The sequence below is a fragment of the Hemiscyllium ocellatum genome, chromosome 6 (assembly GCF_020745735.1).
Source record: "Hemiscyllium ocellatum isolate sHemOce1 chromosome 6, sHemOce1.pat.X.cur, whole genome shotgun sequence".
NCBI lineage: Eukaryota > Metazoa > Chordata > Chondrichthyes > Orectolobiformes > Hemiscylliidae > Hemiscyllium > Hemiscyllium ocellatum.
Genome location: NC_083406.1, coordinates 87,239,855 through 87,528,212, shown reverse-complemented (window position 1 = coordinate 87,528,212; position 288,358 = coordinate 87,239,855). Strand labels below are relative to the sequence as shown.

The 288,358-nt window shown below is 40.1% G+C and overlaps 2 protein-coding genes across 3 annotated transcripts; one reads left to right on the top strand and one right to left on the bottom strand.

Moving 5' to 3' along the window:
* Positions 1-98,845: 98,845 nt before the first annotated feature.
* si:ch211-140b10.6 (protein POLR1D-like) lies at positions 98,846-138,371 on the bottom strand. 2 transcript variants are annotated; one of them, XM_060826758.1, is made up of 3 exons: positions 123,322-123,420; positions 111,916-111,990; positions 98,846-99,494 (listed from the first exon to the last, which is right to left on the bottom strand). In XM_060826758.1, exons 1-3 carry the CDS (start codon positions 123,324-123,326, stop codon positions 99,209-99,211), a joined length of 366 nt encoding a protein of 121 aa, XP_060682741.1. In that variant the 5' UTR covers positions 123,327-123,420; the 3' UTR covers positions 98,846-99,208. The 2 variants fall into 2 exon arrangements, with proteins under 2 accessions (XP_060682741.1, XP_060682740.1); XM_060826757.1 differs by lacking the exon at positions 123,322-123,420 and adding an exon at positions 138,195-138,371 and having other exon boundaries at positions 98,847-99,494.
* Positions 138,372-138,811: 440 nt separating this feature from the next.
* Positions 138,812-236,341, top strand: lnx2a (ligand of numb-protein X 2a). Its single transcript, XM_060826756.1, has 10 exons — positions 138,812-138,923; positions 163,622-164,139; positions 198,641-198,885; positions 217,015-217,214; positions 219,603-219,971; positions 222,136-222,285; positions 224,559-224,736; positions 227,067-227,298; positions 228,602-228,760; positions 235,700-236,341. Exons 2-10 carry the CDS (start codon positions 163,739-163,741, stop codon positions 235,833-235,835), a joined length of 2,070 nt encoding a protein of 689 aa, XP_060682739.1. The 5' UTR covers positions 138,812-138,923; positions 163,622-163,738; the 3' UTR covers positions 235,836-236,341.
* The last annotated feature ends 52,017 nt before the right edge of the window (positions 236,342-288,358 follow it).

The window sequence follows — 288,358 nt, the reverse complement described above, 5'->3', positions numbered from 1 at the left end:
TGGATTGCAGTGGTTCAAGAAGGCAGCTCCTCATCACCTTCTCAAGGGCAACTAGGGCTGGGCAATAAATGCTGGCCCAGCCAGTGATTCCAACATCCAACGAGTGAATATAAAAAGAAATTGGAATTGCAGAAGGATTACTGAAACCTTGTTCCCGATCGCCAAAGAAAGGCAGCATTGCCTATATCACTATGTTTAATGGACGATGACAAGCAGGGGTTATTGTCATTTTGGCCCTGGTGCAGTACAGAGAATGAGTCAGCAAGCCCCAGGGCTAGCAACAACTCCAGTGGCTGCTAAACAGCACCCACATGAAGAGGTCACAGCTGAAGGTCCCCCAGGCTACAGTAGAAGTCATGCGGCCCAGAGTCTATTATCCTCAATGCCATTTTCCCCACCTGACTGAGGTGTATAAGATCAAAGATCATAAAACCGCAGGAGCACAAATTAGGCCATTTAGCCCATCAAGTTTGCTCAGTCATTCAATTATGGCTGATAAGTTTTTCAACCCCACTCTCCTGCTTTATCCCCATAACCTTTGATCCCCATAGCAATCAAAAACTTCTCTATTCTTGTCTTAAATGTACTCAATGACCTGGCCTCCACAACCTTGTGTGGCAATGAATATTCCAGATTCACCACTCTCTGGCTAAAAATGTTTTTCTTTATCTCTGTTCTAAAGGGTCTTCCCTTCCTACTTTTGGGCGGCACGGTGGCACAGTGGTTAGCACTGCTGCCTCACAGCGCCTGTAGACCCGGGTTCAATTCCCGACTCAGGCGACTGACTGTGTGGAGTTTGCACGTTCTCCCCGTGTCTGCGTGGGTTTCCTCCGGGTGCTCCGGTTTCCTCCCACGGTCCAAAGATGTGCGGGTCAGGTGAATTGGCCATGCTAAATTGCCCGTAGTGTTAGGTAAGGGGTAAATGTAGGGGTATGGGTGGGTTGCGCTTCGGCGGGTCGGTGTGGACTTGTTGGGCCGAAGGGCCTGTTTCCACACTGTAAGTCTAATCAAAAAAATACTCTAAGGCTGTGCCCTCAGGTCCTTGCCTCTCCTACCAATGGAAATATCTTCCCAATGTCCACTCTGTCCAGAGCATTCAGTATTCTGAAAGTTTCAATCAGATCACACCTTATCCTTCTAAACTGCATCAAGTATGATCCCAGAATTCTTAAACTTTCCTCATATGTTAAGCCTTTCATTTCTGGGAACATTCTTGTGAACCTCCTCCGGACCTTTACCAGAGCCAGTACATCCTTCCTGAGGCATGGAACCCAGAATTGCTCATAATACTCTAAATGTGGTCTGACCACTACACCAGGTGTGGTCCTGATGCAGACTGAGTTTGTCCCGGGACACTGTCACAGAGCTACGTCATCTGCTGAAGTGGGATCTGTGACCTGAAGGAGGGGGGTGACCATCCCATCTCAGCAGCTGTCAAGGTGACCTGTGTGGGATCTCTCAGTCCTCTAGGTGTAAGTGAAGACTGCAGATGCAGGCGATTAGAGTCGAGAGTGTGGTGCTGGAGAATCACAGCAGGTCAGGCAGCATACTAGGAGCAGGAAAATTTCACCTCATTCCTGAAGAAGGGCTTTTGCCCAAAATGTCAATTTTCCTGCCCCGCAGATGCTGCCTGACCTGCTGTGTTTTTCCAGCACCTCACTCTCTCAATCCTCCCTCCACCATGCTTTGAGACTTTTACCAGTGTAATTTTTGACAGATTACACCATTTCATTTCCTTGTGATGAGATCAGTGTTGCAGCCCAGGCAGTTGACATGGCTAAAGGAACTGGCACCCTCCCAGGTACAGGGCACTATAGGCTGTATACCCAGCACAGTGAAAGCATCATCATAACACAGCTGGCTTCAATACCAGTAAAGTGTTCCATTCCATCATTGTACAAGTCATCAGTGATCAACTGTGCCACCATCCTAGACATTTGGGTCAGGTATCCTGGGAGCTGCCATGATGTCTATATCCTTGAGAACTCTCATATTTGTCCTGATGCCTTACAACAATGGTTACTGGGAGACAAGGGCTACCCTCTGCAACCATGGCTGATGACTCCATTACACAAGTCCCTGAAAGAGGCTGAGTGTAAATACAATGCTCCCATACTTCATCCTGGGCCATTATGTCAGACAATAGGACGCCTCAATGTGAAGCTCCAATGCTCGGATCAGCCTTGGGGTTGGGAAGCCTTGTGATTCTCTCTGCACACAGTGCTCTGCACACGTGCAGCGGGATAAGAGGAATCGTGATGGATGTTGAAGATCCGGGAGAGAAAAGCAGTCTTCCAAGAAGGAAGATGAGGATATTGAGCAGGAAGAGCATCACCTTCACATGATAGAGCATTGGTCACTGAAAGCCATATAGGATGAAATTCACACCCGGTTCCAAATGACGTGAGCTGGATGCAGTGATCACCCATTGATCGTAAACTTATTACTTGTGAGCCAAACAGCCCCTGGTTATTCCTCGAAACAAATGCAGCTTTTCTTCTCTTGCTATTCCTCACTTTTCTCTGCTTTTTAATAAAAGTTAACATTTTCCTTCTGCCTGAAAGCAATGCCACATTGAACAATAACAAGATGTTCTGCTGTACTGGGCATTAGGGATAGAGAAGTACTCTCTTAGGGAAAAGTTGATGGGCAGAGAGGTCTGGGAGTGCAAGTCCATTGTACCCTGAAGGTTGCTGCACGGTAGATAGAGTGGTCAAGAAGGCATATAGTATGTTTGCCTTCATCGGACAGGGTATTGAATATAAGAGCTGGCAAGTCATATTAAAATTGTACAAAACATTGGTTCAGCCACATTTAGAATACTGTGTACAGTTCTGAGCGCCACATTACCAAAAGGATGTGGACGCTTTGGAGAGGGTGCAGAGAAGGTTTATGAGGATGTTGCCTGGCATGGAAGGTGCTAACTATGAAGAAAGGTTGAGTAGGTTAGGTTTATTTTCACTAGAAAAAAAGGAGATTGAGAGGGACCTGATTGAGGTTGACAAAATCATGAAGGGCATAGACAGGGTGGATAGAGACAAGCTTTTTCCCAGCGTGAAGGATTCAATAACGAGAGGTCATGCTTTCAAGGTGAGAGGTGGAAAGTTTAAGAGGGATACACGCAGTAAGTACTTCACACAGAGGGTGGTGGGCGTTTGGAACGCGTTGCCAGCAGAGGTGGTCGAGGCAGGCACGGCAGATTCATTTAAGATGCGTCTGGACAGATGCATGAGTAGGTGGGGGGCAGAGGCATACAGATGCTTAGGAATTGACCGACAGTACATTTGGATAGGCTCAGGTTTGGAGGGCCTAAGGGCCTGTTCCTGGGCTGTAAACTTTCTTTGTTCTTTGTTCTTTGTTCTAGACAAGGTTCTAACATGGTAGAGTACTTGGAATGGGGAGCCTGAATAGTTTCATTCCTGTGGCTATGGATACAATGACAGTCAATTAAGCAAGTGATGATTAACTAGCAATACATTTACAAATGTGAGATTCTATTTGCAATGAAGTGTTACGGGTGTTGCCTATATGCCTTCAGAAGTGTTTCCTCTTTGTTTCTCTCTCAGTACATGTAAAGGGAAGGGCTGTTTGTGACTGGCAGTGATTGACCTGGCACAGCTGAGCTTTGAATACAGTGTCTGCTGTGGAAATCCTGGAAGAGCTGAAAATGTGTTGCTGGTCAAAGCACAGCAGGCCAGGCAGCATCTCAGGAATAGAGAATTCGACGTTTCGAGCATAAGCCCTTCATGACGAAGGGCTTATGCTCGAAACATCGAATTCTCTATTCCTGAGATGCTGCCTGGCCTGCTGTGCTTTGACCAGCAACACATTTTCAGCTGTGATCTCCAGCATCTGCAGACCTCATTTTTTACTCAAAATCCTGGAAGATCCTAGCTATGGTGACACTTCCACTGCTGGTCAGTGCACAATAGTACAAGTGTGGCACCAATGAGGCCTGTTGCATAGATAATGTGGTGAGTATCAGAGAACTGCGTGAGATAACTAACTAGAGCTAATGAAATACTACCTTCCATGGAACTTCTCTAAATTGACATCTATCCAATTTAAAGTCAAATGTGGATTCTTTATGAAATATATAATATTAAAATTACACTTTGGTGAAACAGGATAATTGGATGAAGTCTTGCTTCTAGAAATCAGTTTCAATTTGGAAATCATAAATTCTGTCCCTTTAAATTACAATTTATATAATTTTTAGTTACATAGTAAAAGATATGATAATTCAGGAAGAAGTGCCATAACTGATAACAGTACTGACTGAGGAACTAGGTGAAACAACTCGATAATTGGGTTGCGGCAGTGGGTAGTACAATAGGATAGGTGTTATGTTAGTCATTGCAATTACAACTAACAATGTAGGAATTTTTAATAGAGGCTGATGTAAGACAGCAGAAAGTCATGTTTTTTTGTAAACAATAAATACATGCTGATTTCGGATTCTAAATAAATTACATGATCTGTAAAATAGCAAATCTCCTTTAGCATAACTCAGGGTTCGTTTGGAATTTGGGGCAAAGCTGTAATGTATCATGATTCATCTGACCTTTCCCTTTAAGGTTACTACTCAGGGTTTTACTGATAATTATAGCTGCACGTAAATACTTGATGTAAATTAGTGGGCAGTAAATTGCTTATAAATGTCAGGCTCTTGGTCAGAACAATCTAGATAAAAGTTCGGTTTACATTCTCTTTTGCTAGCTTTGCACCTGTAATAAAATGCGATAGTTACATACAGGACTTTATTTAATACTAATGACGGGGTATTGGGATTGTAGCCAGCGAGATATATTGAATGAATTTAATTTTGTTAAGGCTAAACATTTTGCTAATAACTGGTCTTCTGAGGGTGCATGTAACATACACATAATAAGATCAATGACGTAAAATAACCAGGAAACAGCTACTTAATAATTTTCAGTTTCTTTCAGAAGTTCCTTAATGATGAAATGGTGGTAATAATCTACACATGTCTTGTTGTAAGGTATGTAATGTGAGCAACCTTAGAACATTAGTGGGCGGCACGGTGGCACAGTGGTTAGCACTGCTGCCTCACAGCGCCTGAAGACCCGGGTTCAATTCCCGACTCAGGCGACTGACTGTGTGGAGTTTGCACGTTCTCCCCGTGTCTGTGTGGGTTTCCTCCGGGTGCTCCGGTTTCCTCCCACAGTCCAAAGATGTGCGGGTCAGGTGAATTGGCCATGCTAAATTGCCCGTAGTGTTAGGTAAGGGGTAATGTAGGGGTATGGGTGGGTTTCGCGTCGGTGTGGACTTGTTGGGCCGAAGGGCCTGTTTCCACACTGTAAGTCTAATCTAATCTAAAATTACATGCTAGTAGATTGTTTGCTTCATCTTGTCCCTGCTAACTTTTATTGTAAGTAGCCAAGATGATAGAATAATTTCTTTCTCTCCAACTCCCTGCAGCTTGTAGTTTTTCAAATTTTCAACCATGTCAAAACATTCTTCTGTGAAGATAATCACTTATCAATGTGGTCATACTTCAGGCTGCAATAGCATTTCCCTGACCTGTCCTTAAACAAACTTTTCTCTCCAATTTCCTCTAAGACCAACTTCAAAGCAAGATGTCCATGAAATTCATCTGCTGCTCCCTGCTTTCCATTCCCAGTAAATTTCTCGTAATGCTACCTCCCTTACTGAACGACGCAAGCTGGTGTTGACAATGATTTCCTATGATCAGACATTGTTTTCCTTTTCTTTTAAAACCAGTCATCACCTCCACCTCAAAAAAACAACTGCTGCCCCTCCCCGCTCCCCCACACACACCACTGTCCTTGCAAATTACCACTTCATTCCCAGTCTCCCTCTATGTTTAAAATTTGTGTCCATGCTATCTTGCACAGAGCTGTTTGATCAGGTTTTGCTACTGCCATAATATCAACAACTCCAAAGACACAAATGATACTTTCTATGATGATAATGTATTATCCCACCTTATCTGTCTCACCATCTTTACATCTCATGACATGCTCCGAAGTAACATATTCCTTCTCCTCTGTCTAGCTCAGTGGCATTGTTCTGAACTACCACTCTATTTAACTGATCCAAACCACAGCATCTCCCTGCCCCTTACTGTTATTTGTTTAGACCCCCCCATATTTTAATCCTGGCACCTTTACCATCTATAATTCAGCCCATTTATGACATATTCTTAAACATGGAGTTAACTTTCACTGGTATAATGGTGATAGCTAGCTCTACCTGTCCACCAGCTCCCTCAATTTTCCCGCTGTCTCTGATGAAGGGCTCTGGCCCGAACCGTCGAATTTCCTGTTCCTTGGAAGCTGCCTGACCTGCTGTGCTTTAACCAGCAACACATTTTCAGCTCTGATCTCCAGCATCTGCAGACTTCACTTTTTACTCGATAATATGCATCTAGTCCTGCTCATCCATCATTGACTCGATTTGTAAATTATTTTTTTTTCATTTTCATCCTTTTTTAAAATCCCTTGTGGCTTTAATTCAATTTCTATATCATATAATATGTTAGCATTCTCAATTTGTCTAATTCTAGTTTTCAGCTCATTGTCTGACCTTATGCTCCACCCAACCAGAAATGTGGCCATACATCAGCTACCCATGTTCTATAATTTCCATCTTGAACCCTTCTCTTCCTTGGTTGTGGTGACTGCCTTCATCTCTTTAATTTGACAAGCATGTTGCATTTATGTGTCTTTGTGGTGTCTCAGTTCCTTTTTATATGTTAAGGCTATCGGTGGGCTGGCATTAATAGAATGTGGATTAAGTTTGACAACTCTCCTAATTGATCTGCAAGTCTCCAGGATAGGAAATAAACCTTCTGAGTGCTGCATCATAAAGTTTTGGAAAACTTTACCCTTCAATATCTTGCCACTTCATTTTATCACTACTGCATAGGAAGCGATCCATGCTGAGTGTATCATCACTCCCAGAGGTGACATTTTAATTTAATTTGAATATGCTTCTGTTAAAGTTCTGTAGGTTTCCGATAACCAGGTGATTATAGTTTTTTACAGTTCCATACCAGAGGCTGCCTACCATGTTTAATGTTTATTAGAAGAGTAGACAACTGTGGAGCAGCATGGGGCCTCAGTGGTTAGCATTGCTGCCCCACAGTATCAGGGACCCAGATTCGATTTCAGCCTCGGGTGACTATCTATGTGGCGTTTGCACATTCTCCCTCTGTCTGTGTGGGTTTCCTCAGGATGCTCTAGTTTCCTCGCACAATCACAAAGATGTGCAGGTAAGATGAATTAACCATGCAAAACACACACTGTTCAGGAATGTGTAGGTTAGGTGCATTAGTCAGGGGTAAATATAGAATAATAGGGTAGATTAGATTCCCTACAGTACAGAAACAGGCCCTTCAGCCCAACCTGATCCTCCAAAGAATAACCCACCCAGACCCATATTCACCCCTGACACTATGGGCAATTTAGCATGGCCAATTCACTTAACCTGCACATCTTTGGACTATGGAAGGAAACCCATGCAGACACAGGGAGAATGTGCAAACTCCACACAGATAGTTGTCCAAGGCTGGAATTGAACCTGGGACCCTGGTAGTGTGAGGCAGCAGTGCTAACCACTGAGCCACCGTGCTGCCAGATAGGGGAGTAAGTCTGGGTGGGTTACTCTTCAGAGGGTCGGTGTGGACTTGTTGGGTCATACTGTAGGGATTCTATGATTCTATGTACCTAGCTCAGGATGACTGTAAAAAGAGAGACCCGGAGTGGGAAATAGATGTTGCAAGGTTAGGTGAATCAGAACAAGAATAAGTGATGAGGGATTTGCGTATGAGAGGATGGAACTTAGGGGAGAGAGAGAGAGAAAGAGAGAGAGAGAAAGGATCAGAATAATTGGGACAAGGGTGCTGGGTGGGAACAGAGAGAGAGGGAGACAGTGCAGAACTGGGTAGCTGGGACTCAGCATTCTTTGCAGAATTGAGTAAAGCAGCAGAAACAAAATGGGTGGAGTATTGCAGTGAGGACCAACCAGTAAAGAGGTGTTTAAAACCTCGGAACTTTACAGAGGGTCAGTAGTGAAGATGATTTCCACTGGTGGATAAATGGGAAACAAAGAGATGCAGTTCAAGGAATCTGACTGGAATAACCAAAAGGAGAGGAAGAAAAGATGTTTCTTCATTGAAGACCATTAGGAATTTTCACACAAATTAGGATTATGGCAGAACTTGGCATGACACCTAAAACAAAATGTATAAATATTTACTAAACAGTCTCAAAGAATTGAAATTAAAGGAGAGAGATCTCCAGTTGAAAATGTAGCAGCAGCAGCAAGGGGACCAGGTTGAAATGGCTTGCTGCCATGTTGTGTTTTCTAGGGTTCTAATGTAGGCTGGTCCTCACTGCAATGCTCTATTGTACCTGAGTCCAGGGAGTGGGTTACAAATGTTAGTACTGAGCTGGGATTGCAAAGCTGTGCCTGCTAAAGATGGGTTTGTGCTGGTTAGTTTTGATGTGTGAACTCGATGTGCTGACTGGCTCTGACAAAGGCTCCCAGTTCAGAGATGTCATCTTCACACAGAACTAGAGTCCAAGGTGATAGGAAGAGGTAGGAGTTGGGTTTATTGAGAAAATGGTATGGACAATTCTAAAAGGTGTACTGGAATATGGGGACCTGGGGATATATGTACATAATTCATTTAAGGTGGCAGGTAAATTTCAAATGTGGTTGAAAAAGAATCCAGGATCCTGAAATTCATAAACATTGGCAAAGTGTACAAAAACAAGGATATTATGATGAAGTTGGATTAAATGCTGACTCAGTCTCAACTGGAGTATTGCGTCCAGATCTGAACACATATTTCAGAATAGATGTGAAGGCATTAGGGAGGATAAAGATAACATTCATGAGAATGGATCCAGGGATGAGCAACGTCAGTTGCATAGATAGATTGGAGAAAATAAAGATGAGAAGATAAAGTGGAGATTGAAAATCGTGAGTGATTGAAGAGGTCAGAAAAAGTTGGTCACTTTGGTGGAGGGATCAAGGACCAGAGGATACAGACCTCAAGCGATTGACCAAAGAAGTAACATCAACATTAGGGGATGATTGTAACAAATAAAACTGATAGTGAGCTGGCATGTCCATATAACATGGTAGGAGACAGTGAGGTCTGCAGATGCTGGAGATCAGAGTTGAGAGTGTGTTGTTGGAAAAGCACAGCAGGTCAGGCAGCATCCGAGGAGCAGGAAAATCAACATTTCAGGTCAGAGCCCTTCATTAAGAATGAGGCAGGGAACCTCGGGGATGGAGAGATAAATGGGAGGGGTGTGGGAATGTAGCTGGGAGTACGATAGGCAGATGGAGGTGGGGGTCGTAGTAATAGGTCAGTGAGGAGGGTGGAGCAGATAGGTGGGAAGGAAGATGAAAAGGTAGGACATGTCATGAGGGCAGTGCTGAGTTGGAAGGTTTGATCTGGGATAAGACGGGGGAAGGGGAAATGAGGAAACTGGTGAAATCCACATTGATCCCGTGCGGTTGGAGGGTCCTGAGGCAGAAGATGAGGTGTTCTTCCTCCGGCCGTTGGGTGGTAAGGGAGTGGCAATGGAGGAGGCCCAGGACCTGCATGTACTTGGCAGAGTGGGAGGGGGAGTTGAAGTGTTAGGCCACAGGGCGGTGGGGGTTGATTGGTGCAGGTGTCCCAGAGATGTTCTCTGAAGCGCTCTGCAAGTAGGCGTCCTAGCTCCCCAAGCTAAAAGAGGCCACATCGGGAGCAACGGATACAGTAAATGACATGTGTGGAAGTGCAGGTAAATCTCTGATGGATGTGGAAGGCTCCTTTGGGGCCTTGGACGGAGGTGAGGGGGGAGATGTGGACGCAGTTTTGCAATTCCTGTAGTGGCAGGGAAGGTGCTGGGAGGAGGGGAGGGTGGGTTGATGGGGGGGGAGGGGGTGGGGGGAGGGAATCATGAAGGGAATGATCTTTATGGAAAGCGGATAGGGGTGGGAGGGAAATACATCTCTGGTGGTGGGGTCCATTTGTAGGTGGCAGAAATGGCGAGGATGCTGCAATGTATATGGAGGTTGACAAATGGACTGTACTTAACTGAATCCCAGTTACCTGGAATATACATCATCGCACCCTGCTTCCTGTAAAGACTCCATCCCATTCTCCAGTATCTCCATCTCCATCAAATCTGTTCCAACGATGCCACCCTCTACTGGAGGGGGGAGGGGGGCTGTGGGGCGTGGGGGGGGGGGGCGGGTGTTGGTGGTGTGGTGGCTCAGAGATATCCACATTTTCCCTCAACTGAGGATTTCCTGCCATTGTCGTTGACAAGGCCCTCAGCTGTGTCTGATCCATCTCCCGCACTTCTGCCCTCACCCGCTGTCGTCTCTCTCACGACTGGGCGTCTCCAGTCCTCACTTACCACCCCACCAGACTCTGCATCCAGAGGATTATTAGCTGCCATTCCACCACCTCCAAAGGGATGCACGTCTAGATGCAGGTTCCCCTCCTCCCTCATGTGAGCCTTCCTCAGGGATGATTCCTTCTGGGACACTCTGATCCACTCCTCTTCTACACCCAATACCTCCCCACATCTCCGTAGCTCCTTTCCAAGCAATTGCAGAAGGTATAAAACCTGCCTGCTTACTTCCTCCGTCCTCACTATCCAAAGCCTCAGACACACCTTCTAGGTAAAACAGAGATTTACCTGCACTTCCCTCAATCTAGTCTATTGTATTCAATGCTCACGATGCAATCTCCTTTACATTAGGGAGCCAAAACACAGACTGGATGACCGCTTTGCTGGACATCTACATGGTCTCTGTAAAAATGACCCCAAGCTTTGAGTTGCCTGCCACTTCAACACAACACTGGGTTCCCATGACAACATTTCTGTCACAGGCCTGCTGCAGTGTTCCAGCAAGACTCAGCACAGGCTCAAAGAACAATGCTTCATCTTTTGCTTGGGGATCCTGCAGTCTCTCGGACTCAACATTGAGTTCAATAACTTTAGAGCCTGATTATACCTTCAATGTTTTTAACCCACCCTAGACCCTAGTCCTTTCATGACACATGTTGCTTTCAGCACACAGCTAACACATTCTCTCCTGCTCTCAACTCTCATTATCACTTATTCAGCTTCTCTTTTGTCTTGGTCCACTATTAACAGTCCCCTCGTCTGACTAACACATTCATACCCATCTCTCTCTCTGGGCCCTGTCTCCATATGTCCACCCACCCAACTCCCCACCTCAACCAATCCCACCTGACCCCCACCCACACCCCTCCCCACCCTACCTCACCTTCAGGATAAATGCCTCTTTTTTCCAGCCACTATATGTTCTGACGGAAAGTCACCTGACGCAAAATGTCTCTGCAAATACTGCCCAACCTGCTGAATTTCTCCATTAATTTCTGGTTTTGGTTCAGATATCCAGCATCTACAGTTCTTTTTTTCATTTTGGTGACTCCATGAGTAAAACTTAAGATCCCATGGACCAAGAGATACTTAAAAATAGCTCAATAATTCAGGCTGGAAAATGGAAAAGTGAAATCATTACTAAAGCTCAGTTGAAGCATTATTTCTATAGAAGGCGCTACGAGGCACAGTTACAGAAACAGAAGTAAAGGGTCACAAAAGAAATATTCAACCAAGATTTCAGGACCCGTAACAAAACAAAGCAAGCAATTAAAGCAATTAAGTTGAACAGATTAAAAGCCAAGGAGAACAATCAGGAGGATGGAAGAACACAGCAAGCCAGGCAGCATCAGGAGGTGGAGAAGTTGACATTTTGGGTGTGGCCCTTCTTCAGTACTGGGGGTTAGTGTAAGGAGAGTTGAAGATAAAGGGGGTGGCGGGGCAGGGTGGTGAGGTGGAGATAGGTGAAGACAGGTAGAGGGTAAGACCTGGTTAGTCAAAAGAAGGAAAGAATCCAGTAGGTGGCTGGTACGAATGGAAGGGAGGGGAAAGGGGCTGGGAAGGGAATTGGGGAACGGGAAGGGAGGTTTTATAAAGTACAGAACTCAATGTTGAATCCTCCAGGCTGTAGACTGCCCAAGCGGAAGATGAAATGTTGCTCCTCCAATTTGCGGTTTGGTTTGTTGTGGCAACGGAGGAGGCCGAGCATGGTCCTGTTGGAAAGGGAGTAGGAAGGGGAATTGAAATGGGTATCTGGGAGGTCGGTCGGCCCCTGCGGGCCTGACTGAAATGCTCGGTGAACGGTTCCCTAAGTTTAAATTCGGTCTCCCCGATGTAGAAAAGACCACATCGGGAGCATCTGATGCAGTAAACTGTGTTGGAAGAGAGGCAGGGCAACCTCTGTATCACCTGGAAGGACTGTTTGGGGCCCTGGATGGAGGTGAGGAGGATGGCGTACGGGCAGGTTTTGCATCTTTTCCGGTTTCAGGGGAAGGTATCTTGGGGGTCGGGAGGTTGGTGGGGAGCATCCCAGAGGACTCAATATTGAGTTCTACAATTTTTAATAACCTCCCTTCCCATCCTCCAACTCCTGTCCAGGCCCCTCCCCCTCCCACTCCTCCCAGCCACCTACCGGATTCATTCCTCCCATTGACCAAACAGGTCGTACCCTCTACCTGTCTTCACCTATCCCCTCCACACCATCCTACCCCCCACCACCCCCTTTATCTGCAACTCCACCTGCACCCCCCACCCGAAACGTTGGTTGAGTTTGAGATTATGGTTGGCATGGATTGGTTGGACTGAAAGGTCTAATTCAGTGCTGTAACATTGTACAGCCTGTGGCTATGCAGCCTTTTACAGAAGAATGTCCTACAGCTGTTCTACAACATCCTTGATCTTGGCACCATGGAGGAAATATACCATCCTGAAATCATGCTTATGGCTACTGAAATGCTTTCCAGTTCTCTTAAGAAATGAATCCCATGATGCAACTGCTGTGCCACTCATAGAGTCATAGAGCCATACAGCATGGAAACACACCCTTCAGTCCAACTCATCTACTTTGAAAAGATATTCTAAACTAATCTAGTCCCATTTGTCAGCATTTGGCCCAAATCCTTCCCACCCACCCCCTCCAAACCCTTCCTATTCATATACCAATCCAGATGCCTCTTAAATGTTGTAATTGTACCCTCTACTTCCTCTGTGTGAAAAAAGTTGTTCCTTAGGTCCCTTTTAAATCTTTCCTCTCTCACCTTAAACCTATGCTCTCTAGTTTTGGACTCCCCATGAACCCCCCCCGCCGCCCCTCCCCAGGAAAAAGACCTCAGCTATTCACCCTGTCCATGCCCCTCATGATTTTACAAACTTGTTTAAGGTCACCCCTCAGCTTTTGATGCTCCAGGGAAGAAAAGCTGCAGACTATTCAGCCTATCCCTCAAGCTCAAACTCTCCAACCCTGGCAACACCCTTGTAAATCTTTTCTGAACTCTTGCAAGTTTAACAATATCTTTCCTAAAGCAGGAAAACCAGAATTGAACACAGTATTCCAAAAGTGGCCTCACCAATGTCCTGTACAGCTGCAACATTCCTTTACTGAATGCACAAACCCATTGAGCGCAAACATGCTAACTTATCTACCAGCAACTCCCTTCCTTTCCTCCTGTGCAGCCAGACCACTGTGGTGTCACAGGCTTGGCTGCTGCTGCATTCCTTGGTGGAACCATCATTTTCATTAGTATCTAGAGTAGAAAACTGGGGACCCCTGAATGACCTGCCTGATTCTCTTTGACAGTCTGATAGTTACCCATTCCTTGTCTCCCTGCATGCCCCAACCAATGTTGTGACCACCTCTCTGAATGTGCCATCCAAGTAGTTCTTATATCGTGGATAAATAATAGTGACCCCCAGATACCACTTGAACTTCAAAATCCACAGCTCAAGATTTGGCAGCCAGTGAGACTCCTGAATATACGTTTGTCTCGGTCATATTAGATGTCCACAGTGCCCCACATGCAACAGGATGTGAATTCTGCTTGCCTGATCTGTCCTGCCATAGCTTGATCTTACTTTTGCATGTTTTAGTATAAATCTATTTTTCTTGTACTAAATTGTTTTAACAATTTATATTTTTTTCCAAACTTTCTCAACATTGAGCCATAATACCAAAAGCAACAGCTCACAAAAGAACACATCCTTTCTACATTCACTGAACTTGGCAAGCTTAACTACTTGTAATAAACTTTATGTAAAATATTTCTTTCTTCCTTTGTCTCCAAATTTCCACATTGAGTCAGGTTTGTCCAGTATTCATTCTGTCTCATCTCACTCCAACAATGTCTGGTCATGCATCTTTTACTGTAGGTTAGAGGGATATACAGAACTCAGACTATCATGAAGTGAACCAAGGACAATAGATTTCCATGCAGCAAATCACCAGTCTTCCAGATCTAAAGAGATTGTTTTTCAGGAGAATAATGAAACATTCAGATCACCTGAATTTGTAAAGTCAGAGACTTGGAGAAGATGAGGGTGTCCTAAATATAAAGGTAAGATATTGTGAATGTTGAAATATGAATGCGAAATCTGAAATATACACAGAGAGTGCTGGAGAAACTGAGCAAATCTGGTAACATCTTTGGAGAGAGAAACAGAGTTAATGTTTTGATCCAGTATCATTCTACTTCAGAACTCAGGTCCTATGGGGAGCCATCATCCCGAGTTCTGAAGACATCACGCTGTGCTTGAAATGTTAACTTTGATCCTCTCTCCAGAGATACTGCCAGACCTGCTTAGTTTCGCCAGCATTCTGTGTTTGTAGCCATAAATATAATACACAAGAATTGGCAAAAAATATCAAAATAAATGGCAAGAGCTTCTATAGCTATATAAAAACAATGAGAGTAGCTAAAGTAAGTGTGGGACACTTAAAGGATGCGTTCGGAAATGTCAGATAATTTACACCAATATTTTGCATTGGCCGTTGTGGTGGAAGACAAAACAAACATCCCAAAGATATCGAATAAGCAAGGTACTAATGGGAGGAAAGGTCTTATAACAATTTCTAATGCGAGGGACAAAATATTTTTCAAACTAATGGGACTGAAGGCAAACAAATTGGTAGGACTTGATGGCCTGTGTCCAAGACTTGTAAAGGAAATTACCAAAAAGATAGTGGAGACATTGCTTGAAATATTCCAGAACTCCAACTCCCCGGATTTGAGGAGGGTTCTAGCAGATTGGAAAATTGATAATGTGATGCCTCTGCTCAAAAAGGAAGGGAGGCAGAAAACACGAACTCATTGCCCAGTTATCCTACCATCCGTCATTGTGAAAATGCTAGAGTCCATTATTAAGGAAATAAGGCAGGAAATTTAGAAAAGCTTAGTACAATCATAGAGTCAACATGATTTGGAGAAAGGAAAGTCATATTTGATAAATTTGCGAGAGCTCTTTGAGGATATAACAAGCAGATTTGATAAAGAAGAACTGCGAAATACAAGGTATTTAGATTTCCAGAAGGCATTCAATAAAGTGCCACATATTGTACAAGGTAGAGGATCACGCCGTTCGGGTACTGCATTAACATAGGTTGAGAAGCATTAATGCCCAGAAGACAGAGAGTCAGGATTAATGGGTGTTTTTCAGGTTGGAAAAACAAAACTAGCACAGTTATACAAGAATCAATTATATATTAACTATGTTACTGACTTGGAGACAAGGGTAGAGTATAATGATTCCAAATTTGGTGGTTATATAAAAAGGGGTGGGAGGGTATGTTGTGATGAAGACCTAAGGAATTGAAGAGGTGATATAAATAGGGTGAGTGGGTGAACAAATACTTGGCAGATAGAGTTTATTGTAGGGAGTTTTTCTGACATATACTTTGGTGGGAAGAGTCAAAAAGACAGACCATTATTTAAATAGAAACTCCAAAACAGTGCGGCACGAAAGATCTAGGTGTTCTTGTGCACGAAACATAAAATGTTAACATATAGGTTCTGCAAGTGATTCTTAATGTGATCAGAGGTATAATACTGTGGAGTTGGAATTTAAAAAAGGGAAGACTTGATATAGTCCATTGGGTATTGTTGAGACAGCATCTAGAATACTGTGTACAATTTTCCTCTCCCTATTTAAAGCGTTTATATTGGCATTGGTGGTAGTTCAAAAGCAGTTCACTCCGCTGACTCCTGGATGGAGGGATCATCTTATCAAGAACAGCTAAATGGGTTATCTCTTTATTCATTCGAGTTTAGAAGAATGATCGAGTGAGCTTATTGTAAATCAAACGTTGAGGGGATTTGACAGGGTAGATGGTGAGAAAATGTTTCCACTCATGGGTAATCTGAAACTGGAGGATGTGGTTACAAAACAAGGAACACTCATTTAAAACTGCAATGTGAAGGTATTTCTTCTCTTTGAGCATAGTAAGTGTCTGAAATTCTCTACCCCTGAGAGTTGTGGAGGCTATATCATGAAAGTAAAGAGGAGGTAAACAGATGTTAGAGTTATTGAGAAGCTGAGGGTTATGAGGGGGTGGCATGAAAGAGAGTCATGACATGAGCATGTTGAATGGTGGGGCAGGCTTGAATGACTGAATGACCTACTCTTATTCCGATATCTTATGCTCTGATGAGGCAGCAATCTTCATGATGAGCAGCAGATTATACAGTTTTGCAAGTCCATATAACATCTACAAATCCATCCACACCTTTTATTCCCCTCATTCCATGTTCTCTATTTCCTTCTTCACTTGATTTGGATCAATAGCCACTGGCGTGAAGCCCTGAACAAAATACTCAAGTCCAGGGACCCTGACATTTATATTGTAAATGCCATAACATGTACAAATGCTGTATGATCAGAAATCCAATGATCTGATCAAGCATCCACAAAAAAATTCCAAATTAAATTGGTAATGAAAAAAAGAAGAGAATTCAGATGCAGAAAAGCAAGGCACTGTGATTAACCTAAAGCAAAGGGCAAGAAAATGCAAGCTCAATAGGTTGGATTATTTACTCCTGCTCCTATTTTTGTATATTATAGACTCTATCCCAGCCTTAAGTTTTATAGATGGTTTACAAATTAGTCTAACTTTTTTTTAATGCCTCCCCTCTCTGCATCTGTCTAACAGCTTTATAATTTACTCTCTGATATCAATTATATATGAGTAAAATACAAATTGAAAAATAATCCAAAATCAACCACAACATTTTACCAAATCAATTATTTAGAAATAATCAGCTGTAGGTGTCTTTGTAAAGCCATTTAAGGGTGACACAGGGAATTCTGAAATTGAAGAGTTTTAGAAGAATCAGCAGGACATGCAAACTGGGACAATGGCTTTACTTTAACGTATACATACAGCAAGCAAGGTTTCCAAGTAAACTCTGAATGTGAATTTCACTAGTTTTGGATAAAGACGCCTTTCAGCGTCAATAAACACCGTGAATGTGGCCACGGTAGAGTTACAACTTAATGAGATTGAGGGGAAGTGCACAGGGTCAGGCCTCAGCTCCAAGCTTCTGTTATGCTAAACAGCCAGGCACCCCGCAGCTGAAAAACTGCTGGAATTTTTATTAGCATTTCATTTACTTGGAAGGAAATTGACCCAGATGGTCGACAAAGGCGATAGAAGGCTGCTGAGCAGCCGAGTGGTGCACACTTTTCAACGGGATGCACTTGTTTGCCCATCCCTCCCTGCAACAACAAAAAATAAAGGATTAAAAGAGCGTAAGGGAATTGATTTCATGATTTTTAGATAATTTCCCCAAGATTTCAGAATGAGCTGGAAAAACTAATTTAATAGTCCGGGACTTCAATAGTAATTAAGCTGAAGAAAGGCCGATATAATGAAAGAGGTGGTGGGGTTTTTTTGCTTGTTGAGCTGTGGCTGGTGGGAACCTGTCTTAATTGGAAACAAGTGTAAGAACTAAACCATGTAAATAAAGACTGGCATGAAAGTTTATTAAGTAAGGAATTTATCGCCAGTCATATTGCAATGATTGATTGCAGAGGTACACATTTCTTGACAATATTGTTTATATGCCCTATAGTAAACATTGACCTGTTTTTTACTTATTCAAATTGCTTAGGAAGTATTTGGATCTATCATGATTAAAGTCAGTTTTGAGACAAGCATCATTCTTTTTCAAATGATTATGTATTGAATCTAATACAAACCAAAAATTCAAAGCACTAAGAAAATTCTTTTTTTTAACATAATTTATAGCATCTGAGCATCGCAGGCAATTCTGAAATTTATTGCCCATCTCTAATGCTTGTGAGGAGTGGTAGAGAGATGTATCGTTAAATTGCAGCAGTCTATCCGGTGTTGGTAAACATGCAATGCTATTGGAGACATAGTGCTAGGTTTTACACCTAGTTACAATGAGGAATGAGTATATTTCCAGGTTAGGATGGTGCATGATTTGGAAGGAAATTTTCTGGTGGCGATGTTCTCAGGCATCTGCTGTTGCCGTGCTTCTAGGAGGTGGAGGTTACGCATTTGGAAGGTGCACTCGAAGACCTTGGGAGAATTCCTGCAGTGCTTCTTGTACATGATACATCCTGCAATCACTATGCACTGGTGGTGAACATGGTGCCTTTTTAACGTGGTGTTTGCAAGTTTGCAAGTCAAATGGGCTGCTTTGTCCTGGATAGTCCATGTTTGGTTATTGGTGAGTATCTGCCTTTTGTCAATGACACCTCTCTTACTTTTCTAATTATTACAAATGGACGGATGGAGCACTAATTGGCCAGATCAGATTTGACCTGCCTATTGTGGACAGCTCCTACCCAGGGAATATCCCACATTGTTGGTTAGATGCAATGTTGTAGCTGTACTGGAACAGCTTGACCTAAGGTTCAGTTTCTTCTCGTACATTCTAGTTACTACTTCTTCAGCACTATTTTGGGGATTTTATCAGGGCCCATAGCCTCCTGTGCATTCAGGTATTTCTTGTTAATACATTGAAGTGAATCAAATAGATTAAAAACTGGCATCCATGTTGTTGGGGACCTCAGAAGGAGGCCGTGATGGATTACCTGCTCAGTTCTTATGTCTGACCATGTTTGTAAATTTTTCAGCTTTGTCTTATGTATTGATGTGCCTGGCTTCACCATCATTGAAAGTGGAGATGTTTCTTCTGTCTTCTCCTATTTTGGTTTGTTGTCTAATTGTCCAAAACCATTCATGATTGGATGTTTTAGGATTTCAGAGCTTTAAACTGATCGTTTGGTTTGGGCATAATTAAATGTTTAGCATGTGGTTCTCTCAGTGTGCATGTAGTTCTATATTACAGCATTGTCCAGTTGCATGCATGCCCAGTGCTACTCCTGACATTCTTTCCTACACTCCTCCAGTGTTGGTTCATTGGCCCAGTGAGAATATTTTTTCTTATCTATTAATGGGATGTGGGTGTAGCTGACCAGCACAGCATTTATTGTCCATCTCTAATTGTCCTAGAGAGGATGGTGGTGAGCTGCCTTCTTAAACTGCTGCAGTCCTTGGGAGTTGTAGGGACACCCACATGCTGTTAGGAAAGTAGTTCCAGGATTTTGATGTTTGGAGACGAACTTGCAGATGGTGATGTTCTTATGTATCTGCCTTCTCCTTCAAGGTGGGGTGGGAAAGGTTTAAAAGGTGCTATTGGAAGGTCATTACTGAGTTACTGCAGTGCAGCTTGTAAATAGTACATACTGCTGGCACTGTGTGTTGGTGAGGAAGGAAGTGAATGTTGAAGGTTGTGGTTGGGGTGCCAAACATACAGGCTGCTTTGTCTTGGATGGTGTCGAGCTTCTTGAGTTGAGCTGCACCCATCCAAGTAAGTTGGCATCACTCCTGACTTGTTATTTGTAGTTGACGTGACAGGTAGCATTGAGGAGGTGGGGACACTGCAGAAAGATTTGGACAGGTTAGGAGAGTGGGAAAAGAAATGGTAGATGGAGTACAACATGGGAATGTATGAGGTCATTCAGTTTGGTAGGAAGAATAGAGGCATGGACTATTTTCTAAATAGGGGAAATATGCAGAAGTCTGAAGTGCAAAGATACTTGGGAGTTCAAGTCCAGGATTCTCTCAAGGTAAACTTGCAGGTTGAGTCAGTAGTTAGGAGGGCAAATGCAATGATGGCATTTAGTTTGAGAGGACTTCAATATAAAAACAGAGATATACTTCTGAATGTTATAAGGGTCTGGTCAAACCACATTTAGAGTATTGTGTACAGTTTTGGGCCCCAAATCTCAGGAAGCACTGGAGTGTGTTCAGAGGAGGTTCACGAGAATGCTCCCAGGAATGAAAAGCTTAACATATGAGGAACATTTGAGGACTCTGGGTTTATACTGGATGGAGTTCAGAAGGATGAGGGGAGTCTAATTGAAACATACAGAATATTGAATCGCTTGGACAGAGTAAATGTTGGGAAGATGTTTCCATTGTTCGGAGAGACTGGGACCCGAAGGCACATCCTTAGAGTAAAGGGAAGACCTTTTAGAACAGAGGTAAGAAGAAACTTCTTCCACCAGAGAGTGGTGAATCTATGGAATTCATTGCCACAGAAGGCTGTGGAGGCCAGGCCATTGAGCACATTTAAGACTGAGATAGATAGGTTTCTCAACCCAACTCTCCCACCTTCACCCCATAACCCTTGATCCCCTTGATACTCAAGAACCTCGCAGCCATGTTTGAATGGTGCAGCAGACTTGATGGACTGAATAGCCTAATTTCTGCTCTTATGTGTTATGATCTAATGATGGACAACTTTAGAGAGTTGGGAGGTGAGTTACCTAGCCCCTGACCTGCTCTTGTAACCATTGTATTTATATGACTGGCACAGTTCAGTTGCTCATCAATGGTAACCCCTAGGAAGTTGATAATGGTAGATAATGATACCATTGAATATTAAGGGTGAATTGCCAAGCACTTGTGTGGTGTGAATGTTACTCATCACTTATCAGCCTAAGCCTTTGTGTTGATCAGGTCTTGTTATACATGGGCACAGTATCTGAGGATTTGTGAATGATGATAAACATTGTACAGTTTTCAGGGAGCATCCTCAGTTCTGGCTGCATAATGGCAGCTGTTGTTGATGTTGTTAATGAAACAGCTAAAGATGGCTGGGCCTGGGACACTACCCTGAGGAACTCCTGCAGAGATGTTCTGGATCTCAGATGATTGATTTTTAGAAATCACAACTACCTTCCTTTGTGTTACATAGAGTGAAGGATATGCTGAATTGGGGAGTTACGGACAGTAACTGAATATTGCAACTGTTGCTGGCCCACAGTTCCACAGGTGACTAGTACTGAAATGGTCTGTCACAGAATCAGCAAGTTGTTACAGTGCAGAAAGAGGCCATTCAGCCCAATGTTCTTGCACCAGCTGTTTTACCTTGTGTCAATTTCCTGCTTTCCCTCACACCCCTGCATGCCATTTCTATCCAAATTATCATCCAATATCCTTTTGAATGCCTTAATTGAACCTGCCTCCGCCAGATTTATAGACAGTGTATTCCATACCCTAACTACTCTGTGTGAAAAAGTTTATCTAACAACACTCTTGCTTCTTTTGCACATTATTTTAAATTTATACCATCTCATTCTTTTTTTACAAGTCGGAATAACTTTTCCCTCTACTCTGTTCAGACCATTCATAATTTTGAAAATCAAATCAAATCCCATCAGTCTCCTGTTCACCTGGAATCATTCCTGGAATCATTCTTTTAGATCGCTTCTGTTCTCTCTCTAATGCATTCACATCTTTCCTATAAAGTGGCACCCAAAACTGTACACAATAAACCATCTGAAGTCTTGTACAAGTTCAACATTACCTTCCGGCTCTTGTACTCTGTGCACCAATAAGAAAATCATGGATACTGTTTGCTTTATTTACTGCTTTATCCTCCTGTTCTGCCACATTCAATGATCCATGCATCCAGGTCTTTCTGGTCCTGCACCCCTTTATAATTTAGAATCCCCTATTCATGTTGCATCTCAATGCTCTTTCAACTAAAGTGAATCACAACACACTTACTTGCATTGAACCTTACCTGCCTCTTATCCATTCAGTCCATCAATTTGTCAATGTCCTTTCAAAGTTCCACACTGTCTTCTTCACAGTTTACAATCATTCAAAGTTTTGTGTTATCTGCAAACTTTGAAACATCCGCTATACACCAAGATCCAGGTCATTAATGTATCAGGAAAAGCAAGGATCCTAATATCAACCACTGGGGAACTCCATTGCAAATTTTCCTCCAGCCCAAAAAATATCCATTGACTATTGCTCTTTGTAACTTCATAAGGTTTTGCTTACTTTCTGTGGCCAGTGTGTACATACTACACAAGGTCAATATTAGCCAACGTACATTTCTACACTTCGAGGTCAAGGGGTCAGTTGTTGTGTGATGAGATTCCACAGCACCCTACCTGTGATCCCTGGGTTGCTTGCATTGAATTGCAGGGTTGTCCATGCCCCAACTCATAGATTGCATGGACATGGATCCCTGACTTTGATAGAGAGGCTTGATATTGCTCACAAATAAAGCCTGCATAATCAGACAGAGAAAAATCATTTAGGAGCTCAATGTCCACTCTTGGGTGGGGGTTCAGCGGTGTGGTGACAGAGGATTGTGCAGCCATTTTCCATTTCCATTGCACATTTATGATTCACATGAGGATGCAGGGCAATGCAGGTCACATTTGGTAGGTTCAGCCTGGTAATCTAGGAGCCCTAAACCTCAATGTCCCTTTCTTCCTCACACTCCCTATGGAATTTTCACATGTTCTCTTTGAATCATGAAATACTCCCTGAGTTCCAACTTAGTCCATGCCAGCTATCATGTGGCCCCAGCTGGGGCCAGGGTGGTTGTGACCATCATTGAACTTCCTTTCACAATAACCTGTACCTCAAATGCACTATCATTGTCCCCTCACTTCTATGTTGAGACTCCGCCTTGCCAATTATTGTCTCCTCTGCTTCCAACTTGCTGCCTCCAATCCCCACAATAGACTTGATCAAATTCCCATCACAGCAGCGGAGCCCTGATAATGCCCCTTGGTTTTCATTGAGCTGATTCCCCCAGGACTGACAAAGCACCACGCGCATGAACAACTTGGACAGACAGCACCAAATGATGAGTGATTGATATCTGTACAATTCCCTAACTGACTTAACACAACACGTCAGACTGGTTGCACTGAACTCACAGGACTGACCATGGCCCAATCCTTGGATTGTAGCATTACAGACCCATGTCCCTGTCTGTCAAAAACTGCCAACCTACTGTCTACACACTCCTGGATTGAAAGCAGACACTGAAAAGATTTATAAGGGTGTTGCCAGGACTTGAGTTTGTGGGTTACAGGAAGGGTTGAATAGTCCGGGACTTTTTTTCCCTTGGAGTGTCTTAGGCTGAGAGATGACCTTAAGGAAATTTATAAAATCCTGAAGGGCATGGACAGGGTGAATAGCCAAGGGATTCTTTTTCCCTGGGATGGGGGAGTCCAAAACTAGAGGGCAGACGTTTAAGGTGAGAAGGGAAAGATTTTAAAGGGACCTGAGGGGTAAATTTTTCATGCAGAGGGAGGAGCGTGTATGGAATGATCTGTCAGAGGCATTGGTGGAGGCTGATACAATTACAACATTTAAAAGACATCTGGATGAGTGTATGAATAGGAAGGGTTTAGTGGGATATGGGCCAAATGCTGGCAAATGGGTCTAGGTCAGATTAGAACATCTGTTTGGCACAGACAAGTTGGATCGAGTGTCTGTTTCCATGCTGTATGACTCTATGACTATGATTCTATGACTCTTAGCCTATTGTATCAGTAACTCTTGACTGAAAGCTAAGTCCCTTCACCTGACTGAGGACTACTCTGCCTTAGGCTTTGAGACATGGCCATTAGGTAGAAACAAATGCAGAGTGTTTGTGGCGTACAATGCTAGTACATGCTGCAGGTATGAAATTGTCATACCACATGTATAGCAACATGTCCACCCCCTTAACTGATCACTGCCTTCAACAGTGACAAACTGCCCAGTTTTGTATCTGCATTAAAAGGAAAGTAAGTCAAGGCAGAGGTGTTGTAGGAGCTGGGCTGGTACAAGAAGCTAGACACCAACCAGGACAAAGCAGCCGCTGATTGGTACCAAATCCACAAACATCCACTCTCTCTCCACCATCGATGCTCAGTAGCTGCAGTCTGTACTATCTTCAAGATGCCCTCCACAAATTCACCAAAGATCCTGAGACAGCACCATCCAAATCAACAACCACTTCCATCTAGAAGGATAAGGGCAGCAGATACATGGGAACACCACCTGCAAGTTCCCTCCAAGCCACTCACTATCTTGACTTGGAAATGGATTGGCTTCCTTCCATGTTGTTGAGTCAAAGTCATGGATTTCTCTTGCTGACAGCATTGTGGGTCTATCTACTGTCATTGTAGTGCACTCTGAGGAGGCTGCTATCTTTCTGATATCAATTGCCATAGATGTTGTAGGCAGTCACTTGATGGGTCCATTGAGATCCAGCTTGTAGATAGATATGTTATGGTTACCAACTATGAATCTGATTTTGTTGATGGTTGTTCATTGCCTAGGTGTCAATGAGAGAAAATAAGAATGGATAGCCATGTTATCAGGCCTCCCTTCCCATCACATTGCTCTGAAATGTTCATTGTTTTCCCAAAATAGTTGACCTGCAGTTGAGCTGCAGACTGTTGGAACTCATGTAGCTGAGGCTGACGTTCAGCTCAGCTTATGTTCTTATCCATGTTTCCTCTGTATAAACATCCATCTGTATCAGAAATATTGGCCCAAATTTTGGGTTGTTTATGCAATGGAGTTTAAAGCAGATTAATTTAGGCACAGTCAAAGCTGTAGTTATATAAGATAAATCTCATGTGAAATTTACTGAAAGACTATCAATCTTTTTATATTCCAGTAATACATGTCTTACACTGGAATTTTTTCAACATAGCATTTGACATAGCGGGGACACTGTGTCAGAATTAGTATGCAAGAAGTGTGCAAAGAGCTATTACAGCAGCTACATTATCTAGTATTAGCATACAGTTTAAGACTTTAGGATGATTAGATTGACATTTGCAAATCCATGGCAGTAAATGAAAGCTCAGGAAACCACCTTCTGAAGCACAAGTAACTGTTTTCCCTTTCTTTCATTAGTTCATGGTGTGTGGGCTTTGTTGGTGGAGCCAGCATTTAGCGGTCAACATAATTTCTCTTGAGAAGATAGTGAAAGTGGTAAACCTTTTCTTTATCATTCATGGCATGTTAGCATCACTGGCTGGACCAGTATCTATTGACTGTGCCTAGTCACCCTTGAGACCTTTGAAATTGGTCTGATACATTTCTTTGAGGTAAGGAGTCTAGACTTTTGGCTCAATGATGAGAAAGTAACAATATAGCTCTAAGTCAGGATAACTTCTGACTTGGAGCAGAACTTGGAGTGGTAGGTACTAGATTTACAAACTGCTGTGGAAGATACTTTGGAGAGTTTCTGCAGAGCATTTGGGTGATGGTACCCAATGCTGCCGCTGTTGGTGGCAGATTGAGGGAATGTTTAAGATGTCGGATAGGATGCCAACCAAATAAACTGCTTTCTCCAGGTTTGATGTGTTCTCATGCTGGTGCTTGAAGAATTTATCAAAGCAAGTCCTAATGAGATTTGAAATTGAGTTCCAATCATGTATTTCTGCATATCTTTTTGTTAATTTGCCAAATAATTAACTAATGTGCATTCATATATTTGTAATGTTTATTTGTTATTAAATTGCTTTATATTGCTTAGGATTGTTCTCTGTCATCAAAGGCATATCATTGAATCTCTATTCATTTAGTTTGGAATATTATCTGAACTTGTATAATCTCTGAATTATTATTTTAAAATTATTAGTGGTCCTCAAAATAAATAGATCTGCCAAAAATTGTTAGAAAAAATATATTAAGGGTTTGTAGTATTAAATAGAATGTTAATTGAATCAATCAATCAAATTTTATCTTGTTCTCGCTTGTTCTGATTGCATATCAGAAATCATAACCAATGCTGAGTTTTGATAATCTAATTAGAATTAAACTGTTCCTGAAGCCTGTGTGTTGTCAATGATAAGTTGCAGACTTGAATTCCGGAGAAGATAAATCTTTTTGATAACTTTTTTTTAAAAGTACATTTGGCTACATTTAGATACTCCATGCTGTTCATAAAATCTTTTTTATGATGTATTATAGTGATTTTAGCAAAAATCATTGTGGGGCATCAGTGTTAATATGAAAGGAAGAAGAAATGAAGGAAGAAAAATATCCCTATTATTTAAACTTCTGTTTAACAATTATGATAAATTCTGATAAAGCTACAAATGGAAAACAAACCAATGATTCTTGTTTTTCTATTTGTGTTGATCAAAGCAATGTGGGAATTAAAATCTGTCATTGCATTTGTTGTATCAGGTACGGCTTGGGTTAGATTAATTCAAACTTCACCACATTACTCTGAAAATGTATTTAACCTTTAACCTGAGAGAAATGCCTCCCACAGCACAAGCAAGAGTTTTTCACATTCCAAACTAATTTTTATGGCCTCTCTGAGTGAGATTGTGAAATCTGTGCTAATATTGTTCAAACTTGAAGGAAGTTTCATGCTGTGGACTCATGTCCACTGAAAACTAGATTAATGCAAACCAAAACACCACAATCCCTAACAGCTATGAAAGAGAAGATTCTTTCAGTCTGTTCATGCTGGAAGGGTTCAAACTCAGGTCCCAGAGGTGAAAGGACAATGTTCTGAGTGATTCAGGTTTAAACTGGACTGATTGAAAATAAATCGATGTGAATTGGCATTGTTCAACATGTAGCTATAAACAAGAAAGAAAGAGAAATATACCCTTCATCCCCATTGGATAGAATGTTCACCCCTTGATCTTCTTAAGTCTCCCTTGGTCTGAAGAAGGATTACATATGCTATTATCTGTCTGTCATGAAAAATTCTTTGTGAGTCAGTCTTGCCAGTCTTAAACACTGCTAGAAACAAATGTACCTTGCAAGAAAATGTTCCTGTTTTTGCTAACTTTCTGAAACATTAATGTTACATTAAATAATGAAACATGAGAATGTGCATATAGGTAGATATATATTTCTATAATTCAAACTGTTCCAATGTGAAAACTTTAATATAGTGAAATAAGCTGAACTGATTTAAGAAACAATTGTTTCGGTCGATTTCATGGTTATTAACACAAAATGTACTTGTACAAGCTTATAATTAAACTTTAATTAGCAGGAACGCAGACTTTCATATAATCTAACACATTTACATGATTACAAAAAAATTAACTTTTATTATCAGTCAAAAAAACAGGCAATTGAGAATAACCAGCCTTTGACTTCAGGAGAAAATAAAATCAAGAGTTCTGTAAAATGCCTGCTTCCTATTTTTCCCTATTTTTCATCAAGCAATAAAGCTAAAATTACATCTGTTGGTTTTGGATACATATTTTATTGAAATCAACCTGCATGAAGCACGATGGTTGAAAACTTGTCCCCAACATTTGTTTCAGTAAACAGCCTGCACCATGAATCATGCAGTCAGTCACAGCACTAGCATCCTACTTTCAGGCTTCCTGAGAAATGATGGAGTATGGCTGTGTTGGTGACCTGCACTCCATGTCAAAGAACTAATTTCTATTTAAAGGAATCCTAGTAGGGGTCAGAATGCTGCCAGAGGTTTAATGACTTAATAAAGACAGGAAATATGAGTTGTTTAACACTGTTGAGTACCAAAAACCCAGACATTGACGTCACTACCTTTCTCATACAGAGTATTTGTCAGAACAACACAAACACCTTCTCACATTTCTACAGGAATAGTTAATACACCCACCCAAATCACATTGGCATATCTCACCCATCTTTTACCATCACTCTTGCAAATGTTCTCATTCTATATACTCTCCACATTCCATTTCTCCCCCTCTGATTTCTGTCTTTCCAGAAGGAAAGGATGAACAACTCCATGGAGATGCAAAGTACTAAGGGTGGACCTGCAGTACTCACCACTTTGGCCATTTTGGAGGGACAGGAAAATGGTGTTTGGGTGGCACAATCCATGGCTGGAGATGAAGGAGAGACAGTGATCTCCCAAATAGGGATAACAAGTATGTATGCAGGCGGATTTAAGCTTGAGGCAGACGAGGAATGCAACAAAAAGGAAGGATAACTTAGGACATCTTATGACTTCCAATATCTCTAATGATAAGAAAGTTAGCATTAAGGCACTTCACCTGAATGCTTGTAGCAGCCGTAACAAATTAGATGGACTAACGGTACAGATCATCATGAATAATTATGATGTGGTAGGCATCACAGAGACATGGCTGCAGGGGGTTCAGGGCTAGCAGTTAAACATCCAAGAATTTATAACTTAATGAAAAGACAGGGAGGTGGGCAGAGGGGGTGGGGTGGCCTTGTTAGTTAAGAACAAAATTAAATCTATGGCACTGAATGACATAGTGTTGGATGATGTGGAGTCTGTGTGGGTGGAATTGAGGAACCACAAAGGCAAAAAAACCATAATGGGAGTTATGTACAGACCTCCCAACAGTGGTCAGGACTAGGGGCGCAACATGTACCGGGAAATAGAGAAGGCATGTCAGAAAGGCAAGGTCATGGTGATCATGGGGGACTTCAAAATGCAGGTGGACTGGGTAAATAATGTAGCCAGTGAATCCAAAGAAAAGGAATTCATGGAATGCTTACAGGATGGCTTTTTGGAACAGCTTATCATGGAGCCCACAAGGGAGCAGGCTATTCTGGACCTAGTGCTATGTAATGAACCAGACTTTATAAAAGATCTTAAAGTAAGGGAAAACTTAGGAAGTAGCGATCATAATATGGTAGAGTTCAGTCTGCAGTTTGAAAGAGAGAAGGCAAAATCGGATGTAATGGTGTTACAGTTAAATAAAGGTAATTACGAGGGCATGAGAGAGGAACTGACAAATCGACTGGAAGCAGAGCCTAGCGGGTAAGACAGTAGAGCAAAAATGACAGGAGTTTATAGGTATAATTGGGGACACTGTACAGAGGTTCTTCCCCAAGAAAAGAAAGATTATCCTGGGAGGGATTAGACAGCCATGGCTGACAAAGAAAGTCAGGAAATGTATTAAAGAAAAAGAGAGATCCTATAAAGTGGCCAAGAGCAGTGGGAAATCAGAAGATTGTGAAGGCTACGAAAACAAACAGGGGATAACAAAGAGAGAAATAAGGAAGGAGAGGATCAAATATGAAGGTGGGCTAGCCAGTAATATTAGAAATGATAGTAAAAGTTGTTTCAATACATAAGAAACAAACAACAGGTAAAAGTGGACATTGGACCACTTCAAACTGATGCTGGAAGGCTAGTGATGGGAGATAAGGAAATGGCTGGAGAACTTAATAAATACTTTGTGTCAGTCTTCACAGTGGAAAACATGAGTAATATCCCAACAATTAAAGGGAGTCAGGGGGCTGAGTTGAATATGGTTACCATTACAAAAGAGATAGTGCTAGAAAAGCTAAAAGGTCTTAAAATTGACAAATCCCCTGGCCCCAATGGGCTACATCCTAGAGTTTTGAGGAAATAGCGGAGGTGTTGGTTGAGATCTTTCAAAAGTCACTGGAGTCAGGGAAAGTCGCGGATGATTGGAAGATCGCTATTGTAACCCCCTTGTTCAAGAAAGGATCAAGACAAAAGATGGAAAATTATAGGCCAATTAGCCTTGGTTGTTGGTAAAATTCTAGAATCCATCATTAAGGATGAGGTTTCTAAATTCTTGGAAGAGCAGGGTCAGATTAGAACAAGTCAACATGGATTTAGTAAGGGGAGGTCGTGCCTGACAAACCTGTTAGAATTCTTTGAAGAGGTGACAAGTAGGTTAGATCAGGGAAACTCAATGTATGTGGTCTATCTAGACTTCCAAAAGGCCTTTGATAAAGTGCCACATGGGAGGCTGCTGAGTAAGGTGAGGGCCCATGGTGTTTCAGGTGAGCTACTGGCATGGATTGAGGATTGGCTGTCTGACAGAAGGCAGAGAGTTGGGATAAAAGGTTCTTTTTCGGAATGGCAGCCGGTGACAAGCGGTGTCCAACAGGGTTCAGTGTTGGGGCCGCAGCTGTTCACGTTATATATTAATGATCTGGATGAAGGGACTGGGTGCATTCTAGTGAAGTTTGCCAATAATATGAAGTTAGGTGGACAGGCAGGTAGTACTGAGGAAGTGGGGAGGCTGCAGAAGGATCTAGACAGTTTGGGAGAGTGGTCCAGGAAATGGCTGATGCAATTCAACGTGGGCAAATGCGAGGTCTTGCACTTTGGAAAAAAGAATACAAGCATGGACTACTTTCTAAACAGTGAGAAAATTCATAAAGCCAAAGTACAAAGGGATCCGGGAGTGCTAGTCAAGGATCCTCTAAAGGTAAACATGCAGGTTGAATCCGTGATTAAGAAAGCGAATGCAATGTTGTCATTTATCTCAAGAGGGTTGGAATATAAAAGCACCGTTGTGCTACTGAGACTTTATAAAGCTCTGGTTAGGCCCCATTTGGACTACCGTGTCCAGTTTTGGGCCCCACACCTCAGGAAGGACATATTGGCACTGGAACGTGTCCAGTGGAGATTCACGGATGATTCCTGGAATGGCAGGTCTAACATATGAGGAACGGCTGAGGATCCTGGGATTGTATTCATTGGAGTTTAGAAGGTTAAGGGGAGATATAATAGAAACTTATAAGATAATACATGGCTTGGAAAGGGTGGACACTAAGAAATTGTTTCCATTAGGCGAGGAGACTAGGACCCGTGGACACAGCCTTAGAATTAGAGGGGGTCAATTCAGAACAGAAATGCAGAGACATTTCTTCAGCCAGAGAGTGATGGGCCTGTGGAATTCATTGCCGCAGAGTGCAGTGGAGGCCTGGACACTAAATGTCTTCAAGGCAGAGATTGATAAATTTTTGATGTCACAAAGAATTAAGGGCTACGGGGAGAATGCTGGTAAGTGGAGTTGAAATGCCCATCAGCCATGATTAAATGGCGGAGTGGACTTGATGGGCTGAATGGCCTTCCTTCCACTCCTATGTCTTATGGTTTTATGGTCTTAAATGCCTGGTAAAAACATTCGATATCAAACTAAAACTACATAACACTCACACACTAAATTGAAAAAAATAACATTACAGTTTGTATTGATATGCACTATGTAGAATTTGAACCTTTACTCCATTGTAAAGCCAAATCATGTCCTTTATCCTACAATTCCTACAAGGATAGAGGAGAGCAGTCCTTAAAGAAGGGTGAGAATGAACTGTCACATGACTCAGACACACCCTCCAATCTCTGGTGGTTTGCCATATGGGTATTTTATGATCAGATCCCATTGCCATCTTTAAATGCAGCTTAGAGTTTAGGAATAATTTCTGGGTATATTTTATGTGAGGAGCGCAAGCACAAGGTCCATGATTCGCCACAAAGTATCATGGAGATTGCCTCTAGGTAAACCTAACCACACACGACCACATTTCTCCTTCATATCATTCTCCGCTTCTATCTTCTGCTCAGATGCTGCTTATGTTGCAACTTTCTTTTTCTACAATTCCCCTCCTTGCTGCAATGCACTATCGTGCAAGGTACAAAAGACTATGACTATTCTGATCCCTTGGTGGGTCAGACTGATCAATGCCTCCAGGTTTAAAACAGACTTACAACTTCAGCAACCCAGTGACTAATTCTGTAAGTGCCACTTTGGTTTTGAGGCTGCTGTTGTATTTTTCCTCTGCATGAGTCATAGAGATGTACAGCACAGAAACAGACCCTTCAGTCCAACTTGTTCATGCCGACATAATCTAGTCCCATTTCTCAGCACTTAGCCCATATCCCACTAAATCCTTCCTATTCATATACACATCCAGATGTCTTTTAAATGCTGTAACTGAACCATTTCCTCTGGCAGCTCATTCCATACATGCATCACCCTCTGTGTGAAAAAGTTGCCCCTTAGGTCCCTTTTATGTCTTACCCCTCTCACACTAAACCTATGCCCTCCAGTTCTGGACTCCTCTACTCCAGGGGAAATACCTTGTCTATTTATCCTACCATGGCCCTCATGATTTTATAAATGTCCATAAGGTCACCCTTCAGCTTCTGACGCTCCAGAGAAAACAGCCTTTCTCAAAAGCTTAAATCACTCAACCCTGGCAACATCCTTGTAAATCTTTTCTGAACTCTTTAAAGTTTCACAACATCCTTCTGATAGCAGGGAGACCAGAATTGCACTCAATATTTCAAAAGTGGCCTAACCAATGTCTGGTACAGTCGAAACATGCCCTCCCAATGCCTATACTCAATGCTCTGACCAATAAAGAAAAGCATACCAAACACCTTCTTCACTATCCTATCTACCTGCAACATTACTTTCAAGGAACTATGAACCTGCACTCCAAGGTCTCTTTGTTCAGCAATACTCCCTACGACCTCATTAAGTCTATAAGTCATGCTCTAATTTGCTTTCCAAAATGCAGCACCTTACGTTTATCTAAATTAAACTCCATCTGCCACTCCTCAGTCCATTGGCCCATATGATCAAGATCCCATTGTGCTCTGAGATAACCTTCTTCACTGCCCACTACACTACCAATTTTGGTGTCATCTGCAAATGTACTAACTATACCTTCTATGTTCATATCCAAATCATTTATATAAATGACGAAAAGCAGTGGAACCAGTACCAATCCTTGTGGCTTACCACTGGTCACAGGCCTCCAGTCTGAAAAGCAACCCTCCACCATCACCCTCAGTCTTCTCCCTTTGAGCCAGTTCTGTATCCAAATGGTTAGTTCTCCCTGTATTCCGTGAAATCTAACCTTGCTAACCAGTCTCCCATGGGGAACCTTGTCGAATGCCTCACTGAAGTCCATATAGATCACATCTACTGCTCTGCCCTCATCAATCTTCTTTGTTACTCCTTCAAGAAACTCAATCAAGCTTGTGAGACATGATTTCCCACGCACATAGCCATTCTGTTAGTGGTAACGTACTTCCATAAAGCATCAGACAGATCATCAGAGAGTGACCCTTGTCCATAAGGAGTCACCCGCTCCTTCTGCACAAAGATACAAAATCCTATGGGCAGGGCTTTTCAAACTGAAATTGCAACCCCCAATAGAGTCACCAGCCAAAACTTCAGATTCACAAACTTTGAGGCAGAAATCATTGTCATTGGCCTCCAAGTGATAACAACAGTGCAGTCTCTTTAAATCATTGGAACTTTTTGGAATAGTTGGTGAGGCCTAACTGCTCGCTCCTTGAAGCCTGAATTCTGTCATGGAAAAACAAATGGAAATGTTGATCGCTTTACAGTTTGGGGTAAAAATCTCGTCACTAAACCTGCTCCTCTCACAGGTCTTTGACCTATCCGCATACACCTCCAACCTGATCTGTCTCTGTGTTTTGGACTTTTGCCTTTAGCAAGGTATTTGTACCTGATGAGGCAATACTTATATTAACTTCCATAAGATTAGAATTAGTAAAGTCGTGCTGAAAGATTCAATGAACGTTTCTTACAGCTCCTAGTATATACATTTCTCATAGCCAAAGCTATTCCGATATCTAGGTTAATATTAAGCTATTCAATTACACTTCAATCAGTGCATCATGTTTGAAGTGGCCTCAGTTAAGATGGAGACTGAAGCCTTTACACTCTTGGGTGTCACGCTATGATACAGTAATTATACCATGGGGTTGTTTCTCATAGTCTCTACAAACTGTGAAACAAACACAACTTCCCTTTTTTCCAAATGGAAAAGGTTATCCCAAACTGATACACATAGTTACTTGCTAGCACATTTTGTGAATTCAATAATTATGTAAACAGGAAAATACACTTAACAAGATTAACATTTCAAACTTCTGGAGGTTTGACAGCTCAACTGATCTGGTGATCATGCATGCATCTGGAGAGAACAAAGAACAAAGAACAATACAGAACAGGAATGGGCCCTTTGGCCCTCCAACATTTTGCGCTTCCATCTCAAACTGTCTTCACTTGTAGGATCCATAGCCCTCTATTCCCTTCCTATTCATGGATACTTCCAGGTGCTTCTTGATGCTGCTATTGTGTTTGCTTCCACCACCTCGTCTGACAGCTTGTTCCAGGAACTCACTACCTTTTGTGTGTAAAACTTGTCTCGCACTTCTCTTTTAAACTAACCCATACCCCCCCCCAAACCTGTATCATGAACCTTTGTCCCCTAGTAACTGACCCTTCACCGGCGAAAAAGCCACTTACTTCCCTCTCTATCCAGGCCATTCACAAACTTATAAACTTCAATCAGGTTGCCACTCAATCTCCTGTGTTCTAGTGAAAACATATCCAGTCTATCCGACTTTTCTTCATAGCTAAAATCCCAATACTAGCCAACATCCTGGTAAACCTTTTCTGTACTCTCTCCAAAGCAACTACATCTTTCTGGTAGTATGGTGACCTGTACACAACATTCCAAGTGTGGCCCTATTAAAGTTCTACAAAGCTGCAGCATAACCCATCTATTCTTATACTCAATGCCCCTTCTAATGAAGGCAAACATGCCATAGGCCGTTTTACTACCTTATCTACCTGTGCTGTCACCTTCAGTGATCTATGGACCTGCACACCCAAATCCCTCTGCATACTAATAGTTCTAAGGGTTCTGCCATTCATTGTATAATTTCCACCTTTACTTGACCTTCCAAAATGCATCATCTCACATTTTCCCGGATTAAACTCCATCTGCTATTTTTATGACCATGCTTCCAACTAATCTATCTCCTGCTGTAGCCTCCGAAAATCCTCCTCAGTATCCGCAACTTCACCAATCTTTGTATTGTCTGCAAACTTACTATTTAGACCAGGCACGTTTTCCTCCAAATCATTTATTTGGAGCATGAACAGCACTGATCCCTGTGGAACATTACTAGTCACAGTCCACCATTCTGAAAAGTATCCTTCCATCTGTACCCTCTATCTCCTATGGGTAAGTCAGTTCTGAATCCATCTTGCTAGCTTACCCCTGATACCATGTGCCTTCACCTTTTGTACCGGTGTGCCCTGAGGGACCTTATCAAAGGTTTAACTGAAGTCCATGTAAACAACATCAACTGTTTTTCCCTCATCAACCATCTTTGTCACTTCCTCAAAAAACATGATCAAGTTTGAGGCATGACCTCTCCCATACAAAACAATGCTGTCTATCACTAATAAGTCCATTTGCTTCTAAATGCATTTGGATCTTGTCCAAGAATCTTTTCCAATAATTTCCCTATCACCAACTTGAGGCTCACAGGCCTATAATTTCCAGGATTATCTCTGTTACTCTTCTTAAACAATAGGACAACATTTTCTAATCTTCAGTCCTCTGGGACCTCACCTCTGGCCAAAGAGGATACAAGGATGTCTGTCAATGATCCAGCAATATGTTCTCCTGCCTTGCCCAATATTGTGGGATAGATCCCTTTAGGATCCGAGGACTTATCTACCTTAATACTTTTTAAGATGTACACATCTCTACTTTTCTAATAGCAACTTAGTTTAGAAATTTGATGCTACCTTTCCTGAGATCATTCTCCACCAATTCCTTCTCTTTAGTGAATACTGACATGAAATATTCATTTAAGACCTCATCTATCTCTTGCTAGTTCCGCACATGGTTTCCCTCCTTTGTCCTAGAGTGGGCCAACCTTTTCCCTGGCTACTGGCTACTCCCTCACTTTTTTTAACAAAGCCTTGGGATCCTCCTTAATCCTGTTTGCTAACAACTTTTCATGATTTTTAACCCTTGCAATTCCTTTTATAAGTTCTTTCTTGTTTTCCTTATATACTTCAAGGGCCTTGTCAGTTCCCATCCTCCTAGACCTTATGTATGCTTCCTTTTCCTTTTTGACCAAAGTTATAACATCCCTTGTCATCCAAGATTCACTTAACTTTTCATACCTATCCTTCATTCTCACAGGAACTGCTTTTGTACTCTTATTCAATGCCATTTGAAACACTTCCACATGTCCAATATGGATTTACCCTCTAACAACCACCTCCAATCAAAATTTTCCAGTTCCTGCCTAATATTGTTATAGTTCACCTTCACCTGAGGACTGCTGCTATCCCTATGCATGAGTATCATAAAACTCACTGTATTATTGTCATTATTCCCGAATGCTCCCCCACTGAAACTTTACTCACCGTGTCGGGCTCATTTCCTGATACCAGATCCAATATAACCCCTTCCCTGGTAGCACTGATTACATGCTGTGTCAAGAATCCCTCCTGAAAGGTCCTTACAAACTCTGCCCCATCCAAGCCTCTAGAACTAAATGTGTCCCAGTCAATATAGGGCAAGTTAAAATGTCCCACCACAACAACTCTGTTGTTTCTACATATTTCCAAAATCTGTCAACATATTCTCTCCTCTATCTCCTGCTGGCTGATGGAAAGCCTGTAGTATATTCTCAGCATTGTGATTTCGTCTTTCCTATTTCTGTGTTCTACCCATATTGCCTCACTGCACAACCCCTCCAATGTATCCTCCCTCAGTACAGCTGTGAAATACTTCTTTATCAGTAATGCAACCCTCCCCATCTCTTTTACATTCACTTCTATCACACCTGAAACATTTAAATCCTGGGACATTCAGTTGCCATCATGTCTCTCTTTTTAGCCAAGTCTCCGCAATCACAATAATGTCATAATTCCAAGGCCATAAACTCATCTACCTTGCCTATTATACTTTTCACATTGAAACACATGCATTTCAGACCACAGTCCCTGCTCTTTTTAGTAGCGTTTCTCTGCCTGTTCTTGTTATTAATCATGTTTGCTTTGATTTCTATCTCTCTCTTGATTTCTGCATCTACTGCCCTACATGTTTGGTTCCCATCCTTGCCACACTAGTTTAACCACTAGTTTCTCAACCACTCTACCAAGTATACCAAGTATGCCCCCCCCCCTTCCTCCCCAACCCCCCCCCCAACCAACAAGGACATCAGTCCCAGTCCTGCCAGGTGTAATCCATCCAGTTTGTACAGGTCCCATCTCCCCCAGAGTCGGTCCCAATGCCCCACAAATCTGGAACCTCCCAGTCAGACCAGCCTTTTAGCAATATGTCTGTTCTGTACATCCTGTTGTTTCTACTCTGACTAGCTTGTGGCACTGGTAGTAACCCATTTCAACCTTCTTCCTCATTTCCTATATTCTGCTTTTAGTATCTCATCATGTTTTTTACTTATGTCGTTAGTACCAATGTGTACCACAACCACTGACAGTTCGTCCTCCCCTTCCAGAATGACCTGCAACTGTTTTATTACATCCAGGAAGGCAACACGTTACCATAGACTCTTGTTTGTGGTGCAGAAACGCCTATCTATTCCTCTTACAATTGAATCCCATATAACTATAGCATTTCTATGCCTATCTCTCCCTTCCTCTGCAACAGAGCCAACCATAGTGCCATGAATTTGGCTGCTGCTGTTTTCCCCTGAGAGGACATTCCCATCAATAGTATCCTAAATGATATATCAGTTTTGCAAGGTAATCCCCAAAGGAGATTCCTGCACTGCCTGCTTAGCGCTCCTCCTTAGCCTGGTGGTCACCCATTCCCTTCCTGCCTGTGGAGTCTGAGTCTGCGATAACTACCTCTCTATATGTGCCATCCATGATGCTCTCCGCCCTGCGAATGCTCCACAGTGTCCCCAGAAACCACTCCAACTCTGAAGCTCAGGCTTCCAGCAGCTGCATCTGGAGACCCTTCCTGCACACATGAAGGTCCCAGCCAATGGAAATGTGCCGGGCTTCCCACATTGAGGAGGAGGAGCAAACTATGATTTGGAGCTCTCCTGCCATGTCTCACCCCTTCAAATATAATTAATCCTTACAATGTCAAAAACTTTTAATACTAAATTGAAGCTACTGACGCTTACTTGCTCCAATAACGATTTCTCAAACCTTACTCGCTACTCATCCACAACAGTTTCCAGAAGCTGTTTAGACTCACGCTCCATTACGTGCTGGAACTCTCCCTGCCCACCACCCTCTCACGATGTTCTGTCTCCTCTCCACTGAACCTTGCTTCTCCTTATTTTTAGTTAGAGGAGGAAGAAGAGATGGAAATGCTACAATAATGTCATGTTTGGGGCTGACCATTCCTTAACATCAGATTCTTCCAAGATGCCCTTCACACCCACGCTGACTGCGAAGTCCGCTCCCAGAATGCAAACAAGCGATGTCTCAGCACCCTCTGAGTGATGCTGGGATGTGTTGTTTTGGTTAAGCCAGTTATCTTGCTCAATTGTGTGTTGCTGGAAAAGCACAGCAGGTCAGGCAGCATTCGAGGAGCAGGAGAATCGACATTTCGAGCATAAGCCCTTCATCAGCTTCCTCATTCCTGATAAACGGCTTATGCCCAAAATGTCGATTCACCTGCTCCTCGGATGCTGCCTGACTGGCTGTGCTTTTCCAGCAACACACTCTTGACTCTGAACTCCAGCATCTGCAGTCCTCACTTCTTCTCAGTTATCTTGTTGCTGGTTGCTGTCAGATAACATCAATGCACAATTATCATCATGTATGTCTATTACAATGGTCTGAGTTGATTCTCTTCCTTTGCACTGTAGCACCATGTCAGACATGACTCTGCATAATCTGCACTGGCTGCAGATTTTGGGACCCTTTGCTCATGTCGATATGGTTGTAATCGGATTACTGACTTGCACTGTCTGCCTGATATACAGTCATGGTAGTTTTCTGAGGAAGGGTCACTCAACCTGAAACGTTAACTCTGATGTCTCTCCACAGTTGCTGTTAGACCTGCTAAGCTTTTCTAGCAAATTCTGTTTTTGTTTCTGATTTACGTCATCCACAGTTTTTTTCTGGTTTTTGTATAGTAGATTTCAATGTGTTTGCTGTATCTCTGACATTCTCCTCTGTCTTTGACGAACAGTAACCTATGTCTCAGAACGGTTAGACAATTAGTTGCTAAGCAATGTTGCTTGTAACTGCCTTCCAAGCATACATTGTGCTGTGAATGGTAATCCCCTCTCCGCTGGTGTTGCACAGAATATCAGTAATACAATGTGAAAATCTTGTTTTGTTGCTTGACATTTGATAATCATTGATTTGATTACACTATATACATTCAGATATGATTTGGAGATGCCCGTTTTGGACTGGGGTGTACAAAGTTAAAAATCACACAACACCAGGTTATAGTCCAACAGGTTTAATTGGAAGCACACTAGCTTTCGGAGCGATGCTCCTTCATCAGGTGGTAGTGGAGGGCTCAATCCTAACGCACAGAATTTATAGCAAAAATTTGCAGTGTGATGTAACTGAAATTATACATTGAAAAATTGATTGTCTGTTAAGCCTTTCATCTGTTAGAATACAGTAATAGTTTTACTTCTTTCATGTGTAAATCACAAAACCTTTTTTTAAAAGTTGCATTTTCGGGTTAGCTGTTAACAATGGTGATAGCTAGACAATATGTTGAAGGTGTTAGCCCCCTGTGTTCTCTGTCGATGCCATGATTCTAATCTAAACAGTGAGATAACAGAGTTTTACATAAATCCATGCAGTTTTTGAGCTCAGAGTTCTACATGAATGTATGCAGTTTTTGAGCAAAGCCTTTAAACAACTACCAAATCTCAAACAGATCGTTGTTTGTAGCAAGCTGCCCGGCTCTAAGGACAACTCCATACAAGCCTGTCATGGTAGGCGCTGCAAGACGTGTCAGAGTGTGGACATAGATACCACCATTACACGTGGGGACACCTCCCACCTTGTACATGGCAGGTACTCATGTGACTCAGCCAACATTGTCTATCTTATACGTTGCAGACAAGGATGCCCGGAAGCATGGTACATTGGGGAAACCGAGCAAAGGCTACGACAATGGGTGAATGGGCTCCGCACAACAATCAAAAGACAGGAGGGTTCCCTCCAAGTTGGGAAACACTTCAGTGGTCCAGGACATTCAGCCTTGGACCATCGGGTGACCATCCTCCAAGGTGGATTTCAGGACAGCCAGCAGCGAAAAGTGGCCGAGCAGAGGCTGATAGCTTAGTTCGGTACCCATAGGGAGGGCCTCAACCGGGACCTTGGGTTCATGTCACATTACAGGTGATCATCATTGCAGTACATACACACACAGATATTCCTACACACACACACACACACACGCTCACATACACACAGACACAGGTACACACAGACGCGCACACAGACACCCACACACACCCTTATAGACACACACACTCCCACACTCACACATGCACCCCCTCACAGACTTAAGACACTCTGCACTCACTACACACACACACACTTTCTCACACTCATAACCCCCACCCAGACAGACACACACACACAGACAAAGACCCACATGCACACATTTATTTTGTGGGGTGAATTTGTACTTGCAGAGTTACATTGCATTTTGCTCAAAAACTGCATACATTCATGTAGAACTCTGAGCTCAAAAACTGCATGAATTTATGTAAAACTCCGTATCTCACTTATTAGATTAGAATCAATCTAAACATCATGGCATAGACAGAGAACATAGGGGGCTAACACCTTCAACATATTGTCTAGCTATCACCATTGTTAACAGCTAACCCCAGAATGCAACTTTTAAAAAAAGGTTTTGTGATTTACACATGAAAGAAGTGAAACTATCACTGTATTCTAACAGATGAAAGGCTTAACAGACCATCAATTTTTCAATGTATAATTTCAGTTACATCACACTGTAAATTTTTGCTATAAAGTCTGTGTTACGATCGAGCCCTCCACTATCACCTGATGAAGGAGCGTCGCCCCTAAAGCTAGTGTACTTCCAATTAAACCTGTTGGACTATAACCTGGTGTTATGTGATTTTTAACTTTGTAGAACCCAGTCCAACACGGGCATCTCCAAATCAGGGTTAACATATTGAGACTGATATGACTCTTCTTCAGAACTTCTACAGTTCTGAAGGAGGAGATTGTGAGATCCTGGAGATGTCCCCAGCAAATTCCTTGTTGAATTTCTATAGTGTGCCTTGTAGATGGTACACACTGCTGTTACTGAATGTCAGCGGTGGAAGAAGTTGATGTTTGCAGATATGGTATCAGTCAAGCAGGATGATTTGTCCTGAATGATGTCAAACTTCTTCAGTGTTATTGGAGTTGCACTTATCCAGGCAAGTGGAGAGTAATCTACCCTAAACCTAACTGCTGGTTGTAGTTGGAGGACAGACACTTGGGGTGTCTGGTGAAGATGAGTTAATCACCGCAGAATTCCAAGCCACCATATTTATGTGGCTAGTCCAGATCAGTTCTCCTCAATAGTAACCCTCAGAATGTTGATAAGGATGCTATCAGTGATGGCAATGCTATTGAATGCAAAGGGGTGATAGTTGGATTCTTTCTTGTTGGAGATAGTCATTGTCTAACACTTATGCAGTGGCAATATCACTTGCTACCTGCCAGCTCAACCTAGATATTTTCCAAAATGGACATGGATGGCATTAGTTTCTGAGGAGTCATTTCAGACGAGTAATCTTCAATGTTATGAATGCAAATATTTTTCCTATAGAGAAATTCTCTGGTGAACTGGTTGTAATGTGTATTTATCCTTTGAAATCTGATTTTGAATACAGACCAGGATGGAACGATAACTTTCCCTTGTTGCTGCCGATAATTGTGTTTGAGCAATTTCAACTCAGTATGGTGGGCAAGAATAACCTCAAAGCTTTACTGCTGTTTGAGTTTCAGAAGATCACAAATACTGTTAGAGCCAGAAATGAAAAACATTAGTGCAGGGGAAAACATAGGTAATATTTCTGAGGTCTACCTTTGCTCTGCATCCAAACTGCTAGGTACATTAGCAGCAGTTAATTATGGCAAAACAATTGCTCCATTACAAGCATCAATATCCATCTCTTTAAACAGCATCTCTCTTAATTCAGCACAAACATGTTTTTTTCCCATTGAAAGAAATTTCTGTTTTAGGGAAGGATCACTGATGGTCAGAAAAATGATTTTGCATTTCATAAGAATAGGATGTATTGATTTCTCAAAGTATTCTATACCTAAGTGAAGAGCAAAACAAAGCACACTGATTCTACTACTACAAAGAAGGTTGAATAAAATGACTACTTAGAGTTGCATTGTCACACAACTCAGGTAGACAATCCATCAGTTCATATGCCGACACTCAGTGGGACCAGTTAGAAAAATAGTTCATTTCTTGTCAGGAGACTAACATTTTACAAGTGAGCAAGAGTAAATAGTGACAACAGGAAGCACAGTGGACATTCAGCCATGACTGAATGGTGGAGCAGGCTCGATGGGCTGAATGGCCTAATTTCTTCTCCTATGTTTTATGGTTCTTATGGTCATTTTGTATCAGAGGTGCATGACACCCCAAGTCCTGCTCAACCAGGAGCAGAAATATAAGCTTAGGAACTGATGTAATAATAGGTGACTTCTGGAGCAGCAGTGAAGAATGGTGTACTGGAAAATGTTTTAGCTGTCCTGTTGTACATTTACAGACAGTTTGGAGGAATCCATTTTAGGAACAAGTGGCACGATGTCACAGGTCTCTGAAATGATATGTTTGTTCATGAAATGAGTGGTCACCAGCATGGAGCTTAGCAATTAAACAAATGCATGTAGGTCCTTGTCGATGGTCTGTATGCAATGGGTGGAATCTTCCTGCTCCTGGGCCTATAGCTGGGACCAGGAGGCAATTCATTGCGACTGCTAGCAAACCAGTTAGCTGACATGTTCTTCCTTTGGGCATTCTTCCTAGAAGTTGCCAACACAGGCAGCGGCTTGCAGAAATTCTATGTGTTCAAATGTCAAATTGTGGATTGATTGAGGCTAATATGAAACTCTTCCCTGTGAACAATGGATCTCCAACTGGGGACTAAGCCCAATGACCATTTAAGAAGTTATGATACCATTTTTTAAATTCAATATACTATACCTAAAGAGGGTATCTTGTAGTAACACTCTCATGTTCTCCTTCTGTCCAGAACCCAGCTCTGCTGATGGAGTTTTTATCATTCCAAAGCGTAAGTGGGCCTACAGCCTGCCATTCTTGTTGGATGATGAAGTTGAAAACAGTTCTGAGAAGATCTCAAGGAAGTGCCTTGTCAGGTAGCGATGGGTCAGCGCCTATAATTAGCCCGGACTCGCACTTTCAGAATAAAGGCAGACAGATTCCAATCTTCATGGTCACTTTAAATATGATTCATAATATCCAAGCCTTGGTCTTCCATCATCTCACTGACCTGCACCAAGGGCTCTCCAGCTTGTTAATTGCAGTAAAACATGGGTGCACTAGAAGAGGAATGATGGTAAAAGGAAACAGAGAAATGAGGACTAGGTTCATTCTGTTTCAATGTCTCATCAGAAGCCCCCACTCTATCCCAGTCAGTGTTCCAGTTGCTGACTAATGTCCTAATGACCAAGTATACCCTTGCACAGATGAAAGAGGGCAATCAAAGACAAAGATGGTGTCATTAGTGGTATCATGGTCATCTGGTGCATTCAACAGTGGGTCTAATTTACCTGGTTGCAATAATCATTCATGGTCTCACTTGAGATCCTGTACTTCCCAAGATTCTGGCAATTTGACATATCCAGGAATCTTATTCTATGCCTGAAACCTCCTGTGTAGTGGGTGTAGGCCTCCTGTGAGTTACCCATCTGTTACTATACTCTCATGTGGGGCAGGTGGTCAATAGGGGTTAAGCTGTTAGTGCTGAAGGTCCTGGTCCTGTTGGTGCTCTTGTTTCTGCTGATTATCTTAGGTCTCATTTAAGATTCAAATTAATTAATTTTCAGGTAAGTGGTACCTCTATAAAGTGCACACCAAATGCAATATAACATGTTCCAGGTAAATGCAGAAGTTGAGAAGTTGAAGTTAGATCTTAACAAGATGCATCTTCCAGGATTTTAACCCACCACTCACTCTCAAACCCACATGCTCCTACAATTTAAAATTCAGCCAAATGATTGTCTTCCTATTTTCAGCAACTTGTAACTATTAGATGTTGGTATAATTCCAAACTGTGGTCATTTAGTTTAGAAATTCTTAGCTATATACATATGTTGACATTGTTTTGCTCAGTCCTGGTAATTGTGGTTCTGTTCGCCGAGCTGGAAGTTTTTGTTGCAAACGTTTCGTCCCCTGGCTAGGCGACATCATCAGTGCTTTGGAGCCTCCTGCGAAGCGCTTCTTTGATGTTTCTTCCGGTATTTATAGTGGTCTGTCCTTGCCGCTTCCGGGTGTCAGTTTCAGCTGTCCGCTGTAGTGGTTGGTATATTGGGTCCAGGTCGATGTGTTTGTTGATGGAGTTTGTGGATGAATGCCATGCCTCTAGGAATTCCCTGGCTGTTCTCTGTCTGGCTTGCCCTATGATAGTAGTGTTTTCCCAGTCAAATTCATGTTGCTTGTTGTCTGCGTGTGTGGCTACTAGGGATAGCTGGTCGTGTCGTTCCGTGGCTAGTTGATGTTCATGTATGCGGATTGTTAGCTGTCTTCCTGTTTGTCCTATATAGTGTTTTGTGCAGTCCTTGCATGGTATTTTGTAAACTACATTAGTTTTGCTCATGTTGGGTATCGGGTCCTTTGTTCTAGTGAGTTGTTGTCTGAGCATGGCTGTTGGTTTGTGTGCCGTTATGAGTCCTAAGGGTCGCAGTAGTCTGGCTGTCAGTTCTGAAATGCTCCTGATGTATGGTAGTGTGGCTAGTCCTTTTGGTTGTGGCATGTCCTCGTTCTGTGGTCTGTCTCTTAGGCATCTGTTGATAAAGTTGCGCGGGTATCCGTTTTTGGCGAATACCTTGTATAGGTGTTCCTCTTCCTCTTTTTGCAGTTCTGGTGTACTGCAGTGTGTTGTGGCCCTTTTGAATAGTGTCCTGATGCAGCTTCGTTTGTGTGTGTTGGGGTGGTTACTTTCGTAGTTTAGGACTTGGTCTGTGTGTGTTGTTTTCCTGTGTACCCTTGTGTGAATTCTCCGTTGGGTGTTCTCTGTACTATCACGTCTAGGAATGGGAGTTGGCTATCCTTTTCTTCTTCTCTCGTGAATCGGATTCCTGTGAGTGTGGCGTTGATGATCTGGTGTGTTTTTTCTATTTCCATGTTTTTGATGATTACAAACGTGTCATCGACATATCTGACCCAGAGTTTGGGTTGAATCAGTCCTGGTAAGTTAGGATACTGACATCAATGAATACTTAATCTAGATATTATTTTGTAAGCAATATAAAATTACTTATCACATGACAAGATCATATTATTCCTTAATGTGAAACAAAAGCCGAAACTGCTGGACAAACTCAGCAGGTCTGGCAGCATCAATAGACAATAGACAATAGGTACAGGAATAGGCCATTCTGCCCTTTGAGCCTGCACCACCATTCAATATTATTATGGCTGATCATCCTTAATCAGTATCCTGTTCCTGCCTTATCTCCATAACCCTTGATTCCACTATCCTTGAGAGCTCTATCCGACTCTTTCTTAAATGAATCCAGAGACTGGGCCTCCACTGCCCTCTGGGGCAGAGCATTCCACACAGCCACCACTCTCCGGGTGAAGAAGTTTCTCCTCATCTCTGTCCTAAATGGTCTACCCCGTATTTTTAAGCTGTATCCTCTGGTTCGGCACTCACCCATTAGCAGAAACATGTTTCCTGCCTCCAGAGTGTCCAATCCTTTAATGATCTTATATGTCTGAATCAGATCCCCTCTCAGTCTTCTTAACTCAAGGGTATACAAGCCCAGTCGCTCCAGTCTTTCAGTGTAAGGTAGTCCTGCCATTCCAGGAATTGACCTCGTGCGCTCCCTCAATAGCCAGAATGTCTTTCTTCAAATTTGGAGACCAGAACTGCATACAATACTCCAGGTGTGGTCTCACCAGGGCCCTGTACAGCTGCAGAAGAACCTCTTTGCTTCTATACTCAATCCCTCTTGTTATGAAGGCCAGGATGCTATTAGCTCTCTTCACTACCTGCTGTACCTGCATGCTTGCCTTCATTGACTGGTGTACAAGAACATCCAGATCTCTTTGTACTGCCCCTTTACCTAAATTGACTCCATTTAGGTAGTAATCTGCCTTCCTGATGTTGCCACCAAGGTGGATAACCATACATTTATCCACATTAAACTGCATCTGCCATGCATCTGACCACTCACCTAACCTGTCCAGGTCACCCTGGACCCAGCTTAGTATCATCAGTAAATTTGCTAATGTTATTACTAATACCATCTTCTATATCATTAATATATATTGTAAAAAGCTGCAGTCCCAGCACTGATCCCTGTGGTACCCTACTGGTCACTGCCTGCCATTCTGAAATGGAGCCGTTTATCACTACTCTTTGGTTCCTGTCAGCCAACCAACTTTCAATCCAAGTTAGTACTTTGCCCCCAATACCATGCGCCCTAATTTTGCTCACTAACCTCCTATGTGGGACTTTATCAAAAGCTTTCTGAAAGTCCAGGTACACTACATCTATTGGATCTCCCTCATCCTTCTTCAGAGTTACATCCTGAAAAAATTCTAGAAGATTAGACAAGCATGATTTCCCCTTCATAAATCCATGCTGACTCTGACCTATCCTGTTACTACTATCCAGATGTGTTGTAATTTCATCCTTTATAATAGACTCCAGCATCTTTCCCACCACTGAGGTCAGATTAACTGGTCTATAATTTCCTGCTTTCTCTCTCCCACCTTTCTTAAAAAGTGGTACAACATTAGCCACCCTCCAATCTATAGGAACTGATCCCGAATCTATCGAACTCTGGAAAATAATCACCAATGCAACCACGATTTCTCGAGCCACCTCCTTCAGTACCCTGGGATGTAGACCATCAGGCCCCGGGGACTTATCAACCTTCAGACCTAACAGTCTCTCCAACACCAATTCCTGGCAAATATAAATTCCCTTAAGTTCAGATCCTTCAGCCATTCTTACTTCAGGCAGATTGCTTGTGTCTTCCCCAGTGAACACAGATCTGAAGTACCAATTCAATTCTTTTGCCATTTCTTTGTTCCCCATAATATATTCCCCTGCTTCTGTCTTCAAGGGTTCAATTTTAGTCTTAACCATTTTTTTGCCTTTCACATACCTAAATAAGCTTTTACTATCCTCCTTTACATTTTTGGCCAGTTTACCTTCTTACCTCATTTTTTCTCTGCGTATTTTTTTCTTAGTAATCCACTGTTGTTCTTTAAAAGCTTCCCAGTCCTCCGTTTTCCCACTTATCTTTGCTATGTTATACTTTTTCTCTTTTAACTTTATATGTTTCTTAACTTCCCTTGTCAGCCACAGCCACCCCTGCCTCCTCCTGGGATCTTTCTTCCTTTTTGGAATGAACTGATCCTGCATTTTCTGCATTTTACACAGAAATATCTGCCATTGTTCCTCCACTGTCATCCCTACTAAGATATTGCACCATTGAATTTTGGCCAGCTCTTCTCTCATAGCTCCATTGTTCCCTTTATTCAACAGAAATGTTGTCACTTCTGATTGTACCCTCTCCCTCTCAAACTGCAGATTGAAGCTTATTGTATTATGGTCACTACTTCCCAATGGCTCCTTCACTTCGAGGTCCCTGATCAATTCTGGTTCGTTGCACAATACCAGATCCAGAATTGCCTTCTCCCTGGTAGGCTCCAGCACCAGCTGTTCTAAGAATCGATCTCGGAGGCACTCCACAAAGTCTCTTTCTTGAGGTCCAACACTATCCTGATTCTCCCAGTTTACCTGCATGTTGAAATCGCCCATAACAACTGTAGTAACATTTTCGTACAGGCCAATTTCAGCTCCTGATTCAACTTACATCCGACATCCAGACTAGTGTTTGGGGGTCTATAGACAACTCCCAAGAGGGTCTTTTTACCCTTATAATTTCTCAGCTCTATCCATACTGACTCTACATCCCCTGATTCTAGATCACCCTGCGCAAAGGACTGAATATCATCCCTTACCACCCCACCCCCTCTGCCTGTCAGTCTGTCCTTGCGATAGCACGTGTAGCCTTGAATATTCATTTCCCAGGCCCTGTCCACTTGAAGCCACATCTCAGTTATCCCCACAATATCGTATCTGCCAATTTCCAAAAGAGCCTCAAGCTCATCCATCAGTGGCGAGAAAGCAGAGTTAACATTTTGATCCAGCAACTCCTATCCAGTTCTGAAGACTTTCTATTTTTGTTTCAGATCTTCAGCTTCTGCAGTTCATTGTCTTATTTTATACCTTAATGTGTTATTTATTATCTTGCAAAAGTTGTTTTCATGGTCCATCCTGGAATATGATTATGGTACAGTACTTGGGAATTTGAGCTTGAGATTAATTTTTAGTTAATATTTGAAAACATTCTTTAATTCTTAATATTTCAAATTAAATTTCATGTTTAATTTCACTTTCATTTATTGAGATTCCATGTCACAACACATTGTTACCCACAGAATAAATGAATGAAGGTGACAATTAAAATTTTAAATCAATTAAACCTAAGTAAAATATGAGCAATTGTTTCATTTGAATGTCACTTATAGTGATACCTTTCCATTACTAATTTGTAAATGTCCAGGAGTTTTCAAAGAAAAAGAAATGCATCATGAGTAACATAGTTCCTATCACTATTTGCAATGTGCAAATCTTTTACTTTCTTTCTGTGCAGTTGTGGACATGCAATAGTGTAAAGCAGCTGTCGCGTGCTCAGGTAGTACAGGAACTTCAGGTTGCCGCATGGCTGAGCAGATTGGAAGGACAATAAATCATGAGTTTTGCTTCTCTATAAATTGTTGCATAATTTGTTCCATTTTACCATTAGCCAATCAAAAGACTCTTTTCACCATAAGCCTTAACATTGGACATAATGATGATTGTGAGATTACTGGATTTACAACATCATTAGGATCTATTCCCATTCCTGTCAATAAGAGCTAATAACTAATATTGTACTGGCCCCTTTTAATGACATGTTTCATACCCTTGACATAAGCCTCACTAAAGGGAGCAACATTTCAGGAGGTGTTTTTAAAAATACATTTTGTATTTTCTTGGAATGGTCTTGGCATTAATTTTCTACCTGTTTTGTCATCCAGATTTGATTTATTATTGTCATACGTACAGTGAAAAGTTTTGTCTTGCATACAGTACAGGCAGATCATACCATACAAAGATCATAGGATAAAAGAACAGAGTGCAATGTTATGGCTGTGGAGAAGAATTACAGAGAGTGAGATCAACATTAAATATAAAAGTCTACAAGTAATTTGGCATATGATGAGGGTTAATCTGTTTGGAGGAAAATAATAACTTTGGACCTATGATTCACAATTAAGCTCTTCGCTACTGAAGTTTTCTCAAATGTTTAAAAGGCATTTGAAGACAATTTGAAAGCAAGAGTGAGATTAATCAGCATTTCAGAAAATAATGCATAGCAACAATGAACTATATCAATCTTTTTAACTAACATTATAATGAAATATCTAAATTAAAGATCAGTGTTACTCAAATCCAAATGAGATTGTGTTAATAAAATGTTCAACCCCACACTTCCATTCTTTAATAGGCTTTCATTCTTCATGTTTTTGGGGTTGTCAATTGGAAGTGTAGCATTGAGCTAATTTGTGGCGGTAGTCTGTCAAGAAGTTAGAGGTTTTATCAACTAAAACCAAACTTATGTCCCATGAACAATATTCAAAAGTATAATTTCACCAGGGGTGAGTTTACTACACTTTGCTGTGCTTTTGAAATTGATGGATTAAGCATTCAGTCTTTTAGTTAATCCAAATATCATCTCACATTTTAGTGTGTCTGTTTTATTTTAAAATGATTATTTCCTTTCTCAATTAATGTGCCCCCTTTGATAAACTTAGCTATTGGACATTGATTCCCTTGATCTAAGGAGGCTTAGCTGAAAGGGAAAGACCACCCAATATCTTTGCTTTCGCTATGACAGCCTGTAGACTCAAAATATTGATTCAACTCATAATAAAACTGTCAGATGCCATGTTCTGAAATCATATTTTGAACAATTTTGTGTGTGTAAACTGTAATGCATGCTTTATTCATTGGACAGAATATTCCCAGGACTTTTCAACTTCTGTAAAAGAAATACCTGTAAAATAGTTCTGGAATGGAGGGTCTTGATGCCCAAAATACATAGTCAGCTCTGCATGTGTTAAGAAATGCATTAAGTTTAACTTTTAACTTTTGTGGACACTTTAACATTTCTTTCTTTTAGACTTCAAACAAGATTACAGAAACAAATAGATTCTCTGAGAGTTGAAGCCACAATTTCTAGAATAGTGTGTGACCGACACGCTTACTCACAGTAGCTTTATAATGCCTTTTCTTCACATGTTCCATAGTTTAATAAGGTGTAAAGTACTTTGTTCTGAAATGGTTTCTTGCATGGGAACCAATACACTTAAATGAATTAACTTCTCAAAATACAGGTCAAATCAATGAATTTAATGAAGCTAGATTAACACAATGGATGTGGCTAGCGTTCTGACCCCGATAACTAAATGTGTCAGTGCAGGTCACAAGGCTTTAACTGAACCTTAAGTAGTTAGTATACAAATAAGACAAAATGCTTGGAAGCTCTCAGTGTTGTCATGCCCATGAACACATTATTAAATGTGCATTTAGCAACTGCATTGCTGAACTTGGATGAAGTATAACTTTAGCTTTCCCTTTTTGTTTGTCTGCATTCATCCAAAAGCTCTTGGAAGTTTCAAAGATCTTTTAAGAAATCCCTATAAAATCACTGAATGCTTTGATCTTCCTTTGCTTTTTCACTTCCACATGTTAGGAGGCAATCAATAGGATTTCCAAATTCAATCAGTATTTGTGCTCTAATCTCCATAACAGTCGTAACCCTTCTATAATTCAGAATTACAGATTCAAGATAAAGTATTTACTGTAATAATTACTATTAGAAGCAGCATTAGTACAGGGCTAAAATTAAGTACTGTTGATAAAATAATATTTTTCAACTCAGCATCTTCAACTGAGTTATCAATTTAACTATTAAGTCAAACTTTTCATGCAGTTCTGAATCATGAGCCCAAGGAAGTAATTTGACCTTGTGATTGTATAACAATGGATGGTAGTGAATTGGCCACCTATTTCACATAGTTTCCACTTCATATTTCTACCATCTTCAAAGTCAAAATTGCCCACATTGCTTCAGAGTCTTTCATATTCTGGGCAAAGAATATGTGCCCAAAGTGTAAAGTTAATGCAGCACCATTTTACATTCCAGAGTCAAAAGTGAAGTCTGGAGTAATATTGTTTTACCCATTTATCTCACCCTGAGTATTTCTACTGGAAATCATTTCCAATTTTTACAACTAAAAAGTCAGGCTAAATAATATTTAGGCTGTGTAATATAAGGGCAGCACGGTGGCACAGTGGTTAGCACTGCTGCCTCACAGCGCCAGGGACCTGGGTTCAATTCTCGCCTCAGGTGACTGACTGTGTGGAGTTTGCACATTCTCCCCGTGTCTGCGTGGGTTTCCTCCGGGTGCTCCGGTTTCCTCCCACAGTCCAAAGATGTGCGGGTCAGGTGAATTGGCCATGCTAAATTGCCCGAAGTGTTAGGTAAGGGGTATATGTAGGGGTGTGGGTGGGTTGCGCTTCAGCGGGTCGGTGTGGACTTGTTGGGCCGAAGGGCCTGTTTCCACACTGTAAGTAATCTAATCTAATCTAATGGAAGCATAACAAGAGACTTCACAGATATGGTCTACTAACCAAATTTGGAATACTGTCTATAAGGTCTTGAGCCAAGACTTTTGATTAATTACATCAAGAAAATGCACCAGAGTACTTTTATTTTCTTTAAAGATAAAAATAAGACCATTGTCATAACTTGATAGTCATTCTCTGCTCATCCTTCTTAAGAAACAGTTATAAACATTGCACAAATTCTATTGAAACTACTGCAAGTATATAAAAAAAATTCACTGGCAATTCGCACTGAGATACAGTCAAAACCTATTAGTCTCTCCAGAAAACTTTCTTAGAATTTCATGCCTATCATTCTTTGTGGAGGCAATTTATTCGTAGTAATACAACTGAAGTAGTAACCCAGATGCTCTGATTCATGCTCTGGGAACATGGGTTCAAATCCAACATCGTACCACTGGGGCAGAAGGCCGGGGTTCACGTCTACTTGCACTGCTGTGCCATTATTTGTCTGAAGAGCTTGATTACAAAGACTATAAAGTTAGCCTCAGTCCTAGTGCCCTCCATGTCACTCCCAATCCACAGAAATGTAGTTGATTCTTAATTGCTCTGTGAGATAGGCTAGCAAACTATTCAGTTCATGGGCTTTTAAGGATGGGTAACAAATGCTGGCCTTGCCACTGCAATTCTGGTCTCCTTCCTATCGGAAGGATGCTGTGAAATGTGAAAGGGTTCAGTAAAGATTTACAAGGATGTTGCCAGGGTTGGAGGATTTGAACTATGGGGAGAGGCTGAACAGGCTGGGGCTGTTTTCCCTGAAGTGCCAGAAGCTGAGGGGTGACCTTATAGAGGTTTATAAAATCATGAGGGGAATGGATAGGATAATAGACAAAGTCTTTTCCCTGGGGTGGAGGAGTCCAGAACTTTAGGGTGAGAGGGGAAAGACATAAAAGGGACCTAGGGGCAACGTTTTCATGCTGAGGATGATGCGTGTACGGAATGAGCTGCCAGAGGAAGTGGTGGAGGCAGGTGCAATTGCAGCATTTAAAAGGCATATGGATGGGTATATGAATAAAAAAACGTTTAGAGGGATATGGGTCAAGTGCTGGCAAATGGGACTAGATTAGTTAGGATATCTGGGTGGCATGGACAAGTTGGACTGAAGGGTCTGTTTCCGTGCTGTACATCTCTATGACTCTATGACTCTATGATGCCTTCATCCTTTGAAATAATAAAAGCAAAGTAAATATGGAATCAATGTTTGAATTACAAGTCTTGAGCATATCAAGCAACATCCCATTTTTACCACATTTTAAAAATTTAGATTCTCATCATTAAACCAAGCATCTTTCGCTGAAGTTAAAATGTGATATACTTTAACAATAATGATTATTTGAACTTTTATCTACCTTGCTACCAATTCAGTAAGAATCAAAAGCACTATTGAAGGTGTCATTTTAAAAATATATATACTTTCTAATCAACTTGCTCAGAGTTGTTGTTACTCCTGGGGCAGATGGGACTTGAAGCTAGGCCTCCTGGCTCAGAGAGGGGGAAACTACCATATCAACCCAACAGCCATAAGGTGGCAATTTTTTTTTTTCCTTTTTTGCATCTGAAATGCACAACTTAAATGGCTGTCCTACCACCGAATCATCGTGACATTTTATCCAACTATGACCCATCTTCTATCCATATGAATATGTTTTACCATTGCATCATGAGCTTTTATTTTCCACAATAATCTTTGACATGGGACTTAGTGAAAGGCTTTTGAGAAAGCCAATTCTCCGTGCTCCCATTTATCCAATGCACCTTATTCCTTCAAATAAATGCATTGAATTAGATAAACATGATTTCGCTTTCGTAAAAGTATACTGACTCTTCCCAAATACCTGAGTTTTCATATGTGTTTAGCTATGACCTCTTTAATAATTGATTTAACACTTTCTTCACGATAGACCTATACTTCTGTTTTCTGCCTCAACCATTCTTATAGAAGGATTATAATTGTTTCCCAGATATCAGAACCTATCTGAATCTTCAGATTTTGAAAATTGACACCAACACATCTACTATGCCATTAGCGTTGCTTTTATTATTCTTAGGTGAAGCCCATCTGAATCCAAAGATTTGTCAGTCCCCAGTTCCATCAGTTTGCTTACCACTACTTCTCCCCGAATTGCAATTTCACTCAATTACTTTCTCTCTTCCATCTCATGCTTTACAGCTATTACTGGAAAGATTTCTTGTATTCTCTGTAGTGAAGACAGAAGTAAAATATTTGTTCAGTCACCTGCCATATCTACTATTCATGTCCATTCTCACTCTTTAGAGGACTAACACTCAGAGTCACAGCACTACTTAGCAGAAAGCATAAAGGACTGTCAGGGAATACAGGAGGATAGTCTGGAGAGTTGGGCAGAAAAGTGGCGGATGGATTTCAATCCAGATAAGTGAGAGGTGATGCAGTTAAGCAAGACCAATTCAAGAGTGAATTATACGATGAATGGAAGAGCCTTGGGTAAAGTTGATGGGCAGAGAGATCTGGGAGTGCAGGACCATTGTACCCTGAAGGTTGCTGCACAGATGGATAGAGTGGTCAAGAAGGCATATAGTATGCTTGCCTTCATTGGACGGGGTATTGAGTATAAGAGCTGGCAAGGCATGTTAAAATTGTACAAGACATTGTTTCGGCTGCATTTTGAATACTGTGTACAGTTCTGGGCACCACATTACCAAAAGGATGTGGACACTTTGGAGAGGGTGCAGAGAAGGTTTAAGGGAATGTTGCCTGTATGGAAGGTGCTAGCTATGAAGAAAGGTTGAGTAGGATAGATTGTTTCATTAGATAAAAGGAGATTGAGGGGGACCTGATTGAGATTTACAAAATCATGAAGTTTATAGATAGGGTGGATAGAGACAAGCTTTTTCCTAGGGTGAAGGATTCAATAATCAGAGGTCACGTTTTCAAGGTGAGAAGTGGAAAGTTTAAGGGGGATACACATGGTAAGTACTTCACACAGAAGGTGGTGGGTGTTTGGAACGCGTTGCCAACAGAGGTGGTAGAGGCAGGCACGGTAGATTCACTTCAGATGCGTCTGGGCAGATGCATGAGTAGGTGGGGAGCAGAGGGATACAGATGTTTAGGAATTAACCGACAGGTTTATACAGTACATTTGGATCAGCTCAGGCTGAAAGGGCTGTAAATTTTCTTTGTTGTTTGTTCTTTGTACTATGGTCTGTTGTGTCTGCACTGCCTTACCAATGAGCATTATGATTTAATGCCTTTTCCCTATTACCTTGTTTCTATTTAAATAAAAATCTAATCCCCTCATTGATGCCTTAATTGAATTTTTCTCTTCCAGTCAGTGCATCCTAGACCCAAACCACTTGTTGAGTGAAAATGGTTTTTTTTCAGATCACATTTGAAAATTACTTTAAATCTGTGTTGTCTCATTTTCAATCCTTTTATGAGTGGAACAATTTTTGCCTTATCTATGCTATACAGATCTCTTCCTAGCCTTTTTCTCTCCAAGGAGAACAATCCCAACATTTCCAATCTACCCCCGTGTATATGCATTCTTCCTTAGCTGTAGTGCTCAGAACTATAAACAATACACCAGCTAAGATCAAACATATGCCTTGCATAGGTCCGGCATAATCTCTTTGCTCTAGTCCTCCATATACTGAATAATAAAACCCAGATACTGTACGCTTCATTAACTGCTCTCTCCACCTGTCCTGCCATCTTCAATGATCTGTACACATTTACACCCAGTTCCTTCAGCACCTGCACCCTTATTTTGTATTGTCTCTGCATGTTCTTCTACTAAAATACACCACCTACGTTCTTCCACATTGAATTTCATCTGCCATTTCACCAATTTGTCAATGTCCTTTTGAAGTTCTACATTATCCATCACAATCTACAATGCATTCAAGTTTCATATCATTCCTCAAACTTTACAATTGTCCTCAGCATACCAAGATCCATATCACTCATATATATCACAAAAAGCAAGGGTCCCAATCTCTGGGGCACTCTACAGAAACCTTCTTCAAGCCCAAAAACCATTCACTATTACTCTCTGTTTCCCATCACTCATCAGTTTTGTAGCTATGTTTCTACTGTCTGATTTTCATTCCGTGGTATATTACTTTCCTCTCAAGTCTGTTGTGTAGTACAGTGTCAAATGCTTTTTGGAAGTCCATGTATACCACACCCAAGCACTGCCTTCATCAACCCCCTCTGTTACCTCTTCAAAAAAAAAACACCAACATGTTGATTAATCATGACTTCCCCTTTAGAAATCCATGCTGGCTCTTTCTAATCCACCCAGTTTTTTTCAAAATGGCATTAACATTATCCAAAATAATTGTTTCCAGAAACTTCCTCACTATTGAAGTTAAACCGACTGGACTATAATTACTAGAGTCAAAGTTAAAGCCGCTTTGGAATAAAGATGTATTGTCTGCAATTCTCTAGTCCTCTGGAATTCCCTTGAGTTGAGGCAAGGCTGAAATATTATGGTCAGTGCCCCTGAAATTTCCACTTTCATTTCCTTCATTATCCGGAGATATATATCATATCTAGTCCTGGTGCCTTTAATTTTGATTATTGATACCTTGTCCACCATCTCTAGTAACAGTGCTTCTTCCTACTGCCAGGGTAACATTTATCTCCTTAGCAAAGTTAGATGCAAAGTATTCTTTCCAACGCAATCTGGAAATGTTTGCTCCTTTCTGCCATTAATCCCACCATCACCCCAGTTTACATTCAGGGAAACTTCTCCATTTTAACTACTCTATAATTTGGGCATCTATCTGCAATTTCCCTACAGATTTGTTCCTTTACATCCTTTCATTTGTTTATGGTCTATAGACTGAACCTAGCAAAGTAATTGTGCCTTTTTTGTTCCTCCACTCTAACCAAATTGATACCTTAGGTCTGTCTTTCCACCCTCTCTTTCTCCAGCACTACAATGCTCACCTTAAGCAATATTGTCACCTTTTCTTCATTTCTTCCTTTCCTCTCTTTTCTGAACATCTTGTATTTAACACCTCGGCCTGCCTCATCTTGAGTCAGGTCTCTGTTATTGTCATTATATCATATCTCCACAATCTGCAATCTGTACCTGTAACCAATACTCCTTCTAAATCTTTTTCAATTTGCAGACATCTGAGGTTCATGCACAGCAGTGACTTCTGAAACTAGAAGTCAATGCATCACCATACTAATCATACCCATCAGCATGTGCAGAACCTCAGTTCAGCTGGACAGTTTGGTGGACATTGCCTGTAACTATCCCACCTCATTTACTGTACTCCATACATTTACTTTCATGCACAGTAAACTAATTTAGACATTATTACTTTCTCCCTTATTCTAGTTCACATATTTACTTTGTGTTCTTTATACCAGTGGCATACACTATGTATACAGTGGTATACATAGTTTCCAAATATTTTTCACATCCTGATATTCCCCTTTAATATTCTCTCTTCATTTCTACATCCTTGTAGAGTTAGTTTAATGTCCTGCTAACAACACGAGAGAAAACACCTTTCGAGGAACTCAGTCCCGGCTCTGTTTAGGAACAACCTGTCTGGGTTGTCCAAGTGCCATCCTCCCCAGAGTCAATCCTAGTATCTCAGGAATGGAAAGCTCTCCCTCCTGCACCATTTTTCCAGCCATGCATTATTCTGTTACTGTTCAATATCTGTACTCCCTTGCACATGATGCTGTGAATAGTCTGGAGATGACTAAATTTGAAGTCCTATTTGCTAAGCTTTACCTAGCTCCTTAAATACTGATTGCAGGACCACATCCACTTCCCCTTACTCTTGCGGAGTTCAGAAGAGCAATGACTTTCTTCCTGTATTGCTGAACATCCTACTTCACTTGTGACTCAGGCTGCAATCTCTGTCTGGCCTGGCTTGGTCTGGTAACATGGTCTCCTGTGATGGTTAGTTGGAAAAGGGACTGTTCTCTCCATCACCTTGTCTACCAAGACTGTCAGTTCTTTTCCCTTGGGCTATGTCCTGATTATAGAAGCTTGAGTCCCATGATGTGATGGGTCATTTCTGCTTTGCAACATCTGGAGTGATGTTCAGCTTTGCTTTAAAAATAGCACTAGGGCATTAAAGCCAGCAGCTCCTAGCAGTAATGAGCTGCTCCATCTTTCCAAGAGACAGTTCTGTAAGAAAGGTGCCCTAGGGCTCAGCTGCAGAATTAGTGAGGTGAAGAGCAGAATATTGAGTGAGAAAAATCACTCCAAAACATAGCAAAATGGGTGAATCTTACTCAACAAAACACTTTAACTGAAGATGGGAAAGTTATGACCTAATTAGAATTACTAAACAGAGTACACTCTAATGATTGCGAACAGAGATGCTCTGAATTCCCACTATTATCTGAAAAATCATGAACAAACTTTACAAAGTTAATTATTTAATATTTCTGTTTAAAAGGCTAGTAATTAATGTTAATTGAAAGACTTAACGTTTCTCAAATACAAAATTATTTCTTCAGCTGAGATTAATTTTTGTTTATACTTGGAACTTTTGCCATCTTTCTCTCTAATGCGAGAGTATTAGTGAATGTTAAATAACCACAATTGATGTGGTCATTATTATGTTGCAGCCATATAAAACCCTGGTTAGATCTGGTTAGGAAGCACTTCTTTGCAAAAAAGGTGGTACAGGTTTGGAACTCTCTTCCACAAATAGCAATTGATGCTAAATCAGTTGTTTATTTTAAGTCTGAGATAGATAAATTTTATTAAACTCAGGTAGTAAGTGATATGGGCCAAAGGCAAGTATATACAGCCAGGGCACGGATCAGTCATGATCTCATTGAATAGTGAAACAGGCATAAAGGGCTGAATAGCCTACTCCTATTCCTATATTGCTGAGTGTGTTAAATGCTCATATATGGTCAGTTGAGACATTCTATTAAATTCAGTGAAAATCCATGTGTTCATGAGGTGATGAATGGTCAGAAATGATACTCAGAGTTTCATACTTTTGCAGAACTCTGGAGTGGGGAGGGATGTAGGTGGGCCTAGAAAATGGGGTGGGCATTCAATTGATGAGGTGAGGTTAGTTGTCAAATAGACAAACCGCCAAACACTGGTGGGCATGCCTGCAGTCTGGCAGATGGTCCCTTCTTTTAACTGTGCTCAGCAGGAGGACTGGCTGAGGCAAGGGAGGGCGTCCATAGGAAACCATACACTGTCTTTTACTGAGATTTGCTTACTCCAACTTTGCCAGGCCTCTGTAACTGACCCTGGTTCTCCCACATCACCTACCTGATTTCGGGGGCTCCAGTGACAATCCTCACCCTCAATCCAACTGTACTATCGTCAATGACCATCCTTTTCAGTGACACTGAAAAGCAGCTGTCCTCTAATAGTTCTCTCAGGCAAAGCATTCATCTTGCAGGAGACTTTGATGCAGGAAAACCATCCTGCAGTTGCCCAGACCCCTGTTGACAGGCAGCAGATTTGATTCCAATCAGACAATGTCAGTGATACTCTGGGATCTGGCCATAGTCAGTAACTGGGTGGGCTCCCCATTGCAACTGTTAAATTCCACAGTATCATTGCAGTTCTGTCTAAAATGTTCAGGCACGGTCAGTGCAGTCACTGTGTGCAGAATGTGAGGCAATTGTAGGGAGACAAACAATTGGAGCTACAATGTTTGCTGTTCTGAAGAATGCTGTGGAAGAAAATGACAAGAACGTCTGAGTGTGGGGGCTTGGCACCTGAAAACATAATGGCACTCACCTTTCCTGTGCTCCTGAATTCGTTGATTCTCTGAAGGAACCGTATCCAGGCTGGAGAGAGCACACTCATGTTACTGACTTCCTTGACAGGCAACTGGCATCCACACTGGCTTGATTGCAGAGATTTTTCTCTTCTTCATGCTCTTCCTCTCCTTGGGACCATATGTGTGAAATCTGGAGAGCAGTTTTCCCAGGTCTCAGTTCCATTTCTCTGGTTGCTGCAGCCTCAGGTGTTTGTGTTAAATGGCCAGACATGAACAGTGAAGTCACTATGCAAAAGAATCAAGCAAGGGCATTGAGCTGAAGTTACATTCTGTGATCAGAATGTGGAAATATACAGCATCTTTGTCTGGACTTTCTATCTCTACACTATTGGAACATTGGTTAAATGATTTAACTTGTTTGGCAACATGGTCAGACATCGGCTGCGACTTAAATTGTGAACTAGTATTATTAATTAATAGTTATTTTGCTAACACCAACCTTGTCAGAAGCAACATGTTACATGTGTTTAATTCTTTTGCAAAAAAGAATATTTTCTTAAGAAAATCTATGTTTCTAAGGCAGAAAATAATAGCATAGTATTTAGTTTAACACTGCACATATATTTATGTTATGTTTTGATAATCTGTTTGGGAAAAGATTTATTCCCAATATTTTTTCAATCTTTTAGATTTTTATTTTATTCTGAGACTTTGTCTTTTTTTATTTGAAAATGTGCTGCATTTTCATTGATCAGTAACTTTCTGTCACCCATCTTTGACTTTTCTGCTTACATCTGCATTAAAGCTGTCATTTACTGCTGCTTCTTTCCCTCTATATTTGACAGCAATAGCTTTCATTCGCTTTTATCTTTTTTCTTCACATTATGACGTAACTTGTGCAAAGTGGAACAGCTTCTCAGTTCTAATATGTAAAATTTGCAACATTTTTTGGAAACGGGTCAGTGCCCATTTTTGGTTCCTTTCTTTATTGAGTACCGTGCTAAAACTTTTTTTTGCAGATGCAGACTATTCAGGAGCAGTCTGTGGCAACATGCAGAGATGTGGAAAGAAGAAAAGACCTTTCCATTTTCCGATTACCATAGTAACTAGAACATTGCCCACTGCTTGTCATTTAAGTGGGCAATGGCAAGTAAATATAGTTTCCTGTGCAATCAAGCCCTCTACTGGAGATTGTAGCTTGTGTGGCTTAGGGTTACAGAGAGGCCAATATGTTTGGTTCAATTAAAATCAAGCATTTTTCTTAAAATAATACCCATTTGTATCCATTTTGTTCACATAAAACAGCTGCTGCTTTCAAGTTGACAGTTTAATTGTTTAACTAGTGTATCATGTGATAGATTGAAAACAGATTAAAGTATGTTTCCTTATCAATCTACGTTTCGTTCAGGAAATCCTATAAAAAAAGGGTGTGCAGACACACACATACATATGTTATACCTACAGCTGCAAAATGACATGAATACAGGGGTTAATATGCCAAAGAGTTAAATAATTAACTATTTAATTCTCATCCAAATGATACAACATAAACATGTCACTTTAGATCACTGTTTAATGCCATCCTTTTCAAGGTACTTTAACGTTTTCACAATATACATCCACAAATATTTTACTGTTAACTCATTCTGTCAGCTTTTTAAACAGCACTTTTTCTCTCCTGCAGTTTTTGTCTAAGTCCACTTACCTGGAATAAAAATTGTGAGTATGACCCATATTGAGCCACCAGGAGGTGCACAAGAACATCTTGAGTTGCAGGGCAATTTATTTCTTCTTCTTGTTCTATTTGTTCAGCTGGAAAAGTGATTTGCCTACATTTGTCTGAATAGTTCATCTGAAATGGGGGAGAGGGCTTGTTGTTAATTAAGATTAATTAATGTAAAACAAATTAAAATAATCCTAATGAGCCAATATTTTTATTCCAAGTTTGCAATGCCTTGTCATTGCAAAGCTAAGCCGAATGCTGACTGATAAAGAAACTTTAAATAAAATAGTAGCAGTAGCATTCACTTTTCAGTGACCATTTGGTTCTGGGATGAAGTAAGGAAAACTCTGGATATTGTACCTAACTAATACTTTTGGGGCACTGAATCCTAAGCAGTGAATCCTATGCAATGCTGATAAAAAGATGTGGCAGAAGCATTACTGGACTTTTAAAAATGACACATTGAAAATCTTTAATCATTAACATTTCAAATTCTGTAGACCATGTGTAATACACATAGCTCTTAACATGAGAAAGATGATTGTCATTTTTTCAAAAAATGTTGTAGCTTTTAGTGCTTTTTGCATTAATTCATATCCTTTAACTCACTGACTGATATTACTAAATCATTATATTTGAAATAAATGCTTCATAATTTCCATCATTTAATGGTATTTAATGTAAACCTAATAATAGAGAGAGAGTTTTCTCAGATAAAGCATTTGTTTAATAAAATCGAGAAGAGAATGATTCCTTGATAATGCAATGAAGATAATATTAATTGATTATTAAATTGATACAATAATAATGACAAGCATTTGATAAGAACTTGCTGAATATTAAAAATAATAATAAGTCATAGCCATTTTAAACATAATCTCAGTGTGCATAAATATTTTAATTAATTGTATCGCAACGGAGGGATTTTAAGATGATTGCCTCTGACTCAACTGGACTAAGGGTAGGTTGGAATTTCCAGAGCTTTGTGTGACTCTTTAATTCAGTCATTGGTGACTACTTCCAGGATCCCAACCAATCAGTGAGGTCAGGTGGTTGATGGTTCTGAAGGAAGGATTCCTAAAGGGACCAGAGCATAGCTTATAATGACTGACCTGTGCATGGACTTTCCTTGTTCAAGAAAGGATCAAGGCAAAAGATTGAAAATTATAGGCCAATTAGCCTAACCTCGGTTGTTGGTAAAATTCTAGAATCCATCATTAAGGATGAGGTTTCTAAATTCTTGGAAGAGCAGAGTCTGATTAGAACAAGTCAACATGGATTTAGTAAGGGGAAGTCGTGTCTGACAAATCTGTTGGAATTCTTTGAAGAGGTGACAAGTAGATTAGACCAGGGAAACCCAGTGGATGTGGTCTATCTAGACTTCCAAAAGGCCTTTGATAAGGTGCCACACGGGAGGCTGCCGAGCAAGGTGAGGGCCCATGGTGTTTCAGGTGAGCTACTGGTATGGATTGAGGATTGGCTGTCTGACAGAAGGCAGAGAGTTGGATAAAAGGTTCTTTTTCAGAATGGCAGCCGGTGACAAGCAGTGTCCCACAGGGTTCAGTGTTGGGGCCGCAGCTGTTCACGTTATATATTAATGATCTGGATGAAGGGACTGGGGGCATTCTAGTGGAGTTTGCCAATGATACAAAGTTAGGTGGACAGACAGGTAGTACTGAGGAAGTGGGGAGGCTGCAGAAGGATCTAGACAGTTTGGGAGAGTGGTCCAGGAAATGGCTGATGAAATTCAACGTGGGCAAATGTGAGGTCTTGCATTTTGAAAAAAAGAATAAAAGCATAGACTACTTTCTAAATGGTAAGAAAATTCATAAAGCCAAAGTACAAAGGGATCTGGGAATGCTAGTCGAGGATTCTCTAAAGGTAAACATGCAGATAGAGTCCGTGATTAAGAAAGCAAATACAATGTTGTCATTTATCTCAAGAGGGTTGGAATATAAAAGCACCGTTGTGCTACTGAGACTTTATAAAGCTCTGGTTAGGCCCCATTTGGAGTACTGTGTCCAGTTTTGGTCCCCACACCTCAGGAAGGACATACTGGCACTGGAACGTGTCCAGCGGAAATTCACACGGATGATCCCTGGAATGGTAGGTGTAACATACGAGGAACGGCTGAGGATCCTGGGATTGTATTCATTGGAGTTTAGAAGATTGAGGGTAGACTTAATAGAAACTTGCAAGATAATACATGGCTTGGAAAGGGTGGACGCTAGGAAATTGTTTCTGTTAGGCGAGGAGACTAGGACCCGTGGACACAGCCTTAGAATTAGAGGGGGTCAATTCAGAACAGAAATGCGGAGACATTTCTTCAGCCAGAGAGTGGTGGGCCTGTGGAATTCATTGCAGCAGAGTGCAGTGGAGGCCTGGACGCTAAATGTCTTCAAGGCGGAGATTGATAGATTCTTGATGTCATGAGGAATTAAGGGCTACGGGGAGAATGCTGGTAAGTGGAGTTGAAATGCCCATCAGCCATGATTGAATGGCGCAGTGGACTCGATGGGCCGAATGGCCTTACTTCCACTCCTATGTCTTATGGTGTTATAGATGTTCCAACCACAGGCTGGAGAAGACAGCTGAGAAAGCATCTCATTCATACCTGGAGGCCTTGCTGTGGGAACTACAAGGATATGATATAGGCCAGGGATAGAATGAAGAGGGAGAAGAGGAAGAACAGGCATGCCTGAAAATGACTGAGGAAGTCAGCAGCAAATGTATAACCCATCTGAATGAAGAGCATTCAGGATCTCAGGAGGAGGGTTAAGGTAGTTGGCTTAACACTTTCAGATGCTAAATTGGCCAGCATTCTCCTGTGCAGTAGTGCACAGAACAGTGCACCTTGCAGTCCCAATTATTCCTCTCTTCACACATTCCCAACTGAACAGCCAATATTCACACTCAACCTATCAGCCGATTATACCGAGACATCACAGTCACCTTCCACAAATGTTGTCCTCTCACTTACCTACATAAGCCATTATGAACACAGGCCTCTCTGTTTTCTCTCCTGGCAGGAGAAACAAGCATACAACTTGAGAAGAGACTGTGACCTGTGGATGTGACACCAGGCAACTTGATAGCTACTGGCAGTGTGTGCTCACCTCACTGACTGGCAGACAGGGCTTGTTCCAGAAAGCTGCAGGTGTCAGCATCAACCTGCCATGAAACATAAGCCTCCTGAGACACTGGATTTCCAGCATGTTGAGAGCTTATCATTTGCCAACAAATCCAGTTTTGGGAGTTACTCCTTGGAGCTGGGTCTCTTTGTCCATTCTCTCTGCTTTGTAGAGGGTCATGCGGCTGAGAAGGGGCAGCTGGCACACCCTGCTGGAGCTATTCCTTTGACAGCTGTCAGTGTTGATAATGGTGTAGCTGCTCTTCTTGTTCTTCATCAGAGATGTAAGTACATCCAGTACTCCGATGTTGTGATAAAGCAAAGTAGCAGGAAAGTGTACTGAAGGTGAGTGAAGTGTGAGAAAGATGGAAGTGGCTTCATAGAATATGGCAGTCACCTGTCAGTGCAAAGGAGGGTGTGAGTAACAGCCTCTCACCTGGTCATAGCTACAACTCTTCAGTCTCACTGATGGAAGGCTTCCAAGTGAACACTACTTCAGCCATACTGGCAAGTTCCACACAGTTCTGGGAATAGGTCTGCTGTCTGTTATAACCAGAGCTTAGTGAGTTAGTTGTATTTATAGCTATTATACTGGACAACCGAACGGGCATTTGCCTCCATCCTTTCGTCTCTGTGTGCATGCAAATTCATCTCCTCTTGGCTGTGAAAATTCCACAAATTATCTGTCAGCTCTCTAATGTGCTTACCAAATCATAAACTGTTGTGAGTTGAGTTAATAATCTCTTCTATGAAGCATTTGGTTCTACTCTTGCTTCTATCAGTAAAGTCTAGGGAATTGAGTGCTGATTTAAATACTTTTTCAAATTACTTGTGACCTTGAACAATTTGTGCACTTAGATCCCTCAGTCTCTCTGTTCCTGCACTTCTTTATAGTTGTGCTCTTTAGTTCATTTTCTTACCAAAATGTATCAGTTCAATTTTCTCCACATTAAATATCGTCTGCACATATCTGTACAATTCACTGGCCTGTTTATGTTCTCTTGAAGTCTATCTTTATCTTCCTCATATTTAGCAATACTGCCAGGTTTTGTGTTGTCTGCAAATTTTGAAATTGTTCCCTAAACACCTGTTAAGATCAACAATATGATGGAAAAAAAACAGTTGTCTTCATTCAAACCCTTATGGAAACTCATTCTATACCTTTTGTCTGAAACATCAGTATTTATCACACCTTTGATTCCTGTCAATTAGCTACCTTTACTTTCCCTGTCACTGCTACTTAATTTGTCCATGGCATTCAACTTCGCTGACCAACTTATTATATCACATTTTATCCAATTCCTACTGGAAGTTCATGTACGCCACATCAATTGCATTAACCTCATCACTCCTCTCAGTTACCTCATCGAAAATCCATATCAAGTTAGTGAAACATGATTTGCATTCAACAAATCCTTGTTGGCTTTCCTTATCAATCTACATTTGTCTGACTAACTATTAGTGTTATTTGTAAAAGCTTTAGCATCACTGAAGTTTAAATTGACTGGCTTATTATTATGTACTTGTTTGAATAAAGGTGTATCATTTTCATTTCTCAAGTATTCTGAGATCAGCTTGAATCTCAGGGAGAATTGGAAGATTATGTTGAGTTCCTCTTCATTGCCCATCATTATTGTAAACAGTCCTGGTGATTCAGTTTTATGTATAGCTGGTCTTTCCAAAAGTCTTCTTTAACAATTTTTACCTCAGCTTCGTCTTATACGCTTTCTTTACTTCTCTTATCTTTTTCTTACTTATTTTCTGAACTTTCTATGTTCAGTCTGGTTCTCATTTGAAATATCCACATGATATCTGTCATTTTCTACTTCACAGAATCAGGGAATTGTAATGGTACAGAACAAGGCCATTTGGCCAATCATACTTCATCTTACTCTTGGGCATTTGTTGTTTTAGGCAGCTCTGATTTGTCCTGATTTGGAGATGCCAGTGTTGGACTGGGGTGTACGAAGTTAAAAACGTGTGATTTTTAACTCTGATTTGTCATGTGGGAATGTACCTTATTAAAGGAAAAAATTATTCTGTCACTCTTTTGTCTGCCAAACTTTGATTTCAATTTACCCCCAGGTAGGTCCTTTGTCACTCCACTAAAATTGGGCATCTGCATTTCCTTTCTACTCTGAATTGGTCCATGTATTTTTCTGCAGCTAACTTAAACCTTAGAATATTATCATATTGTCCTCTTAAGATGTCCCTACTGGCACTTCATCCAACTGACTCACCTGATTCCTCAAAACACGATCCGACAAGTCCCTTTCCTTGCTGGATTGTGATGTACTGATGTAGAAAATTGTCCTGAAGATAACTTCTCTTCCCTTTCAAGCATATTAGGATAATTGAAGTCCTTTTTATAACTGTTCTGTAATTTTGCACCTGTCTCTAATTTGTGATCCTATGTTTTGCATCTCTCTCTACATGTAATCCTATGTTTATCTTCCCATTAGTTTGTGATTTAATACACTCAGTAAATGAGAAATTGGTACCTTTGAAGTTCTATGAGCTAGTTTCTACCTGTCCTTGTTATTCATATGGATCTTGACAGCTGGCTGTTTGTCCGGAGTGCTCCCCCACACCACCCCAACTGCCCCAAGGGTGCTGTGCAGCTGCAGCTATCTTTGACCTCAGCACCAAGATGGCAACATGCTATCCTATATTCATCCAGATCTGTATTTGCAGAAATGCCTCTCTGTTCCTCTAACTTTAGAATTTCACTATTGCTTTTCCCATCTTCTTGTTGCCATCCTGTATAGCTCAGCTTCTGTGTTACTGCTTGTTCTGTTAAAGCATTTCAAAACTAAGCTCCCCATCCTGCCCCAATCCACATAACACGGATTTTTTTTCTTTGTCATATATGTAATCATTTTCTCCTGAATAAATGAACAAATAATGCCATGGAAATGTGTTGTAAGCACCTACAACCCTATTTAAATAACTTCTTCATAACCTCTTCTCACAGTCTCAACGTCAGTTTTAAGTTGGCAGCCTCCTTATTGATGACTGCCTTACTCGAGGAAACAGAATACAAAATTGGCAGCTCTACTGAGGCTTTAACTCATTCTACTGTGCACCTATACTGTTGGCTACTTCCTACAAGGTCACACGACCTTCTTCCAGAAAAGGTATACCCCTGTTACATCCCACAAAGGTTTGATTCACTGCTATCCAGACATGATATAGCAGAACTGACTGATAAAATATAAACCGTCCCAACTTTGAGCGACAAATATCCAGGCAGCAGCTGCATTGCTTACTTAAGAAAAATTGACATTAAATGGCAAGATGGGCTAAGCAGTAGCATTATTTAAAAGCACTCAGATTGCAAATGAAGATCTTCTCTTGAAATTCTTTCCTATTGCAAAGTGTTTGAAAGTACTCTGGTTTGTTTTCTGATGTATATCTGCATTTGCCAGATATCGTATGGCACAAGAATAGATGGTGTGCCAACAGAAATGATTTGATTGTAGAGCTGGTGTTTTGGAAGGTGGTGGAGCCTTCTAAAATGCAATCTGTGCCCTTTCCATCACCATTCCTTCTACCCTTTACCTGTTTTCCATTTTAAACTGAGTGGGAAAGGTTTCAAGCTCCTACACCCTCGGGCCTATTCGGAGGCTCCTACCTGGTCAACAAGCAGCCTCATTCTGCCTCTAGAGAACAAGCAGTAACACAGAAGCTGAGCTATTCCAGCCAGACAGATAGCCTAGCAGCTTTCCCTCCATGCATTTCTGTCAGGCAATGAGGAAGGTGGGGTTGACCTACATTGGGGCAAGCCCTGTGCCCACTGGAGTCCTTCCTTCCTTTCATTGGTGCCAGACCAAACACCCTCTTCATCTCTGGGACTGCCTTTGGCCAACACTTGAACCTCACTGCTGGGACCCAGAGCTTTCAGCCAATCAATTGTGTCAGGTTTTCTCTAAGGTGCAACTTCCTCAACAGATGAGGTCAGAACTCTCACTCTGAAACCAATTATGGCTGCTTCAAATATAATGTCTGCAGGAAAGCCATATTTTGGTGGGCGAAATTCATAATGAGTTTTCAACTGGGGAGAGGTATTGGGGAAATATGGTGCATTCTAACATTCAGCTCAAAGCCTGTAACAGGTATGGACAGTGCCTCTGGATCTACAGCATGATAGGGAAATGATGAAGGCTACAGAGAAGTCTGCGCAATGTCCCTTTCTAAATTGAATCCAGACTCTTCTATAGTCCTTGATAACAATAGGAGACTGTCAGACATGCCAGACAATGCACTTAGCATCTTGGCATCCTTATAGCATCCTTTCATATTAAGGCAATCGTCTGAAGCTTCTGTGGTAGAACTGTCCACCCTACCCTGTGGTGGGCTGGTAATCAAACCCAACCACCCCCTCAACCATGACTCCACCCCCCATCACCAAACCATCATCTCCCAGACCATACAGAACCTCATCACCTCAGGAGATCTCCTACCCACAGCTTCCAACCTCATAGTCCGGGAACCCCGCACTGCCCAGTTCTACCTCCTTCCCAAGATCCACATGGCCGACCCATCTACACAGCATGCTCTTGCCCCACTGAACTTACCTCTACCTACCTCGATACTGTCCTATCCCCCCCTAATCCAGGAACTCCTGACATATGTTCGAGACACCACCCATGCCCTCCACCTCCTCCAAGACTTCCGTTTCTCTGGCCCCCAACACCTCATCTTCACCATGGATATACAATCCCTCTACACCTCCATCTGCCATGATCAGGGCCTCCAAGCCCTCTGTTTCTTCCTCTCCCAATGTCCCCAACAGTACCATTCCACCGACCCCCACTTTTGTTTGGTCGAATGGTCCTCACCCTTAACAATTTCTCCTTCGAATCCTCCCACTTCCTCCAGACCAAAGGGGTAGCCATGGGCACCCGTATGGGCCCCAGCTATGCCTGTCTCTTTGTTGGCTTTGTAGAACAGTCCATCTTACGTAGTTATACCAGCACCACTCCCCACCTCTTCCTCCACTACATTGATGACTGCATTGGTGCCACCTCGTGCTCCCGCGAGGAGGTTGAGCAATTCATCAACTTCACCAACACATTCCACCTCAAATTTACCTGGACCAACTCTGACTCTTCCCTCCCTTTCCTGGACCTCTCCATCTCCATTAATTTCGACCAATTTGACACTGACATTTTTTACAAACCCACCGACTCCCATAGCTACCAGGATTACAACTCTTCCCACCCTACCTCCTGCAAGAATGCCATCCCGTATTCCCAATTCCTCCACCTCTGCTGTATCTGGTCCCAGGAGGACCAGTTCCACCATAGAACACACCAGATGGCCTCCTTCTTTAGAGACCGCAATTTCCCTTCCCACGTGGTGAAAGATGCCCTCCAACGCATCTCGTCCACATCCCGCATCTCCTCCCTCAGACCCCACCCCTCCAACCGTAACAAGGACAGAACCCCCCTGGTGCTCACCTTCCACCCTACCAACCTTTGCATAAACCAAATCATCCACCAACATTTCCGCCATCTCCAAACGGACCCCACCACCAGGGATATATTTCCCTCCCCACCCCTTTCCGCCTTCCGCAAAGACCGTTTCCTCCATGACTACCTGGTCAGATTCACACCCCCAACAACCCACCCTCCCATCCTGGCACCTTCCTCTGCCACCACAGGAACTGTAAAACCTGTACACACCCTTCCTCCCTCACCTCCATCCAGGGCCCCAAAGGAGCCTTCCACATCCATCAAAGTTTTACCTGCACATCCACCAATATCATTTATTGTATCCGTTGCTCCCGATGCGGTCTCCTCTACATTGGGGAGACTGGACGCCTCCTAGCAGAGTGCTTTAGGGAACATCTCCAGGACACCCGTACCAATCAACCACATAGCCCCGTGGCTCAACATTTCAACTCCCCTCCCACTCAGCCGAGGACATGGAGGTCCTGGGCCTCCTTCACCTCTGCTCCCTCACTACCCGACGTCTGGAGGAAGAATGCCTCATCTTCCACCTCGGAGTATCAATGTGGACTTCACCAGTTTTCTCATTTCCCCTTCCTCCACCTCACCCCAGTTCCAAACTTCCAGCTCAGCACCGTCCCCATGATCTGTCATACTAGCCTATCTTCCTTTCCACCTATCTACTCCACCCTCTTCTCTGACCTATCACCTTCCTCCCACACCATTCACCCATTGTACTCTTTGTGACCTTCCCCCACCCTCTTCCCTGGCCTATCACCTTCATCCCCACCCCCACCCACCTATTGTACTCTATGCTACTTTCTCCCCACCCCCACCCTCCTCTAATTTATCTCTCCACCCTTCAGGCACTCTGCCTCTTTCCTGATGAAGGGCTTTTGCCCAAAACATTGATTTCCCTGCTCCTCGGATGCTGCCTGAACTTCTGTGCTTTTCCAGCACCACTTTAATCCAGAACCTGGTTTCCAGCATCTGCAATCATTGTTTTTACCTACCATCCTTTAACACTGGCTTGGCTTCAGCCCCTTCATACCTGGTGGCTCATCACATGCAGACCCCAGCTTTCTAGCAGCCTCCAACTATGTGCCATGTCATGTTGGAGTGACATGGTGGCTCAGTAGTTAGCACTGCTGCCTTACAGTGCCAGGGACCTGGGTTCAATTCCCACCTCTGGTGACTGTCTGTATGGAGTTTGCACATTCTCTGTGTGGGTTTGCTCTGGTTTCCTCCCACATCCAAAGATGTGCAGATCAGGTGAATTGGCCATGCTAAATTGCCTATAGTGTTAGGTGCATTTGCATAGTGTTAGGGTAAATGTTGGGATGGGTCATTGTGGACATTCCTGATGAAGGGCTTATGCCCGAAACGTCGAATTTCCTGTTCCTTGGATGCTGCCTGACCTGCTGCGCTTTTCCAGCAACACATTTTCAGCTCTGATCTCCAGCATCTGCAGACCTCACTTTCTCCTCGATGGGTCATTGTAGACTTGTTGGGCCAAAGGGCCTGTTTCCATACTGTCGGGAATATCATCTTACTATCCTAGCTGCTCATTAGTAGATTGTCATGACCATGTGAGAAGGGGTGAACCACATTGTCTCTTTTCAGTCTCTAATTGGTCACAAGAAAGGTTTGGAGCTCTTTAAGTACGATCTTATAATCTCTGCAATTAAAATGTAGTTAACTTCTTTTTTCCTGCAAACAATACAGTTGTAAACTGAGATCAAGGTTGGTTTGTTGAATGCAGTCAGCAATAGTGAATGTTGCTGTAATATTCAGCTCTCTGATGACTCTTTCCAGTCCAAGGGTATTTTTTTGGGACAGAGAGAGAGAGAGAGAGAGAGAGAGAAAGAAAACCTTCTCATCCAATGATCAGTTCTGCAGTTGTACCATCCATGTTTGTGGATGTTATTATTTCCACATTAGTGATTGCACTGGATGTTTCATTTCATCATATGAGATTAGTTGCCATAGTGCAAATCACATAGGAGATGGGGATCTTTTACGCTTGCAAAGGAGCCTGATTTAATCTCTCTTGGAAGAAACGTTAAGTTTAGACCGTCTCTGGTCAGGTTATCCCTGGACTATTTTAAGTCAGTGTTTTGGTCCCATTGTTAAAACTGTTTCTATTGATGAAAGTTCCAAGTATTCAGTCAGCTGATGGAATTTCAAAGACCAAAGATCCATATTTTATACCATCAAGACAAGATCAAGTGATAGGTTCTCTTCATTAGCCCCTTTGCAATAGCTCTCACTCCTCCTCCCAGGGCTCATGTGGCTGCATAGTTAACAGTCCTTGGATGTTTGTAAGCAGGGTCTCAGAAGACAAAGGTTGCTATGAAAGAAGGCATGTGAGATAGAAAGCAAAATATCCACAATCTCACAATCTGTAACTTGTTTGTCATACCAGATAGTAGGATATGGTACACGGGAGTTGAGAATGGACATAAGACAGGAAGGTGCTATCATCTTCAACTTTCTCAGCAAAGTTTAATGCCCCTGGCTGTGCCAAAGCTGGTCCCATGATGCAAACTGTCATCTATTTGATTTAGCTTGGGAGAAGTAGGCATCCTTGTCCACCTCCAGTTTTATTTGGCTCCCTTCTATTGTTTACCATTTTGTCATGACAGAGGACATGACGTTAGAGATTGCTTAGCACTGTGCTTGCATGATATGCCTGCCACAACTGAATAGCTGGAAATACATCGAGGTAGTGTGAGGCTCACAGCATTGACAGGTTTGTGAGAGTCAGAGGGAATATCTGAATGTTTAGCAAAGAGTTTTGAGTGCCACAGGGTGTTGCTGGTTGAGTGGTGGGAATGTGGTGGAGAGAGCAGCAAGGACAGGATGGTTGTGACAGGTAAAGATATCATTTGAAAATTTATTCATTGACCTTTACCACGCCCCACCCCCAAGGCACTCACACTAACTTTGGCACTATTGCCAGATCTTGGCATCAGAACTCCATAAGGTGACCTTCCCAACTGCCTGCTGTATATTAAATTTGTGTGTTGTTCATAGCAGTTTGAATAAGCACAGAAAGGTATTGGATTATGTCTCTACATCCTAAAAGTGTGCTCACCCCAATTTTTAATCTATAGCCCATTAACTTCTCAAAATCCTTCTTAATTTTAAAATCCATAATTAAATCTTCTTGCAGCATTCTCTGCGTCAATAGAAATAATACTGACATCTCAAATTTCTTCTCATAATTTAATAATTTCCATTCCTACATTCTTCATCATGGTCATTGTTTCTGCTGCACTGAAGTGAGTTGGGAAGAACAGAATCAAGTGAATAATGTAATCTGCTTTGAAAAAATGTGATTTTTTTTCTGAAAGCAGCAAATACCATAAGGAATTTAATAGACTAGCAATGTTGGGACCAGATCATTAATAATTAAGGATTAAGGAATTATTAAGTCTAAATTAAGATTTTAGATCCTTCAACTTGATACTTTAATTCTCAACTTCTGAGTGTTAGGCCACAATATTTCACAAGATTGTAATAACTTTAATTTTTCAGTTAAATGATTGAAACAGAGTTGTGAAAATAAGTTAATTGGAATGGGTATTTTAAAGGCTATAATGAAATATTAACCTTTCTAAGAGCCAACACTGGGCTAATGCCTTAAATGGTCTACTACTTCTTTTATGAGGATAAACTGCAATTTCAGATGGAGGGTAAGTGCTGTGGTACAAGATCACCCACTTGGTATATCCCTGTAAAATTTTCCTTTCTATTTACTTCAATAGGGAGGAACATTGTGCATTTTGTACGATGGACAGCTGAACCACTGGCACTGATTTTGGAGTCTGCCATGAGATTCCCCAATCAGATCATTTCATATTGCATACCCTGAACCTGGCCAAAGGCGACAACTTTTAGTTCTGCAAAGTGCCTTGTCTAGTTCAGACTATCCTGGAAGGATAAAATATCTCAAAACGATTTGATCAGCCGGTGAAGCTAGCCATTTTATACTTCTACTATGATGTGGCAATTTGCGTGACATTTGCTACTAAAGGATGGTGCTGTGAAGCCAAAACATATTCACCTGTCACACAAATTAATAATGCGGTATCTGAATTTTAATGTCAGTGTGGTGCTTGGCATGTAGACATACTGTATAAAATGGGATATCCTTTTCTTTGTTTGCCATTGGCAATGTACTGATTGTAGGAGAAAGTGAGGACTGTAGATGCTGGAGATCAGAGCTTAACAATGTGTTGCTGGAAAAGCGCAGCAGGTCAGACTGCATCAAAGGAACAGGAGAATCGACCTTCTTCAGGAATGAGGAGGGTGTGCCAAGCAAGCTAAGATAAAAGGTAGGGAGAAGGGACTTGGGGAAGGGGCGTTGGGAATACGATAGGTGGAAGGAGGTTAAGGTGAGAGTGATAGGCTGGAGAGGGGGTGGGGGCGGAGAGGTCGGGAAGAAGATTGCAGGTCAAGAAGGTGGTGCTGAGTCTGAGGGTTGGGACTGAGAAAAGTGGGGGGGGAGGGGAAAGGAAAAAGCTGGAGAAATCTGCATTCATCCCTTGTATTTGGGGGGTTGCTAGGCAGAAGATGAGGTGCTCTTCCTCCAGGTGTCATGTTGCCATGGTCTGGCAATGGAGGAGGCCAAGGACCTGCATGTCCTTGGTGGAGTGGGAGAGGGAGTTAAAATGCTCAGCCAATGGGCGGTTGAATTGGTTGGTGCAGGTGTCTCAGAGGTGTTCTCTGAAATGTTCCGCAAGTAGACAGCCTATCTCCCCAATGTATAGGAGGCCATATTGGGTGCAGCGGATGCAGTAAATGATGTGTGTGGAGGTGCAGGTGAATTTCTGACGGATATGGAAGGATCCCTTGGGACCTTGGAGGGAAGTGAGGGGGGAGGTGTGGGCACAAGTTTTGCATTTTTTGCGGTTGCAGAGGAAGATGTGGAGGTTGGGTTGGTGGAGGGCGTGCACCTGACAAGGGAGTCGCGGAGGGAGTGGTCTTTCCGGAACGCTGATAAGGGAGGGGAGGGAAATACATCCTTGGTGGTGGGGTCTGTTTGGAGGTGGCGGAAATGACGAAGGATGATACGATGTATCTGGAGGTTGGTGGGATGGTAGGTGAGGACCAATGGGGTTCTGTCCTGGTGGAAATTGGAGGGGCGGGGTTCAAGGGCGGAGGAGCAGGAAGTGGAGGAGATGCGGTGGAGAGCATCGTCAACCACGTCTGAGGGGAAATTGCGGTCTTTGAAGAAGGAGGCCATCTGGGTTGCTCGGTATTGGAATTGGTCCTCCTGGGAGCAGATGCGGCGAAGGCGAAGGAATTGGGAATATGGGATGGCATTTTTACAGGGGGCAGGGTGGGAGGAGGTGTAATCTAGGTAGCTGTGGGAGTCAGTCAGTTTGTAGTAAACGTACGTGTTGAGTCGGTTATCCGAGATAGAAATGGAGAGGTCTAGGAAGGGGAGGGAGGAGTCTGAGACGGTCCAGGTAAATTTGAGGTCGGGGTGGAAGGTGTTAGTCAAGTGGATGAACTGTTCAACCTCCTCGTGGGAGCACAAGGTAGTGCCGATACAGTCATCGATGAAGCTGAGGAAAAGATGAATGGTGGTGCCAGTGTAGCTGCGGAAGATGGACTGTTCCACATATCCAACAAAGAGGTAGGCATAGCTGGGGCCCATGCGGGTGCCCATGGCTACTCCTTTAGTTTGGAGGAAGTAAGAGGATTGGAAAGAGAAATTGTTAAGAGTGAGGACCAGTTCAGTCAGTTGAAGGAGGGTGTCAGTGGAAGGGTACTGATTGGTTCAGCTGGAAAGGAAGAAGCGGAGGGCTTTGAGGCCTTCATGATGGGGGATGGAGGTGTATAGGGACTGGATGTCCATGGTGAAGATAAGATGTTGGGGGCCGGGGAAGCGAAAATTATGGAGGAGGTGGAGGGCGTGGGTGGTATCCCGAACGTAGGTGAGGAGTTCTTGGACTAAGGGGGACAGGACCATTTCAAGGTATGCAGAAATGAGTTCGGTGGGGCAGGAGCAGGCTGAGACAATGGGTCGGCCGGGGCAGTCAGGTTTGTAGATTTTGGGCAGGAGGTAGAAACAGGCGGTGTGGGGTTGTGGGACTATGAGGTTGGAGGCGGTGGATGGGAGATCCCCTGAGGTGATGAGGTTATGGATGGTCTGGGAGATGATGGTTTGGTGGTGTGAGGTGGGGTCATGGTCAAGGGGGCAGTAGTAGAAGGTGTCTGCGAGATGGCGTTTAGCCCCAGCAATAAAAAGATCAGTGCACCAAACTATCACCGTGCCACCCTTGTCTGCCGGTTTGATGGTGAGGTTGGGGTTGGAACAGAGGGAGTGGAGGGCTGCACGTTGCGAGGGTGAGAGGTTGGAGTGGGTGAGAGGGGTGGACAGGCTGAGGCGGTCAATGTCACGGCAGCAGTTCGCTATGAAGAGATCGAGGGTGGGTAAGAGGCCAGCATGGGATGTCCAGGTGGATGGGGTGTGTTGGAGGTGGGAGAAGGGGTCGTCAGAGGGTGGGCGGGAGTCCTGGTTGAAGAAGTAGGTGCAGAGGCAAAGGCGGCAAAAGAAATGCTCGATGTCTCGCCGCATGCTGATTGTACCCAACCAGCCAACATTTGGTTGTGATTCATGTTTGGATAACATTTCCTTAACAATCTTGGTTGTGCCAGAAAATATGAGTACAACCAAAGTAAGATTGTCAATTGGATCTGTAACATGGCACACTTTGTGCAGTAGCAAATACATATGTTAATATACAAAGTTCTATTCTTTGCAGGCAAAAAGATTACATACATGGTGCCTGTTTCAATCCAACAAAATAGGCAACAGCCCAAAGTTCCACTTCAGCTATGTGGACACTTGGAGGATCTGCATATGCAGCATGCATGCTAATCAGCTTACTGGTGCATTGACTTCTGGTTCCTGAAGCCACTGCTGTGCACAGAGCTCAGAAGTTCATACATTGGAAAAAGAACAGTGGGAACGTTGCTATTTTCTCATTCCTCAGGGCAATTCCTTGACCAGGGACAACTTGCCTCATTTAATTTAAATGAAGCTTGACAATTAACTGTCAGTAATCATCTACCTGATACACTCTCCATGGCAATATCTCTACTAATCAGAGTCTAGTTGCCAACTAATTAGCAAGTACTTCTTGTACGATGTAAAAATGTTGTTTGCCTTCATCTTTGTATTCTTGCAATTTGTCCTGATCGATGCATGATGTCTCTATATTTCAGTAATATTTAAGTTCTGTATTACCAAATGACTAGAAATAAGATACTTCTAAATCAAACTTCCATTGTTTTCATGGAATTTATTTATTCATTTAGACAAATATTAGCTGTGGCAATTGATTGAGCATTTAAATTGGGTGGGAGAAACAATTTATAAAATTATTAGTCAAAAAAAAATTTTCAGCAAATTAAAACTTTATTACAGAATATTAAACAATAGTTTCACATAATGATTTAATTTTCCTTATTCATGTCTCTTGCACGGAGTAGCTGAACCTAAAGTATGACAAAAAACTGTTATATAAAACATCACCAAGTAAGATATAAGGCATTCCTCGAGGATTAATTTGATTTAGAAGATACATTGAGTTAGAAGGTAGTGACACACGCTAAAATAAAAGTATTTACAGTAGGCCAACATGAAGAAACATTGTCAGCACAGCATTTCAAATATAAATCATCCAGTTCTCCCCTCTGTGCTGCCATGATGTTATGAATTGAATGTAATCTTACCAGTATCATCTTCATACTGACAATGTATTCAAAATGAGCTGCATTAAAATATATGACATAAAATAAGTTTTAAAAGTAAAGCAAGTATAATTTGTCCACTTTCTTATTTATAAAGAGTACATTTACATTCTTCTACCAATTCTGGTCTTTGGACTTATCAAAATAGTATTTTATTTTAATTTAAAAGATTGACACAATATCTCCATTAAATCTGAAGTTTACTTGAACTATCTTTTTGTAATTAATTATTTTTCACCATCATAAGTATGGAATCTGATTGATTCTGAATAGTTGAAAACCCTTTAGTTTAAGGTTATTATTATTTTAAAACAGGATTCCTATAGATTTTGATTCTCACCTGAACCAGTTGAGGTTAGTTTGGCATTTTCTATTTACTGCAATGGCATGATTGCATTTTCTTTCATGTATGTGTTGGAAACGAACCTTTCTTTTGCCCCAATTTCTCTTGTGATTCTGAGCTGTTTCATTTCTTTCTAATTCAGTATTGTTGCCATAGACACGGGGTTGTGATACTCCTGGTTTATTGCATTTATATACTGTACTGCACTAAGCTTATTGTTTAAAGCTGTATTCACTCAGTGTTTTGAAGATTTACATTTTTAATGGCTCATTTATGTAATCCCATAAATAAAACACCAGAAAAAAGCATCCCCACACAAATGAATGTGAATTGGGGTTTGACAAGCTGTTGGAACAGGTCACAGAGGGCCTCAGCTGCTGGGCCTTGATTGGTATGGACTATGTAACCACTGTGGACTTAAGACCACCCAGTCAGCCAAAATGGTGTTTTACCAAGCAACAGTAGGGATGGTGCTATAGTTCACTGTCCCTTTTTTGAAAAAAAGAATATGGAGTTCTACAGCAAAACCATTGCAGTATAAAACCCATTTACCTTATTGCTTTGACAGCTGCACATTTCAACCCCTACGTTCACATGATTAGCTTTTCTTTATGTAGACTGTTCGATTTTTAATTTTATTGTCTAAAAGAGCTCTGTGGTGGTTAATTCTTAGAAAACCGCATAATTATTATTTATTAGACACCTGCTAAAGAGAGTTATATTTATCAGCAGTGAAAATAGCTTAGTTTAATGTATTCAACAAATATGATGAAAGTTTAGAACTCCTCCAATATGCAATTCATTTTAAATTTGCCTTACTTCAACTATTAAACCTGAAACATTTTACATTTCAAGTATGAAATGTAGTTTATCAATGTTTTCTAAATAAGCTAACATAAAATATTTTTCTATTTCTGAGTGCATGTATAAATTGGGATTTCAAGGTTTTAATCTGGACTAAATAAAAGCAGGACACAGAATAAATAAAGTGACCAGTAAGCAAACATTTTATTATGCTGCACTGTGCATTGGAGTAGAACTTAGGTTCTAACATTACGTGAATACTTTAATTATAATTTAAAGGTGGTCTTTTTTTTTCTTTGCTTTCAGGGCCAAAGCAAAACACCCATTGTTTAAAACTTCATCCTATATTGCATTTTCTTGTCAAACACGTAATTCCTAAATGTATAATGGGAAAATTGCAATTGGAATAGTACTTGCCATAGTTAAAGGTTTTTTTTTAACTACAACTTACCCCAGAAAGTGAATTTAATGGCAGCATTTTTTTATTTCCCAACTTGATAGCATTGTTATTTATCTTGAAGGTATGAGCAGTCCAATATATTAATTAGAGAGACTTTTACCATTTATATGACAATAGATAGTATGAAGGTAAAATTCAACACAAATAAAAGGAAGTATTATTAGGTCTACAATTATTAACTATTTGGACATTTGGAGGAGAGGCATAGCAGATCACCTTTGCTATTGTATAAAACAAATGGGATTGGGCAGTTTGTTCACCATCTAATACCTAATTCCATTGATTGCAATGGAATTGATTTTCAAATTATATTACAGTCAATTCAATTACATATTATATGATGCATTGAATGGATTGTTGATCTAATACTGTCAATCTGTACCACTGCCCAAGACAGATTTCTAACCTATAATAGCCAGAAAAGAAATATGATAAACATTGTTACCTGTAACTGACGTTAGAATTTATATGAAGCTCTTTATGCTTTATCCTTAATGCATTTCTCACTTATTCCATGATATATGCTTCTACTATCCTTAGAGGCACTTTTAAACGTTAGTATGTCAGTTTAAGTATTGCCAAAATGTTATCCATATGGTTCCCAAAAGGAATACCCCTGAAAAGACCATAGAAGGAATTAGTACAGCTTTTGATTTACTAGATATGGGTTGTCAAAGGAAATTCAGTATAACCAGTAAAGAAGTTTCATGTCACATACATTTCAGGAAATCACATGTACCTTCGAAATAAAACAGCTCACGTCATCTGCTTATCATTCATGGCCAGAAGGAACTTTGGAGAGACATCTCCAAACCATAAAAAATATGATTAAAGCCTAATATCTGAGAATCCCCTGGCTGAGTATTCCTTGGATTGGGGTCCATGGATATCATTCTTGGTATATACAACCAGAGCCATACAAAATGAATTGGTTGGCTTCAGCCCTGTTTAATTTGTCTATGGGCATGAGGTATGGGGGCTCCCTTAAGACTGATTAAGGAGCATTTTGGCACACAAGGATGAAACTACCCTCTGGATTATGTGTTAAAGTTTCCAGAAAGGTTTTGAAAAGCTAATGCAGTGCCTACAAAACATCTTAATACTCAAAGACAGTATAATCAGTTGAGTACTCAGTTGCGTAATTGTATGTTGTATGTTAGTGTAAAAAATGAGGTCTGCAGATGCTGAAGATCACAGCTGAAAATGTGTTGCTGGTTAAAGCACAGCAGGTTAGGCAGCATCCAAGGAACAGGAAATTCGACGTTTTGGGCATTCCTGATGAAGGGCTTATGCCCGAAATGTCGAATTTCCTGTTCCTTGGATGCTGCCTAATCTGCTGTGCTTTAACCAGCAACACATTTTCAGCTGTTGTATGTTAGTGACGATTTTAGGCACAGTACTACTGGGAATGTTCATTTTAGGCAATTGGGACCTTATTTGACTGACTGTCCATTACAAACTTTAGCATAAGTCTGACAAAAGTCAGTTTGCTAAGATCTAGGTCACATATTCAGTAAAGTGCTGCCTCAAAATTCCAAGTTCAATTGATAATAAATTTCCTAATCTTAAGATGAATGGGAAATATTTTACAATTCCTGGGTATCTGTGGGTTCTGCAGGAGACTTGTCCCTAACTTCAACATTTTGGTCACCACTTAACAAATCTTTTGCAGAAAAACATGAGGTTTACCCAGTCAGACTCCTGACAGATAGCCTTCAAGAAGTTAAAGACTTCCTTGATAAATGGGCCGGTTCTGGCGATACCAGTTAGAGTAACATGTGGAGTTTGCACATTCTCTCTGTATCTGTGTGGGTTTCCTCCGGGTGCTCTGGTTTCTTCCAAAGATGTGCAAGTTAGGAGAATTGGCCATGCTAAATTGCCCATAGTGTTCAGGGATGTGTAAGTTAGGTGCCATTAGTCAAAGGAAATGTAGAGTAATAAGGAATGAGTCTGGGTGGGTTACTCTTCAGAGGTTCGGTGTGGACTTGTTGGGCTGAATGACCTTCCACACTGTAGGGATTCTATGAAGAAATATTCAAAGTGGCCACTAGTGCCAATGATATAGACGTTGGGGCACAGCTGCTCCAAGAAGGTGAAGTTGTCCTCAAGTGGCCAATTAGAGAGCTCTTTAAGAAACTTAATAAGTATCAGAGAAAGTTCTCAACAGAGAAAGAAACTTTGCATTATGTATCAGCTCTTCAAAACACTTCAGGGTATATGACCAAAGGTACAGGGGGGATATGAATCTAATCTGACCACAACTCATTTGAATTCTTGGAAAGTTTTTGAACATAAACCTCAGGCTATTTCATTGGAGTTTAATACTACAATTATTTACCTGAGAAGTTGTGCATGTTCAAGTGCTGGCAGATTTTCTCCATTATGCCTTCCTCAAGGATCATTTGGGAGAAAGGTTCTGGATTTTTGATGGGTTTGTGGTTTACTTTCTGTGATGACACTCCTCCTCTACCAAAACGTCCTTAGCCCTGCTTAGAAAGTCTGAAAGTCAAACTAGTGAGATCTGGAAACCAAAGTCACTGCTCACCTAGGGTATTGGAAAGGACAGCTCCTGTATGCTGTCCCAAGGGTTAGGCACTGCTCGTAAATTAGTTAGTGGCCTTTATACCAAGTTAATGTTTGATTATTTTTATCTCTCTAGTTTTTTTTGCAAAGATACTGAGTTTCTGCAAGAAAAAGAAAGTTTAGGCTGGGTCTTAGTGTTTTTTTGGCTATGTCCAAGCTGCGTTAGGTTTGGTGGAATGATGCACACTGCAAGGCCAAGTGAATTTTCGCACCTTATCTTACAAAGCTTGCCACATTAATTGGTCTTTCAGCCCTCACAGCAAGCATTACATCTGATTTCAGCCCATCTTAGCATGCACTCATTCCCGGAACAACTTGTCACTCACCAGATACCCTGGAGTTCACCCTCATCCCTTGTGCTTACATCAATTTAAAAGCCCATTGAGCACTTGGACAAGTACTATCAGTCTAAAACTTTGGGGTTCTGATGCTGAATGGTATGGTGCACAGGCAGGACTTCCCGCTCCCCCTGGGCCAACACTGGAGGCCATGACACAACACCAAGCCAGCCCAGTCCAAGGTTTCCACCTGGAGTAAAGCATTCTCAGCCATCTGAAGGAATGCATAGCAGTGTAGGAAGAAAATCTTTCTCCAATTCACTAGGCTAAGTGCAACTATCCTTTCTCCAGTACCTCCCACTCATATAATATCTGCTACTGTACCTACTTCCAACAAGCTTCACCACTGTCAACATTGCCTGCAACTTTGTCCCCAGTCACCCTCATCCACCCCAATCCCTGACACACCAACCTTGCACGCTCTCTGAACTGTTTATACACTTGCTCAGGACACCTCTCCTCCTGCATTAACATTAATAGCTGAGCCACCTACTTTCATTTTTTGTAGGACCTGGCTCTCTCTCATTCCATGAGGAAAACAGGCCAAAATACTCAGAATCAAACCAAGTGATGTGGTGCACATCATTCAGTACCTCACTCCTTGTGAGGAGATGATCCTGACCCTGACTGCTGTTGGAAACTCCCTTAACTTACTGCACAGAGATCTCCTGAGTGAAGGCTATCACCCCAAGGGGATGTAATGAGGCTCCAGGTCAGCTCAGAATGAGTAAGTATTATGACAGCAAGCAGACAATCTAGAGATATAGCCTGGGCCAGTCCATGCACTGGGATTGTGTTAATGAGGGCACAATGTCCTTGCAGCAGCATTGCAGTGATAGCTGCCAGTGCAGCATGAAGTACAGCATTGAAGTGTAGGAGAATCTCATAAGTGATCAAGGAATGTGGCATGAGGATCGTTAGAGGCAGGCATATCAAATGCCAATGTCTGTGGATGTTTTGGCGGGAGTGGCCTGTGACCATGTAATGTGCCCTGATGCCCAACATGGAGGTTGTTTGGAGCAAGTAGCAAATTGAGGCCACATGGAACCACTCAGGTTTCCATGTTGAGCTTTCCTGATGCCTAGTATATGTATCAAATTTGGTAAGATTGCAACCCGTGACAAGTAGGGCTATTAACAAGATGTTTTACAAGCAACAATATTGTCAATTGGAAACTCATTGCTGTCTATTCTGTATCTCACCATGCCACTTGTAAAAATATGTGCAAGAAGCAGCCATTTTGATGTTGAAATAAGTCTTGCTGAACATCTTGCCTTAGCTCATGTCATTCACAGCCTTGTAAGATTCCACCAACTGGGTCAATGATGTGTTCTTGAGAGCTCACTTAGGAGGGCAGTTGGACATTGATATGTTTTCACCCACATAATCATTTCTGTTTTTGAACTTGCACATCAAGGATCCTTCCAGGTGATATGTTCAAGTAATGTATATCTTCAATAAGCGGGTTGACCTCAATTATGAAATTGAGCTCCTATTTGCAAGCTGCAAAGTAACAAGAGTGTCTTTGCTTTTAAGATTATCTAATCAGCGTCTGCACTATAGCTGCCTTCAACCAGTGTACTCCTCCATCCCTTGGGAGACACTGCTCAGGAATGCATACTTCCACTGTGTTGTTTCAGGCGATTGGTAGCAAAGACAGTGGCTGCAAGGTACATAGATGTACTGAATGTATGTAGCAAGCTATATGTTATCAGAGGAACCATCACACAATATGTTCAGGCACAATATTGGTTCATGACCTTAGCCACCATGCTCAAAGAAGAACTAGGCCATTACGAGGTCAATTCCTGGAATGGCGGAATTACCTTACACTGAAAGACTGGAGCGACTGGGTTTGTATACCCTTGAGTTTAGAAGACTGAGAGGGGATCTGATTGAGACATATAAGATTATTAAAGGATTGGATACTCTGGAGGCAGGAAACATGTTTCTGCTGATGGGTGAGTGATGAGAGAGTGGGGAGCGAGCGAAAGAGAGACAATCAAGAAATAAGAGGTACAGAGCAGTGAGAAAAAAAAAATATATATATATATAAAGGATAAATAAAATAAATGAAATAAAATTATGGAGCAGAATGAAAACAGAGGGGTCCAGATGGGATAATCATCTGAAGTTGTTGAATTCAGTGTTGACACCGGCAGGCTGCAACGTGCCTAGTCGGAAGATGAGATGCTGTTCCTCGAGTTTGCGTTGAGCTTCACTGGAACATTGCAGCAGGCCAAGGACAGACATGTGGGCATAGGAGCAGGATTGTTTGTTGAGGTAGCAAGCCATGGGAAGGTCCAGGACTGAAGGTGCTCAGCAAAGCGATCAACTAGTCGGCATTTTGTCTCTCCGATATAGAGGAGACCACATTGGGAGCAACGAATGCAATAGACGAAATTGAAAGAGGTACAAACGAAACGTTGCTTAATCTGAAATGAGTGTTTGGGGCCTTGGATGGTGAGCATGGAAGAGGTAAAGGGGCAGGTGTTGCACCTTCTGCGATTACATGGAAAGGTGCCGTATGTGATGGGAGAGGTGTTAGGTGTGATGGAGGAGTGGACTAGGTTGTCTTGGAGGGAACGATCTCTGCGGAATGCAGGCAGGGGGAGGGAAGGGAAGGGAAGATGTGTTTAGTGGTGGTGTCGTGTTCCAACCTCATAATCTCCCAACCCTGGATAGCCCGTTTCTACGAACTGGAGGGAACGATCTCTGCAGAATACAGACAGGGGGAGGGAGGGGAAGATGTGTTTACTGGTGGTGTCGTGTTGGAGTTGGCGAAAATGGCGGAGAATTATTCTTTGCATGTGAAGGCTGGTGGGGTGAAAGGTGAGAACAAGAGGGACCCTATCCTTGTTCTGGGAGGGGGTGAGGGTCGTGGCGCGAGAGATGGACCGCATGCTGTTGAGAGCCCTGTCAACAACTGTAGTAGGAAGCCATGGTTGGAGAAGAAGGAGCACATGTTAAGAGAACCACTTTGTAAAGTGGCCTCATCAGAATAAATGCGGTGGAGGCGAAGGAGCTGAGCGAAAGGGATAGATTCCTTACGGGACGTAGGGTGAGAAGAGCTGAAGTCCAGATAGCTGTGGGAGTCAGTGGGCTTGTAATGGATATTAGTGGATAGACTATTGCTGGAAATGGAGACAGAAAGGTCAAGGAAAGGAAGGCAAGTGTCAGAGATGGACCAGGTGAAGGTGATAGAGGGATGGAAACTGGAAGCGAAGTTTATGAATTTTTCCAGGTCAGGACGAGAGCATGAAGCCGCACCGATATAGTCATCGATGTACCAATAAAGCAGCTGTGGGAGGGGACCCGGGAAGGCCTGGAACAAGAAATGTTCCATATACACCAAGAAAAGACAGGCATAGCTAGGACCCATGCGGGTGCCCATTGTTACACCATTGATGGGATGAGTTGAAGGAGAAGTTGTTGAGAGAGAGAGAACAAGTTCAGCCAGGCGGAGGAGAGTGGTGATGGATAGAGATTGTTCGGGCCTCTTTTCGAGAAAGAAGCAAAGAGCTTTCAAGCTGTCTTGGTGTGGGATGGAGGTGTATAGAGATTGCACATCCATGGTGAATAGAAGGTGATTAGGGCCTGAGAATTGAAAGCTGTCAATGTGTCGCAGGGCATCAGAGGATTAGATTAGACTTACAGTGTGGAAACAGGCCCTTCGGCCCAACAAGTCCACACCGACCCGCCGAAGCGAAACCCACCCATACCCCTACATTACCCCTTACCTAACACTACGGGCAATTTAGCATGGCCAATTCACCTGACCCGCACATCTTTGGACTGTGGGAGGAAACCGGAGCACCCGGAGGAAACCCACACAGACACGGGGAGAACGTGCAAACTCCACACAGTCAGTCGCCTGAGTCGGGAATTGAACCCGGGTCTTCAGGCGCTGTGAGGCAGCAGTGCTAACCACTGTGCCACCGTGCCGCCCACTTTTTTAAACAAGTGTTTGGCTCTGCCAGTTGCTGCCCAGGGGCTGCTGGTGAAACCTAAGATCTACCCTGTTGATTTTCCCGATGTGGGTGGGGAGGGAGTGAACCAGAGGAGTAAGGATGGAGTCAAGGTAGGACGAAATAAGTTCAGTGGGGCAGGAACATGCTGACACAATGGGCCTGCTGGGACAGTCCTTCTTGTGGATTTTGGGGAGTAGGTAGAAACGGGCTGTCCAGGGTTGGGAGATTATGAGGTTGGAACACGACGCCACCACTAAACACATCTTCCCTTCCCTCCCTCTGCCTGCATTCCGCAGAGATTGTTCCCTCCAGGACAACCTAGTCCACTCCTCCATCACACCTACCACCTCTCCCATTGCATACGGCACCTTCCCATGTAATCACAGAAGGTGCAATACCTGCCCCTTTACCTCTTCCATGCTCACCATCCAAGGCCCCAAACACTCATTTCAGATTAAGCAGTGTTTCATTTGTACCTCTTTCAATTTGGTCTATTGTATTCATTGCTCCAAATGTGGTCTCCTCTATATCGGAGAGACAAAACGCCGACCGGATGATCACTTTGCTGAGCACCTTCAGTCTGTACGCAATCAGGTCCCGGACCTTCCCGTGGCTTGCCATTTCAACACACAATCCTGCTCCTATGCCCACATGTCTGTCCTTGGCCTGCTGCAATGTTCCAGTGAAGTTCAACGCAAACTGGAAGAACATCTCATCTTCCGACCAGGCACGTTACAGTCTGCCAGTCTCAACATTGAATTCAACAACTTCAGATGATTATCCCATCTGGACCCCTCTGTTTTCATTCTGCTCTGTACTTTTATTTATTTATCCTTTTATTTATATATATTTTTCACTGCTCTGTACCTCTTATTTCTTGATTGTCTCTCTTTCTCTCGCTCCCCACTCTCTCATCACTTTTTTCCTCTCCTCTTCCGTCTTTGCTACCCTTCTCCCCTGTTTTCCATTTTGCCTCTGCTTCACCCATCCTCCACATATTTTGTCACATAGCACTGGCTTCAGCCTTGGTCATTCGCAGCTCCTAATCTCCCTATAATCTCTCTATGCACTGTCATTATCACCTCTTTATTGCTACCTTTGCTTCTGGAGCTCTGACTCACCTTCTCTCAGTCTAGTATACATACCTCCCTATTTCTTCCTTTTGTAAGCTTTGACAAAGGGTCAGTTAGACTCGAAGCGTCAGCTCTTTTCTCTCCTTACAGATGCTGCCAGACCTGCTGAGATTTTCCAGCATTTTCTCTTTTGGCCCCACCAAACTTGCATGTTTTTGGACAGTGGGAGAAAACTAGAGCACCTGGAGGAAACCCACGCAGACACAGGAGAACATGCTAAGTGCACACAGTCAACCAAGAATCAAATTTGTGTCCATAAGGCAGTAGTGCCAACCACTAAGCCACTGCCTTCACCACTTGGGGAGGCTTAAGCATGAAGAGTGATCCAATCCAATCTGTTTCCCTGCAGGATGGTATTTCTCAACTAAGCAAGGCCCCAGAGATCCCTCAATAGCTAATATGTCTCAACTCCTCTCTTAGAATGCCACCATGTGACTTTCCTCTCTGTCCAGACTCACAGACTCAAGTTGTCTATAACTTTGAGTTTGAATGAGACCATGTGTATGTGCAATTTTCATGATGATGATGATGACCTGATTTCTTGTCACATGTACAAATATACAGTAAAGTATCGTATTGCATGGTAACCAGACAAATCATACCTTACATATGTACATCAGGGTAATAGAACAGAATGCAGAATAAAGTGTTACAGCTATAGAGAAGATGCAGAGAAAGATCAACTCCAATCTATGAGAGATCCATCTATAAGTCTCATAATAACGGGATGAAGCTGTTTTTAAGTCTGTTAGTGTGTTTTCAAACATGTTTATCTTCTGCGCAGTGGGTTGAAGAGAGTATAACCGGATTGGGAAGGGTCTTTGATTATGTTGGCTGCTTTCCAATGTAGCAGGAAGTGTAGATGGAGTCAATGAAAGGAAGGCTGGTCAGGTCTGCATTCACAACTGTCTGTAATGTATTGAGGACTTGGGCAGAGTGGTTGCCGTACCAAGCTGTGATGCATTCAGATCGCAGGCATCATAGAAAATATAGAATCCCTACAGTGTGGAAACAGGCCATTTGACCTAACAAGGAGAAAGTGAGGTCTGCGGATGCTGGAGATCAGAGCTGAAAATGTGTTGCTGGAAAAACGCAGCAGGTCAGGCAGCATCCAAGGAACAGGAAATTCGACGTTTCGGGCATAAGCCCTTCATTCCTAACATAGGTAGGATGCTTTCTATGGCACATCTATAAAAATTAGTAAGAGTCATTGTGGACATTCAAATTTCCTTAGCCTTTCAAGGAAGTAGAGGCATTGGTGTGTTTTCTTGACTGTGACATTGATGTGGATGGATCAGGATAGATTGTTGGTGATATTTACTCCTATGAATGAAGCTCTCAACCACATCCTCCTCCACGCCATTGATATAGACAGGGGTGTATTCACTACTTTTTTCATCAGGGAGATGACTTGGTTCTTCATTTTGCTGACATTGAAGGGGAGATCATTGACTTTACACCATGCTACTAAGCTGTCTATCTCTTTCTTGTACTCTGTCTTGTCGTTGTTTGAAATCTGAACTGCTACAGTGGTATCATCAGCAACTTTGTAAATGGAGTTAGAGCTGAACTTGGCCACATAGTCATGAGTTTACAAGGAATATAGCTAGGGGCTAAATATGCAGTCTTGTGGGGTAGCAATGTTGAGGATTATTGTAGAGAAGATGTTACCACCTATCCTTACTGATTGCAGTCTGTGGTTCAGGAAATTGAGAATCCAGTTGCAGAGGAAGGAGCAGAATCTTAGGTTTTGGAGTTTGAAGAGGAGTTTTATTGAAATTATCATGTTGAAGGCAGAGCTAGAGTCAATAAATAGAAGTCTGACATAGGTAGCCCTGTTTTCCAGGTATTCCAGTCGTAGAGTAGGGCTAGTGAGACATCTATGGACCTATTGTGATAGTAGGCGAATTATGGCAGATCAAGACAATCTGGGAGGCTGGAGCTGATGTGTTCTATTACTAACCTTTCATTATAATAGATATCAGAGCCACAGAATGGTAGTTATTAAGGCACGTTGCCTGATTAGAATGCAAGAGGTTCCAGCCATTCTTCTATTTGTAAGTGCTCCTCCTCAGTTTATGGCTGTACTTCAGCCCCATCTTCCTGACCTTTAGCTACCTGGTGCAGGGTGAGTGAACTAGTTGAAGGATGGTCTCATTGGACTATTCCTGGTCCTGGTTAAGTTGCCATTAATATGTGCAGGCAGTGCATAATTGACAACAACATTCAGCTTCAGGAGGAGTTACTATATGTTTTATCAGGCATAAAGGTGCATGAATATCTAGGGCCCAATGAGATATATTCCAGGCTGCCAAGGGAGACAAGAGAGGAGAATTGCTGGGAGTCTGGCGGAGATATTTAATACTTTTCTGGCCACAGGTAAAGTGCCAGATAACTGGAGGATAACAAATGTGGTTCCTTTGTTCAAGAAAGGATAGGCTAGGTAATCACAGACCAGTTAGTCTGACATCAGTGGTAGGGAGATTATTAGAAAAAGTTCTGAGTTACAGGATTGATTAGTGACAGCACAGATTTGTTGGAGGGAGATACATCCTCAATACAATTAGTCAGAAAGTATACAAACAAGTGGCTGATTGATAATTGGTCACTAGACCAATAGACAGATACCATTTTTGCCTGCCAACAACTGTGTGATTGACTCTTAAGCAACTGAAAAAATTACAGAGAAAAAACTGTTGAGTTTTTCCCCAGCTAAGGAGTTGTCTTTCTGTGCTCTATTAGTAAAACTCACTACAAACCTGAAGAAAACCAGTTTATCTTTCCTGAAGTGTTATAAGCTGTGACTGTTAACTGATAAGTTAGAGGCTTTTTATAATGACCCAACTACTTGTGTCTATCCCCAACCAGTGACTTAAGGATTAGCAGGGCTTGATTTCAAGCATGAAAACCTAATGAGTCATAATAATACACAGAGATGATCAAATACAGCTCTCTTGTGTAATGCCTAGGAACTCTGGCTTTGTACATTCATTCTGGGCCTACATAGCCTCTTCTGCTGATATCATAATCATGTATCAAGTATATTAGCATGATGTACATGCATCTCATTGTACCACATCTCTCTTCAAGTTTTTCCCTACTTGGTCTAATTATTTAGTAGTTTACTTTTATTTACTTGCATTATATTTTGCAATCATTAATGTTGTTGTTAACATCATTAGCATAATCAATGTTATCAGCATTGCCCTCCCATTCACCCAAAAGTCCAAATCTCACAGTTTGAAACAATTTTGAATCCTGATTATGTCCTAGTCTAGTGTTGCACTGTGTCTGGAATAGTTGTACCACTCTGTTACTGCTCAAGGTACCTTTTCAACACTTGGTCTGCTGGATTATATTTCAAACACGCTTGCAGACAAAGTTGTCTGACTTTTGTACGCTTGTCAGATTTGTAGTTGCATGAATTCCTCTGAGTCTTCATGGAAAAGTCACTGGAAAAGTTATATCCATAGGATAAGACATTATTTCTTCTACAAAAATATGATCCTCTTTTTCTGCTCAACCCACTGATACACTCTTGAGAGTATCTGCTGAATCGTGTAATTTGCCTGGACCATAGGCTACACCATAGTAGTATTTCATCAATCTGAATCTAATATTTTTGTGTGGAGACATTTTTTGCAATTTATTTTGGTACCAAGAAGAATTAAAGAAATAAAAGCAGGAGTATGCCATTCGGCCCCTCAAGGCTGCACTACCACCAAAAAGATCATGGCTGATCTGCCTCAGGCCTCAACTCTTCTTTCGTGCCAGCTCGTCATAACCTTCAACTCTTCAGTATTTCAAAAATCTACCTAATATTTAAATACTTTACGAGGTCTAGCCTCCATAATTGATTGGGGCGGAGAAATCCAAACATTCACTACCCTCTGAGAGAAGGAATTTCTTCATATCTCATTTTCAAATGAATGTCCCCTTATTCCATAAAGACGTCTGCTAGTTCAAAATTACCCCATTAGTGGAAATAGGTTAACATCTAACCTGTCATATATGCTCGGATCCTCAGATCGTGTATGTTTGAATAAGTCCAGACCCACAGCAATGTGGTTGACTCTCAACAGCCCTCTGGGCAATAAATTCTGGCCTAGCCAGTGACATACTGTAAACAAAAAAGAATAAAGACCACTCATTCTTCAAAATTTTAATGGATAAAGGCCTAAGCTGTTTAGCTGCTTTTCATAAGTCAACCCCTTCATCCCAGGAATCAGCCTAGCGGTGAAGCAATATGCAATAGACAGGGCTACACAATCCCACAATAAAAACAAATTCAAGCTCTGCAGTTCTGCCATATCCAATTGGATATGCTGGTTGACAAGTAAACTACTATCAGGAGGTGCAGGCTTCACAGTTTGACTTCTACTAAAGCCATCTGATCTCATTGAAGCCTTGGTCCAAACATGGACAAAGAAGCTGAACTCCAGATGTGAGGTGAGACCGACTATTTTTGAAATCAAGGCAGCAAACTTTAGCAAGTATGGCATCAAGGAGAGTTAGCAAAACTGGAGTCAATGGAAATTAGGGGAAAGCTCTCTACTAGTTACAGTCATACCTAATACAAAAGAAGATGCTTGTGGTTGTTGAAGCGCAATCATGTCAATTCCAGGACATCACTGCAACAATTCTTATGAACAAATAAAAAAAAATGCTGTGTCTTCGTAGTGAAGATGCCTCCTTTGGAAAAGAAGAATGCAGGAAGGCATACCATGATCAGTCCTAGGCAAAGTTAAAAATGAGGTCTCAGCTTGATGAACTGATAGGACTACTTACATGTCAAACAGGAGAAACATATGATAGCCAGAGCTAAGACTCCAATATGCTGTAGAGCTGCCATGTCCAGCCATGAATAATGGTGGACAATTCTAAGGGTGGCCCATGTTTTTAATACACAAAGTGGCCGACAAGGGTTAGATAGACAAAAACAGCCTGCTCCAGCATTAAGACACAAAATGACTGACAAGAAATAAACAGAACAAATAGTCTGTTCTAACATTTAAGTGAAACATTCCTTTGAACAGGGCTACTCCAAGGTCAGCGGGATACCTTGCAGGCAATCATCTGAGATTGTTTGACAAGAGGATGCCTAAGCATAGATAAGCGATTGATTCCAGCCTCATTAATAAGAGAATATTATCCCATTAAGTGAATAGTATCAGTTAGAACAAATCTCAGCCCATGAACCAGCCAAACTAACTTATTGAGCAGCTGTGAAAACAACAGCCAAAGTTACTTCATAGTAATTTGTTGTTTCTTCAAAGTTATTCACAATATTAGGAAATAAGTTCCAGTTCAAGGTTCAGATATTCAGATAATCATATGGATTTCAACATAAGTATAGCTACAAGTATAACCAAAGTATAATAGAAGCATTAGGGGAAAAACACTTGAACATATACATAGAAGTTAATCATTCTCAGGAAACGCTTTCTCTTCACTTAAAAATGCCCATTACGAAATAGATTAATCACAACTTGTTCATCACAAAGCGCTAACAGTAGAAGTAGCTGTCTATCTCTACATTTTATAACAAACCTTATAACAGAAATTAATATTACGATTCTTATAGCAGCTAGTTAAAATAAACAGACTTCGATATTCTGTGTATATACTTGGAAATAAGCAAGTCTAGGAGAGACCAGAAGAAGTATAACCAGTAACTTTGGAATGTTAACAAGATGCATAAAAAGATTCCAAGGCCTAGAGATTACAATGTTTGTTAAACACCATGAGATTACGGCAACCTGGGCTGTCCATGGGGATGCCATCATTGATTAGTTGTCTCAGGGTATATGGAGTAAGAGGGAAGGACATTGTGACCATGCTATGTGTCATTTCTATAACATAAATATGTATAAAAATGCTGTATTTCACTGTAAAAATCAAACAGTGTCATTGATCTCTCTTCCAATCTGAGCCAAAGATTAAAAGAATAATTGGATTCTCATATCGAGGTCAGATTCGGGCAAGATCCCTTGGCCCTCTCCCTGCATTGACCTGTTCCTGCTTGAATTAAAGTCTGCCACTTGCCTGAATCCTGCCTGCCTCCTGAGTCCTCAGCCCCGATTGGGGCTATGCTCCTGCAATAATTAAACACTAATTGAGGAGGAAGCTCCACAAATATCATCATCTTCAAAAAGAGGGAGCATCGCACATCAGGGCAAAAGCCTAAACAATGTATTTTTTTGCAAACCGTCAGCCAGAAGTGCCCAGTGGATGACTCATCTCTGCATCCTCATGAGGTCTGCAAGATCACAAATGCCAATCTTTAGACAATATGATCCATTCCATGTAATAGCAAGGAATTGTTATGACATAGGGATGAACCCCGCTGTTATTTAAACCAAAACCTTGGAAAGCTCACCTTGCCCCATAATCTGTTAAAATAAGAATGACAAGAAATTCCCAAATTCCACTACTTAAAGAAAATAATATCAATTTATTATTTAACTCTAAAAGTCAACATTAAACAACTATTCACAAATCTAAGCCCCCCTTTCTCTTAACTGCTCATTACCTGCTTTCAACTCTGTATCAATATGCTGTTACAATAAACAAAATCAATTTCAAAACCATACAGTGGCTGTTGTCTCCGGTGTCTTTCTTTTTTTGGCTGAAGATCTCCCTGGGTCAACTTCGTTCTTTTTACTATGAAGATGTTTCATACGAAAAGGTACCTTTGATAGAGAGTGTTTCAATCTTTTGTGTCACTCTCCCTTTCGATGGCAGTTACTCTGTCCAACTTTCAAAATGTCTGCTTTTTTATGCCCCTAACATCAGATTATCTCATTGTTTCGATGTTGGCAAAATCAATAAATTCAAACTCGACTGGGTATAATTTAAACTGATTGATTAAATTCGAATTGTTGTCAAAACAGCAACCAATTCAGGTATCCATTTCACAGCCAACTGTTACATATTTTCAATTTTCAGTACACTGAAAAGCCTAGCTAGTCATACGACAGGTGCTTATAAGCAAAGCAGCATTCACACTCTCTTAAAGGTACAGGACACACCTTCAACCTCATAACAGAATAGTGAATGCATTGCACACCATCAAGGTTATGAGCCGTGCCAACATTCTGGCAAGTGATGGTCAATAACAGAGGGAAGTAGTGTTGGGAAATTTGGGTTTTTGTTCACATGGTCAATTCACCACCATATGCATAATGTGCTCTGAAGAGCTCATAAGCACCTTACATTCACAATTATCTAATGCTTCCTAGTCATTGGGGAGGGATCACTGTCTGCAGCATTATGCATAAACACCAAGAGTTGATTTACCACTTTCCATCATACTCAACTCTTCTCTTTCTCATGTTGCAGGATTACCTGTTGAACAATAGGAAGGAGAGAGCCCTGATTGTTGGAGGTCTTTTTGATCTATGCATCCTCATAATCTTTGAAGTGGTGGTCCAGGTAGCAGGCAAGGATTAAGACCAGTCCAGTGGGAAAGATCAGCCTGGCTGATGTCATTGAATAATGTTATTGTCTGCTTTTCCCAGAAATATAATCATTTTCACAATCCCTCTAGATAAAGTTTGTATTGCTTACCAACTAATTCTCTTCCACAAATACAAACAGTAAGCAGGTAGCAAAATGGAAGAAGCTGTCCAGCACCAGCAGCTCTGAGGATGAAACCCATGAGACCTCAAAAGGATGTACCTGCATCTGCAAGATATTCACCAACATAGAGACAATCACATCAGTACGTATCTTAGCTAGAATCGACTCAGGGATAGAATCTGACAAGGATATCACTGTCACATGTTCATAGCTCATGAAGAAACAAACACTCAAAGTCTCTGACATGAGAGGACTATCAGAGACCAGGTACCTGCTCAGTATCATGCAGAAATGCCGCTGTATTTGATCATGTGACATGGTGAACCTGCAGAGATAGGCAGGACAACATCAAGCAGGTGTGCCGGAAAGCTTAACTAGATTGTAGTGAAAGATCAAGGAGTCCTTCCATCTTCTGTCTATTGTGCTGGCTTTTGCATGTAAACACTTGCCTGTCTCCATGGAAAAGGTGGCAGACGTGTTAAAAACCCAGGTTGAGCACAATACTCAGTAGTTGCTGGATATGCAATTCTGCCTGCACTCCATCACTCTAATGTTCCAGCCATCGGTGCTCAGCATCCGTGGTAGGGCAAAAGGGCATAAGGCACCTGAATATCACTCCAGGTGCCCTTTCTTTTCAAGAAGAGAGTGGCTCCAACAAGCTCCTACTGCTTCAGCAATGGGTGTGCCTGTATGCTTTCGTGTAATCCAGTAAACCATGGACCTAGCAATTTGATAGTGCAGTCAAAATTTCAAAATTGCAAAGTTACCATTCAGGGGCTTGTGATTTGTCCCATTAGTTCAGTGGCAGGATATTGGGATTGAGTCACCCATGTAGTGGGCTATATATATATGTGTGTGTTCGTGTAAGTGAGAAGTGTTGGCATTTGTGCGCCTCATGATGCTGGAAGCTCACACTGAAAATGCACAGCCTTTGCAAAATTAGTATAGGATGTTAGTATTTTGCAGGATGGTTGGGGAGGGAGGGCAGAACGGGACTAATGGTATTAGCTATAATATCAAAGACCTGGGGAACCTTCTTCAGATTAAGTGCTCCCTAATCTGTCCTCTCTTTAATGGAGGTGTGTCCCAGAATATCATAGCTCTCTATGAATGCCTGTTGACAGGGATACCTGTGTTACTGTTCATGCAGTTAATGCAGAGCCTCAAGCTCTCTCAGTTAAATCATCTGCTTTAAAGTTATCACATCACAAAGAGATAGAAGAACTTTGTTTTATTCCAAACAGTAGTGCAAAATGCAACATTTCTTGGTCAGCCTGATCTGTTGAATAGAGCACACAGTAACATCCAAATAGCTGGTCCATAACAAGCATAAGAAAAATACATCCATGTATATCAATCTCCTGGAAGTGGGTAGCTTTAAGGACTTCCTATGTCTCTTTGGCTCATTGAATCATAGCCCTGTCGTCCAAGCATTTGTGAAGGATGCCTGGGTCATTTCAGCATTCTTCGTGTCAGCCTTCTCCTCAGACAGACCTCACTTCTCCAATACTTCCCACCCTTCTCTTCAGTTGAGTCAGGTCATGAAGCAGCAAAATAATTATGATGTGAGTCACAGTTTGAAACGTACTACATCAGAGTCCTAAATCTCATTTCAAGACCCCAATGGTCTGCTCTAAATATACCACTTGCAAGTATGGGGAGGTAATGGCAAAGTGATATTGTTGCTAAACTTGTAATTTAGAGACCCAGGTAATGCTCTGGGGAACGAGGTTTATAACCCATCAAGGCTTTTGGTAAAATGTGAATCCAAATAAATCTGGAACTAAAAGTTTAATGATGACCATGCAATCATTACTGATTTTCAAAACAAAAACATTTGGTTTTCACTAATATCCTTTACTGAAGGAAAACTGCCACTTCTATCTGATCTGGTCTATATGTCTTCAGATTTAGCCACTTACATTTTAAACAACTTGGCATATTTATCAGGAAATAATGCAACCTGACCAATCACCTGGCATCAATTTGGGCACCAGAAACAACACTGCAGATTCAACATGTCGACATTTGCCAAAGTCTTCCTAAGATCAGGAGGCCAGTGCTAAAAGTGGGAGAGCTACCTCACAGACTGCTAAAGGTAACAGCCTCACAAGGCCATACTATGAAGACTTATAGGGGTAGCACACTGGAAATCACATCCTGGTGTTCCCAGAGTCATCATAAAAATACATAAAATAAGTACACAAAATTCCCCATTTTACTGGTTTTCAATCCCAGGTTGATAGAAAGCACAGACCAGGTTTCTGTACTTAAATAATAATTCTTCCTGTTACAAGTGAGCTTCAGCTACAGGTAAACAGTTATAAATCTATAACACCTGCTCACATACACACAGACAGGAAAATAGGTTATGGGCAGTGGAAAACTGGGACAGACACAGTTCAGTGGTTCCTATTCAAGGGTTGATGAAATGATCCTTATGGGTTCTTATGCTCATCATAATGTGGCTTTTCAGTCACCTTTCTTCTGACCCTTCCACTGATTTGCAGGAGACACAAGATGGCTGATTTGCTTGTAAAAAGTCTTTGGACTTATCAGTTAAAAGTCAGCTGACAACAACTGGTAAAAGAAAGATTACATATTTGACTGTAGAGAATAGAGAAACAGCCTCTGTGCTGGTGAGCATCAAAACACTTCTCCCTATCTTGTTCCTGGTTATAAATTGTTCAGTTATCTGAAACTCCATCACATGGTTGTTAGTAGGCAAAAGGATTTTCCAATTGATAACTGGTCTATAGTCACTAGTATACAGAACAATCCACTTCCTGTTGTTACTCAGCTATATCTGTATATGGAACCAATTGGCTCCAATTTGCCTGCAATCACTTCAATTACTGCTGGTTCAAAGCTGTTTACACAATACTTCCTAGAAACGTCAGATAACTTGCTTTTCAAAACATTCAGTATTCTTTTAATACATTGGTTTTAAAGCAGTTCTTTTCTATTTCAGTCCATAATTTTATGCAGCTCAGAAATTAAATTCAGTTTTTCCAGTATTTCTGAAGACATGCTCACTGTTTTCAAATTCTAAAAAGAAGTCATACTGCATTCGATGCAATAACTTTCCCAGCAGACATTGTAGAACCTGCTGAATTTCCCAGAGTATTCTGTTTTTATCAAACCACTGTCGATCCTGGATATGCTTCTTCCACTGGTAGGACTGAACCAGGACAGGTGGCTCACAGTTGTGTCCAGTCAAGATGGAGTGCCCTGGAAGTCCACACTTGGCTCCAGACCCCAGGATGTCTCATGGTATCAAGTCAAACATGGGCAAAAAAACCTCTAGTTATATCTTGTACACATAAAGCAGGGCAAATCCAACATGGCCAATTACAATCCATCACCCTGTACCTCACAATCAGTCATCAGTAAAGTGGTGGAAAGGACCATTATCAGTGCTATCAAGCAGCATTCACTGGATCCTCTTCCTCCTCCATTCAAAGTTCTTAATATTAAAGTCTGCACGTATGGTTAACAATATTAAACCTAGACAATACTAAACAATATTGAGAAAGACCCAATTAAATAATTCACTAATGTTCTGATAATTAAGTAAGCTAATTTTTGCTGTGTTTTTGCTCTTATTAATTGTTATATATTGCTTCTGATAAAATCACTATGTTCAACTTCAGTAAATCTATATGACAATCTGAAGACTTCTCATCTTCAACTAGATTTTCAATGTGAAAGGATACATTTCATGATGAAATTCTGAATTATTGGTAACTGCATAATGTTTTAATGTTAAAAGCCTATATGCTGAAACTAACAGTCTAAGAGAGTTGGTAGAGAGTTTTGTAGTAAAGTATAAACCATTACCAACGAAAATCAGTCAACAGATAGGATTATCCACCACTGCATTAACCAGCTCAATTTTTCTTTTCATCAAAATGAGTAGGCGAAAATTGTAAGGTGATAAGTATAAAAATACAAGATCAGGTCAAAAGTGTACAATAAAAGTTTCTTCTAGTTAAAAGTGCTTAAAACAACAAATAAATAAAAGCATATATACAAATCCATAATGCTACCATAAAAATACTTATCTAATAAATAACCACTGATACCATTTTTGTAGGATATTAAGAACTTCTTTATCTACAGAATATCTCTGCATTTGTTTTTACACTTTCTGCTTTTTTCCCCACTATTGATGAGAGCAACCAAATCTTTGTTTTTGTGTCAAATACTGCTTCACTTAAGAGTTCTTCATGTGATATTGTATACCAATGCAATTATGTAGAACAAATAAGTGCAATGTTTGCACGAAATGTAGTCTGGTTAATCTGGTTGGTGTGCTAGAATGTTGCCCAAGAAGGTATTTGCCAGTTGTTACTGTTCTGGGTCAATGTTTGAAATTCTTTAAAGCAAAAACTAATTTCTATTCTAATTTGAACTTGCTTTTGTAGTCTAATCGTCTTAGATGCCTGCTGATGCAAAAGGTTTTCAATAATCTTTTGAACTCTTGTACATTTTGAATCCTCTCTTTGAGTCATTTCGCTGTGGAGAAGGAGACCTTCTAGCTTTCATCCTTGGTTTTGATCCTGGTTTGTAGGGTTGGAAGCTATTTTTGTGATGCTTCTCCTTTTTCCTTTGTTCCTTCTCAGTTAGAGCTGCATCTTTAACCTCCTCCCTTTGTCTCAGGTCATATGTTTGTCGTTGAGATTGTATGGTATTCTTAAGAGTATTGATGAGAAATCGTTTGTTGGCTCCTGGAAGAGGACACTTCATCCTGTTTTAAAAAATGCGAAGTAAGATATTTTATTATTCTGAGAAGGAGAAATATAAACAATTACATTAAACTATTTGAAAACTGCATCTACATTTAAGTTTCTATTCCATTCAAGAATTCAAATTTCTCCTTAGGTCCTTGAAGTGACATTTTGAGTAAATTATCAAGTAGGTGGAGCATCTTATCCTTTCAAAACAATTTACGGTAAAGCTAAATATACTTCAATAAATGATATGCAAGAAATTATACTCGTCTAGCACCTTTAATGAAGTGAACATTTTAAGTGGAAAAATAGGGTTAGGAAGCTGACCAATTATAGAGGTAAAGTGGGTTTTGACAAAACGTTCAATTGCATAGTGAATTTCGAGGGTTTTAGAAAAAAAAATCACAGTGCAGGATGACTGGTTGGAAAACTTGGCATAGAACAGGATCTTGCCATATAGGCAAAGGTCCAGATTTAGAAAATTTCAGTGTTCCATGCATTTTAGAGTCAAGTGAAGATCACAAGGACTGAAAGTCATGGTGACACTGCAATTTGTGTACTTATAGGATAAAGGCTGTGAAGAACAAGTTGAGATTTGCAAAACAGAGCCTGGGAAACCTGCAAAGAAGTTTTATTTCAAGACTATAAATTGACGATATTGCATACACCTTGAGTATAAACAACACCTTACTAATTTTCCTTTTATCAGGAATACACCACTTTAAGCTCCACAAAATCTTATCACACAGACCTAAACATTTCCTGTATTGAAATTTAGAAATATTTGCAAGTTAAAAGCAAAAGCTTTAAACATCATCATATGACGATTGTCCTTAGAACTGACCTTTCCATCTTCGCAGCATTTTAGATTAGACATTGTTTTCCTAGTGTTGACTCCCAAAACGCTCAAACTGTTCACTACTTTCAAAACATTTTTTTTGGTTCAGTTTAAGACCATTGACCCTAATTAAACAAACTACCACCAAAATAAAAAGCAGGAATATTTATGATAAGCAACAAAGTATTGATGAGGGTAACGCATCTCATAAATTACCACATAATAGGCTTGCCAGCAAAATTGTAACCCATGGAACAACATGGACAGAAGAAGGTTGGATATTATGTTGCCTGATTTTAACAGTTAGGGCGGAGTGTGAATGGAGTGCTTTGGAATGGAGGAATATATAGTGGTACTTCCTATGATTGGGTTTTATGACCACTATTATTTTGGATATATTTAATGACTTGGATTTGGGCGTGTAGGGCACAATTTCAAAATTTGCAGGTTATAGAGTATTTGGATTTTTAAGAGATTGTGATAGATTTCAAGAGACATTGACAGGCTGATGAAATGGTCCGACACTTCGCAGATGAAATTTAATGCAGAGAAGTATGAGGTGATACATTTCGGTTGGAAAACGAGAAGAGGCAATATACTGAAGAGTACAATTTTAAAAAGGATGCAAGAAATAAGAGACTAGGGAGTTATACATGCACAAATGTCTCAGGCTAAGACAGTGGTTAAAAAAGGAGATGGGATCCCATGTGTTACACAGAGTACTAAAACAAGGAAATCATGAGTTACTTTTATTCCCAGTTTAAGTTGGCATATTGTGTTCAATTCTAAGCAAGACACTTTAGGAAGGATATAAAGATTATTTAGAGGATACAAAAAAGATTTGAAAGGATAAGAGACTTTAGGTACACTGGTAGGCTGGAGAAGCTAGAGTGGTTGTTCTTGCCGAAGGTTGCAGGAAGGCTTAATAGGGATGTTCAAAATCATGAAGAGCCTAGACAGAAATAATAGAGAGATCTTATTCCTAATGGTGGAACTAGAGGACACTGATTGAAAGTGATTGGTAAAAGAACTAAAAGTGTCATGAGGAAAGTCATTTTTTATTTGGAGATTGGTCACATGTGGAATGTACTACCTGAATGTATTGGAGCCAATCATGGTTTTGTAAAGCGATTTACATAAGCACCTTTAACAAGACAAAAAAAATTCAGTGCTTCAGGGCAAGTGTACAGCAGCGGAACGACCTTACCTGTTCTTAGAGAGAGCTGACACAGACCCAAACAACTAAATGGCATCTCTATATGTTGCAACTATTCGATTATTTTAAAAATTAGAATTGCAAGGGCTATTTTCTTTAAAATTAATCAAGAAAACAATCACAGGGCATGATCCTGGATGTTTCCTTTGATATATGCAATTTGTATTTCATACAATATGTATTTTTTAACCAATTCTATTCAAGGGGATAGCTAAGGGTAACAGCTCCGCTGAAGTTACCCTCCATATAATGTCATAACATACACAATTTACCAACTAAATCCTTTTAATTAAGATGGGGCAATTCATGTTCATTGACATAGCATCCCTCAGAAGACCATTATTTGAATTCGAAACAACACAAGTAAGTAGATCCTTGTGAAATGCAAATTTCAACATTTCAAAGTTATAAATCATGAATGATATTTCCATAAGCTCTAACAGCTTTTATATTTTGTAGAGGAGATAATAACACATTTCAAAGGCGCTATGTAGGGAAAAGGAGTCACCATCATTGCAATTTTCAAAAATAGTGAAGGACATTCCACAAGAACAAGAGCAAAGGTGGGCCATATGACCCCTTGAAGTTATTCCACCATTCAATAAGGTCAAGACTGATCAGATGATGGCTTTAGTTTCATGTTTCAATTTGCTCTCCAGACTCCATGGTAAAGCAAAAATCTGTCTCATTCAGTCCTGAATGTATTAAATGACCAGGCTCCAATGTTTTGCTAAGGTAATGAATTCCAAAGGTTAAGATAAAATGGGAGGCCCTTTAAACCGAAGCTGTGACCCACCTTGTTCCAATATCATGAGGGAAAAATCCTTTCAGTATCATCATTGTCAAGCCACGTAATAATCTTATTATGCTTCAATAAGATAACCACACATTCTACTAAACTCCAATTAAAGTAGGCCCAACCTGCTCAACCTTTCCACGTGAAACAATTCTGTCTTCCCAGGAATCAACATGAACTTGCCTTCCAATCAAATAAATAAGAAAACCAAAACCACTACTATGACCAGTATTCCAGATATGGTCACCATATGCTAAAATCTTTTGTAGTAATTCTTTAAATTGGTACTTTGTGAATGTCATTTTTGAAATTCAGATACACTAGATGTCCTAAATCATCTTTATCCTTTCTCCTTGTTGCATCCTCAAAGGACTCTAATCAATGTGTCAAACCTGATTTCCCTTTCATAAAATCATGACTGCTCGATTATATTTTGATTTTCTAAATGTCCTCTTATTGCTTCCATAGAAAACAAGGAAGATAGAAACAGGGCTAGGCCATTCAACATGCTCGTGGCTGATCATCCAACTCAGTACCCTGATCCTGCTTTCATCCCATACACTTTGATCCCTTTAGCCCCAAGAACTATTTGTGCCCCTTCATGAAAACATTCAATGCTTTGGCCTCAACTAATTTTCGCAGCAGAGAATTACATAGACCTGCCACTCTGTGGGTAAAAAAAATTACTCTGCATCTCAGTCCTAACTGGCCCATCCAGCATCCTTAGACAGTAACTTCTGTTTCAACTTCTGGTAATCAGGAACATCCTTTGTTTGTTTACCCTGTCTAGCCCTGTTCTTTCATATTAAGTTCCAGCATTTTTCCAATGACAGATGTTAGTCTAACTGGCCAATATATTCCTGCTTTCCATTTCCTTTTTTCTTGAATAGAGATGTTAAATTTATGGTTTTCATAAATAAACATGCATCTTACTAATCCTTCACCTATTTCACTTGAATGTCCATGCATTGAGTATCTCAGGCGTCCAATAAACAATTACAGAAACTTTCCAACCACTCAAGAATTAAATCTCACAGCAAGAGATAATTCATTTTGACAGATGCAGTAGCATCCAAAAACAAATTAAGCAGACAGCTCCTTGACATAGGTTTTTGAAATAGATTGGAATTCCTCAAAAATATAAGAAGCATGGAACCAAACACATTGTAAGGTAGTAGACATTATCTATTATTCATTTCAATATTGGACAAATGAAAGAGTTTTGCAATTTGTACTGTAATTTTCATCAGGGAAGCTGTGTTGTATTTCGTTATTCATCAGAGTGTACTGTTCTGCATAGGGACCCGAACAATATCTTGGTTCCTAACCAAATCTGCAAGTACGCAGATAAGGGATGTACTTAACCAAATGTACTTGCTATCAACAATGAAATTGTGTGCTCAGAGGATGAAAAAAAAAGTTAAAATCCAGGCAGGTGAGAATGTATGAGTTCTGCTCCATGACCTCTGTCACATCACATATCTGCAGAGAACAAATCTTTAGAAGTGGCATGACTGAAGTTGGAGAAATACACTGTCTCCCTCCATTCCCACTACCACACTGGTCACAATAAAAATTTGAATGTTTTATTCAGTTACAGATATGGTCAATTATGTGCCTTAAATATATTAGGTTTAGTATAGGAATAACCATATTTATTTAATAAATAACAAATGATTAGTTTTTTTTATAAAACAAGATTTTTGACAAAGATACAAAACTGATGAGCACAGTTTGAAATACGAAATTCTACATATTTACCCATCAAAATACTCTTCCAAACATGTGAACAAAGCAAAAAAAAACCTACTCGACAGAGATTAATTTGTGATAAAAATCAGTATGGATAATAATGGTTATTTCTTGAAGGAAAAGGAATAAAATATGTAATGTGTAAGATAGCTTTCAGTCCTGGCACAGATGAAAGGTATCACTAAACACAGGCTGTTGTGATTGGGACCTTGGCACGTAATTTATTCAGGAAACATTGAGAAAACTCTTTCAGAAGTTTTTCTGGAGAATGGGTAGCTCAGTATTTCAGTTATCATGCTGAACTCCTAAAAGGGTTTTGTTAGAAAGGCAGAGGTAGAGCTTGATAGCTTGTCTTCCTCAGCAGGCTGAATTCCAAACTGTATCGAAAACAAAAATGATCTCCTGGCAACCATCTCACAGGGATATGAATTCCAGTAAATAATTATAAACAATTGGCTAAAGTCATTTCACTTCAAAGATGTGCCTTTTAATGAAAATGTCCCTTTGTGTTCTTTCTGTGATAATTGTCCAGTTATATCCTGAATCTTTTCAAATACATCATTGTCCACAATCCTTTAAGATGAATTTGCAAACAAAAAGTTAATAATACAACTTCTTCATAACAGTAGTATCTCTATGGAATGTGAACACTTGACTACTCATTTGGTTGACACTTTCTTCAAAAGTACCTCAATTACAGTATGGTATAGTACACATATTATTGTATAGAAGGTGGTCCACCAAAATGATCTGGAGATCACATTTGTCTTTTTGCCACATTTAGAAACCATAAATTATTACTGTAGATTTTGACAATCCCATCCTCAAAAGCCATGAAAACAATATTCCCTTTTAAACTATGCAACCTCTTGGACGGTCTGTGTACATTGATTAACATGTGGATGCATCGATTTCCAGTTTCAGAAGTTTCTGCTGCGCACAGATCTCAGTGCAGCGGCCGAAGACATTAGAGAAAATGTAGCATGGGGCAATATTTTCAAAGTCTTAAGGGAAGCTACAGCTCTAAGATATAGAGAAAGTCTAGGCAATTATTTCTGGCAGTGCAAACTTGACTTCAGTAACCATTTAATAAGAGTCTAGATGCTGGACAACATTGTTAATTATCTGTACACATTTCTGCATCTGGGTGTTTTTAAATTTTCATCTTTGGCTGTCACAAATTAATCCTCTACCCCACCTTCAGTGGCAAAGATTGTTGATGAGTTAAGATATCTTTGAAGGGTCTGCAAAAAACTCTCACTTTTACAGAGAGAAAGTCCATTCAGCCTACTATATCTGCACCAGTCAACAAGGATCATATTATACTGATCGAAATATTGTTTAAATGTAATGAAAGCTTCTGACTTCAGACAGTGAATCCCCAGCTCCCACCACACTTCAAATAAAAAGGTTCCTCCCCAAATCTCCTCTCAGGCTTCTACTTTTTGTTATGGACAGGACCAGACCCTCTCAAAATATTTTAAGAAGGTAGCCTATACTCTATTTTTTTTATTTTAAAGGCAATTATAAAAAGTGTCTTGATGTAATGCAACTGGTCACAATTCTCGATACTAAGCAAAACACAATTTATTTGAACACTGTAGTTAAAATACAACCAAAGAAAGAGGAATTTAGAATAACTTAACTCTTTTGGAAAACTTAACAGAAACACAGATAGTGACAATTACTAATTAACTGTTCCAATATAGGTACATGCTACAAACACATCTTTTGGCAAAAAAATGGAAAATCAGCCAGATTCTTACATGCAGTTTTCCAATCCAGGAGGAAAAAAGGTCAGGAGAAAATTCGAAGAGAGTAGCTACCAAGAGACAGTCACTGAAACTTCCAACTGCTTTGAGACCTGAAAAGCCTGGTCTAAGAGAGCTGGCCACACACACACTGCTTCCATTGTTCCAACATCAAAAAATCCCCAAGGCAACACCAATTGTTTGCTTTCTTAGAGACAGCTCCTTATTTCCTTACAACCTCTCTACAGTACAAAATATCCTCGTAAAGCGATAGCATCGTCACATTCTTACTTTAAATGTAAGTTCCCTGATTATTGACCATTCTTTTAATGGACAAAGTGCTTCCTCTGCACACCATCTTACCCTCAATCTCACATGCCTCTATCAGGATCCCTTTCAAGTTTTGTTGATCCAAGGAATACACCCCAGACAATCCAATATTTCCTCATAGTTCAGCATAGACAGCATCCGGGTAAATATCCTCTGCACCTTCTCTTATGCGATCACATTCTTCCTATAATTTGGTGACTAGAACTTCATTTGGTACTCCAATTGTAGCCAAAATAGCAATTCATATAGTTTCAGCATAATCTTCCTTTGCATTCTGTGCTTCAGCTTATAAAGGCAAGTGTCCCATGTGCCTTCTTAAAAACCTTACTTACCTGCTACCTTCAGGGATCTACAGATATGTAAATCAAGGTCCCTATGATTTTCAATATTTTCCAGGGTACTACCATTCATTGTATCATTGTATAAACCCTTGCTTTACTGGCCCCCTCAGACTGTTTTACATCCCACTTTCTTAGGTTAAATTCCATTTGCCACTGCTTAGCCCACCTGACCAGTCCATTGACATCCTGAAATTTACAGGTGCCCTCTTCATTATGACTCTGTTTTATATAAGAGCACAAGAACATGACAACTAGGAGCAGGAGTTGGCTATCAGGCCCTTCAAACCTGCTCCGCCACTCAATAAGATCATGGCTAATCTTTTTGTGGACTCAGCTCCACCTACCCAGGTTTTTACCAACTTCCTTTAGTTTTCAAAAAAGTATTTACCTTAGCTTTAAAAGTGATTACTGAAGTAGCGTCAACTACTTCTCTGGGCAAGGAATTCCATAGGTTAATAACCCTCTGGGTGAAGAAGTTCCTTCTCAGTTCAGTTCTAAACCTGCTTCCTCTAATCCTGAGGCTATGCCCTCTTGTCCTAATCTCACCTAACAGTGGAAACATCCTATCTATTTTATCGATTCCCTTCATAATTTTATACGTTTCTATAAGATCCCCCATCATTCTGCTGAATTCCAATGAACATAATCCAAATCTACTCAATCTCTCCTCATAAGTGAAACCGCTCAACTCCGGAATCAACCTAGTGAACCTAAATTCAATCAATATTCTTGTCAGCAGAAAGCTTTTTGATCATAACTCCTACATTCAAATTTAAACCATTAATGTACACCACAAACAATAAGGGTGACAGCACTGAGCCCTGCAGAATCCCACTGGAAAGTCTAGTCACAGAAATATCCTTCTACTGTCAACCTCTGCTTCCTGCCTCTCAGCTAATTTTGGATTCAATGTGCAACTTTGCCTTGGATACCATGGGCTGCTGTTGCATTCTTCATCATCTTAACATGAGGGACCTTATCAAAAGCCTATGAAAAAGTCTATTAGATTGCATCAAATACATTATCCATATCAATATTCTTGGTTACCTCCTTAAAATATGCAATCAAATATTTCAAATCTAATCTTCTATTTGCAAATCCATGCAAAGGAACAAAGGAATTAACGGGAGTAGGTAATTCATGCTTTCTAGCCTGCTCTGCAATTTAACGTGATCATGGCTGATCTTAATCTGGTCTCAATTCCACATTCCTGCCTGCTCCCATTAGCCCTTTATCCCGCTTTTTATCAGAAACATCTATTTCTTTTTTCATATAATTTCACAGAATCCCTACAGTGAGGAAACAGGTCACCTGGCCCAACAGGTCCACACCAAATCTCAGAAGATTGGCCCACCCAGACCCATTCCCCTACCCTATTACTCTACATTTATCCCTGACTAATGCACCCAACCTACATATCCTGAACACTATGGGCAATTTAGCATGCCCAATTCACCTAACCTGCACATCTTTGGACTGTGGGAGGAAATCGGAGCACCTGGAGGAAACCCACGCAGACATGGGGAGAATGTGAAAACTCCACACATACAGTCGCCAGAGGATGGAATCGAATTTGGGTCCCTGGCGCGGTGAGGCAGCAGTGCTAACCATTGAGCCACCATGCCACTCTGGATTCTTTCTTGAATCTGTTGATTGATTCTGCCTCCATTGCACTCAGGTTCTCCTCATGTCAGTTTTGACCCACTCTATATCTATGCCCTCTTGTTCGAGACTGTTCCACACGGGGGAAAATCTGTTCCACATGCACTTTATCAATCCCCTTTAGTATTTTATATACCTCAATCAACTCACCCATATTTTTCTGAACTCCAGCCAGAAGAAGCCAAATCTATTCAACTGTTCCTTGTATAACAGTCCTTTCATCCCAGAAATCAATCTTGTGAACCTCCTCTGAATTGTCTCCAGTGCTACCATATTCTTCCTCAAGTAAGGATACAAGAACTGGATACAATATTCCAGATGTGGTCTCACCAACATCTTATATAATTGCAACAACACTTCTTTATTTTTATAATCTAGTCCTTTTGCAATGAATACCAGTATTCCATTTTGCCTTTCTTATTATATGCTGCATCTGCATACCCACTTTCTGCTTTTCATGCATAGAAACACTCAGATCCCGCTGCACTAATGCACTTTGAATCTGCTTCCCATTTAAATAATAATTTTCCTTTCTGGTTTTCCAGCCAAAATGGACAACCTCACACTTATCCACATTAAACTCCATCTGCCAGATTTGGGCCCATTCTCCAAGCCATTCTCCTTCCTGAAGAAGGGCTTATGCCCGAAACATCGAATCTCCTGTTCCTTGGATGCTGCCTGACCTGCTGCGCATTTCCAGCAACACATTTTCAGCTCATTCTCCAAGCCTATCAATATCCATCAGTAAACTCTATCTCCTAGTCACTGCCTGCTTTCCCAACTATTTTAGTATCATCTTGAAATTACATTCTGTCCCTGCTTGCAGATCATTTATATAGAATGTAAATCGTTGAGGTCTAACAATTGAACCCAGCGGCCATCCAGATAAGGACCCATTTATCCTGACTCTCTGCTTTCTATCAGTCACCGAATCCTCTCTCCAAGCCAATACTCTACACTTGACTCTCCGGGAACCAACCTCTGAATCAGTCTTTTATGCAGCATCGTGTCAAATACCTTCTGGAAGTCTAGATATACCGCATTCACCAGATCTTCATTATCTACATTGCTGGTTACATCCTCAAAGAACTCCCGCAAGTGTGTCATGCTCGACTTGCCCTTCATGAAACCATGCTGACACTGGTGAATTGAGCTTTGTTGTTCCAAATGTTCAGTTATCTCCTTCTTTATGATTGACTCCAGCAACTTGCCCACAACAGAGGTCAAATTAACTGCTCGATTGTTTCCCACTTTTTGCCTAAAGGATATCACATTAGCATGTTTCCAATCCACTAATACTTTTCTAGAATCCAGGGAATTTTGGAAGATAGTAACTGATGCAGCCATGATCTCTCCTGCCACCTCATTTAATATACTAGATTGCAGGCAATCAGGCCCCAGGGATTTATCTACATTTAATCTCATCAGTTCACTTAATACCTTACCCCAGTTACTGCAATAGCCTTTGCAGTTTTGGGGAAGAAATTATCTTCCACTGTGAAAACAGAAACAAAATATTGGTTTGGTGTCTCTGATGTTTGAGTTTCCCATAATTACCTCATCTGTTTCATGAAACATTGACTTTCACTATTCTCTTCCTTTTTATTTACTTATAGAGGTTTTTGATATCAGTGCTTATGTTTTCTGCTAGTTTCCTTTCATAGCTCCTCTTAGCTCTTTTGATTTTGTTTCTAGTAATCCTTTGCTGACGTTTAAAGTTCTCCCAGTTTTCCAGAGCACGACTAACATTTGCACTAATGTATGAAATGCATTAGTTTTTGCCTTTACATTATCCTGAAGAAGGGCTTACGCCCGAAACGTCGAATCTCCTGTTCCTTGGATGCTGCCTGACCTGCTGCACTTTTCCAGCAACACATTTTCAGCTCTGATCTTCAGCATCTGCAGTCCTCACTTTCTCCTTTTACATTATCCTTGACTTCCTTGTCAAATTATGAATGATTTTTCACCTTTTTATAATTCCTCTTCCTCTCAGAAATATACTTTAATTAAGAGGTATTTAGAATCTCTCTAAACATTTGCCACTGTTCTTCGATTGCCCTTTAATATTTTTGCCCAGTCCACTTGGGCCAACTCCTTCCTCAGACCTCTTTGCCTAATGCTAAAACTCTTATCTGCAACTCTGACTTTAGTCTTTCAGTCTGTGCTTGAAACTCCAGCATGTTATGGTCACTCCTTCTAAGAGGATCCTTAACCATTTAAGGATCTTTCCTTGTTACATAATACTAAATCTGAAGTAGCCAGTTCTCTGATTGGCTCCATTACATGTTACTCTAAGAAACAGTCTCGCATACATTCTATAAACCTCTCTTCAAAGTTACCCTTGCCAAGTTGAATAATCCAATCAATATGTATGTCCTAATTACCCATAATTACCATTGTGCCCTTCTTACACACCCTCATTTCCTGGTTGATTACTACGAGCTACTTTGGAAGTACTGGTCAGAGGCCTGTACATTACTCTTACCAAGAGGTTTCTTTCCTTGCTTTTTATTTCCATTCAAACTAATTCAACATTTTGGTCTCAAGCACCAATATCATTTCTTAATATAATCTTTAACCAAGAAACCAACTCCACCTCCTGCTCCTTATTTATTTATCCTTTTGGAATATTGAGTACCCTTGGACACATAACTCCCAGTCCTGATCTTCCTTTAACCACATTTCAGTAAACCCCACCAGATCGTACCCTCTTGTCTCTCTCTATTTGTGCCATCAGCTCATCAACTTTATTCTGAATACTGTGCACATTTAGCTACAAGGTTTTTAAATCAGTTCTAATGGTTTGTCTCTTTTAATATTTTCTTATGCACCATGCTTTCCATTCACTCCATCCTTATTTATTAAGCCCGGATAATACTGAGCCTCACTGTTATCATTTAAATCAAATTTCAAGTCATATTTTGATCTTTAATGTTTCTATTCTTCACCATGGTCATTAGACTGCCCCTGCCTGTTTATTCAATAACTTCTACCTTCTCATCACTTTGACGTGTTGCTTTGGTTCCCAACCCCCTGACTTATTAGTTTAAAACCACTCAAATTGCACTAGCAAACCTCCCCACCAGGATGCTAGTGTACCTCCAGTTAGGATGCAACCGTCCTGGCAGAGATCCCAATGATCCAAAAATCTGAAATCCTCCCCCTCACACCAACTCTTTAGCCACGTGTTAAGGTGTATTATTTTCCTATTCTTTGCCTGAATTCCTTTTCAACTTATGGCCTAACTCTCTGAACTCTCTGTACAGGACCTCTGGCTATTCACCCTGGCTCCCCCTTATTCTGTCCTGCAAAATTCTAATAATTTCCTCAGCACCAAACTTAGATTAACTGACCTTTTTTTTCCTGGCTTGTCCATGATGTTAGCATATCCCTACTTTAATGGATCTTTCTGAGTGCCCTCTTTACTTTGGCCAAGAACTTTCATGCTATAATGACACAAACTTCCTCTCCTAACAATAGATTCATCAGCTTTTCCCAGAGTCATTAATTCAATCAATCTTTGATTAGAAAATAGAATAAAATAGGCATTTGAAAATAAGTCATGTTAGTCAGGCAAACAATCAGAGAATTGACTCATCCCAACAGGAAAAAATGAGTTAAAATGTTATTAAAAGGTACAAGAGTAAAAATACGTTGTACAGCACTATAAGATTCCATTTTCATTTGTATTATATCAATCCTTCAATTTGTACTATTTTGTAATTAGTGGATGTTTTTAGGCATATTCTTACCAGCCCATGGGTCCCATGGTTTCAGCTCTGGCTTTTCCACGCTTTGCCTCCGTAAGAAGTTCTTCCACAGCCTTTCTATTTTAAAACAAAAATTGTTAATAATGGAAATTAGGATGTTAATGTAACATTATTGAATTTCCTACCATCTTTCCTTCTACCATATTTCAAAACCTCTCATGCTTACTGCACATTTCTTCATTTTTCAGCTCTGATGTTACATTGTACCTTTTTAATACAAGGTACAGGGCTGAAATTTGTGGTCAGCAGTGAAGCAATGCCTGCAGAAAGCTACTTGCACAGAACAATCTTTATATGTTAGTTTCATTTTCTAAACAGCACTTTAATTAGGCACCAAGTCAAGAGATCCTCCAAGCACCAACAGACAGTGACATCAGCAAGCAAAGTAAGTAGTCAATCACGCTAAAGCATTCTCAAGACTGAAAACCAGGAAGCAAAAATCACTGATCTTCAATTACTTTAAAATTATGAACAGTGAAATACATGATTAGATCAAAACAAAAGCTGAAATATCAATAATTATGAAGTTAGGGTATTATTTAAAAGCTACTCACATCATCTTCAACAAAGCATGTATCTTTTAGAAGTATGTTTACATGCCATTAAGTGTAGACAAGTGGAAGCTTCATTGATTGACTGATGGCTTTGGGATTGCACTCAAGGGGACCAAAAAGGTAAACCCAATCAAGAAATGTAAAATCACTGGCAGGAACTTCTGGGTTACTGCATTATTCTTCATTGTAATAATAATGCTAACAATTCTAACATCATTACCATTGCAAAATCTTTGAATTTAAAAACAAACTTAAATCCTTTTGCATATTTCAAGCCTAAAATATGCACAGCCTAAAATAATTGGAATTGCACTAAAAGTACAATGATCCAACTACATATTGAGATATTTGATAACAGGCCAGATGTTTTAAAACTAAGCTTAAATCAGAATTCAGAAAACAGTCTCTTAGTACTGTGGTTTTTCAGGTTTTTATTAAGTCACAGCACTTATTCTTCTAACTTTACAACGGCTAACTTAGCTGGTACTAAGAATAGAAGCTTTATGAGGTAATTTAAAACAACTTTTATTCTTAATGGTTTTTGTTCTATTCTGCATGTATGCTATTCTTTTATGTTTTCCTTGGCAGCATGAAAGACGACTGTTGAAGGCAACATCAAAAAATAATGGGATTTAAATTGAGTGGTTTCTGCATTGATCATTTGAAGATTAATATAAGCATCTGCTTCTCTTTACATATATTAACTCCAATAAAAGTAACACAACCGTACTGACTTTATGCGTATCTTATAGAATTGTGGAAATTAAGTGATTTATTTTTATAGTTTATTTATATTGTATTGCCTTACCCAGAACTATGGTGGTGTATTTCTACTATAAAGCTGTTTGTCTTTACGGATTGATTAGTTGTAAAGTGTTGGCATAGTAACAGCCATTTTTACTATTTGAGAGAAATACTGTAACTCCTGTGTTTCTTAATGTATCTTCGATTCCCCAGTACTTGAATTCCCCAACAATGAAACATAGAAGAATCGAATGATTAAGTATGTTTTGTTTAGATATTAAGTGACCAAGTTTTCACTTGCCCTCTTCTGCAGCAAAAGAATCAATAGGAATTTAAGGTTTTAACAACCCTTGGGAAATGCTTAACAAGTTATTGTGAATCAATTCGTTTTTGCAAGCGCTGTCACCCCACATAACAAGAACATCTACGAAAAAAGTGACAGTGGTTGACTGAAAATTCCGATAACCAGATGCAGTGGTTTTTTTCCAAGATTTCTTGCAACTAAGGACTTTTCTGCATATTAACAAATAGATGCTTTTAGTAAATTAAAATGGTAACTGAATTTTTGATTGATTTATTGTCCTAATATCAGGAGTTAATCTTTTTAAAACCATAAAACATGACAAAATGGGACTAATTAGAAAGCTGTGGGTTAATTAAAGACAGCACTGATTAATAGTTATTCGGAAGAAATAACAGAATATGAAGAAGAAAATGCCATGAGTTGGTATAAATCAAGATGTAATTCTTAAACATTGATTCCCTCCACCATCACTATGTGCAGTACAGCAAACCATCAACCTCTCAACAGCACCTTCCAAATCTGTTACTTTCCATCCAAATGACACAATCCTGATTTCATGTCATATGACTGCTCCTGCATTATTGCTAGAACAAAATCCTGAAATTCCCAGACCAAACCATTCTGGGTATACATACACCATGCAGTGATTCCAGTGACTACACTTACTCAAGGGAAATTAGAGGTAGATATTAAAAGTAGGCCTTGTTAGTGACAACCATGCCAAATGAGCAAATAATAAAAGAATTATGGGGAAAATTACACTAACATCATGCAACAGAAATGTTGCCATAAGTCAGTCAGCATCATTGATCAGTTAGCTCAGTTGGCTTGTCTGCGAAGCAAAGTGAGGCCAACAGCAGTGGTTCAATTCCCCCACTGGTTGAGGTTACCATGAAGGCCCTGCCTTCTCAAGCGTGCCCCTTACCTGAGGTGTGGTAACTCTTAGGTTAAAAATCACCACCAACTGTCTCTAATAAGAGATCAGCCTTATAGTCCTCTGGGACTATAGCAATTATACCTGTCTGTGGAGGGAACAAAGCCAATGTTTCAGGATTTTCTTCAAAATTAACGACATATTAAACTCGTATGGTAAAGAACTAAAACCAAGTATTTTACTCTCCATCTACCATGACATTGTATGTTAGTGAAAATAAGCTGAAACAAAACTTTATCAATTTAATGATACTTAGAAATGTAACTGTATTAAATTGATATGTGATACTAGTCTATGAGAAGGGTGCAGCCTAAGAACCACAGAAAGATCTAGAAAAGATTCAATACAGGCAAATGCAAAATAATGTACATTTGAATGATGGTTAAGATACGGTGTTGAACTTACTAAAGGGATAAAAGATGAGCTATTGTCACTTGCCAACCAATCAGCATTCTCCTCTCATAAAATGCAAACATTACTTTTCTTACATTGGCATTCACAGTCATAGAAAACAGACGGAAATGGACCCATTCAGTCCAACTCTCCTACGCCAATCAGATATTCTACATTAATCTAGTTCAATTTCCAGTATTCGGCACATATCCCTCTAAACCCTTCCCATTCATATACTCATCAAATATAGTAATTGTACCAGTCTCCACCACTTCCTCTGGCAGCTCATTCCAAACATGCACGACCGTCTGCATGAAAAGGTCTCCCCTTAGGTCCCTTTTAAATATTTTCCCTCTCACCTTAAACCTATGTCCTTTTGGACATAATTTTGGACTTCCCCACCTCGGGGAAAAACCTTGTGTATTTATCCTAACCATGTTCCTCATGACTTTATAAACTGCTATATAGTCACTCCTCAGCTTCCGATATTCCAGGGATAATAACCTCAGTCTAGCTCAAACCCTGGCAACATCCTTGTACATATTTACTGAACCCTTCCAAGTTTCATAATATTTTTGATATAGCAGGGAGACCAGAAATGCATGCAGTAATCCAGTAATGGCCTCATCAATGTCCTGTACAACCACAACATGATCTCCCAACTCCTATACTCAATGCACTGACCAATAAAGGCAAGCATAATAAACTGCTTCTTCATTATTCCATCTAATCTGTGACTCCATTTTCAAGGAACTACGATTCTTGCAAGTTTTCTGATTAGTGCAAACTTCGACAAAATGTGTATTTTCTCAGCGATACTGAAGTTCTGTGCTACTAAATGATTATCCATATAATTCTGGTTTGGCTTAATTCCATTATATGCAATAAAACTAGCTTCATTTATTTAAGAAAAGTAGAATCTTGTGCAGTGTGACAATTGGGCAAAATGTGGTTTAGATTTCTCTTTAAATGTTAACAATCTCTAAACAAATTGCAACATTATACAAATGCAAGTTGCTAAATTGAAGCCAATTGGCAGACTGCAACTCTGAAGCCATCATGTTTACCCTGGTCAGGCTGCACCTTCTTTTAAAACTTAACGATAGGATGTGGCAGCTAGCATTTTGTGCCCTTCCCTAACTGCAGTTAAGAGTCAACCACACTGGAGTCATGCCTGGCTAGACGGAGTAACAATGGTAGACTTCCTTCCCTAAACAGCATCAGTGAACAAGTTTTTACAACAATGGTTCATTGTCACTATTAGGCTAGCTTTTATTTTCTTTCCCCAGACTTTTTAACTTTTTTAAATTTTACGAATTGCCATTGTGGAATCTGAACACTTGTCCACAGAAGATTAACCTGGGATTTTGGATTACTAGTCCAGTGACAATATCACTATGCCACTGGTTCCTGAGTGCTTTAAGTATGATTTCATTTTTATTAACTCTTACATTAGGTTTGAGCATTGCAGGCAATGTGAGTATTTGTTGATCATTCTTAATTGCCCTTAAGAAGATGGTGGCATATGTCCTTCTGGAGTTGGTGTAGGTACACCTACCTTGCTGTAAGGAAGGGGATTTTATTTCCAAAGCTATAAACAGAACCATCAGTCTTGAAAGTTATGCAGAGAAGCTCCAGCCCTAAGTCCCATGATCAAAAGATTGAGACACAGCAAAAGAACTCTGGACTCTCAAAGCTTGAAAGAAATCTTTATAAAAACCACACATACAGCAGTAAAAGGTAAATGCATAAGATTAAAAATACCTCAAAACAAAGGGGAATATGTGCACAGTGGCAAAAGGTTGGCCTGATTGCCATTGATTATTTTCTTATGGTACTTCCTTAACAACATCTAATTGTTTCTTGAATACTTCAGCTCTTCATTCCCGAAGGCCATTCTAGATTCTGATCGATGGTTGTATGATGAAATATTTTGTGACATCAAGTTGAGCACTAGCTGGCCACAGGCATGACACCAAATACCCAAAGACTGAGAGTGCTATTTTTATTACATTTATCTGGACTGATTAACTTCTGTACCTTGCACTATGTGATGCACTATGTTACTGATGATTTTCTTATTGAATGCTGTTAAAGTCCAGCAGATTTCAAAAACATCTTATACTATCAACCAGTGGTACAGGTGCCAGAATATCCCCAAACAAACAGTAATCAGGCCTTGGAATTGTTCGCTTCAAGAGAACTAGATGCTGCACCACAAGAGATTTCTATATTTCTAATAAGATCTGGACTTGTTGAACTTCTTAGTTCCTGTATTTAAAGATGACAAGAATTTGAAAATCTAAGCTTAGATATATCGGTCCTACTGCCTGACTGAAGTTATACATTTGAGACCCAACAGTTCCTATGTTCTAGATTCACTTCAACCATTGTTTTAGGTACTTCAATGGAGTGTTGCAGTTTTGTTAACTGTTATGCTTGAAGAAAAATGGAGAATTAACAGAATCAATTCAGATTATTTTTCTGATATGATCCACAATTTATTTTATAATCAATGCTATTAGATTTCAGATTTTGTCTTCCAATTAATATAAAGAATATTAGTCTGGATGTAGATTTGCTCGCTAAGCTAGAAGGTTCATTTTCAAATGTTTCATCACCATACTAGGTATCAGTGAGCCTCTGAATGAAGGACTGGTGGCACGGCCCGTTTTGTATTTATGTGTTTAGGTTTCCTTGGGTTGGTAATGTAATTTCCTGTGTTGACATCATTTCCGGTGGTGATGTCATTTCCTGTTCTTTTTCTCAGGGGTGGTAAATGGGATCCAAGTCAATGTGTTTGTTGATAGAGTTCTGGTTGGAATGCCATGCTTCTAGGAATTCTCATGACTGTCTCAGTTTGGCTTGTCCTAGGATGGATGTGTTGTCTCTCTCGAAGTGATGTCCTTCCTCATCTGTATGTAAGGATACTAGTGAGAGTGGGTCATGCCTTTTTTGTGGCTAGGTGATGTTCGTTATCCTGGTGGCTAGTTTTCCACCTGGTTGTCCAATGTAGTGTTTGTTACAGTTCTTGCAAGGTATTTTGTAAATGACATTAGTTTTGCTTGTTGTCTGTACAGGGTCTTTCAAGTTCATTAGCTGCTGTTGGTGGGTTTGTGGGCTACCACGATGCCAAGAGGTCTGAGTAGTCTAGCAGTCATTTCCAAGATGTATTTGATGTAGGGGAGAGGGCTAGGGTTTCTGGACATATTTTGTCTGCTTGTTGGGGTTTATTGCTGAGAAATTGGCGGACTGTGTTCATTGGGTACCCGTTCTTTTTGAATACACTGTAGAGGTGATTTTCCTCTGTTCTGCATAGTTTCTCTGTGCTGCAGTGTGTGGTGGCTCGTTGAAATAATGTTCTAATGCAGCTTCGTTTGTGAGTGATAAGGTGATTGCTTCTGGAGTTCAGTATTTGATCAGTATATGTTGTTTTCCTGTAGACACTAGTTTGAAGTTCCCCATTGGCATTCGCTCTACTGCGACATCTAGGAATAGCAGTTTGTTGTTGTTTTCCTCCTCTTTAGTGAATTTTATGCTAATAAGGGTATTATTGATGGTCTTGAAGGTTTCCTCTAACTTGTTTTGTTTAGTGACGACAAAGGTATCATCCACATAGTGGACCCAAAGTTTGGGTTGGATGATTGGCAGAGCTTTGTTCAAGTCTCTGCATTACTGCCTCTGCTAAGAACCCTGATATTGGAGATCCCATGGGTGTTCCGTTAGTTTGACTGCAGGTTGTTGTGTTGTTGAAGGTGAAGTGGGTAGTAAGGCATAGGTCCACTAGCTTGGCAATACTGTCCTTGCTGATGAAGTTGACAGTATTCGGTGTACATGTCTTTGGTTCTTCTAATAATGTAGTCTATATTTCCTTGGCCAGACTGATGTTGATGGATGTGAACAGGGCTGTTACGTAAAAGGAGACCATTATTTCATCTACTTCTACCTTAGTGTCTTTGATGGTCTTTGGGAGTTCTTGGGTGGAGGGAATGGAGTAGTGTTAGTCTTCTGCTAAGTGTTTTGGTCTTTGGTGTAGATCCTTGGCCAATCCATAAGTTGGTGTTCCAGGTGGTCAGACTATGGGTCTGAGGGGGGCTCCTGGTTTGTGAATTTGGGGTAGTCCGTAGAGGTATGGTGTGTTGGATCCGTCTGGTTTCAGTTTTTGGAAGTCGGTCTTATTTACTTCTCCAAATTTCTGACCCTCACTTTTGAGCAGAACTGTGATTTGGTTCTCTAGTTGTGGAATTGGGTGTATCGCCACTTGTTGGTAAGTGTTGGTACCTGCAAGTAGTGCGTTCGCTTTCTCGACGTAGTTTCTTTGATTTAAGATGACTGTCAACCATCCTTTGTCTGCAAGTAGGATAACAATGCTTTTTAAAAAGTCTTTCTAGCGCTTTCCTTTCTTGTGTATCGAGTATGTTTCCTTCCTTTTCCTTGCTTAATGTTGGTGAGACTGTCTGATGGGTTGCTGGGTTTCCTCTGTCAGTTGGTTATCTTTTAGTATTGTTTGTAATGCTGCTAAGAATCTTTCTTATCCGCGCTCCGGACTAGGCACCAGGATACATGAACATCACCTAGGCACAAAAAGACATGACCCACTCTCACTAATATCTTTACATACAGATGAGGATGGACATCACTTTGACAGGGACAACATATCCATCCTAGGACAAGCCAAGCAGAGACACGCACGAGAATTCCTAGAAGCGTGGCATTCCAACTGGAACTCTATCAACAAACACATTGACTTGGATCCCATTTACCACCCCTGAGAAAAAGAACAGGAAATGACATTACCACAGGAAATTACGTCACCGCAGGGAATTACATCACTAACTCAAGGAAACCTAAACACAAACAGAAAGCGGGCCATGTCACCAGTGCTTCATCCGGAGGCTCACTGATGACGTTACCTAGTATGGTGATGAAACATCTGAAAACAAACCTTCCAGCTCAGCCAGCAAACCTATATCCAGAACCTCAACCCGAGCTACAAATCTTCTCAAACTTCGCTAAAGAAAATTAGTTTTCATTATTGTAGAGAACAGTTCTGAAAGTTATTTTCTATAATACAAAATCATAATGCAAGTGGTGTTTCGTTGTGCATCAGTTAAGGTGAGCGGTTCACTAATTGTAATCACTTGTCATAATTAGAAACTTACCCAATCACTAAAATTAGTGTTGCAATTTCAGAAGCTGGTGAGTTGAGATATTGTAACTGCCTAAAGCAATGTCAGTAATGAATTTACTTTAATTCAATTTTGTTAACCCACCTAATGTTGGACCTGTAAAGTTGCTTATCCCTTAATTCCTTCTCAGCCAAAAAAAATCAATCTTGAAACATTATCATTTCAAAATTGGTAACTAATTTTTAAGCAATTCACAAAATAGCCCAGAAACGGAAACTAGCGAACACAACAGTATCAATAAAAATTTGAATGCTAGTCCAATAATCAATTATTCAAAATTCGTGATCAAGGGATTGTTAGTTTTCAGTCTTGCTAAAACATCTTGCCAAGATGGAATGTATAACAATATGGCCTGGATATTGTCGTGGTTATGATGTGAAATTATCTGCATTTATCATTTCTTCATTGAAACTGACTGCAATTTTGGAAAAATAAAGCTTAAATGCAGCGGTTGCTGTCAGCTATTCTCTCCTCCATTGGGTGTTCTGATGAGGTGCCAAGTACAATTCCCAAGCAATCAATGAATGGATGAAAAATTTCTCTTTGATACTGTTAGCCCTGAAGTATTACAGCTCCATGAAAAGCCAGTCTCCTTTCATGCTCTACTTCTGCAAACCATCAAGTTTATTTCTTCAATTCCTTTTGAAGCCAGTGATCATCTCCACTTCCAACACCTTAAGTTGGCAGCAAGTGTCAGGTATTTAATACTTGGTATTTTCAAAAGCCCTTTCTCACATTCCACTGCATATCTTTCCCAAACTTTTATATATCCATGTTTATTGTACTAGCAGTTAAAGGGAACAGCTTCGCTTATTTAAAGCGGTCATTTTTTCTGTACACCTCTATCAATTCTTGACTCAAATCCTCTCTCTCAAATGGAGAAAAAACACAATTGCTCCAACATAAATTTTGCTAAAATCCCTCAAGCCTCAAACCATTTACTTAAATCATTCTCATATTCTTCCTTAATATGATCAGAACTGGATTTTATTAGTATTCAGAATATTGCAAGCAAATATCTGTTTTAAGTTGCCCCATTTTCAATCAATTCAGTTTGGGATCAATATTCAAAACTTCCATCTTCAATTTATGTTTAATGTTATCTTGCATCATTGTTACATGCCATTGTTTTGTGTCATTTGATGTTATTTTGCATTATTGTCATTGTGGGCTGTTAATAGTCATTGGGTCTCATGACCTGATCAACACCACATTGAAGTGAGTATAAATTGAGACATGCATTTGCAATTGAATAAACAGCAATCTTTTTCTAAAACTTTGAAGTAAAAGTTCTCAACAACAAATATTCAACCTGTAGTTTCTTTTTTGGAAGGAAACTGAAGCACGAGATAATTTCTGAGCAAAAAGGCTCATTGCTTGAATTTGCAAACTGATTTTCATTTTGGTGCTCCAGAAGTGCCCCCTGTGGAACTTTATATCAGGTAATGTTGAAAACCCATTTTAAAGTCTTAGAAAGATAGCAAATGGTGACCAACCAAAATAGACAAAGGTTCACTTGGTAAGAAACTGAACATTAGGAAGTCAAGGCAGCTGAAAAAGTGCAAAAAAAAAGAGCAAGAGGGAGAGAGAGAGAGAGAGAGATGAGTTTTATCAAATCTGAATTTTTATGATATTTATTTTATTTTGCAAGTTAATTCAACCATAAATGCATAGTACAACACAAATACAGTACATGTACTTCGAGTTTTCTAGTCAGAAATTTTGAAGGAACCTAGCTTTGTTTTCTTACCTGTAGGAACCAATGATTCACTTAAAGTTACGATTTTCAGAAATACAACAATAACTAAGTGAGAAATTATTGTAATCAGTGTCTCTACTTATGAAGCCTAAGATTCTATATGTTTTACCAATTATATTCTCAATATGTTGCTACCTTCAAAAATCAATGTACATGAATCCACAAGCCTCTGTCCCTTCATAATCTTTATAGCTGTGTTATTAAGTCTACATTGTTTCTATATATTTTTGCTATGAATTCTGTGTGTTAGGATTGAGCCCTCCACTACTTCGAAAACTAGTGTGCCTCCAATTAAACCTGTTGGACTAAAACTTTGTGTTGTGTGATTTTTAACTTTGTACATCCCAGTCCAACACTGGCATCTCCAAATCATTGTTTCTTCCTAACTGTTCTGTCAAAATTCATTGCAGTATACTTTTCTGTATTAAATTCTATGTCACCTGTTCATTAGTTTATGTCCTGTTGGGAGTTAATTTTTATCATCCACACCACTAAGTTTAGTATTATTGGCAATTTTTGATATTATTTTAAAACATTTTAAGCAATTTAACCTCTTAATATCTCTCCCCTTTCCTCATATCTTCCCTTTCTTTGTCGACACTTCTAACCCACACTTTCCACTTACATCTATTCCCCAGTTCTACTCTATTTGGGATTGCCACATGTGATACAGAAAAGGACAGGTACTTTCCCGAGCATTCAGTTCCACATTTGAAAGGTCAGTGCTTGATCTGTATTACCAATACTTAACAAACTAACTCAGGTTTTAAATTTAAGCAGATTAAAAATATACTTAATCACATGCAGCCAAATGAAATGTTCACATTTAATGATTCAAAATTAGTGTATTTATTAAAAATAGTGGATATGGTGCACATTATCAGTCAATATCTGTATTATCAGTATTTTTCATAACAATGCATGTTCTGGATAATTCCTAAACATACCACTATTTTATTACAAGAAAACTTTATGTAAATATCTCACCATCATGAACCAATTAGAATCATAACTTATCCAACGTGACTGACATCATTGATGTTCAAAATAAGGTTTTAAATTAAAAGTGCTATTATAATAGCATAACTAAACTTTTGCATCAAATTGCCTTTTGTTTAGCTTTATACTATAAAGCTTTTTCTTGCAAAATTTAGTCCCTTCCAAAGCAAGAGTATGGACTTGATATTTTTGTTTATCACAGACTTACCTTATTTTTGAAAGTTCATTAGAAAACGTAGAGGAAAAGAACAGTACAAGAGTTTCATTCCAGTTTGACTTTATTTAATTGTATGGAAGAAGATTAATTACTATGTTCTTTATCGATACTTTCAAAATTTAAACATTCCAATTAATAATGTAAAAGCCAGATGGATAGAAACCAAATGAGGATTGGGTGGGGGTAATGGTGAACAAAGACCCTGGAGAGAGAAAAGAATACAAGAGGCAAAAAGAAGAAAGGTATAGACATACAATTTCAAAATCCATTAAAAAATAGAAAATGTCATAGCTACCTCATCCATTATTTCATGGAAAAAGAAGATCACGTAGCAGCTTCAAAGTGAAGCCAATTTTCTTCAGCTGTGTGAACAGGCAGCCTCTGCTCACATGGCAATTCTCTTACAGCTGCTGCACTGAGCCAATCATGTCAAATGCTGACCTTCAGTTCTGAAAGCACACTGGGATTCAGGATAACTGTATTTAGCCAAGATCTGCAATCTGACAAAGGCAACATAGGCAAATACTTTTTCCACAGTACTCAACAGAGAGATGCCTTCATAGCTGGCGTAGGCAGACTTTCTATGGTGTCTAAAGCTTCCTCTAGACTATAACATGATGTAGTGTTAACCCCATCTGTCCAACTGTTATTGCAGTCAGTGATGACCTCCCCTGCTTTTGTTTTCAAAAGAGTAGTTTCCATTGCTGATAGGCCTGTTGACTTTTTGATCCCATCAAGTATTATCTGTTTCGTAGGGCATCTGGAGGTTTTAGCAAACCTGCAAACAGTGGCCATTAGAAGACCCATCTACAGTATGGTGGACATTATTTAAAAACATCTCTTAGTGCATTCACAGTATTATATCTCACATCATTCTTGTAATTAACGAAAGCAAATTACTTAGCTTTAATAACAGGATCCATTATAAGTATGCTACCTTGAAACTTGAGTTGGTTTCCGCGCTTGCTTCACTTTTTTCAGTGTTGTATTATAAATGGTCTCTTGGTGACTAAAAGGAAGAATCATTCAGGCTCTCTTCAGCCACACTTTAGATGCAGCATATCAAACTGTTGGACAACGTGTGAAAAATAATCCTATTTGTTGCTCCAACAGGAAACATTACTTGAAATCAAGATCAAAGAACTTCCATATAATGTATATTCAAATTTGGGATCTGGAGATTGATGCCTTTAACAAGTTGAGGGTAAGCACTCTTCTTGAACTACTCTACCATGGTTTACCTGTATAATTGAGTGGCTTGTTAGTTCAGTTCAGAGAGCAGTTACAAGTGAAGCATATTTGTCAGGATGGGTTTGGCAAGAAAGTAAATTTTATTTTCCAAAAGAATATTATTGGATCAGAAAAATTCTGAAGTTCAAAAAGAAACTGTATTGGAAGTTGCATTATGGTGTTTGAACTCTTACTATTAGTCCACACTTCTTCAATAGGACTCCAACAGCATAATTACTACACTACTATAGCCCAAGCTTTCTGGAAAAGGAAATATACCAAACATGATCATAACCATGTTAATAAAATAAAATAAGTATGAACTTTACTAGACATTTTTAAAAGAAAGAATGCCTATGTATATATTGGAGTTGGAGTAGACATAGACCGTTTAACCTCTTAAGCATGTTCTACTACTAGTGAGATAATGGCTGATCAGAAACCCAATCTATTGTTATGGACCAGGCCAGATCCCCTTAAAATATTTTAAGGTAGCCAGACCCTAACTTTGTTTTAGACAGATGTACAGTGGATATTCCAGGAGTGATGCAGCCAGCCAAACCACTCACCTTTAAAGAAAACAAATTTATTTAAACACTTCTGACAAAACACGAACAAAAGAAAACAGAATTTAGAATAACGTAATTTATTTGATAACCTAACTGACTCTATCTCAACTTAACAAAGCTGTTCCAATCCCTGCACCATCCCAAAAATATACCCTTTAGCAAAAAGGTAAATTCAAATATAGGTTCTTACAGGCAGGAGAGTTTTCTGAGAGAAAGTTTAGCAAGACTTCTGTTGAATCATGGAACCTTTTTTCACTGTAGCTGCTTCTCTAGGTCCTCAGCAAGTTTTAGACTGCTTGCTAAAACTAAACCAAACTAGAAAAAAAACCTGAATTGGAGAACTGGCCACTCCTCCGACTGTTGACTTAGCCAGTTTCTGTCAACCATTTCTGCACCACTGCCTTTACAACACCTCTTGACAAAAACCAATGGCAACATATCCTTGTTAAGGAGCAGGATCATCACAATATCCATCATTACTCCTTAGTCCTTTTTGATATCTGGCTAACCAAAATCAATCTCAGATTAAAAATTAACAATTGACCTAACATAAATTGCTATTCGCTGTGTGTTCCAAAACTTCTCCCACTCTTTGAATGGATAAATGTTTCTTAATTTCACTCCTAAAATTTCTGAATCTAATTTTTAGACTTTGGTCCTATTCACATACTATCCAAACTTGGAGAAATAGATTGTGTCAAACGTACCCATCTATTTCCCTTAGTATTTTGGAATAAAGAATCAAATCCCTCAGACTTTTAAAAGGCCAGCAAAATAGCACCAATTCGTGCAGTCTCTCTTTATATTTTGAGTCCAAGTATCATTAGTCCAATATATTCCCCCAAGGTGTGATGCCTGGAAATGCTAACCATACCCCAAGTGCAGTCTAATGAAAGTGTTGTATAATTTAAAAATAATTTCTACCCTTTATACTGTAGTCTTCTGCTGAGGAGGCCTGGAAGCCATTAGCCCTTTGATTATTTTCTGCTCATGACATTGTAATGATTTATGCAGCTGGGACAGTGACATCATCTTCTATGTGGAACTTTGCTGTTTCTAAGCTTTCACTATTTAGAAAGTATCCTATTCTATCCTTATATAAAAAAAGACCAAATTGGATAATTCAGACTTTCCTACATCGAATTCCATTTGCCAGTTATTCTTAAAATCTACTTAGTTTAAACCCTTTGCAAATGTATGCACATGCTCCATCATATCTTTATCTAGATTGTTTTTATGAATTGAGAAATGAGGTGGTATCTTTGGAAGTGCAGAGGATTATGAATGTTCTATTGTTGAATATACAGTATTTAAGGTGGAGATAGGCAATTTTATGCTGTCAGGGAGCCGGGGATAGTGAGCATGTAGGAAAGTGGAAGAAAGTAGAAAACCACTCTCAAGACTGTAATATGCAATGAGGCACATCAATGTGACCTACTCTGGCTCTTATTTATATAGTCATAGTTCTATAGCATAGAAATAGACTCTTCAGTCCAACTTGTCCATGCCAAATCAGAGATTCTTAATTAATCTCATTCTATTTGCCAGCATTTGGCCTATATCCCTCTAAATTTTTCCTATTCGTGCACCCATCCAGGTGCCTTTAAATGTTGTAATAATACCCACTTGCTCTGACAACTCATTCCATAAAGCACCACCATCTGCATGAAAAGGTCGTTTCTCAGGTCCTTTTTAAATCTTTCCCCTCTCATCTCAAACCTATGTCCTCTAGTTTTGGACTTCCCTACCCTAGAAAAAAAGATCTTGGGTATTCACCCTAGTATGCCCCTCATGAATTTATAAACCTCTATAACGTCACCCTTCAACCTCTGAAGCTACAGGGAAAAAAATCTCCAATGTATTCAATCTCCCCTATAGCTCAAACCCTCCAATCTTGGCACCATCCTTACAAATCTTTTCTGAACTCTTTCAAGTTTAAGAACACCTTTCCTATAGCAGGGAGACTAGAATGGAAAGCAGCATTTTAAAAGTGGCCTAACCAATATCCTGTACAGCCACAACATGACTTCCCAACTTCTATACTTAATGCACTGACCAGGGAAAGCAAGCATGACAATGCCTTCATCACCACACTATCTACCTGTGCCTCCACTCTCAAGGAATTACGTACTTGCACCTTTCTGTTTGGCAACACTCCCCAGGGTCCAACTCTTGCCCTAATTTGCCTTATCAAAATGGAACACCTCATAATTATTTAAATTAAACTCCATGTGCCATTCCTCAGCCCATTGGCCCATCTGATGAAGTTCCCATTATCTTCTGAGATAACCTTCTTCACTGTCCACTAGACCGCTACTTTTGGGGTCATCTGCAAACTTACTAACTATACCTCCTAAATTCATATCTAAATTATTTATATAAATGATGAAAAGCAATGGACCGAGCACCAATCCTCACAACACACCACTGGTGACAGGCATCCAGTCCAAGAAACAACCCTCCACCATCATCCTCTGTCTTGCTTATGTAGTCACGATATTGTCTGGGGTGGACAAAATCAGAAGCCACATGACACCAGGTTATAATCCAATAGGTTTATCTGAAATCACAAGCTTTCAGAGCATAGCCCCTTCATCAGGTGAAGTGAGAGAAAAGCACACAGATACAGAATTTATGGGCAGAGAGATCAAAAGATTATACAAACGTTGAGTGGAGTGTCAAATAAGTCTCTGGAGGTGATCAAAGGTGTCACACAGTGCAAGTAAAGTGTTAAAAACTGACCAATAACCAGATTTGAAATAATTTATCTAAAATATTAAAGCTGTTAATAATTTTTATTTATTATATACAGCAGTTTCTATAATTCCTTAACTTTTATCGTGTGAACTGATTGAGGTTTTGTTGTTGTAATAAGAAGCGTTGCTTTTATTGATAATGTGGAACTTTTTTCTCTTTATTAGAAAGCATAGGATTATGTTCTACCTTGTCAGCAAGTAGTTTTACAGGATATTTTGATTTATATCACATAGTTTTATCAGCTGAGACAGTAAATCAATGTCATGCCCACTCCTTCAAATCAATGTAAAAGAAATAATCTCATGCCAGTACTTAAGGGATAAGCTGGGAAGTTATTTGTTCCTTATCCAGTACCATTAAAAATTCAGATTTTCTAAACATTATAATTTATCCTTTATTAATAATGCCACCAATTCCAACCTCAGGCGACTGTGTGGAGTTTGCACATTCTCCCAATGTCTGCATGGGTTTCCTCTAGGTGCTCTGGTTTCCTCCCACAGTCCAAATATGTGCAGGTTAGGTGAATTGGCCAAGATAAATTGCCCATAGTGTTAAGGGAAGTGTGCATTAGGTGGATTAGTCGGAGGTAAATGTAGAGTAGTGGGGGAATGGGTCTGGATGGGTTGCTCTTCAGAGGGTTGGTGTGGACTTGTTGGGCTGAAGGGCCTGTTTTCACACTGTAGGGATTCGATGATCTATTCTATTATCATATTGCTATTTCTGGAACCTAGCAGGGCTCAAAAGACTGTCACATTTCCTATATTCCAATATCAGTTTCCTTAGGAAGAAACAATGCTGAGGAACTGAAATAGTATAAATCACACAAGGACATAAAAGGTGTTTCTTTACCCTGTGTAGATTAGATTAGATTATTTACAGTGTGGAAACAGGCCCTTTGGCCCAACAAGTCCACACCGATCCTCCAAAGAGCAACCCACTCAGACCCATTTCTCTACATTTACCCCCTCACCTAACACTACAGGCAATATAGCATAGCCAGTTCACCTAACCTGCACATTTTTGAACTGTGGCAGGAAACCTGAGCACCCAGAGGAAACCCGCGTAGACACGGGGAGAATGTGCAAACTCCAAACACACCGTTGCCTGAGGCGGGAATTGAACCCAGGTCTCTGGCGCTGTGAGGCAGCAGTACTAACCATTGTGCCGCTTTTTACGAGCTTTTTCCAGTTTGGGACTCATATTTGACATTATGGTGACCAGTTTAATATTGATTTAAAAATCATTCACTTACCAAGTCATAGAGACATAGAGATATACAGCACGGAAACAGACCCTTTGGTCCAACTCGTCCATGCCGAACAGATATCCTAACCTAACCTAGTCCCATTTGCCAGTACTTGTTCCATATCCCTTTAAACCCTTCCTCTTCATATACCCATTCAGATACCTTTAAAAAAAAATGCTGTAATTGTACTAGCCTCCACCACCACCTCTGGCATCTCATTCCATACACGCCCCACCCTCTGTGTGAAAAGGTTGCCCCTTAGGTCCCTTTTATATCTTTCGTTTCTCACCCTAAACCTATGCCCTCTAGTTCTGGACTCTCACAAACAGGGAAAAAACCTTGTCTGTTTATCCTATCCATGACCCTCATAATTTTATAAACCTCCTTTCATGGCCCTGCAGGAGGCCAGCGAGGCTTACCTGGTGTGGCTCTTTGTGGACACCTACCTGCGCACCATCCAGGCAAGCGAGTCACCATCATGCGAAAAGACATCCAGCTGGCCTGTCAGATCTGCGGGGGAGCACACCTAAACAGAGCCTGGCCAGCCCTGCACCATTCAGCCTTTGATGCTGCAGGGAACACAGTTCCAACTTATTCAGTCTCTTCTTATAGCTCAAACCCTCCAACCCTGGCAACATCCTTGTACATCTTTTCTGAACCCGTTCAAGTTTTACAATATCCTTCCGATTGAAACGAGACCAGAATTACACACAATATTCCAAATGTGGCCTAATCAATGCCCTGTATAGTTGCAACATGACCTCCCAATTCTATGCTCAATGTTCTGACCATGAACTGTACAGCTCCCAAAAGCAGAGGTGTTGAAATGGAAGATGCCTGACTGGGTAAACAAGATAATATCATTTACATCTTTTGGCTTGTTTTGTACATAAAGAAGTTATGATATCTTAATGCACAAAGTGGTCACAGAAATGGAAAATTTGATCACAATGGGAGCTAGTATTGCATTCACCTGTTTTTATCTGTGATTAATGAAGGTTTAAGACTCAAAGTATTTAGGTATTTGCCCAGTGTTCTAATGTTCAATACAAGTTATTTATTTTGCAACAAACTAAGTTTCAATAAATTAAAAATTAAATGTAAATCAGTGCCTTGAGTGGCTCGGTAACACTACTGTTGACCAAGCTGGCTGGGTCCTACAGAAAAAAATACAACCAGATATTATATTGTCTGCCATGTTTTTGGAACATAATGTGGGAAAATGTGAGTTTATGCACCACGACAGGAAGAATAGAGGAGTAGAATATTATGTAATGGAGAAAGACTACAGAAAGCTGCAACATATCGGGATTTGAATGTCTTCAGGCATAAGTTACAAAAGACGTGCATCCAAGTTCAGTGGGTAATAGGGAAGGTAAATGGATTATTGGGCTTAATTTCAAAGGGAATGGAATGTTAAAGATAAGGAAGTTTTGCAAAACAAAACAAGGCACCAGTTAGACCATACCTATGAACTAGCATTAGAAACAGTTCAGAAAAAGTTCACTCTGAGTATAAAAAGATGCCCTTACGAGGACAGATGGAGTGCGTTGGACCTGTACCCATTGAGTTCTGAAGAATGACAGGTGACCTTATTGAAACCTGTCTTAGGGAGGGTTGACAAGGCAAAAGCTGGGAGGAATGGGCGATGTGAAGTTCCAAGATAGGCGGTCAGCATCAACAAGTGCAGCTGGAGCATTCAGGTGCCAGAAGCCAATAGGCTGGCAACAGACCTGAGAGAGATTCTGAAGTGGTCACAGCAAGGTTAAAAGGAGCAGCAAAAGCTGAGAAGTCCCTACAGCAGACAGATCAGCAGTACAGCTGCATCTACAAAAAGAAGTGTGAGAACACAGGAAAGCAGGTACAAAATTTGTGGGCATTTCTATCTTGTCTCTTGTGATTGGATATTGATTTAAGTTGAGACCATAAATACAGCTAACAAACTTTGCACAAATAATTAATATTTTAGAACTTCAAAACTGATTTTTTTCATTTGGTAGAGTTAAGGAGTTTTGATTAGTTGTCTGACTTAAACAAGAATAAGATTTTTCTTATCTATACCTAAGTCAGAGTGTAGGTAAAATAAACGTGAGTGCACATCTCTTTTGTTAAGCTGTATCTAGGAAACACAGATCCTTGATTTGCTCAAGCTGCATTTTGTTTGAAATCCTAAACACTCCTGCCAATCTGGATGACTGTGTGTGCAGGAGGTGCCTGCAGGTGGAGCAACCAAGGATCCAGGTTTTGGCACTTGAATGGCAGCTGGGGCACTGTAGCCCCAAAGCCTAGAACATGCTGGTGGCGACAAGTAATATCTAACATCACCGTGGAGACATGAAAACAGAATCTGGGAGCAAGCAGCAATGAAGTATTGATCGTGGCCTCCTTTCTGACAATAGTCCTGATTTTAAACAAAAGTCCCCAAATATATTTTACAAAATAAAAACTAAAACTTCAGAACTATAGAAAAACGTCATTAATAAAAACAGTGGCCTGAATTTTGCAATGGTAGAACCATCAGTTTATTTTGCCACTGAAACTGAAAGCAACAGGATGTATAACACAGATAGCAAAATGTTGCTGCAAATGATTCTGCATTCGTTCGGAGGTACTAATGTCCTTCAAAACTGCCAACAGCGAGTAATCATTGAATCAATGAACAGCCGTTCTTCTGCTGTTAATCTCACAGTAAAAACCATTGAAAACCCTTTTTTGAGCAAGGCATTATTGCATTCTTAAATAATGTACCAATGCCTCAACAGTACCACTAATGAGCCTCAGTGATCCTGAGAAGTTTTTTTTGTGGACAGAGAAAAAAAATCCTTCAGTGTTAAAAATTTAAAATGTATCCAATAAAAATTTTACAATTTTACAAGTTTTTTTAGTTACCAAAGTTTTGGATTTGCTGGGTATGGTTAAACAGGGAAAAAAACAGCATGTATGAGTCAGATACCACAAAAATTCAAGGTATCCATTTCAGTATATCGATGGCCTCAGTGAGATTAATGGATAAAATTAATAATGTAGACCCAACCATCTTCGGTTGCTTCAACGTATTTATGCATTCAATTTTGTTGCTAATAGACCAGAGCTGGAAAATAGGACTAGTATAGTCAGGTCTTTGACTGGCATGGACCCAATGAGCCAAATGGTCTTTTGTACTGGGTGTATGAGATGGTTTTCCCTTGTGGAAGAGTCCAGGACTAGGGATATAATTTCAGAGGAAAGGTTGCCCATTTAAAACAAAGATGAGGAGGAATTTCTTCTCTAAAGGTAATGAATTGGTGGCATTCATTACTTCAGATGGCTGTTTAGGCTGGTTAAGTATATTCATGACTGAGTTTTTAAGAATTAAGGGGATCACGGTTAATGGAAAAAAAGACAGGAAGGTGGATTATTAAATGAACCATACTGGCATTCAACTATGGAGCAGAGTCAATGGCCAAATGGCCTACTTCTGTTGCTATGGTTTGTGGTTGGCGCAGGCAGTGAGGGATTCAGAGGGAGAAATCTACTGAGCATCATCCTCTCCAATCTACTGGATAGTATCAGCAGGAGTAACCACCACTCAGTCATTGTGGTGATCAAGTGTTATCGTTGCACTGAGGACACCCTCCATTGTGTTGTGTGGCACTACTGCTATCCTAAGACTTAAACAGATCTTGCAACTCAAAACTATCATGAGGTACTATGGGCTTTTAGAGCAGCAGAACTGTATTCAACTACAGTTTGTTATCTCATAGCCTGGCAGATGCCAAATGGGATCATTGCCAACAAATTGAGAGATCAGCCAAGAGATCAGTGAAGTGTGCAAAAAGGCATGCCAAGTGCAGTATTAGGCATTCCTAAAAATGAGGGGACAACCTAGTGAAGTTACAACTCTGGACTACTTGCATACTGATAGATGAACGCAGTATGCAGTTGACATATCTAATCTCTGCAGTCAGGAGACCTTGTCAATTGGATACAAAATTATCTTGATGGCAGGAGAGAAAGGGTGGTGGTGGTGGAGGGTTGTTTTTCAGACTGGGGATCTGTGACCAGCAGTGTTCCACAGGGATCGGTACTGGGTCCTCTCTAAGAAAATTATGGAGGCATGGTAACGAAACTGGTGGTATAGTCGACGGAGAAGAATGTTACTGAAGATTACAAAGAGATCATTTGGCCCAGTGGGCTGAGGAGTATTGGATGCAGTTTAATTTGGAAAAATGGAAGGTATTGCATTTTGGCAAAGCGAACAAGGGCAGGACTTATACAGTTAATGGTAGGGCTCTAGGTGATGTTGCCAAACAGAGAAGCCTAGGGGACTCAGGTATATAATTCTTTGGAAGTTGCATCACAGGTGGTTAAGCAGGTGATTAGCATGTTTGCTTTCATTGCTCAGACCATTGAGCACTGGAGTTGGGATATCACATTGAGGGTGTAAAGGACGTTGGTGAGGACACTTTTGGAGTACTGTGAAAAATTCTGCTATGGGAAAGATATAATCAAACTGGAGGTGGTTAGAAAATATTTACAAGGATGTTGCTGCAACAGAAAGGTTTGAGTTTTAGGGAGAGGCTGCAGTGTAGAAGGTTAAGAGGTGACTTTATGGAGAATTATAAAATCATGATGGGCACAGATAAGGTGAACAAAGGTCCTTTCACTAGGTTGGGAAGAACAAAACTAGGGGGTGTATTTTTAAGGCAAGAGGAGACAGATTTAAAAGGGACCTGAGGGGTAACTTTTTCATACATGGGTAGTTCATATGTGGAATGAACTGTCAAAGGAAATGGTACGTGCAGGTACAGTTACAACTTTGAAAGACATCTGGACAGGTATACGAATAGGAAAAGTTTAGACAACTATGGGCCAAATGCGGGCAAGTGGGACTAGTTTAGTTTGGAAAACATGGTCAGCATGGACGAGTTGGACCGAAGGGTCTGTTTCCATACTGGCTGACTCTATAATTCTATCTGGTCATGAATGATGTAGACAATAAAACAACCCAGGAGGAGGAAATGGTTGCACAAATAGGCTATCCTCATCATTGGGGACACTCAGCACATTAGTGAAGTCAAGGCGAACGTATTAGCATCCAGTACACAGATGCTAGCCTTCAGCCGTTTCAATTCACAGTAGATGACATTAAGAAATAGGAACCAGGTGCAGGAGTAGATAATTCAGCCCTTCAACCCTGCACTGCCATTCATTACAATCATGGCTGAACCTATCTCGGTTTCAATCATACTTTGCTGCCTGTTCTCCATAACCCTTCAACCCATTACTAATTAAAAATCTGTTGATGACTTCCTTAAATTTACTCGATGTGCTGGCTCCATGCATTGTCATGTAATGAATTCCAGATTATCGGTCCTTTGAGAGAAGAAATGTCTCCTCATCGCAGTTTTAGAATAGGGGTAGCAAGTTTAAAACATGACCAGAGTTTTAAATTCCTCTTGTGGGGCAAGCATCCCCTCTAGCTCTACTGTGTGAATCCCTTTTTGCATCTTATATGTCTCAATTAATTTTCCCCTCATTTTTTAAACTTCAGTGTGTTTTGTCCAGAAATGCTCAATCTTTCCTCGTGAAACAAACCTTTAGAATCAATCTAATCAATCTTCTCTGAACTGGCTCCAATGCAACTCAAACTCCTTCCTCAAACAGGGGACCAAAACTGTAGTCTCCAGCTGCAGTCTCACTTACGCCTTGTAGTCACAGCAGCACTTCCCTACTTTCATACTCTCTTCCTTTAATTATAAATGCCAAACTCCATTTGCCTTTCTTATTACCTCATGCATGTGGACACCCAGATCCTTCTGCACTGAAACATTTTGAAGTTACTCTCTATTTAGATAATAGAAAGAGTCTTTCTGCTCTTCTAACCAAAACGGACAACCTCACGATTAACTTTAAACTCCATCTGCCAAGTTTTAGCCCATTCACCTAACCTATCCGCATTTATTTGTAAATTTGTCTTGTACCTAACAATGTAATTTTTCATGTGCAGTGCAAGTGTGCTAAGTGCATAAGTTTTCTAACATCTATACGATGCTGTTTTCTGATCTTTGAAACAGGACATTTTCTTCCCATTATTGATGCAAATTTTAAAGTTATCTTTTAATTTCCCAAACAATAACTTAGAAAAGTTTTTCTTGTTACTATCAGCATTGGTTGCTTCAGAGGAATTAATACTGTCTCTTGGGATTTCCCATTTTGAATACATAATTACGATAACATTTAAAAAAAATGTTTATTTCCCTTTAATTACACCAACTACAGTACAACTTTTCAATGCATAACCTTCAATGATTCCTCAGAAAATACCTCATCAATTTCTATAGATAGAAAAGAATGTACAGTCTCTTGAAAAACTGATCCACACTTATTAGTTATTAAATAATGCAGGCTTTAAAGGGCATTTATGTGGACCTTGCACAATTCCAAGGCATAGGTAATGAAATTGCAGCTCATGTTTGACACAACCAAGTATATCAAAGTTTATCATACATGGAGAGTGGATGAATTTGCCTCCAAAAGCCCGAAAAAGCCTGCGAAAAGAAAAAATCGATAACAAATGAGACGAATGCTATCCCTGCCTGTGGGAGCGATAGAACGAAGATGGTCTGTGCACGAAGCCCAACTGCTAGCATATGGTATGCCAATGTAGCACTAAAAGCTGTGGTGAGCCTGAGCCAGGAAGGAAGACAGTGACATGGCGACAAAGACTAAAATGCGCAAATAAGACACCCACATTATGTTCCCTAACTGGTATTTGTCTCAAAGCTACAGCCTCAATTTCAAAACAGTTAAACCTGGACAACAGTGGATCATACTCTCCAAACCACTTGTTAATTTATTTACTTATAAGGTTGTCATATCTTTAAATATTTTGTGCCCCAAATTTACTACTGACTTTAGTTAGGTTGTTGCTAAGGGTTAAGTGCTAGATTGCTAGAAACCAGCTTTCATTTTTCTAATGAATTTTGAACTGAGCAGTCCATATTCGTCCTGACTGATTTGAAAGCAAGGTACCCTTCTACAGACTGCTACACTTTACTCTGGTGTTTCACCGCTTTGGGCTACACATTAACTGTAACTAATGTCAGAGCGTCCTCATGCTGACTTTGCAATGTGAATACTGTCTTTGTGTGGATTAAGTACTAAACATCAAATGGTATCTGGGTCCTAATATGATAAGACATGATAAGATATCAGGGCATATAATGGAGTAGTGAAGGCAGAAATGTTATGAGATACTTTTATGTTTTACATCCATTCAGTTTGTGACAGGGATCAGTAGTAGAGTGGCCAGCTTACTCAGCTAGCAATCCAAAAGCCTGGATGAATTATTAGGACACAAATTCCCTTTTCGGAAGGGAAATTAAACTCAATGAAATAAATTGCATTGTTGTAAAGATAAACACCTGATGCACTAATGTCCTCTCTGGAAAGAAATCATCCTTAAATATTGAGGCCTTCGTTGAATCCATACACACTGCAATGCAACTGACTTTGAACTGAACTTTGAAAATGACCAGCAAATAACTCAGTTGTATTCAAAAAGGTAGTTTACCACTAGTTTTTCAAGGATAATTTGGAACAGGGAAAGCACATTGGATTATAGCATTGACATATGGTTATAATGTGCTTTTGATCGGATTAATCCTTGGCTTAAAATTGGATGATCTTTGTATTATAGTCTTTTGATTTAGATTACTAAAGATGCTGTAAAAGCTAAGGAAAAAAATCAGGAAAAAACAGCACAAATACAGACTAGTCATGTTACCATGTAATCTATCACTTTATGGAGTAAATGAAAATGAAGAAAAGTAGACCCTGAAATTCCTCCAGGACATTTCAAAACAGCCTTTGAAAAAGAGCTTAAGCATATGTATACAGATATATCGGCCCAGGTTGGACAGGTTAGTGCAATGTGGTATGTTCTGTGGTGCTGTTTGCTGTGGTGTTGACCACCTCACAATCTTGGGCATATTACACTTCCAGACATATTCCTTGCCTACTTAGATATTTTCTGAAAGTAAACTGTTCAGAGGTATTATTGCACATCTCTGGAGCAGGTGGAGCTTGAACGCAGGTCTGCTGGCCCAGAGATAAGGACATGACCGTCATGCCATAAGAGCTCCAAAAATTAAATTTAAGATTCCCTACAGTGTGGAAATAGGCCCTTTGGCCCAACCAGTCCACACCGACCCTCCGGAGAGTAACCCACCCAGACCCACTTCCCTATGACTAATGCACTGAACACCAAGGGCAATTTAGCCTGGCAGTTCACTGTTCTGCACATCTTTGGAGCGTGGGAAGAAACTGGAGCACCCGGAGGAAACGCACGCAGACACGAGAAGAATGTCTGTGTGGAGTTTGCACAGTCGCCCAAGGTTGGAATTCAACCTGGGACTTTGGTGCTGTGAAACAGCAATGCTAACTGCTGAGCCATAGTGCCATCCCTCATATTGACAACCTCATATTGCCCAGCCTTGGAGTAGACTTGGGGTGGCACATTACGAAAGGAATAAAAATTTCAAAACAAGTTGAAAATATATATCAGCTGGATATTGTCACATTGCTGTTTAGGGGACCTTGCATCACAGATGGTATGAAGTCATTATTCTGAAGGGTCACTGGATTCAAAACGTCAACAGTTTTCTCTCCACAAGATGCTGCCAGACCTGTTGAGTCTCTCCAGCATTTTCTGTTTTTCTTTGCTTCAAATCTCCAGCATTCGTAGTTCTTTGATTTATTTCAGTTATTATGTTAGTAGCTACAGTGCAAATAAAGAGTAACTATAAAAAAGATAAATTTCCATAAAAATGTAAGTAGGATACCTGTAATAACATTCCACATGTTGATCTGATTTTCAAAAATTATATAAGCTGTAATTGAAAGACCGTGATAAGCATGGTGCTCTACTATGTTCCACTGGTGAGTCTAGCGATGTGATAAACATATCACGGATGGTAACGTGCCGGATTTCTGAACCCTATCATATTCTCCGGCATGTTTTAGTCAGAGGGTAACTTGAACTTTATGTAGACACTGATTGATCCAGGTCCCTTGCTGAGGTTGTGGGCGAGGGGATGGCCGTGACATGTCCCAGATTTGTGAGGTGGATATCACCACAGCGAGAAACACGTCACACCAACTGGCCACACTGGACTGGTATGTTTTATGCAGATATTCACAGACACATATTTGGGAAAATGCCTGTAACAAACGCAATACCGAACAAGTAGCCAGAAAAGTTTGAATCGGTTTTGCTTGGAGTCGGTTGCCAAGACACCGCGGACAGGGCAGCGCTAGCAGGCCCTGTGCCGCTGATCATGGCATTACCATGGTCTCTGGTTGAAGTTGTTAGACATTGTTTACCTCTCGAGCTCGCCATCTTTCTCCATGACAACTTCTCGCGCCTCTCTAACACGGCTCTGAAGCTCGCGACTTGTTCGGTTTCTTTTCAAAGCCGCGTCTCGGTGCGCGAGCACCCCCCGGACTCGGAGCGAGCCGGCGCGAGGACCACCAAAGCCCAGCTTCTCCCCGCCCCTCCACTGTCCGTACCAGGATGGCCCATCTCAGTCGCCTGATCATATCTGACCCAAAATAAAAACGACAGACGCAAGTGACTGAAATATGAAACGTTGTAGATATCGGCAGGAAATAACATTCACTTTCTCAAGGAAATTATTTTTCTCTCTTCCTTTTTATCTCCCCCTCTCAACACACACCGCCTCCAGCTTTCCTCATTCATGCAGGCAACGTCCAGAGACAGAAAGGTTTCTTCAGGCCGGCTTCACTCTAACTTGCTAGGGACTGAGAGGCAGGGCCACTTTGTCGTGCGTCCTGAATGGCTTGTTTCCCACGTGATGTCGTCCGGAGGGTGGAACTATGTGGCATTTCGACTTACAATTGGACATCTGTCCTGTCAATTGGAGGATGTAGCTCCTCGACGAAGCAAGTTTATTTGACTGGTAATTTTTGTACAAATCTTGAATACTGAGACCAAGTTCTCGACGTGAATGCTGTCCGGTCGCCTTGGAACATTGTTGCTTGTACGATTTCTTTGAATGATATGGTACTGTATGCGATTTGCACCAACGAAAGGTAAAGTAAACGTAAAGGAAAACCAAATTGGTATTAATTTCACAGTTATTGGTCTCTTGACAACGAAGAACCTTGGAGGGAGCGTGTGAGAGAGATAGGCAGGCGTTTACTACCCCTCCCAACTCAATCTTTTAAACATGAAATCCTCCTGCTCGGCTGATTAATTCCTTCACCCCCCCCCCCCCCCCCCATATCACATTGCTGGTCGATATGAGTCTATAGGAGCGAGCTGTTAACGTGACAGTTATCTGGGAAACTGCTGGTGAGAGCCGCTTCTTGGTTTGGTTGGCGAGATTGCTTTGATGTTTGACTTGTGCATTTTACACGTCTCGCCATGCTTTCAGGAGGAGTGTTTGTTATTGCTGTCAGATGGGATACATATATATAGGCTTGATAATGGGCAACATAAAACCTGCCATTCTGGGAGCACAAACAAACAGATGTTTAATTGATTCTGTCCACCCCCTGCCCGATTTCCAGTATCCGCAGTCATTTGTTTTTGTGTAGGTGTATAATGCGTTGATGCTTAACAATGAAATTTAATTTCTTCGCTGTTATATTGATGTCCTTGTTGTTCACCTGTTAATTTGTTCAGTCGTTCAGGTCGTCTTCATGTCAAGCATAGACTCAAGTTTCTATTTAATCTTGCAAATATTTAAAGTAGAAGCGATCAGTTTAGAAAACGTTCTTGCGTTGGTAAAATGTAAAGTTGACTTATGTTTTAATGAGATTTCAATAGCAATCATTTTAAATTAACGGAATGGCCGAAGATAAGCAGATCTTAATTGAAACAGCCTTAATCGTATGATATTTTTTCGTCTTTCAAATTGAATGAGTTTGTTATTGATTTTTAAATACTGCCATATTGGGTTATATTTTTGAATAAAAGCAGGGTCGTTTTTATTGCATCATTACAACCATTTATTAATTCTGGATGGAGTTTTGTTCGTGTATTTTTAGCGTCGCAAAATATGTGATTGCCAAATCATTTTAAATGATGAAAATTCTTTTTTATATTTGAAATACACCTTTGCACACCAACAATTTTATTTAATTTGTACTTGTGAGGACGTTAATTTATATACGTTTTTGTACTTCGAATTGCTTTGTTCAGCAGTAACAAAATAGATCAGTATAACTCCGTGTTATTCGATATTGATACACATGTATATATGACCAACCAGAAGTCCAAATTTGCCAACTAGCATTTCTGAGTAAATAAGAAGTAAATAATATTTATCATTGTTGGATAGTTAGGATTAGATTTGTCTGGAGCAAGGAATCTTGCAATGTCCCCTATTAGCTTGACTTGCAATTGCAGGTTTAGTTTTTTTTGCCCACAAATCACGAAGTGCTTGCTGACAGTTGTCCAGTGAGGTCAAAAAGATCGTGGTACCTTGCTCAACATTGGGACAATTTGTGTATTTCCTTAATCAATGAGAATAAGTGACTGAAATAAATACAGATGTGATGTCATCTGGTTTCCATCAGTTGGACATAATAGTCCAGATCATCTGATAGGTGAAAGTGAGGACTGCAGATGCTGGAGATCAGAGTCAAGATTAGATTCCTGATGAAGGGCTTTTGCCCGAAACGTTGAATTTCCTACTCCTCCGATGTTGCCTGACCTGCTGTACTTTTCCAGCACCACTCTAATCAGATCTCCAGTTACTTACAGACTGGGATTACTCCAGAAGATGTGCTATTGAATTCTTTGGAAGTCCCAGTGCAAGGACTCCATGGGAATTGATGAATTTGAACTTTTGGTCGGCAATACTTTGCTCCGAGGGCCCACAAAAATGTCTCCAACTCTGTTATAGTAGGAGACTTTGGAAAATCTAGGCCTACCTACTCAAATGGTTACCCTGGAAAGGTTGAAACATGAGAAAATCTGGTCTAAATCTTAATAACTGTCCAGCTGAATCCCTAACCTGACCTCTCAATCACTCACACTGATTTCCCCAATTACTCCTGCAACGGTCCCAGCTTACCTCAGGGCACACCAACTACCCTGCCTAATTGTCCAACTCTTCCCCAACGGACCCAACCTAATTGTCCCCAACTTGACTACCTAGCATCTCACCCACTCTTCCAAACTATCCACTGCACTCAGCAGTAACCTTAGCCATCCTTAGTACTCAATAACCCTTAAACATTTACCTCACCTACCGTAACACCTCACTAAACCTACTCCCTTACCTACTAACTCCTTTACTTTATACTTTTACTTCATCCACACTTACCCATTACACATTTGCCATCTTTCTGTGCTCTTCAGAGAAAGGTTTGGAACTTATGGCCTTGTAGAAAGCAGCAGCTAGTGCTTTAAGAAGAGGACATGGTGTGTCTTATCTGAAGCAGTTCCATTTCAGACACACTCCAGATTACTGGATAATCCAGGAACAAAAGCAGTACCAGAAATGTAGAGGTTTGGTGTAGTGGAGAAAAGTATGAGTGAAGTGACAATATGATAGCGACTGCCAATCCTCAAAAAATTCAGGCCAATTGCACTTTTAACTTTTTTTTCAGCTCTCCATGTGATTGTAGATTGACAGATGGATACATTGTTTCTCAGCACATGACTGTAATATGACAGTGAATCCAGCACCATGGGATACATACTCATATAACAAGTTCTTTATGAATTATATAAATGCTTGTCATCATCTTTTCTCTAAAAAGTCTCTAAATAAATATTAAAATTCCAACAATTAACATTTTTTCTATTAACTAACGTAAATTGATAGTTAACTTTTAACTTTTATAAATAAACTGAATACCTAAGAATATTTTATTGCTTAGTTTCTGTTCTCAAATGCATTATTTGTTGTGTGGCTTGAGTGATGGAATGCTGTGTGTCCATTTTGTGGATTTGGTATTCATCGCTTTCAGTGATGAATGGCCAGGCTGCACAGGCAATATTGCTTTTGTTACTCCTAGTGTGTAGCAGTTTTGCTCTATGTTATTGATTTTGTGTCAGTTGCTGGTGACATTGCTGATGATGTACTTCTTGCTGGTTCATGCTGCTGCTGACATTGTTGCTGAACTTTTCTACATTTCCAGCTCAGGATTCTAGATTTTCATGATGGAATTATGTATGTGTACAGTTTTCCCTTGCAATTACTCTGGTATGGATTGAAAATCTTTGTTGAAGTATTGATATCCACCTACCTGTGAATAAGTGAGTTGACCAGGAGACCAGGAAGGAGTCTTGTACTTTCTTCCATTCAATTATTCCAAAGATAATTTTATAAAAACCTTGAGAGTTATAGATCAGAGTTGTAATAAAGCAAGATTGGTGTCTTCGTTTGATTTTCATTTTTCCATAAGTGTTCAAGTGACCATTTGGACATATTTATTGGTAATCCTTTGTCCTCTTTGGGAACGTAGTGCTGCTGTTGAACTTTGTGTAATACTGTTGGTATTTTTGAAGTGTCCTGTTTGTCACATCCTTCATAATAGACTCCTATTATTTTCCCATCTACTAATGTTAGGCTAACAGGTCTGTAATTCTGGTTTTCTCTCGTCCTTCTTTTCAAAATAGTGGGTTACATTTGCCATCCTCTAGTTTTCTGCGACTGTTCCAGAATCTATAGCTTTTTAGCAGATAAAAACCAAAAGATCTGCTATTTCCATGATCTATTTTCTTTAGTACCCTGGGATCATAGTTCGCAATACACGGAATCTCAGAAACATTGGTCGTGGACAATTTACCAGCGGAGATTTTGAGTAATTTCTAAAGTTGAATGGCATTTGGCATGTTCAGACAGCTCAAAACAATCCATCGTCCAAACATTGAAGGCAGGCTTAAAGAAACACCCTACAGCTTCACTCAATACCAAATTGTTCCGGTTCATGTTTCATTATAGGACAACCCCTCATGCAACTACAGGGATAGCTCCAGCAGAGTTTCTCATGAAGAGAAAACTCCACACCAGATTAAGCTGATATTCCTGGACCTGGGAGGAGGGTGAAACGGCAGTAGGAATGCCAATGCCAGCCACATGCCTACTCTGAGCTCTAGAGACAGTTTACTTAAGGGGATAAATGTTGGTGTTGAAATCACGGAAATAACTCTGCATGGGTACGAGGTGAGGTCGACGTGAGGTCAGGTCCTGTGACATACAAAGTCCAAGTAGGTGAGATGATCCTGACCAAACATGTGGATCACATGATAGCTGTTACCTCACAAACTGTGCAAGAACAAAACATATCTAACCCCTAAGAACAGCCAGAAAAGCCATTAGAAACAGTGAGTTCTCCCCCTTCATCAAACATCAAAGAAACACCGTAGTCCAAGATGGATGCTTCACTACCGTTACCTCCTGAAGAAGAGGAAGCTCTCCCAAGATTCTCCAGATGCAAGAGAAGAGCTACGGTCTGGTATATGCCACCTCCGAGTCAGAGGAATTGGACCTCGGATGATGATGTACTGGGAGAAGCTACAAGAAAAAGAACAGGTCTACATCCCAGGAAGTAGTGAGGGAGGGATGTAATGATCGGAGCAAGGGCCAGGTAGATCTTATTGACTGTGAAATCCGTGATGGGAGTTGGTAATCTGGACCAATCAGAGAGCCTTGGCTGACAGAGACAGATTCTAGACAGATTCGCGCTATTCTAGGGACTGGCTCTTAGCTAGCTGGTCAGAGCTCATGTACTATGCACATGTAAATACAGGGTGACTCGGTGTGAGTGATTGAGAGGTCAGGTTAGGGATTCAGCTGGATAGTCTTTTGTTCAAACTTCTCATATGTCTTTATTGACATTATCAGCCTTTACTTTTCACAGGCTGGAGCTGTGTGATTATTGCTACTGCAGTGCCTATTTTAGATTTGTTCGTTTCATTCATTTTTCTTTCTCTCTCATTGCTGACTTGATTTTCAATTTAATTCAGCATTAAACTTGTTTTGAAATGTTTAGTTTTTTACTTGCAGATAACTGCTGCCACAATGTTATATCTTTTGGTTCCCAAAAGTTAAAATAAGAGTCAACATAGTGCATATTCATACACTATTTATTGCAGCACTTGGTGTTGCTGGTGAACTGATAGACTGGTGTGTTCTTACTCAGGACATGGCTCAGATTGACAGTAAATGTCACTACAAATTCACATAAAAAATAGTTTCTAGTTCTTTAACAGTGAAGGACTGAATATTGGGAACAAAGCATCTCTCTTTAACAAGTTTAAATGACTGAAAAATAAGTATAATATGGACTCGTGTAAAAGTTGCACATCTAAGACTACAATTCCAAATTATGCTAGCTCATACAGATTAGCACTCCACTCCTATTAAACAATGAAAGAGTTCCGCATATCTGACAGGTGATTCTGATCAGGGTTTTTTTCAGAAAGTGGAGCAGTACTTCCATTTCATAGTTCAATCATAGTGCAGAAGAGTAAAGGGAAGGCAAACTATTTTTGCTTTTTCACAGCAGACAGCCATTTTGACAGCTGCAGTCAAAAAGTATATGAGGTAAGTGTGAGGTTTGAATGCTGGGAAAGGTAAGATGCCAGATAGGTGGAGAGGACAGGATGCCAATGCACAGGGCATTAAGTGCTTAGGGAGGCCATGTGGATAAGGTGTTGCAGGTAATTAGGGGGCAAGGCGCAAGGGGGCCAGATGGAGTCTGTCAGGCCTGGATGTGTTGGGCCCTGCAGATGGCTGCAGAGGGTAGGATCCAGTGGGGATGAGGGTCTGGGACAGGGGTAGAGGGAGAATCAGATTGGAAAGAAAATGTCAAGTCCACTATTAGGGGTGCGGGGCATGGAGGTTGCGGGGTTCAAAGTGGGTGGGTCCAGAGTGAGGGAAAGCTTTTTGGAGAAGTTGAAAATCATTCTCACTCATTCCTGACTAGTAGAGTTGCCAATCCAGACACTGATCCAGCTGACCCACGTCTGAAAAGTACTGCGCAAGGAACTAGAAATATTTTGTATTTTGACATAATGTGTTGACATGTGTCTGAGCAGCCATGATCAGTGCTATGCTATTCAATGATTTTATCATGTATGCACCAGAGTGTATTTATTTTCAACTTGAGTATATACAGTATTTATTTTTCAGTCATTTAAACTCATTGGTTTAGGTAGATGCTTTTTCCCCCAATATTCAATGCCACATTATTGTAAAGAGCTAGATACTAACTTTTATATGAGCAGGTGGTAAGTACAAAGAGTTTTTAGCTAAAAAAATCAGTTTGACTTTTACACAGGATAGGTTATTATTTGAGTATATATGATATTGGAAAGGCTGAGAGTAAGGGTGAATTATATGTCAAATTGGCACAAAAGCAAATTAGCTTAAAGAATTTGAAAAGTTTTTTTTTAGAAAAGCTTTTCAATCTGCTAAAACAGTTCACACCCTAAGGAGATCAGACACCATGCTTCTATTCATTTTCTGAACAAAAAGTGATTGACAGTCATGAACAATTGTTAAGTAATTTGAAAGGCACTTATTAATTATTTTCTGTTTTGCATTAATGTGCAAATATGTCAACTTGATGAAAATAATGGATATTAAGTGCAAGTTGTTTTGTGAAGCTGACTATGGAGCAATCCAAATTAGCCAGCAATTTGTGGGGCAGCTATTTCACACTACAAATCCTGGCAATTTATACTGGTTATACCTTTTGTTTCATAGAAAAACTTGGTCTCGGGTCTCAATACTTGTATTTAACCAATATGTGACGGTAGTTATTTTATGGGCGGCACGGTGGCACAGTGGTTAGCACTGCTGCCTCACAGCGCTTGAGACCCGGGTTCAATTCCCGACTCAGGCGACTGACTGTGTGTGGAGTTTGCACGTTCTCCCCGTGTCTGCGTGGGTTTCCTCCGGGTGCTCCGGTTTCCTCCCACAGTCCAAAGATGTGCGGGTTAGGTGAATTGGCCATGCTAAATTGCCCGTAGTGTTAGGTGAGGGGTAGATGTAAGGGTTTGGGTGGGTTGCGCTTCGGCGGGTCGGTGTGGACTTGTTGGGCCGAAGGGCCTGTTTCCACACTGTAAGTAATCTAATCTAATCTAATTGATAAAATAATAGGTCTGCAGAGTGTTGCGAATATTTTTGACCATTTGAGTAAAGTACTTCCTTGGTTATGAAAAGACAATGGATGTTAAGTACACATACACATAATCTACCTTTTTATTTGTGTTTCATGAGTGTCTTATGACAGTTTCTCCTAAAATTATTGTGTGGTTAAATTTGTTGCACTGCAGTAATTCCTGTAGCCAGTGAGAAATTTGTAGTAGTCAATTAATGAAGCTATCAGCTTATGTTTCTGAGACTCCAGACATTACTACATTAAGTAATTGTCTTTCATTGACCAATGTTCTTCTACATAATAGAGTTCATGATCAAATTTAATTGAAAAATTGCTGGAATCAAACTTAATTAAAGTAGAATTTGGTGTATATCATTTGAAGTTCCCCAAGACGACAATACATTTTGAAATTCTATGCCACTGACCTGTAGAACATTAATTCTGATAAGGGGACAAGGCTGTTGTGGGAGAGTTCTGGCATTGTACATTTTTTATGCTTACAAAATTTATTATACTTATAGATATATATATAACCAAATTATACAAAGAGCAGTGCTTAACAATATGAAATCAAACATTTACTTGTATTTACTAAAATGCTAACCATTACAGATCGTTGAATTTTTGAATTGTCCGTCCACACAAGACACTTTTTCTGGAAGACATTACCTTTTGAATACAGAGAATTATTTTCTCAATACTGCAAAAAAGAATTTGGTGGAAGAGGTGATTGTAGCAATTTTGTGTGACGATATATTATGCACAATAATTTTCTATATCTATCTGGTTCAATTAAATACAGAAATTGGTAAACACAGTAAATGCATTATTCGTAAACTATTTAATTTGTCAGTTGGTTTAGTATAGTTTATTGATTTTTTTTAAAGAAAGCTGAGTTCTGAAGTGCAGTGGTAATGTCCCTACCTCTGAGCTAGGCAGTCCAGGTTCAAGTCTTACCTGCTCCAGAGATGTGTCAAAATGTATCTGAACAGGTTTATTAACAACAAAAATAGCTGATTTCTTACACTGCTTATGGTGCATGTAATTTGTTGTTTATTAATTGAGTGATTGTTTATAAAATAAAGAGAGAAGCTAGGTTCTTAACTCAGTTTTAATTGAGTCCATTCTTTGTGTGCTCCTTTTTAAAAAAGATTCTTTTCCTGTTACAGTGCTCCCAGTGGCAGTGTCTATAGTGATTTGTAATTTAGGAATTTCTGTTGAATTCTTACTGGTCCAGGCGGTGAGTCGAGGAATGTGTTGTATTTTCATATTTTCTGACTGACTGACTGTTTCTTTTCTGTGGTTACAATTGTGCTCCGATGTCCTGGAAGAAGTATCTCACAGTATCCACCAATACACTCAAAGCCTTTAGATATAGGTTGGCATAGTGAGGCCTGGGATGTATTACTTTTATCCATAGTTTTCACTTTGTTTTCTGTCCCCACCACCTAATTTCCTACTTTATTTTATTCTTGTTATACTGCTCCTGGTGGCTTTACTTGTCTGTTTGTTTGTCAGTAATTGGGTGTTTTATACATTTAGTGGTGTACTCATTGTGTTAACAAAGGGAGTTCGTCCCCAATGGAAACTAGTTTCTGAAAATGTTCCCAAAAAGAAAGGTGAAAACATACATTTGTACCATACCTTGGTAACTTGCTAAAGGTCTTTTGCTGTCAAATTTGCAGTATGGATATCACTATAAAATAAAGTCTAAACCTAGAACAACGAACAGTAGAGCTCTTCAGCCTACCAAGACAGCACCAACACATGATGCCTTTCTAAACTAAATACGTTTTGCCTCTTTGCAGTCTGTGTCCTTCTATTGTCTGCACATTCAACTATCTGTCAAGATGTCTCTTAAATGTTGCATTTATATCCACCTCCACCACCTCCTCTGACAGTGCATTGCAGGATCTTACCACCGTTTTTGTAAAAAAACCTTGTCTTTCTCATCTCCTTTAAACTTAGCCCCTTTTACCTTAAACCAAGCCCCTTGTAATTGGCACTTCTACCCTGGGAAAAAGACTCTGACTATCCATTCTATCAATGTCACACATAATTTAATAAAGTTCTATCATTTCGACCACCATTCTTCACTCAATTAAAAAAAAACAAGATTGTCCAATCTCTCCTTATAGCTAATACCCTCCAAATCAGACAACATTCTAGTTAACTTTTATTGTACTCTGTCCAAAGCCTCCGTATTCTTGTGTGGCAGCCAGAACTGTACACAATACTCCAATTGTGGCCTTACTAAAGATCTGTACTATTGTAACGTGACTTGCTAGTTTTTATACTCTATGCCCTGACCGATGAGGGCAAGCATGCCATGTGCCTTCTTGACCACCTTACTCACTTATATTGCCATTTTCAAGGAACTGTGGACTTGTATACCTAGATCCCTCTGTATATTGGTGCAGAGGTTCTGCCATTTACTATATACTTTCCTCCTGCATGAAATCTTCTAAAATGCATCACCTTGTATTTGTCCAATCAAACTTAAATCTGCCAATTCTTTAGCCAAGCCTCCAGCCTATCTATATCCTGCCGTATCTTTCGGCAATCCTTACTGTCTGTAGCTCCCCTCAATCTTTGCGTCATCTGTAAACTTACTAATCAGGTCATCTATGTTTTCCAAATCAATGTAAAACAAACAATAGGGGATCCAGCACTGATCCCTGCAGAACGCCATTGTTCAGAGTTCCAGTCAGAAAAAAGAACACCCTTCCACTGCCTTCTGTCTTCCATGACTAAACCAGTTTTGTATCCATCTTACCTGTTCATTGTGGATTCCATGTGATATCACCTTTTGTTATCAGTCTACCATGAAGGACCTTGTCAAAAGTCTAGCTAAAGTTCATATTAGACAACCTCTACTGCCCTGTCCTATCAATGATCGTTGTCACTTCCTGAAAACTCAAGTTTGTGAGACACAGCTTTCCCTACACAAAGCCATTCTGCCTACTGCTAATAAATTCATATTTTTCCAAATGACAGTAAATTCTATCTTTAAGAATTTTCTCTAATAATTTCTCTACCACTGACATAATTTCCCAGCTTATCCCTGTTACCCTTTCTAAGTAAAGGAATAACATTGGCTATTCTCCAATCCTCAGGGACCTCTTAACTAAAGAGGGGTGAAAAGATTTCATACAAGGCCCCAGCAATTTCCTTACCTGCCTCCCTCAACATTCTGGATATATTCCATCAGGTCCTGGAGACCTATTAACTTAATGCTTTTCAAAAACACCCAATGTCTCCTTTTTTATATTGACATGCCCTAGAATATCAACATACCCCTCCCAAGATTCGCCATCCTCTGGTTGCATGCGTAAATTCCCATAGAATCATATGGCCAGGAAACAGACCCTGCCATCCAATCAATCCATGCTGACCATGTTCCCAAGCTAAACTTGTCCTGTCTGCCTGCGCTTGGCCCATATCCCTCCAAACCTTTCCATTCATGGACTTATCCAAATGTCTTTTAAATATTGTAACTGTACCTGCATCCATCATTTTCTCCGGCAGTTATTCTAAACACAAGACACTCTGTGTAAAAAAAAAGTTGCCCCTCATATCCTTTTTTAAATCTTTCTCCTCTCACTTTAAAAATATGCCTCTTAGTTTTAAATTTGCACACCCTCAGGGAAAAATCCCGTGTCATTCACCTTATCTTGCCCCTCGTGATTTTATAAATCTCAAAAAGGTAGCACTTCAGCATCCTACACTTCAGTGAAACATGTCCCAGTCTTTCCAGTGTATTTTTGTATCTCAAACCCTCCATTCCTGGCAAAATCCTAGTAAATCTTGTCAGAACCCTCTCCAGTTTAGTAAAATCTTTTAAATAGCAAGGCGACCAGAATTGCTCATAGTACCAGAAGAGACCTCTCCAACATCCTGCACAACCTCAACGTGATGTTCCAATTGCTATACTCCGAAGTCTGAGCAGTGAAGGCAAGTGTGCTAAGCACCTTCTTAACCAGGCTGTCTACGTGCGACACAAATTTTAAAGTATTATGTAACCGAATCCCAAGGCTTCTCTGTTCTACAACACTACCCAGGGCCCTACCAATAATTGTATATGTCCTGTCCTTGTTTGTTTTACCAAAATGCAATATCTCACATTTATCCAAATTAAACTCTATGTGCCCCTCCTGAGCGCCATTGACCCAATTGATCTTAGAAGCCTTTACTGTCCAAAATGCTACCAATTTTGGTGTCATCTGCAAACTTACTAACTATGCCTCCTATATACTCATTGGAATCATTTATATCAAGGACAAACACAAGAATGGTCCAGTATGGCCCCTTCCCTAGTTAGACTATTTATGTATTGTTTGAAAAAAAAATGTCCTAGACACTGAATAAATTATCCCCCATCCATGCCCCGGCTGTAAGTACAGTCAATATAGAGTAAGTTAAAATCACCCACCACCAGAAACTCTGTTTTTGCATTTTTCCATAATTTGTCCACATATCTGGCTGTTGGGAGGTCTGTAGTACCAATCCCATTAGCGTGCATCTTTCCTATTCCTGAACTCGAACCATATGGCTTCATTGAATGAGCCCTCTAAGGTATCCTCCCTAAGTACAGTTGTGATATTCTCCCTTATCAGTAACACAACTCTCCCATCTCTATTTTTTACATCCCTCTCTCTCTCTCTCTCTACTAAATCCCAGAAATGTTAAGCGGCCAATCTTGTCCTTCTCCTGGCCCTTTCAACCCAAATCTCTAATAGGTACAAAATCATAGTTAGATGTACAAGTACAAAATCTGAAATCAGAAAAGCTCTGAAATCCGATGTTTTATTCGTGAAGTTTTTTTCTGTATAACAAGGTTGCTTGGCATGCGAACAAGTGAACCAACTCCACACCCACTCGACCCACATCACTCAGGTGTAATGTGGTGGTGTGGCCCAGCATTGGCAGGCAACAATTGTGTTTCAACGCATTTGGGTCACACGTGGGTCTGCTGTTCAGTAAGAGTTTTTAAAAATTTCACTGTGAAAATGTCATTTATTCTGAAATTCAAAAAACAACTGGCTCTAAGGATTTGGGTAAACGATTGTGTACCTGTATTAATCCAAGCTCTAAATCCATCTGTCATATTCTTGACATTAAAACAAATACACCTCAGACCACCAATCCTTCCGTGTTTGGTAACCCCTCCCTGTGTGTTCTTCCTCTTAGTCTTACTGACATTAGCCTCTGACTCCTCTTTTAACATACTGCTCTGGTTCCTGACCTCCACCACACTAATTTAAACTCTCACGAGCGGCACTAGCAAACTTTCCTGCCAGGATATTGGTGCCTGTCAAGTTTTAGGTGCAATCTGTCCTTCTTGTACAGATTCCACTTGCTCTGGAAGGCACCTTAATAATCTGCATTCCTGAAGCCCTCCTTCACCAGCTCTTTAACAATGTATTTAAGTGTACCCTCTTCCTATTCCTAACCTCACTAGCAAGTGGCACAGGGCATAATCCCAAGATTACATTCCTAGAGATTTTTCAACTTCCTACCTAACTCCCTGAACTTCCTATGCATGCCGCCTTTTGTCATTAGTACCAATATGGACCACAAGGTCTGGCTGCTCACCATTACCCATCAGAAACCCTTGTGCGCTCTCAGAGACGTCCTTGATCCTGATGACAGGGAGGCAATACACCATGCTGGAGTCTCATTTGTGATCACAGAAATGCCTATCTGCTCCTGATTATCGAGACCCCTATCACAACTGCTTGCCTAAACTTCAACCTTCCCTGCTGTACAGCAGTGGCAGTCATGGCGCCAGTGATCTGGCTACAGATGCTGCTTTCCTCTTGGAGGCCATGCTTCCAGATCGAACCTTAGTCATCCATTTTTGTTTCTGTGTGGCCTCACTTGAGTCATTCACTTCTTCTATCCAAGTCATTCAAATATATTGTAATTAATTGTGGTCCCAGCATTGATCTCTGTAGCATTCCAGGTTGTCATACTGAAAATGCCTCCCTTATCCCAACTCTCAGCATCTGTGGAGAGAGAGAGTAAGCTAATGTTTCAAGTATTAAAGACTCTTCAGAGCTGATGAGTAAATTAGATATTTACTCACAAGAAGTTAATTATTGAATCCATTAAACTTTTTGTCATACAGACACTTAGTGATTTCAAATGTGAAGTTTTTAACTGGACACACAATTTCTAATAATTTGATTTGAATAAATTTAGGAAATTTGACAAATGCAATAAGAATTTTATAAAACAAATAATTGTTTTAGTTCTGAGTAAGCTGTAAATGAAAATAATCCATATGCTTTGCATTTAGCATTTAATAACCGAAGTGGTTGCAGCCTAAAGTCAGGAAGAATGTGTTCCAGTGTAAGTGATGGCTCACATCCATCCTGGAACATTACTGCCAATGCAACTCAAGTTAACACGGTTAAGTGGAGGCCAGTTCACTCTCATAGCAATGTCAGCTGTCTGTCTCTTTAATGGCACAGGAAGACTACAAACTATGTAAGAAGAATTCTGTCTATTTAAATTTCAAATATTTAAACAAATTGTGCTACCGTTAAGTTGGCTTGGATCAAGGCTATTAGAGAAGTCTGATCCAATGATGGCCTGGATTCTTTGTGAGGCAATCGTGCCAAAAAGGCCTAGTGTTGGGAGTACTCAAGCCCAGCTCCCATTACACCACTGAAAAAATTTATGTAGGTGCCTTGTATAAGGTCCTGTGGAATCTAGGAAATATTTGCACATTCTGGACTGATTTGCATGTCTCCTAGAGAGATAGGAAGTATTTGCCAAAAGCGTACTGGATTTTCAGCCAAGAATAGTTGTGTTTAAATATTATTTTCATCTGTTTTATTTTTACAAGTGTTAAATCAAAAAAGAGGTTGCAAAACATATGGCGGTACCATATTCTGCAGACTTGGCAATAATATAATTTTATATAGAAGATTATTTTGAAAGTCAAAACCTGACTTTAGAACAAGCTTATATTTTACATTCTTGACAACAGAAGGGCATTGTAATTCCTGCCTGTAGACAGTCTTAATGCATGTTTTTAAAGTTGACGGTGATGCATCACTTTTTAAACTGACTTGTGTTTGATTTAGAATAAATGACTTGCAAGGGATATTTTCTCCAATTATCTCTTCTGCCTTCTGATCAGCCTGTACATGTATCACTTGCATATTATAGTGCCATTGCACAGCAATATGAGTCACACAATGTAGGAGGTATAAATCACGATTCATCACTTGAAAACAAGCACACTGCTGTGGGTGGCACAACAGCTGAGTATGTATCAACCAACAGTGAACTGTTTTTTGAGAAAATAAAACTTGTATACATAATAATAGCAGCAGTATAGTTTCAATGAAAAGACTTGCCAGGTTTTTAATTCAAATTAAGGATTTAAGTAACTAAATTTCAGCGATAAAGTTTATTAACGTCAGTAAATAGCTTAAGGCTCAAGAACGTTTTCTCTGTATCCTTTAGCTAGCATTAAACCTTAATCAACACCCACAGATATAATTACAATGCTGAAATTGCATATCATGGAAAGAATATAAAGGAATATCAGAGCTTGAGTGATGTAAATGGTCAATCAAATGGCAATTAATAGTTTTGACCAACCCAATCTGTTCTTGTTTGCAAAGAGGCCAATAATCTGGTGTCGTAGATTTAAACGTAATAATGAATGGATTAGTAGGAATTTAGATGAATTTTGGTGAGCTGCCTGCATTTGAACCTCTGCTATTAATGGTGGTTGATGTACATCTACAATGCAGTTGGGAAAAGAATTTCAGAAATTTGACCCAACAATAGTGAGGGAGTGGTGCCATAGTTCCAAGTCAGGACTATGGAAGGAAACTTCAAGGTGGCGGTATCCCCATACATTTGTGTACTTCCTCCTTCTATGCGGTAGAGACTGTGGGATTAAAAGGTGCTGTCAGTGGCCTCAGTGAGTTACTGTAATGCATATTGTAGGTGTTATGTACTTTAGCTGCTGCTACTGTGCATCAGTACTAAAGGGAGTGATTGGTGAAGATGGTGGATAGTGTGCCAGTCAACTGGGCTACTTTGATCAGGCTGGGGTCAAACTTCTTAAGTTGTTGGAGCTTCAATCATGGAGGCCAGTGGAAAATATTCCAAAACAATCCTGTCACGTACGTTATAGGTAGTTTTCAGGCTTTGAAGAGTAACAAGTGAGTGACTCAGCATAGATTTTCTAACCTCTGACTTGCTGTTGTAGCCACAGTATTTATATGGCTAGTTCAGTGTGGCAGGCAATCCAGTCAATGACATGCCGTAGGATGTTGATAGCAGAGATTTGGGAATGATAATGCAATCAGCATTCCCACTAATTTTCTGACCGGCACAGACCTCTGACCCTGTGCACATCAGCAATGTCTGGAACCAAAGTCAATGCTGCAATCAGCAGGCCAACACTGATAGCTATGCACAGAACATTGGTGTTTATAGGGAACATTTCATGCCATTAAAAGTCAAGCAGAGATGCTTTGATGTAACTTGCCACCTATCAGCTCAAGCCTTCATATTGTCCCGGTTTTGCTGCAATTGGACATGATACTTCAGTATTTGAGTAGTTCAGCAACATTTGCAACATTATGTAATCATCAGTGAATGACTGATCTCACTTCTGGCGTTAAGATGAAAGGAAGATCATTGATGCAACCATTGAAGATGGTTAGTTTAGTCCATTAGTCTTATTGAGCCATAAATTTTAGAGAAATGGATACATTGAGGTGTTGTGGTATCTGGCACATGCATGTTTTCCTTCCTTTACTGCGCCTTTAAGGATAATTATCAAGCAAATAAACTTTGGCAGCTTGAGAAGCTCCTACAATATAATATTTTTATTGCCTAAGACCCCTTTAAACTCATAACATTGAAGAAATCTGACATTCCACAAATATAACATTTAACTTCTGAGGACAATTGGTATTTATTGTACTAATGCTTCAAAAATACGTTGACAGTGAGACTAACAAAATAAGAATGGAGTTCATTGATTCACTACTTAGAGATTGCATTTTTGAGAAATGTCAGCACATTCAGAGGAATATTAGCAATGGTATTTTGGTTATTTGTGTTATACATCCTATTGCTGTCAGTTTTAGTGACGAATGATAGTGAACACTGTCACTGCTAAATCCAAGCTACTACTTTTACTGGTGGTTATTTTTTCCATAGTTCTAAAGTTTTTATTCACTTCTGCAAAACATGTTTGAGAACTTTATTTTAAAAATGACGAGTATTATAAAAAAGGCCATGATCAATGCTGTCTTGCTATTTGTACCCGGATTCTGATTCATGTCTCCCATGATTGAAGGGAGCTGGATTTTACCTGTCCACACGAAATAGGAATTGGAGTAGACTCTGCTGTTCAATAGGATCATGGCTAATCTGGCAATTTTCATGTCCACCTTCCTGTCCTCAACCTTTAATTCTCGTGCTGATCCCGTACACTCTATCTTTCTCAGCCTTAAACATGCACAAGACCTCTGCCCCACAGCTTTGTGTGGCAAGGAATTGCAAAACCTCAACCCTGTGAGAGAAGTAATTCTTCCTCACCTCAGTCTTAAATTTGCGCCCTTTAACTTTCAGGTTGTGCCCTTTGGTCATAGACTCACCTATGAAAGGAAACATTCAGCATTTACGTGTCAAGTCCCTAAAGAATCCTGTATGTTTCAAAGAGATCACCTCTCATTCTTCTAAATTCCATGAGTAGACCCTCAACTTGTTTAACCTTGCTCATCAGACAATCCCTCCATACCTAGTGAACTTTCTCTGAACTGCCTGCAATGAAATAATGTCTTCTTTAATTTAAGGGAACTAAACCTGTGCACGATACATCAGATGTGGTCTCATCGGCACATTGTATAGTTGCAGTAAGACTTCCCTACTCTCATATTCCAATCCCCTTGAAATAAGGCCAACATTCCATTAGCCTTGGGATTACCTGCTGCACCTGTGTTCTGGCTTTCTGGGTTCCCCGTCCCCCACAACTCACCCATCCCTTTGTGTTGCAGCTTTCTGCAATTTTCTCCATTTAAATAATTTTGTTCTCCCTTCCAAAATGAATAACTTAATATTTTCCTGCATATGCTCCATTTGCAAACTTTTTGCCCACTTACTTAACCTATTAATATCTCTCTGTAAACCTTTTGTATCTTTCTTGCAACCTGCTTTTCAATCTATTTTTGAGCTCTCTACAGATTTGGCTACGTTTTCTAAGTGACCTCTATTTACTTTGACTTTTCTCTTTCTCATTATATATTTAGAAAAGTTCTTCTTAGCAGTTTTATTCCTTGTTAGTTTGCCCTTGTGGTTTATTTTCTGTCTTTATTATCTTTTTAGTCCTCTTTTGCTGGGTCCTAAATTTATCCCAGTCTTTGCGGCTTTCACTGAATTTTGCAACCTTACATGCATTTTCTTCCAACTTAATACTCTCCTGAACTTCCTTGGTTAGCCATGGTTTGTATATCTCCCTCTGAGTATTTTTCCTTCTGACTGGGATGTGGTTTTACTGAGAATCATGAATTACATCCTTAATTGTTTGCCATGGTTTGCTTACAGTTACTCTTGATACTCTGTCTGCTCGGTTAGAAAATCTAATCTTATTTCATTGTAATTCCCTTCATTTAAGTTAAACATGGTTGTTTCTGACCTAAGTTTCTCATTCTCAAAACTGAATATTAAATTCGTCATGTTGTGATCACTACTTCCCAGGATCTTTTACTATGAGGCATTTATTAAACCTGCCTACCATATCCAAGATAGCCTGCATCCTGATTGGATCCATGAAATGTTGCTCCAGGAAAATACCCCTGATGAATTTATTGCCATAACTACCTTTTCCAATTTAATTAACCCAATCAATGCGAACATTCGAGTCACCCATAATTATTGCTCTATTCTTTTTATTATTAAGCTCTTATTATTTAGTGTCTATTCTTTCCTACAAAGTGGTTACTGTTTTTAGGGTCTGTACTCCTATCAATGCCTTCTTACCCTTGCTGTTTTTTTACCTCTGCCCAAATGGACTCTACATCATCTAAACATAGATAATTTCTCCCAATTATCTTCATTTCGATTCATATCAACAGTGCTACTATCTATCTTTGTTTTTTACCTCTCCTGTCTTTCCGAAAGGTCAAATACCTCCGAATATTAAGTTCCCGGTATTGATCTCCTCATAACTATGTTTCCGTAATAGCTATATGGGATCATGTCCATTTATCTTGATTTACATTGTCTGTTCATCTATCTTATTCTGAATGTTTTGTGCATTAAGATACAAAGCCAATTCCCAGCTAGTATGTGACTGGGCAGGCACAGTTACCTAGTATAGGTAAACAAATAATTAAAGATCAATTACCATTTTTAAAAGTTAGTTTAACCTCACCGTAATGCTGGCATAATAACATTGACCTGAGCAGGCAGGCATTAATGGATGACCCATTTTGCTTTCCTCCAGATGATGTTTTAAAAACGGTGGGAAAGAAAGGAGGACTTTCTTTGAGGGCCAGCCTTCATGCATTTTTAATCCACCCAAAACATAGTACTTCACTTCCTTTCTCCCCATCTATATTGCAAATTCCATCTCCCTCACATGCAGTTCCCCCTCCCTAATAGGTCCAATCTGTTCCTCCTGTGACGATGCAGCTCCTTTAGAAAGTTATGTTGTCCTCGGTTTTTTTCAAGAGGGGTAGTCAAGTCAGTGGTGCGGAAATGGCTAACAGACACTGCTGAAGTCAACAATCAGAGGAGGCCTTTAGATTTTTTTAAAAACAGTTGTACAATGAAAGGGGACAGTTTTCCAGTTCAGGTTTTTATTGCTAGATTGGTCTGTTTTCACAAGCAGTCAATAACTTGCTGGGGACCTAGAGAAGCAGCTACAGTGAAAAGTGATTGCATGCTTCAACAGAGGTCTTGCCTGAACTTCCTCTGTGAAATCTCTCCTGCCTTTAAGAACTTGTGTTTGAATTTACCTTTTGCCAAGGGGTGTGTTTTTGGGATGTTGCAAGAATTGGAACAGTTTTTGTTAAGTTGTGGTAGAATCGGTTGGGTTATCAAATAAGTTATTCTAAATTCTGTTTTCTTTTGTTTGTGTTTCATCTGATGATGTTTAAATAAATTCTGTTTTGTTTAAAGCTGAATGGTTTGGCTGACTGCATCACTCCTGGAATATCCACTATACATCTTCCTAAAAAAAATGAAAGTTAGAGTCTGGGCTAACTTAAAACGTTATGGGCCTGGTCCATAACACTCCCCAATATTGCTGACTCACCTTGGTCCAGGATCTTTGTCTGTTTTTCCCATGAGTCTGTTTGTAGTCCTGACCATACCCACTGCCAAGCCTGGTGCTGCTGGGATGGCAAGAACTGACCAGTTCAGATTGCTGGGAGATTTGGTGTGTGGATTTCCTCAAGTAAAGGGTTTTCATCCCATTGTCATCTTGTCAATATCACCACAGAGAAACATTGCCATAGGGTGGATGTGGTTCTGATTCATCACTTTTTGACCAATATTTGCCATTAAAATCAACCCAGAATTTTACTCATTTAAAAAGGCTTCACTATATAGAAATGGAGCAAAGAAGATTTACCAGGATGCTGCCTGGACTGGAGGGCATGTCTTCCGAAGAAAGGTTGAGGGAGCTAGGGCTTTTGTCATTGGAGTGAAGAAGGATGAAAGGTTACTTGATAGAGGTGTACAAGATCATGAGAGGCATAGTAGAGTGAATAGTCAGAGACATTTTCCCAGGGCAGAAATGGCTATCACGAAGGAGCATAATTTTAAGGTGATTGGAGGAAGGTTTAGTGGAGATGTCAAAGGTTGTTTCTTTACAAGGGAGAGGTTGGTGCATGGAATGCACTGCCAGTGGCGGTAGTAGGGATATTTAAGTGACTCTTGGATAGGCACTTGATAGATAATAGTACTGTGAAGGATATGTAGGTTAGTTTGATCTTAGAGTAGGATAAAGGTTCGGCACAGCATTGAGGCTGAAGGGCCTGTACTGTGCTGCACTGTTCTATGTTCTTTATTTTAGTTGCATACATGATCACTTTAATTGACTACATCAATTTAATTGTAAGCTCACAGTATTCTATGAAGCTTGCTTTATCAAACTATCAGGCTGCCCAAGAAGTAAATCAACTGTTTTGACTAGAAGGTTCTCATTCACACATGTTATCATTGAGAAATGCACAAATGTGTGTAAGCTATTCCTTTTTGTCATGCAAATGAAGGTTAAATTATCCAGAGAAGGAGGCTTGGGAGGTATTGGTTACCATTTGATGTTGTTGAAGACTTGTTAGAACCATAGAAAAGTTACAGCACAGGAAGGGGCTATTCAGCTCATCATGTCTCTGCCAGCTAAATAAACCAAGGTGCCTGTTCTAATCCCAATTTTCAGAAGTTGGTCTATGGCCTTTCAAGTAACAGCACTTCAGGTTCCTTTTAAATGGACTTGATGGTTTCCACCTCAAGCCAACAAATTAGTCCAAACATTACAGAGGCTCTTCAACCTCTGGCTGAAAGGTATTTTCCCCCTCTTGGCCCTTCCAATTTTTTTAACAATCCCATTAGATCTGTACCATATAACTGATCTCCCCATAGAGGAAACAAATCTGCCTTTTTTATTCTATTTATGTATCTCATTATTTTGTAAACTTGAATTAGTTCACTTCCAAATTTCCTCTGGTCTAAGGAAAACAATCTTTAGCCTTTTCAGTATTTCATCATACCTGAAATTTTCAAGCCCTGGCATTACTCTTGTAAATCACTTCTGTACTCTCTAGAGCAATTATGTACTTCTGTAATGATGTCCGGAAATGTACACACAACTCCAGGTATAACCAAGCTAGTGACACCCTTGTATGTATTCATGTATTCAATACCTTGCCCAACGAAGGGAGTCTCATAAGTCATTTACAGCACAGAATGCTATTCTTTGTGCCTGCACCAGTCAATAGTGATCAGATTATACTAATTTCATTTTTCGTCTAATGGCTTATATCCTTGAAGGCTATCGATTTTTGAGAAGATTTGTAGCTCAGGGTGATGATAAGTATGTAAGTTAGCTCGCTGAACTCGAAGATTGTTTTCACACGTTTTGTACCCATACTAGGTAGCATCATCAGTGAGAGTCTCTGGCGAAGCGCTGGCGCACTTCAGCACTTCACCGGAGACTCTCACTGATGTTACCTAGTGTGGTGAGGAAACATCTGAAAACAAGTCTTCCAGCTCAGTGAGCTAACTTGCATTGCCATAGCCTTCAAGTATGTAAGTGAATAGCTAAACACTGATTGAATGTTACAAGAGGGGCTCAACTACCCATCAGGAAGTGAGTTTCAGACCATCTATTTAATTTGGACAGGTCCCATCTCCCTAGAAATGGTCCCAATGCTTCAGGAATCTAAATCCCTCCCTCCTGCACTATTTCTCCAGACTCTCATACATCTGCTCTATCCTTCTATTATTTATCCTCAGTACTGGGAGTAACTTAGAGATTATTATTATTATTGACTCCTACTTTTAAATTTCTGACCTAATTCCCTAAACTCTGCTTGCAAGAACTAATTTTTCTTTCTTCCTTTGTCATTGCATCCAACATGGACCATGAGTTTTGGCTATACACCCCTCTCCCCAGCTCCTCCCCCCCAGCCCCCCACCCCCCCCCCCAAAAAAAAGAATTTTTGGAAAGACATGGAGGTGTTACAGTACATTCTTCAGGCCGCTACCCAGGAGGCAACATATCAACCTGAGGTGAATTCTTGTCTGCAGAAGCACCTGTTTGCTCCCTTCATGATTAAATTCCCTTCTGTTATTGCACACTTCTTCCTCCAACTCCTGAACAACTGGATATCACAGTGCCATGGTCTAGGCCCTGGCTGACATCTACAGTGGAAGCATCCCATACATCTTCTTTACCTCCTTTTAAAATTACACTGCCATCTTCAGGGACTTGTGGGCATGCAGACCAAGGTCTCTCACTTGTCCTACTCCACTGATATCCTTCAATTTGTTGTGTAATCCCTTGCTTTGTTTGCTCTGTGCAAAATAATGACTTCACACTTCTTTGGACTGAATTCCGTTTGCTATTTTCCCCAAAATCAACCAAATCATTGATATCAGTCTGAAGCCTTCCTGAGAATGTATCTTTTAAAATAAGTTTTGTGATTTACCTATGAAAGAAGTGAAACTAACATGGTCATTCTAACAGATAAGAGACTTAATAAACAATCAAGGAATTTTTCAATGTATAATTTCACTTACATCACACTGTAAACCTTTGCTATAAATGCTGTGTCTTACAATTGTATACTTCACAACCACCTGATGAAGGAGCAGCGCTCTGAAAGCTAGTGTTCCCAATTAACCCTGTTGGTCAATAACCTGGTGTTGTGATTTTTAACTTTGTGAAACCTTCCCTTTCACTTTGACTATCTGGCCAATTTTTTGTGTAATCTGCCAATTTCCCAATCATGCTTCTCACATTTAGTCTAGATCATTGATAAGTACCACAAACAGCAATGCTTGCAACTCTGAGCCTTGTGATATTACCAGATACAGCTTTTCATTTGCAAAAATGTCCATCAACAGTCATTCTTTGTTTCCTATCATAGAACAAATTACTGCTCCAGTTTGCCACATTCCCCAGTACCCAATGGGCTTTAACTTTTCTGCCCATGCCCACTTGTGAGACCTTGTCAAATTCATGTTGACCACATCCACTGCCCAACCTCATCAATCATCCTTGTTTCTTTCTCAAAAAATTCAATGACATGACCTTCTTTGAGAAAGTCATGCTGACTGTGTCTGATTAACCTGTACCTTCTTAAGTAACAGTTAAGTCTCTGTTTCAGTATGGGTTCTTGTAATTTGTCTTCCGCTGAGTCAGACTGACCTATAATTATTTGGACTATCCTTGCACGCTTTTTGTATAACGGTACAGTATTCACAGATTTCCTGTCCTCACTTGTATTTAGTGAGGCTAGCAAAATTTATCCACAAAACATCTACTTTTTCCTCCCTGGTTTCTTGAACAGCCTAGGATACAATATATTTGGCCCTGGATGATTTATTCACCTTCAAAAGGAGGTCAGTCACTTGAGTACTTGGCATTATGCGTATCTTCTCAATTATTTCACCGTCCTCTTTAATTATGATGTCTTCTTCATCCCTCTCCTTTGCGAAAACGTAGACAATACTCTCATTTTGAGTATACCCAAATGTCTGCAATCACACATAACTTATCAAAAATACCTCTGATAGGTCTAATTCTTTCCTTAGTCATCTTTTGCTCTTCATATACTGTTTTTTCTTTAGTTTTATGTTTTTGGATCATATTTGCTTTCTAATTTCCTTTTTCACTCCATACCTGTACTTTCCATATTCCTCTAAACTCCCTTTTCAAGATTGGCATAAGCTCAATTTTCTGCTTACCCTGTATGCTTCTGGATAACCATGGGACTCCAGATTTGGCAGTACCACCCTTTTTTTTACTTTGTGCAAACAAGTCTGCACTCTTCCTGTATAATCTCAATTTGAATGTCTCGCAAAGATTTGTCACTAATTTTCCTTCAAGAAGCTGTTTCAATTTTACATTTATGCTTCAGAATTCAACTAAAAAGTCAAAAGAAAAGATTAAACCAGCCACTAATAAGGTGGCTACATCTTCTCTGAAAGCTCGTATAATCTCGATTTAAGGCTGCAAGAAGTTGTGACTTCTCTTAACTAAATGTTACACTTTAAGTTAATTGCTAATTAAATGAAAAAATTAAACTTTTATATAAATATCACCCCTTAAGACTCATTATCTCACTATAAGTGCAGACCAAGTGGTTATATTAGAAGTTTGAGTGAGAGGAGGGAACTACTGCGTTCATAACCATGAATTAAGACTAATCCATGATCCCCTTGTAATGCGTAAAAACTCAGATTTGATATCACAAAAATGACTGTTGTATCAGATGCAATTAAGATCATCATAGTGGGGATGAGGCTGCTTTTAAGCTGGCCACTGTGAACATTGAGCAGAGAAGAGGGATGTAACGATAATTTTTTTAACACCGGGTGGATGGATAATGGGGATGGTGAAGGAGATGAAGTAGTGTTGAGAGAGGGCATTTTCAGATATCATTGTCTTTGAGTGAGCTACTCTGATCATAAGCCTCACCTGCTAGGTCATATGTGCACCTAATTTTATATTTTCTAATCAATCTGTTCAGGGATGATATTACACATTTCTGCAGCAAGTAGGACTTGAACCCGGGTCTCCCAGCTCAGAAGTAACAGCTGGTCAGCATGTCAGTTTTTTGTCAAGCCAGCAAGTTGAAAATTTTACTCCAATTTAATTAAGTTTTGTGAGATTATACATGACAGCTTTAGACTTTTGGGTTTTAATGAAGTGAACAATTATTTATAAAAGCATAACTTTTTTTAGAGCTAAGTTCCTTTTTATCTACAGGAGATTTGAAGTAAAATTACTTGTTCTGTTTTTATATGGAACGATTGAACTGTCTTTCGTCAATGTATTCTTTGATCTTGTTAAACCTTGTTTTCCTCAGTTAATGATGAATGTTAAAAAGTTAAACAAAATGCTTTTGCTTTGATGGAAGATGAATTTTTTTCAATTTTATTTTTCACAGAACAGTGAGAGTCTGAAATTGCTGGGACCAGGATAGTTTGCATTTGAGTATCTGACTATGGACTAATGACTGTAGATGAGTAACTGATTGAGAGCAACCGTGCCAAAGTGAATTATCATGAGTACTACTAATGATGATGCTAATCCAGAGGAACAGGAGTCCCCTTTAAATCCATTATGCTTTGAATGTGGCCAACAGCACTGGACAAGAGAGAACCATCTGTACAATTATCAGCATGAAATGGATGATGACCTCGTTTGTCACATTTGTTTGCAGCCTCTACTGGAACCACTGGATACTCCCTGTGGACATACATTTTGTTACAAGTGCCTCCGTAATTTCTTGCGAGAGAAGAACTTCTGCCCATTGGACCGTATAAGTCTTCATTTTAAACTGTGCAAAAGGTCCAGCATTCTTGTTCACAAACTTTTAGACAAACTGTTGGTGGCTTGCCCTTTTGAAAGTAACTGTCAAGAAGTGATGCAACGCTGTGATTTGGAGGCACATCTTAAACATAGGTAAGCAATGTATGAAGAGTGATTTTAAAAATTGCATATATTATCATTGTATCAATGTTGATAAAGGTACATTATTGTAACTTCCAAATATGATCAGTTGGAAATTCAGGCGTACTGACCTTTGGGTATCTTACCCCAAAATGGAAAGGTCTGAAGAGCCCTTGATTTTAGACCTCTGAGCACATCATAATGTAGTTGGTGCAGATGTAGGAGTTCACACAGTTTAGTATCCCAATTTCCAGGGAGGAATTGAATTGAATCATGTGCGATCTGGAGAAGGAGTAAGTGGGCCTTGGAGTGGATGATCAGGGTTCATTTGGGTTGGAGAGAGAGGATTACAAATCAGATTACTATTGGGGGTGTAAAAATCAATGTTTGGTTCAGGTAGGAAGATTGCAAATCTTAGGAGCATGTTTGGGTTGAGAGTTTGGATGGGATCATTTGTAGGCCTTTGGGCATTGGGGGTCGGATAAGGAGTTTGCTGCCCTATGGAGTACTGTAGTGAGCAAAAACTGAAAATTCTGGTGAAATGCAGTGAGTCAGCAGCAGATGTATGATGGACAGATTTTTTTTATCAGTAAGGGAATTCAGGGTTACGGGGATATGGCAGTAGTGTTAAAGATTGTCAAATCATTCATGATTTCATTGAATGGCTGAGCAGACATAGTAGATCAAATGGCCTAATTCTGATCCTACATTTATGGTCTAAAGGGTCACTGGACTTGAAATGTTAACTCTATTTTTTTCCTTGACGTGCACTGCCAGACCTGCTAAGTTTCTCCAGCACTTGATGTTTTTATTTCCGGTTTCCAGCATCTGCAATTCTTTTTATTTTTACTTTTATTGTACTGTAGGGATCTGGTTGGATAGGAAGATTACAGAGCTCTGGAGTATTGTTGGGGAGTGGTTGTGTAAGAAGATTACAAGCATTGGGAGTGCTGTTGGGGTGATTGTCTAGCATACTAAAGGATAGAAAAAATGCACAGTTCAGAGTTGGACAAGGGAAGTGCTGGGACTATGTTGGGAGGTGGAGCAAAGGAGCTCAAGACTGGGACAAGGTTGCACTAGTGAGTGAAGTTGAAGATATGTGGACTGGGAGCACTGATATTGATTGCCTCAAGGCAAACCAAAGTTGCAGAAGAGCCAGAAGCTGGCCTTTATTCTTTTACTTTTATTTGCAAATAGATTAATATCTGGTTCATCATAGAATCCCTACAGTGCAAAAGGAGGCCACTTGTCCCATTGGGTTCACACTTCCCCTCTGAAGAGCATCCCACCCAAACCTAGCCGCCTACCATATTGCTGTAACTCCATATTTACCATGGCTAAGCCACCTAACCTGCACATCTTTGGACTGTGGGAGGAAACTGGATCACCTGGCAGAAACCCACGCAGACCCAGGAAGAATGTGCAAACTGCACACAGTTAGTCACCCAAGGTTGGAATCAAACCCGGGTCCCTGATGCTATGAGGTAGTGGTGCTAACTACTGTGCCAGCATGTTGGAATATATAGGTAAAGGTCACCTCTTTATCAAAGTGGCATCTGACATAAAGGATTTCTTTATCAAATTGGAATCTGGCATAACTTTCAACAGAAATGACTAAATGCATGCATGATATTTTTCGTTGATATCTTTAGGCATGTGGCAACAACAGAACAGTATCGTGGATGTAATTTTAAACAGGTATTTTAATCCAATGTATAATTTAGTAGTATTATCCATGATTAATTTTCCTACAAACTGTTAATTAAAATAGCTAAATATCCCTAAAAGAAAATATTGATCAATTTTGTGTGTAATGAAATTTTATTAACATCATTAAGCATGCTGTTCCTTTTTGGTGAAAATTTTTACTTGGTTGAATATAATATGTTAACAATTCAAAACGTTATCAAGTTAGAAATGCTTTATGTCACTGATTTAGAATTCTGTACAATTCAAAACAAAAAGCAATTCAATCCATTAGAATTCCAGATTCTTTTTTTTTCTATTTGCAGTTAATGAATAAAGATGTATGTAGTGTAAAATTTAAATTGGTATATTTTCACCATATTTGCAAACATATTTTTCTATAAGAAAGAGTTCTTATGGCACTGTGGTATCATTTCAATTCAGAATCTCTAGGTTTGAGTCCTCTGACAGGACTTATTGCCCATAGAAGTTGATTGCGTAATTTAGCCAAGCAGGTTGATTTTCAATCTGTAAAGATCCTTCTGGTATACCTGATGGCAGGTTGTATCAGTGGAATCCTGCAGAAGGCAATGGCCAACTTCAGCAATACTTTTGCTATAGCATAGACCAATCCAATGAAAGAACATGGTCCAGCCCTTGGAAATGAGCGCAGGAGAAAAGACAGATAGAGTCTGTTATAAAATTATTTCTATTTAGTATTTTTCAGGTTATGAATACTTACAGTGCAACATGATTGTTGCTAATAAAACCTAAATATGAATAAATCTAAATAGTACTTGTTAGGAATTATTTAAAAAAATGACAATGAAGTGGTGAGTTTGTCTTTAGAGGTACAGTTGATCTAAAGGAATCTCCAGCGCTTTAATTAGTAGTCTATTCGCCATGAACGAGGACTGCAGCATTTATCTATTTACGTAATGAATCACTTACAATATTTAAAGCTACTAATTATTTAAGATTCCACTGGGCGATGTACTTACCAGATATATCTCGGTCATTATGTTATCAAGATCTGGTGATGTTGATCAATACATTTTTAAGCATCAATTTGAAACTCTAAGATCATGCAGTAGAGGAGAACAAATGGTAAATCAGATTTTAATTGGCTGAGTTTGTACAGAACTACTGTTTTGGTTTATACTTTATATTGATACTGAAATTGTTCATGTTATTGGTTTATTTGTATGAATCCTGGCATAGCACTGATGGTATTGAATTGGTAACATGAAAAGTTTAAATCATGATTGTATAAATGAGCTAATCCTTTTAAATCAACCAAGCAAACTGCTAAGTCATAATAAAAATTCATATTACAACATGTTTATGTCTGATGTAGAACCATGTGGATTTTCAAATACTTTTGTAAACATTGCTAGAAACAGTAAAGCATATTAAGATAAACTAGTATATTCTGCTGGAATGATGTCTTAGTTTTTCATGATTTGGAGGAGCTGGTGTTGGACTGGGGTGGACAAAGTTAAATATCGCACAATACCAGGTTATAGTCCAACAAGTTTATTTGGAAGCACTAGCTTTCGAAGCGCTGCTTCTTCATCAGGTGGTTGTGAAGCGGGACCATAAGAAGCGGAATTTATAGCAAAAGGATACGGTGATACATTGAACAAATCTAGATTGTTAAATCTTTCATCTTCTGGAATGGATTTGCTGTTTTGGTTTTTTTACTATGTAAATTCCAGGACTTCTTTTAAGTCACATTTTCAAGATAATTCAAAGTTTTATAAGAAAAGATGACATCTCAGCTCAGACAATGCATTAGAGATATGAGGTTAGAGTCTGTCTGTATCCCAATCTTGAGTCAGACTGGATATATTTCCAAAGTAGAATTTACAAATATTATATGGATTGACTGTGAGCAGGTTCTGCATTTTTTGAGCAAAATAGAATGTATCTGCAAATGAAGTTTTGCAAAATTCCAGTAATCCAGAAATTCTCAATAGAATGAAAACAAGGAAAATGGTCGTGATTATTTTTAAAGAACTTCCTACTTCATGATGTGGGAATTTCCTTTGACAATAAAAGCATCCCGGAAGCAGGATTTCCTTATTTCCAGTTATTTTAATGCAGTGATAAATCTGTTTCAAGAGAGAGACTTCTCAGAAGCAAAAGGCTTCTGAAGACTATTACTGTGTTGGTGCAGAACTAAGCAATATAAAATGCTTATCCTTTGTGATTTCGAATCAAATCTCTTAATGTTCTCTGCTCTAAGGCAATCAATATTTGCTCTATGAATCATACTCTTAATTTTGTAATACCTGCCAGGGGTTCTGGACAGGGTGATTTTGCTGAGCCTTGTTGGTGGATGCACTGGCTGGCCCATCTGCCCTGGACCAATTGAGGCTCCAAAGTAATCACTTAATGCCTCATTAAGGTCCTTATCCTATTCCTGCGGCTATAGGACAGAAAGTAGAGGGAGGCTCACACTAACTGTGTAGACAATGTAGCTTTCGCTGCTCAATGTGAAGCCAGGCAGGAGGTTGGGGGACTGCAGGTGGATTTGGGCACAGCGCCCTTTTTGTTTTGTAAGTCCTCTATGCCAGCTGGAGACTCCTCCCTCCCATAGTAGCTCAAGTTCATTACAAGCTCCCCACTCCTGCCAAGTTTGACAATTCTCCTACTCCTGCCTTCACCACCTTAAATGCAGCCACTTAGACTATTCACTTCTCCACTGGGCCTTCCAGCTGGACCCTGCCAATAGTCCTTACTTAGATTCAGCCAAACATCTATCAGCTCTTCAGGGACTGGCTATATGTAGTGTTAGCAATGGTTACGGCTCTAACCTGGTGTTGCTGAGACTACAGAACTATCAGCCATCCAATTGGCTAGTGGCTCTCTAAAATGGGATAGAGAATGGAAACATTGCCTTCTGAAAAATCCTCCCAATAGATACATTTGATTAAACTAAAATTTGTTGTTCTAGGCGCCATTTAATTATATCTTTTGCAGAAAATATCCTTCAGTACAAAGAAACTTTGCAAAATTGTAAATGAAGCATATTAAGAGTCAAGACTAACACTGGTATAGTGCCTTCAGGACTTTAGCATTTCACAGGCAGTTCAGTTCAGCACGATTAAGATGTAGTCTGTGCTATAATATAGTCATTTTGAAGTCACCAAGCTCTTCTGTGGTTCCATTTTCCAACATTTGGTCTATAGCCTTGAATGCTATTGCCTTGAATGTTGTGCTAGTAACCTTTATACTGCACTTTCAGACAGAGTTCCACATGTCTCTCGTCTGCATCCTCTCTTGTTCAATCACATCTTCCCTATAGTGTGGTGGTCAGATCTGCATACAGTACTCCATATTTGGCCTAACTAACATTAATTTTGTAATCAGTGTCTTGATTTATAAAGGTAGCTATCCTATATGGCTCCTTAATCACCTTGTCTACCTGAACTGTTGTATCCAAGCATTTATGGACATTTCTGCCAAGGTCCTTTTGATCCTCTGTGCAACTTGGGTTTTTACCATTCGTCATGCATTCCCCTCCCTGATTGTCCTCTCAGAATGCATCACCTCAAACATTTTATGATTAAATTCCATTTGCCACTGTTCTGCCCATCTGACCAGCGTAACTGTATTGTCTAGTGGACTAATATTTTCCTCTGTGCTGTTTACCATAACAGCAATTTTCATGTCATTTGTGCACTTACTGATCAAACCTTTTACGTTCCTGTCTCAATCAATAATGTACACTACAAGTGGCTTAGGTGCTGTGTTAAACTCTGCTGTACGCCACTGGACATAGGCTTTCAATTACAAAAACAACTTTCGATCATCACTCTCTACCACTTGCTACCAGCCGATTTTTGATGTGTTTTTCTAAATTGCACACTATAGTGGTTTTACCTTCTTGTCAAAAGCCTTGCTGAAATCCATGTAGACTAAATACACTACAATATGCTCATGTACATACTTGGTCACTTCCTTTGAAAATTTACACAAACCTGTCAGGCATGATTTTCCCCCTGACAAAGCCATGTCTATCATTATAGCTAATTACCGTCATTATGCCAGTTTGCACACCACAAGTCTTGTAAAAGGCAATGAGATGATTGAGCAGATAACTTACTGCTGTTGGTCGAGGAATTTTTGTTGCCTAGGATGCCAGAAGAACAGTTTTTATGTGAATTTAAATTAAATTGAGAATCATCATGGGCCTGAATTTTCATAGTGACATGCCAGAGCTGCAGATCTGGAAATACTACTCCCATATCCGGCACCGAACATTTTCTTTGGAGGAAGAGCAGGAAATAGGGGGTATTATTTCGCAAATGCATTGTTTAAGAGCCAGTCACATATTTAAAAGTGTAGCTGCCTTCGCTGTGTGTAGCAGTCATCTATTCAGCAACATTATGCGACCAATGCAAATGCCATGATAAGATAACATAACTTCTCATGTATTTTGTGGATGTCAGTGTTCATGTTCTAAGCAAACTGTCAAAGGCTACTGAATAAGCCTTGCATTCTTTGAAAAGTTTCATGCTTCTCTTCTATCCACTCCGAGTGATGATTGCTGATACTCCACAATCTGTACTCCATAAGAAAGCATCAACGTGACTTCTCCAAGAGGAGATGTGTATATATATCTCTGACTTAGACCCCTCCTGCAATCTGCTGTGGTGCCCTTTATCATTTGCCACTCACCTTGTGTATGCTGGATCCCTCTGTTGCACCGTCATTTTTTTTAAATATCATGTTATGTGGTGTCACTGATTAGACTAGCATTTATCGCCCATCCGCACAGTGTTGTTAGGGAGGGAGTTCATGGATTTTGACCTAGGAACTGCAACATAATCATGATACTAAGTCGCTTCGAAGGAGTATTTGAGGGAAGTTGTGTTCCCATGTGTCTGCTGTCCTTGCCTTCTAGGTGGTAGAGGTCACAGGTTTGGAAAGTGCTGTCTGAGGAGCTTTGGTGAGTTGTTGCGGTGTGTGTTATTGGTGGTACACACTGCTACCACTTTCTCTTAGTAGTGGAATACTAACTAGAAACAATGAAGGAATGATAATATGTGTTCAATTTAGATGATGTGTGACTTGTAGTAGACTTTGTTGGGTGTGTATCTACAATGTTGCTGCTGTTATTTTAATGGATATAGGCTACATGTAATGATGATATTGTCCATGTGACCTTGGTGAGTTGCTGCAGTGATTTTCATTAGAATGGATTCTTAAGGTAATATTGATATTATTTTAAACTATAAATATACTCGACTGCAGAGCTTCACAAAGTACTGAAGACATCAATGAATAGCCATTTCTTTGCATTTTTAGCTGTCTTGATAATGATAAATTTTATTCATGCCTGGTGAGTTTACAAAAGGAAATTTATAAAATTCTAAATGAGACTACTGTTTAGCGTTTTGCGGTTTGAACAGTGTGTGAAGGGTTTTTCAAATATGAAAAGTGTGCCGCCAGATTCAATGTTTTCTTTTGTAAGAACCCTTTATTTACAGCTAAAGATACATGTAGGATCTTCAAATGAGGTTAGAGTTCTGCTTCTACCCAAATAATTGCAACTAATCTTGTGACTCTGACATCAAAGTTACATCATCATCATGAATACTTCTCTTGTTAGCTCACAATTGTACCACACACACGCACACAGATGCACACATACCTCGTAAAGTATCAGATTTCACAGGGTTCACTCTGTGGTGTCTTAACCAATCACTCCAATTATGAACTTTAAGAGTTTGAGGATACATTTATCAATGTGAATGTCCAGGTTTCCACATTATGTGTTCTGTGAGTGCAGCTGAGGTCCCAAACCCGATTGTCTCTGCTGTTCTTTATCATCTTGTGGCCATTTTCTGTAATGTTATGTTTTAGTATGTGTGAGACAGATGGAACCTGTGCCCTCAATCTCCAATCCATCACTAATTCTAACAGTGCTATACGGGTGAAGATCAAGAACTCGAGTGAAATCAAGGCCTTCATATTTCCTCATAAAGCTTCAATTGCTTGTGACCCTTTCTCAGCCTGTTCATTTGCTTGAGGACAGCAAAATGAGTGGTAGCCTGACCAAAGACATATTTGTTTGCAAAATCTTGGAATTTCTCCTTTGCAAATTGTGTCTGGTAACAGACACTTCAATATCATAGAGTCATAGAATCTACAACAAAGAAAAAGGCCCTTTGGCCAATTGCATCCACACCAGTAAAAAACAATCACCCAACGATTCTAATCCCATTTTCTGGTACTTGACCCATGGCCCTATATGCCTTGGCATTGCAAGTGTATATCTAAACACTTCTTGAATGTTATTAGGGTATTTGCCTCTACCACCTTTTGAGTTCCAAATTCCCACCGCCCGCTAGGTGAAAAAAAAATTTTTTTTCCTCACATCCCCTCTAAACCTTCTGCCCTTACTTTGAACTCTATGCACCCGGTCATTAATCCTTTCCTCAATGTCTTCCTGTCTATTCTATCTGTACCCCTTACAATTTTAAACATCCCAATCATGTCCGCCTTCAACCCCTTCTGCTGTAAGGAAAACCACCTCAGTCTGTCCAATGCCGCTTCATAACTGAAACTCTCCAGCCTAGGCAACAATGCGGTGAATCTCCTCTGCGCTCTTTCCCATATTGTTGAATCGAGAATTGCACACGATACTCTTGCTGTAGCATAACCAATATTTCATACAATTTCAGCATCACCTCCATGATCTTAAACTGTATGCTTCGACAGATAAAGGCAAGCATACCACAAGCCTTAACTACTTTATCCACTTGTCCTGATATCTTAAGGGGCTGATGTACATGCACACGAGGATCCTTCTGACCCTTGGTGCTTCCCAGGGTCCTACCGTTCGTCATGTATTCCCTTGCCTTGGTTGTCCTGCTCAAATGCATTATCTCTCATTTAAGTGAATTGAATTCCACTTGCCACTGAATAGCTCATCTGACCAGATTGTCTATATCCTCTTATAGTCTAAGTCTATCCTCCTCACTATTTACCAAACCACCAATTTTTGTATCATCAGCAAACTTACTGATCAACTCTCCTACATTCAAGTCTAAATCTTTTACTTAAACCACAAAAATACAAACAAAATGTCCAGAATCCTATGTGAGAAATGAATTCTCTTGAGGAATTGAATGATTGCTTCTGCTATAATGTTATGCAAATGGTTCACTTCAATCGACTTCAGTAATATTCAATAGTTATAATAAAAATATTTCCCTTAAAGTTGAATAAATTTATTTTCAGACACTCCCATGACCTTGATGAAAAGGAAGAAGGCAATTGTGGTTTCTTTTATGCTTGGCTATTTACAGCACAAGTACAATTAGACATCATTTCATCCATAGAGTGAATAATGCCTGACCACCAGACTAATTGCTGTGGCTTCACATTCACTTTGCGCTTCCTAATTGGCCTTGGTGAATTCTTTGAAGTATATCAAGCTGAAGGGCTCTTAGTGTGACTATACTCATATTGAAAAATGGTAAATCATCTCAACAGTGAAATGCTTGCAGTGTTCAAAATAGTGACATTTTATCAAGATTGTTTGCGATATAGTTTGGCTATCCTTCTTGACAATATCTTTGGATTTGAAGACCATCTTCATCCCATTTTTGGGCTTGTCTTAACTGTTGCAACTTCCTTTTGGTAGCTGCTAAGTGCTGTGATTAAGGATGTTAACATGAACATTTCAGTGTTCTCGATGGATGACCCCTTATTTTTAGTGCAGGTAATGGAATTATACCACATGAGTTTTAATCTGAAAAATTGGATTCTGAGCAGTATATTAATGATTTCTTTCATGATTATAAGTGTGACCAATAATTTATGGTCAGTTTCAATTTTGGAACATCAATCCATAACCTAATCGAAACATAATCATATAGAAGATAGGAGCATGAGCCGCCACCTCCATTCATTATGATCATAACTGATCATTGATAAATAAATATCCCATTATTCTATTAACCTCAAGAATTGTATCTACCTTCTTCTAGAAAACACTATGACACTTTGGCCTCAACCTTTGAACAAGTTAACCCATTATCCTCATCTTAATCCTTGTAATTAATTATGACTCTTAATTCTGGATTTCCCCAGCTTTTGGAACATCCTTCCTGCATCTAACCTGTCTAGTCCTGTTTAGAATTTTACAGATTTCTGAGAGATTTCCCCCCCCCCCCCCCCATTTTTCTAAACTCCAGTGAATACAGTTCTAACCAAGGTGTCACTCCTCACACATCAATCCTGCCATTCCTGTTATCAATTTGGCAAACCTTTGCTGCACTCCTTCCATAGCAAGAACATTCTTTCTCAGATAAGGAGACCAAAACTGACACAATATTCCAGATGTGGTGACATAAATGCCCTGTAGAATTGCAGCAAGACATCCTTGCTCCTTTACGCATGTTGTCTAACTATGAAGTGCCTTCTTTACTGCCTGCTGCATCTGCATATTTATTTTCAGCAACTTGCCCACAAGGACACCCAGGTCTTGTTGAACTTTCCAGTCTCTCAATTTATAGCTATTCAAGTAATAATCTAACTTCCTAGTTTCGCTACTAAGTTGAATAACCTCACATTTATCCACATTATACTGTATGTGCCATACATTTACCCCTTACTCAGACTGTCCAAATCATACTGTGCCATCTCTGTGTCCTCCTCACAGCTCACCTTTCCACCCAACTTTGTGTCATCTGCAAATTTTGAGATATTACAGTTGGTTCCCTCATCTATATATTCTGAACAGCTGGGGTTCCAGTAGCAATACCTGCAATGCCTCACTAGCCACTGCCTACCATTCAGAAAGAGGTCTATTTTTGCATATTCTTTGTTTCCTGGCTGCTAATCAATTTTCTATCCATCTCAGTACACTACCCAAATCCAATGCACTTTAATTTAATTTACAAATTAATCTGTTATGTGGGACCTTGTCAAAAGCCTTCTGAAAGTCTAAATAAATCACATTCACTCACTCCCCCGATCAACTCTACCAGTTACATCCTCAAAGAATTCCCATTGATTTATCAAGCATGACTTCCCTTTTGTGCATCCATATTGACTGTATCCGATTCTTCTTCTTATTCTAAATGCTCTGCTGTAAAATCCTTGAAAATGGAGACTAGCATCTTCCCACTGCCAACATCAGATTCACTGGTCTCTTATTCCCTTTTTTCTCTCTACTTCCCTTTTTTTTTAAATAGTGAGGTTATATATATAGGAACTGTTCGAAAGTCTAATGTCTTGGAAGATGACCACCAATATATCCACTATTTCTCGGGCCACATCCTTAAATACTCTGGGATGTAGATTATCAGCCCCTGGGAATTTATACCTTCAATCCCATCACTTTCCCCAACATTATTTATCTACTAATACAGATTTATTTCAGTTCCTCCCTCTCACTAAACCCTGTGTTTCCCCATCATGTTTTGTACGTTATTTGTGTCCTCCTTTGTGAAGCCAGAAGCAAAGTATGAATTATGTTTGTCAGCCATTTCTTTGTTTCCATTATAAATTTCCCGTTTCTGACTCTGAGGGACTTACATTAGTTTTAACCAATCTTTTTCTCTTTCTTAATCTAAAACTAATTCACAATCCCTTAGTGTTGTCATTGCCTTTCTTGATTGTGATGTACACTGTTCTGTCTCAATTGGTGATGTAGTCTCAATTGTGATCTAGTGGCATAGACTAAGTGGTGTAGTGGGAATGTCACTGGACTTGTAATCTACAGGCTGTGCCTAATATTCTGGGAATGTAGATTCACATCCTACCCCAACTGGTGAAATTTGAATTCAGTTAAAAATTCTTGAACTTTCAACTAGTTCCAGTAGCACTGACCATGAAATTATCATCAATTACTGTAAATGTAATTTTATGTGCTGTCAATTTTAAGTGCTGACAACTTAACCAATGCCGCCTCCTTATCCAATAAAAGATTTTGGGATTTCGTTCTGTGTTAGCTGCCAGTCTGTTTTCATAACTGTTCTTTGCTTTCTTTATTTTCTTTGTCATCTCTTTTCTCAGACTTCTTTGTTCAGCTTGGTTTTCAATTGTGTTTGCTGTTAGACACCCTTCATAAGCACATTTTCTCTTTGAATGTAGCCTGATGTTCAGTCACTATTTTCCCTCTAATCTTTATTTCCACTGTGTCTGGCTCAGCTCTATTCTGGACCTATTGAAGTCAGCTGTGTGTTAGCAGATTATTCCTACTCTGGATTGACTAATGTCATTTTCCATCATCATTATAAATATTATTACATAATGATCACTATTCCCCTACTGTCACTTGATATACTTGGCCTACTTGATGTAGTGTGATACCCAAATCCCTCAGCACTGCAGCTTTCCTCATTTAGACAACATTTAGTTCATCTATTGTTCAGGATAAAGCACATAATCTCACATTTTCCAATATTATATTATGAGTTTCTGCACAACCACTTAACCTCTATAACCCCCTGCTGACTCTTTGAGTTATTCTCACCTCTTGCTTTTCCATCTATTCTTGCCATCCGCAAACCTGGCTATACTACATTCACTTTCTTCTTCCAAGTCATTAGTGTACATTGGAAATAATTGTGACGTGGCAGTGATTCCTTCGGCACTCTACTAGTTGCAGGTTGCTATCCTGAAAATACCACCTTTATTCTACTCAGTCTTCTAATAATTAACTAATCTTCTATCCATGCTAATATACTACACCTAACAGAAGTGGTCTTTTATCTTATTAAGTAGTCTTGTATGCTACGTATTGCATGCCCTTCCTGTATTTATATTTCTTGCTTCCAATGTGAGAGATTAGGAATTTACATTTTTTGCTAGTGCCATTGTCAGACTTTTTTCTTCACTCCTTACACCATTTTATCTGGTACCCTCTCTTCCATGCTTTGTCTTGGATGTGATTTTGTGAAAATTTTCAAGAAGCGGTTCCAAAGAGCAACTTATTGAAACAATAGCATCTGTAAGGTGCTGTGAATGTGGTCAGGAATCCAGATTCTTCATCAGGACTAATTGTCAAAATGTACTTTGAGCATCCAGTTTAGAAAATAGAATGCTCCGAACAAATTGGGAGAATGGGCAAATGCATGGCAGATGAAGTATAATGTGGATAAATGTGAGGTTATCCACTTTGGTAGCAAAAACAGGATGGCAGATTATTATTTGAATGGCAATAGATTAGGAAAGGGATGCATGAAGACCTGTGTGTCATTGTACTCTGGTCACTGAAAGTATGCGTATAGGTGCAGCAAAGGTGACAAAATCAAATGGTATGTTAACATTTGTAGTAAGAGGATTTGAGCAGAGGAACAGGGTTTACTCATTGCAATTGTATAGGGCCTTGATGATACCGTGCTCAAATACTGTGTCCAGTTCTGATCAGAGTCGGGATGTTTTGGCTATGGTGGGAACGCAAAAACGTTTTATCAGACTGATCCATGGGATAGCAGGACTGATGAATGAAGAGAGTCTGGATTGGTTAAGACTGTGTTCACTGAAGGTTAGAAGAATAAGGGAGAGGGATCTCATTAGAAAACTAAATTCTAAAAGAATTGGACAGGGTAAAGGCACATATGCATTAGTAAACACCTAGATCCCTCTACAACTCAAAATTCTGCAATCATTCTTCAGTTAAGTAATGCTCTGTGTTTTTTTTTATTGTTCGTGCCAAAATGAACAACTTCACCTCTTTCTGTGATATATTTCATATGCCAGATATTTGCCCATTCCCTTAACTAGGATGCAGACCAACATAATCTACATGTCCACCGCATCAGTAGCTTTACCCTGATCAACCCTTTCTTTTACCTCGTCAAAAAAGCTCCATCAAGTTAGTTAAACATGATTTGTCTTTATACATCTGTGCTTATACAGTCCTTCCTAAACAACACCTCTTTTTCCATGTATTACTTATTATACAGCCATAGAGTCATACAGCATGGAAACAGACTCTTATCTCCAACTTGTCCATTCTATCCCAAGTAATTAATTCGATACCTCCTTTGTGTGGTGTTGCTTTAGGAATTTAATTTCATCCTTTGTTTGCTGGTTGTCAAAATGACAGCTGCTTTACAGTTGCTTATTTCTCCACAAAAGGAAAAGTTGACATTCCTCACATTTCTCTGTTTTGGTGCTTTTGTGGCCTTTCACCTGTGTGACCTAGAAATTTGAATTGTCTCATGTGGTGTACTTCACAGACCTTCATCTTCTCCAAACACAAATATCTATTCTGTTTTTCTAAGTTCAGCTTGTCTCATAATTTGAATCATTTTCTCTACTTTTAAACTGTCCTAACCTGCAAGAGGTTCAATAATTCTGATAATGATCAGGTCACAGTCAGTTTGATTTTTAAACTCACGTAAATACATTTCTGTACCAGCATGTAAAGGTCATTGAAAGCAAAATCTATGTTTTCACTTGTACTTAGTCTTTGCTATATTTGGATGTTTGATAATTAACTTCTGATGATCTCTGAAATATGAGTCAAGTTACTGTATTAGTTGTTCAAAAGCGCTGTTGTCTCATCACTCCCTGCATTGCTCAACATTTCATTAGTAATGGTACTCATTGCATAAAGTAATGTACTGACATGGTCTTTACTATCATTCAAATTAGAGGTGGAAATAAGCCACTTAATCCTTTGAGGCCACTCTGCCATTTAATAATCTTTGATAACTTTCATTGATCTGTTTGCTTCAATTTCCTCATTCCCTTCTATTCATGATGACCTCTGACTTCTTTGCATAACATGAATCCACCTACCTCCATCTTAAGAATCCAGGCACTAATCCAGAAATCATTACCCTTGAGGTCCTGCTTTCTAGTTCGTGCCTAACTTCTCATACCCCTTCACCAGAACCACTTGCCTGTTCTACCTATGTTATTGGTCCCGACAGTGACCATGACCACTGGATTTTCTCCTTTCCGCTGAACGTTATTCTCCATCTCAGAGCAGATATTCCCAAACCCCGAGTAGGCAATACAATTGTATGGACCCACACTTGTTGCTACAGAAAACAACATCAATACCCCTCACTATCCCCCTAATACAATTACATTCCTTCTTATTGTCCTACTTGAATGGCTCCTGTACCACAGTGACATAGTCAGTTCCCTCATCCACTCTGCATCCCTCACTCTCAGCAAAACAACTGAGAAAACTTCAAATCCATTGGACAATTGCAAATACTGAGGCTCCTGTGTTACAGCCCCACGGGCCCCTTACCAGCTTTGTGTGCAATTAAACTCTCCTGTTCCTGACCACTGACTAAATCCAAGTAATGTGTAACTAAGGGGTGTGAGTGCCTCCCAAAATAATGTATCCAGGTAACATTCACCAATCCTGATGTGCTGCTTGGTCTGCAGTTCTGCCTCTTGCTCAATAACACTTAAGCTGACATTTCTGTAGCCACAAACAATTGCTACAGATGTGGTTGCCCTAGATCTTACTAGCATCCAGAAGCCCATGCACTCTGAAATCTCAGTACATTATCTGCCTCTAATATGTGTGAATCAATTAATAATTGTTGACTCATTAACTTATAATTAAAACAGCCTTTACCTCCCAAAACGCTTTAACTGCTAGCAACTTTTACTATAGAGATGAAACCAGGTAATACAATAACAATAAAACACACAGTTTGAAGCAATACCACTTGCTTATTTGCCTGCTCTTTCTGCTGCACAAAATTAAGAATCAAATGCTAGAGACTAAAAACAAAATTAGTAGAAAAAAATCTGCTCCTCAGCCTTCACTGAATTCCCCACTCTGTAAACTTTGGGTATTGCAGTAATTCTCATTATAAAGCACATCTTCTTTCCTATGCATCAATTTCCCACTTTGAACCAAATTGCTTGATATGCTCTCTCACTGTCCCACTGAGGTGAAGTTTCCCTCTCACTGAGTAAGCTCCTTTTGGCCTTTTTATCCAAGTCTGAAGCAGTTTTGAAGCTGATGAATATTTTTTATGCTATTCCCATTCCTAGACCTGTTGTGGTCCTTCCATAGCCTGGAATGTTTTCATGAGTAGTAGGACGGTTTCCATGCTTCTTCTGAGCTCTGGAAGCATTCCTGCATTTGATAGTGCTTCCTCATCACTGCTTGCAACTTTGGGCTCACTGCTGTCTAATCTCCAACTTTGTGTTCCAGCTTCTTTCTGCTCCCACAAAGTTCTAATTTTTTGGTGAGTCTTAGATTTGTTTTTTTTTCGCCTCAAGTGACCTTCAGATTTTCTTGAAATATTACCATTGTCACTTCTTTGTGTGCTTTTCCGCTGCTTTCCTGCTTTGTTGTAAGGTTGAGCCTGGAGGGTTATTTGGGGCTAGTTAGTCTCTCAAAGGTATGTTGCTGGAGTCCATGGTCTCTTTTACCAAAACCCTTAAAAATCAGCTAAATAATGCACACAAGAACTTATAGCTCTGCTTCCTTCCACATCTCTCCAACTCATCATGATATTCTGATATCAATTACATCATGTATGCATCTGATGTCTACAGTAAACTACTTTTAGAGCTGAGAAATAAAACTAGGAAAGAAAATTGTTCTGGGTTTGATCAAGGAATGCAAGTTTAAAACGAAGGCTTGAAATGATAATGTTTGATCAAATAGCTTTTGTAAATTAAAAATATGGTAGAAGAATACAGAGACAAATAGCAGTGTCAATTTATATCACTTTGAATCGCATTTTTTTCAAGGGTGTTCAATGCAGTAATCCATTGTGTTGGACAGTTAATTCGTTTTTTTTTAATCATCCCTTAAAATTTAGAGTTTGGCATCATTTTGAACTTTGTTAATGAATCCCTTGCTTACAAGTGGCTTGTGTAGGATGTTAGAACAACAAAAGGATGTTGTTATCATTAGATTCTTTTTAGGATGTGAACTTAATGTGAACTTTGTACTTGAGGAAACAAACAGCAATTGTAGTCTGTTTCTTTGGAAGCTTATTTGCATTTTGAGGACTATTTGATATTTGATTTGAGGACACTATTCTATCACTGATGCTACATAAAAGCTAATTAAACAGTGTTGACACATGTCAAACATCTGGAATTGTTGACATTTATTGACTGTTTTCCAACTTATAGTAACTTTGAACCTAATAAATTCTCAAAAAATATGATCAATAACTCAGTGAATCAATTGTTTTGCATCAATAACGGCCTGTTACATAATTCACTGCAGAATAATGTTTAGTTTTTCAAGACAAGATTTAAATTGTTTTCTCATTTATTATTCTAAGACAACAGCTTTTTTGAAGATTGTAGTAATTAGCACATTTATAATGTTCAATTGTAAATATTGGTGATTGGTTTAGCATTGCTAGCTCTCTCTCCCATTAAGCAGTAAGTAGATTATGCTTCGAGCTGTGGACTTTGTCCTGAGAATGTGAAAACTGTGATAAGTGCATATTTTTCCCCTTTTTTATTGTTTCTGTTTGACTCCAGTTGTCTTTAGATCTTACATTCAAAGCAATTAGCTATGTCATCTATATCACTGGTGATTACGGGGTCCTTGCCTTATGCAGGTTTAATGGATCCCATTTCAAAACAGTAACTCCAAACAAGAAATTTATCTGGATGACACAAAAAAGCACAAGGTACTTGCAAATTCCTGCTGCATTTCCTAAGAAAGTGCTTGTGATGGGGAACACTTTTTTGTGTCATGCCATTCAACTAAATGGAAGTTCAACACAGCTTTCAATGTTTAGCAATTCCAACATAATCAACAATAGCTAAAAATGACAGCTGTACAAAACCTTTTCTAACTGAATGGTATTGCTTTTTGTATTGAAAGGGCACCGCCATTTATTGAAGACTAAATTGTATGAAGGTTTTTTTGATGATAATGAAACACTGATGTGAATTTCTAATTTTCCACTTCTTGACAAACCAATTTTTAGTCATTTATGTTATTTTGCTGAATAAGAGGAGAAAGAAGCAAATTAGATGCCTTGAGTATGCAGTATTCTTGTAGAATCTTATGTAAGTAAAAAACATCAACACTGGAAAATAGGTTAAATTTCCAAAGCTTGACACATGGTACATTTTAAGCCAGTCATACTGTGAGTCTCTTTGCTTTACTACAGCAATCAGTCAGAGATACATACATCTTTGTGGAAGACCTTTTGGATTTGCATAATTTCTGTTCATTTCAGACAAAGCTTCTTGCTAAATGGAAGTCCTTCATCAGTTGTTGTTTTCTTCACACACACACACACATCTAAGAGCAGATCTCACACTCAACAATAGAGACAATGGACTGAATTTTTATGTTCTGATATCAAAAACATCCTGCTTTTGTTTCAGCTTCAAAGGATAAAACTTTAATTCAGACAGCAAGCGCTTTCCTTGAGTATGTATGAATTCAGGTAAAATCGCAACTGGGTGATATTTTCCAGGCCTCTGACCTCATCAGCTCTTAGGAAATTCCACTGCAATGACTGTTTCAAGATATTTTGACATATGATGTTATCATCTCATGAATATGACTTGCCCACCTGGCTTAAAAGGCATGCAGCAAAGTCAGATACTACTTGTTTCTTTTCCCTGTATTTAAAAGTATTTGATGAAAACCACTAATTTTGAAATCATGCCTTTGCTATATACCTTAATTATCGTTTCGGTCGCACGATTTTCTCCTCTACTCCTTTTCTCATAGCTATTTGTGTTTTATTGACAGTACTTTTTCTTTTCCCTCTTGGTGAATTTTTTTGCCATTGTCAGGGCAAGTTATATCAAAGTGGAGAATTAAATACTTCCTTTATACTGGAGTACCTAGTATCAGCATCACGTACACCAAATTAGCATTATTTATAATGTACTGCATTGCAGATTTACCAGCAACTTTTATTATCTTACATCATGCATTTTAATATTTTAACACCTTTTATACCCAAATTTTGCAGAAGATATTCTAATTGTAATGCATATGTACAACTTAAAACAATTATGTTTATCATTAATGTGGCATTTGAGGTTTTGTTCAGGCATAGACACACAGAATTTTTTTTTATTTTTGTAATACATTTTATTAAGAAAAAATAGATTTTTAAATATTACAACAAATACAAAACAATGCAATTCAAAATAGTACAAAAATAGTACAAAACTAAACCCAAATAATAAAAAAAATTCCCCAACCCACCCTCCTGTACGAATGTATAAACATATATAGAGAAGTATAAAATTATTTAGCTATTTAACTAACTAAATAAATACCTAACAACAAACAAATAAATAGTAATAACTCAGCCCAGTCGAACAAAACACTCATACATTCACAGTTCCTCCTCCCTGGATATTGACTCATGAAACACAATTGTTATGGCTATATAAAAGCCCTTGTTAGTGTGGCAGATAAATCTGTGTCCAGGTATTTCAAAAAGGATTGCCATGTCTTGTAAAAATTCTCAGCTTTGTGGTATACCATATTTGTGAGAAAATCAAGGGGAATATGCTCCATAGCAATCTTCCGCCAACCCTACAGGCCTGGGGGGTTTTCTGATATCTGACCTAGCAAGATATTCTTCCTTGCACAGAATTAAGAATATTGAAAAGTTTTGCCTTATGCGAGTCTGCAGGAAATACAATGGGTAGGCCCAAAAGGAATGTAATAGGATTCTTCTCCACCCCTACACATCACCCTCTCCATTGCACCCATCACAGCTCTCCAATATGTTTGAAGCCTGTCACAAGACCAAAGACAATGGGTAAGAGTACCCGTACAGACCTTGCACTTGGGGCATGCTGAAGATACCCCTGGTTTAAATTTTGACAAACGGTCTGGGGCTAAGTGGACTCTGTGGAGAATCTTCAACTGTAAAGCATGGGTCCTTTTGCAAATTGATATCTTCCTTGCATTCTCCCAAATATCCTCCCATGCCTCTGAAGAAACTTCAACTAGCTCTCTTTCCCACGTCTTGCAGAATCGATCAGACTCATCTGAGGTGGCACCCCCCAATTGGTGATATAGAGTACTAAAAGAGAGTGTACTCTTAGCCCTTAGTACCCCTCTTTCTATGTCAGATTTGTAAGGAGCAGTCAAAAGTGTGGTCCTTTTTTGAATAAAATCCCTAACTTGAAAAAAATGAAAGAGGTCTCTATTAGGTAACTCATACTTCTGTACTAACTGATCGAAGGACATTATTACATCTCCCTTAAATAAATCACCAATGCAAGATATACCCCTAGCTGTCCAACATTTAAATCCTGAATCTATCATACCTGTATTGGAACAACCGAACAACCCAGATGGCCTCCTTCTTCAAAGACCGCAATTTCCCCTCAGACGTGGTCGACGATGCTCTCCACCGCATCTCCTCCACTTCCCCCTCCTCCGCCCTTGAGCCCCACTCCTCCAATCGCCACCAGGACAGAACCCCACTGGTCCTCGCCTACCACCCACCAACCTCCATATACATCGTATCATCCGTCGTCATTTCCGCCATCTCCAAACGGATCCCACCACCAGGGATATATTTCCCTCCCCTCCCCTATCAACGTTCTGAAAAGACCACTCCTCCGTGACTCCCTCATCAGGTACACACCCCCCACCAACCCAACCTCCACTCTCGGTACCTTCCCCTGCAATCACAAGAAATGCAAAACTTGCGCCTACACCTTCTCCCTTACTTCCCTCCAAGGCCCCAAGGGATCCTTCCATATCCGCCATAAATACACCTGCACCTCCACACACATCATTTACTGCATCCGCTGCACCCGATGTGGCCTCTTCTATTTGGGGAGACAGGCCGCCTACTTGCGGAACGTTTCAGAGAACTCAACACTTCAACTCCCCCTCCAACTCCACCAAGGACATGCAGGTCCTTGGACTCCTCCATCGCCAGACCATAGGAACAGGACGGCTGGAAGAAGAGTGCTTCATCTTCCGCTTAGGAATCCTCCAACCACAAGGGATGAACTCAGATTTCTCCAGTTTCCTCATTTCCCCTCCCCCCACCTTGTCTCAGTCCCAACCCTTGAACTCAGCACCACCTTCCTAACATGCAATCTTCTTCCTGACCTCTTCGCCCCCACCCCCACTCCGGCCTATCACCCTCACCTTAACCTCCTTCCACCTATTGCATTTCCAACACCCCTCCCCCAAGTCTCTCCTCCCTACCTTTTATCTTAGCTTGCTTGGCACACTTTCCTCATTTCTGAAGAAGGGCTCATGCCCGAAACGTTGATTTTCCTGCTCCTTGGATGCTGTCTGACCTGCTGCGCTTTTCCAGCAACACATTTTCAGCTCTGGTCTCCAGCATCTGCAGTCCTCACTTTCTACATGAAGCAGTTTTTGTCAGGTATGTCCAGGAAGGGTTCCTGACTCAATATGTAGATAGGCCAACTAGAGGTGAGGCCATATTGGATTTGGTGCTTGGCAATGAACTGTGCCAGGTGTCAGATCTCTTGGTGGGAGAGCATTTCAGTGATAGGGATCAAAACTCGCTGACCTTTACTCTACTCATGGAGAGGGACAGCAGCAGATGGTATTGCAAAGCATTTAATTGGGAGGGGGAATTACAATGCTACTAAGCAGAAACTGGGGTGCTTAAATTGGGAACAGATGTTCTCAGGGAAATGCACGACAGAAGTGTGGAAGTTGTTTAGGAAGCACTTGCTGATAATGCTGGACAAGTTTGTCCCATTGAGGCAAGGAAGGAATGGTAGGTTGAAAGAACCTTGCGTGATGAGAGATTTGGAACATCTCGTCAAGAGGAAGAAGGAAGCTTACTTAAGGTTGAGGAGGCAGGGATCAGACAGGGCTTTAGAGGGTTACAAGGTAGCCAGTAAAGAATCGAAGAATGGGCTTAGGAGAGCTAGAAGGGGTCATGAAAATTATTTAGCAGCTAGGATTAAGGAAAACCCTAAGGCATCTGACACTTAGGTGAGGAACAAAAGGATGGCCAGAGTGAGGGTAGGGCTGATCAGGGATAGTGGAGGGAATTTGTGCCTGGATTCGGAGGAGGTAGGGGAGAACCTGAATGAATACTTAACCTCAGTATTCACTACTGAAAGGGACTTTGACATTTCTGAGGATAGCATGAAACAGGTTGATGTTAAGAAGGAGGATGTACTGAAAATACTCTAGGTTACTATAGGAAGCAAGGGAAGAGATTGATTTGACTTTGGCAATGATCTTTGCGTATTCACTGTCCACTGGAGTAGTGCCAGATGATTGGAGGTGGCAAATTTTATTCCCTTGTTCAAGGAAGGGTATAGAGATAATCTTGGGAAATACAGACCAGCCTGTCTAACATCTCTGGTGAGCAAAGTATTGGAAAGGATTCTGAGAGACCGGATTTATAATTACTTGGAAAACCAGAGTTTGATTAGAGATGGGTCAGCATGGCTTTGTGAGGAGCAGTCATTCCTCACAACTTTATTAAATTCTTTAAAGTGTGACAAAACACATTGATGAAGGTAGAGCAGTGGTGGTGGTGTACATGGATTTTAGCGAGGCGTCTGATAAGGATGGTAGGCTCATTCAGAAAGTAAGGAGGCATAGGATACACAGAAATCTGGTTGTCTGGATACAGAATTGACTGACCCATAGAAGACACAGGGTGGTAGTAATTGGAAAGTATTCAGCCTGGAGTTAGGTGACCAGTGGTGTTTTGCAGAGATTAGTTCTGGGGTCTCTGCTGTTTGTGATTTTTTTATAAATAACTTGGATGCGGAAGTGGAAGAGTGGGTTAGTAAGTTTGCCGATGACATGAAGGTTGATGGGGTTGTAGATAGTGTGGAAAGCTGCAACGGTACATTGACAGGATGCAGAACTGGGCTGATAAGTGGCAGATGGAGTTCATCCTGGAAAAGTGTAAAGTGAATTACTTTGGAAGGTCAAAGGTGAATGCAGAATACAGGGATAAAGGCAAGATTCTTGACAGTGTGGAGGAACGAACGGATCTTGGGGTCCATGTCCATCGATCCCTCAAAGTTGCCACCCAAGTGGCATTCATTAGCAGAAGTATTGAGTTTAAGAGCTGAGAGGTTATGCTGTAGCTCTATAAAGCCTTGGTTAATTCACACTTGGAATATTGTATTCAGTTCTGGTCGCCTCTTTATAGGAAGGATTAGAGAGTGTGCAGAAGAGATGTACCAGGACTGGAGGGCATGTCTTATGGAGAAAGGTTGAGGGAACTTGAGCTTTTCTCTTTGGAAAGAAGAAGGATGAGCGGTGACTTGATAGTGGTGTACAAGATGATGAGGGGCATAGATAGAGTGGATCGCTAGAGACTTTTTTCCATGACAGAAATGTCTATCATGAGGAGATATAATTTTAAGTTGATTGGGGGAAGGTTTAGGGGAGATGTCAGAGGTAGGTTTTTTTACACAATAGTGGGTGGATGGAATGCACTGCCAGCAGTGGTAATCGAGTCAGATACATTAGGAACATTTAAGCGACTCTGAGAGGCACATGGAAGACAGTACAATGAAGGTTCTACAGGTTAGCCTGATCTTAGAGTTGGATAAATGGTCGGCGCAACATCATGGACCGAAGGGCCTATGCTGTGTTGTACTCTTCTCTGTTCTTTGTCTTTTCCCTGGTTTGGGGAAGTCCAGAACTAGAGGGCATAGGTTTAGGGTGAGTGGTGAAAGATGTAAAAGGGACCTAAGTGGTAATATTTTCATGCAGCGGGAGGTATGTGTGCAGAATGAGCTGCCAGAGGAAGTAGTGGAGGCTGGTACAATTACAACATTTAAAGGGCATCTGGATTAGTATATGAATAGCAAGGATTTAGAGGGGTATGGGCTAAGTGCTGGAAAATGGGACTAGGTTAGGTAAAGATCTCTAGTCGGCATGGACGAATTGGACCAAAGGGTCTGTTTCTGTACTGTACATTTCTATGACTTTATAAGTAGGGTAAGCTGCTCACTGAAGCAAAGATCATGACAGAGAATCTAAATGAGTACCTTGCTTCTTTCGGTACCAAATTAGAAAATGGTAACTGGCAGAGTTGAAAATGTGGTTATTGAGCAACTGAATAGATAAAGAAGAGATGCTAAAAAGGCAGGTAAGATAACTCCACAAAGGCCAGTATCTCATCACCAAGTCATCAGATTATTAGAACAGAATGCAAAATGGACTGTTACAGCTTGAGAAAAGGTGCAGAGAAAGTAAAATAATGTTGTTAGTAATTCTGATAGGCTTACAATTCAGATTTAAAAGAGTAGAACACTTATAAAAGATCTGAGGGGATGATATGCTTAGGAGCACTCTAGGTAGAGACATCATCAGGCCTGGATGGGATACAGCCTAGATTGCTAAGAGAAATAAGGGAACAAACTGCAGAGCCATTGACAGAAATTTTCCAGGCCTTTCTGAACACAGGATTAGTTCCAGGAGATTGGAGAATTGCAAATGTGACACAACTTTTAAAGTAAGGAGCAAAGGATAACCCAGGATACTAGAGACTGTCAGCTTAACATCAGTAATGGACAAGCTGGTAGAAGCCATAATACAGGATAAGATAAATAAACAACTAGAGAAAAACAAATTAATACCAGATAATCAACATGGCTTTGTCAAGGGCAGGTCATGTCTGACAAATTCGATTGAGTTCTTTGACAAGTTTACATAGGCAGTAAATAAGGGTAGTGCTGTGGATGTTGTATATTTGGACTTTCAGAAGCATTAGATACAATGCCACGTGGCAGATTGATTAGCAAATTAGAAATGCGTTGGATTGATCAATCCTTGGCAGCATAGATTCAAAGTTGGCTAAAAGATAGGAAACGGAGAATAGATGTAGATGGGCATTTCTCAGATTAGAGAGTTGGAAGTGGTGTTCCCCGGAGATTGGTGTTAGGGCCCTTGCTTTTTATGATATGAATAAACAATTTGGAATTGAGTGTTGAAGGAAAAAATCACTAACTATGCAAATAATGCCAAATTAGGGAAAATAGTAAAGTACGAGGTAGACTCTAAGCACTTTGGAGGGATATTGACAAGTTGGCCAAATGAGCAGACATCTGATAGATGAATTTCAAAGTGAGGTAGTGCATTTTGGTAGAAGAAAAAACAGTTTGCACATTCTCCCTGTGTCCTGTTGGGTTTCTGCCAGGTGTTCCGGTTACTTCTGACACTCCAAAGAAATGAAAATTAGATGGATTAACCATACTAAATTGGACTCTTTAGGAATCTATAGTACATTTCCAACAATGTGGTTATCTTTCTTTGCTTTTAAGTTCTACCTATATGACCTCATTTGTGGAGTCTTGTAAGATATCATTCCTTTTTACGGTAGTAATTGACTCCTTGATCAATACTGTGACACTACCTTCTCTATTACACCTTGCCTTGTCTCGCCAGAAAATTCTACATCTCAGCATCCCTCAACCATGTGTCTGTGATGGCAATTATGTCATACTCCTTTGTGTTAACCAGTACCATCAACTCATTTTCTAACTCTCAAGACTCCCTCCAATAAAATAAATGTAATCCAATCTTACTGAGTTTCCCCGTGTCTTAACTTGACAGTCTCACTTGACCTTTCTTCTACACTTGGGAGAAAGTGAGGGCAGGTGTGCATTGTTCAGTATTGTGAGTGATTGATCAACTTAATCAATAGTACGGTTACCAAACCACACTTGGTGGACATTGAAATCACCCACCCAGGGTACATCTTGCACCTTACCACCCTCAGTGTTTCCATAAAGTGTTGCTCAACACAGAGGACTACTGATTTGTCAATGGAGGGGGGATGGTACATCATAACCAGCAAGAGGTTTCCTTGCTTATGTTCAATCTGAAGCCATGAGATTTCATGAGGACTGCAGTCAATGTTGAGGACTCCCAGGGCAGCTCCCTCCTGACTGTGTACCACTGTGTCACCACTTCTGCTGGGCCTCTCCTGCCTGTGGAACAGGACATATCCAGGAATGGTGATGGTAGTGACTAGGGCATTGTCTGTAAGGTATGATTTTGTGAGTGTGACTGTGTAAGACAGCTCTTCAAGTTTTGGCACTAACCCTCAGATATTAGTAAGGAGAACTTTGCAGGTGGATGAGTCTGTTCCTGCAGTTGTCCTTACCGGTGCCCAGGTTGATGCCAGGTAGTCATTCGGTTTCATTCTTTGATACAACTGAGTGGCTTGCTAGGCCTTTCAGAGGCAGTTGAGAGTCAACCACATTGCTGTGGGCTCGGAGTTATGTGTAGGTCAGACTAGGTGAAGAAAGCAGATTTCCTTCCCTGAAGAATATTAGTGAGCACAAGAGTGTTGCCTTGGCTGGAGTTTTTCAACAATGAAAAGAAACGAGAGAAGCTAGGGTTTTCCCGAGAGCAATGAAGGCTGAGGGGGCACCTGAATGAGTTGTACAAAATTATGAGAGTGCCATAGGTAGGGTAAATGGGAAGAAACATTTCCCCTTAGTACAAGGACTAATCATCAGAAGGGCACAGATTTAAAGTAAAGAACAGGAGTTTTAGAGGGAATTTAAGGAAGAATTGTTCCACCCAGAGGGTGTAGGTGTCTGGATCTCAGTGCCTGAAAGGGTTTTAGAGGTAGGAATCGTCACATTTAAGAAGTATTTAGATAATCACTTGAAGCACCGCAGTCCTTGGTTCATGGCTGCATGTGCTGGAAAATGGGACTGGAATAGATAGGTGCTTGATGGTCAGTGCAGACATTAGAACATAGAACATTACAGCTCAGTACAGGCTCTTCGGCCTTCAATGTTGCGCTGACCTGTCATACCAATCTGAAACCCATCTAACCTACACTATTCCATGTATGTCCATATGCTTGTCCAATGACGACTTAAGTATACTTAAAGTTGGCAAATCTTAAAGCAAGCAAAGCATTCCATATCCTTACTACTGTCTGAGTAAAGAAACTACCTCTGACATCTGTCCTATATCTATCACCCCTCAATTTAAAGATATGCCTCTCATGCTCGCCATCACCATACTTGGAAAAAGGCTCTCCCTGTCCACCCTATCTAACCCTTTGATTATCTTATATGTCTCTATTAAGTCACCTCTCAACCTTCTTCTCTCTCACGAAAACAGCCTCCAGTCCCTCAGCCTTTCCTTGTAAGACCTTCCCTCCATACCAGGCAACATCCTAGTAAATCTCCTCTGTACCCTTTCCAAAGCTTCCACATCCTTCTTATAATGCGGTGACCAGAACTGTACACAATACTCCAAGTGCAGCCGCACCAGAGTTTTGTACAGCTGCAGCATAACTTCATGGTTCCGGAACGCGATCCCTCTATTAATAAAAGCTAAAACACTGTATGTCTTCTTCACAACCTTGTCAACCTGGGTGGCAATTTTCAAGGATCTGTGTACATGGAACCGAGATCTCTCTGCTCATCTATACTACCAGGATCTTACCATTAGCCCAGTACTTTGCATTGCGGTTACTCCGGCCAAAGTGAATCACCTCACACTTGTCCACATTAAACTCCATTTGCCACCTCTCAGCCCAGCTCTGCAGCTTGTCTATGTCTCTCTGTAACCTACAACATCCTTCGTCACTATCCACAACTCCACCGACCTTAGTGTCGTCTGCAAATTTACTAACCCACCCTTCTACACTCTCATCCAGGTCGTTTATAAAAATGACGAATAACAGCGGACCCAACACCTACCCTTGCGGTACGCCACTAGTAACTGGACTCCAGGATGAACATTTCCCATCAACCACCACCCTCTGTCTTCTTTCAGCAAGCCAATTACTGATTCAAACTGCTATATCTCCCACAATCCCATTCCTCCGCATTTTGTACAATTGCCTATTGTGGGGAACCTTATCAAATGTCTTGCTGAAATCCATATACACCACATCAACCGGTTTACTCTCATCTACCTGTTTGGTCACCTTCTCAAAGAACTTTGGGCCAAAGGGTGTCTTTCTGTGCTATGAAACTTTATGACTTGATAGCTGTGCTCTACATTTCCCATCAAGCCAGGGCTTAATGATGCTTTAATAAAGAGTACAAGAGCACATGCCAAGTGCAGGACTGGGTAGACTTAAAAATGAGGTGTGAGCCTGATGAAGCTACAACTCTACAACAGTATGAGCAACATGTGATTGCCAGAGCTAAACAATCCCACAATCAACAGATCAGAGGTAAATTCTGCAGCCCTGCCATCTCTATCATGAATGGTGATGGACAATTAAGTGTTTAACAGGAAGTGAAGGCTTCACAAATATCCCCAACTTCAATGATGCGAAAGTCTGAAGATAAGGCTAAAGCATTTGCAACGAGCTACAGTAGAAGTGCTAAAGAAATTATCCATCTCAATGCCCTCCAGAGAACACCAATATCACCGACTCCAGGCTTCAACCAATTCAATTCACTCTACAGGATGTCAAGTAACAGCAAAAGGCATTGGATACTGCAATGACCACATTCTGGCAATTGTACTAATGACTTGAGGTCCTGAACTTAGTGCGTCCTAGTGAAGTTGATGCAGCAATCATCTATAATAGACTATGGTTTCTCATCAATAACTGGATGTCCTGGTGCAAGATGCAAAGTTCTGGATAGTGATAGTTGATCTGCAGGCTGACTGCTTGGAGTCAGCACTGGGAAGGAGGAGGTGGATAGATCAGCCCCCAAGTTAGTGTGCTGGGTAGCTCAGTGAGAAAGTAGGGTGTGGCAATTGATTGCTGCTGGAAGGAAAGGGCAATTACAGGTGCCTCAATGAGTCCGTCAGAGAATGTCATGCAAGGCACAGAGAGAAGCTGTAGACTTAATTTAGAGGGAGCCAAGGTGATCAGTAAGGTAAAGACTTAAGAAGGCAGAGTACTCGAGAAGAAATGAAAGGAACCAAAACAATGAAGAATAGAGGAAAGTAGAGAGAAAAAGGAGGTAAGAAGAGAGTACGAATAATCAAGCAAAAATGGAAGGACCAAAGAGTGCGTGCAAATGGACAATGGAAAATTTTAAATTGCCTTACTCAATACAGTTAGCTTACTTGATAGATCTCATCCCATTAAGGTACAATCCCACTGCATACTTAACACCTCTAACTGCTCAAATGAAAGCAAAGTTCAGCAAGTGCTGGAGGTCTGAAATAAAAACACTAAGTGCTGGAAAAGTTCTGTTGGTCAGGAAGCATCTGTGGAGAGAGAAATAGGTTTGGGTCCAAAGAATCTCCAGAACTTCATAGTTAAATATGCATATGAATTACAATTGAGTGGATCCAATTAGTAACAAGGAGTTTTTGCTGTGTTTTCTTACCCCACCTTACGAGTTTAAATACTTTATTATTGCCCTTTACTCTTTTTTGGCAGGCTGGTATGAAAGGAAAGCTACTGGTGATTGAGAGCGCTTTATTTTAGAAAAGGCCTGCTCTTTTTTCAGGTGGCATTATCCTCCCTGTAGCATAACATAACAATAGAAAAGCATGCAAGAGCATTATGCTCTTTTTGAACCCTGGCACCCTGGCATTGCAAGACAACAAAGTTTCCATGATAGTTGACAACTGTGGCACTTGCTTGCATCTAAACATAAAATCATTGGCAGCTGCTTTTCTTGCTGTAAACTCAAGCAGCTGCACTCAACACAATTGGAGATCCCACAAAAGCACCAATGATTGACACTGAAGCAGCAAATTTCATTGAACGAAGGAGTTCTCTGTTCCAATTGCCAACAAACATGAATTCTTTATCCATTGTCAGTGTTCATAAGGATTCTTGTTTCCCAGCTGCTGACTTAGTTGGAAAATGTTAATGCTGTGCAAGAGGAGGAAAGAGAGGGAGGAAAATGACCAAGTAAATGAATTCAATTAGTAGATTTGGATACAGGACCACTTCAAATTGTATGCCCATGTTGAGGAAGTGGTTGGCAACCAAGCCAGACATCCTAACTTGCCTCATACACACAAAGTAGAGTTGAGTATGTGGACAAAATTTGGAAGGACTCAAGCAGCATTTGCAAGTATTTCACAAAATTCTTGAAATGTATGTTGCAAGTTTTATATGATGCTTAAGATTTGATTATGTGCATTTTAAGTTGCTTCATGTGTGCTGATATTTATAGTTTTTCTGCACTGTACTGAAAAGCCATGTTATTAAAATCATTTCATGTACACTATTGGGTTATTAAGGTTTTTGGAACGCTGTGCTAGGCCTTACAGCTGGAAAATTATGATTCTTCCCCACCTCAAACCATCTTTCCTTCTTTCTCACAAGCCCCTCCCAAAATCCTGCACAACAGTCACCTTTTGATGCTGATCGCTAGGCTCTGGCTTTCCCAATTTCTGTACACTCCTTTCAGAGATGCAGCTGATCAGCTGCTGGCCAGGAGCTAACAGATCCTGTGATTCGGCCTGTCAGAACATTTTATATTCATGACACCTGAAATCTGTTGTGATTTGAAATAATTATGTCCTTGTAGACATTCTCAATGGAGCATGTTTAATTTAGTTTGTAAAATTGTCTAATTCTACTGGATCAAGAGAATCAGTTTTCTCATTTCAAATGTGCAAAGCTTCTTTACAAAAGTTACTTTTCTATGTCATAAATTAACAAATATGAAAATACATTGTCAGCCTGCCAAATTTGCTAATATTTGACTGGTTCAGAGAACGACGGACTAGTCATTAGTGTTAGTGATTGATTTATGTGGAAGAACTACATCTAACTCCTTGAAAGCATTAAGTATTTTGGCCGTAACTGCTTTGTGTGATAGAAAATTTCATATGCTCACCATTTTATGGGCGAAGAAATTTCTCCTCATCTCAGTCCTAGGTGGGCTACCCACATCCTTGGACTGTGACCCCTGATTGTAGATTCCCCTGATCATTGTGAACACCCTTTCTACATTTACTGTGTCCAGCCCTGTTAGAATGTTATAGGTTTCTCAAGATTCTTCTAAACTCCAGTGAGTATAGTCCTAACCATTCCAGTTTCTCTTCATGTGTCAGTCCTGCCTTCCTGAAAACAGCTTGGTAAACCTTTGGTCTACTGAAGTTGCTTGGTCCAGTCAGGAAGAGTATTCCAGTAATCTCCAAGATTCTATAACACACAACAAACAACTTATCTAGTTCAGCACCAGGGTCACAATTCAGCAGAGGGGTAAATGGACCATCCTCAGACAAGGAAGAAGGGAAGTCTGACTAGCTGCAAAGGGAAGCGAATCTGATAATACAGCTGCTGAAGAAGCCAAGGCACAAGTGAAATGTCCTGATGAAGGGCTTATGCCCGAAACGTCGAATTTCCTGTTCCTTGGATGCTGCCTGACCTGCTGCGCTTTTCCAGCAACACATTTTCAGCTCTGATCTCCAGCATCTGCAGACCTCACTTTTTCCACAAGTGAAATGTGGCAGTCAAGCCCAAAAGTACTTAATGATGCCTGAATTTAAGAACAAATAACTGTGGACTAACAGATGTGAACAGTCAGAACTAGGAGATGGCTGTGGCAGTGATACTCTGCCTTGAAAAGAGTGCTTGATTTTTAACACTTAGAATTTATGCTCTCCCATTTGGCATTCAGCATTATTGGTGTATCCAGAACAAATGGTCTGAGCTGTTCAAGGAAGGAGCTCATCACCACCTTACAGGAAGCTACGAATGGGCAATTAAGTGCTGGCACAGCGAATGAGCTTCCATCTTAAACTTGTTTGAACTTAGAATCCCTGCAGTGCAGATGGGGGCTAAATAGAGGCCCATCAAATCTACAGTGATGCTCTGAAGAGCATCCCATCCAGACCCAGTCTATCCCACACCTCCACATTTATCATGGCTTATCCACTTAGCCTGCACATCCCTAAATATTGCAGACAATTTATTATGGGCAATCCACCTAACCTGCATATCTTTGGACTGTGGGGGGAAACGGAAGCACCTGGCAGAAGCCCACACAGACACAGGGAGAACATACAAACTCCACACTGGCAGTCACCCAAGTTGGAAGCCAATCTGGGTTCCTGGTGAGGTAGCAGTGCTAACCACTGAGCCATCCTCTTATAAATGAATAAAAGAAAATTCAATGCTCCGATTATCTCCTGGTCCAAGCAACTTCAGCAGACCAAAGGAAGTACGACAAAGGTTTCCCAGGCTGTTTCAGGGATGGCAAGATCAATATGGAATTATGCAGGTGCATATGGGAGATGTGCATACTTTTCTCAAACACAAGAGGGCAAGATGCATTATCTACTGCAGAGACTGTGTGCTAAGACACACATCAAATGCATGCATCTCACTTAAGGTCGTGCTTCCCAGAGATTATATTCTTCTCACAGGGCAGCAGAGACTAGCATCCTAAGTGCTCCAGGCACATGATTGTACCTGTAAGCACCTCAGATGATCAGTGTCCTTCAAGGTTGGGTGGAAGAGAAACAGGATGAATCAAAAAACATAATGCATGCAAAGAGACAGCATTAATGTAGTATAATGTGTATATTCATGAACAGTGCTTGATTTTATATAACATTGACACATGTGCATTCAAGGAGATTTTGATGTTCTTTAATCCTTCCTCTCCACTGTGCATTGGCAACTGCAACTGTGCTTCAAGGAGCCAATAATATCCATGGGTTTGTTATCTGATCTCTAACCTGGCTAAGCTTTACAAAGAATTTATTACTTCTGAGCTTCTGTGCTGTACATCTCTATGACTCTATAACCCTCTCTTTATGCTGCACTGAACTACTGGTGGCACATGGCATCTTCTGATTCCCCATGGATACCACGACTTTTCCAGAGCCCTGACTCCAACACTAAGCTGCTTATTAATTGCTCAAACTTCTGAGTTCAAACTGCACACACAAACGCTCTTGACTTCTGAGTCCCCACCTCCCCAATTTAGTATAGTTGTCTTTCAGCAAAGGAGTTAATTTCTGCATGGAGCTTGTTTCTGTCTTTTTCTTCTTCAATAAACTGTGACCATGAAATGCTCGCCAGTGACCCCTAACCTGTTCTGAGTGAAATAATCTCCAAAAACAAAGATTCTGCCTGAAGGGCCAAATAATAACCTCCAGTGTTGTACTATTCTAGGATTCTGTGATCATAAGAGATTACTGAATGCAACTGATCAGAGTATTAAGAATTGGATGAGTAGGGGGAATCTTAATCTATTTCTAAGATTCTAATTTTGATTGTCTCTCACATTTAACTATTTAGCTGTAATTTACTGTCTAAATTCTAAATTCCATCCAGACTTGAGCAGGGTTTTGAAATTCTCTGCTTGCAAGCAGCTGATATCAGTTAACCAAGGAAACCAACTTTGACTAGCTATCCTGTACCTGTGACTTGGAATATATAGATAGCACCTCAGTGCAAGTTAAGGGAGAAGGGGAATGAAGTGCTCCTTTGCATTTTCTTATTTTTTTCAGTCTGTAGGAGGTTCTTACTCTACTGCAGGGAAAAAAAGCTAGCTGTTTGGTGAGTATCTAGGAAGTGGTTATGGTCTATTCTATTCCTAAAGCTTAAAATAGATTTTGTTGATTTATTGTCGTATGTACCAAAGTACAGAGCAAAGCTTTGATTACGAACAGTACAGGCAGATCATTGTAAGCAAGGATGTACAGAGCAAAAAGACTTAAACAGAAGTATACAGCTTACATTGCATGGGTGTGCGCTAGGAGAGATCAACACTAGCAAGATCAGCATTATTTGAGGCCGTTTACCATCATAACAGCCAGGAAGAAGCTGTTCTTGAATCTGCTGGTGCGTGTGTTCAGACTTCTTTATCTTCTGCCTGATAGAAGAGGTTGTAGAGATCATTGCTGAGATGTAATGTGCCTTTGATGAATTTGGCAGCCTTCCTGCAGCAATGAGCCTTGTAAGTGGAGTCCATGAATGGAAGGTTGGCTTCCATAATATCCAGGCTGTGCACGCCACCTTACGGTCCTGGGCAGAACGGTTGCCATACCAGGCCGTTATCTACCTGGACAATATGCTTCCAATTGTTCATCTCTAGAAGTGTGTGAGGGTCCTTATGGACATGGCAAATTTAATGAGCTGCCTGAGAAAGAAGAGGCATTGTTGTGACATTTGACTGTCGCATCTACATGGGAAGTCCAGGACAGGTTGTCAGTTATTGTCATTCAGAGGAACTTGACACTGTCCACCCTCTCAACCCCAGTTCCATTGATGTAGAGGAGGGAGTGGGGAGGGGGTGGGAGGGGGGTGTTCTCCTCCTCTCTTTCTGAAGTCAATGATCAGTTTTGCTGACATTGAGAGAGAGGTTGTTCTCTTCGCACCATGTCAATAAGTCCTCTATTTCCCTTCTGTATTTTGACTTGTCGTTGTTAGATATCCGTTGTGCTATGGTAGTGTTGTCAGCAAGCTTGTAGATGGTGTTCATTTGGAATTCGGCAACACATTTGTGGGTGTACAGGGAGTACAGAAGGGGGTTGAGGACCTATCCTTGGCGGGGGTGGGGGGCGGGGGGCTCTAGTATTATAGAATAGGAAGTGAGATCAATAAAATATACAAAAAGAAGAAGCAAATAATTAAATATAATGATTAAGCAGGTCATTAAAACATTAAGGATGGCAGGAGAAGTGCTACTTTGTGGTTGCAGGCTGTGGGGGCTTCTGGATGCCAGTATAACCCAGGGCCAGCATATCTGAATTAAATATTGCAGTTGGAGTAGCTTTGGCTCCAAATCATTGAGCTGGAGGCAGACCTGCAGGTACTTAGAACTTAGCAAACTAACAATTCTTGTTGACTCTATTGTATTTTCACTTGGCATTGAAATGAAAAGGGTTGCGCAATATAATATTAAACCAATTTATTGATTGCTCTGTCCCTTACAGTTCATGTTTATCTTTTAAATTTTAGGAACTCTGTGCTTTTCAGCATTTCCTACCTTTCAAAAACTGACTGAAATTGTTTTGGTCTACTCTTTTTAGGTGTTTTGGAGCATCAAACCATAGAGCTGCTTTACAGGTAAGCAGATCTTGCAGGTTACAAACTGAGATTGGAAAGGACAGCAGTTCCACTGTGGCAGGGCAACCAAAGAATGAACCATCAGATGCAGACCAAATTAAGATTGTATCCCAGTGTTGCCATTTCAGTGTTGCTTCAGCAGCATCCACTTGTGCAGATGAGCAAAGCAGAGAGAATCCTGTCTTTGAAGGAAACACAGAGGAAAACAGTGAGTATTACCATGCAGTTGCAGATTTTAATTGCTAATTAAAACCATTTTGGTTAGTTTAGAACCAAAGTTTTACCATTCATTTTATATTCTTTTCATTTTGTTGAGATTAAAGAGCTGATGGGCTTTCTCTACTCCAATTTCTGAATATGTAAAAATTATATTCAGTAGAGTATTGACCACATTTAAGTGGCAATTTGCAGTTATGTCTAAATAATGCAGTAAATTTTGTCTTCAATTTTAATTTTATCAATGCATGTATTTTGAATCCTAGCTGTGATTTTACTTCTCATACCCAATTAGCCAAGTAATGGCTAATATTTTTGAGCTGGAAAACTCTTCAAATTTGCACTGGCTGTCCAGACACCACTATGAAGTTTTAGCAGCGCATGTATATTCTACCAAACATTTGATGTCAGTAGTGGAATTGTCTTAATTACTAGCATAATCAAAGGTCAGTGGAAATCCTGGCAGAAATGTTCAGCAGGGGCATTAACTTTTTATATGACCCTTGCAGAGGTTAATAACTTTTACAAACAAATTTGAACTTCCAGTTAATAGCTGAAAAAAAAATGCAATAAGATTACGTCTTTAAATTGTTTACAAAACATAAAGCTAAATATTTCATTGCCTAACACAACCTTTATGAGTAACTTATATTTTTAACCTCAGGCACTTTTCCCTATTTACTTAATACAGCAATAAGAAAGCCAATTCACAGATACCTTATATATATTATGTTATGAACCAAGCTAATGGTCGCAGAATCACAGTGTTGTCATACAGCATAGAAATAGGCCCTTTAGCCCGCTATGTGAATGCCAACCAACCATCACAAACTATACTAATCTCACTTACCTGTGCCTGGTCCATGGCCTACAATGCCCTGGAATTTTAACTGCTCATCCAGATAATCTTTAAATATGTTGGCTCCACCACTCAGGCAGTGCATTCCACATTTCTACCATCCTTTGGTGAAAAAGATTTTCCTCAAATCCCTCTAAGCTATTTACTCCTCACCTTAAACATATGCCTTCTGGTCTTAGACATGTCTGCCATGGGAAAGAGATTCTCAAGATCTAACCTGTCTGTGCCATTCATAATTTTGTATCCCTCAATCATCCTTCTGACAGTGTGTTGACCAGAACTGCATTGATTATCTACAGATGGAATCTTTTATGTCTTCTAAAGTTGTAAGGAGACTTCCTTGCTCTTATGTTCTATGCTCTGGCTAATGAAGGCAAGCATCCCATACACCTTCTTCACCATTTTATCTACTTGTGCTAACACCTTCAGGGATCTATGGACTTGTACATCAAAGTCATGATGTTCCTCAGTATTCCCAATGACACCATTCATTGTGTATATCCTTCCCTTATTAGATGTCCCAAAATTCATCACCTCAGACTCTAGTCTGAGACAATCCTTCTCACTATCAACAATGCTACCAATGTTCCTGTATCTGCAAACTTACTCACTAAAACTTCTGCATTCACATCCAAGTTGCCTAATGTACGTAACAAACTGCAAGGGTCCTAGCACTGATCCCAATGGTAATACTGAACAATCTGGATCCCAGAATGCAACCTGGTTTAATTGCCCATAGTTTCTATTTTGTTTACAATAGTGGTGAGTTATTGAAAATAATCACAGATTGCATTTTAAAAAGAAAACATAAAAACTTATTACACGGGCAAAAAAAATCACAGACTTGACTATGCTAGAATTATTTGAAATGGTCTTAGTAGAAATATCAGAAATATAGATTCAAACTCAACAACTAACTTACAGACACTCAAATCTCAGTGAAGGGTCGCCATGTCTCTATTTCAAAGTTCCCTGTTCACTTGGAAGCTATGGATGTAATTATTTCTTTTCAACAAATTTCTGTATTCACTCAATGCTAGATTCTTTAATTGATCTCTAGTTCTAAGACACTTAATCGAACAGCTAAGGGTTCCTTAACATGGGTTCCTTAAGCTCATGTCTTCCACCGTTTTCTCCTCTGGAATTTCCTTCTAAGCAGTTAAGGACTTTTTCCCCACCCCTAACAGTTCTGCTGTTTTGAACCTTTCTCTCTGAATGAGCAGGCACACTCCTTAGTTGTTTCTGGATGTTATTGATCTTCTTTTATATTTTCACTCCTCGTTATCCACTGATTTGCTATCTGCATACTTGTGAGCCCAGACCATTTTTCTCATTCATTCATCTATTCTGATCATGGGATCTTTTGTGGTACAGTTCATGGAACTGGAGTCTACATTTCTTGTTGTCCACCAAAAGTCGATGCCCTGTCCCCTGCGGATAGCGACCATTTAATGGACTGAATTCCTATCAATAGACAACAGCAGCTATATTTTTCACTCATGCCATCTTTTCCCATTGCACTGAACTGTTCCCCTGAAGGGTTTAATCGACTAATTGAAATGCATATCAAGAAACAGCTGCCCAGACCTCCTGCTTGCATTTACAGAACTCAAAAATGAAACTAAACACATCAATTTTAAAGCTATGTTTTATTCACCCAATTTGGAACCCAGCTCTCAGCCACTAGTAACATATCATGAATCTTCTTCATATGTTCTTTATGTCTATTCAGTTCTCTTAGAATAAGTCAAAAAATAATTCATTGCTCCAATGAGTTTACTTCCAATCTTTTTCTTTCACAACCTGGTGACCTCTAATCCCAAACTATCCTTCATGGTGAATGTATTACTGGAGACCCTCCTGCCAGTGCAAGATAACTGAATCTTCCTGCTTTATTTCAACTCCTCTCAAAACTGGGCCTGGGTTTTCACTCCTGGGTCCAGAATTCAAAGTCAAGACATCTCCTGATCCATGATCCATGAGATGATGGCTTGAGAGATCAGATTTTTGTTCTGAATTTATGCAGTTCCTTGGGCGACAGGCCAAGTGACTCAAGAACAAGAGTAAAGGCTGCGAGGTATGCAGGTGGACTGTATGGAAGACTTTCCTTAAATTACAGGACTATGCTGAAGTTTAATTTTTAAAAGGACAAATAACATTCTTCCCATGTTCACATCCCCTCCCCAGCTCATATCAGCTGATGTACCCTATCTACTAGACTTTTCTTCACATTACCTATGCCAAATGACCCAGTATCCACCATGGACAGTCCTCAGCACACATGCAGAGATAAGATAAAAGAGGGTTTGGTAAAATGAAGTTCCAAATGTTTGCGGCAGATTTGATCATATTGAAAAAAAAGTCATTCATTTAAAAAGAATTCTATATTTTAATTCTTTCAACTTGAACTTTTAACTTTATTTCTTTGTTTTTCTATCTTTATGTCCCATTTATTTCTGTGTTTTAAGATGACACCAGAGAGAAGCAACATTATGCAATACGTTTGTGACATGTATTTGTGACAAATACTGTGAAAATACGTGACAATAAATAAATAAACCACAAATAAATGAATAAAAATACTTTACAACATTAAAGTTCTCCAACAACAAGCAATGAATTTCATAGTCCCACATCAAATAATCTCTAACCACATCTGTCAGCCAGATAAAAGACTGTCACCCTGAGGTGACCATGTGGAATTGCGATACCAGATAAAAGAACTAACCCAGCTGTTCAGTATTCTAAATATTTGTTTATTAAAAAGCAGAGGAAGCATCACATAGGATGTAACAGATGGGGCAGAATGTTCATTTTAATGTGGGCTATCCGACCTAACCAAGAGGTCGGAAGCGCCTCCCATCTATGAAGGTTCTATTTGATTCTGTCAAATTAATGGGCAAAATTGGCTTTAAATAACCGATCAAAATTGGGAGTAAAAATATACCTAAGTAGAGAAAGCCCTCCTGCGACCATCTAATAGGGAACCGAGATTCACCCTCCGGATCAGGTACTCTTGGGAGACCACCCATGGGCATGACCTCTGACTTTGCAAAATTGATCTTATAACCTGAGAAGCCACCAAATAAATTGGTGCATTGTATCAGGTGTAGCACTGAGACTTTTGGGTTTGATAAGAAGACAAGAACGTCATCTGCATACAGTGCGATCTTATATGACTTTGTCTCCACTTCTGGAGCAGTTATATTGCCTCCCCCAGCAATTCGATCACCAATGTGAGAAGCATTGGTGACAAGAGACAACCTTGTCGACTGCCCCTACAAATATTAAAATTGTTTGACTGTATACCATTGGTGCAGACCGCGGCACGAGGATCACGATACAAAACCTCCACCACCTGATGAAGGTCTCTCCCAGGCCAAACTCCTTCAAAGTATGAAAAAGATATGGCCACTCGACCCTGTCAAATGCCTTTTCCACATCTAAGGAGATCACCAATCCCTGTACCAATCACTGTTGACATACTTGGATCATGTTAAGTAATCTCCTGACATTATCTGTCGATTTACAACCTTTTATGAACCCTGTCTGGTCCTCCTTAATGCTGGAGGGCAGTACAGTTTTAGCCTTAGTGCCAGAGTCTTGGATAGGATTTTGAAGTGGACATTCAGGAGTGAAATGGATGTATAGGAAGCACAGTCCTCCGAGGTCTTCCCTTTTTTAAGAATGAGAGAGATGTTCGCCTCTCTTAGAGATGGTGGGAGGAGGCCACAACCATGTGAGTCATTAAACATACTAAGCATCAGCCCTGACAATATACTTAAATTCCTTATGGAACTCACTGGGGAGCCTGACAGGACCTGGCACCTTCCCATTCTGGAGATGAAGGCAATGAAGAGAGACTCTTGTTTAGGGGTCACTCCTGGAAGGTCCAAATCCTTAAAAAAAAACTCCGTCCTAACCTACCCACTCTTACAGCTTTCAGATTGGTATAATTCAGAGTAAAATTTCTGGACTGCTGCATTAATCCTTTTAGAATCGTAGGTCAAATTTCCAGTGTTCTTTCTGATCGAGTTAATGGCTGGAGGGCACTCCTTTTCCTAGCAAGGTATGCTAAGTACTTGCCCCGCTTATCCCCATGCTCAAACAACCTTTGACTGGCAAATGTAAGCATAGAGTTCAGCATAGACTCAAAGTGCAGTTTAACTAGTGAGGGCCTGTCAAAGTATGTCTTTTCAGCTACTTTCAAAAGCATTTCGAGCAAGCGTTGCTGCTCACCCAACTGTCGCTTCTTATTTGCTGAATAGGAAGTAACCAACCCCCTAGAATAGGCTTTTAGCTGTTTCCCAGAGAATGGATGGGTTACTGGCCAAGCCTGAATTAATATCTAAAAAAGCCCTGAACTCAGTAGAAAAGAATTCAGTAAACTTGCAATCCTTGAGGATGAAGGGATCCAGTCGCCAGTGCTTCGAGCCTACCACTATATCTTTACTCTTAACCATTAAATACACTGGGGTTTGATCAGAATTAGTGATATTGCTAATTGTACATGAAGCCATTCAGCACGGATGTACTGCAAGGTTGAGAAAAGATCAATCCTGGTATGGCATTTACATGGGTTTGAAAACAACACGGAGTCCCTGCCAGTTGGGTGAAGGTGCCTCCAAACATCTACCAATCCCAATTCAGCGCATAAATCCCTTAATTGTTTAGATCGCAAAGAAGATATTGATAGGCTTTGGGCAATCTGTCAACTGTAGGGTCTGTGAGACAATTGAAATCCTGTGCTATGATGACATGTTGAGGTGCAAGGTTAACCAGTCTAAAAAGTGCATCTGTCAAGAATTTAAGGAGATGGGCCAGGGGTCAGTAAACATTTAAGATCCCGTATTCTTCCCCATGATTCAAAGCTTTAAGGATTACAAATCTCTCGTGTGTGTCTTTGATGTGCTTTTAATAACTTAAATGGGAGATTCTTTCTAACTAAAATGGCCACCCCTCGACTCCTTGTATTGAAAGATGAAAAATAAACCCAGTCATACTCATTCTGTTGCAGCTTCAAATGCTCTGCATCATCCAAGGGTGTTTCTTGTAATAAGGCAACATTCAACCCTTTCCCTTTTAAGACTGGAAAGTACCTTCTTCCTCTTGACAGGTGAATGACTCCCCTTAATATTCCAGGTGCACCACTAAAACACATCCTTGGCCATAACCTTCCATAACACCATCTCGACTCCAGAGAGAAGAACCTGAGCTACAGATCGCTGAGCTTTAATGCAAAAGAATCCTTTGTGGCAATAAAGCATCCAATTTATCAAGTAATATATGAGAATTATAATTTTATTTCTCTTTATTGTTTATTCTACAATATCTGTTTCTGTCTTTACCCATCTTTCCCTTATATATTTTAATACAATTTTTACAAAAATAAGATTGATAACAAGTATGTAATGAGAATAATAATTTTCCTATCACACACAGAAGTTTATCTTGTTAAAAGCAAAAGTAATTTACAAATAATACCTGAGCAAAGCTTTTGAAATTCAGTGTTTTTATTTGAGAATTATTTGAGAAAAAGATAATGGACAGAATATGCTGTGAGGAAAATAAAAATATCTCAGTACTACAGCTGATTGAATTATACTGATGCATTCTGTGGTATTGGATAAATTATGCTCACTAAATCAGGTTCGGGAACAACTCCTACAATGTGAAGCCTTCGATTTGAAATATCTGTTGCGTTAAAACATGATTAAGTAGGTCACAATGTCCTATGTTATTAAATTTAATGTTTAATTGATTTTACTTGCTACTTTGCAAATTTCTTGTGTCACTTTGGGTTTAGTTTAGCTTTCTGCACACTGCAGTGTGCAAGTATTATTTGAAACCAATATGCGTGACAATATTTTGTTTATTAAACCATGATGTTGCAAGTGATTTTTGTCCAATTTCTATGCCTTTACTATTATGTATAAAGAAGAAATATGGAAATTTCCTTACTGTAATATTGCGCCACACAAGTTAAGAATTATCTGAAAGCTACGAGGCAATAATTGTAAGAGAGAAAGAAACTATCCCTATCAAAACAGTTGGCTGATATTGTCAAGTTAGGTAAATTGATCTCACAATATCAAGTTTGGGCCAAATTATCAGGCAGAAACTTGAATGTTGGGGAGAGAACTGAATGTTCACTAAATAAAGAAAGATACAAACAGCAGTTTAATGAATACATTTAATGCTATAGAATAGTTTGTTTCTTTCATCAAAAAAACTTCAGAAATACTTCATGCCCGAATGCAGGCTCATCTGTCTTAGCTTGAACTTCTGCAGGCTTCAGCAGCAAAGTCATGGGGGAGGTGGAGGACCCAGGTACTTCTGGAGTGTCCTGAAAAAAGTCTCTGGGGTTAATTTGTAGTTCTTTTCTCTCTGGGTGCCCACTGGCACCATCCCATCTCTGAGAGGAAAGGACACCTGGAATGAGTTTGAAGTCCTTCACCTTCTCACACCCTGTCATTGATGTAGAACACCTATGACCAAAATAATCCAGTGCAAAGTTGTGCATGTATCTAGCAAACTGAGTAGTTGATATTGTCTCTTCATGATGATTAGCACTCTCTGCATTAACACAGCCAGATGCATGCTTGCCAAAACCAGCACAGTACAGATAATGTTGTTGGACTCCTTCATCCTCTGATCCAGTTTACTGTCTCTGACAAATATGCATACTATTCCTGTGCCTTTGGCAAAGTCGTTAATGACCAAGACTTTGAGATCTTTTATGTCTGGAGCTGAGCAGGTGTCTGCTCTCTGGTAGTTCTCAGAATGCCATAGATCTGGATCATTTCTTCCTCTGCTAGCTGCACAAATATTTCAGTGATGTGCTCACCAGAATGTGTTCCTGAGTCTAATCAAGATGGAATACGCATTGAGATGGATGTCTCTAAGCTGGTGGAAACCTTACCACTGAAGATTTAATGGCTTGCTTCTCAGAGGTGGAGTGAGAGTGTCTGGCCTTTTTGTGAAGGTTTGTTGTGTGCTGCCAGTGTTTACATAAGAAAAGAGAGGGAATTAGTTTTGTAAGTGGAAGAAAAGTTTGTGTAAGTTAAGAATCACTATCTACACTTCGCAAGGCAGCCTGTTCAAATTTTCCCATCTATTGCTTTGTATACCTGGACTAGACAACCTCATCCCATAGAGGCGAAAATTATAACACACAGAGACTTCCATATTTAAGGATCCCTCCAAACCACCCAAGGGGACAGTTTCAACATTTGGCACTCTCTACATTTATCAAAAACTTGACTAAAATTATGCTGGCAAAGCATTACAGCCTCATAACAATTGCTGTGCAAAGAAGACATGAGTTGGACATTCATGGACTTTTACTGGTATCTGGTTCAAAATATCAAAGATAGAAAACTTCTACATCAACTTCTAACATTTACATCAACTTCTAACAAAGGATTTCTAGTCAGTTGATGATCAGGGGGCTGAGCATAGATAAATCATTACACTGTATGTATTACTCACAGTTATCCATGAAATATTCACTATGTTACAATTCTTTTCTGCAGTTTCCTGAAGAAGAAAGACAAAAGGAGTGATCATTCTCAAGGTAGCAGGGTTAATTGTACAAGGTTGAGGCTGTTTTTCCAGGAGAGTCGGATGTTGAGGGGTGACCTTATAGAGATTTATAAAATCATGAGGGGCATGGATAGGGTGAATAGCTAAGGTCTTTTTCCCAGTTAAGGGAGTCCAAAACTGGAAGACATAGGTTTAAGGTGAGAGAGGCAAGATATAAAAGGAACCTAAGGGACAAACTTTTCACACACAGGGTGATATGTGTATGGAATAAGCTACCAGAGGAAGTGGTCGAGGCGGGTACAATTTAGAATATTTAAAAGGCATCTCAATGGGTACATGAATAGGAAGAGTTTAGAAAGGTATGGGTTAAATGATGGCAAATGGGACAGAATTAATTTAGGATATCTGATGTGCTTGGATTAGTTGGACTGAAGGGTCTGTTTCTGTGCTGTACAACTCTATGACTCTAAAGCAAAATTATTCATTTTTAAGCAACCTTTTTAAAAGTGACCTGCAGCTTTTTAAAACATATTAGGATTTATTTCATCTCTCACGGTTGTACTACATAGCTGTTGGGCCTGCATGTTCATATATCAGAGCTCATAACAATTGGGCAGTGATTCCTGTAGAAATGTCCAGTGAAACCGACCCTTTGTACCTCTGGCACAAGTGGGCCTCTATCATGAGTCAATTCAAAGACCATTTTTGATATTCTAGATACAAGTTTGGAATTTTTACTCTTATGATTATCTGTCTTTCTAACATCCATACTGTTCATCAAACATCCACCTATTGTAATTCTATTTTCTAACACTTGGCCTTGTATGCTGTGATGGGTTGAGTCTTTATCTAGATAATGCTTACATGTTTTGAGGATTCTCATCTCTGCCATCTCTTTAGACAGTGAGTTTTATCCTAACTTGAGGAATGCTAGCAATGGAATCTTTTTTCCATTTTCACACTCAATATCAGCAATAGTGTCTTTAGATGCAGGATAAATTCTACCCATTAACATGTTGTAAAATCCCATGGAAGAGGGATTCCTATATATAAAACACCTGATTACATATCAAACTATAGATAGATTGGATATGAGTTGACATTGTAAAAACTAATTACTGCAAACGTGTAATGTGACAATAAAAAATGTTACTTTCATAGAATGTTTTCACAACTCTAACAGTTTCTCATTGAATACTATTCATGCTTAATTTGGCATGGTAACAACAAGGTGCAGTAAAAACAAATTATGGTCATCTATAAATTTTAATGGTAGGTTAGCCAAATATGAACAGTGCAGTTTTTTTCACAAATAGCATTGTTCGCTTTCCAGTAACCAGCAATGATGAACTATTGGTTCTGAGATTCAGTCTTGTCTAATCTCGAAGTATCTGCCCTGTTTGAGCCACTGTGCTATATACCATGAGTTTACTGCTTCCAGTAAAATGTTTGGTGCTTCAGCTATATAAAAAAAAACTAACGACACATTATTTAGGCCTAAAATTTAGACTTTAAAATGCCTATCATAAAATATAATAAGATTCTTAACTATTCTTGATCATCAGAAATGGTTCACTACTAAATCTGTGGTGCATCATCTAGTATAGTACCCTCAATCTGGAAAAATCTACATTGCATATTGTGCTGAGAATTGAATTGATAGCAATCAAGTATGAAATCATTTCAGTAGATGGAATATAATAGTAATATTTTATTTGTTTTACTTTTACCATACTGCTGACTGAAGCATATTTTTTTGGAGTTAGATGAAAATGTATGAGAGGACACTCATAACCAATGGCCAATTTTTTGTGCTGCAAATTCTGGGGAGAATTTCAGCCCCAGAACTCATGATGAGTGAGAAGACAATTGGAAGGTTTAACAGTATTTTTATGAAACCTAAGTCTCACCATAAATATGTCTACTTCTGTTTTGACTGCAGTGTGTTTTGGAGCATCAAAGTAACCCATTCTGCAAAGATGGATCCATAATTGTAATCTATAAATCAGTTTGATATGGATGGGAATAGCACAAAATTAGGCTCTTTAGTCCACTGAATTTGTATCACCTCATTCAAAGAGCAGCAAAGCTAATCTTGCTCCTTTGCAAAATTTCTGTATTTTTCTCCATGAAGTAATAAACCAATTCACTTTTGGAGACATCGATTGAACCACCATCTACCGCTTTACTAGGCAGAGCATTTCAAATCTTAACCACTCATTTTGTAAAAACCTATGGTGTTCTCTCCAATTCTTTTGCCAATTATCTTAGATCTGGTAATTGTTTATTTCAAACATGGAAATCCCTTTCTTTTAAACTTCACGAGTGTTCACTCCCTGAAGGAAATCAGTGAGATTTTGTTCCTGTTTTCTTGGCAGTGAGTTAAATTTAAAGCTAGGTCTCAGTGAACCCAGCAGTGTAAGGGTGAAAAGAGCAGTCAGATCCATTAAATTACTTTTTTTTTGTAGCTCTGCTTGTCAGGTAGGAAGATTAAAATTGTTCTTCCCCATCTCCATCAAATCATACTTTCCATCTGCCCCACACCCCTCCCACTATGAGCAAATCAAGAATACTTAATGCCTCAATTTTCCTGATCAACTTTTAATCATCTAACTTGATAATTTCTTTGAAAATACTCCAGTGAAACATCTTGGGACATTTCATATGATAATTATACTTGTATAAATAAAATATTATTTTTATTATAGATTTGTTGCTTGTGAGCTATTTTAGCTCTGTTGATTAGCATGCATGTAGTCCTACTTAATAGCTTCAGCAAGTTCTTTTGATGTGCTCTTCTACACTCCTCATTGACCCTGGTTTGATTTCCAAGCATGTTGCTGATGGGTAAGTGACAGCTGGCAGGCCATCAGGTGACAAATCAACAGGAAATAAAATTATATCATGCAGAAATGAAAAGTTGTTGGCTGAGAGTGAGGCAAAAATCTCATTAAGACATCTGCATTTTTATGCATTCCACAGAGAATTGAAAAATAACCAAATGTACATGATTATTTATGCATTGTGTTATCAAATTATCATGTTGCAGTATGTGAACTATGTAAAGTCCAAAAATATCTTGTTTTCCAAGTTTTTTTAATTGAATCAAAATTTTTTCCAAATTATAAGACAAAATACACATTTTCACACCATTCTCCCAGCTTTGTGTGCACATACAAATGAAGAGCAGATCTGGGCCATTCAGGCCTTCAAGGAGACAGTGAGAAATGCAGATGTTAAAGATCAGAGTCAAAAAAAGTGGTGCTGGAAAGGCACAACCGGTCAGGCAGCATCCAAGGACCAGGAGAGTCGACTTTTCGAGCATAAGTTCTTCATCAGGAATGTGATGAGCTTATGCTTGAAACGTCGACTCTCCTGCTCATTAGATTAGATTACTTATAGTGTGGAAACAGGCCCTTCGGCCCAACATGTCCACACCGACCCACAACCCACCCATACCCCTACGTTTACCCCTTTCCTAACACTATGGGCAATTTAGCATGGCCAATTCACCTGGCCCGCACATCTTTGTGATTGTGGGAGGAAACCGGAGCACCCGGAGGAAACCCACGCAGACACGGGGAGAATGTGCAAACTCCACACAGTTAGTCGCCTGAGGCGGGAATTGAACCTAGGTCTCTGGCGCTGTGACGCAGCAGTGCTAACCACTGTGCCACCGTGCTGCTCCTTGGATGCTGCCTGACTGGCTGCCCAATCAACTCCCTCCCCCCAAACATCTCTGCCATTCAGTAAGATCATGGTCAATTGGTTTGTATTTTGACCACATTTCTATCTATCCCTAATAATCTTATTTCTTGTTGTGTGAAAAAAAATCAGTCTACCTCCAGCTTAAAAATATTCAATGACACTGGCTCTTCAGCCTTCAGACCTTTTGAAACAGAATCCCTCTGCACTCTGGAGATTTTTCCCAGTTATTCCCATTGGCTTCAATTTTGCTACGGCTGCTTGATGCCATTTTCAGTCAAATGCTGCCTGATGTTAAAGGCAGTCATTCTCACATCTCCTCTGGAGTTTAGCTCTTTTATCCAAGTTTGGATCAAGGCTGTTATGAAATCATGAACTGAGAGTTGTTCACTTTAGCTTTCACCAAGGCCGATGAGCAGTTTACTGCTGAGCAAGTGCCACTTAATAGCACTGTCAATGAGCCTTTCACCATTGTATTGATGATCAAACATGATTGATAGGGGAACAATTGGTTGGGTTAGTTTTGTCTTGTTTATTGAAGATATGACATACCTGTACAATTTTACATATTCTTAGGCACATACCAGTGTTGTAGCTGTACTGGAAAAGCTTGGTTAGGGGCTTGTTCTTAAGTACAAATTTTCAGTTCTATTGTTGGAATGTTGTCCAGGCTTTTAAAGAGCAGTTATTTAGTGCATTCTGTCCTTTCTTGATGTCATGTGGAATGAATTGAAAAGGTCGAATGCTGACATCTATAGTGCTGGGGACTTCAGGAGGAAGCCAAGATGAATCATCCACTTTAAAGTTCCAGCTGAAGATGAATACAAATGCATCAGCCTTACTTTTTACACTGATTGCTGGGCTCTTCTGTCATTAAGAATGAGAATACTGATGGAACCTTCCCCTCCTGTTAGTTCTTAATTGTCTGCTGCCATTGAATGCTGGATGTGGAGGGATTACAGAGCTTAGATCTAACCTGCATGTAGGATTGTTTAGCCTTGTCTATTTCATGCTGCGTCCTCTGTTGGACTTGCAAGTTGTCCTGTGTGTAGTTTCACTAGGAAGACACCTAATTTTTTTTAAGTATGCCTGGTGTTTCAGTTTTTTATAGACAAAAGCTAGCATTATGTTTTTAATATTTTTTTGTCCCTTGCTCGTTGCTGGTTTACATCTCACGCCCATGTCATTATTAATCATTTCTTTTGTCTTTTACTTGTATTGTTGTATATACATGGACTTTAGTAAGGCATTTGATAAGGTTCCCCATGGTAAACTAATAGAGAAAGTGAAATCACATGGTATGCAGGGTGTTCTAACTCGGTGGATAAAGAACTGGTTGAGCAACAGAAGACAAAGAATAGTAGTTGAAGGGAGTTTCTCGAAATGGAGAAAGGTGACTAGTGGTGTTCCACAGGGGTCAGTATTGGGGCCACTGTTGTTTAAGATATACATAAATGATCTGGAAGAGGGCACTGATGGTATGATCAGCAAGTTTGCAGGTGACATGAAGATTTGTGAAGTTATAAATGCCGGAGGAAACATCACAGAAGCGCTTCACAGGCGGCTCCCAAACACTAAGGATGTCACCTAGACAGAGGATAAAATGTCTGCAACACAAATTCCCTGTTGTGGAGAATACTGAGATACAGGCTATTAAACTTGACAGGATTGAAGTACATAAGGAGGAAATTCTGGAAAGTGTGAAAATAGGTATGTCCCCTGGGCCAGATGGGGTTTATCCTAAGATTCTCTTGGAAGGGAGGGAGGAGATTGCAGAACCTTTAGCTTTGATCTTTGTTGTTATTGTCTACAGGAATAGTGCCAGAAGATTGGAGACTAGCAAATGTCCCCTTATTCAAGAAGGGGAGCAGAGACAACCCTGGTAATTATAGACCAGTGAGCTTTACTTTGGTTGTGGGTAAAGTTTTGGAAAGGATTATAAGAGATAGGATTTATAATCATCTAGAAAGGAATAATTTGATTAGGGATAGTCAGCACAGTTTTGTGAAGGGTAAGTCGTGTCTCACAGCCCTTATTGAGTTCTTTGAGAAGGTGACCAAACAGGTGGATGAGGGTAAAGTGGTTGATGTGGTGTATGTGGATTTCAGTAAAGCATTTGATAAGGTTCCCTGTGGTAGGTTATTGCAGAAAAAATGGAGGCATAGGACTGAAGGTGATTTAGCGGTTTGGATCAGAAATTGTCTAACTGAAAGAAGACAGAGGGTGGTGGTTGATGGGAAATGTTCATTCTGGTGTTTAGTTACGAGTGGTGTACCGCAAGGATCTGTTTTGGGGCCATTGCTATTTGTCATTTTTATAAGTGACCTAGATGAGAATGTAGAAAGATGGGTTAGTAAATTTGCAGATGACACTAAGGTCGCTGGAGCTGTGGGTAGTGCTAAAGGATGTTGCAGGTTACAGAGGGACATAGGTAAGCTGCAGAGCTGGGCTGAGAGGTGGCAAATGGAGTATAATGCAAAAAATGTGAGGTGATTCAGTTGGGAAGAGTAGCAGGAATACAGAGTACTAGGCTAATGGTAAGATTCTTGGTAGTGTAGATGAGCAGAGAGATCTCAGTGTCCATGTGCATAGATCCCTGAAAGTTACCACCCGGGTTGATAGGGTTTTTAAGAAGGCTTTTATTGGTCGAGGGATTGTTTTTTGGAGCCGTGAGGTCATGTTACAGTTGTAAAAAACTCTAGTATGGCCGCGCTTGGAATATTGAGTACGGTTCTGGTTGCAGCATTACAGGAAGGATGTGGAAGCATTGGAAAGGGTGCAGAGAAGATTTCCCAGGGTGTTGCCTGGTATGGAGGGCAGGTCTTATGAGGAAAGGCTGAGGGACTTGAGGCTGTTTTCATTAGAGGGAAGAAGGTTGAGAAGTGACAATACAGGCATACGATATGATCAGAGGATAAGAGAGGGTGGACAGTGAGAGCCTTTTTCCTCAGATTGTGATAGCTAGTATGAGGAGACATAGCTTTAAATTGAGGGGCGATAAATGTGGACAAATGTCAGGGAGTAGTAAGGGCGTGGAACACCCTGCCTGCAACAGGAGTAGACTCGCCAACTTTTAGGGCATTTAAATGATCATTTGATAAACATATGGATGATAATGGAATAGTGTAGGCTTCGGATTCATTTCACAGGTTGGCCCAACATTGAAAGCGCTGTAATGTTCTGTGTTCTAATACAGGAAATTATATATCCATAGGGAGATGTTTCGTTGCTGGAGAAAGTTGTAGAGGTAGGGAGTGGTACAGGTGCTGGAGTACACTGTTCCCCACAACCGCCTCTATGCAGACTAGGTTCATCAGTCAGGTTTGTCTCCTGTTGTCATCCTTGAGGAAAATAAATATCCTTGTGTCCTGGGTAGCCTTCAATAGAACTTTGAGGATGGTGTTGCTTGGTATGGTGCTATTATTTTTGCCTGGTCTCTGATAACTCCAAGAGTGGATGGGAGTGATGAGCAAAGGTTTAGTGATGCAGTGGGTTGCAGATAGTTTAGTGTTTTCTGGATGCTTTCTAACTATGCCTCCTAACATTAGAATCTGGAATGTCTGAGATCAGATTCAGAACTCATGTTTAACCTATGCACACGTATATGATGAGTTTAGAAAAACATAATCAACTGGCAAAAACCTGATCCAATCAAATGTCCAGACTTAATCTAAAAGAAACAAAATTTTACTCAACAAGTGCATCATTATTGCTGAGCAGCTTGTTGTATCTGAAAAATTAATTTTATATTTGTTGAATGTTACATTTCTCAATTATCATGAAAATATTGTTTTAAACAAGTTTCTTTCTGTTTTTACTTCAGTCCCATGTCCAGGTCTCAATAATCTATTAGGCTGTCAGTAAAAATTTTAATTAAAAGTGGAAAATTTCCATTTTTTTAACTTCCTGGTTTACTATTGATTAGAGTATCTCAGTGTGATTGGCTACCTAGGCTGCATGCTGATATCCATGTTGCTAGTGGCTTCGATAACATCTTGACTTGGCAGCAGATTCCAACTGATTTTGGGAAAGGGGTAATCCACACCACAGAGACTATCAGATCATTTCTTTGCAGTCAGCTTAAGTTCCATCTTTTCGATGCTGACCTCATAATCTGGCTGTTATGTCCAGAAGTGTTAAATTTCAAATCCTTTTCAAATTTAAACTATGTTTTCTGTTAATGCTACTATATCATGTCACTCCTTATTGATGCTACTATTACCTGCTCAATTTTAATTAGCATTCTGGAGCATTCATATACTTCCAATCAATTCTGATACGATTTTTCTGGTACGTTTCAGTTTTTTTATAGACAAAAGCTAGCATTATGCTTTTAATATTTTTTCGTCCCTTGCTCGTTGCTGGTTTACATCTCACACCCATGTCGTTATTAATCATTTCTTTTGTCTTTTACTTGTAATGTTGTATATACATGGACTTTAGTAAGGCAGTTGATAAGGTTCCCCATGGTAAACTAATAGAGAAAGTGAAATTACATGGTGTGCAGGGTGTTCTAACTCGGTGGATAAAGAACTGGTTGAGCAACAGAAGACAGAGAATAGTAGTTGAAGGGAGTTTCTCGAAATGGAGAAAGGTGACTAGTGGTGTTCCACAGGGGTCAGTATTGGGGCCACTATTGTTTAAGATATACATAAATGATCTGGAAGAGGGCACTGTTGGTATGATCAGCAGGTTTGCAGGTGACACGAAGATTTGTGAAGTAGCAGAAAACATAGGAGACTGTCAAAGAATACAGGATAATATAGATAGACTGGAGAGTTGGGCAGAGAAGTGGCAGATGGAGTTCAATCCAGGTAAATGTGAGGTGATGCATTTTGGGAAGTCTAATTCTAGAGTGAATTACACAGTAAATAGAAGAGCCTTGGGAAAAGTTGATTAGCAGAGAGATCTGGGAATTCAGGTCGATTGTACCCTAAAGTTGCACAGGTGGATAGAGTGGCCAAGAAGGCATATGGTATGCTTGTCTTCATTGGACGGGGTATTGAGTATAAGAGGTCATGTTAAAATTGTACTTGACATTGGTTTGGACGCATTTAGAATACTGTGTACAGTTCTGGTCGCCACATTACCAAAAGGATGTGGATGCTTTGGAGAGGGTGCAGAGAAGGTTTATGAGGATGTTGCCTGGTATGGAAAGTGCTAGCTATGAAGAGAACTTGTGTAGGTTAGGTTTGTTTTCATTAGGCAAAAAGGAGATTGAGGGAGAACCTGACTGAGGTCTACAAAATCATGAAGGGTATAGACAGGGTAGATAGAGATAAGCTTTTTCCCAGGGTGAAGGATTCAATAACAAGAGGTCATGCTTTCAAGATGAGAGGTGAAAAGTTTAAGGGGGATACACGCGACAAGTACTTTACACAGAGTGTGGTAGGTGCTGGGAATGCATTGCCAGCAGAGGTAGTAGAGGCAGGCATGGTATATTCATTAAAGCTGCATCTGGACAGATGCATGAGTCGGTGAGGAACAGAGGGATACAGATGCTTAGGAATTGGGCGACAGGTTTAGACAGTAGATTTGGATTAGCCCAGGCTTGGAGGGCCAAAGGGCCTGTTCCTGGGCTGTAAATTTTCTTTGTTCTTTGTTATTTATTTCACTGTAACCTATTCCAATAGTTTTAATAATCCTGCTGTCTAAGTCTCAAACAGAATATTTTATTACACTTCCATCTGCACTGAAGGGATTCTATATTTCTGTTCTATGATTTTAAATACTCTTCCAAATTAATTTAGATTACCGCCTGTGATAATTTATATTATAACCTTTCTTCCTTGCCTTTGTTAAGGAATTAGACTTGCACGTGGATGCAGGTCTAAGAATGGAAAGCAACTTATTTAAAAACATAAACAACTTACTACTCCATCCTGTGCACTTTGCTGTGTAGTTTAACTTATTCATCTAAAAAAAACTTATTAAAAAAAACTGTGTGACAACTTATTGAAAATTTGAGTTAGTGGTTTAAATGCACTTGTTTGTATTTTCTTTTAATTGCAGCACTACCAAAGCAAGCTAGTCTGCCTGAAGGAGAGGTTGCCAATATTGAAATCCACAGAGCCAATCCCTACATGGAGCTAGGTCTGAGTATTGTAGGTGGAAATGAAACCCCTTTGATAAATATCGTAATTCAGGAAGTTTACCGAGATAGTATTGTTGCAAAAGATGGAAGGCTTCTTTCTGGTGATCAAATATTGCAGGTAATGAGATTAAAAATTGTTTATATGATCTATTTTTAATTGTTTGAAAGTAAATGAGGCTCAGTATGAGATGTGGTTAAAGTAAATATTCTTGCTGTGTTTTGTAAAGAACACTTTCTCCATCTATCAACTGCCCTAACCAATTTCCAGTTAGGTACATCAAAATAATTATTTTAATGCTCCCTTGGATACTAGAACAATTGTAAATTTAATGTAATTGCCTTATCATTATGGTGAACTATCATTTTGAATATATGGACTTGCCAGGGACTTATCCAATCAATTAGAAATTACCTTGTCAGCAGATTGTTACTTATAGCAGTATATCAGATAAGGTCATTTCTACTATTGAATGCTTTAATGAGGAGAGAAATAGTTGAGTTATTAAACCTTCCAATTAGCAACTGCATATTCAATCTCTCTCACACACTCTCAAGCCTTTTTTTTCATTCATGGGATGTGGCTGTTGCTGGCACAGTCTGCATTTATTCCCCATTCCTAATTCTCTAATGTCTAAAGTCATAATTAGGTCACTCCCGATCACGATGGCAGATTTCCTTTCCTAATTAACATTAGTGAACTGAAAGGGTCTTTATCACAATCTTCACTGTTAGGCTGCCTTTTCTTCTAGATTTTTATCAAATTTCACCATTTGCACTGGTAAGTTTCAGCCCATGTCCCTTGAACATTAACCTGGGGTTCAGGATTATCTTTCAAGTGACATATTAATCATGCCACTCCCCCACCCCGCCCCAACTTTTAACTCCTAAAATCTAATTGAAATTTTACAAACGTGTTGAAAGCTGACTGAAAGGTATTTGTTCAGAAATTATGAGGTTTAAAATATTGACCAGGCTATAAAACCAGATATTAGCCTTTGAAATATCCAGCAGCCTTGACACTCCAAACTCCAGTAATCGTGATTTTGATCTTTTAAGCATGAATGTACCGGTAGCATGTATTCTATACAATTGTATGTTTGTTAAAGCAGTTCTGTTTTTCTCTCAAGATTTAGATCCAAAAATCAGTGTTAAAACGAGGAAACCAAGACATAATTTACAACTTTGCCTAATGCAGATTGGTCATACGTTATTGGAAATAACTGATTTTCTGACTTTTTCTTTTGTGCCAGTCAAACCTAATGAAAATTTACTTATTTTTTGCACCACACCGTGATTAACTCTGTGCTTTGCTCTCAGCCGCACTCTTAGCCATTCATTCAACCATTCTATAGCCCTTTGCGGTCTGTTGCATTCTCCTCACTAATTATTTTCCCTGTATGGGTTGGAGGTTGTAAATTTGATAACCTTTTGCTGACAGTCAACTCAGTTGTCCAGATGGCTAGTGTACGGTTCAGAACTACACCACCAAGGCTGGTTTGATTCCTGTTCCAGCTAAGATAGATTTGAGATCTGTCGCTGAGAGTAGAAGCAGTGACAAGTCACCAGGACAAAACATGCAAGAAAATGATACAGGACTATAAGGCCATCTGTCATTCAGTGGGATTGTGGCTGATCTAACACTCATGTCCACTTTCCTCCCCTTTCGCGATAACCCCTGATACCTCTACTGATCGAGATTCTCCCTATTTTAGCCTTAAATATACGCAGGACTCTTCCTCTTTCTGGCAAGGAACTCCAAAGATTCACAACCTCCTGAGAGAAGAAATTCCTCCCCACCTTAGTCTTAAGTTGACGCCCCTTAATTCTGAGACTATACCTTCTTGTCCTATTCTGTCCCACGAGGGGAAGCATCCACTCAGCATTTGCTCTGTCATGACCCTTCAGAAATCTCTATGTTTCAATGAGATCACCCATCATTCTTCTATATTTCAATGAATAGAGTCCCACATTGTTTAACCTTTGCTCGTAAAACAATTCCTCCATCCTCAGGATCATCCTAGTGAACCTTTTCTGAACTACTTCAAATGAAATAACATATTTTCATAAATAAGGGGACCAAACCTGCTCACAGTATTCCAGTTGTGGTCTCATCAGTACCTTGTACATTTGCAATAAGGCTTCCCTACTGTTATACTTTAATCCTTGAAATAATGACCATATTCTGTTAACCTTCCTGATTATCTGCTGCACCTGTGTACTGGCTTTCGGTGTTTTGTGCACAGATATCTGCAAGTCCCTTTGTGTTGCATATTTCTATAGTTTTTCTCAATTTAAATAATACGGTTCTTTTTTATTCTCCCTTCGAAATGAACAAAATCAACAGACAATGAACCAAAATCTTACCTTAGATGGAACACACATGGTATGAGATATATGTAAGCTTCATGAGGCAATAATTGATATATTTTGTTGTGCTGATCATGCTTTTGTTAATGTCATGTAAGCATGAAATAGAATGCCAAATGTTTTTCAACTTTTTTACCAGGTAAATGGTGTTGATATCAGCAATGTACCTCACAACTATGCTAGGTCTGTGTTTACACAGCCTTGCTCTACTCTACATCTCACTGTTCTAAGGGAGAGACGCTTTGGTGGTCGAACAAATATCTACCCTGATGGCAGTTGCATGAGAGAAAATGGCTTACATGTGACTTTGTTTAAAAGAGACTCTAGTGAGCAACTTGGTATTAAGTTAGTTCGTAGGACAGATGAAGCAGGCATCTTCATCCTGGACCTTCTGGAAGGTGGTTTGGCTGCCCAGGATGGGAGATTGTGTAGCAATGACCGGGTACTTGCCATAAATGGACATGACTTGAAGCATGGAACACCTGAAGTTGCAGCTCAAATTATACAGGTAAGATTACGTTAGTGCATCAGATGTGAGGGTGTATATATAAATGTTTGGCTTGACATTGCATGGATGTTAATCTCCATGTTGCGGAGCTGTTTGTAATTATCGTTTGATCAATTACAATAATAAAACGAAAGTATAATTTGATGTGATTGCAAGCTTTACAAAAATATGACCTGATTTCATAATAGAGAAGCAAGAAGAAAGTCGTGAAGTAAAACCTGGTGCAGCTATTGTTCAGGTTTTTAATCTTATGTTTTTTTCTTGTTAGCATATTTTGTGCTCATGAAGCTAAGAGATATACGTGCTAATGAATTGTTCTCTAATCCATGATATTGAGTGTTGGTCTTCTAGAATTCCCAGAGCAGACTTAAGCACACAAAATGACCTGTAGAACAGGGTTGGTGCAACTAGATGCAGATTGAATCTTACTTCATTATGTCCCTACATTAGTTCTAACATCAGCAGAGCAACTCCTGCAGTACCAGCATGACATTTCTTACATTAACGATATTGGTTCAATCACTCTGACACAGTCACTTACTTTCAATAAATCCGCAAGGCTGCTAAAGTTTCAACACTTACATCATAGTTTCTTTTCTCTTTTTCAGTTGCTTTTAAAGGCTTTAATGTAGTCAGCTGTGGAGCTTTTATTGATACAGTTAGAATCGTTGCTGAATGGAATCTCATACTGTGTGCTTGGCTGAGTTTCAAACCCTTTAATCAATTCTACACATCAGTTGTTTATACAGTTACAATTATGCATTAGAATTTCATTACAATCATTTGCCAGTTCTCAGCCCATTTATGAATTTTTCTCAGCAAGATTTGTTGACACAGATGCTGAAGAGACTGTGCTTGGCTATGTTGGTGATGTATGAGGAAAAAAAATATTTTTACAGTGTGGAAACAGGCCATTTGGCCCAACAAATCTATGCCAGCCTTCCAAAGGGTATCCACACAGCCTCATTCTCCTACCCTATTACTCTACATTTCCCATGACTAATGCTTCTAACCTACACATCCCTGAACGCTATGTTAAAATCACACAACTTCAAGAAAGTTCTGGAATTTACATATGAAAGAACTGAAACCAACATGCTCATTCTAAAAGATGAGAGACTTAACAAACAATCCAGGTCTTTTTCAATATATAATTTCAGTTACATCACACTGTAAATTTTTTGCTATAAATTCTGTGTCTTACGACCTTATACTCCACAATCACCTGATGAAGGAGCGGCACTCCAAAAGCTAGTACTTCCAAATAAACCTGTTGGACTATAACCTGGTGTTGCGTGATTTTTAACTTTGTACACCCCAGTCCAACACTGGCACCTCCCAAATCCTGAACACTATGGGCAATTTAGCATGGCCAGTTCACCTAACCTGCTCATGTTTGGACAGTTAATCCAATAATATTACTTCAAATTGTTTTTCAATGACTGTATGTTTATATTGACAGTTTTGTGAGCTTCTCCAATATCTTCCAATATTATTACAGATCATATGTGATCAATATGTTATGGATTCTGAGTGAATGATTATTGATGGTGGGATTTTATGGGGATATCGGGAATGAGTGGTATACAAACATTAGAGGGCTGAGGAGTTATGTGAGTTTAGAGGGGAGTGGTTGATGCAGGGAGGTTCCATAGGTGAGGAAGATGAGTATGCTGGGGTGTCCATTATCACCAGAATTGGTCCAATATTCCACAGAGCACAGACAAGTGTTTCAACCTAGCTGCTTTGCAAACCTGCCAGTTTGCCCTCTGAGTTGCTAACAGGAATGCCATCCTTGGCTCCGGCCCATTCCGATTCTCCATCATGAAGCTATTGTGGGCAGGCACTGATGTGTTTTGGGCTATGGCCAAATTCCCAATTCCCACCTCAAAGGTATGCACCCAGTTCTTGCATTTTGGGTATCAATTAGGAGTTGATATTGACTGGAACGCTTACAACAGCCAGAAAAGGTTTTCATTGCAATCTGGGTCTAATTTTTATTGCATTTGAGATAAAAGGTCAACCTAATGGATTATAATAATTTCAAGACTTACTTTTTCTATCTTTTTTTATCCCTCAAAAGATGCTTTTATTTTAAGAATTAATGAATGGTATATAAAATAAAATAATAAATAATTAAATGTTTTATTTCCATGTTTATCAGGCCAGTGGCGAGAGAGTTCATTTTGTTATCTGTAGAACCACAAACGAGCAGCTTTCTAATGTTATTCGAGAGTCAGGATCTCTCACAAGTAATCAACATTTGCCCCAACACACACAGCTCCTGTATCACAGCAGACTGAGTTCTCAAAAGGTGAGTGAGAAAGTAACTCAGTAATGAATCTCATTAAAATGTATGATTTTATGTTATTTGAACATGTTAGATGTTAACTAATTAGCTGCATTATAAAAATGGTTTTGAAATTATCTCTATTAGCTTTAGTATGCTTGACAATCACTTCATATTAAATATTCAATTAAAATTATTTGCTTCAAATTTATAATCACCCAAGATAATATTCTTTGTCCATTAGGAATTATTTTACAGTTCCCAATATGATACATTTCATTGCTCAAATCTATGGTGATCTGTGGAATACCATTATATTCTTGAATATTATTTTTGAACCTGCCCAGCAGAATAACAGAACTTCTGTTAAATTTTCTTGTCGTCTTAATTTTGTTAGAAATGCCGACACCAGTGACTGTAAGCAGTGTTTCTAGTTTTGACAGGGAGAATGGGCCAGAAAAAGGAAAATCAGTAACTAATGAGATCTTGCATTGACGTAGCCCCTTTAAATTAGGAAAATGTCCGAACACACTTCACAGGACTTTTGTCAAACAAAATGCCACACCAAGCCATCTAAGGAGGTGCTAGAACAGGTGACCAAGAGTTTAACAGTGTTAGATTTTAAGGAATTCCTTAAAGGAGGAGAAAGTGGAAAAGAGGTTCAGAGAGGGAAACCAAGAGCTCGATGCCTAGACAACTGAAGGCACTCCAATGAATGGTGTAGGAATGAATGTTGGTGATTTGCAAATGACCAAATTAGAAGAGGATAGAAATGTTATAGGACTGGAAGCATTCATGGCCATGGAGGGATTTGACAGCACAAATGATAATTTTAAAATCAATGCATCACTGGCCTAGATGTCAATGTATGTCAGCAGTGCACAAGTGTAGAGGGTAGTGAGCCAATAGACCTTGGTGTGAATTAGGATATGTACTGCCGAGTTATGTGTGAGCTCAGGTTCACAAAATGAACAAAGTGGAAGATAACTAAGGAGCCTTGAAATAGGTAAGTTTTGATGTAACAAAGGTTTGGCTGAGGCAAGGGGAGACCGACAATGTTATGAAATAGAATTTGTTGACCTTAATGATGAAGTGGATAATGAGTTAGAATTTCATCTCAGTGTCAAATAGGACAACAACGTATTGAAATATTTGCATCCGCCTCAGGTAGCAGCCGTGGTGATGAATGGAGTTATTGGCTAAAAGATTGACTTTGCAATGAAGACTAAAAACATTGCTTTCATCATAGCCAATATTTAACTGAAGGTCATTTTGCTTACCCAGCGCTGGATGTTGGAATCACAGTTCTACAAAGAAGAGGCCATGGTGGAGTCAGAAGAATTAGTAGTTGGTAGAGCTGGATGTTGTTAGTGTACTAGTGAAGCTGATGTATTTGCACATTATGTCACTAAGGCGCAGTATATAGATGAGAAATAGTACAGGGTCAAGAATAGATGTTTGGGCAAATTTTCAGAGGCAATAATGTTTCAGAGGAAAGGTTAATGATGGACATTCTCTAGTCTACTATTGGAAAGCTAGGAATAGAATCTACAGGGGGCAATCTCATCCAGTTCAACTACATTAAGGAGGCTTTGGAGGAGGATTATGTGGTCAACCTCAAGAAAAGCTGCAGATAGTTTACTGTGCCATTAGAATCCACCTTTCAGTTTCTTTTATTTGTTCATGAGATGTGGGCATTGTTGGCTTAGTTAGCATTTAATTCCCAGAGGCCACTTAAGAGTCAACAACATTGCTGAGGGTCTGAAGGCACATATACCAGACTCAGTAAAGGTGGCAGATTTCCCTCTAAAATACAGTAGTGAATTATATTGATTTTTACAACAACCCACAGTGGTTACATGGTCACTAATAGGCCAGCTTTTAATTCCAGATATTACTGAATTTAATTTTCACCATCTGCTATGGTAGGCTTCAAACTTATGTCCCCTGTATATTAGCCTGGCATTCTCGGTTACTCATCTAGTGACATTACCAAGATGCCAATGCCTCTCCTCCCCTGAGTTAAATAAAGCAGGCGTAAAAATAAGGTGCAATACAAGTAATTCAGAATTAGTGAAAATGTATTCATGATGATTTAAATAAAAGCAAAATTCTATGGATACTGAAGGATTCTGAAGAAGAGTCAAAACGGACACAAAAAGTTAACTCTGTTTCTCCCTCTGCTGCCAGACCTGCTGTGGTTCTGTTGCATTTTCTGTTTTCATTAACGATAACTGCTTTTATCATTAACATTTTAAAACATTTAATGAAAGCAGATGTTTTCCCTGTTTCCTTAGGACCTGTCCCAATGTGTTACTTGTCAAGAAAAGGAGATCCATGTAAAGAAAGAGCCTCATGAATCTTTAGGAATGACAGTAGCAGGAGGACGGGGCAGCAAAAATGGTGAATTGCCGATCTTTGTCACCAGTGTACAGCCACATGGCTGCCTCTACAGAGAAGGGAGGATCAAACGTGGTAAGATGACACACTGGCCAGCGCTCCACAGGAACTTCATTGGTGATTCAGTTCGATATCTACGTTAAATAGCATACTTGTTAACATTATGCAGAGTGGGAATTGACCAAATTTTGCTTGCTTTACTTAATCGTAGAGCTTGAGAGCAGTTCAAAGAAATTACAATGCTGACTAATCCTATTCTCAGGATTTTTTTGTATCTATGAATTTCATTTTCTATAACTTTTCCAGGCCTGGTAAAGTGTTGGGCAGATTTACCACTGGCTGGACAATTTTTATGTCCGTGTAGATGCGACGCAGAGAGAGGCCCACCAGAAGGCCTAGCAGACTCAGAAGGAATTGCCCAAGAAATTGGATTTTCCGCTGGGCAATTCCTTGCTGCTGGGATAACTCCAAAATTCTTCACTTAACCAGAGGCTTCGGATATTCCTGATGAAATTAAGTAAAATAGTTATTAAGGAAAAGTTAGACTATGACCAATTATTGTGAGATATTGTGTTTTAGGTTATTTTTACTAATTTACTCACCGGTTCACTATAAAACAAACCCATACTTTAGACTCTCCCATATACAGAAGCCCCAAACCCTTTGCACCTGCACAAAGGGTTTAGATGACCTAACCCCGTCCTGCTGCCAGTTCCGAAACCCCAGTCCTGACACCCACATTCCCTACTCACCTTCCCCTCCACCACAAAACCCAGCCTGTCCTTGTACCAGGACACCCTAACCCACTCTAAAGAGTGCATCATTTATCTTCACTCCTTGCCACTTTGCAACATAGCACAAAGCCCACTTAGCATCCTACCCACTTGGCAACATACCCAACTAGTACTCTACTCCCTCCCCAGCTGGCACCCCACTTTCCTGGCTCCATACCTATTTAACACCAGTACACTCCCAGCAGCTGTCAAAATGGCTGTCAGGAGATTACATTTGTGAATATAGATGCTGACAACTGTGAAAAGGAGCATGGTTTGCCTTCCTCTGACAAATCTGTGCTATGAAAGAACTGTCAAATTGGAAATACATTTCTATGTAAACCAGACCAGGTAAGGACAGCAGCTTTTCATACCTAAAGAACATCAGTGAGCCTTATGAGAATTTGACAATGGTTACATGGTCACCTTTAGATTGGCTTCTAATTACAGATTTCATTAAATTTCAGCTTCACCATCTACTATGTTGGAATTTGAACCCCAGTCCCCAGAATATTAGCCTGAACCTCAGGATTCCTAGTCCAGTGATGTTACAACTGCACTACTGCCTCACCCAACATTTTTTGAAATTAAGAACAGGGAAAGAAATTAAGTAATCCCACATCCTACATTATTATTGACCATGCTTTGTTTTGAATGGTTGCTTATGATTGACACTTGAACTTTTTCTTTTGTTAGTGCTATCTTTCAGGAGTTGTTGTATAGGCTGATAGATAGAGCATTAGTTTCTAACCAATTACACCAAAATTTGACAATGAGGACTGAGATCATGGCTAGGATCTTTCGCTCCTCTGGAGTATATTTTACCCACAGCAGAGATAACAATGGATGGCATTTTCCTGTAGGCAAACTGAGGCCCTTAACTGCTGTTCAGCATTTAGCTGTTGTGTGGAAGACCAGTGCCAACTCCCAGTAAAAGCTTGTAAGCTGTCAGAGGTGTAAGAGAGGACAGGGTGACTTATGGGAAACCTGTGCCTCTCAGAGTGCATCCTCTCACAATATTTCCCTTCCCATCCCACCTGTTATTCCTGGTCCATGGCCCTTGGTCCTGGTGAGACCCCATATTTATCTTTGTCTAAACTCCACTGGCTGCTCTTCTACAGAGCAGTAGGACACCTGCCAGTGGCATTGCAGGCAGAAGAGAACTGCTGCTCTTCTGCTTAACAAACAGGTGTCGAAAGAAGAACTTTCTTCCTGATTATTGGCCTGATGATAATGAAGTGGTATGGGACATGCCAACAACTGAACTTGCCCTGACTTTGGCACTGTCAACATACCTTGACCCTATGTATCAAGATCAGCCTTTCAGCTCTGAAATATATCTCTTGAGTTGATTATGCTGACTATTTAAGAAAAGAATCAGTCTCTCATTTCTTCAAAGGATCAGTGTAACAAACCAGCTATTGTCTCCTTCTCAGTAAACTAAAATAAAACTAACATTTTCCCAAGTTAGTGGATAATTATATTTTGTTGATTCAAGTTCCAAAATGTTTTCTAGAATGATCTTGTAAAAATATCAGAAGACATGAAAAATTAAGATTTGTGTAATTTAATGCAAGCACCCCGCAGCTAAAATGCACGGAAAGTTGAAAGTAAGTTTGGTTATTTTAATAGGAGATGTGCTACTAAGCATCAATGGTATTGACCTAACCTGTCTGAGTCACAGTGAAGCCGTGGCCACGTTAAAAACTAGTGCCACTTCACCAGTTGTTATACTAAAGGCACTGGAAGTACAAACTGTGCAAGAGCAGGATCAAGTTGCAGATGAGCAACTCAGCACAAACACTGAGAATGAACATGAAACCACTTGGTCACCATCATGGGTCATGTGGTTAGGATTGCCAAGGTGAGTGAATTGTGTATTCAGTCAAGTTAAACAGATGATAATCCTTTTCAATGTTAGCTAAGAAACATTGAAGAAATTTTCTATAAATTCATTTCTTTCCAAAGAGTATGAGGGCTTCCTGAATGGTTTATGATTGTTTACGTTTCGCCAATTCTTCATTAACAATATTCTTTGCATATCAAGGAGGTGCACAAAATTGCATGGTGAGGACTTTCAATTTGCTTGACATATTCAAGCATAGGATTGCAGTTGCCAAGTGGGTGCATTTGGTTTAAAACTCCTCATCAGTGTGCTTTAACCAAGACTCATATTGGGACTGGAGAAATGAGCACTGATTGGTACAAATACACCAAAATGCTCTTAGCCTTGCCTGGTATTGAACTTTTTACATCAATCCCAATAATGTTTTCCGAATGGGTTGGCCTTTTGAATCATGGTCATCCTCAGTTCATTCATATTCTGTTTGCATTCAAATTTATGTGTCATTTCAGGAGCAACTTACCATAATCTTCTGCCAGGTTTCATTGGGGGATCATCCTTATTATCTTTCTTTGTGAACTTGATGTGTAAATTCAATTTCATTCTTGCACTCAATAATAGTTACGTTTCTTCATAAGTAATGTATCCTGCATTGGAATTTCTAAATTTTTGCAAACTAATTTTCTCTCATGAACTTGTACTATTGGTCATTAATTTGGCAATATAGGTTTATGGCTAAGTCTTATTATAAGTTGATTCCCAAAGTGGTACTATAATTTGCCCATTGTTAGGATAGTATTATACCAACTTTAAACCCCTTCCTCACAAATCAAAATATTGCTTTTTACTACACTGATGATCAGAAACGTTCAGCATTTGATATCAATCATATCTTTGTATGTGTTTCGCCAAAGATAGGGGTATGTGGCACAAAAGACTGAGACTAACTAAAACAAGGATAGTGCAATCTATTTTTCTTTGCTGTTCTGTAGTAGGCAGAAGACTTTGTTAAGGATACTCATTAAGATTTGGTATCATATCAGCTAACTTAAAGTAGATCCCTGTTGAGCTGCTTCATGGAGTGATCTGTATACCAAAAGAATGAATTGTGACTTAGATCACTCATCTAAGGATGATTTACGTTTTGATATGTTTTTCCCGTTGCCAGAATCTTAGTACTCACACGAGACACATTCCTTTTCTTCCTGTTTCTGCTTTTTTTTCTGTCTCCTGAAGTCTGAAGTAGATGTCAAGAATCAAGACTACTTAGCAATCAAGTGAAAACATAATGGAGCATTCATTATAATGTTTCATTTCTTTTCAGTTCCCTTCATGCTAGTCATGATATTGTCCTCCGGAGGAGTAACTCAGGAAGCTGGGGCTTTAGTATTGTTGGTGGTTATGAAGAAAATCACTGTAATCAGCCATTTTTTATAAAAACAATTGTATTTGGGACACCAGCTTATTATGATGGAAGATTGAGGTAAGTAACCTTTCTTTGTCTTAAATTGGAACCATCTCCTGAATGAAGCCTCCATTTTAAACTGAGAAATTCTACATACGACTAGCTCTTTCATTGCTGAGGCAAAGTCCCAGATGTGTTCTTCTTTACAATAGCATGAATATTCAATTATTATATAAAGTCTACTTTTGAAGCATCAAATTAAAAATTGACTCTCCCCTCCTTACAATTTTTCTTTTTGTGTATGTTCTGTTTACAAGAGATTTCGTCTTGAAATTTGTACAAAAGAACGTTATGTAAAAAGTCATCCAGTTACTGTTGTTTCCTATAGTATTGGAGCACAACTTGTCATCTTCCAGGAAAATTCATTAATGCACAGATTTTCTGAAATATAATATCATGTACCTAATTCATAATACTAAGTATTGACAACTTTCAAATTTATTCTCAGTGAATAATTAATGGAATTTCAAATTCCTTAAGCTGTAAAAATGCAATATTCTTAATGAAGCTCCTATGGTAAAATGGAAGTATATCATTTTAGTTATATCATTAATAACACTGAGATTTTTTGTAACTGTCTACTTACATTTGAACTTTCTAACTGGCTCATAGGCCTGTATTTTCATTTGTAAGTCCAGTGCACAGAATCAGGAGAATCAGGCTCCATGAACCTGACCTGTAACAATGATTGCCCAGGTATCAGATCTTTAGTCTGCAGGTGGAGTCTGTATTTGAAGGTGGGCAGGCAAACCCAGAAGCAGTGAAGAGAAGACTGGGTGCAAAGGTCAGCTGAGTGAAAACCTGTTTGGAGTTCCGGCACTGTTTAAACGAAAGCACAAAACATCCCTTCAACCCTCACTCCTCTCACTCCACACACTTCCCAAGACCCGTCCATGCACCAATGATCTGCAAGACCCTTCACACTCTCCCTCCCAATTTATGCCCCTCTACTCACCCTAACGGTCCTTTTTAACTTCTTTGCCCTTACACTACAACATTATCTTGGCCATATTTTGCGATGGTCAGGCCTCAAGATCCATGCAGAAATTAGATAAAATAAATTTCTAAGTGTTATTTGCAGATTTCTCGAAATTTTAAATAATACTGTCGTTCATAACACTACATTTATATTTCTTCAATTTCATGGTGCCTTAGAACAAGAAACATTAAATTCAAATGCATAATATTTTATAACATAAAGCTTCGGAAATTCATATGATACAAGAACCACTTGTAACTGTGAATCAGAATAGGACACAGAATGCACCCTGCTATGATAATAGATTGTTATGAAATCAGTCAGGCAGCACTAATCTAGTATCGGAAGCCCTCAGGCTTATGTCAACAGTTAGAATGATATAGCCAGCAATGATATTTTTAACATTCCAGATACATTTTCCAAAGATTTAAAGGACAAGACATTTATAGGTCCTCTTGGCAGTTCATTTGGATAGGTAAGTCGATGCTTCCAATAAGTTGGAAGTTAATGAGTTTATGTACTTTTAATGCACATTTATGCCTACTTTTAACAATTCTCGAGGGCATCTTACAGGGCACCAGAGGTGTTCAGGACCATATCCAAAGACCTTATCTATCTAAAGGGATACCTGAGATCAAATGAATACACAAAGATTAAAATTACATGTTACCATGTACACTCTACAAGGATTGCACTCCACAGTCCTGGGCTGCAAAAATATATCGTGAATGAAGGCAGCTGATTATTTAAATAGCCAGCTATCTCCATGACCATGCATAGCAGAAACATGGCCTGACTCCATTGCAAAACTAGAAAATGCTATATTCATGAGAGAGACTTGCAATTTCCAAACTCCTCCCCCAATGACAAATGGAGCCCAAACAAAATTAACAAAAGGCACCTGGTGACCTGGAGGAGCTCTGCAGTACTCTCCTTTTAAGGTTGCTGGTATAAAGTTCAGAGGTGCTGGGGTATCTTGAGAGGAGCGTATCATTAAGGTGAGGCAGATATTGGGCATTCTCTCTCCATTGTGTCATCTGCTGTGAGGTACTTGTGGTGTTGTTGTACGTGACATTAGACTGGCCTATTCCCTGAGCTTGCACCTCTGTAGTCACCAGGGCCCCACCTTCTACTTCATCTGGAGATGAAAGATGGACCACATCCAAAGGGACACCATGTATAAAGCTCTGGATAAGACGGAAATAACATACCCAAAACCGACCTCATTCTGGCCACATCTGTGTGTGGCTTCATCAAGCTGTGCATAGACCCTCAGTATGCAAGCACCAAGTATCAATATATACTGAGATTCTATCTGTCTCTGATTTTACGAAGAATGGGCTTGGCCTTTTGCCACTTGAAGTAGTGGGATCGTTCCATGTCACCTGCCCTAATTGGAAAACTTTAAAGAAAAACACCTTTGACCATCCGTCCATCAGGCAGTGGTCAGCACAGTAGAATCATCAAGACCCTGCAGAAAAAGGAGAGGGAGGATCCTGTTGGGTTGTTCCCTGAGCAGACTGTCAAAGTCATTTGGTAGAATGTCTCATATCAGAATTTTCCAACAAGCATCAAGTCATCACTTGGCTGATGCTGAGAAGGCCACTGCCTGTGCAATCCTTTATGCATGTCATATTTTCTCCGCCACTGTGTGCTACCCTCAAACCATCTGCTTCTGGAATTTGTCTTTGCAAAGAAGGAGAATGATGCAATGGCTTTTGTTGAGGTATGTGCCGAGCAGCTTCCTGATGCAGGACTCTGTGCTCTACGGTCTGTTCCCTGGGACACCACCAGGACAAATATCAAATATGCTTGGAGAACTATCAACTTAGTGAAAATATGTGATCTTTCCAAAATTTCTTGGTCTTCCAATGCAAAGAGTTGACCTTGACAGAGTGTTGCAGCCTGGCACATTCCGTGGTCCAGATAACACGCGAAGGACTCATTAAAGCTTGGGGCAGCTACCACCAAGGCGCCGTGGGAAAAGACCACAGTCTAAGGTCTTTCTGCCAAAGTTCAGTGGGAGTCTGATCAGTTATCAGGACTTCCCAGTGTCTGAAATGTACGTAAATATTGTCCTGTATAAGTAAGAAATGCCTTGGTTTTTTTTCGCAATTACGGGCAAGGCTAAATTTCAATGTTTGTTGTTCATGTGCAAAGACTGTACAGAAATGTGTACGTCTATAAAGTTTTTTTGTAAATAAAGTATATTTTTATAATATAAAAATTAGCTACCTCCTTGAGGTGTACTTCTGAATCCTGGAAGCTGCTATAGATCTGTGTCAATCATGAAAAATGCTGAGTCAGTTGGAAATGACTCCGTATGAATAATTCATCAAAGCCACCAGGGTACTGTGCACAGATTTGCAATAAAACCTTCTGTGATTACAAACAACCTGCACATTCAGGAAGTGGAAGGACTTTTAGTTAATGAAGGTATCAAGTTTGTAAGTCAGAGCTCTCAGAATGACAAGATTGCAGTCGTCAATGTCCTGCACCCAAGGGAAGCCTGCTAAATAGAGCTTGTGGCTGTTTGCATCTACAACATGAGCAAGTCAGTGTACTCTACCATCTGAGAACAAATGACATCAGTGAATCAGTGAATCCTTGATGCTACAAACCTCAAGTTGATCGAAAATTAATGAAATGTGTATTGAATTCATATCATCACTACGTAAAATGCCTCAATGAAATGTATTTTCAACTTTTTAGCTTGTTAGTCTGCCTTTAAGTAAAGTTTTTTTTAATGAATTAATGCAAATGTTTCTCCTACTTACATCACTCAGTCAGTTATATGAAAGAAAGAACTATGGATATTGGAGATCTGAAACAAAAGCAGAATTGCTGGCAAAATTCAGCAGGCCTGGCAGCATTTGAGGGAAGAAAGCAGAGTTAACTTTTCAAGTGTGGTGACTCTTCTTCAGTCAGTAATATTTGGTTGGCGCTTTGCATATGTTCCAAAGAACAATGTAACTTGCCATTTGGCATCATCTATGCATGCTCGTTATTACAAACTGGGCATGTAGTGATCAATGGGCTGAGAAGTGGCAGATGGAGTTTAATTCAGGTAAATGCGAGGTGCTGCATTTTGGGAAAGCAAATCTTAGCAGGACTTATACACTCAATGGTAAGGTCCTAGGGAGTGTTGCTGAACAAAGAGACCTTGGAGTGCAGGTTCATAGCTCCTTGAAAGTGGAGTCGCAGGTAGATAGGATAGTGAAGAAGGCGTTTGCTATGCTTTCCTTTATTGGTCAGAGTATTGAGTACAGGAATTGGGAGGTCATGTTGCAGCTGTATAGGACATCGGTTAGGCCACTGTTGGAATATTGCTTGCAATTCTGGTCTCCTTCCTATCGGAAAGATGTTGTGAAACCTGAAAGGGTTCAGAAAAGATTTACAAGGATGTTGCCAGGGTTGGAGGACCTGAGCTACAGGGAGAGGCTGAACAGGCTGGGGCTGTTTTCCTTGGAGCTTCGGAGGCTGAGGGGTGACCGTCTAGAGGTTTACAAAATTATGAGGGACATGGATAGGTTAAATAGGCAAAGTCTTTTCCCTGGGTTTGGGGAGTCCAGAACTAGAGGGCATAGGTTTAGGGTGAGAGGGGAAAGATATAAAAGAGACCTAAGGGGCAACTTTTTCACGCAGAGGGTGGTACGTGTATGGAATGAGCTGCCAGAGGATGTAGTGGAGACTGGTACAATTGCAACAATTAAGAGGCATTTGGATGGGTATATGAATAGGAAGGCTTTGGAGGGATATGGGCCGGGTGCTGGCAGGTGGGACTAGATTGGGTTGGGATATCTGGTCGGCATAGATAGGTTGAACCAAAGCGTCTGTTTCCATGCTGTACATCTCTATGACTCTAAACACCTCTGCGTACTTATCTGCTTCTATTACCTATCCAAAAAGATTTACAAGTCCAAGGCTCTTTTCTTTGGAGAAGAAAAGACTGGGCAGTGACCTGGTTGAAATCTTTAAGATTTTAAGATGTTAGGCAGAGAAAAGATGTTTCCACTTGTGGATGAGACCAAAACGAGTGGCTCCAAATATAAGATTAATCACTTATAATTTCCATAAAACATTTTGAGAAATTTTCTCCAGACAGTAATTAGAATGTGGAATCTATTTACAGAAGGAGTAGTTGAGAAAAGTAACATGAATGCATTTACAGAGGAACCTCGATTATCAGAACGAGATGGGCGGGCACTATTTCATTTGGATAATTAATTATTCAGCTAATTGATTCAATGCCTTTCCTCTGGGGCTTGGAGTTTTCTGTTACGTCAGCCTAACAGAAGAGGCAGTTCAGTAGACAAGGCAGCAGCACACCTCGCGCGAGCCCTGCACTGTCCCTTGCCCGCCCAAAACCCCATCCAATATCGGCCCCACCTCCGTCTCCCAACCCCATCCAACACCGCACTGCCCACCCGCCCCCAAACCTCATTCACTACTGCCCCCCACCTGCCCCTCAATCCCCATCCAACACCGCCCCTACACCCGCTCCAAACCCCGTCCAACACTGCTTCCCCTCCGGTCCCCCAAAGCCCGTCCAATATTGCCTCCCGCTTGCCCCCCAAACCCTGTTCAATACTGCCCCCTGCCCGCCCCCCACCTGCTCCTACTCCCGGCCCCAAACACCGTCCGACATCGCACCCTGCCCGTCCCCAAGCCCCATTCAACACCACCCCCCATCCACCGCCCAAACCTCATCTACCACCGCCCCCATTGTCCGCGCCCCCAACACCACCCCCCAAACTCCACCCAACACCGCACCCGCCAACTCCTCCCAAACCCCATTCAACACCTTCCACCATCCAAACCTCATCCAACACTGCCATCCTACCCGCCCCCACTTCCCCCCCCCCACCCACTCCCAAAACCCGTCCAACACTGTCACCCTTCCTCTCCACCCGCCCCCAACCCCGTTGAGTACCGCCCACTGTGCCCCCCGGCCCTGTCTCGGTGCAGCCAGACTGGACACCAACAACAAGACTGCTGCTGCTGCCTTTTCGGGTGGAGGTGGTCACTCTCCAAGTAGCGCACACAAATGTTTACTGCAACGTTTTGACAGGTTCCACCTTTGCCCTGTACAGGGCATTGTTGGAGTGATTATCTGGGGAAGGGGGGTTTAGGGTACACCCCTGTGTAGAACTCTAGGGAAAATGTGTGGGGGTGAAGAGCGAGAGGGCAGGAGGTCAGTCATTTGGAGACAGTGCCTGGGCTCCCATCGATGTCCAGGACTGTTCTCGGCAGCATTTCAGTAAGCCAAGTTTGTTTTTAATCCCTGTAAACAAAAGGTGCGATCAGTGTTGGAAACATGTATTTGATCTAATGTTTCTATTGGAACTTCAAGTTCTCCTTAGGATAATCTGATATTCAGATAATTGATATTCCTCTGTAAAGGGATGCTCAAAGAATGTAAGGGACAAAACAATGGAAGATTATGCCATTGGGGTAGACAAAGACTGATGAAGTTCGCATTGTGTATAAATACCAGAATAGACGGATTGGCCAGAATGCCCTATTTCTATGTAACTGTTCATATTTTCCCAAGTTATATGTTTCTTTTCAAATTTAAAGATTAATCTATCATTTCAGTGTGGGTAAAAAAGCATTTTCAATTCTGCTACTGAGGTGTGTTAGATATACGTAGGAACTCAATTTGTATGGTGAGCAGAATTTCCAAACAACTATCACCCACTGTACCAGTAAGAATCTGTGTAGCATTATCACTGACTGGAATTTTTAGCAGGACATTAGTTTGGAAGTGACCACACAGATGCCAGAAAACAACAGGAATCAACTAATCAGTAAAAGCACCTATATTTCTAAATCAGTCCAGAGTAGCCAATAGAATTACATTATCTATTTGGAAGCTGAGTGCAGTTGTTAGTATTCTTACAATGTTCCAACCTGTCACTCCTTATAAGTGATTAGGTTTCACGAGTATTTATTTTTGTTTGTTCTCTTCCTCATAGGTGTGGTGATATGATTATAGCAGTGAATGGACTCTCAACAACAGGAATGAGCCATTCAGCTCTCGTCCCAATGCTGAAAGAGCAACGAAACAAAGTTACATTAACAGTGATATCATGGCCTGGAAGCCTTATTTAAATTAAGCCAAATGATTAAAAATGATGACTGTGAAAGAACATTGGATTCATTTATTAAAAGGTTCACTGAGTATTTTTTTTATCAATCAGTGACCAGCAGGATATAAAACTACAATATATTCTTTTTGTAAATTTTGAAAATATTTGCATTTGGAGGTCAAATCATGTGATCAGCTCATCTATTCAACAGTTTTAAAATCAATAGCCCTTATTCATAATAAGTAAAGATAAGCTGATTCATGGTTACAAGAAATTATGTAATCAAGTACTATCATTACTGACAGCTGAACAAGTTTTAGACAGCCACAGCCCAGCACAATGATCTTCAAACATCTTATTACCATGAATACAGTTTTTGTATAAAATGCATTTTAATAGCAGACTTTAACGCGTGTTTTAATTTATTTTGTGAAATTTTGCTAATGTTTAAGGTGCACTTATTTTCCACTACACACATTTGTTGAAGTGAAATTGTTAGCAACACTTGCATTGAAAGCTCTAAGGTTCTGAAGTAGGCTGTTTGGTATAGGATATGTGTCTATTTGAGATATTCAGATGTACACAGGTACTATATCCAGTTTCAATATAGAATGATTTTGAGGTTCAAAGTCCAAAACTTACTGTCAAGCTATTAAGAGTGCCTTTTTTTTATGTTTTCTATTTTAAACTATCTCTTAAATATTTAGCTGTCTTATTACCTCATTAAAACAGTTGGCTTAAAGATATTTGTTGATATATTGAAAAGGAGATTTTACAGTCAAAAATTTTGATCCAAAATAAATACTTCTCAACTATATAAGTTACAGAAAATCTGTTTACTTACTACATCTATTATTTTATTTGATTAAGTTTACTATTTGTAGTGTTACTTATAAAATAACCTTTTAATTGGGAAATAAAACAGAAACAGTTGGAAATACAAAGATGTTCAGTCTAGAATGAAAAACATGGCTTAACATTTGATTAGGAGCCCACTCTGTTTGAGTTCTGGAGAAGGCCAAAACATTGACGACAGTCAAGAAAGATGTAGATGTAGTTCTTAGGACTAAAGATATCAAAGCAGAAATATGGTACTGAGTCAGATGATGAACCATGATTGTATTGAACGGAGAAGATGACTTGAAGGGCCAAATGGCTTACTCCAACACCTATTTTCTATGTTTCTAGCATTCCCATGCAAAATCTAAACCTTTTCTTCATTTTCAGATGCTAATTGGATTTTGCTGTTCCAGAATTTTCAGTTTTTATTTCAAACTTTTTACATTCAGGATTTCTTTGTCCATCTCTAATTTTCCATCATGTAAGACTAGCACAAAAGCAGAATGCAATTGTTGGCTGAACCTTCAGATAGAATCTTGTTGAGGTAATGGCAGTTTGTCAGCTGCAGAGCCAACATGAGATCCGCACTACCTCTTCCAAGGAAGTCCCAAACCCAATCATGCACTAGTAAGGCCACCAGAAGGGGCTGTGGCTACTGATGGAAGATCATTCAGAATCACAGAGGATCCCATAATCAGGTAACTGATTGTTTTGAGGAGTTGGAATGGTTGTTTCTAGTGATTGGGCTTTGCAGGAAGAAGGATTGGGTGGGTCCGAGGCCACTATCTCTGTTGGGCACTGATTCACCCTGTCAAGGGACAGTCTGCTCTCCCCAGCCAGAAAGAAGCAGCACCACCAAGGTGTCGCGCTGAATGCACAATTGACCCAAAATAAAAGTAAAATGCTGTGAATATTAGAGATCTAAAATGAAAGAAACTGCTGGAGAAACTCAGCAGGTCTGGCAACTTCTGTGGAGAGGGAACCTGAGTTAACATTTCAATTCAAAACAATTCTGAGGCAAAGTCAAACTGGACTTGAAATGTTAACTTTGGCTTTTTCTACAAACATGCTTTCCAATCATCTATGTTTCTCCAGCACTTTTGATTTTTTTGCACAACTGGCTTGTCAGGAATGTTGCATGGCAACAAGTCAACTTGCAACAGATTAATGCCAGCTGGGTCAAGGCCTTTAAGTATCCTTAATTGGGTACTTAAGGACCTCAATGGTGGCAGGTAGGACAATCAACCATGCACATCACACTGCGGCTTTAATTCAGACAGAAGCAATAACACAACAGGCTTTGCGGTAAACCAACATCTCCTCTAATTAAGTACCCATCCTGACTCCAAGCTTGCCAACTCCATGACTACAAAATTGTGTGCATCGTTGCAGCTGCTTCTTTTAACCCAATTGAACTTAATAAATAATGTGAAAATAATTATTTAAACTTTGTGTTTATTTTATTCACTTACTAGGATCTGGATTGTTGGATATTTAATCGATATATGATATCCTGCTCTTCTCTAATTATATCAGAAAATAGTAGGTGCAAAAATAATTCATAATTTCTGAAAGAGAAAATAAACAGGTCCATACTTCAGCAGACTTTTCATTACAGAGGATATTTGAAAGTCCATTTATAGTCCCGGGTGAATCAAAGATTGCGCAGTGCAACAGGAAAAGCTAGATATCAGAATGTTGACATCTGTCATGAGTTCAAAACATAACTGTCAAACCAACATTGTTTTTGAAATAAATTGGGAAACTGGCATTTTTCACTAACAGCTATCATTAAACAGGGAAGCAAGTATACAAAGCCATCAGATCACATTTCCCATCAATACAAAAATTGGATGTGTATCAATACAGAAATATATCTTGTTAATATGACACCGTGCACTAAAAATAAGTACAGAACAACCTTGATTATCTGAACGAGATGGGCGGGAGTATTTTGTTCAGATAACTGAGAGTTCAGATACCTGATTGTTTGGATAATGGATTGCGTTTTTACAGGACATTGGGATCTTGTTCGGATAATGCAAAATTCAGATAATTAATGTTTGGATAATCGAGGTTGCTCTGTACAAAACTGGGTGGTCTCTAACCTCTTGAAGTTTCGCAGTAGAAATAATACAAAAGCAAAGTCCTACTTAAGAAGTAGTTACATAGATTAGTAAATGACCTGGATACATTAATTTCCTTTCAATTCTAGCAGAGAATGGAAGCACTGTCCTACTCTTAGTGTACTCAGTAAAAATAACACTGCATGTATATGTTTCCGGGGTTAATACCCCTACTTTGCTGTGGAGCTCATTACAAGGTGCAACCAGAAATTCAACTTGACCATGCAAATCGTACATCACATTTTAGCAGTTTGAAATTCGTACCTGGAGCAACATTGTCCAATAAAAAATCACTAACTAGCCACAGCTATGTCTAAAGTATAAGCAGTTTAGCAACATGCCTTAACTTTAGTAGAGAATATCATGTACACAATACTGATAAAGGTACTTCACAAGTATCAGTCCTACAACTGTTCATCAAGTACATCGATGACATCATCGGTGCTGCATCCCACTTTCATCTGGAATTGAAAACCTTCTTCAATTTTGCTTCCTATTTCCACTCTGCTCTCAGCTACATCTTATTCATTTTCAACTTCTCTGTTTCCATCTCTTGGGACAGGCTGACCACCAATATCTACTACAACCCCACCGACTCTCACAGTTACTTGGACTATACATCCTCACACCCTACTCCCTGTAAAGATTCCATTCCATTCTCCCAGTTCCTTCGTCTCCATCCCATCTGTTCCGATGATGTCAGCTTCGACAAGCGGGCTTCAGAAATGTCCACCTGCTTCCTGAACTGAGGATTCCACGCCACCATGTTTAGTTTAAGATTAGTTTAGACTTAGACTTACAGTGTGGAAACAGGCCCTTCGGCCCAACAAGTCCACACCGACCTGCCGAAGCGCAACCCACCCATACCCCTACATTTACCCCTTACCTAACACTACGGGCAATTTAGCTTGGCCAATTCACCTGACCCGCACATCTTTGGACTGTGGGAGGAAACCGGAGCACCCGGAGGAAACCCACGCAGACACGGGGAGAACGTGCAAACTCCACACAGTCAGTCGCCTGAGTCGGGAATTGAACCCGGGTCTACAGGCGCTGTGAGGCAGCAGTGCTAACCACTGTGCCACCGTGCCGCCCACACGGTGTGTGTGACAGGGTTCTTAGCCATGTGCGATCCATCTCCTGCACTTTGGCCCTCACCCTCTCTCTTCTCTCCCACAACAGCAATAGGGTCCCCCTCATCCTCGCCTAACATCCCACCAGCACTCTCTTCCAAAATATCCTTAGCTGCCATTTCTGCCATCTGCAGTGGTTTGCCAGTACTACACACCCATTCCCATTCCCTCCCTTGTCAATCTCCTGCAGGGACCGTTCCCTCCAGTACCCTCTGCTCCACTCATCCTCTACTCCTTACACTTTCCCACAGCCCCACAGCATCATCTCATGCAATTGCAGGAGGTGTAACACCTGCTCATTTATTTACTCCCTGCTCACTATCCAAGATCCCAATCACACCACCTAAGTGAAGCAACAATTTGCCTGCACTTCATTCAGTCTAGTCTATTGTAACTCACTGTTCACAATGTAGTCTTCTATATATTAGGGAGCCAAAGCACAGATATCATTTATATAAATGATTTGGATGTGAACATCAGAGGTATGGTTAGTAAGGTGGCAGATGACATCAAAATTAGTGGTGTAGTGGACAACCAAGAAGGTTACCTCAGAATACAATGGTACCTTAATCAGATGGGCAAGTGGGCCAAGGAGTGGCAGATGGAGTTTAATTTAGATAAATGTAAGGTGCTGCAATTTGGGAAGGCGAATCAGGACAGGACTTCTAAACGTAATGGTAAGGTCCTAGGGAGTGTTGCTGAACAGAGAGCTTGGAGTGCAGCTCTCTATTTGAAAGTAGAGTTCTGGGTAGACAGGACAGTGAAGAATACGTTTGGTATGTTTGGCTTTTTTTGATCAGTGCTTTAAGTATAGGAGTTAGGAGATCATGTTGCAGCTCTAAAAGACATATACTCTGTAACGATAAATCTGCTGAAGTATGGACTTTTTTATCTTTCAGAAGTTATGAATTATTTTTGCGCCTACTATTTTCTGGTAAAATTAGAGAAGAGCAGAATATCATATATAGATTAAATATCCAACAATCCAGGTTAGATCACTTCTGGAATACTGCATTCAATTCTAGTCTCCCTGCTAAAGGAAGAGTGTTGTGAAATTTGAGAGCGTAAAGAAAAAATTTATAAGCATGTTGCCAGGATTGGAGCATTTGAGCTATAGGGAGAGGCTGAACAGACTGGGCCTCTTTTCCCTGGAGTGTCAGAGGCTGAGGAGTAGCCTTATAGAAGTTTATAACATCATGGGGGGCATAGATAGGATGAACAGCAAAGGTTTTTCCCCAGGGTAGTGGAGTCAAAACTAGAGGACATAGGTTTAAGGTGAGAGGGAAAAGATTTATCCGGGACCTAAGGGGCATCTTTTTCACACAGAGGGTGGTGCAGGTATGGAATGAGCTGCCAGAGAAGGGTGGATACTAATACAATTACAACATTTAAAAGGCATCTGGATGTGTATACAAATAGAAAGGGTTTAGAGGGATATGGGGCACATGCTGGCAAGTGGGACTAGGTTAGATTTGGATATCTGGTCAGCATGGACGAGTTGGACCAAAGGGTTTATTTCCATGATGGACAGCTCCATGACTGTATGACTGGGTGACCACTTTGCAGAACACCTATGTTCTGTCTGCAAAAATGACCCTGAGCTTCTGGTTGCCTGACGAGAACATCAACATGTTCTCTGGCGAGCATCTCAGTCTTGGGCTTGCTACAGTATTCTAGAGAAGCTGAGTGTAATGTAGAAGAACTGCACCTCATTTTCTGCCTCGGGACCTTGCAGTCTTCAGTTTAATAATTTTAGGGCCTGAGCACCTTCTCTCATGTCCTTACCCCAAATTCCACACACCAAGCCTTGTCATCACATAGACTGCTATTGCGAACAACTCATTGTCAGCTCCTAAGTCTCCATGAGCAGCTATTTATTCTCCCAGGCTGACCTTTACCTATTCCTTTGTCCAACCGTTTTTCTCTCTCTCTGGGCTCCATCTCCACTTTTGTTTGCTACTTCCCCCTTCATTCACGCCATCTTCAGCATATATACCAACTTTTTCCTTGCTACAATCAGTTCTGAAGAAGCTCACTGAACACAAAATGTTAACTGTTTCTGTCTACAGATGCTGCCAGATCTGCTGAGTTTTTCCAGTAATTTCCGATTTTGTTACTTCATGTTTATTAACTAGCATCTGCCATTGTTCAGTACACTTTTCTTTTCACCAAATTTTGGAATGAATTTAGTGATATGACCACATTATAGTGCAGAATCTAGTATTTGTACAGCAATTGTGAATAGTGTTTTGTCTTTATTAGAGTAAGAGCTAAGCGTGTTAACTTGAAAAATGACAAACAATGAAGTGACCCAGACTTGCCCAGACTACAATGACAACTCCCCTTTCCATAAAACATTGCTGGTGTTTTCATGGTATTGGGGGTCCAATTTTTTTCACCTAATACACACCATTTTAGCAAATAAGCAGCATTCAAGGAGGTGAAGTCTATAGAACAACCAAAACATTTACATGCTCCACTTTTTGTTTTGCTATTTAATCAAAGATGCGTGAAGTCTGAATATTGAGATCACAAGGTTGAGTGTGACTTTTATTTATTTTATATATTCTAACTGAAAATACAGTTAACCACATTCAATTCCCAATTATCCAAAGGTGGATAGTAACTAATGTATTGGTCACCACTGATCTACAACATTATACAACCCCATAGGTATGACAAAAGGCTTCACTAGTAATTGAAAATGTGATTATTATTTATCTTTGGGGAAAATTCACTTATAAACTGAACACCATTGTATTCTAGAAACCATTGTAATTACTGAAATTTAGATATATTCAGTGTTGTACAGATTAATATGTCTATAATTGAAGTGACGAAACGCCTTAATACTATCATATTAAAATAAAATATTGTAGTGAAATGGCACAGCATGATTGATTCTTTTCAGAATGCACCAGAGGTTTTGCACCATTCTTAAAATTTTGCAGTTTAATGGTTATAGAAAAACTGAATGTTTCAAAAATAATTGTCACTTAAGATGGCTGTTATTTAAGTAGCCAATGTATATTGAAAACTTGACTTTAAAATACATTTTTATAACTTATAAATTGATTATAGAGAAAAATACCAAAGTGTCAATGTTTGTAGAATAATGAAATCCAGCCTAAAATGTCTAAATATCAAGAATGGATTAGAATGGCTAAGATGTTCTAATGTTGTGCCATAGCTACTATGAAACACAATCACGTGTTTACAACCCAATAAAATATTGATGAAAGATGTGTACATTGAATTATTGTTTTATTTGTTTAAATTACAGTATTACACAACAACCAGATTCATTTATTAGTGTATTGAGAGTCATATACGAAAATAATATCTGAAAGAGACGTGTGTGATTTATAACTTAGAATTTTCTAGCCATTTGGCATTATTTCCAATAAAATTCTGCATTTTTTTTTAGATGACTATTCTTGTGGTGCCTTTGAAATTGAAAATGGTGCCACATGTGTAATGTAAAATCACAAAACAATCCACCATGGGAGCTCCATTTTCAGCCCGTGAAAACTTTGAAACCAGAAATCCCTCTAGTAACAAGGCAATTGCTTTCTTAGTCCAGAGCATTTATAACACAACCACACTGATAAAGAAACAAATTTACCAATATCAAAAGTCAATGGTAAATCCCAAACTTTCTACTAACAGGTGTGGAGCAGCCAGCCTTGAGTGGGTGCTAAGAAATGATAATCCAGTATTTTAAACAGCTCCAGAAAATGCTGCAATGTGTTGTAAGTGTAAGATTCAACCCAGTTAAATCTTAAAATATATAAAAACATTAGAGGTTATTCATTATCTCGTGAATGTATATTTCTAACGCTATTGAGAGTTGATACAGATTGTATGTATTTTGAATTTGAGCCTGAATATAGTTAAAAATTACTTCCTTTATTCTAAGCCAGATATTTTTGACTGGTAGTTAATAACTTCCAAGATTTTCTATAGAAAATCATTATTACAAATTTGGAATATTTGATAGTACTTCATATTTAAGGGATCATACATGTAATTTCTTATTTTCTGTGTAGCTGTAATTTGTTCTTGCAACAAGTGCTTGATATGTTTTTAATGTCTTGCTGTACATATGTAAAATCATATGTATTCTAATTCTGGCACTATCCCTTTATTTTGTGCTTGTTCTTGTGCCTTGGAATCAAATTACTATTTAAGATATTGAAAAACAATGTTTGGGTCCATATTTCTGATGCCATATCACTTTGCTGATACACTTGTGATACAAGAAGCTTCTGGAATAAAGATGAGCTACTATCACGAAATAGCATGTTAATCCATCGATCACTTAGAAATTATTTGTAAGATAATCTTTTATGATTTAATATGACTGCAGAGCATACTGTTTAATCAAAAGGGGAATTGAATTGCCTTTTTACTAAATAAAGATAATAATATCACATTCTGTAACTTTTCTACTTCAAGAGACATTAACTCACCATTTCTAACATGCCAGTTCTGTTTCATATCTATGGCAATATTTCACACTTTTTATTGAGAAGATTTAATTGGCATATTAGTTTGGTGCTTGAACAAAACAATGGTCTTTCCTATGTGACTTCAGTTGATAATTGATTGTGCTGTATACAGCTACTATGTTGTAATTTTTGTCTTTTTTCAATACAAATTAGGGTCTTTTTATTCATCATTCATTATTTAGCATATGCAGCAAGGATCAGAGAATCATAAAGCTCCTGAAGTATGGAAGCAGGCCATTCAGCCCATCAAGTGCAACCCCCTCCACGTAATTCCACATTTCCCATGGCTAATTCATCTAGCCTGCATATCCCTGGACACTATGGGCAATTTAGCAAGTCCAATTCACCTAACCTACTTGCGCGGAAACAGACCCTTCAGTCCAACTCGTCCATGCTGACCTGATATCTTAAATCAATCTACTCCTATTTGCCAGCACTTGGCCCATATCACTCTACACCCTTCCTATTCATGTGCCCAACTTTCAAATGTTGTAATTGTACCAGCCTCCACTACTTCCTCTGGCAGCTCATTCCATACACGCACCACTCTCCATGAAAAGTTTGCCTCTTAGGTCCCTTTTAAATATTTCCTCCCTCACCCTACACCTATACCCTGTAGTTCTGGACTCCCCCAACCCACGGAAAAGACCTTGTCTGTTTATCCTATCAATGCCCCTCATGATTTTATAAACTTGTATAAGGTCACCCCTAAGCCTCTGACGATCCAGGGAGAACAGACCCAGCCTCACCTTATAGCTAAAACTCCAACCCTGGCAACATTCTTTTAAATCTTTTCTGAACCCTTTCAGGTTTCACAACATCCTTCCTATACGAAGGAGACCACAATATTCCAAAAGTGGCCTCACCAATGTCCTGTACAACTGCAACATGACCTCCCAACTCCTATACTCCTTGCTCTGACCAATAAAGGAAAGCATACGACATGCCTTCCTCACTATCTTATCAACCTAAGACTCCACTCTCAAGCAACTATGAACCTGCATTCCAAGGTGTCTCTGTTCAGCAACACTCCCCAGGACCTTACCATTAAGCGTGTAAGTCCTTCTCTGATTTGCCTTTCCAAGATGCAGCACCTCACATTTATCTAAATTAAACTCCATCTGCCACTCTTTGGCCCATTAGCTCATCTGATCAAGATCCCATTGTATGCTGAGGCAACCTTCTTCACTACATCTCCAATTTTGGTGTCATCTGCAATGTTATTAACTATACCTCCTATGTTCACATCCAAATGGCAAAAAGCAGTGAAAAACAACCCTCCACCTTCAGCAACCCTCTGTCTTCTACCTTGGAGTCAGGCTGTGGGAGGAAACCCACACAGCCACGAGGAGAATGTGCAAACCCCACACGGACAGTTGCCCAATGGTGGAATTGAACCCACGTCCTGTAAGGCAGCAGTGCTAACCATTGAGCTACCACATTGCTCCAATCAGAGCTAGGTGCACCATTGTTCGTCAATCATATAAACGATTGGGATGTGAATATAGGCGGTATGGTTAGTAAGTTTCCAGTTAACATGAAAATTGGTAGTGTAGGCAGTGAAGAGGGTTAACTCAAGTACAATGGGACTTGATCAGATAGGCCAATGGGACGCGGAGCCGCGCGTGGAGTTTAATTTAGTGAAATGTGAGATGTTGCATTTTGGTAAGGCAAACCAGGGCAGGGCTTATACTGTTAATGGTCCCCGGGGAGTGTTGCCAAACAAAGAGACCTGGAGTGTAGTTGCTTAGTTTCTTAAAAGTGGAGACGCAGGTAGACACAGTGGTGAACAAGGCATTTAGCAAGCTTGCCTTTATTGGTCACAACATTAAGCAAAGAACTTGGGATGTCATGATGCAACTGTAGAGGACAGTGTTGAGGCCACTTTTAGAATACTGCAAACAATTCTCATTTCCCTTCCACAGGAAGGATATTGTTAAACTTTAGAAGGTGCAGAAAAGATTTGCAAGGATGTTGCCAGAACTGGAGGGCTTGATCTATAGAAGAGGCTGAATAGGCTGGGATTTTTCTCCCTGGAACATTGGAAACTGAGAGGTGACCTTATAGAGGTTTATAAAATCATAAGGTGTATGGATAAGGTAAATCGCCAGGATTGAGAATGTGTTGCTGGAACATTGAACCTTATCTGCCACCTCTCTACTAACTTGTTTATGTCTTTTCAAAATTCTACAGTTTACAGTTCTTCCAATTTTTGTGTCATACTGCAAGTTTTGAAATTGTTCTCTGTACACCAAGTCTATATCCGTAATGTGTATCAGGAAAAGCAAGGATCACAATAGGGCTATAAACTTCCTCCAGGTCAACAAATATCTATTGACCATTATTCTGTTTCCCATTTTCTATTTTCTATCCATGTTGCTGCTGACCCCTTTATTCCCTGATCTACAACTTTCCTCTCAAGTCTCGTATGGCACTGTATTAAACACATTCTGGAAGTCCATATGCACCTCAACAGTGCTACTCTCATCAAACCTTTTTGTTACCTTCTCAACAAACTCCAGCAAGTGAATCAGCTACAATTTCCCTTCCGAAATTCATATCGACACTTCCTAATGAACTTTCTCTAAGTGGCTGTTAATTTATGCTGATTTACCACTGTACCACTGAAGTGGTTAACACTGCTACCTCACAGTGCCAGGGGACTAGATTCAGTTCCAGCCTTGGGCAACTGTCTGTGTCAAGTTTACACATTCTCCCTGCATCTGTGTGGGTTTCCTCTGGGGGCTGCGGTTTCCTCCCACAGATGTACATGTCAGGTACATTGGCTGTGCTAAATTTCCCCATAGTGTCCAAGGATGTGCAAGCTAGGTAGATTAGCCATGGGAAATGTAGGGCTACAAGGAGAGGGTGGGAAGTGGGATGTCTTTTGGATGGTCGGTGCAGACTCAATGGGCCAGTTGCCTCTTTCTGCACTGTAAGGTGTCACAAAGCTAGTCCTTCTTTCTAAAAGTTGCTCCTTTTCTCAAGGATACTGTGTCCTTGGCTTTTTTCAAAGGGTTTTGAGTGGTCTGGCCTAGTCCATAACAAAGGATTCTATTAATTGTTTCTTGATGCATCCCTACTCTTGATTTAATTGACTGGTCTGTAATTGGTGCAATCTTTTTTGAACAAGGCTGTAACATGTGCAATTTTCCAGTCTTCTGGCACCTCTTGCAAGTCTAGAGAAAACTGAAAGATTATGGTCTGTGCTTTTGCAATTTCCATTTCACTTCCTTTGATATCCCTTAATGTATCTCATCTGATCCTGTGTCTTGACAACTTTAAGTGCCAACAGTTTATCCAACACTTCTTCCTTAGCATTTGATTCTTTCTAATGACATTTACTTCCTTTGTTACAATGGCCTGGGTAGCATTTCCCTCTTTGTTAAAGACAAATACAAATTATTCATCTCAGCCATGTTCCCTGATTCCATGTGTAAATTCTCTGTTGGGTCTCTAATCGTCATCTTTTTGCTAATTATAATATGTCTATAGAAGACTTTGGGGCATCTCTTTATGTTGGCTGCCAGTCTTTTCTCATTATATCTTTGTTTCTTTTAGAATTATACAAGCCCAACAGTGCAGGAGCAGGCCATTCAACCCATTGAGTGTCTACCAATACTCCAAAGATCATCCCAGACCAACCCCCTTCCCTATCTCTGTCATCCTGCATTTCCCATGACTAATCCACCTAACTTACACATCCTTGGACACTATAGGCAATCAGCATGGCCAATACACCTAATCTTTAGACTGAGAGAAAACGGGAACACCGGGAGGAAACGTGTGCAAAATCGGGGAGAATGTGCAAACTCCACACTGACAGTCGACCAAGGCTGGAATCAAACCCAAGTTACTGGTGCTGTGAGGCAGCAGTGCTAGCCGCAGTGCCCTTTATTCGCCACTGTTTTATTTTCTCTGTGCAGTCATTGCTTTTAATTGCTATTAATTTGAATCAATATATAATACTTTAATATTTTACCAGAGATATTGCACCACTAACAATGCAACACTCCCTCAGCAAAATGCTGAAGTAAGCATCAATTTGATTTTAAGCTCAATTTCTACAATCGAGTTCGAACCCACAATCTTCTGACTCAGATGAGAGTGCTACCAATCAGCCAAGTTGGCAATTTCTTTTGTATACACAATAAAGGATTATTTATAAACTACGTTTTAGCTCCTAAAAGAATGTTCATATTGACAATTCAGTACCACAACCTACTTCAAATAAAAGCATAAACACAATATTGGAGGCCTTTAAAACAAATGAGGAGGGAGGAGTGTTTGAAAGAGGAGAAATGCAGGCTTACAAAATGGGAAGATATGACGGCGTTATGGGGCAACTATTGAAATAACAATTCCCAATGTGGTGCTGGAAGGAGCAAAGTATCAAAATATAGAGAAACAGCAGTAAATAGAGTCAAGGGAGGAAATTTGTACAAAAGTAACATTGGTTTTTTACTTGAATGCGCATGGTGTTCAGAGAAGCTGAATTAACAGCACAAATGCAGAAAAATAGGTATGACATTACAGCCATTACAAAGAGATTAAACTAGAAACTAAATATTCAGGGCATATGTGACTTCTTGAAAGAAGATGATCATGTATTGATGTGTGCAAATTCTGAGGAACATAGGGTAGATAGGGAAAAAACTTCCCCTTAGTAGAAGGGTTAATAACTGGAGGTACAGTTTTAAGGGAAAGAGCTGGTAGTTTACAGGGGATAGGAGGAAAAGTAATTTTGCTCAGATTGTGGATGATTGGTATCTGGAACTCATTGTCTAAAAGGGTAGTAAAAGCAAGAACCTTCAAGATGTTTAAAAAGCATTTTAGTTTGTATTTGAAATGCTGCAGCATAAATGACTACAGGCCAATTGTTGAAAAATTGGTTAACCTTGGAAATGCTTAATGGCTGGTGTGGACACAATGGACCAAAGGTCTTTTTTCCATGCTGTGAAAACTTGATGACTCTGTGACATTCTTCAATACGTAGAGAATGCTTCAGTTATTTTCTTTGCTGTAAACTGCCTTCTTCAATCCCTTTAACCCCGTCTCTTCCAATATTACCTCTTATAATTGGTGCAAGGAGCTTGTTACTTCTTTGTCACGAGGATCAAGACCATCCAATCAATTGCCTCAGCCTGCTCCCCGTTTTCCAATCTCCCTCCAGGTCAAACCTAGTTGAAAGTTCCCACTTGCCTTAGCCCTGAATTTTCTTCTTTCCTTAGTTTCCCTACTAAGAGCCCCTCCTCATGCCTTCCCCAATTCAACTTGTTCGCAAAAAGCCACCTCCTGTTCCCTTGACCTAAGTCCCATTAAACTGCTGACCAAACAAATTCCCTTTCCTATGTGGTTAATTCTTCAAATGAGATTGAGGTTAAGTTAAATAATTGCATATACTATTAAGAAATCTGTTAAGAGCTTTATAAGAAATTGGGATTCTGTGAATTTTTTTGCTATTTGCTCCAGTTGGACATTTAAGTGATAGACTGCTAAGCCAGTGGCCACCGCCGTAGACATATGTAAAAACATTTTGTTTTGAGTTTTCATGGAGCTAGTCATTCTGCTGTACTTCTAATACCTGCCACTGTCCTCAGTCATCCTCCTGCTGTTCTTCCACAACCAAGGTTTAACTGAAGGCATTTGCTGGTGAGGCTGTGGACCCATTACTATATATTTCAATGTGGAGAGCTAATTATGCAAATACAGTTCACCTTGAATATTGAAGAGAAAGACAGAGGATCAACCCTTTAAAATTATTGGCTCCATTTTCAGATACAGGAACTGTTCCCAGTTTGCATGTCCAACCCATGGTAAACTGTAATTGAATATTGCTTGGGAGCAGATCATGTACTCAGAAGCTTTTCAAAAACACGCTATTCCTTCTAAAGTCCAGCATCGTTCTCTTCTAACTGAAAGAACCACTATCAATTTGTCCATCAATAATGTACTATCATTGTTAACAAGTGGGTTGCTAAAAGCAGCTCACTTGTAAATTGAATGGTGATCTCTTTAAAAGATGTTGCTGGAGGTTACTTTGTACAACTAAATGAACGGTCATCTGTGCTTCTTTGAGAGATTGTTAATGAGAGTGGCAAAGTCCAAAATGGAAGCATGGCATCAAATCCATGTTCCACACTGACTGAACGTGTAATCTGCACATTGCATATTCCAGTACATGGTCACATCGGCTGTGCCAACAGTATTCAGTAGCTGGCCACATCCTTTGATACCTGAATCAGCTCACATAGAGCTGGAACTAGCTATACAGACACCAATTTTGTGCCTTACTGTTTGCTGTTTGTTTTGTGGTGTTAAATTTTGTGATATAATTTGCTTCATTATTGCAATCCATAATAATTACTTGGACCTACTTCTTCATGCATGTTAGTAGTTGTTTTTCTGTTGTACTCTATTGGCAGTGGTTGGAGGATATTGTTGAGGAAGGCCCTCAGATGTTCCTAATATCCAGAATTATAATCCAACTTGGAGGTCCTTTGGAGCACTCAGTGAGCCGAAGTCACCAATTACCAGCTGTGGTTTCCATGTTGAGTTTTCTTGTTTGATGAATTTATTAAGACAGAAAGCTGAGTAAAAATGAAGTCAGTTGGACTGTCGACAAGGCAGTTAACAATCTTTAATCACCATCAAGTGGGAATTCACTATAGCTTAGCAAGAATCTCACCTATGTTGCTTGTGAAAAGCATTAAAAATGGAAAAAGGTGCTTCCAGTGTCAAGATAGGCTTTGTCAGACTTCTCATCTACTTCTGCCACCAATCTTACCACAGCCCACATCATTCAGATCCCTGTAAGATACTGCTCTATGTATACACAGTTTGCGATATCACTATTTTTTCAGTTCATACTTCATTGTAACCAACAAATGAATGGGACAAGGAAGATAATTGTTCCCCCTTCTTAAATTAATTATAACATATTGACTTACTGCAGCATTTGACCCATTGTGATCCTGCTGGCCCTTGTAAGGAGCAATTTACATATCTCTGCTCCTGTCCCCTCCCCCCACATGCATGCACATTCTTCCTCTTCAGATATTTGGAATATTTGGAAAATGTAGAAACACTTACGGCACAGAGGAAGTCACTCTGCCCATCATATCTGTGTTTTATAAAAAAAGGAACCATCCAGATTAATTGCATTTTCCAGCACTTTATCCAAATCCCTGGAGATTATGGGACTTCAGGTTGCTATCCAGACACTTTTTCAATGAGTTGAGGGTATCTGCCATGACTACCCTTTCAGGCAGTGAGTTCCAAATCTTAAACACCCCCTGGGTGAACAGAAATCCCTGAACTCTTTTCTAATCCTTCTGCCAATCTATCAAACCTGTGTCCACGAGTCACTGATTAAAATCTGCTAAGGGAGATAAGTCTTTCCCAATCCCTGTATCCAGCCCTATCAACCCTTGTACATCTCAATCTAGATTCTGTTGACTGGAGTCAATGGGAATCAGGAAAAATCTCTCCACTGGTTAGAGTCATACCTGGTACAAAGGAAAATGGTTGTGGTTGTTGGAGGTCAGTTATTTTAGTCCCAGAGCATCAGTGCAGGAGTTCCTCAAAGTTGTGTCCTCAGCCCAAACATCTTCAGCTACTTCATCAATGACCTTCCCTCCACCATAAGGTCAGAAGTGGGGATGTTCACTGATCAATGCAAAGTGATCAGCATCATTTGCGACTCCTTGGATATTGAAGAAGTTCATATTCATATGCCGCTAGCCTTAGACAGTATCCAGGATTGGGCTGAATAACATTCATGCCATACAAGTATCTGACAATGACCATCTCCAACAAAAGAGAACCCAACTATTGCCTCTTGTCATTCAATGTCATTGTTATTTGCAAGATCCTACTATCAATTTCCAGGGAGTTCCCTCTGAACAAAACTGAACAGGACTAGCCACATAGGTACTGTGGCTGCAAGAGCAGATCAGAGGCTAGTAATACTGCATTGAGTAGCTTACATACCTGTCCCTGTCCATCTTCCACAAGGTACAAGTCAGGACACACACCATTCAAAACCCTTGACGTCCACCATCAAGAAGGACAATAGCAGGTGCATGGAGATACCACCACTTCCCCTCCAACCCAAATATCATCTTGAATTGAAAATATATCACCATTCCATCAGTGGAACTAGGTCAAAATCCAGGATCTACCTCCCTTCCCAACAGTACTGTGGGTGTCCCTCCACCCATGGCCTCCAGCAGTTCAAGAAAGCAACTCACTACCACCTTCTCCAGGGCAATTAGGGATGGGCAACAAATGCCAATGATTTCCACATCCCAAGAATAAATATGAAACAATTAAACTCCCCTCAGCCTCCTCAGTTCGAAAGAGAATCATCCCAGCTTATCTAATCTTCTCTCATAACTACAATTTTTCAGTCCAGGAAACATTCTCGTAAATCTTCTCTGAACCCTCCCTAATAAAAGAACATCCTTTGTGTAATGAGGTGAGTATAAATGTATTGAATTGGTCCTCTGTCAATTCTTTCAAAATAATTCCAACCCTCTGATGGAAATGAGATTTTTGATCTTTTGATTTATTTTGAAATATTCAATATAAATGTACTTGTTATAAATTACAATATCTAAGCATCAGGGTAACTGAATTTTATTTGAGGACGTTATGCCTTGCATATCTGAATCTAAGTTAAGACAAATCTGGGGAAAACATTGTTTTTGAAATTAAAGCCAACTAAAATTGAAATCAGAAGATTTTTAAGATAAAAATTGTAGTTTGAATTCATATTCTTCTAATTGAAGAGGAGAGAAAATGTACTTATATACAAAACTGGTTGCATGTATTTCCTTCCTTGCAGTTGAAACTCTTTTTCAGTTATGAATTTTGACTTACAGCTTTCTAATGGTGAAGGTATCTCCATATCAGAGCATAATGTTTTCTATTTCTTTGTTTATCTGTCGCCTAGACAAAAGTTATACTCCTTTTGTGATAAATGCTAGTGATAAAATGTGTGCGGTAATGTTACTTTGATGAGGCAAGGTGCTCTGCAGTATCAGGTCTGAGCTGTGAGATTTTGTTGCTGCATTTCAGCTGAATTACGTTGCTAATTTGTGGTGGGAGGTGAAACATCAGTTTGAAACAACAGCAACTTACATGCTATGTTTCCAAATTACCCCGTCATATAGCTGAACTTTATGCTTGATGTTCTTTAAAGGTATTAATAAAATTCATTTGATTGTGGAACAGGTATGAATATCAATCATGATGTGAAAATGGGTATTTACAAACTGATCACAATATCACAGTCAATTAACATTCTCTGTTCCATTTCTCTCAGGTGGACATGAGCAATTCCATGGCACTTATTCAAAGGAGAATTTGTTAAATTATTGTTGTGGCCAATATTAATCCCCGAATCCCCATCACTAAAACAGACGATCTGGCCATTATCACATTACTCTTTGTGAGAGTTTGTTGAATGCAAATTGGTTGCTGCCTTTCCATCACATCAGAAGTACCTTAAACATTGTGGATGTTTGAGGTGGTGAGAGGTTTGATCTAAATACTATTCTTGCTTCCTTTTCCTGACCTTATGGTCCAGAATGCTTCTTGATGTGGCACGAGCCCCATCAAGGACAGACAAGTTCTCTTGCTTTATAGGTTGTTAATTAGGGGAGTAGTCCAAAAAGCTGGGATTGATTCTGTTTTGTCAGCAGTATCCGAAGGTTAAAAGAAAATAATTACCAGGTACAGTATAATAGCTACATTTTCAAAAATGTCTTCTCTTTTGAAATACTTAAGTGCATTGAATATTAATAATACCCATTCTGCATGTTCAGGTTCCAAATACAGTTCAACTCTTTCATGGTGCTGCTGAAAGAAATTATATCTGGATTTGTTTCAATGTTATCTACATAGTAAAAGGCCATTGTAGGGTCTGAATATTATGCCTGTGTCATATTGCATGATTTCAAAATTCATTCAAAGAATGAGAAAAGTAATCAGCCATGGCCGTTTGTGTCTGCCGTCAAGCTGACATATGAATATGAAGCAAGTGGAGACAGTCCTCCATCTCAACATCCTGAAACTTGTTATACAAGAAAGAGCGAAGATGGAGCTAGAGATTCAGTAACATAAACAAACACAAGCGTATTGCCAATTGTTTTTAATGACAAATATTGAGGAGAAATAAATCACAATTCTTTTCTGATATCTGGTTACACCAGACTTCCAACTGCCTCATTAAAACCTGTCCTGCCAAATACACCTGCACCATAGCTCATTAATGAATTTAACATTTGGGAGTGAGTAAGATGTTTACTGTTGGTGTTGCTGAGGGTGGTTCAGGGTTGCAAATCTTGAATAGATCCAGCTTTTCCTTTGATCATTTCTCTTTCATCCAAACCAATTTCTGGGGTATTAAAGTGATAAAAGGGGATGCAATGCCCTAGAGGTATTATCACTGGATTGTTAGTCCAGAGGCCAAACTGTTAATCCAGAGAGCCCAGGTAATGCTCTGGGGATCTCAGTTAGAATCCCACCATAACAAATGGTGGAATTTGAATTTAATTTTTAAAAATCTGGAATTAAGTCTAATGACGGCCATGAATCTGTTGTCAATTGTTGTAAAGACCCATCTGGTTCACTAATGTCCTTTAAGGAGAATAACTGTCATCCTTACTTGGTCTGGCCTATATGTGACTCCAGACTCACAGCAATGCGATTGACTCTTAATTTCTCTCTGGGCAATTAAGAGTGCGCAATAAATGCAGGCCTAGCTGGTGATGCACTCATCCTGTGAATGAATAAATAAAGTCAAGGAGAAGTAGTGGCCGAGGTCAAAGTCTTCCTTTCCCTACCTTCAGCAACCTGCTCTGTAACTCACCTTCTAGCTCACCATCTCACATGACCTCTCCTGCATATCTGAATGCAAAAATCCTTCATGTGTGCTCAAACATTGGAATGTGAGAATTATTTCTCGAGTGACTGTTTGTAAGCAATATTTTCACTTACATGGTAACACAGGAATCAAAGTGTGAATTACATTCTCACTGCAATGACTGCAGTTTTCTGATAATTAATGCCTAAATACCACATGGTTCCTTCTTAGTAGCTCTCCTTTAAGACCAGCAATTCCTTCACATGCAGTGATTTGTTGCTCTGACAGTCACATCTGTATATAACAGGGTATTGTGGTACAGTGGCAGTAGGCCCACCACTGGATTAGAAATTTTGAGTTCAAGTTGCACCTACCCCAGAGGTACATCATAACATGTCCAAAAGGTTGGCTAGAATAAGTTCTTCTTTTCACACAGTGGTTGGATATACTATTGAATATAAAACATAGAACAGTACAACACAGTATAGGCCCTTCAGCCCTCGATGTTGTGCCGACCTTTTATCCTACTCTAAGGTCAAACTAGCCGACATACCCTTCATTTTGCTATCATCCATGTGCCAATCCAACAGTTGCTTAAATGTCCTGAATGTATCTGACTATACTACCACCACTGACAGTGCATTCCTGCACCCACTCTGCATAAAGAACCTACCTCTGACATCTCCCCTAAACCTTCCTCCAATCACTTTAAAATTATACCCCCTTGTGATAGCTATTTCCTGAGAAAAGTCTCTGGCTAACCATGCTATCTATGCCTCTCATCATCTTGTACATCTGTATCAAGTTACTTCTCATCCTTCTTCTCTCCAATGAGAAAAGCCTTAGCTCCCTCAACTTTCTTCATAAGACATGCCCTCCAGTCCATGCAGCATCCTGGTAACTCTCTCCTGCACTGTCTCTAAAGCTTCCACATCCTTCCTATACTGAGGCAACCAGAATGAAACACAAATTTCAAAGTGTGGTCTAACCAGGGCTTTATAGAGCTGCACCAAAGCTTCACGGCTCTTAAACTCAATCCCCCTGTTAATGAACGCCAACACACTATGTGCCTTCTTAACAACTCTATCAATTTGGGTGACAATTTTTAGGGATCTGTGAACATGGACCTCAAGACTGCCAAGAATCCTGCCTTTAATCCTGTATTCTGCATTCAAATTTGACCTTTCAAAATGAATCACTTCACACTTTTCCAGGTTGTATCCATCTGCCATTCCTCGTCCAGTTTTGCATCCTGTCAATGTCCTGTTGCAATCTACAACAGCCATCCACACTATCCACAACTCCACCAACCTTCATGTCATTGGCAAACTTGCTAACCCATTCTTCCACTTCCTCATCCAAGTCATTTATAAAAATCACGAAGAGCAGAAGTCCCACAACAGATCCCCGCAGAACACCATTGGTCACCGAGCTCCAGGCTGAATCCTTTCCATCTGCTCCACATCTGTCTTCTATGGGCCAGCTAATTCTGTATCCAGACAGCCAGATTTCCCATGCTTTCTTATTTTCTGAATGGGCCTACCATGTGTAACCTTATCAAGCGCCTTGCTAAAATCTATGTACAACACCTCCACTGCTTGACCTTCAATGTGTTTTGTCACTTCCTCAAAGAATTCAATAAGGTTTGTGAGGCATGACCCTCTCAAAGGCATGCTGACTATCTCTAATCAAGCTATGCTTTTCCAAATAATCATAAATCCTGTCTCTCAGACTCCTCTCCAATAATTTACCTCCCACAAACCTAAGACTGACTGGTCTGTAATTCCCAGGGATGTTCCTATTCCTTTTCCTGAACAAGGGAATAACATTTGCCACTCTCCAATCATCTGGCACTACTCCAGTGGTCAATGAGGATACAAAGATCATCGCCAAAGGCGCAGCAATCTCTTCCCTTGCTGCCTGTAGTAACCCCGTCTGGCTCAGGGATTTATCTAAACTCATGTTTTTCAAAGTTCCCAGCAAATCCTTCTTCTTAACATAAATCTGTTCAAGCGTATCAGACTGTTTCATGCTGTCCTCACAAATGACAAGTTTGTGAATACTGAAGCAAACTATTCAGTCAGGACCTCCCCTACCTCTTCTGACTCCAGGCACAAATTCATTTCACTATCCATGATCGCCCTACCCTCACTCTGGCCACCCTTTTGTTCCTCACGTAAGTGTAGAACGCACTGGGGTTTTCCTTAATCCTACCGGCCAAGGCTTTTCATGCCCACTTCTAGCTCTCCTAAGTCCATTCTTCAGTTCCTTCCTGGCTACCTTGTAACCCTCTAAAGCCCTGTCTGATCCTTGCCTCCTCAACCTTAAGGAGGCTTACTTTTTCCTGTTGACTAGATGTTCCACATCCCTGGTTCCTTCACCCTACCTTCCCTTCCTTGCCTCAGTGGGACAAACCTATCCAGCACTATCAGCAAGCACTCCTTAAACAACCTCCACATTTCTGTTGTGCATTTCCCTGAGAACATCTATTCCCAATTTATGCTCCATCCTTCGTACCTAATAGCATTGTAATTCCCCCTCCCCTGATTAAATACTTTCCCATACTGTGTGCTCCAATCCCTCTCCATGACTACAGTAAAGATCAGGGAGTTGTGATCACTACCACCAAAATGCTCTCCTACCAAGAGATCTGACACCTGGCATGGTTCGTTGCAAAGTACCAAATCCAATATGGCCTCCCCTCTAGTTGGTCTACCTACATATTGAGTCAGGAATTCTTCCTGGACACACCTGACATATTGTGTTCCATTGAAACTATTTGCACTAAGGAAGTTCCAATCAATACTAGGGATGTTGACATCACCCATGGCAAAAACCCTGTTACTTTTGCAAAATCTGACTCCCAATCTGCTCCGCTGCGTCTCTGTTGCTGTTGGGCATTCTATAGAAATTTCCCAATAAAGTGACTTCTCCTTTCTTGTTTTTGACTTCCAACCATACTGACTCTGTAGACAAACCCTTCTCAATGACCTTCCTTTCTGCAACTGTTATAGTATCCCTCCATATTCCTTTTGAAATATCTAAACCCTGGTTGGAGATGTTGCTTGTGAATTGAAACATTTTCATTTAACCGAGATAAAGATGCTGACATAGGTAAAGTGGAGAACAACACCTCTACTACGTTACGACTTATGGCCTCCAAGTACATTAATTCATTTTTTATAAATTCCTTTATTGGGGTGAGGACATTGCTTACTAGTCCAGCCTGGTTGCCCATCCCTCCTTGAGAAGTTAGTGGTGAATTGCCTTCTTGATCTACATGTGGTATAAGTACACCCATAGTGCTATCAGAGATACAGTTCCAGGCTTGTGTATCATAGATGCTGCATTTAATGTTTTTCCTACCTTATTTCGTAAAACTTGTGTCACCATTTTCTATAGCCTTCTATTCTGAGTCCCTAGGATTTAATTCCTTCTCATTTCAGCAATATGGAAGTCTGCAGATGTATAGTATACTAATACTGTTGCTGCTACTGAAACCCCCACTGCCCCTACAATACCATTCTTCCTTCTGACGTTCATCCATTTTGAGAATGATACAGTGGTTACAGAACAGAAGGAGGCCATTTGGCCTGTCAAATTCATGCCATCTTGCTTAAAGAGCAATTTTGTTGATTCACCTCTCCATATCCTTTCCCTATGCCCCTGCAATTTACTTTTTCTTCAGGCTTTTTTTTTAGATTAGATTACTTACAGTGTGGAAACAGGCCATTTGGCCCAACAAGTCCACACCGACCCGCCGAAGCGCAATTCCCTTACATTTACCCCTTCACCTAACACTATGGGAAATTTAGCGTGGCCAATCCACCTAACCTGCACATTTTTGGATTGTGGGAGGAAACCGGAGCACCCGGAGGAATCCCACGCGGACACGGGGAGAATGTGCAAACTCTACACCGAGAGTCGCCTGAGGCGGGAATTGAACCCAGGTCTCTGGCACTGTGAGGCAGCAGTGCTAACCACTGTGCCACCGTACTGCCCATAACTAGCTAATTTCCTTTAGAAAACTACAATTGAACCTACTTCCAAAACCTTCTTATGCAACACATTTAAGATCTTCACCACTCGCTAAGTGGGTAAGTTTTTCCTTATGTCACTTTTTGTTCTTTGACAATTACTATAAAACTATGTCCTCTTGGTACTCACTCAACCTTTCTGCTTTTAAGAATCATTTTTCCTCTGTCTAAGGCTCCTATGATTTTGAACACCTCTATCAAATCTTCTCTTAACCTTCTCTTTACCAAGAAGATTAGTACCAGCTTGTCTAATCTATCCACATCTCTAATCGCTGGAACAGTTCTGAAAAATCTTTTCTGCATCTTCTTTAAAGCTGTAATTTCAATCTTGACGTATGTTGTTAAAAATTGGGTATAATAGCCACTTTCAGCTGCATCAGTGTCTAATAATCAGAAATTACTTCCGGTTTCACTTTGTGCTTTTATTTATAATGCAGACGATCCAGTATACCTTGCTCAAGCAGCACTGTCGCAAACCACTATTTGGAATTTAAACAAGGCATGAAAGCAGAGCTGGTGAAAATGAATTGGCAATTTAGGTTAAGGGACAAGTCAATAAAGATGCAATGGCAATCATTTAAAGGAATATTCTATCTCAGCTTAACTACAGAAAAGTCAAAGATAGTATCAAACTCAAAGAAAAGACATATAATTCTGCAAAGATAGGTGAGAAGTCAAAAGATTGGAAGGAATATTCAAAAAGCACAGAATAATAAAGAAGGAAAAATTCAAGTATGAAAGCTAGCCAAACATATAAAAACAGAGAGGGAGTTTTTTCAGATTTTTTTTAAAAGCTAACAAAGTAAGTGATGACCCTATGAAGAATGAATCTGGGGAATTACTAATGAAAGACAAAGAGAGAGCAGACAAATTGCACAGATATTTTCTGTTCGTCTTCATTAGAGAGGATAGAATTAGTGCCCAGAAAAAGCTGTAATTCAGGTATAAAAAGGGAGGAAGAAGCTGAGTAAACTATTGGAACTGTGAATTGTCATGCCCCTGGTCTTGATGAATTTCATCTGAAGGACTTAAAAGAAGTAGCTAATAAGATTGTTGGCATATTGCTCTTAATCTTCTAGAACTCAATAGGTTCAGGGAAGGTTCCTTTAGATTGGTAAAAAGGTATAGTTGTCATAGTAATACTGACCATTGGGATGCTCTCTTAATAGAGAGAAATGACTGATGGTGGCTTAAACTGAGGGTCACCATACTTTGGGTGAGGTGTGAGGTTAAGAAGGACAATCTTTCATAGTAATCTCAGCCAGTGTGGGAATTGTACCCCTGCTGTTGACATTGTAAACCAGCTGTTCAGCTAACTGAGCTAGCCAACTTTAAATTAGAAAATAGTTGATGGAACTCCTTTATTCAAAAAGGAGGGATGCAGAACACAGGAACCTACAGGCCAGTTAGCTTAACATCTGTCATGGGAAATTGTTTGAAGCTATTATTAAGATTTTATAACACGGCCTTTGCATAAGTTCAAGGTAATCAGGCAGAACAAACGTGGTTTTGTCAAAGGGAAATCACGTTTAACTAATTTGTTGGAGTTCAATGAAAAAGTAATTTGTGCTGTAGATATAGGGGAACCAATGGACATATTACATTAAATTTCCAGAAGGCATTTGATAGATGCCACATCAAGGTTATTGCAGAAAATAACATATTGGCATGGATAGCTTGATTTGCTGTCAGGAAGCAGAGAATAGGAATGAATAGGTCTTTTTGAAGCTAGCTGTATGTTATGAATGGTGTGCTGTAGGGGTCGATGCTGGGACCTCAACAACTTTACAATTTATACAAATGATTTGGATAAAGGGATCAAAGGTATGGAGGCTAAATTTACTATTGACATAAAGGTAGGAAAATGAATTGTGAAGATAACATACTGAGCCTACAAAGGAATAAAGATCAATTAAATGAATAGGCAGAGATCTGGCAAATGGAATACAATGTGGGAAAATGTGAAATTGTCCGTTTTGGCATAAAGAACAAAAAAGAATCATATTATCTAAATAGTGAGAGATTGTGGAGCTCTGAGACGCAGAGACATCTGTTTCCAGTGCATAAATCAAAGAAGGTTAGTACACAGGTACAACAAGTAACTTATGCTTCAGTTACACAAGGCATTGGAGAGATTGCACCTGGAGAACTATGGACAGTACTGATTGCCATAGTTATGGATGTAGGTTAATGTGATTAAAACAGTTCAGAGAAGGTTTGCTACACGAAAATCTGGAATGAGGGGATTTCCTTACAAGACATGGCTGGGCCTGTATCCTCTGAAGTTTAGAAGAATTAGAGTTGACTTAATTGAACCATATAAAATATGAGGACTTGACCTGGTGGAGGTTAAAAGGATGTTTCCTGTTATGGGAGAATCTAGAACTGGGGGTCATAGTTTAAGGGGACCCCATTTAAAACAGATATGGGGAAACAATTTTTTTCTCAGAGGGTTGAGAATCTTTGAAATTCCCTTTCTCAAAAGACAGTGGATGTAGAATCTTTAATTGTATCTGAAAAGCAGTAGATAGATTCTTGATTACCAAGGGGATAACATATTATCGGGGATATGTAGGAATGTAGTGTTCAGGTTAAAATCAGATCAGTTGTGAAGAGGCAAGTGTCTGATTTGTCTGATTCTTGTTCCATGTTCCTATGTTCATAATTAATGCACATAAACCTCCTAGTCTCTCTGGTCCTGTAGCCCTTTTAGAATTGTACCCTTTGTTTAGGATTGCCTCTCCTCATTTGCCCTACAAAAATATATCATCAATACTTTTCTGCCTTCAATTCCATCTGTTATAAACCTGCACATTTGATCAGCTTGTTTATGTCCTCTTGAAGTAAGGCCCCATGCAGAAGTTTAAGGGCTATGACAAAACTTGATTTGGTAAGCCAACAAGCACTACGTTTACTGCTTTAAGTCTTAATAAGAGCTGTGAGTTAGCAAAAGCATCATTTGGGGAAGTAGGAAGTTCCAAATCCAGTGCTAAACCATCAACTGAAAGAGGTTCCAGCCCAAAATGTCTGTAATAATCAACAGCTGATCATTCAAAACCAATATTCTCCATGTACATGTAAGGAATTTGGCATCAAATATCATAGAAAGACGAGTCATCAATCAGCAAAAAATCTGAGATACAAATTATCCTTTTAAAAGCTCCACAGATCAATATTCATAAAGGGTCCAACCTGAAACATCTATAATGAAAAGCTCTTACATATATATTTGTAATAACTATATTCCCTTTTATTAATTATGTAGCATATTTATCCCTTTTGCTTGTGAGCCACTGAAATTAACTGGTCTGATGCATTTTCACCTTCAATTCCACATTATGAAAACCCTACTTCTCAACCAAAATTTTAGTTAATTTTATAAGGAACTTAATTTGCTGTTAAAAGTTTAAAATAATCTGCATTAATTATCATTAAGAACTGTGACTTCCAACATTAAATATTTTAATTATCTTCAATATTTCAGTTTTGATTTGAATTTATGATGCTTTTTTCTGATGAAGAGTTTTACTTGAAATGTTAACAAATTTTCTCTGTCAGACACCAACCAACTTGTTTTGTACATTTTTATTTTTTGGTTTGCCAATATTTGTTATCTTTCATTCTTATCTTCATTTGTGTAGTTGTTGCTTTAAAAAGGAAACAATGTGGTGGAAAATTAAACTACCCACAAAATAACAAAGTGCAAATATTTCCCACCCTCTGTGCTGTCTCCTAACACAAAAGCCACCAGCAGTCCTCATTGTAACACCCCGGTCAGTACTCCCACTATATCTTCACTATGTACAGAATGTTAATAGCTAGCAGTGGATGAATAGGCTTTGTGGTGTACTTGAAACATATAAAAATGGCCCAAGCATTAAAAAAGATAAAAGGGAAAAGGGCAGTAATGAATTTTGCGGAAAATGAACATTAATGGTACTCGCATTACTCATGTTCCACATAACAAATTATTGGAAATTTGACAAGCACACCAAATTATCTACTCATCTACTGCTGTAAGCCCTTTGGAGCCATCCAAAGCCAGCCGAAGCAAGACAATTTAAGCTAATTTTACTATTTATAACAATAGAGTAGACCATTAAGACAAATTAATGTCATTATCAAGTTTCTATGAAAATGACAAATACCACCATTTCAAGCAGCTTTAGAGGCTGTTGACTATAATGAAATTGCCTGTACAGGTACTGAAAAGAAACACTCCAAGTAATTATTTTCTAGTAGCTTGTTTGTCTCCTGTCCATTCATTTGCCTACACTACAATTAGTTCTACGCACAATATATGGACACTAACAGTCAACATTATGCAGCATTAGTCCTAATTGGGCAATTACAGTGCAGTTTTCCTTCTTTATAGCCACTGAAGAGAGATCCATGTACACATTCTGAAGGGCATGTATGGGGCTTGCTGCTGTAACTTGAAAATGACCAATTTCTGTTCTGCTATTTTATCTGTGTGCTTCCCATCCATGGACAAAGCTTTTATTACAACAGTCTATATGTACTGATTCATTCATGATTATTAATATTCAATCTTAGGGTTTATTTCTAATTACTATAATATTCAAGGTATAGTGATTATGCAAATATTCAACTAATAATCAGTGATGAGGCAGGTTGTGAAACTTTGCACATTTAATAGGGTTGAACAATGAGGTACTGTATTTGAATTACTGCTTAATATTAAAATCTTCCATAAAAAAACCTAGGAGCTTTTAAATAACTGCTTGTGTTCACATTTCACTAATTTAAGTAGAATGCATATGAAGACTTTGAACATATGACAATTAATCTATATAATGTATTTGAACTTTTGATCCCTACTGCTTTCATTTTAAATCAGATTTGGACCCTTTCCTCTAATTATTTTAAGACATCCATCATTTATCAATAGTAGATTTGTATCAATTTTAACATCTTGTGCCTGTCAATAAAATAGTTTAAATGTAGCATAAACAAGAATCAGGCTCTAGTATCATTATACAGAGGAATATTACACATTAACAAGATTCATATCAATCTGCTCTGGTATCAGAATGCATAAAATTGAACAGATCACAATTTGACAATTGAGTTTGCATTTAACAACACAACAGAGTTTCATCAGAGATGGTATTATAGATTGGAGGAAATTGTGAAGTATAGTTAAAAATGTTTTGGTACTTGATTGCAACCAAAGAATATGAAGTAAGTTAATTTAATTTAATACCAATTGTAACAACCATTGTATCATTAGAAGATGGTAAGTATGGTTTGTATACCAAACTAAATTTTAACTCTACATACTTGTCAGCTGTCACTGAAAAGGACTCAGAAAGTGGTATTATTACAATTACTGTCATTCCATCTATTCTATTGGTGAAGACAGGCTCAAAAGCTTCAATGGAGCTGCCACAATTTCTTTTATTGAATTAATTGAAAGGCAACACATTGTTAACACTGGTATGTGCCTCATGTTCAAATGCTGAAAGAAGTAGATATCTGTTCTTCTCTTTATAACTATTTATTGTTACTTTTTTTTTGAAAAGCACAGTGAAAGTATTATATAAAGAAGTCCTCCATTGAAATTCAGAACAGAATCCAGAAAGCTTGGGGGTATAATGTTTGCAGTGCATCACTGACTGCTTCATTTATTTACAAGTAAACTATTTACCAGTATTAACTAATCTGACAATCAGCCTCATTGTGCACTAATTAAACTCCCTTTCACAGTATTTACTCTATCAAGTGTCTCTGAGTGTATCATGTATTAGGGTAAGCCATAGTACCTGCATTTAAGATAATGGATATATTTTTATTAAAGTAAAATTTGGACCATTAATTGTTACTGTCAATATTCTAGTTGAATAGCCTTATTAACACATAGAACAATTTGAAGGTAGCACTCACTGTCACTGTTCTCCATATAATGTTTTAGTTGAATAAAAGCTTTATTATCTCATTGATGTGTTTTTGCACACTGTAATAATCACTTGATGACACAAAATCATATTCAATATGACATTTTACAAGTTATTATAAATTTTGTTGCAGGAAACACACACATTCGCTGAAATCATGTGTCATTACAACAAAAAGAAGACAAAGTCAGTTAAAATTTTAACCCTATCTATATTACAAATGTAAATCAGTCTTATAATGATGAAGCAAGGAACAGATTTGTTATTGCATTGATCAATACACAACTAATGAAATGGAACAAAAACTAAAGAAATAATTCAGTTAAAGACAAATGGATTTTTTTTAAAAAATAGATATATTAAAAAAACTGAAAATGCATTTGCTGCCAAATTGACATGCAACATTTACTTCAAAATATTTTCACATTTGATAGGAATTAACTGGAAACTAGCATACATTTTTAAAAAGTAATAATTCTATGTGCAGAGCTTAATAAATTAATATTTGCAAACAGACCAACAATGCAGAGCTGTTCTGCACAAACTGTAGATTTCAGATTAATACTCAATGTTTATTATTTAATATAGATGACTGGTAACTCATTCTCAGATAACTGGTAAAATCTTGCATGGTGTTATAATCCAATCATGGAAATATGTAAACTTGAAGATGACAATAACTTTTTTTGAGATATACATCAATTCTGAATGTATTGGCCATTTAATGCAGGGCTCATGAGAGACCCAATGTATCAACAGCACAATTATAGAACCAACAGGCTTAGCATTAGGAAGCATTCTTTTCATACATGAATGGGCTTTCTTTCTGTCCCATGGTTGAACTTTTAAAATTCACTGAACCATGCATGTGGCTCCACCTGTTTGAATGAAGCCCACGGTTTTAATGAAAGCTGTCTTTTCTAATTGGTTGTATAAACGTTCAGTGTGTTAACAGCGACTTCCATCCTTTGTCAGTCTATCTCTCCCTCTAGCCACCCCCCACCCCCTCAACCCAAGTCCAGCCATTCCACAGCTCTTTTGAAGGCACCTGTCTGCCTTTCAGTCGCATGAATTACTTGGTGCGGCTGCCATTATGGAAAGGCTGCATTGGAAGCGTAGTTTTATAAATCTCTGATTTACTTAAAAGTCTAACATAATTACAGAACCTTTTAATTAAAATGAATCTCCTAGTCATACCAATGGCTCAGCAAGACCACAGTTGAGTCATGCAGATAAGCCCAGGTTTTCTATGCTATGCTAGCTGGACCCAGCAGTATAGACGTGTTAGAATTAGCCAAAGCATCCTGACTTCTGAAGAGAAAAATCAGTAAGGACTCAAATCTCTGGCTACTGTAGAGTGATTTCTTCTGGAAATCCATATGTCAAGACATAGGCTTAGGAAACTATCAAGTTTGATTTTGAGGGGTGTTGTCACAATCAAATAGTCCACCAACATTTCCTCCCAAAATTTATAAGTAAATGATGGTTAGTCGGATGTTATTTTCTTATAACTGTAATCCGGTAAAAAGTTAACCTGTTCTAGAGAATAAAAGGAGAAAATTAGAGGAATTTTTATATTAATGAATTTTGTTTTCATTTTGCTTCAATTAATTCTCTCACTTCTTAACAGTGAGCAGTTTTTTAAAAAAAATTTCCTACATATTAGTGGGACACAAATTGCACATGGGCCAAAGATAATGAAGCATGAGATGTGATGTCATCACAGGATTGTATAACGCACATTTGGATGATTTCTTTTGTTAAGTACTCATTTGAAAAGGATTGAGAAAATGCTCAAATTAAAATTGTCTTTTGGGAAGTAATTAGAATTGGTTAGTACAACTAATTCAAACACAATGACAGCATCTTATTAATCTTAATAAACATCTGCATGAACAGCTAGAATCATTCTGAAAGCTGGTTACTAAGCAGTAAAATCATTAAAAAATATGAAAGTCTTTTCATGAGTAACATACGAATGTACTATTAGTGATTGGGACATTGTGTAGCATCAATGTTGAACCTAGACAGTGTGAATAATTAAGGAAATATTACAGTGGTGCAAAAACACATCATTTTGAAAGCCCAGATGAATATTATGATAAAGTTATGAGTGCATTTTGTGTCTTGACTGGTTCAGATCTATCCCCAATAGACATTAGACATTGTGATTTGATGTTTCCCACATTTGTCATGTACCAGCATTTGTGTCTCACACTGAGGTACATACGTTATGCAATGGTCCTTACACATGCCACTCAGAGTTAATTGAATAAATGTCAATTCTAAGGAGAACAATTATGAATGTCACCATTAGTTATGTTCTCAAGCAGTGATGAAACAATTCACCTTTATTTTTTGTTCAAAGCTTGAGGTTGCTGTTCTGTCACATATATCCTGGTTTTCTTTAGGCAATTAGGAGTCACATTTTTGAGAGAGGAATGGGTGAAAATTGGTGAGAATTCTGTTTGAATGAATTTTGTTCTAATTTTGTTTTAATGAATTCCCCACACATTGGGTAATTGACTCTTTCTGAGGAGTATTCACCCCTCCCATAATATGTAAAATCACACAAGAACACAATATGACTGTGACCATGGTGTATTATGATTCCTTGTTCTTTTCAGCCTCTCTGCAGTCTTCAACAATATTAATTCTATTTTCATCTTCAAATGCCTTTCCTCCTTTGTCCTGTTCAGTGAAACAGCCTATACTTGGTTTTATTACAAATCTAAACATACCCAGACCATCCTGTGATGAAGCTTCATTAAATTTTATTAAGAAACTTGTGTTCTAAAGTGGACAGAAACATATCTAGGTTTAAGTTTGATTGATATTTCAGTATTGTATGTATACTTGCAGTGCCAAAGCATACAAGGCTCTGGGTTAAATGCTGGAAAGTAGATCGTAAACCTCAATAATTCTGTAGTGTGTGTTAAGATGGGAAATATAATTTTAGTTTCATTTTGAGAGCTGACTGGTGAAGTGTTGTCTAGAAATTTGTTCACATGCATTTAAATGTGGCTTTTTAAAAAAAAACCTCTGAGATGAATAGTCCATCAGTAAAGAAAGGGTAGAGGAGGGGAAAGAAATTGGGGTGGTGGGTCAGGTGACCTAGGACACAAGGTGAAAATGATGAAAAAAGTGTCCTTATGAAAAGAAAGAGAGAACTATCCAGAAAGTTACTGAACTTCTTTGTTTCTGTCAGAGAGAATAGATCAATGACAACAAAGATGCTGTTAAATCAGCAGTCTCCAAAACAGTTGGGCCTCAAAATAAGTCCTGAGTGATTTTAAAGTTAGTAAGAGAAAAGCTTCAGGATAAATGTCAGAGAATATGACATCCCGCAGGGCTGCTGAAGGCACGAGTTTTAAGAAAGATGTGAAAAAGTAAGTAAGCCGTGTTCATATTTTGAAGGCACTCTATTGTGTGGCTGTGTATATAATGGGAAAGGCAGAAAAATTACACCACATGGAAGAGTGTGGGCCCCAAAGTTTTTGGATGCTCCAGTGGAGACCTTGGTGGAGGATCTGGAGAACAGTCCTGAAGCCAAGCCTTGATAGTGAAGAAAAGGAGAATCTGATGAAACAAAACAAAATGGTGTTGGCTGCATGTCAGGTGAATTCTTCAAGGCAGAACTGAACTTAACACAATAAAAAAGGAAGTGGAGTGAAAAATACATCTGTCAAATAAAGAACATGAAAAGAGAATAACACATAACAACAAGGAACACAAAAGTCTTCTATCAGCATGCGAACAATAAGCAGGTAGTAAGAGGCACTGTGGAACCTTTTAGGGACTACAAAGGTCACCCCCTCAGTAAGAACTGTGAGGGGAGGGACCTGTTAGAGTGGGATACTGTCAAAATGCCATGGTGACCATTGTTCTCCACAAGCAGAAACTCATAGAGTCATAAAGATGTACATAGTGGCAGCAAAGGCAATTATTTAGTAACATGGGAATGTGACACCATGGCGATAAAAAAAACTTGCTCAAAGAAAAATGCATGTTAAATATTAAAGTGTTCAGGAAAGATGTAGAAGACAGAACATAGTGGTGGAAGCATATTTTTCTAAGTGCTGAACCCCCAGTTGTTTCTAATAAATGATATGGAGGGGAATGTGGGTAGTATTAGTAGGTTTGCAGATGACACAAAGTTTGGGGGAGCGGTGGATTGCTAGAGGATACAGCAGGATGTAGATAGGCTGGAGACTTGGGCAGAAAAATAGTAGATGGAATTTAATCCATGCAAATGCAAGGTGATGTATTTTGCAAGGCTTACTTTAGGAGGGAAGTATATAGTAAATGGCAGAACCCTTGGAAACATTAATACACAGAGGTGTGCAGGCCCACATGTCCTTGAAAGTGGGGACACAAGTGGAAAAGATAACCAAGAAGACTTATAGAATGCTTGTCTTCAATGGTCAGATCATAAAGTATGAAAATTGACAACTTATGTTGCAGCTGCTAGTTAGGCCACATTTGGAATATTGCATCTAGTTCTGGTCGCCACACTACCAGAAGGATGTGGAGGCTTTGGAGAGGGTACACAAAATATTTACCATGATGTTGCCTCATTTGGAGGGTTAGAGATAAAAAAAACTACAGATGCTGGAATCCAAAGTAGACAGGCAGGAGGCTAGAAGAACACAGCAAGCCAGCAGCATCAGGAGGTGGAGAAGTTGATGTTTTGAGTGTAACCCTTCTTCACGATTGAGGATGGGTGTAGGGAGAGTTATAGATAAAGAGGGTGGTGGGGACAGGTTGGTGATGTCAGGTGGTGATGTAGATAGGCAGATTGGTTGGTCAATGGGAAGAGTGAATCCGGTTGGTGGTTGGGAGGAGTGGAAGGGAGGGGGAGGGGCTGGGAAGGGAATCGGGGGATAGGGAGGGAGGTTATTTGAAATTGGAGAACTCAACGTTGAGTTCTATGTGCTGTAGGCTGCCAAGGCGGAAGGTGACGTGTCATTCCTCCAATTTGCAATTTGGTTCATTGTGGCAATGGAGGAGGCCAAGGATGGTCATGTCAGAAAGGGAGTGGGAAGGGGAATTAAAATGGGTGGTGACTGGGTGGTCTGTTTGGCCTCTGCGTGCCCGGCTGAGAATCTTGGCAAATCATTCCCTAAGTTTACGTTTGCTCTCCCAGATGTAGAGAAGACCACATTGGGAGCACCTGATGCAGTAAACTAGGTTGGAAGAGAGGCAGGTGAACCTCTGTCTCACCTGGAAGGACTTTTTGGGACATTGGATGGAGGTGACATTCTCCCAATTCCTCCACCTCCGCTGCATCTGCTCAGATGAGGAGACATTTCACTCCCAAGCATCCCAGATATTTCAAACAAGCTGCTTTTCCTCCTTCTGTCATCCAGACAGCCCTCCACTGCACCACCTCCATTCCCTGTTCCAATGCTCTAACCTCCCCCCTCCAAATGCAATAAAGACATGAAAAGAGAATAGCACATAACAAAGCAAGGAACACAAAAGTCTTCTATCAGCATGTGAACAATAAGCATGTCGTCACCTTGTCCTCACCTACCACCCCACCAATCTCCACATCCAACGTATCATCCTTAAACACTTCCATCAACTCCAACTAGACCTCACCACAAAGAACATCTTTCCCTCCCCATCCCTCTATGCATTCTGCAAGGACCGTTCCCTTTGACAGTCCTTGGTTTGTGCCACTCTCCCCACCAACCCCCCTCCCCCCCATTCCCCCCACATCCACAGGTAACCTCCCCTGCAACCAGAAAAGATGCAAAACCTGCTGGTACACCACCCCCCTCACCTCCATACAATCCAGAGAACTTAACATTGAGTTCTCCAATTTCAAATAACCTCTCTTTCCTTCTACTGACTCCCTTCTCAGCCCCTCTCCCTCCCTTCCACTCTTCCCAGCCACCAACTGGATTCATTTCTCCCGTTGATAACCAGGTCGTACTCTCTACCTATCCCCATTTCACCACCCTGCCCCCGCCACCCCATTTATCTGCAGCAGCCTCTACAACCACCCCTAGTCCTGAAGAAGGGTTACACCTGAAACATCAACTTCTCTACCTCCTGATGCTGCCTGGCTTGCTGTGTTCTTTTAGCCTCCTGCCTGTCTCATTTGGAGGGTATTGGCTATGAGGAGAGATTGAACAAATCTGCTTTGTTTTCAAATGAACGTTGAAGGCTGAGAGTTGACCTTATAGAGGTTTACAAAATTATGAGAGTTGTAGTTTTTTTTCCCCCAAGGTAGAAATGTTAAATATTAAGAGCCAGAGATTTAAGAGAAAAAGGAGATATGAGAGGCAAGGTTTTTTTTTACACAGAGGGTGGTACATGCCTGGAATGTGCCAGAGGAGGTGGTAGAAGCAGATACAATAGCAAGTGTTCAAGACATACTTTGATGGATATATAAAAAGGCAGAGACTAAAGGGATACAGACCACATAGAGGCAAAAGGTTATTAGTTTCCAAAGACATGATGTGTCAGTGCAGACTTGGTGGGCTGTAGGGTCTATTCCTGTGCTGTATTGTTCTTTTTTCTTTGTTCTTTGATAGGAAAGGAAAGAATAAAGGGAGGAAGCATTGATTAAGAAATATCATTACAATGCTGGAGTGAAAAGATGTCTCCAAGAAATTAAAAACAAGATCTATTTGTTATATACCTGGCCAAATCAGAAAGCAAGCACTGCCAAATGTCATTCTGGGAAAAGGGGTACGTGAAGTGGATCAAATACCAGTAGGGGTAGATTCAGGGGACATTGATCAGTGTATTATTAAGTTTAGTTTAACCGTGTAAAAAATATAAACTACAATTCAGAATTAGAAGAATGAACTGTTGGGAATAGCTAGCATCCATGGGGTGAGGATAGGTCTGGTCCATTACATTGGAATTAAGCGTTGGGACACAAAATTATACTGGAACAATGGCTAACTTTGAGTATCGTCGGGGGAAAATTAATCCAAAGGTCCCTGGGTGACAAAGATGATAGAAAATAAGATAAAGCAGACAGTCAGTGCCTATGAAAGCTATCAAAGTGACAATACAATTGGGATTCAACAGAACATAGGAAGTTGGTAGTACAGTAAGAGATAAAAGAAAGATGAGAAACAAAGAGAGAGTATGAGAAAAGAATAGCAGTTAACACAATGGCAATCCAAAGTCTTACTTTAAATTTTAAAATTTAAAATTAAGTTTTAAATATTAAATATTAAAAAGAGATGAGATAAAAGGAGGTCTAAGGTCAATTAGCAACAAACAAGTGGACTTACTCATAAGACAAGGAGCATGGCTGAGATACAAAATTAATACTTTGCATTGGTCTTAGCCAAGGAAGAAGAAGCTCGCCCCAAATCAAGTGAAAAGTGGGAAGTTAAGATACTGAATAGACTAAAAATTGATAAACAGGGAATATTAGATCAATTGGCTGTAATTAAAGTTGCTAAGCCACAAGGAGCAATGAGATGCATTCTAAGGATTCTGAGAGAACATTGGACATTACAGTGCAGTACAGGCCCTTCAGCCCTCGATGTTGCACCAACCTGTGGAACCAATCTGAAGCTTATCCATCCTAGACTATTCCATTTTCATCCATACGTTTATCTAATGACCACTTAAGTACCCTTAAAGTTGGTGAGTCTACTACTGTTGCAGGCAGGGCATTCCACGCCCCTACTACTCCCTGAGTAAAGAAACCACCTCTGACATCTATCCTAAATCTATCACCTCTCAATTTAAAGCTACACCCCCTCCTGCTAGCCATGACCATCCAAGGACAGAGGCTCTCACTGTCCATTCCATCCAACCCTCTGATTATCTTCTCTGTCTCAATTAAGTCAACTCTCAACCTTCTTCTCTCTAATGAAAATAGCTTCAAGTCCCTCAGCCTTTCCTCAAAAGGCCTTCTCTCCATACCAGGCAATATCCTAATAAACCTCCTCTGAACCCTTTCCAAAGCTTCCACATCCTTCCTATAATGTGGTGACCAGAACTGTAAGGAAGGATTGGAATTGTAGAGGCACTGACCATAATCTTCCAATCGTCCTTAGACACAGGGGTAATTTTAGAGGCTGGAGAATTGTAGACGTATTCCCTTGCTCAAAATAAAAGGTGTAAGGAAAAATCCAATCAGCCTGACCTTAGGGTTGGGAATAGTTTTCAAAATGATCATTCAAGATAACATTGACTACCTCTTGAACAAATGTGGATTAATTAAAGAGAATCGACTCAGATTTACTCAGGGAAATCATGTTTGACTCACAAGCATTTTCTGAAGTGTTACATCATAGATTTGTCATCAAAGTTAGAACTCTTGAAATAAAACTGTAACAGCATAGGAATGAAATTGTCCATATGACAGGAGATGGAAAGTAGTGATGAACTCAAGGTCAATGCACTTTGTGGTTCCCCAGGGGTCAGTATTTGGCCCCTTGTTTTTCTTAATTTATGTCACTGACCTAGACATGGATGTACAAAAAAACCTTGCTGTTACAAGACTGTACCTGCCTTGTGAAACACGAGGAACGCTGTGGCAAACATCAAGAGGGCATTGTTGAAAAATGTGGTGCTGGAAAAACACAGCAGGCTGGGCAGCATCCGACGAGCAGGAGAATCGATGTTTCAGGCATAAGCCTTTCTTCAGGAAACATTCCTGAAGAAGGACTCATGACCGAAACGTCAATTCTCCTGCTCATCGGATGCTGCCTGGCTTGCTGTGTTTTTCCAGCACCACATTTTTCAACTTTGGTCTCCAGCATCTGCAGTCCTCACTTTCTCCTATCAAGCGGACATTGACAGGTTATTGGAATGGATGAACAAATGGCAGCAGAACTTAATGCTGAAAATCGGGAAATGATTCATTTAGAGCATAGAACATAGAAGAGCACAGCACAAAATCAGGCCCTTTGGCCCACCATGTCTGTGTTGACCATAATGCCATTCTCAACTAATCCCACCTGTCTACACATGCTCCATGTCCCTCTATTGCCTGTCTGTTCCTGTGTCTAAAACCAAAGTTGGGAATGTGGAACTTGGATAGGAAAAGTACGGAGAGGAAATATAAAATAATGAGTACAGTTGTGAACGGGGTGCAGAAGCAGAGAAATCTCACGGTACAAATCATTTAAAAGAACAGGACAGAAAAGAAAAATTAATAAAGCATGCAGAATCTTGGGCTGTAGAACTAGGGGCATTGAGTACAAAACAAGGAAGTTATAATACTCCTATACAAAACATTGGTACTCTCAACTGAAGTACTGTTTCCAGTTCTGGGCACCACACTTTAGGAAGGATGTGAAGGCATTAGGGAGAGTTCAGAAATGTTGCTTAAAATGGTTCAGGGTTGACAAACTTCAGTTCTGTTGATAAATTGGAGAAGCTGGTGATATTCTTCTTGGAGAAGAAAATTAAAAGGAGATTTGATAAAGGCGTTCAAAATTATGATGAGAATATGGAATACATTGTCTGAGGGGGTTGTGAAAAAGATTTGAATAATTACATTATTAGGAAAAATCCATGTACGTGGTATTTAATTGATTATAAGTCAAAGAGAAAGACTTCAAGATGAACTCTGGTCAGGAAATTTGCATTTGAACTAAATTCAAGTATTGAGGAAGGCTTGGTTAGTTAAATGAGTGAAAATACAAGATCAAAATACATCTTCCTGTGTCATACAAGAGACTGAAACAACACAAATGGAAAATAATTTTGTTGTTTTAAATATAGTTCTAACAAGTATGGATGAAGACAAACATCCAAAATATTATTTATTTGTCCACCTTTTATTACTTTAGGACTTTGAATAACCTGATATTTTGGAAAGTTGAGCCACTTTAAAAAAATATGTTTAAATAATTTTTGAGCAGGGAACAAAGAAATGCATCATAGCATGTCTGCTAACAATACAATGTCGTTAAGTGGAGGCAGTTTCAATGAAAAATAACACAGTCACATAATGAAACATTTTCTATTTACCGTACAGTGAATTTTTACATAAAAGGAGAAAAAAAATACCCTGAACATGGGGATAGACGAGATTCTCTATTATTGGTATTTTCCTGATGTGTAAGAGCATGCATGGTAATGTGCAAAATATTTTACAAATATTGTTTTCCCATGAACGCTCTCCTTTGTAAATGAGTGTTGAGAATATAAGCCAAGATGATAATATCATCAGCATGAGCTTGATACACTTACAACCTCATCTAGCGGCCAGATGTTGTATCAGAATTGCAGCAGCTCTGAAAATCGACCATGGCATTTTGCCAACAGGGCTATAGCTGTACTGTGGTAATAGGAAAATTGCTTGTTCAGAGACACTAGTGTCTGTACAATAATTCCCTATCAGCATGAAAACATGACCTAAATGGTCTCTCTCTATGAGTTGAAGGTCACTATGTCACATCATTTGCAGCTTCTAACAACAGCCAGAATACACTAATTATAAAATGTTTGCCACACTGCAGTTCCCAACTGCCAAAGTCTTTTTGATCAAAATGTATGCAACTTCTGAAGGCATGACATTGTTGATGAGGAAGCAGGGAATAATAATATAGTCTTTATGGCTCTCTGAAAGAACGTGCCCAGAAAATTAGATGGCTGTTGGAAAAGAATGTACACATACTCTTGAGTTGTATTTTAATATGTCATTAAGAGAGGAAAACAAATACTATTTTCTGTAGCCTCTTGCACTTTTTTTGAGGCACTATAATTATCAAACCCTTCAGGGGAAAAAACCCAACACATTATAATATAAGGAATCATTGTGAGTGGCATAAGAATCTGCTGAACAAAGAAGCCTTTCCACCATTAGAATTACTGTTTCTATAAGGTACATTTAACTCCAGCATTTCTGTATTTATGGCCCTAGCATTTCTACTGGGACAACAAAAGTAATTTTATCATTGCATTGACAATATTACAAATTATTGATGTAATATTCCAAATTTAAAAACAAACAGCCTCAAAACATTGGTCCATCCTTAATTCAAATTAAAGCAAACTATTGTAAATGCTGGAGATTTGAAACAAAAACATTAAGTGTTGGAGAAACTCAGCAGAAACTCTGGCCTTCATTTCACAGGAAATTAACTAAGTGTCATGTTTGGCAAGGTTGATGGAGGATTTTTCTCCAGGAGGTATGTTGAGTTTTCTCATGATATCATCCTAAACCTGCCTCATTCATGGGCTAAGCCTGTGTTGCCCGTCCCAAAACAGGGGCTCTTTGCATTGATCAGGCAACTTCACAGAACATGATGAAGCTATCTGTAATCATTGCAGATATTGAATGCACACGTGCTGCTGCATGACTGAGGAGACCTAATAGAGCACAGCCCAGCAATTTAGCTGAGACATTTATGGCTTCAGTGCATTTTTAAGAATTCATTCATGGATGTGTCTGTCGCTGGCAAGGGTGAATATTTATTGCCCATCCCTGGTTGCTGTTGAGAAGGTAATGGAGAGCTGTCTCAGAGAAATGCAGTAATTCATTTGCTATACATGGTCTCACAGTGCCGGGAGTGAGGGAATTCTGAGAATTTGACCCAGTGACCTTGATGTAACAACAATACATTTCCAAGTCATGATGGTGGATGGTGTTATGGATCAGATCAAACCCCCTCAAAATATATTAAGAAGATAGTCTACTTCCTAACTTTTTTTAATAAGAAAAGAATTCTTATTTAAGTGTAAGATGTTGTGTTCTGGAAGCAAATCAATTGGTCAAACCACCAGGCTTGAAACAAAACACACTTTAATTATTTACTATAATTACTATTATAGTAATTATTTACTATAATTAAAGTACAGACAAAATAAAAATAAAAATAAAAATAAAAGAACTGGCTTAACTGTAACTCTATCAAAATGCTTAACAAAGTCATAAATATATTAACTACACTAACTGACAGTTCCAACCCAGCAACATCCCATAAACACACTCTTGGCAATGGCAAATTCTGTAAAGTAGAATGTCTCACATGCAATTCTAGCAGGAGTTAGAGAACCCCAGCTTTTAGCTATAACAGAGAGAGAAATATGAGCTTCAACATCCAACTTCAAGACCCCAGTAAGTGCTACTGAAGGCGAAAACTAAACAAAACCTGGTTGCATGGGAGCTTGACTCCACCAGTTCAGGCTGCCTTTTTTTTATTCATTCATGGGATGAGGGTGTCAATGGCTAAGGCAGCATTTATTGTCCATCCCTAATTACCTGAAGGGCAGTTAAGAGTCAACCATATTGCTGTGGTCTGGAGTCACAAATAGACCAGACCAGGTAAGGATGCCACATTAGTGGACCAAGAGGGTTTTTCTGACAATTGACAATGGATTCATGGTCATGATTAGCCTCTTAATTCCAACATTAAAAAAAGCACTGACGCCTCACAAGCTGTTTACTTTATTGGCTTTGGAGCAGACTGCTCACCGCATCTGTCTTGACTTCTCTTCATTAAAAAAAGGACAAAATACACCTCTAAAAACCATTGTATTGTCACAATGATGAGTGGCTTGGAGGGGGAACCCGCCATTGATGGTGTTTTCCCATGTACCTTGTTGTTGGTCAGGGGTTTGTAAGGTGTTATCTAAGAAGCCTTAGTGAATTTCTGCAGTAGATGGTATACCAACAGTAGGTCAAGCAAACCTTATATGTCCACTATATATCAACATGCATTAGAAAACACACCTTGCCAAAGCATTCAAAATACAAATGGGGCAGTAGACAGATCCACTCCCTGAAAATCTTCAGACTGACCAGCTGTATTATCCCAACACAGAGAACAGCAAGCTGACACAGAGGACAGTGAGAGAGCATAGGGAAAGCGAGAGAGTGAATCCAACACAGAGGAGAACAAGCCTAACGGAGAGAAGAATGAGCCCAATTCTAATTCTAGTTACATCCTCAAAGAATTCCAGGATGTTTGACAAGCATGATTTCCCTTTTATAAATCAATGTTGACTGCATCTGTTTCTATCACTGTTTTCTATATGCTCTGCTATAAAATCCTTGATAATGGACCCTAGTATCTCTCCAACACCTGACGTCAGACTCACTAGTCGAAAATTCCCTATTTTTCTCTCTAACTCCCTTTTTAAAAAGTAGGGCTCCATTAGCTGTTCTCCAATCTATAGAAACAGTTCCAGAATCTTGGAAATTCACCAATGCGTCCCTAATTTCCAGGACCACTTCTTCAACTACTGTGAATCAAAAGAAAGCCATCAGAAAGTCTTAAGGCAGTGCATCAAAAAAAGGAACAATAATTTGACCACTGCCTTGCCCATTTCGGCATTCCCTAAGGAGGAGGTATAACCAAGCATCACTTTAATTACACTACCACATCATGAGCTTTGATTTTTGTTATAAAGCATAAGTGTAACACAAACACGTAGCCACCTACAAAAGCAAACTAATTCCAAACCATTTGTAGAGATTCTCCATCAAGACAGGTGCTGCATTACTACATCTGATATTGTTTATACTAAAAGTTGGACCCTGTTTTTATCGTGCTGTACATATTTTTTAAGTAGTTAGATGTATTTAATGGACAGGCATAATCTCTTTCATTGGGGGCTCAGATTTCCCTTTAAAGGTGTCTCCGAGGATTGTAATGTAGTAAGTATTGCTATGAGCTTGGGTCAGCGCCCTTAATTGTTAGTATGTTCTCTCCCTGCTTTCATTGGCAAGTTCCAGGAAATCTATAACTGTGCCATCAAATTTGAAGCTAAAAATCAAACAATGCCAGGTTATAGTCCAATAGGTTTATTTGGAAGCATTAGCTTTCGAGGCGCTGTCTCTTCAGCAGGTACAACCACATGCCTCGAATGCTAGTGCATTCAAATAAAATTGTTGGACTATAACCCGGTCTAGATTAGAGTGGTGCTGGAAAAGCACAGCAGGTCAGGCAGCATCCGAGGAGCAGGAAAATTGATGTTTCGGGTAAAAGCCCTTCATCAGGAATAGAGGCAGGGAGCCTCCAGGGTGGAGGATTTAAACTAGTAAGTTGGGGGAGGGGATGGGACCCAGGGAGATAGTGAGGAAAGAGATCGATCTGACACGGGTACAGCTGAGAACAGAAGTGAGTCAAACAGTCAGGGCAGGAAGGGACAAGGTAGGACTAATAAATTAAACTACATTTATTTCAATGCAAGGGGCCTAACAGGGAAGGCAGATGAACTCGGGACATGGTTAGGAACATGGGACTAGGATATCATAGCAATTATGGAAACATGGCTCAGGAATGGGCAGGACTGGCAGCTTAATGTTCCAGGACACAAATGCTACAGGAAGGATAGAAAGGGAGGCAAGAGAGGAGGGGGAGTGGCATTTTTGATGAGGGATAACATCACAGCTGTGCTGATGGAGGATATTCCCAGAAATACATCCAGGGAAGTTATTTAGGTGGAACTGAGAAATAAGAAAGGGATGATCACTTTATTGGGATTGTATTATAGACCCCCCCCCCCATTAGTCAGAGGGAAATTGAGAAACAAACTTGTAAGGAGATCTCAGCTATCTGTAAGAATAATAGGGTAGTTATGATAGGGGATTTTAACTTTCCAAACATTGACTGGGACTGCCATAGTGTTAAAGGTTTAGATGGAGAGGAATTTCTTAAATGTGTACAAGACAATTTTCTGATTCAGTATGTGGATGTACCTACTAGAGAAGATGCAAAACTTGACCTACTCTTGGGAAATAATGCAGGGCAGGTGACTGAGGTGTCAGTGGGGGAGCACTTTGGGGCCAGCGACCATAATTCTATTCGTTTTAAAATAGTGATGGAAAAGGATAGACCAGATCTAAAAGTTGAACTTCTAAATTGGAGAAAGGCCCATTTTGACGGTATTAGGCAGGAAGTTTCAAAAGCTGATTGGAGGCAGATGTTTGCAGGTAAAGGGATGGCTGGAAAATGGGAAGCTTTCAAAATGAGATAACAAGAATCCAGAGAAAGTATATTCCTGTCAGGATGAAAGGGAAGGCTGGTAGGTGTAGGGAATGCTGGATGACTAAAGAAATTGAGGGTTTGGTTAAGAAAAAGAAGGAAGCATAGACAGGATAGATCAAGTGAATCCTTAGAAGAGTATAAAGAAAGTAGTAGTATATTTCAGAGGGAAATCAGGAGGCCAAAACAGGGACATGAGATAGCTTGGGCAAATACAATTAAAGAGAATCCAAAGGGTTTTTACAAATATATTAAGGACAAAAGGGTAACTAGGTAGAGAATAGGGCCCCTCAAAGATCAGCAAGGCGGCCTTTGTGTGGAGCCACAGAAAATGGGGGAGATACTAAATGAATATTTTGCATCAGTATTTATGTGGAAAAGGATATGGAAGATACACACTGAGGGAAATTGATGGTGACATCTTGCAAAATGTCCAGATTACAAAGGAGGAAGTGCTGGATGCCTTGAAATGGTTAAAGGTGGATAAATCCCCAGGACCTGATCAGGTGTACCTGAGAACTCTGTGGGAAGCCACAGAAGTGATTGCTGGACCTGACCTCAGTGGTGGGCAAATTGTTGGAGGGAATCCTGAGGGACAGGATATACATGTATTTGGAAAAGAAAGGACTGATTCAGGATAGTCAACATGGCTTTGTGCGTGGGAAATCATGTCTCACAAACTTGATTGAGTTTTTTGAAGTAGTAACAAAGAAGATTGATGAGGGCAGAGCAGTAGATGTGATCTATATGGACTTCAGTAAGGCATTCGACAAGGGTTCAGAAAAGATTTATAGGATGTTGCCAGAGTTGGAGGATCTGAACTACAGGGAGAGGCTGGACAGGCTGGGGCTGTTTCCCTGGATCATCAGAGGCTGAGGGGTGACCTTATAGAGGTTTACAAAATTATGAGGGACATGGATAGGATAAATAGGCAAAGTCTTTTCCCTGGGGTTGGGGAGTCCAGAACTAGAGGGCATAGGTTTAGGGTGAGAAGGGAAAGGTATAAAAGAGACCTAAGGGGCAACTTTTTCACGCAGAGGGTGGTACGTGTTTGGAATGAGCTGCCAGAGACTGTGGTGGGGGCTGGTACAATTGCAACATTTAAGAGGCATTTGGATGGGTATATGAATAGGAAGGGTTTGGAGGGATATGGGCCGGGTGCTGGCAGGTGGGACTAGATTGGGTTGGGATATCTAGTCGGCATGGACGGCTTGGACCAAAGGGTCTGTTTCCATGCTGTACATCTCTGTGACCCTATGACTCTCAGTCTTTTCTACCCATAAATCTAATTAAAATTATTTAGAATTATGAATCTATAACATTGGCCTACATTAGTAAAACATGCATCATGAAGGAATGCAAACAAAGTCTCTATGGCAACTGAGCCAAATGTGATACACTTCAGAATCTTTAAGGAAATTAGAGGAAATAAATAAGCTGTAGTTAACAGGAGAAGATTAAATTATATCCTGATCACTAAACATGATGCATTGTAAACTTGGGAATTGAGCTCTGTTTTCCTTCATGGAAAATTACACTCAATTATTCCAAAGTTTTAAGTGGGCTGTCATCAATGCTTATCTGAGGATCAATGACGCTTTAAGAAACAGTTAGCCTGCATTTAGAAACTACATTCATTGACTGGAGTTCGTTGAGGAAGTAACAAAATTAATTTGTAAATCTAAATGTATAAATCAAACAGGAATGGCAATGACATTGCTTGATCACATTCTGATATTTGACTGAATTGTTTTTGTAACAAGTAAAAGAAGAATGATGGTGGTGTATCAGCTATCCTTATTCTTCTAAATGGCAGTGGTCATGGGTTTCAAAGGTTCTGCCTGAGGACCCTTGACGAATTTTTTCATGAATAGGAACGATGGATAGTTGCTTCATTTTATTTTTAAAATATAAACGTAATGGTAAGCTACATTTTAATATCTTGATTTAAGAAGCAACACTAACTAAATCTGTCAATGATCCTTCCACAAAGAGGAATTCTCATAACTTATGGAAACATACATGTATACTGAGATTCTGATGCATTGACACATGCACTTTCTTAAGTGCACTGAGTGCTTCATTTTTCACTACTTTGTCCAGCATCATTGATTTAGAATTCACCCTTAGTTGCCCGTGTTACATAAATATTGCCAAACGAAATTCAGAAGGAAGAATATGTTGCATGCCAGCAACTTTGATCTCTATGAAGAAAATTGTATTTGTTACTTAAAGTAATTGTGTTCCATCTCAATTATTTTTAATCATGTGAGTTTTTTGGTTACAAATATTCTGTCTTGACATGCAGCTGAATTTACCTGCATTTTTGAATTCAGATATAATAAAGCCAGTAAATGAGACACTTAGTTATATTGTCTTATAAAGAGTATAGTCAAGCAGAAAACATCTGCAAAGATGACAATAGAGAAGTGATGTGATATTTTAAAATGACTTTGTTATTAGGCCCATCCAGATAGAAATCTCAATCTCAAAAATGTCCAAAACAGAGAGATCTCGGTGTCCAGGTGCATAAATCCCTGAAAGTTGCCAATCAGGTTGATAGGATTGTTAAGAAGACGTATGGTATATTGGCATTTATTGGTAGGGGGATTGAGTTTCAGAACCACAAGGTCATGCTTCAGCTGTACCAGACACTGGTAAGGCCGCACCTGGAGTATTGCATGCAGTTCTGGTCATCACATTATTGGAAGGATGTGGAACTTTGGAAAGGATTGAGATTTACTAGGATGTTGCCTGATATGGAAGGAAGGTCATACGAGGAATGGTTGGGGGAACTGAGGCTGTTTTCATTGGAGAGAAGAAGGTTGAGAGGTGACTTAATCAAGATGTATAAGATAATCAGAGGATTAATAGGGTGGACAGTGAGAGCCTTTTTCCTCAGATAGTGAAGGCTAACACGAGGGGACATAGCTTTAAATTGAGGGGTGATAGATTTAGGACAGATATTAGGGTAGTTTCTTCACTCAGATAGTAGTAGGGTGTGGAACAGCTTGCCTGCAACAGTAGTAGACTCGACAATGTTAAGGGCACTTAAATGGGCATTGGACATACATATGGATAACAATGGAACGGTGTAGGTTAGATGGACATCAGATTATTTTCACAGGTCGGTGCAACATCGAGGGCTGAAGGGCCTGTACTGCGCTGTAACGTTCTATGTTCTGCTCCTTTCTTTATGGTCTTAGATCCTCACCCTCTCTTATCTCTCTCTCTCTTTGCCATTCTCAGTATCTCTCTCAGAGATCCTCACTTTCTGTCTGCAGTCCTTAGTCTCCTCTCTCTCTGTGATTATCAGTCTCACTATCTCGCTCACATCCACCTTTTCTCTCTATCTCTCCAAGATCTTCTCTCTTTATGATGTCAGTTTGTCTGTCTGTCTCTGAAACTCATGCTCTCTCTGTGATATTCAGTCTCTCTCTTGAAAGTTCTTCAATCTTTCTCTGTGTTTCTGTTACTCAGTGATTCTTCATTTTGGTGATTTTCAGTTTCTCAGTACTTCTCAATCGCTTTCTGTGATTCTCAGACTTCTCTCTCTTTGACTCTGAAAGTCTAATAATTCTGAGGAAGATTAAATCAGACTTAAAAAGTTAACGGTTTCTCTCTCCATTGATACTGCCAGACCTGCTGAGTTTCTCCAATATTCTTTGGGTTTGTTTCATATGTTGTTGTTGGTGCACACTGCTGCTACAGAGCAATGGTGGTGAAGAGACTGCAGGGTGATGGATGTGGTACCAATCAAGCAGGCGGATGGTGTGAAGTTTTTTTGAGTGTACTTGGTGCTGCATTCATCCATGCAAATGGGGAGTCAGAAAGTGAGTTACTCACTAAAAGATTCTTAGCCTCTGATCTGCTGTTGGTATTTATATGACTACTCCAGGTCAGTTTCTAATCAATGGTAAGCTCTAGAATGTTGATAGTGGTGAATTCAATGATGGTGATCACATTGAATGTCAAGACGCAATAGTTAGATTCTCTTTTGTTGAAAATAGTCATTACCTGTCACTTGTGAGGCACTTGCCACTTGTTAGCTCAAGCCTGCATAATGTCCAGATCTTGTTACATTTGGGTATGGATTCTTTTTGCATCTGAGGAGTTGCAAATTAAACCAATCATCCCCACTTCTGACCTTATGATAGCGGAAAGGTCATTGATAAAGCAGCTGAAGATGGTTGAACCATAGGCATTGCCCTGAGGAACTCCTGCAGAGATGTCCTGGAACTGGATGACTGACCTCCAAATACCACAATAATCTTTCTTTGTGTCAAGTATGATTTCAAGTAGCCAGAAGTTTTCCACTGATTCCCACTGACTCCAGTTTCTATACACTGTGATCCTCAATTTCCCCCTCTCAGTGATTCTTTGAGATCACTCTGTGAGATCCTATCTGGAATCTGGGCTGGAGAGTTCTAATAGTTTAAAGAGAGTTTGAATAGACTAGGGTTGTTTTCCTTAAATAGAGAAGACTGAGGGGGGAAATGAAATGTACGAAATTATGATAGGGTAGGTAAAAAGGTACTTTTCTCCTTGGTGAAGGATCAATGACCAAGGAGGCATGGATTTAAATAAGAGAATTGTTTGGTGGGAATCGAGGGTGGCAGAGACAGTAATCCCCATAACGTTTAAGAACTATTTACATTTACACTTGCATACAAGGCTAGGGGGGAACGTTCGGTAAAATTGGATTACAATAGGTATTTGTTTTGGATCTGCATAGGCTTGATGGGTGGAATGACCTTTTTCTGTGCGGTAGATCACTACGACTGGGTTATCTTATCTCTCTCTCTGATCCAGTTCCTCCCCTCCACCTCCCCACCCCCGTGATCCACTTGCTCTCTCTGAGATCCTCAGTCTCTCTCACTGCCCCACCCCCGGTGATCCACTCTCTCTCTGAGATCCTCAGTCTCTCTCACTGCCCTCACCCCGTCGTGATCCACTCTCTCTCTCTGAAATCCTCAGTAACTCTCACTGCTCCCTCCCCCCAGGGATCCACTCATGCTCTCTGATCTCCTCAGTTTCTCGCACTGCCCCCCGTGATCCACTCTCTCTCTCAGATCCTCAGTCTCTCACACTGCCCCCTCCCCCATGATCCACTCTCTCTCTCAGATCCTCAGTCTCTCACACTGCCCCCTCCACCATGATCCACTCGCTCTCTGAGATCCTCAGTCTCTCTCACCGCTCTCCCATCGTGATCCACTCACTTTCAGATCCTCAGTTTCTCTCACTGCCTCCTCCCCCATGATCCACTCGCTCTCTCTGAGATCCTCAGTCTCTCTCATTGCCCTCCCCAGTGATCCACTCGCTCTCTCTGAAATCCTCAGTAAATCTCACTGCTCCCTCCCCCCAGGGATCCACTCATGCTCTCTGAGATCCTCAGTCTCTCACTGCCCTCCCCCAGTTACCCACTCGCTCTCCGATCTCCTCAGTTTCTCGCACTGCCCCCCGTGATCCTCTCTCTCTCTGAGATCCTCAGTCTCTCTCACTGCCCCCTCCGCCATGATCCACTCGTTCTCTGAGATCCTGAGTCTCTCTCACTGCCCTTCCCCCGAGATCCACTCTCTCTCTGAGATCCTCAGTCTCCCTCACTGTCCTCCCCGCCATGATCCACTCGCTCTCTCCGAGATCCTCAGTCTCTCTCACTGCCCCCTCCCCCAGTGATCCACTTGCACTCTGAGATCCTCAGTCTCTCACTGCCCTCCCCCACCGTGATCCACTCGCTCTCTGAGATCCTCAGTCTCTCTCACTGCCCTCCCCGCCGTGATCCACTCACTCTCTGAGATCCTCAGTCTCTCTCACCGCCCTCCCCCCTCGTGATCCACTCACTCTGTGAGGTATTCAGTCTCTCTCACTGCCCTCCCCAGTGATCAACTCTCTCTCAGATCCTCAGTCACTCTCACTGCCCCCTCCCCCTGGTGTTCCACTCGCCCTCTCGGTGATCCTCAGTCTCTCACGGCCCCCCCAGGTGATCACTTGCTCTCTGAGATCCTCAGTCTCTCTCACTGCCCCTTCCCCCGGTGATCCACTCACTCTCTCTGAGATCCTTGGTCTCTCTCACTTCCCCCTCCCCCTGTGATCCACTTGCTCTCTCTGAGATCCTCAATCTCTCTCATTGCCCCCTCCCCTGGTGATCCACACTCTCTCTGAGATCCTCGGTCTCTCTCACTGCCCCCTCGCTCTGGTGTTCGACTTGCCCTCTTGGTGATACTCAGTCTCTTACTGCCCTCCCCCCAAGGTGATCCACTGTCTCTCTGAGATCCTCAGCCTCTCTCACTGCCTCCTCCCCTATGATCCACTCGCTGTCTCTGTGTCTCTCTCACTGCCTTCCCCCGGTGAGCCACTCTCTCTCTGAGATCCTCAGTCTCCCTCACTGCCCCCTCCCCCGGTGATCCCCTTGCTCTCTGAGATTAGATTACTTACAGTGTGGAAACAGGCCCTTCGGCCCAACAAGTCCACACCGACCCGCAACCCACCCATACCCTTACCTAGCACTACGGGCAATTTAGCACGGTCAATTCACCTGACCCGCACATCTTTGGACTGTGGGAGGAAACCGGAGCACCCGGAGGAAACCCACGCAGACACGGGGAGAACGTGCAAACTCCACACAGTCAGTCGCCTGAGTCGGGAATTGAACCCGGGTCTACAGGCGCTGCGAGGCAGCAGTGCTAACCACTGTGCCACCGTGCCGCCCGATCTTCAGTTTCTCACTGCCCTCCCCCACTATGATCCACTCGCTCTCTCTGAGATCCTCAGTCTCTCTCACTCCCCTCCCCTGCCATGATCCACTCACTCTCTGAGATCCTCAGTCACTCTCACTGCCCTCCCCCGGTGATCCACTTGCTCTCTGAGATCCTCAGTCTCTCATTGCCCTCCCGCACCATGATCCATTCCCTCTCTCTGAGATCCTCAGTCTCTCTCACTGCCCCCTCCCCCCGGTGTTCCACTCACCCTCTCGGTGATCCTCAGTCACTCAATGCTGCTTCCCCGGTGATCCACTCTCTCTCTGAGGTCCTCAGTCTCTCTCAATGTCACCTCCCCCCCGGTGATCCACTCTCTCTCTGAGATCCTCAGTCTCTCTCACTGCCCCCTCCCCAGTGATCCATTCTCTCTCTCCCTCTGAGATCCTCCGTCTCTCTCACTGCCCTCCCTGCCATGATCCACTTGCTCTCTGATATCCTCAGTGTCTCTCACAGCCGCTCCTCTGTAATCCACTGTCTCTCTGAAATCCTCAGTCTCTCTCACTGACCTCCCCCATGATCCACTCGCTCTCTGACATCCTCAGTCTCTCTCACTGTCTCCTCCCCCTCCGTGATCCATTCTCTCTCTGAGATCCTCAGTGTGTCTTACTGCCCCCTCCCCCAGTGATCCACTCGCTCTCTCTAAGATCCTCAGTCACTCTCACTGCCCCTTCCCCCGGTGATCCACTCGCGCTCTCTGAGATCATCAGTCTCTCTCACTGCCCCCTCCCCCTGTGATCCACTTGCTCTTTCTGAGATCCTCGGTCTCTCTCTCTCTGCCCCTCCCCCTGGTGTTCCACTTGCCCCCCAAGGTGATCCACTTGCTCACTGAGATCCTCAGTCTCTCTCACTCCCCTCCCCCACTGTGAACCACTCTCTCTGAGATCCTCAGTCTCCCTCACTGCCCTCCCCGCCGTCATCCACTCACTCTGAGATCCTCAGTCTCTCTCACTGCCCCTCCCCTGGTGATCCACTTGCTCTCTGAGATCCTCAGTCTCTCTCACTCCCCTCCCCCACTGTGAACCACTCTCTCTGAGATCCTCAGTCTCCCTCACTGCCCTCCCCGCCGTCATCCACTCACTCTGAGATCCCCAGTCTCTCTGCCCCTCCCCCGTGATCCACTGTCTGTCTGAGATCCTCAGTCTCTCTCACTGCCCCACCCCCCCATGATCCACTCTCTCTCTGAGATCCTCAGTCTCCCTCACTGCCCCCTCCCCTGGTGATCCTCTCTCTCTCTGAGATCTTCAGTCTCTCTCACTGCCCCCTCCCACAGTGATCCACTCGCTCTCTCTGAGATCCTCAGTCTCTCTCACTGCCACTCCCCCGGTGATCCACTGTCTCTCTGAGGTCCTCAGTCTCTCTCACTGCCCTCCCCCGTGATCCACTCTCTCTCTGAGGTTCTCAGTCTCTCTCACTGCCCCCTCCCCCGGT

Excerpts from the sequence above, each read along its gene's own strand:
- lnx2a (XM_060826756.1), top strand. The coding sequence starts at position 163,739 with ATGAGTACTACTAATGATGATGCTAATCCAGAGGAACAGGAGTCCCCT. Across the intron at positions 198,886-217,014 it reads AGGAAACACAGAGGAAAACA|CACTACCAAAGCAAGCTAGT; the intron begins GTGAGTATTACC and ends TTTTAATTGCAG. Across the intron at positions 219,972-222,135 it reads TTGCAGCTCAAATTATACAG|GCCAGTGGCGAGAGAGTTCA; the intron begins GTAAGATTACGT and ends CATGTTTATCAG.
- si:ch211-140b10.6 (XM_060826757.1), bottom strand. The coding sequence starts at position 138,220 with ATGGAGAAAGATGGCGAGCTCGAGAG. Across the intron at positions 111,991-138,194 it reads AAAGATGGCGAGCTCGAGAG|AAAGGCTGTGGAAGAACTTC; the intron begins GTAAACAATGTC and ends GTTTTAAAATAG. Across the intron at positions 99,495-111,915 it reads ACCATGGGACCCATGGGCTG|GATGAAGTGTCCTCTTCCAG; the intron begins GTAAGAATATGC and ends TTTTTAAAACAG.